Source organism: Molothrus aeneus, chromosome 29, assembly GCF_037042795.1.
Source record: "Molothrus aeneus isolate 106 chromosome 29, BPBGC_Maene_1.0, whole genome shotgun sequence".
In the NCBI taxonomy this organism is placed as follows: domain Eukaryota; kingdom Metazoa; phylum Chordata; class Aves; order Passeriformes; family Icteridae; genus Molothrus; species Molothrus aeneus.
This window is the reverse complement of record NC_089674.1, coordinates 2,850,084-3,138,441: the sequence shown is the minus strand read 5'-3', so window position 1 is coordinate 3,138,441 and position 288,358 is coordinate 2,850,084. Positions and strand designations below refer to the sequence as shown.

At 46.9% G+C, this 288,358-nt stretch overlaps 1 protein-coding gene across 2 annotated transcripts; it reads left to right on the top strand.

Moving 5' to 3' along the window:
- Positions 1 to 123,217: 123,217 nt before the first annotated feature.
- Positions 123,218 to 244,732, top strand: UNC5D (unc-5 netrin receptor D). 2 transcript variants are annotated; one of them, XM_066567468.1, is made up of 16 exons: positions 123,218 to 124,063; positions 169,616 to 169,834; positions 178,515 to 178,658; positions 182,368 to 182,471; positions 202,349 to 202,529; positions 203,720 to 203,887; positions 204,916 to 205,080; positions 215,865 to 216,050; positions 218,745 to 219,122; positions 222,294 to 222,378; positions 224,859 to 225,027; positions 226,323 to 226,550; positions 230,047 to 230,196; positions 232,971 to 233,135; positions 235,849 to 236,027; positions 238,399 to 244,732. In XM_066567468.1, exons 1-16 carry the CDS (start codon positions 123,982 to 123,984, stop codon positions 238,598 to 238,600), a joined length of 2,805 nt encoding a protein of 934 aa, XP_066423565.1. In that variant the 5' UTR covers positions 123,218 to 123,981; the 3' UTR covers positions 238,601 to 244,732. The 2 variants fall into 2 exon arrangements, with proteins under 2 accessions (XP_066423565.1, XP_066423566.1); XM_066567469.1 differs by having other exon boundaries at positions 123,307 to 124,063; positions 215,865 to 215,969.
- The last annotated feature ends 43,626 nt before the right edge of the window (positions 244,733 to 288,358 follow it).

Below are 288,358 nucleotides of genomic sequence, written 5' to 3'. Positions count from 1 at the left end.
AATGAAATTTTGATATATATAATTATATATAAAAATCAATAAATAATATTGATATATTATATATAATATGATATTTCCTTTATTTTAATACTATATATTGCAGAATGATTCAGCATTCAGGGGATGGATCTGGCCTAGAGCTGCTCTGGGAGGGTCCCAAACTCAATCTGCTCCTCTCCTTCCAAACCATCCAGGAGCTGCTCTGTAAATAAATGTATTTATTTACATTTTATATAAATAAAGCAGGAACCAGAGCATTTCAGCATTCCATGAGTTTTCTGCCACAAGGAAGAAACAAACTCAGCTTTGCTGTGCCTGGCCCGGATGTCTTGGTCAAGTTTCCAACATCAGGCCCAAAAATATGAGACCAACAAATGGTCTGAGCTTCACCTGCTGCAAGGGCTTCACTCACCCCCCAAAAATTAGGAATTTCTCCATCCATTGTGCCTTTTTCCCAGCACAGATAACATTTTCCAAATGCAAATTAATAATATTTTGACCAGATTTCATTGAGTGTGGGAGATGAAGGAAGGGAAATTCCTGTGGCTGGTGGAACAGGATCTGCTCCTGTGGAAAAGCCTCTGCAGCTTCTCCTGAACACCTCAGGAGACAGAAATGGGCTGGTGACACACGAGGAGAGGCATGGATTGAATTTAGAGCTGTGTTCAGAGCACCAGGGGATGAATTACCCTAATTGGTGTATTAGTCTCACTTACACAGAGCAATCACCACAGGCTGCCTCTGTTTTCATTAGAAATTTAATTAAGTTTAGCAATGTTGAGCTTCTTTGGCCTTGTTTTTCCACCACCTTCCGCAGGCTTTGCTTTGTTTAATCGATATTTTTAGTGGGATGGGAGGGAAATGTTCTTCCAGTGCACCTTGGGTTTCATTTTCCATTTTTTTTCTCCCCCTCCTGACACAAATCTGTTGGAAGCAGAGGAAGTCAGGGATTCACTTCTGACTCAAATAAAGAAGTTTTCTTTAAAAAAAAAAAAGAAGAAAACTTTCTTTTCTTTATTTGACTTTCGGAAGTGAGAGAGGTTTGGTGATGGTCTCTGCTGGAAAAATGGCAAAGGGTGATGAAAATAATGGGGTTAACAGCTGGTTCCTGCTTGGGAGCTCCCATATCTGGATGTTTGGAATGGAGATGAAAATTGAAGGAGATTTTGGGTGGGGAGAAGAAATGAGAGGGGTTTGGTGACTGGAAAAATGGTAAATAGTGACGAAAATAATTGGTTTAAAATGTGGCTCCTGCTTGGCAGTGCCAACACCTGGAAGTTTGGAATAGAAATGATACCTGAAGGAGATTTTGGGTGGGGAGATGAAGTGAGAGAGGTTTGGTGATGGTCTCTGCTGGAAAAATGGTAAATGGTGACAAAAATAATGGGGTTAACAGCTGGGTCCTGCTTGGAAGTTCCAACACCTGAATGTTTTGAAGGGAAATGAAAATTGAAAGAGATTTTGGGTAGGGAGAAGAAGTGAGAGGGGTTTGGTGATTCTCTGCTGGAAAAATGGCAAAGGGTGATGAAAATAATGAGCTTAAAGCTGGCTCCTGCTTGGGAGCTCCCATATCTGGATGTTTGGAATGGAGATGAAAATTGAAGGAGATTTTGGGTGGGGAGAAGAAGTGAGAGGGGTTTGGTGATTGGAAAAATGGTAAATAGTGACAGAAATAATGGGGTTAACAGCTGGTTCCTGCTTGGAAGTTCCAACACCTGAATGTTTTGAAGGGAAATGAAAATTGAAAGAGATTTTGGGTGGGGAGAAGAAATGAGAGGGGTTTGGTGATTGGAAAAATGGTAAATAGTGATGAAAATAATGGGTTTAAAATGTGGCTCCTGCTTGGCAGTGCCAATATCTGAAGGGGTCAGAGGGTTTTGTGTTGGAAAAATGGGAAAGGGTGATGAAAATAATGAGCTTAAAGCTGGCTCCTGCTTGGGAGCTCCCATATCTGGATGTTTGGAATGGAAATGAAAATTGAAGGAGGTTTTTGGCTGGGGAGAAGAGGTATATGGTACAATGCTGCCCTTCACACCAAACCAGACAAACACAAAGCTGCCCTTCACACCAAACCACATTTTATAACAGCAAAGCAGATTTTATAATATAAAGCCGCCCTTCATACCAAACCAGATTTGATAACACCAAACTTGCCCAAAGCAGATTTGATAACACCAAAGCTGCCCTTCACACCAAACACCAAACCAGATTTGATAACACCAAACTTGCCCATCATATCAAACCAGATTTGATAACACCAAAGCTGCCCTTCACACCAAAACACTTTTTATAACACCAAAATAGATTTGATAACACCAAAATAGATTTGATAACACCAAAATAGATTTGATAACACCAAAGCCGCCCTTCATACGAAAACACATTTTATAACACCAACCCTGCCCTTCACACCAAACCAGATTTTGTAGCACCAAAGCTGCCCTTCAAACCAAACCACACTTTATAACACCAAAGCAGGTTTTATAATATAAAGCCGCCCTTCATACCATACCAGATTTTGTAACACCAAACTTGCCCAAAGCAGATTTGATAACACCAAACCTGCCCTTCACACCAAAACACAATTTATAACACCAAAACACTTTTTATAACACCAAAACACTTTTTATAACACCAAAGCCGCCCTTCATACGAAAACACATTTTATAACACCAACCCTGCCCTTCACACCAAACAAGATTTTGTAGCACCAAACCTGCCCTTCACACCAAACCACACTTTATAACACCAAACCAGGTTTTACAACACAAAGCTGTCCTTCACACCAGATTTTATAATATAAAGCCACCCTTCATACCATACCAGATTTGATAACACCAAACTTGCCCAAAGCAGATTTGATAACACCAAACCTGCCCTTCACACCAAACACCAAACCAGATTTGATAACACCAGATTTGATAACACCAAACACCAAAGCAGATTTGATAACACCAAACCTGCCCTTCACACCAAACACCAAAGCAGATTTGATAACACCAAACCAGATTTGATAACACCAGATTTGATAACACCAAACACCAAAGCAGATTTGATAACACCAAACCTACCCTTCACACCAAAACACATTTTATAATAACAAACCGCTTTTTATAACACCAAAATAGATTTGATAACACCAAAATAGATTTGATAACACCAAAGCCGCCCTTCATACAAAACCACATTTTATAACACCAACCCTGCCCTTCACACCAAACCAGATTTTGTAGCACCAAAGCTGCCCTCCAAACCAAACCACACTTTATAACACCAAACCAGGTTTTACAACACAAAGCTGTCCTTCACACCAGATTTGATAGCACCAAAGCTGCCCTTCACACCAAAACGTGTTTTATAACACCAAACCACATTTTATAACACCAAACCACATTTTATAACACCAAAACACACTTTTTAGCACCAAACCTGCCCTTCACACCAAACCACTTCTATAATTGCCAGAGGTGGATCCAGCCCCCTGCTCCCAGAGGGAAATAAATCCCACAGAGCTCTGCAGCGCTCAGGAATGCCAGGGAATATAAATAAAGGGAATTTCTGCTCCAGACAGACTCCACAGGAGGCACCACTGGTTCTGACCAAGGGGATGGGGATGAATTCCCAGATTCTTTTAGAAATCTGTTGCTTTTTCTGTCGAGAAATAGCAGAGAATGCCAAGAGCTTTGGGGAAAGGGGTTTGGGAGCCCCAGTCCCGCTCTCTGTTGAGGAAATCCCCAGGTAAATTCTGAATTCTCCCTTTGCTTCTGCCCTACCACATCAATCTGAGGGGAAAATTGTTTCCAGTCAATTTAAGGGGTTTTTTTTTGTTTTTTTTTCGTTTTTTTTTTAATGCATCCAGAGAGGTGTAAAATAACTCTGGACTAAACAGAAATCAATTCCTGCCTGTCAAGAGATCACAAATCCACCTGGGCTCTGGGCCTGGCATTTGTGGGGCTCAGGAGCTGCTCGTTAATGATAATTAGGGGGAACCGAGGGGATTTTAAATGAGGTGCTGGGGAGTTTGTCCGATGTTGATTCTCAGACAAAAGGAGGTGCCAGGGAATGTTCTGGAGTGAATTTTGTCATGGTAATTTTTTATTTTAAAAGCCTTTTGTGTGTTAAAGCAGGACAAAATCACTTCAGGTCTCCTTTTGTTTTTTTTCCTCCTCCAAAAAGACCTTTTTAAACCAATGATTTTGTGGTGTTTCTGGGGGGTTTCTGGGTGTTGTGTAGTGTTTGTGGGGCTCAGGAGCTGCTCGTTAATGATAATTAGGGGGAACCGAGGGGATTTTAAATCAGGGCATGTTCTGGAGTGAATGTTCTGAAGGGATTTTAAACCAGGGAATGTTCTGGAGTGAATTTTGTCATGGCAATTTTTTTATTTTAAAAACCTTTCATGTGTTAAAGGGGGACAAAACCCCTTGATTTTTAGTTTTGCTTTTTTGTCCTCCTCCAAAAAGACCTGTCTAAACCCAATGATTTTTGTGGTGTTTGTGGGGCTCAGGACCCCCTCATTAATGATAATTAGGGGGAGCTGCAAAGATTTTCAATCAGGGAGTTTGTCGGATGTTGGTGCTCAGACAAAAGGAGGTGCCAGGGAATGTTCTGGAAGCAGCCAAGCCCCAGCGCAGGGCTCTGCTCTGCCCCAGCCACACAAGTTGTTCCCTCCTTTTATTTATTTTTTATTTATTAATGAACTCCTGGTTTGCTCTCCAAGGAGCTCTGGGGATGAAAGAGCCCCAGCTGCACAATCCCACAACAAACTCGGGTCCCGATCGCTCCCAAAAGATCAGACAAATCTGAGACACCCCTGGAGTGAATTTTGTCATGGTGATTTTTCATTTTAAAAGCCTTTTGTGTGTTAAAGCAGGACAAAACCCCTTCAAGTTTATTCTGCTTTTTTTTTCCCTCCTCCAGAAACACCTTTTTAAACCCACTGAACCTTTCTGCTGAAAGCAGCCTCGGTGTTTTGAACAGAACATCCCCACAAGGCCTGACATCCTCTGGTACCCAGAGAAAACCTCTTTATTCTGCCTCTTAACAGCTCTTAAAGAGCCTTTGAGGCCACCACCTCCAAGATTCACCGTTAATATTTGGCAAATTAATTCCTTCCCTTCATTGCAGCCCTGGTTTATTCCCAGCTCCAAAGAGGAGAAGCTTCTGGAAGCTCTAATGGGCCCTGCCAGGCCCGGCCCTGCTCCTTTCCTTGTGCTTTATTTGAATTTTGAGTTTTTGTTCTTGGAAATCAGGGAGGGGATCTCTGCTGGCAGCTGCTGCTGCTCTGCCCTCTCCTCTTCAGCAGCAGGGAAATCACAATTCATTTTCCTTAAGTTGCCCATTGCAATGCAGGACGGGGCCTCTTTACTTGTGTATTTCTTGAGATCGCTGAAAAAAACCCAAAAAACTCTTCGGCCACAGCTCCAGAGAGAAGCAGGGAGTTTTGTGGTGTTTGTGGGGCTCAGGAGCTGCTCGTTAATGATAATTAGGGGGAACTGAAGGGATTTTAAATCAGGGAATGTTCTGGAGTGAATGTTCTGAAGGGATTTTAAACCAGGGAATGTTCTGGAGTGAATGTTGTTTTTATTTAGCAGGGAATTTTTATTTAGCAGGGATTTTTTAATTAGTAGGGATTTTTTATTTAGCAGGGATTTTTTTTATTTGGAAGAATGAAAAAGATTTCGCTCAGGTTTTAGTTCTACATCTTTACCTCCACCCAGAATCGAGCACTCATTGCTGCCTGCTGGACTCTTGGTGATTATGAATGATTTATAAATCATAATCACTGACCTGCTCTGAGTTTTGGGGAGTTCTCAGCTGTCTCTGGCTGGGCTGTGCCAATTCCTCAGTTTTGTTTTTTTTTTGACATTGTTTATTCTTGTTTTAGTTGGGGAGTTTGGGACAGAAAGCTGAGCTGAACCCGGAGCAGAGCAGGAGGAAAAAAAAACTGGAAAAAAGCTGAAATGAGGATCTGTGTGTGGTGGGACCTCACAGCATCAAAAATTCATCCCGTGCCCTGGCTTGTGATGGAGATGCAGCAGGACAAGATCCTGTTCAAGGCAGGGAGGGGCTCGCTGAGCAGCAGCAGCGCTTCAGCCGTGTTTGCAGTGAGGAATGAGGGCTGCAAAACCAGGGAGAAGGGTAAGAGCCTGAATGAGAGAGGCAGGACTCCAGGCAGCTCTCCAAAATGCAGTTTATTGTACACGAAATAAACTTTATTGTATGGAAAATGCAGTTTATTATATAAAAAATGCAGTTTATTGTATCCAAAATGCAGTTTATTGTATCCAAAATGCAGTTTATTGTACCCAAAATGCAGTTTATTGTACCCAAAATGCAGTTTATTCCATCCAAGAGGTCACAGCAGCCCAGGGTGGTGGGTGACAGAGCTGTGCCCACAGCTGTCAGCTCCAGCTGCAGGCAGGCCTGGAGACCCTTTGGTTTAGGTTACAATGCATTCTATACTTTTCTTTTGGTTACAATGCATTATTTACTTTTCCTTGCTGAGGATCTTAATGCAGTAGAACCAATCTACACCTTAACTATTATCTACAGCCTATCATAACTGCTGTAATTACCATATTCATGGTACTGTTCTCCAGTCACTCACAGTCAGTACATTACAGTTTAAGCCGGAAGTTGTTTTTCAGTTTTCTTGCAGTGGAAAATTCTGAGAGTTTTTTCTACTTGCCACATTTGCTGCCTTGTTTGCCTGTGCTCTCTCCCTGCTTGGTACAAACATCTTCTTGTTTGGGGTGGGTTTATCCTTTGCTCTAAGCCATAATAACCCTTCTAACTCACACACCCTTTGCTCCTTGGTTATCCAGTGAGACTGGCTCAGCAATTCTTTTCTTCTATATCAAAACCTGCTTCCATCTCTATTCCTTCATCAGACTCTACATTTAAAAATCTTTCTGCCAAGCACACAAATCTGTGAGACTTTCCTGTCAAACTCTCATCCTTCCCAACATTGAAGGACTTTTCCTGCAGCCTGGGCTGGGAGATGGGAAAAAAAATAAAAATATATAAATCCCAGTCCTTCTGCTGGAGGAAAAGCAATTTAATGTGCAGCACAAGGGCAGGATAAAGAACTCCAGGTGCAGCCAGAGCTCACCCAGAGCTCCTGCCCTTGAGTTATTGCTGCTGGAACTGCTGCCTGGGACGGCTGGCCTGGAGCAGGGGTACAGAATAAAGCATTTATTAAAATAAGAAAAAAGGATTTATTCAAAGGATCTCCTCAATGGATCCACCTTGGGCAGCACCAGAGCCCAGCCAGGGCTGCACCCAAGATGAACAAAAATGGTCACAAAATGAACCCTAGATGAACCAAAATGGTCATAAAATGGTCCCAAGATGATCCAAAATGGTCCCAAAATGAACCCTAGATGAACCAAAATGGTCATAAAATGGTCCCAAGATGAACCAAAATGGTCCCAAAATGAACCAAAATGGTCTCAAAATTCATGACCACTCACGGGGTCTCTCACTTTTTTAAAAAGTTCTGCTCCATTTGTATATTGGAGTTAATTGTTTAATTACAGCTTTAGGTTATCAAGTCCCATCCTTTTTGTTTTTCTCTCCTCGGCCCACATTGTTTGTGCTCTTGGGGCTGAGATTTGGATCATTTGTCCCTGGTCCCCAGCTGGAGCAGGAATTGTTTTGTCTCCCACTCTGTGCACAGAGCTCCCCATCCCATAATGTGAAGCCCAGACCCACACACTGAGGCAGCACAGAACCTGAAACATAGAAAAGCTCAAACCTGAGGCACCAGAGCAGCTGCAGGTAAGAGCCAGGCCCGATCCCTGACATCCCCCAGGGGGAAATGGGATTTTCCCTCCTGCTGGGCTCCCTTTGGTGCCGCTGGCAGCTCAGCCCAGGGCAGGGCAGGCTGAAATCGCCTCTTTTTGGCAATGGTTTTGAGATTGAGAGGAATTATCAGATTTGTGTTTCCAGACAAGCTGTGGGGCTGCTGGGAGATAAAACCAGCACTGGGAGAGAAAAGAAACAATGGGAAGGATTGCACTGATTGATGAATGGAAAAAGAGATTTGCTCTTACAAATAAACTTTAGGGTTGCTGAGAAATGGAATTAGACACTGAAAGATGAAAGAAACAATGGGGAAGAAAAACCTCTAAATTCAGTAAGAATTAAAAATGAAAAGGGATGGTTGTACATTAGAGGGGAATCTTTGGGATCAGGTGCTCTGGGAAGTCTGAACCTCTCAGGTACCTCAGAAATGGGGGAAAACCCCTAAATTCAGTAAGAATTAAAAATGAAAAGGGAGGGTTATACATTAGAGGGGAATCTTTGGGATCAGGTGTTCTGGGAAGTCTGAACCTCTCAAGCACCTCAGAAATGGGGAAAGAGAGAAGGGAAATGTGGCTGGAAATTGGGGTAAAAAGGGAGGCTGCATCCTGCAAAAATCTGAGAGACCCCAGGGGATGCCCCATGGCCTCTGCCTTGATAAAAAGCCAACACCACCCCAAGGGCAGGGCCTGTGCCCCAGCCCAACCTGCTGGACAGATCTCTGCAGGTCAGAGAAAGAATGGAAGAGATGAGAGAAAATAAACAGCCTTGGAAAGCAGAGCTGAGGACTCTCGACTTCTGTGGTCGCGGGGCTGGGAGAAAAAGAGACTTTCCAACACCTCGGGAGCCATTTCAGCAACACCAAACCTGGGAGGAATTTTGGAGTTTATCAGCCCAAAACCAGCACGAGCAAAGTGGTCAGACACAGTTTCTGAGCCGAGCAGAGCCGGCCTGTCAGATTAGCAGCAGTGGGGCAGGAGCTGGGAAATCAATCCAAGCTCCCCGAGCAGCCAGGCAGCTCTGCAAGAAACACAGATTTGTGTAAATACATTTTCAGGGGGGTCTAAACATTTTTTTTTTTTGCTCTCCTTGCAATGTGTCTGTCTGGCTTCAAGCTGTTCTCCACTCTGAGGAAACATCGATTTTTGTTTCTTTTTTTAAAATTTTTTTTTTATTATTTTGTTGCTGTTGTGGTGGTGGCTGATTTTTTTTTTTTTTTTTTTTTTTTTTAGCTGCAAAGGGCCCAGCTTTGCTGGGCTTGGCCTCGTCCAGAATTCTGTGCCAGGAGCTGTGGGTCTGGGCTGCAAGCAGAGCTTTAATTACCACAGACCCGCAGGTTTGACAGGAATGCATCAGCAATGGTTCACGGGGCCTTGCTGCTGATTGTCTCTGCAGCCTGGAATCCAATCACTGACAAATAAACAGGGGCTTTTAAACCCTTTCTTCCCCCTCAAAACAACATTGATTTTTCAGCTCTGGGTCCGTTCTGGAGCTAGGAATGTGCTGAGTGGGAGAGGGAAGGGGTTGGGGAAGGGGTTTTTTGTGAAAAGAAGAAAAAAATTGGGTCATGGTGAAGGCTGAGAGGACAAGAGGCTGCCAGGGAGGTAAATTTTTATGGAACAGCAACAGCTGGGTGACAAAAGTGCCTGGGGATTTTTTTCCACTCTCCTGAATGCAGTTCCCAGTTATTGGAGTGAATTCCTCCCCAGAGGGGCTCTAATGAAAGGGAGCAGGGGCTGGATTTTGGGAGCAATTTATAGATATATTTATATTATAAATTTATATTTATATTTATTAGTTTATATTTACCAGCGGGATATTATAATTATATTATATATTATTAATAATATTACAATATGAATTATTATATCTTAATTATTATATATTAGTTATTATATAGTATACACAAATTGTTATATATACCTTCTTTTACATTATTGCAGGTTATAATATATAATATCATGATAATTCTTATAATGATGATGCATTAATATACATTAAATCTGCAGTTTCTCTCCTTTTTTGGGCCTCAGGGGAGTGCTGGCTGATGGGCTGAGCGGCTGCTCCTGCTCCATCTCCAGGGCTGGCAGCTCAAGTGGGGCTTTTAAAACCCGAAATTCAGATTGGATTTTAAAAGCCTGAGATTCAAGGGGAGAGGGAGGGGTTTCTCAGCTCGTGGCAGCTGGAATAAGGATGTTTTAGGGGAAAGGAGGCACCCTGGTGCTCATCCCGAGGCGTTTTTCGGAAAAAGGAAGGTTTGAGGGCAGTTCTCAGAGCAATTATTGTAAGGCAGCTGCCGGAGAGTTTCCTTTGAGAGTTGTCCAAAATAACAGGCAGAGCTGAGCAGTGCTGGGGAATTTTGGACAGGAGTTTTGTACAGAAAACAACCACAGAAACTTGTTGGGGAAGGGCTCGTTGGAGAAAAGCTCCAGCTGGTTTTTTCATTCCTTGTCAGCGTTTTGGAAGGTGAATTTCCTTCAGGCTCGGAGCAGCCTGGGCCCCGAGCTCCACGTGCGGGGATTTGAGATCATTCACATCGCTCTCGCTTGCTGTCCTTCCGCTGTTTTTAGCAGAATAAATCACTCCTGCTTGTAGCAAAAAAACCCAAAACCAGGAGTTAATTGTGCCTTTAAAAGCGAACGGGGAGGGAGATTGACAAAAAGCACTGGTCCAAGTTTCCCCTGCCTGTCACGGAGCCCTGTTTCTCCTGGTGGCCTGTCTCGGGCTCAGCTTTCCCATCTGTTAATCCTGCCTATAATTAGCCCGTCTTTCACAACTTTTCAGCGTTTGGCACTCCTGCTCCTGCTCCTGCTGTATTTTCATTCCTGGGGAATAGATGTGAGAACAAAACAAATTGCCAGCCGTCCTAATTCCCGTGCTTTTCCTCTTTCTCTTTTCCCTCTCCCTCTGTCCTGGCCTGGAGCTGGAGGGCCTCAGCCCCCGCGGGTGATGTGACCTTGGGGACATTTCCAGCGGGGTTTGGGCAGGTCCTGCAGGGGGCTGGGGGAGGATTGGTGCCCTCAGCACTGAAATTCTGCTTTAGGGCCACGAGGGGTTTCTCCCGGCTGATCCCATCCCCACCCCACAAGGGATTTGCCTCACAAACCCCCATCCCTGTCCCACAAGGGATTTTGTCCTTGCTGACCCCATCCCTCCACAAGGAATTTCTCTTGGATACCCCCATTCCCACCCCACAAACTCCCATCCCACCCCACAGGGAATTTCTCCTGGATATCCCATCTCACCCCACAGGGAATTTCCCCTGTCTGACTCCATCCCCACAGGGAATTTCTCCTGGATTTGCCATCCCCACGCCATAGGGAATTTCTCCTGGCTGACTCCATCCCCACAGGGAATTTCTCCTGGATATCCCATCCCAGCCCACAGGGAATTTCTCCTGGCTGACCCCATCCCCACCCCAAAAGGAATTTGCCCTGGATAGTCCATCTCCACCCCACAAGGAATTTCTCCCGGATACCCCCATCCCTGTCCAAGGAATTTCTTCTGGATACTCCTATTCCCACCCCACAAACCCCCATCCCACCCCACAGGGAATTTCTCCTGCCTGACCCCATCCCCACAGGGAATTTCTCCTGGATGTGCCATCCCCACCCCATAGGGAATTTCTCTTGGCTGACCCCATCTCCACCCCACAAGGAATTTCTCCTGGATACCCCCATTCCCACCCCACAAACCCCCATCCCCGTCCCACAAGGAATTTCTCCTGGATATCCCATCCCATCCCCACCCCAAAAGGAATTTGCCCTGGATATCCCATCCCCACCCCACAGGGAATTTCTCCTGGATGCCCCCATCCCCACCCCACAACCCCAGCAGCTGCCCCGCTCAGGGGATGTTGGATTTTGCCCTTTCCTGAGCCACAGATGGGACAACTGAGAGGGGTTTTAAAACCTTTCATTCAATTTTCAGCCCCAGTGAAGACTGAGAGAGATTTATAAAAAAAATATTATATCTGTACAAAAATACAGACTTATAAAAAATTATATCTGTACAAAAATACAGATTTCTAATTCACACCAGCACCATCCAAAGCCAACCATTTAGGGCGACTCTATAGGGCAATTTGGCCAGCTCCACAGGGCATGGGTCGGACTCAATGGTCTTTAGGGTCTTTTCCAACCCAATCTTTCTGTGGATTTCCCATTTCCCACCAGAAGATGCTCCTGAAAACCCAGGGAGAAGCAGAGATTGTTATTCCCAGAGTCCCCCCCCGTGTCGCTGTCGCATTTTCTGGAAAAATCCCTTCGCCAGGATTTCTTCTCCTGGGAAGCCGAGAAGTCTCAGAAAAGAATGGAAACAAGAATTATCTGATTGCTTCTCCATGTTTTGCTGCTTTGGAATGTGGTCTGGAGATTGTTTACTGTTAGGAACATTAACCCACAAACACCAGAGGTTTATGTCCAAAAAGGAGACAGAGGAGTAATTTTTGACTTTATTCCAATACAGGCAGAGGCCATGGGGCATCCCCTGGGGTCTCTCAGATTTTTGGAGGACTCAGCCTCCCTTTTTATCCCAATTCCCAGCCACATTTCGCTTCTCTCTCTCCCCATTTCTGAGGTACTTGAGAGGTTCAGACTCCCCAAACACCTGATCCCAAAGATTCCCCTCTAATGTATAACCCCCCCCCCCTTTTAATTTGTAATTCTTACTGAATTTAGGGCTTTTCCCTCATTGTTTCTTTCATCTTTCAATGCCTAATTTCATTTATCATCAACCCTAAACTTTATTTGTAAAAGCAAATCTCTTTTTCCATTCATCAATCAGTGCAATCCTTCCCATTGTTTCTTTTATCCCCCAGTGCTGGTTTTATCTCCCAGCAGCCCCACAGCTTGTTTGCAAACACAAATCTGATAATTCCTGTCATTTACCAACAGGTGCATGTTTGATTGGTTCCATGTGAATTGTTTTTAATTAATGACCAATCACCATCAGCTGTGTGAGGAGTCAGTCATGAGTTTTTATTATTCATTCTTGCTAAGCTTTCTGATGCATCCTTCCTCTTTCTTTGGTGTCGTTTTAGCACAGCATTCTTTAATAAAATACAATAAAATAATAAATCAGCCTTCTGAGCACACGGAGTCACATTCTCCTCTCTCACCTCACAAACCCGACACCCCTGGCCTGCATTGCTGCTTTTTCAGTAAATCAGAGGCTCCTTGGTGCCTGCCCTGGGTGATTCATCCTCGAGCTCCTCCTCTCCCGCCGGGATCCAGGCAGGGCCGGGCAGGCTGGAGCCAGAGCCCATAAAAGCTCTGACCTTGTGTCTGCAGGGAGAGTGAACAGCCCGGGGCTGTGAAACACGGACAGCTGCAATTAAATTGAATTAAATTGAATTAAATTGAATTTAAGTAGAAAAGAAGGTATATTTATTAAATTCTAAATGTATATATTAATATATAATTAATATATTTAGTAATACAGAGTTATTTATGTTATGTAATGTAAGCGGACTATTTATATTATTATATATTATTATAATATTATTATATATTATTATATTATTATATTCTATAACATAATAGGGTTATTTATATTATATAATACTGAGTTATTTATATAATATTTTAAAAATTATTTTTATTATTTCTTTACCACTGGGATATTATAATAATATTATATAATGTTATTAATACTAGAATATTATTATGTATTAATTGCTTAATAGTATATATAGTAGTATATACAAATTATTATATATAGCTTATTTTACATTATTACATGTTATAATATATAGTATTATAATAATTCTTAAAATAATGATACATTAATATACATTAATTAGTGTACATTCTATAATATATATTATATAATATATAATATTTCATATTGCATTATTATAATTATATATAATGCTATAAGAAATATTATATAATTATATAATATAATTCATATAATAATTGGTATAATAATATAGAATATATTTTATAAGTTATGTATTATATATTATTATAAAAATTATTATATCTTATAATACATTATTTTACATTATTTATTATATATTATAACAGATAATAATATAATAATTAGTATATTACAGCAAGATAGTTTCCAAAGGCACGTTTCCAGGGCAATTTTCTCTGCAATTTGATTCTTAACAGGGTACAAGCATAAATGGGGGGGAAAAAAGGCCAGAAAGGGGTTTTTATGCAGATAAAAATAACATTTTTTGAAGCGAGCTGTCTTCTTTCATTGTGGTCCAGGTTTTTTAGGGAGGATTAATGAAATCATCAGCCAGTGCTCCCCTCGTGGTGAACTCATCCTTCAGTGATTCATTCTGCCTTTATTAGACTGGAAAGAAAGTTATTGTCAAATTAATTCATCCCTTCGATGGTATTTGGAATCAATTTATGTCCTCCAGGAGTCAGCCCTGAGAAACTGCAGAGCTCCTCAAGATTTGTGTCTGAAAACATCTCAGAGCAGTCGTGGAAGGGCAAAATTGTTTATTCAGGCCCAAATAAACCCACTCAACTACAGCTGGGTTGAATTTTGAATTTTTCTGCTGTGTCCAAATGGAATAATTGAGGTTTTTAATAATAGGGTTATTTAAATAACCTGGGTTTAATTTTGAATTTTTTTGCTGTGTCCAAATGGAATAATTGAGGTTTTCCCCCCTTCCTGAGTGCTGTGGGCTCGAGCAGACAATTCTGTACTCCCAGCTGAGAGGAGTTATTATGGTGGGTTGCCTAAGTTCTTCCCACCTTTATTTCCACACCAAATTTATTTTTATTTTTATTTTTATTTTTATTTTTATTTTTATTTTTATTTTTATTTTTATTTTTAATTTTTATTTCATTATGGTGCCGTGCCAAAGTTCTTCCCGCTTCTATTTCTGCCCACAAATTATTTTTCATTACTATTTTTATTTTATTATGGTATTTACTTTTATTTTAGTACTTATTATTTTATTATGGCAATCACTCTGCTTTTATGGAAATCACTCTGGTTTTAGCTGGAATCCCTCTGTTTTTATGGAAATCACTCTGCTTTTAGGGAAATCACTTTGGTTTTAGCTGGAATCACTCTGCTTTTAGGGAAATCACTTTGGTTTTAGGGAAATCACTCTGTTTTTAGGGAAATGACTCTGTTTTTAGGGAAATCACTCTGCTTTTAGCTGGAATCCCTCTGTTTTTAGGGAAATCACTCTGTTTTTAGCTGGAATCACTCTGCTTTTAGGGAAATCACTCTGGTTTTAGCTGGAATCCCTCTGTTTTTAGGGAAATCACTCTGCTTTTAGGGAAATCACTTTGGTTTTAGCTGGAATCCCTTTGTTTTTAGGGAAATCACTTTGGTTTTAGCTGGAATCCCTTTGTTTTTAGGGAAATCACTTTGGTTTTAGCTGGAATCCCTCTGTTTTTAGGGGGTTTCTTTAGGGCTTCCTGCCCTAAATCCAAAATCCCCAATTCCTGCTGTGGACAGTTCTGATTCTGAACCTCTGCCTGCTTTTCCCTTGGGAGCTCAGATCCCTTCAGGACATTCAGCCACTTGAAGTCTTTAATCCTGAAATATTTACCTCTCTGGGAGAGGTAAGGCTCATTATTCCTAATAAATTAATATTTTCCTCTAGCTGACTTCCTTTAATATGCTAATTAGCCAAGACAATAGGCTCGGAATTAACGTTTCTATCAACAGTTATTTGAAGCGTTGGGGGGGAAAACAATCAGCTGGTTTGTCTGGCTTGGATGGCAGACTAATGAAAAGAGAAATCCATGTGGACAAACCCACCCTGGGACTGTGAGCAGTGCAAAACCGCTTTATGACAGGCAGGAAAAAACATCCTCGATCGATTCATCCTGCTGGCTTCAGCCCAGCAAGGTGTTCCATCTGCTGAGGGAGGAATCAATAGCTCCAGTGGTAAATACTCTGGGCTGAGAGTGAGCGAAGCATCTCTGAAGAGAGGCTCTTGACAATGGAGAAACGAGGATAAAAATAAAATGAAAAAAATTAAAAGAGAAAAGAAAAGATTATTATTATTATTATTATTATTATTATTATTATTATTATTATTATTATTATTATTATTATTATTATTATACGGTGTTTTGAATTCTGCTTGGTTTGGAATCCCGGATCTCTTGACAAAATCTTTTTCCCTGTCTTGTGTCCTTTAGGGTTTCTGTCCATGCCAAGGGCACTGGGTGCCAATCAGAGCCTGATTTGGGTTCATTATTGGATATTTTAAAGGATTTTTGGCCATCCCCATCTGGGAGAAGTTTTATTCTCCCCAAAGTCCTGAGCTCCTGGGTGTGCGATGGTTTTGTGTGGGGCACTTGGGGTTTTTCCACCACCCTGCAACCTTTTTGCTGTCTGTGATTAATACCCACAAACCCCAATTCCGTTTGTTAATTGCTCCTCCTAATTGGGCTCCTGGCACCCTCTGTGGCAGAGCAGAGCAGTTCCCAGTGTGATCCCATCCCTGAGCTCCTTCCTCCTGTTTTTATCAAACACCCCCAAAATGTGATCCCATATTCCTTTGTTTTTATCAAACACCCCCAAAGTGTGATCCCCATCCCCTGAGCTGTTATTCCTCTGCTTTTATCAAACTCCCCCAAAATGTGATCCCATGTTCCTCTGTTTGTATCAAACACCCCCAAAATGTGATCCCATGTTCCTCTGTTTTTATCAAACACCCCCAAAATGTGATCCCGTGTTCCTCTGTTTGTATCAAACACCCCCAAAATGTGATCCCGTGTTCCTCTGTTTTTATCAAACTCCCCCAAAATGTGATCCCATCTCCTGAGCCCATTATTCCCCTCTTTTTATCAAACGCCCAAATTGTGGTCCCCATCCCCTGAGCTGTTACTCCTCTGTTTTTATCAAATACCCAAAAATGTGTTCCCCATCTCCTGAGCTGTTGTTCCCCTGTTTTTATCAAACACCCTAAAATGCCATCCCTAACCCCTAAAAGAGCTGTTGGTCTCTTTTTTATCAAACTCCCCAAAATGAAATCCCCATCCCCTGAGCTGTTGTTCCCCCGTTTTTATCAAACTGCTGAAATTCCTCTTCCTTTCCTCATTCCTCCCTTCCAAAATGCCCCCAGACCTCGTTTGGGTTGTGCCTTGTGAGGAATTAAAAACGATGCCAGGGATTGAGCTGCTCCTGCTCCAAAATGTTCCTGAACTGAGGGGAAAAACAGGCACAGAACCCATTGGATTTGGGGTTCCTGGGGTTTGGGGTTCCTGGGATTTGGATTTGGGGTTCCTGAGCTCTCTCCTATTGTATTTGCTGGGAATGCCCCAATGAAGGAGGGAATGATGAATCTGACTCCATGTTCTCAGAAGGCTGATTTATTATTTTATGATCTATATTATATTAAAGAATGCTGTACTAAACTATACTAAAGAATACAGAAAGGATACAGACAGAAGGGTAAAAAGATAACAATGAAAACTCCTGACTCTCTCCAGAGTCCTGACACAGCTTGGCCCTGATTGGCCAAAGAGTCAAAACAATTCACATGAAACCAATGAAACAATCACCTGTGGGTAAACAATCTCCAACCACATTCCACATGAGCACAGCACAGGAGAAGCAAATGAGATAAGAATTGCTTTCATTTTTCTCTGAGGCTTCTCAGCTTCCCAGGAGAAGAATCCTGGGTGAAGGGATTTTTTGGAGAATGTGAATGCCACACTCTCTACTCACAAAACCAATTTGGATGGAAACTGAAGTGTTTTGGCAAATCTGAGGCAGGAAAACTAAGATTTGGGTTGGAGATCCTGAATACAAAGCATTGAAGGCAAAGCATCTCCATTGCCCCAGCTGGGGGAGCTTTGGGCAGGCCCTGGTGGGTCCCAGTTTCTCCCTTGTGTCCCCATGCCAGGAACATTCCTGTGCTGATTTCCAGGCTCTGGGTGAGCTCTGAGGGAATTTCCACCCACCACACAAACAGTGCTGTGGCTCAGATTGAGCCAGGCTTAACAAAACCCCGCTCTAGCCACTCCCTGCGGCTCTGCTAATTTTGCTAATTTCTGCAATTAGCAAACCCAGATCGAAGGCAACAAATGAGGATTTATGGATCACCCAGGAAGGGCTGAGATGATTCCATTGAAGGTGTGAGGAGCTTTTGGAGGAGAATCAGTGCCAAGAAATGAGAAGCAGCCAGGAGGGGAGGGGAGATGGTGGAACACAGGGAGGAGTTCCCCTCAAGGCTTAACCAGCCCAGTACAGGAATTTTTTATAGTGATGGGAATTACTGGGAATACTGGTTGAGAGGCTCAGAGCTCATTTCTGATGGAACTTCTGGCTTTTCCATTATTACCTGGTTTCCAGTGGTTTATTTTACCAAAATCTCTTGACCAAGGCCAGGTTTTGGGAGAACATTTCCCTTCAGGCTGTTCCCATGGATCAGGCAGGTAAAGCTCTGCTTTAGAGCTGAGCTTTGGGTTAGACCACGCTTCTGAGGGTCTCATTAACATTTTAATCAGCTGGAAGTTGGTTTTAAGAGCTTCAGGAGGGGACAGATGAGTGTGGCTGGCAGGGTGAGCAATGTTTATTCCAAAATGCCCCATTTAGCTGCTATTCCAGCCTTTAAACACCTCACAGGATGGAAATGAGGACTCTAATAATAACAGCAGTAAAACTGAGAAATTTCTCATCTGTTTTACGGGGCTTTTCTAATTAGTCTGGGATTCTGTGGCTGCTGATGGACAGAGCAGGTCAAACCCAGCATCACCGCAGGCAATAATTCGGTTTTCACTTGCAACCAGGCTGGAATGTGGAAGGGGGAGCAGGCAGGGAAGGTCTGGTGGTGGCAGCAGGGATGGGGAAGAGCTGGGAAGGGCTGGGCTGCCTCATGTGAGCACTTGGAGTCACTAAAATGTCACTAAAATGTCACTAAAAAGGGGCCACTTCGGTTGGGCTTGGGTCTGTGCTTGGTCCTGCCCCCGGGTTTTGCTGCTGATCTCGGTTTTAAGGACCAGCAAGTGCAGCCTGGCCCTGGCTGGGAGCGCAGGGTTTGGTGCAGGAATGGGATTTTCAGCCTGGCCAGCGGGGCTGGGGGGTTCCCTGGGGGTGTTCCCAGGTGAGCTGGGCTCCTGCCAGGTGAAATCTGAATCTCAGGGAATTGTGACCCCTCAGCCTGAAGAGAAATCACAGCAAGGTGTTCTCAGCCCCATGGGGCTTCTCAGGGACGAGAATCCAGGGAATCATTTCCCAAATCCCCTCAGCAGCTTTGGGTGCCCCAGCCTGGGGCTCCCTCACAGCCCCACCTCCAAACAGGAATTTCCTGGCATTTGTGAAAACCCTGCCATTTTCAGGACAGCAACACTGAGGGAATTCCCTCAGCATTCCCCATCCCCCTGCTGGCCCAGGGCTGCCTTCAATCCATAAAAACGGAGGGGAAAATGTGCAAAGCTGCATTTTACACCCCGGCCCCACAGGGAGAGCAAATCACTCACCCATTTATCTATTGAGACTCAGACCTATTAAAAATTGGAGGGAAGTTCTGCAACCTTTAAATCCTGTCACAGCCCTTTGTGTTCCTGCTGTTAAGCTTTTTTTTTTCGCTGTGCTCGTGTCATTCGGGGTTGGGGATATTTACAGCACCTAAATCAATGTTGAGGACATGCAGAATATTGAGGGATCAACTCTACTTATTTCTAATGCACTTTAATATTTGGACTGCCCGAGCAGAGTTGGGGAAATCGCTGTGCTGGAATGATAATGAGGAGTTTAACAGTTTCATGATGGTTGGAGAGAACTTTATGGAAGTTGATAAATCTCATCTTGTAGGTTTCAATTTCTCATTCCCTACAGAGAGATGGGCAGAATGCATTGATACTGCATTTCAAATTGGCCAGATCAGGAGGAACAGCAGCTAAAATCCATTACAACCCAATTACATCCATCAGCTGAAGCTGTGTGCATTCACTCGTGAACATCAGCATTTAATCCATAAAGAGGAACTAATGAGAAATTTGAAAATGGAATCCATGCATCAGTGGCTTTGGAGAGATTTTGCTGGGATTAATGAACTGCCAGAACGTTGTCAACACACTGCAAACCCATTCTCTCCAGGTTTGTTTACTGACCAAAGAAAGATTGCTCTGCTTTGTTCTGCCCATCCCTCAGCCTTGCTTTTCTCCTGGTTTGGGGTTGTTGCTTTTCCCAGAGCAGGAGGGGCCATTTCATCCACTTGGAGGATCAGACACTCGCTCCTTTTCCATCCTTCTCTCGTGGACATCTGGCAGCTTGGCTGCCCCAGCATCCCTGCAGAGATCTCAGGCACTGGGAGCCAAGGCCAGAGGATAAAAGCCCTTTTCAGAGCAGGGCAGGGTGCCACAGGTGCTTTCTGGATGGTCTGGAGCAGGAGGCTGGCTGTGGAATTGCAGTTTGTGTGGTCCCCTCTGATGGATTTGCTGATTCTCTGGAGGTGTTTGTGCAGCCCAGGTGTCTTGGTTTGGAAAGAGAGGTGTTTGTTAAGGAAGGCAGGAGTCTCCCCTGAAATGGAAAAATGTAAAATGTAAAAAATGAAAAATGTAAACCCCCTCCCTCTGAATTGCTATACAGTTTAAATTAGTGGGCTCTCAGGCAAAAAATATGGGAGCAGGAAATAACAGTTCTTTAATACAGAAGAAAATAAAAAGATAAAATAAACAATGCAGTGAAGTAAACCAACAGTGCCAGAGTCAGAACCCAGCCTGACACCCTGTGGGTCAGGGTGTGGGCAGCAGAACCATTGGAATTGTGGCTCAGCCCTCCTGCAGTGCCAGGGCTGGTTCTGCTGGAACAGGGATCCTGGAGAAGGGTGGAGTCTCTTCCTCTGAAGATCCAGGGGAAGGAGAGGCAGCTGCTGCTCCTCTGGGGAATCCCGTGGAGAAGCTGTGCTGGTGTTCCAGAATCTCCAGATTATATCCAGGTAGGAATGCTTGGCTGGTGTTCCAGAATCTCCAGATTATATCCGGGTAGGAATGCTTGGCTGGTGCTCCAGAATCTCCAGATTCTATCCAGGTAGGAATGCTTGGCTGGTGTTCCAGAATCTCCAGATTATATCCAGGTAGGAATGCTTGGCTGGTGTTCCAGAATCTCCAGATTATATCCAGGCAGGAATGCTTGGCTCCTCCCTCTGGGCTCACATCTCCCAGTGGGATGCTGTAGTTCTTATCAGCCATGCAGGGACATTCAATGGCCTCTTATCAGCAGATGTCCCCTCCCCAGAGGGAGGAGTGGGTGTGGAAGAGATAAGGAGAACTGCCCATGAACAGGAGACAGCTGCCATGCAGATGGCAAATTGAATAAACACACCTTGCCTTGCAATCTGGGACAGCAGGGCAGGTGAATAACCCCGATGGGAGCTGGCACTGGGGAATGGCAGAGCCTGGGGGCTGCTGCCAGGGCAGGGCAGGGGCGCTCTGGAGTTTGTGCATCAGGGGCAGCCAGGGCAGCTGAGGGCGCTGGTGCTGGAGTTCTGGATGCTGAGAATTTGGGACTTTCTGTACAGACAGACCCTGACTCCCAGGAGAGCGCTGCATATGACCTGAGGCTGTGAGAAATAGTCTTCTGTAGTCTTTTGTAGTCTTTCATTAACAAGGCACAAAATGGTTAACTGGAATATATTAACTGGAATTTATTAATGGTCATCTGGAATGTAACTATATTGGAATATAACTATATAACTATTTGCAATATAGCTGTATTGGAATATAACTATATAACTATCTGGAATTCTATATTCTATTGGAATATAACTATATAACTATTTGGAATATAACTATTTGGGATATAACTATTTGGGATATAACTATATTGGAATATAACTATTTGGAATATAAGTATATAGCTATTTGGGATATAAATATATTCCAAACCTCTGCTCGCCAGGCAACTGTTGGAGTTCTGGATGCTGAGAATTTCAGACTTTCTGTACACACAGACTCTGACTCCCAGGAGAGACTCCGACTCCTTATTTGACCTGAGGCTGTGGAGAAGGCTTCCAAAATTGACTGATAACACTGGGATTATGAAGGTGTAGTCAGTTAAAAGCGTGTGATATCACAGGGTGGAAAACTTAAGAGTTTGAGGGTTTAGAACACAGTAATGTGTGTGGAGTGAGATGGAGGATTTAGGGTGGAGGCAGCTTGTTCTTCTTTAGGTGTCATTTCTTAATTGGGTAGTTTAACCTTAAAAGACCTTGTAGCAAGAGATAGTTAACCATTGTGTGCCTGGTTAATGGAAGGCTGCAGAACTCACTGCTGTGAGATGGTAACATTGATAGGAAACAATAATGAGTGAGAAATAACCTGAGTGTGAATGGGAACCGTCCTCCCAAGTGCCTTCAATCCTGACCTCGGCAGAGGTAGAAAAAGGCAGCTGAAAACCAGCAGATATCCATCCCTACCCCTTAACGACCCAGCACTCTAATTGTGGGTAAAATGCACATTAATTCCCACCTGCAGCTGCCTTGAGAACACCTTGGTACTTCAGCTCCAAGAAAATCCCTCTGAGCTTTTTTTTTCCCCTGCTTCTATCTGTTAAAAAATAATTCTCCTTTTCATTCCCAGCCTTGTTCTCCCCTGCTGCCCGAGCGGTCTGGTAAGGTTTGATGGCTCAATATTTATTCCTTATTGCTTTTGAAAGATCCCTGCCATATCCAGCAGCTGGATGGAGCTGCTGTGCTCATTCCCTGGCAGGAATGGTCCTTCCCACGTTTCCCAGCAGAGCTGATCTCCAGTAGCTGTGTCTGACAGGCAGCCCCGAGGTCCCAATCGCTCTCCTGGTGTGGGCAGGACAAGGGTGGGGAGGGGCAGGGGCTGGGAGAGGGGAGGGAGGGCAGAGCTCACCCAGAATCAGCACTGAGAGAGGCTGGGAAATGATGGGGTCAGGAAAATTCATCCACAAACCCCAGAGGTTTGTCGCAGACATCTTTCATGAAAAATCCTTTTTTAGGATTTTTCCTTGTGAGAAGCTGCAGTTTCAGCAACCAAAAGTAACCAAAGGTTATCTGCTGCTGTGGAATGCAACAGGTAGACCCGTGATTGGTTTCCTGTGGGTGTTTGGATTTCCTGGCCACTCATGGCAGAGCTGGCTCTTGCTCTGGCTGAGACACAGATCTTTGTTTTTAATTTTTTTCTATTCTTAGCTTAGCTAGCTTCTGAAGAAACCTTTTCCTTTCTATTGCTTTTTAGTATAGTCTTAATGTAACATATATTATAAAATAATAAATCAAGCCTTCTGATCATGGAGTCAACATTCTTGTCTCTTCTTCATCCTGAAAACCCTTGTGACCATGGTCACAGAGGTTTGTGCCCAAAAAGGAGACAGAGGAGTCCTGGGATTTCATTGGAATCAAGGGAGAGGCCATGGGGCATTTCCCATGGGGTGTTTCAGATTTTTAGGGGATTCAGCCTCCTTTTTATCCCAATTTCCCTCTCTCTTTCCCCACTGGCTGAGGAACTGGAGAGGTTCAGACTTCCCAAATCCCCTAATCCAGAGCCCCTTCCATTCTATCCCCCTTCTGTATTTTCCTGTGGAACTTATGGTTCCTCCCCGTGTTGCTCTCATCTCTGAGTATCCAATTGTATTTATCAGCAGACCCACAGTTTGTTTGTAAAGACTGTGAGGAAAATTCACCCACAAACCCCAGAGGTTTGTGCCCAAAAAGGAGACAGAGGAGTCCTGGGATTTCCTTGGAATAAAGGGAGAGGCCATGGGGCATTTCCCATGGGGTCACCCAAGTTTTAGGGGACTCAGCCTCATTTTTATCCCAATTTCCTTCTCTCCACTGGCTGAGGTACTTGAGAGGTTCAGACTTCCCAAATCCTCTAATCCAGACCCCCTTTCCAATCTATCCCCCTTTGTTTTTTCCTTGTGTTCATCAGTGGAATTCCCGTGGAATTTATGGTTCCTCCCAGTGTTCCCTTCATGAATTCCTGTGGAATTTATGGTTCTTCTCATTCTTTCCTTGATAAATTCCATGGTTCTTCCCATTCTTTCTTTGATAAATTCCTATGGAATTTACCGTTCCTCCCAGTGTTCCCTTCATGAATTCCTATGGAATTCATGGTTCTTCCCATTCTTTCTTTGATAAATTCCCACGGAATTCATGGTTCCTCCCAGTGTTCCCTTCATGAATTCCTGTGGAATTTATGGTTCTTCCCATTCTTTCTTTCATTCATTATGGTTAATTTTGTTATGGCTCTTCCCATTCTTTCCTTGATAAATTCCTATGGAATTCATGGTTCCTCCCAGTGTTTCTATCACCTCTCAGCATCCAGTTTTATTTCTCAGCAGTCCCACAGTTTGTGAGGACAAATCTCCCTCATTCCTTTCAACGGGGAGGGGAGAACTGGGGTCAGAACTCCCGGAGCTGCACAGGAGGAGAAGCTCGAGTGGGGACTCACCCAAACTTGGTGAATTTTGGGTCTCAACAGCAGCAAAAATCCCCATTTTTCATCCTCTGTGCCTCGAGCAGCTGCTGCAGCCCCTGACAATCACCTGCCCCCCCTTGATCTGCACGGTGTTTTACCAAGTGCAGCTGACCCCCGGGTCAGAATGAACAGCTGCTTAAATTGCCTTAAATTGGAGAGGAAACCTCTCAAAAGCTGCATTAAAGGCTGATTTAAAATCAGCAAATTGACCCCACTTGCTGGAACTCAAATAAGCAGAACCCCCTGGTGATGCTGGGACAAAGAGGGGATGAAAAACGAGGGGAAATGTTTCCAAGCTGCTTCAGAAATCCATCCCAGAGGATCCTTCCCCTAAATCCCACGGGGTTTTGAGCACAGGGGTTCTTCCTTTTGGGGTTTTGAGCACAGGGGTTCCTCCTCTCGGGGTTTTGAGCACAGGGGTTCTTCCTCATGGGGTTTTGAGCACTGGGGGTTCTTCCTTTTGGGGTTTTGAGAACAGGGTTCTTCCTTTTGGGGTTTTGAGCAGCGAGGTTCATTTTTTACACTCTTCCTGGGGTTTTGAGCACAGGGGTTCTTCCTCATGGGGTTTTGAGCACTGGGGTTCTTCCTTTTGGGATTTTGAGTACTGGGGTTCTTCCTCTTGGGGTTTTGAGCACAAGGATTTTTTCTTTTGGGGTTTTGAGCACTGGGGTTCTTCCTCTCGGGGTTTTGAGCACAAGGATTTTTTCTTTTGGGGTTTTGAGCACTGGGGTTCTTCCTCTCAGAGTTTTGAGCACTGGGGTTCATTTTTCACTCTTCCTGGGGTTTTGAGCACAGGGGGTTCTTCTTTTCGGGGTTTTGAGCAGGGGGATTCCTCCTCTCAGGGTTTTGAGCAGGGGGATTCCTCCTCTCAGGGTTTTGAGCACTGGGGTTCCTCCTCTCAGGGTTTTGAGCACAGGGGTTCTTCTTCCTGGGGTTTTGAGCACTGGGGTTCCTCCTCTCATTCATTCCCTTTAATGCTCAACAAAATGCAAAGCGAGGAAAATCTCAGAGGATCCTTCCCATTCAGCTGGGCTTGCAGACAGCCCCAGGGATGAGCAGAATGTTAAAACTGGGGGTGTTCCTGCATCCAGGAGCACCTGGGTGTCTCCAGCCAGGCTGGGGCAGTTCCGTGGTTGGAGGCTCAGGCAAGAACTTTACAAAGGAAACAAAACCCCGAGAGCCAATCCTTGGGCAGTGATGGCCTCGGGGGGTTCCACTAAACCCACCCTGCTCTGCCTGGGTGCAGATTTCCCTCAGTGCTGTCAAATATTTCTGTTTTACCCCTCAATGCTGGGAATTATTTCCTGTCTTTCATTCACACTCAATGCTGTGAATTATTATTATATTGTATTATATTGTATTATATTGTATGATATGATATTATATTAATTATTATAATTATTATTATTCTACATGGCACATACATATTGTATGATATGATATGATATTATATTAATTATTATAATTATTATTATTCTACATGGCACTGAGGTTTTACCCCTCAGTGCCATTAATTATTTCTGTTTTACCCCTCAATACTGTAAATTATTTCTGTTTTACCCCTCAATACTGTGAATTATTTCCTGTCTTCCATTCACACTCAATGCTGTGAATTATTTCTGTTTTACCTCTCAATGCTATGAATTATTTAGGTTTTACCCCTCAGTGCCATGAATTATTTCTGTTTTACCCCTCAATACTGTAAATTGTTTCTGTTTTACCCCTCAATACTGTGACTTTTTTCTGTTTTACCCCTCAGTGCTGTGCACAATTTGCTGTTCCACCAGGGACAGGCTGATGTGGAATATCTGGGATTTGGGTTTCCCCTGGTGCCCCTTATCTTTAAGAGATCCAATTTTCCTCATCATTTCTCACTGACTTTAACCAACTCTGAAAAACAAAAGAATCTCGAAGCCAAACCCAATCTGCTCCGCCCTCCTTTCAGATTTCTGAGCGTGGTTCTGTCAGAAAACACCTCCATAAATCATATTCTGAGAGCAAGTCTTAACTACCTCCTGTTTTCTTTTCAAATTCCTCTTGTTAATCATCCTGACAGCCCCGACACGCTGAATATTGCTGGGGCTTTGAGAGCCACGTGCTGCAAGCTGTGTGTGAAAGGGAAATACGGGACAGAAATAAATGAAAAAAAAAAAAATAAATAAAATAAATAACTAAATAAATAAAATCATTAAATGAATGGGCATGGTAGTTCCGAATTAAATATTTAGTTATTCTTAAAATATTTAATTATTTTTATATTATTATTGAAATAATTATTAATTAAACAAAACGTGCAGGTTAATTCCTAATTAAAATACTTAGCTATTCTTAAGATATTTAATTATACATTTAATTATTTTTAAAAATTATTATTGAAACAGTTATTGATTAAATAAGACGTGCAGGGTTATGGTGTGCACACCTCACACGCAGATTGCTCCGAGTGTAACAGAGGCCAAGCTCACCCAGCCTAAACATTTTGAAAGGTTGAAAAAAGGGAAGCTGGTTGAAAAGAAAGGGTTGAAAAAAGGGAAGTTGGTGGAAAAAAGGTCGATAAAAGATTGAAAAAAGGCAGAATCTCAGTGCATTCACCATTTTTAGTAAACGCAGCCTTGCCATGGATGTTTTCAGAGCGGGTTGTGAAGGTGGAGTTCCAGCCAAGGTCCAAGCTCAGATCACGCTGAGAGATTCTGATCACAAACCTGAGCTGGCCTGGGCTGCCCAGAGCTGGCTCAGATTTATTCCTCTCAAGGAGTTCCTGGAAATAAAGGAGTTGTGGGGTCATGGCTGGGGAGCTCAGGGATGCTCAAATGAGCAATTTTGGGTTTAATTTGGTGGCACAGCACGTTCAGATTGAGAGGAATGGGGGATTTGTGTTTCCAAACAAGCTGTGGGTCTGCTGGGAGATAAAACCAGCACTGGGAGAGAAAAGAAACCATGGGAAGGATTGCACTGATGGATGAATGGAAAAAGAGATTTGCTTTTACAAATAAACTTTAGGGTTGCTGATAAATTAAATTAGCCATTGAAAGATGAAAGAAACAATGAGGGAAAACCCCTAAATTCCATAAGAATTAAAAATGAAAAGGGAGGGTTAAACATTAGAGGGGAATCTTTGGGATCAGGTGTTCTGGGGAGTCTGAACCTCTCAAGCACCTCAGAAATGGGGAAAGAGAGAAGGGAAATGTGGCTGGAAATTGGGATAAAAAGGGAGAAAACTTGGAGAGACCCCAGGGGATGCCCCACGGCCTCTGCCTGTATTGGAATAAAGTCAAAGGACTCCTGTGTCTCCTTTTTGGACACAAACCTCTGGAGTTTGTGGATTCATTTTCCTGACAAGATTGCTCTGAAGCCTCTCAAAATTGGCAAAACCTTCATCATTCTGGGGCTGTGCAGGGTTTTTCCCTTGTATGAACAGCACCAGCGCCACAAACCCAACCATATTCTCATTTCCCTCTCTTCTTTAGGTATTTCTCAATTCTATGGCCTGAAAAAACCTGAATTTGCAGCCTCAGTCGTGGTGTGGGGGATGTTTTAACATCCTCAGTATAACTTTGGGTTTTTCCTGTATTTATTGCTCCTCCTGAGTCCCCATAGCTGAATTCCCAGGATCTGCACCAAAAGCGCCAAGAGAGGGAGAATTCTCCATCTCTTCAGAGGTTTATTTCAATTTTTAACAGCACCTGGCCTGGGAAAACTCTGATTCATTTCTGCTTCCAAGTGTATAAATCAAGCTTTAATTTCCCCCCTATCAGGGAAATTGGGAGTGACTCCTTTTCCATCAGAGATGTTTACACTGCTGGGAGGTGTGCATAGAAAAAAGCTTTTTTTTTTCAGATTTCCTCTCCTTTCTGAGGTCACCAGCTGGAATTTTACTCCTCCAGTGGCAGAGCAGCAGAAATGCTGTGGAAAGGCTGGAAAAGCTGGGCTGAAAGCTGAGAAAATAGACCAGAATTGAAAAATAAAATCAGTTTAATTCATCCAACTTCCCCATGTGGCTGGGAAATCCAGAAATGCTCTGGGTTTAAAGGTCCTGTTAACACCTGAAAAAAAAAAAAAAACAATTTATAAATCACCTCTGCCAAGGAGAATGGCTTTAGACCCTTCAGTTTGGAAAAGTTCTTTGTGGGAGTGAGGAATGGGATGGAAATGAGCAGCCCCAGGGCTAAGGAGGAGATTTTTGCACTCCAGAACCGCGGGGAACAGGAGATGAAAACTCAATTTTAAGGACACGTTTTAAGTAATGAATGCAGTGGAGTGGAACAGCAACATGAAGTAAGTGGGATGTCCTGCAAATTGATCTGAAAATCGCTGCTGGTTCTGCCTGCCCTGGCAGAATAATTCACAATAATTCCAGGAAAAATGGCTTTTTCCTGGGAACAGCCTGAGAGCAGAGGGAAGGGGATGTGCCCAGCTGGGAGAAGGAAAAAGAGCCCTGGAAATGCAGATTTTTTTGGGGGGGTTTTAACTCTTTTCTTTGTGCTGTGAAATGGTGATGGTGAGGCTGGGCTGGCTCCCGGGCGAGGAGAAAATTCACCTGGCAGGGATTTGTGCTAAATGAGCTTTTAGGCAGCGCCGAGTCCATCCCTGCACTGATGATTAGCAGAGATTTCATGGAGGAGGGGCAGGAATTGTGTGATCGTGGTCAGCGTTGAGTAGAAATCTTTAGGGGGGGAAAAAACCTCTCAAATCGTGGAAACTGTGCCACTTATCCAGTAAAAGAGAAGGGAAAATTGATTTGAAAACTGCAAGCGGCTGTGTTGTTATTGTTGTGAGGAAAAAATTGGTTGTAATTTTACCATGAAGTCAAATTTTACCCCGTGAGTTTTCAATTTGCCTTCACAGAAGGCTGAGAAGAAATGAATGTGTTCCAGAGATAAGGGTTTCTTCTAAGAAAAATCACTTTAATTGGAAAGCAGTGAATGAAAACAGGTCGTGATCACCGCATTCTTGTCTTGTTTTTTATTTTTTCTCCCTTTCTTCCCTCCCTGCTGGAGACTCCTTTGCACTTCCCAGCTCCACTTTCTTTTGTTGCCGCTTCAATTTCTCATTGCTCATTGGTGAAGGAACATTTTCGTCTGGCAGGGCTGGGTGGGGTAAGAAATGAGCCCGATATGAGTGATGAAGGCTCTGATTGCACCCCCTGCAGTTCTGTGCTTAAAAAAAACCCCCCACAAACAACAAAACCAGGCTGAACAAACAAGGAAATGCCCATTTTGGACTTTTCCAGAAGCTTCCAGACAGATTAAATCCATTTTCATTTCTACCTCGCAATTGAACTCTTCACATTCCTTCTGTTCTTGCTGCCTCCCTGAGCTTTGTCTGGAGATATTTTTGTTATTGCTGAGGAAATTCGGGATAGGAAAGGAATTTCTGGTGCCGAAGAGCTTCGGGAATTGTCTGAGAGGAGACGTTTGTGTAGGGTGGGGAGGAGCTGATGGCAGCAGCTCCTCACGGCCACTTTGGGGTTGGGATTTTGGAGTTGGGAGTTTAGGATTGACCATTTGGCATTGGCAGTTTGGGGCTGTGAGTTTGGGTTTGGGAGATTGGGATTGGCCATTTTACATTGGCAGCTTGGGGTTGGCCATTTGGGGTTGGGAGTTTGGGATTGGCCATTTGGCATTGGCAGTTTGGGGTTGTGAGTTTGGGGTTGTGAGTTTGGGATTGGCAGTTTGGGGTGGCCAGTTTGGAGTTGGGAGGTTGGAGTTGGGAGGTTGGGGTGGGGAGATTGGGATTGGCCATTTTACATTGGCAGTTTGGGGTTCTCCATTTGGGGTTGTGAGTTTGGGGTTGGGAATTTGGGGTGGCCAGTTTGGGGCCGGCAGTTTGGGGTTTGCCATTTGGAGTTGGGAGTTTGGGGCTGCAAGTTTGGGATTGGCCATTTGGGGTTGGGAGTTTTGGGCTGTGAGTTTGGGATTAGCCATTTTAAATTGGCAGTTTGGGGTTTGCCCATTTGGGGTTGGCATTTTGGGGCTGCGAGTTTGGGATTGGGCATTTAGGATTGGCCATTTGGCATTGGCAGTTTGGGGCTGTGAGTCTGGGGTTGGCAGTTTGGGGTGGCCAGTTTGGGGCTGGCAGTTAGGGATTGGCCATTTTACATTGCCAGTTTGGGGTTCTTCATTTGGGGTTTGGCTGTTTGGGGTTGGGAATTTGGGGTGGCCAGTTTGGGGTTTGCCATTTGAGGTTGGGAGTTTGGGGCTGCAAGTTTGGGATTGGCCATTTGGGGTTGGGAGTTTGGGGTTGGCATTTTGGGGCTGCGAGTTTGGGATTGGCCATTTAGGATTGGCCATTTGGCATTGGCAGTTTGGGGCTGTGAGTCTGGGGTTGGCATTTTGGGGCTGCGAGTTTGGGATTGGCCATTTGGGGTTGGGAGTTTGGGGTTGGCAGTTTGGGGTGGCCAGTTTGGGGTTGGGAGTTTGGGATTGGCCATTTTACAGTGGCAGTTTAGGGTTCTCCATTTGGGGTTGTGAGTTTGGGGTTGGGATTTTGGGGTGGCCAGTTTGGGGCCGGCAGTTTGGGGTTTGCCATTTGGGGTTGGGAGTTTGGGGTTGACATTTTGGGGCTGCGAGTTTGGGATTGGCCATTTAGGATTGGCCATTTGGCACTGGCAGTTTGGGTCTGCGAGTCTGGGGTTGGCAGCTTGGGGTTGGCAGTTTGGAATTGTCCACTTGGCATTGGCAGTTCGGGGTTTGCCATTTAGGGTTGGCAGTTTTGGGGTTGGGAGTTTGGGATTGGCCATTTGACATTGGCAGTTTAAGATTGGCCATTTGGGGTTTGTCATTTGGGGTTTGCCATTTGGGGTTGTGAGTTTGGGGTTGTGAGTTTGGGATTGGCCATTTGGGGTTGGCATTTGGGGTTGGCCATTTGACATTGGCAGTTTAAGATTGGCCATTTGGGGTTTGCCATTTGGGGTTGTGAGTTTGGGGTTGTGAGTTTGGGGTTGTGAGTTTGGGATTGGCCATTTGGGGTTGGCATTTGGGGTTGGCCATTTGACATTGGCCATTTGGGGTTTGCCATTTGGGGTTGTGAGTTTGGGGTTGTGAGTTTGGGATTGGCCATTTGGGATTGGCCATTTGGGGTTGGCAGTTCTGAGCTGGCAGTTTGGGGCTGGCAGTGACCTCCTCCACGTCCCTGCTGGATTCCTGCTGGCGGTAGCACCCAGATGGAGGAGTTAATAGGTGGGAAAAGTGCATGGAATTCATCAAAGGTGCTAAAGACAGATTTCCTTCTGTTTATGGAAGAAAAAGCAGAAATGGGGCTTTTCAAACACCAACCCACCAGGTGCAAATTGCAACATCTGGTGCGAGAGCTGGGCAAGAGCCAGGAAGGATCAAATGAGGAGCTCTGCTGGAAAAAGTGAATTTCAATCACATTTAAATAAATAAACTCCAGCTTTGCCTGATGTGTGGAACCTACAAGAGGAAAAGAGCCCCTAAAATGGGCTGGGTCGAACCCAGACTGGCCTTTTTTAGGGAACATTATAGGATTTCACGAAGGACACGGGGGCTGTGGGATTTTTCTGAGGCAGGGCCTTATGACCATTCCAGATTCTGATTTCCATGGAGGAATTGATTGTTGCTGCCTCTGCCTGGGCTCGGAGGGGGCAGGACCGAGGCGCTGCAGGATCCCAGCAGCTGTGGGGCTGGACGGGATCACCTGGAGAGCTCAGCATTAAACTCTCCCCATTGAACCTTCCTTGGGTTTGGGATTTTGGGATAAAGCGGATCCACCAAGTCGATAATTCAGTGAAATTCCTCCCTCCCAGCTCCAGCACTGCTGTCCCACCTGGCACCTCCCATTTCCTGGGCAGTGATCGCCCCAAACTCTGCCCAAACCCCACAGCTGTCCCCAAATGAGCTTTGTTCCCTTGGGAAAAACCCCATGGATGTCACCTCACCTGAGGGAACCGCCTGATTTCTTTTTGGTGCTTGGAACTCACCAGGAAATCGTTGATTCCATCAAACCCGTTTTATTTTAATTCCTTTCCCTCAGAAAAGGGGATCGATGCCGACACAACTCTGCTTTCCCTCCCCCGTGGATAAAATGTCCACAAACCTCTTGTTTTGGGTTAATTACTGCAAACTGAGCTGCCCAGACCCTGCATTTCCCCTCTGCAGCCCCTCAGGGTTTATTTGCTGGAACAAACTGGACTCCAATTATTTCCCCTCCTTTCCATGGGTGGAAATCACATTTTCTGGGGTTTTTTTTTTTTGCCCTGTTGTTATTTCCCATCTCTGGAGCTCTCGTTTGCACGTTGTTTCCCATTTCCTGGGCTGGTTTTGTTTGGCTTTTGGGAACCACTTGAGGGTTCTTTTCGGGGCTGTTGAATGTTTGATCTCTGGCAGGTGGAAGTGAGGAGTCAAATCCAATGTGCTCAAAGCAGCATCACTGAGAGGGAAATGAGGGCCCTTGGTAAAAGGAGAAAAACACAGGAATAACAATGAGCTCCTGCCCAGGATCTGCGTTTTCCACCCCAATTCCCCAACTCCTGCCAGCACTAAATGCTCAGAGCAGAGGCGCAAACCTCTGAAGGCGCAGGATGAAGGTTTGTGCTGATTTTTGAGGGATCAAAATTGCTAAAATGAGGTGAAAGCTCAAGCACTCCACTGAAAAACCCTCGTGGGGGCACCTGCAGGATTCCAGGATTTACTGCTCAGCCATTCAGGGCCAATTAATGGGCTTAAAAAGTTGGGAAAATTCCTTTAGTGGCTGGCTGCGCCTCTGATTGGCCAAATGCAAAATTACAAAAATGGAGAAAAAATATAGAAAAAAAACATTAAAAATAAAGAAAAATACAGAAAAAATACAGAAAAATATACAGAAAAAATATACAGAAAAAAATACAGAAAAATATACAGAAAAAATACAGAAAAAATGCAGAAAAATATACAGAAAAAATGCAGAAAAATATACAGAAAAATACAGAAAAATATACAGAAAAAATACAGAAAAAATACAGAAAATTATACAGAAAAATATACAGAAAAATATACAGAAAAAAATACAGAAAAATATACAGAAAAAATGCAGAAAAATATACAGAAAAAATACAGAAAATTATACAGAAAAATATACAGAAAAATACAGAAAAATATACAGAAAAAATACAGAAAAATGCAGAAAAAATATGCAGAAAATGATACAGAAAAAATACAGAAAAATATACAGAAAAATACAGAAAAATACAGAAAAATATACAGAAAAAATACAGAAAATCATACAGAAAAAATACAGAAAAATATACAGAAAAATACAGAAAAATATACAGAAAAAATACAGAAAAATATACAGAAAAATGCAAAAATACAGAAAAAAAAAGAATAAAAGAATAAAATAAAGTCTCCCTGGGCTGCAGGAGGCTCTGGGGGGACTGAGGAGGTTTGGGGTTCAGACCCAGCGGGATTCATCCCCCTGGCTTTGGGAATTTGGGTTTATTGCTCATAACTCACCCTCAGCTCTCCCAAACATTTCTTGTTTGCCCAGTCCTGAGGCGCAGCAGGCAGTGAATGATGATGAACAAAACAATCCCCAGCTCTTTGTGTTTCCTGCATCCCAAACCTGCTCAATTCAGCCCTGCTGGCTCAGTTAAACTCCTCTCCCAGTGCTGATTCATCTGTCCTGACTGGGGGAAGATAAATCCAATTTAAATCCCCATTTCCTGAGAAGAGAGCGGAGTTTAAAGCTCTCCAATAACTTCATTCCCTTCAGCACTGGTGATGAGTCTTCCTTTTGCTGCAGAATAATCTGCTCAGTGCCTGAGGCCCTGCGTTATCTGTCTCACATCTGGAGCACCTCTGGAAATGCAAATTAGCAGCAACTGGAAGCGTTGACTTTCCCTCTTTCTGCTGTGCTCCATTGTCTGAATATTCTTTATTTGCACCAGCCTTTAATCTTGGAGTAAATAATGGAGTTCTGGAGGGGTTCCTGTTGATTCAAGCATTAAACCTCCCCCTGTTATTCAAAAATATTGTCTCGGGTCAGGTTTGCAGCTGCTATAAATTAATGTCCAGTTCCAAGGGCCTGCACAAAGAATTATGGACAATTTCCGGCCTATTTTTAAATCTTACAGAGGGCTGCAACAGCCCATCAATGTATGCAAAATCCATAATGTGCCCAGGGCTTTGTGTTTTTAACTCCAGCTGCCTGAATTTTTCAGTCAGAACTTTGCCAGTGAGTTTCCATTTACAGGCAGAACTCCTGCAGGAAAAAGAAAAATAAAATAAAAAAAAAGAAAAAAAAAAGGGTTTTTAGAAATGAAAACAAAAGAATAATGAACATTGGTGCTCACTTCTTGCATCCTAACAACCCATTAACCAGATTTTCAGGCTAAGCATCATTTTATTGTGCAGATTAAATAAGGTTTTGACAAGATTTTGCCAGCTAAAGGGAGGAAAGGAACTTTTGGGGTGATGCTGGGGGGGTTTAAACAACCTCACCCCGAGCTCTGCAGGGCCATCAGGTTTCAGTTCATTTGCTGCATTATTTGGGAAGATTTTAGAGCCCAGGTCAGCACTGGAATGGGGGTGGAGGCCCCGAGCACTGCAATTGTTGGGTTTGGGAGCAAAATCGTTGGGTTCTGATGGTGCAAAATGATGGGGGTGAGGAGAGGAGAGTCGCAGCTCCTCCTTGAACTGGGAGCACTGGGAGCTCTGGAGGCTTTTCCCTAAAAGTGAGACCCTCATTGCCATCACCGGGTCTGGGGGAAAGGTGAATTCCCTGGGAATTTGGAGGGAATGGAGCAGGGAATTCCCTGGTCTTGCACTCGGAGTTCGGATGGTTTTACTTAAAACTGAAATTCTCATTTCCATCTCCAGTTCAGGGGGGAAGGTAAATTCCCTGGGAATTTTGGAGGGAATTGAGCTGAGGGTTGTCCTACAGGGAGCACTGGGAATTCTGGAGGCTTTTCCCTAAAATTTAAATCCTCATTCTCACTCCCTGATTCTGGGGGGAACAAAAATTCCCTGGGAATTCAGAGGGAATGGAGCTGAGGGTTGTCCTGGTCCCGCACTGGGAGTTCTGGAGGCTTTTCCCTAAATCTGAAACCCCAATTTCCATCCCCAGTTCTGGGTAAATCCCCTGGGAATTTGTAGGGAATGGAGCTGAGGATTGTCCTGGTCCCACACTGGGAGTTCTGGAGGCTTTTCCCTAAAAGTGAAACCCTTGCTCTCACTCCCTAATTTTGGGAGGAAAGGTGAATTTCCTGGGAATTCAGCAGCATGGAAATGAGGATTGTCCTGGTCCTGCACTCGGAGTTCTGGAGGCTTTTCCTTAGAACTAAACCCCTCATTTCCATCATCAGGTCTGGGGGGAAGGTAAATTCCCCTGCGAATTCAGAGGGAATGGAGCTGAGGGTTGTCCTGGTCCCATACTGGGAGTTCTGGAGGCTTTTTCCTAAAATTGAAAACCTCATTCTCACTCCCTGGTTTTGGGGGGAACATGAATCCTCTGGGAATTCAGAGGGAATGGAGCTGAGGGTTGTCCTGGTCCTTCACTGGGAATTCTGGAGGCTTTTCCCTAAATCTGAAACCCTCGTTTCCATCCCCAGTTCTGGGGGGAACATAAATCCCCTGGGAATTCGGAGGGAATGGAGCTGAGGGTTGTCCTGCCAGGAGCAGGGGACACAAAGAACTGAAGCTGCACCTCCCAGGCGTTCTCAGGACCCTCTGGAATTCGCTCTCATTAGAGCAGACCTTGCCAGGATGAGCTCTGTGCTGCTCACTTATGTAACACCGAATGTGCCTGCACAGCCAGAGAGCCCATTAAATATTTAAACCCCGTCCTTTCCTCAAAAGCAGCACAGCAAAGATGATTTTCCGTGGAATTTAACATTAAACTCTGGCAATTTGTACAGCTGTGCATATAAATAGCTTGCACATCATCTCCGGAGGCAAAGGTCACTCTGCCTCATCCATTTCAATGCTGGAGTTCCATAGCAACAACCTCTCCCTGTTATTTATCCACAGGGACTTCAAAGCCAGGAGAAAGCGCTGGTGGTTCTGGAGGGGTGGATGAATGGGGGTTCGTTGTAATATTTTGCTTTTATCACTGGGGTTTTTTTCCCCACCCTTGCTGGAGCTTCTGTGGATAAGCAGAGCCCCTGAGCTGTGGGGACTGGGTGACACGAAGCTTTTCTGTGGGAAGAAATCTGAACAGACAAGTGCCTGATTCCCCTTAATGCAATTTGTTCCAGGGCTGATCTTCAGCCCCTGCTTCATTACCTTAGACAAACTCAGACCTGGCTCCTGAGGAGAAAAAGGTTCTTATTTGCAATTAGAATCCCCCAATTACACAGCACGTCTGGAGCTGCAGCTGATGGGAGCTGACTTTTTAAATGCCAGAGCCGTTATTTCCTCAAATAATCAACGTTTGGGACTGAATGTCACGGCAGGATTGGACAAACAAAACACGGGCAGCTCGGGGTTCTCCCTCCCTGAGCTCTGCCAGAGCTTTAATTTCTGGGCAGATCCCCCAGGCAGGGCTTCATTTGGTGAAAAACAGGGACTGGGGGCTCGGCTCGGGTGGATTGAGGAGATCTGACCCTTTTTTAGGAGCAGGGGTTGATCTAGGGAACCCCAGAGTGGGAGGAACCCTAAAGATCATCCTATCCTATCCTATCCTATCCTATCCTATCCTATCCTATCCTATCCTATCCTATCCTATCCTATCCCATGGATCCCATTGATCCCATCCCACTGATGCAATCCCATCCCATCCCATTGATCCCATCCCATCCCATGGATCCCATCCCATCCCATTGATCCCATCCCACTGATCCCACTGATCCCACTGATCCCATTGGTCCCATTAATCCCATTGATCCCATCCCATCCCACTGATCCCATTGATCCCATTGATCCCATTCCATTGATCCCATTGATCCCATTGATCCCATTGATCCCATCCCATCCCATTGATCCTATTGATCCCATTGATCCCATTGATCCCATTGATCCCATTGTTCCCATTGATCCCATTGATCCCATCCCATTGATCCTATTGATCCCATTGATCCCATTGATCCCATCCCATCCCATCCCATTGATCCCATCCCATCCCATCCCATTGATCCCATTGATCCCATTGATCCCATTGATCCCATCCAATCCCATCCCATCCCCAAGCAGGGAGCAGGAATTCCAGCTCCTCCCTCACTGCTGGGATGGCCTGAACCCCATGAATGCTGAATTTTTAGGGAACGATCCCTGGTTCTTCTCCCTTTGCATCCCCGATCTCTGCGTGCCCGTGCTTCCCACAGAAATCCTGCACTGCGCGTTTCTCCCACATTTTTAACCCCACGCTCATTTTCCATGTTTGCCCCTTTCCGTCCCATGCATTTGCTGTCCTGATTTGTCATTTGGGTGGAAGGATGTTAATTGACTCGCTGGTAATTCCAGGGCCTCCTGCTGAGGGTGGATCAGAGGGAATTGGTTGTTTTTGCTGCCTCTCCAAGGAGTTAATTGAGAAGTTATTCAATTATAGGGAATATCCTTTTATTGCTAATAAGATATTCTGATACAAACAACATCCCCCACTCTGAAATGAAATTATGAGAAACTTGAGGCTGCTTGGCAAAGAGGCTTCAAAAATGAACCTTAGCTGCAAATACTGGAATCAATGCCAGCTTCAGAGCAGTGAGAGGAGATCGATAAAATTCTTATCAGGGTTTCCTCGCTATTTATTTACTCTCACTTGTGATTGTTTGGACATTGGTAAGAACTGGTGCAGATGGATCAGGCTAAAAAGCCCTTCTTAATGCAGATTATCAACCGGGATATCTAAACCACAGCTAATAGTGCTCTCTATTATCTAATTTGCCAAGATTAGATTTCTTTTTATGCACCACTTCACAAGCTCATCTCCACTCTGCTGTTGGCTCCTTGAGTCGGGGAAGAGCATCTCCAGTAAATAAATATCAATTCTCTCATTATTAATTTGCAAAACAACAGCACCTGGGAGCCCAAACAGAGGCAGGGCTCTGGACCTGAGGGGGACGGGCAGCTCGCCCAGAATGAAGGACAAGCCTTCATCTGCTTCCCCTAAATCCGACCTGTGGAACTTTCTGGAATGAAAATAAGGGATTGGCAGTGCTCAGCAGCAGGTTCTGGCTGATTTGGGCTCCTTGGGAGGTGCTCAGTTGGTGAGAGGGAGGAAATGAGAATCAACCCAGAGCTCCCCATGCAGCCCTTCCTCCCTGCCCTGTGAAGCGGGTCCTGTTCCCCCCAGTGTCCCCACAAATGCCTCCAGGAGGCCAAGACTGAGCCCAGAATCTGTGTGGGGTTTTCTCATCCTCCCCCATCACAGAATTAAACCCACCCTGCCCATCCTCATCCTCATCCTCATCCTCATCCTCATCCCATCCCATCCTCATCCTCATCCCATCCCATCCCATCCCATCCCATCCCATCCCATCCCATCCCATCCCATCCCATCCCATCCCATCCCATCCCTCTCCATTCCAAGTTCCAGCACCAATTTGCATCCCCACATTTTTCCCCCCCAAAGGCACCAGACATTCCCAGCCACGACAGGAGGGAAGGGGAGCAGGAACAGATTTGTTTGATCAAAGGGATCCCACATCACAGACTGATTTCCCTCCCTCCTGCCCCATCCCCAGCGCTGCCTGTCCCTGTCTCTGTGTCTGTCCCTGTCTCTCTGTGTCTGTCCTTGTCTCTGTGTCTGTCCTTGTCTCTGTGTCTGTCCGTGTCTCCGTGTCTGTCCCTGTCTCCATGTCTGTCCCTGTCTCCGTGTCTGTCCCTGTCTCTCTGTGTCTGTCCTTGTCTCTGTGTCTGTCCTTGTCTCTGTGTCTGTCCGTGTCTCCGTGTCTGTCCCTGTCTCCGTGTCTGTCCCTGTCTCTGTGTCTGTCCTTGTCTCTGTGTCTGTCCCTGTCTCCGTGTCTGTCCCTGTCTCCGTGTCTGTCCGTGTCTCCGTGTCTGTCCCTGTCTCCGTGTCTGTCCCTGTCTCCGTGTCTGTCCCTGTCTCTCTGTGTCTGTCCCTGTCTCTCCGTGTCTGTCCCTGTCTCTGTGTCTGTCCCTGTCTCCGTGTCTGTCCCTGTCTCTCTGTGTCTGTCCCTGTCTCCGTGTCTGTCCCTGTCTCTGTGTCTGTCTGTGTCTCCGTGTCTGTCCCTGTCTCCATGTCTGTCCCTGTCTCCGTGTCTGTCCGTGTCTCCGTGTCTGTCCCTGTCTCTGTGTCTGTCCCTGTCTCCGTGTCTGTCCCTGTCTCTGTGTCTGTCCCTGTCTCTGTGTCTGTCCCTGTCTCTGTGTCTGTCCCTGTCTCTGTGTCTGTCCCTGTCTCTCCGTGCTTCTCTCCTGAGCCGTTTGATTAGGGCTGGGCTGTTCCTAATCGCCCACAAACAGAGCTCTGGCACGGCCCAGCCCTGCCTGACCTGCCCAAGTTGGTCACTTGTCACAGCTGCCACCCTCCCCTGGCCAGGAGGAGCCTGGGGACAGCAATCCTGAAATCCCGCAATCCTGCAATCCTGAATTCCTGCAATCCTGCAATCCCGCAATCCTGCAATCCTGCAATTCTACAATCCTGCAGCCCTGCAATCCTGCAATCCTGCAATCTTGCAATCCTGCAATCCTGCAGTCCTGCAATCCTGTAACCCTGAAATCCTGCAATCCTGTAATCCTGCAATCCTGAAATCCTGCAGTCCTGCAATCCTGTAACCCTGAAATCCTGCAGTCCTGTAATCCTGCAATCCTGTAATCCTGCAATCCTGAAATCCTGCAATCCTGAAATCCTGAAATCCTTCAATCCTGCAATCCTGCAATCCTGCAGTCCTGAAATCCTGCAGTCCTGCAATCCTGAAATCCTGCAGTCCTGCAATCCTTCAATCCTTCAATCCTGAAATCCTTCAATCCTGCAATCCTGCAATCCTGCAATCCTGCAATCCTGCAGTCCTGAAATCCTGCAATCCTGCAATCCTTCAATCCTGAAATCCTGCAATCCTGAAATCCTTCAATCCTGCAACCCTGCAATCCTGCAGTCCTGCAATTCTACAATCCTGCAATCCTGCAATCCTGCAATCCTGCAATCCTGCAATGCAGCCCCTTGGGATCCAGAAATCCAACAATCCCACAACCCAGCCCTTCTGGATCCAGCATTGCCCCTCTGGATCCAGCAATCCAACTCTTCAGCCCCTCTGGATCCAGCACTGCCCCTCTGGATCTGGCAACCCAGCCCCTCTGGATCCAGCAATCCAACAGTCCCACATTCCACCGTTCCAGTATAAACTACCTGGGCTCACATTTCCCAAGCAGCAAAGGCACAGCGTGCCAAGGATTAAATATCTCCATTAAAAAGGAAAAAAAAAAATGCCCACACCAACAAAAAAAGGAGACAAGTTCTGGTTTTGATCAGAATTTATCAAACTTCACTATCCAGTTCTTCCTGCTCCTGGTGGCTTCTTCAGCTGCTATCACATTTCTGTGCTGCTTCAGGAGTGTTATCAAGCCATCCCTTAAGTGCTTTGTGAGGAGCCAAATCTGCTCTTTGATGAGCTGAAACCTTAAAGAAATGGGAACAGCAGATTTGGGGAACGGCTCCCACCCGTTAATTGTCGTGGCTTCAATCATCAGAGCAACTCTGATCAGTTATTTGGGATTTTGTTTGAAAATGGGAGCAGCTCTGAGCAATCCAAGCCTTGATTTTGGCTCGTAAATCAGGGGTGGTTGGGAGGGAGGGAGCAGAGGGAGCAGGTAATGGGATTGCTCAGGTTTTGCTGACTTCAGTAATAAAAGCTGCCACCCCAAAGGAAGGAGAAGCATTCAGTGTGCAAAGGGAATAAAAATATGAACTCATCCTGGCTAATGGCTCTGAGAAGTAATAGAAAGATATGCATAGATTATTTTGAGTCTTAAAGAAAAGAGGGATGCATCCAATTTGCATTAAATGTTCCTGGTAATCTTAGGGGGAAGAGATTTCCTTGGAAACACAGGGATCATTACAGGAGGCGAGTGGAGGGTTTGTCCTTGAGTCAAGTTTCCTTTGGATCCCATTAAAGCTCGGCTCTGCTGGGCTTGGCTGATGATCCAAACGCCCAGAGCTGCTGTTGGTGTGGAGCTGTGCTGCAGGACAGGGGCATGAAGGGTGTGAGCAGCTCCTGGAGGAGCAGATTCCAGTGGGATGGCACAACAGGAGCCGCCTCCGTCCTTCCTGCACTCTGCCCCCTCAGCGCGGCCCTGCAGAGGGGCAGGAAGGGACAGGGGGGCCCTGGCTGTCCCAGCAGCCCTCTGGGGAAGGTAAAGCTGGGATTTAACCCTGGGGCCTGAGACTGGAACTCAGATTCTGCCCAGTTCCTGAAGCCCCTCTGATTTTCTGGGACAGAGCTATTCCAGGTGTGGAATTAGAGCTGCTGATGTGCAGGGTGTGCATCCCACCCTTCCCAAAGATCCAAACCCAGCCTGTGCAGGGTGTGCATCCCACCCCTCCCAAAGATCCAAACCCAGCCTGTGCAGGGTGTGCATCCCACCCTTCCCAAAGATCCAAACCCAGCCTGTGCAGGGTGTGCATCCCACCCTTCCCAAAGATCCAAACCCAGCCTGTGCAGGGTGTGCATCCCATCCTTCCCAAAGATCCAGACCCAGCCCTGCATTCCCATCCCTCCCAAAGGTCCAGACCAGCCCTGCATTCCCATCCTTCCCCAAAAATCCAGACACATCCTGTGCAGGGTGTGCATCCCATCCTTCCCCAAAAATCCAGACCCAGCCCTGCATTCCCATCCTTCCCAAAGATCCAGACCCAGCCCTGCATTCCCATCCTTCCCCAAAATCCCCTCCCCACCCCTTTTCCACCTCCTGGCTCCCCCCACCCCGCAGCCTCCCTGAGCTGGATGTTCATTTGCTAATTACCCTTGCCTTATTTTTAGAATAATAATAATAATAATAATAATAATAATAATAATAATAATAATAATAATAATAATAATAATAATAACAACAACAACTCCTACAATCATTCACCAGAGAAGTTTTCTCCCTCCTCCTGCTCCTTGCCCAAACACAAACACATTTTTATCGACACGGCCGACATGATTGCACTTGTGCTGTTATGTTTTATTTATTTCCATATAGGTTTGATGCTGTTGCAGTTTCTCATTTCTGCCTGATGCATTATTCATGATTTACACAATATTGGAGCTCGTGTAGGACACCCTCAGTTTATTGGCTCTGCTCTCCTTTTCTGGGTGTATAAAAATAAAACATGGCAAGCTCTTTCTCCCTCCACGTTCTGCTGTTTGCAGGGAAACAATAGCAATAATATCAGGTTAAAATCATTGCTAATTCTACTTTTAACACCTTGGGAGCTGAATAGAATTGAAATTTGGGGTTATTTTCATTACTGGCGTGTATTAACTTCTCATCTATGCTTTAAGGCCAAACTCTGAGATCCAGAAAGTCAAGGAGGTTTAAATTACTCCAAGGTTGTTTGGAAATTATTTTCTCATTTGATTTGTTCGGCCCCAAATGGTCCAGATTAGCCAAGAATTTGGAGCTGCAGACACTTTTCTCTCCAATCTCCAGTTAAACCGAGCCGTCCTTGGGCTCTCACCAGGTAAAATTTTAAATCCCACCCCACGTGAAGGAGCAGGGGATTAGTGATGGGTTGGATTTGTTTTCTCAGGGAGTCCCTGCAGTTCCTCAGCTGGGAGGGCGCTCTGGACCTGGCTGCCACCCCAAATCCCATTCCAGAAGCTCTGACAAGGGCAGGAGCCTGAAACCCCACCCCAAAGTGCCCATTATTTCCTGTATTGTATTTAAATTTCTGTATTGTATTTAATTTCCTGTATTTCCTGTAATTCCTGTAGAATTTGTGACACTGCTGGCAGGGACTGCAGTCAAAGTCCTGCAGATCCCTTTTGCCTTCCCAAATTCAGTGCCCAGTCCAGTGCTGGGCTTGGTTTTGGGGAGAATAAATCCTTGCAGTGCTCGTCTGTCAAATACCAAACCCCTGAGCCCCCAGGACCTGAAGGGCTCTGGGCCAAGGTGAGAGGATTTCCCTCACTCCAGCCAGGGTAAAAATTTATTTATTTATTTATTTATTTATTTATTTATTTATATTTAATTTTATTTAATTTTATTTAATTTTATTTAATTTTATTTAATTTTTAATTTCTTTTGATTTATATTTATTAAAGTTATATCAGCATTACTGACAGGAGCACGTCTCAGCCAGACCTTGGTGTTACTGATTTCATGACTCCCTGCTCTGCTCCCTGCCCTCTCTACCCTGCTCCGTGGGGAATTGTGGTGTTTTCTGGGTCCCCCATCGTGGGGAGGAAATGATGAATCTGACTCCATGTTCTTAGAAGCTGATTTATTATTTTATGGTGTTGTATTAAAGAACGCTATACTAAAACTATACTAAAGGATACAGAAAGGATACAGACAGAAGGCTAAAAGATAATAATGAAAAACTTGTGACTCTCCAGAGTCTGACACAGCTGGACAGTGATTGGTCATTAAGTAAAAACAATTCACATAAATCAATTAAACAATCACCTGTTGGATAAACAATCTCCAACCACATTCCAAAGCAGCAAAACACAGGAGAAGCAAATCAGAGAATTATTGTTTTCCTTTTTCTCTGAGGCTTCTCAGCTTCCCAGGAGAGAACTCCTGGGCGAAGAGGATTTTTCAGAAAGTGTGACAGTGACAGCTAATTTCTGTTTTATTAGAGCTGCTGGCCCTCCAAGCTTTTTACGGCATTAGCACAAACTTCTCCAGATGAGCACGACCCCATAAATCAGGGTAATAAATACGCGGAAATTCGGGGAACTTAAACTCAGATCTATTTGCCCTCTATCTCTTGAGTCAGCTCCTCTCCTTGAACAACTGTGCCAGGCTGTGAAAACAGAGACATAAATGTCAGCCAGAGCCCTAAAAGCTGTGAGGGGCTGGGGATGAGAAGGGAAGGAATTCAGCAGGAGTGGGGGAAGGTTCCTGGTGTTCATCCCGTTCTATCCTGATTTAGGAGGATTTTCCCCATTCTCCCATGGCCAGGGAGAATTCCTGATGCTCATTCACTTCTCTCCTGCTGATTTAGGGGATTTTCCCCATCCTGTCATGGCCAAGCAGGATTCCTGATGTTCATCCACTTCTCTCCTGATTTAAGAGATTTTTTTCCCCATCCTGTCATGGGCCAGGGCAGGTTCCTGATGTTCATCCAGTTTTCTCTTGCTGATTTAGGAGGATTTTCCCCATCCTCTCATGGCCAGAGAGAATTCCTGATGTTCATCCACTTCTCTCCTGATTTAAGAGATTTTTCCCCATCCTCTCATAGCCAAGGAGGGTTCCTGATGCTCATTCACTTCTCTCCTGCTGATTTAGGGGATTTTCCCCATCCTCTCATGTGCCAGAGAGAATTCCTGATGTTCATCCACTTCTCTCCTGATTTAGGAGGATTTTCCCCATTCTCCCATGGCCAGGGCGGGTTCCTGATGTTTATTCAGCTCTCTCCTGCTGATTTAGGAGGATTTTCCCCATCCTCTCACGGCCAAGGAGCTGCTGGCACTGCAGGTGTGGGAGCACCCTCAGCACAGACTGGCAGCACCCCCTGCTCGGATTTAAGGCAGGTGTGGATGCTCTGAACCTGCTCTGGGGTGGGTTTGGAGATGGACAAACAGAGCCCTCAGTGTCTGAACCCAGGACATTGCTCTGGCTGCCCTGGAGGGCTCCAGACCCTGGCAGGGGCTCAGAGACCTTGGCACAGAGTCACAAACACCTGTGCCTTGGATTTCAGCCCATGGAAACAATTCCCAACTTTGTGTGAGGAGTTACAAGGCACAAGGGTTTAGTAGGATGACAGTGAATTTGTCACAGGGTGAAAAAGTAGAATTTTGGGGATTTAGAATGGGGGTTCAGGAGGCAAGATGGAGGAATCTGGGCGTGTCCTGTCCTTCTTCTCCTTCTTCTTCTCCTCCATCCTCTGCTGTGTTGGTGGCACTTTTGGATTGGTTTAGAGCAGAGACAGACTGTCTAACACAGGTGATGGGTATTGGAAAATTATTGTAAATAAAGCACAGGCAGTTCTTAGTATAAAAAGCCAACAGCACCCCAAGGGCAGGGACTGTGCCCCAATCCGACCTGCTGGACAGATCTCAGCAGGTCAGAGAAAGAATGGAAGAGATGAGAGAAAATAAACAGCCTTGGAAAGCAGAGCTGAGGAATCTCAACTTCTTCTTCAGTCGCGGAGCTGGGGAAAAAGAGACTTTTTAATACCTTGGGAGTCATCTCAACCACAGAAACCCGAGACAGCAGGAAGGGCTGGGTCAGATCTGCCCGGATCAGCAGCCACAGCTGCAAATGCAAATTCCCCAATAAAGAGAGCAGGGTGTGATTTCCATGGTGATGGCTGAGGGAACGGAGCTTCCTGAGCTTCCTCGGCCTCCTGCAGTTCTGGTGGCTTTTCCCTAAAACTGAAAACCTCATTCTCACTCCCTGGTTCTGGAGGAGAAAGTAAATTTCTCTGGGAATCTGGAGGGAATGGAGCTGAGGGTTGTCCTGGTCCTGCACTGGGAGTTCTGGAGGCTTTTGCCTAAATCTAAAACCCCAACTTCCATCCCCAGTTCTGGGAGGAGCATAAATCCCCTGGGAATTTGCAAAGAATGGAGCTGAGGATTGTCCTGCTAGGAGCACCGGGAGCTCTGAAGGTTTTTCCCTAAAACTGAAGCCTTTGTTCTCACTCCCTAATTTTGGGGGGAAAGGTGAATTTCCTGGGAATTCAGCAGCTGAGGAAGGCATGGAAATGAGCATTGTCCTACCAGGAGCACTGGGAATTCTGGAGCCTTTTCCCTAAAATTGAAAACCTCATTCTCACTCCCTGGTTCTGGGGGAGAAAGTAAATTTCTCTGGGAATCTGGAGGGAATGGAGCTGAGGGTTGTCCTGGTCCTTCACTGGGAGTTCTGGAGGCTTTTGCCTAAATCTAAAACCCCAACTTCCATCCCCAGTTCTGGGAGGAGCATAAATCCCCTGGGAATTTGGAGGGAATGGATCTGAGGATTGTCCTGCTAGGAGCACTGGGAGCTCTGAAGGTTTTTCCCTAAAACTGAAGCCCTTGTTCTCACTCCCTAATTTTGGGGGGGAAGGTGAATTCCCCTTGGGAATGGGGATGCTGGGGATGGGGGATGCTTCCAGCATCCTCTGGAAGCTCCCTGGGTTGGGAAGAGGCTCTCTGGAATGTTCACGCGGTGGATAATGAATGGTGGGCAGGGCAATGAGCTCCTGCTGCAGCAGCTCCAGTTTAGGCACATCCCAGCAATTATTTGGCCATTAACTTTAGTAAATATAAGAATGTGAAGAGAAAAGAAAGGAGATCTATAATTTCTCCATTATTTAGCTTTGTTTTAAATGAAACCCTTGGAAAGATGTATATCATTTCAATTTTAGTTCCAGAGGCTTTTATGTAAATTAATTGCATTAGAGAATTGGCAGGAACATTTATTCAATTTCCAACAGCCATGATTATGAGCTTTACATTAATATAACAACAATTTAACAGTGGCTGATAGATGGGACACAACCATGTAATTATCAAAAGTGAGCCACTTTCTTGATCTCTAATTAGTTCTATAAGCAAACACAGTTTTGCTGGAACTAATTGCTGGCTTGCAGCTGGAGCGAGGTGAGCGCTGGGCCGGCTTCAGGTGCCGAGCAGGGAGGGTTTTGCTGTTTTCTGCTCTAAATTCAGTTCTTTGTGCTGGGCAGAAGGAGGGGTTGGGGGAACCCTCCCCTGGCTGTGGTGGTCCCCATGCCAGGGACGTGGGGACAGAGCTGTCACTGCCCTGGAGCCATCCCGGGCTGGGCTCTTCCACTAAAGACAAAGCAAACTGAAGCAAGGGGATTGTTTTCCTTCTTGCCTCTGTTTTTGTGGCAGAGATGAAGTCTTAGCTGGGCTGGCTCTGTCCCAGCCCATCTGGAGTGCTCTGCTGCCAGGAGAATTGCTGGCATTGCACAGCCTCCAGCGGCTCCTCCACCTCAGCTCCAGCTCCTCGGGAGTCCCTCACAGAGCTCAGCTTGGTCCTGGGCACTGCTCTCAATCCTGATTCGTTATTTCCTGAGGGAAATAAGGTTGGGAAGGGCTTGTTGCAGTCCCAGGGGGCAGGAGAAAAGCCCCAGCTTTGTGCTCCATGCAAACAGAAAAAGGTGATTGAGGGATGGTCAGGAATTCCTCGTGTGTGGGATCCACTTCCAGGGACATCCAGGGTCCTTTCCACCAGCAGAATTCCTTCCAGTCTCACTTTATCCACCCAAAAATGAGCTGGGGCTGGAAATGGGTGTGCCAGGATGGTGCAGGGGTGTCACGAATCATTATTCCCCAATACTGAGGAATTCATTATTCCCCAATGAGGTGGGGCCAGAAATGGGTGTGTCAGGATGGTGCAGGGGTGTCAGGAATTTACTCCTCATTATTCCCCAATATTCCCCTGATTTATTCCTCATTTCCCCAGTGATGAGGAATTAATTATTTCCCAATAATAAGGAATTTATTATTGGGAAATAATGAGGAATTCATTGCTCCCCAATGAGGTGGGCTGGAAATGGGTGTGCAAGGATGGTGCAGGGGTGTCAGGAATCATTATTCCCCAAGATTGAGGAATTCATTGTTCCCCAGTATTGAGGAATTCATTATTCCCCAATAATGAGGAATTCATTGTTCCCCAATAATGGGGAGTTCATTGTTCCGCAATATTGAGGAATTCATTGTTCCCCAATACTGAGGAATTCATTATTCCCCAATATTGAGGAATTCATTGTTCCCCAATACTGAGGAATTCATTATTCCCCAATACTGAGGAATTCATTATTCCCCAATATTGAGGAATTCATTGTTCCCCAATACTGAGGAATTCATTATTCCCCAATATTGAGGAATTCATTGTTCCCCAATATTGAGGAATTCATTGTTCCCCAATACTGAGGAATTCATTATTCCCCAATATTGAGGAATTCATTGTTCCCCAATACTGAGGAATTCATTACTCCCCAATATTGAGGAATTCATTATTCCCCAATACTGAGGAATTCATTACTCCCCAATACCGAGGAATTCATTACTCCCCAATATACAGGAATTCATTATTCCCCAATATTGAGGAATTCATTGTTCCCCAATACTGAGGAATTCACTGTTCCCCACGAGCTGCAGGCGCTCGGCCCAGTCCCGCTCTCCTCACCCTCCTTGGGAGGCCTCAGCCCCACACAGCTCCAGGGATGACCCCGAGTGCCTTGCTGAACGTCTGTTTACTTTTGTCACCACCTTTTAAATGGTGTTTTGCGGCTTTTATTGCCCACATCCCCTCAGAAACGCTTTCTCTCATTAGAGGAACCGAATTAGCGAGTGCCGGCGCTTTGTTCCAATTGAATCTGCGCAATTGGCCCGGCACTAATTGCTCCAGGGCAACTTCCACGATCCATCAAGATCATACCCAGGCAGCACTAATGCATTTAGTGGGGACTTTATTGAATTTATGAAAGCCTTTGGCCCGATGCAGCTCCTCACAAATGCATTTTGTGCCTGTGACAGGCCCTGGCCGGTGAATTCCTGCCTCGTTACTGGGGCTCTCCAGTGGAGCTCAGGGCTCCTGTCAGGGCCATTATCCCCTGCACAAAGCAGGGCTGGCATTTCCTTGGGTTCTGCAGGGCTCCAGCTGCCCTCTGCCTCTGCCATTCTCATGGAACTGGAGTTTGTTCCATCCCTGGAGGCCAGCTGGGCCTGGTCTGGCAGGAAAAATTTGTGTGATTCCTTGAGGAACTGGAGATTTTTCCATCCCTTCAGGTCAGGGCTGGGGTGGCAGGAAAAATACAGAAAAATTTCTGTAATTCCTTGAGGATCTGGATATTTTTCCATCCCTTGCAGTCAGGGCTGGCGTGGCAGGAAAAATACAGAAAAATTTCTGTAATTCCTTGAGGAACTGGAGATTTTTCCATCCCTTGAGGTGGGGCTGGTGTGGCAGGAAAAGTTTCTGTAATTTCTGGTGGAACCTGAGCTTTTCCCATCCCTTAATGTGAGGTCAGGGCTGGCGTGGCAGGAAAAAATTTCTGTAATTCCTTGAGGAACTGGAGATTTTTCCATCCCTTCAGGTCAGGGCTGGCGTGGCAGGAAAAGTTTCTGTAATTCCTGGAGGAACCTGGCAGGAAAGGTTTTTTCCCACCTTCCCATGCAGGGGAATTGTCTCCCAGCAAACCTGCTGGGGGCTGTTTGCACAGCCCGGGATTTTCCCCTGGGTGTTTGCAGCTGACCAGAGCAGCTCCATTTGTCATTTCTCAGGAATTCCCTCCCGTTCTCTCCCTGGCACCAGCTGCAGCATCTGCTCCTGGTTTGCAGGGGGATTTATTTAATGCAGAAATCGTGCACGGATTGATGGAAAACCAGTTTGGCACGTGGAGCAATTGTTGAGAAGCCGAAGATAAAATCTGAGGAGAAGAGAAGAAAATGTCGCCTTTTTAACGATTTTATTCTCTCCCCTGAATGTTAAAGCAGCAGCTGGACCAGATTCCTGTCCTGGCTGTGCCTCCCTCACCTCTGGATGAATTCTGTTCATGAGCAATGAGAGAATAATAATCTGATTAAGGCTGCGAGGGAGGAGATGTCCTGCCTGGAAAAGTGGAATTATTTGGGGTGGCATGGGGCCAGCGGGGAGGGAGCGTGGCCAGGGGCCAGCCAGGGATGTGATGGATCAGCCCCGTGATGGAGGGTGACAAATCCCAGCTCTGCTCCCTCCCAGGGAAATCCCAGCACTGAAATTCCCCCCTGGCCCTGCCCCTGCTGCCCGGTGAAAGGGGAAAAGCCCCACCTGGTTCTTCCTGCCCCCTGCAAACGGGAAAAGATGGAAAATCAGGGATAATCAGGAATTTCTCATGTGTGGGATCCACTTCCAGGGACATCCAGGGTCCTTCCCACCTGCAGAATTCCTTCCAGCCTCACTTTATCCACCCAAAAATGAGCTGGGGCTGGAAATGGGTGTGCCAGGATGGTGCAGGGGTGGCAGGAATTTATTCCCCAATGATGAGGAATTAATTATTCCCCAAAAATGAGGAATTCATTATTCCCCAATTATGAGGAATTAATTATTCCCCAATTATGAGGAATTCACAGTTCCTCAATGAGGTGGGGCTGGAAATGGGTGTGCCAGGATGGTGCAGGGGTGTCAGGAATTTATTCCTCATCATTACCCACTATTCCCCTTATTTATTCCTCATTATTCTCCAATGATGAGGAATTCATTATTCCCCAATAATGAGGAATTAATTATTCCCCGATTATGAGGAATTCACTGTTCCTCAATGAGGTGGGGCTGGAAATGGGAGTGCCAGGACGGTGCAGGGGTGTCAGGAATTTATTCCTCATTTTCCCCCAATTATGAGGAATTCATTATTCCCCAATAAAGAGGAATTCATTGTTCCCCAATGAGCTGGGGCTGGAAATGGGCCTGTCAGGGGGTCTGGAGTTCATTATTCCCAATTTGTACAGCCAGGGATCTTTTCCCAGCTGGAGCTCTGGGGAAGGAAGGATTCACCCAGGGGCTGCTGGAGCTGCTCAGGAACCCCTGGGCTCTGTCCCTGCTGCACTTTGGGGCTTTCCTGGTGCTCTGGGAGCAGCCAAACCCAAAGGCTGGGAGAGGAAAATGGGGAATAACCAACCCAGAGCTCAGGAAAAGAACAGGAATGAAGATTTGAGGCAAGCTGGTGTTTATCCTGAAACAGGAGTGTCTGATCAATCCCTTAAGGCTTCACCTGGATTCCTTTTGGGGGGATTTTCAGCCCTTTTGGGTGGGAATCACCTAATGGGTTTTTTCAGAAGCATTCAGACACTGTGGAAATGCAGGGTTTTAAATTTTTTTTTCCTGGGGAAGTGGAGATGAAATCCAGGTCCTCCAGTAGATCCAGGCTGTGAGGGAAATCCTTCCTGCCTGCTCCCAGCTGCCCAGAAAATCCCAGCTGGCAGTTCCAGCCTGGTGGGCTTGAGTTCACAAGTGCACTCAAGGAATGGGAATTAATGGGAATGGGAATTAAAGCTCGACCCAGCTCCACTGAACAGAGAAAATCTGGAGTTACTGCACAATTGGACGATAACAGACCATAATAATCTGACATAATTATGAACCTTGCATCATTATTATAAAAATTGTTCTGGCTGAAGCAAACTTTGCTCTGCATTTTAAGGATTTGCCTTTTTATTTTTAAGTGCTTGTCCTTTTCCCCGAGTGAATGCAATTTATAGTTCTCCTTGACCTTTAGATAACAGTGAACGCTGTTATTTTTTGCTCTATTAATCCTCTTATCTTTCTGCCTGTGAACTATTGTTCACCCCACATATTGGCCACTGCTACACATTGTGCCCTGAAATCCAAACATACACACAAAAAAAGGGAGAGAGAGCAGAGCAAACGCAGTCAGGAGTGAGCTCAGTAATTTCCATGATGACAACGTGGGCAGGTTCAGTTTGTGAGCTGAGCCTCTGGATCCCAAGGAGGGGCAGAACCCTCCAGGTTGTGCTTGAAGTCACTGGGAGAGAGAAAAAATAACCAGCAGCACCAGCCTGATTTCATCTTCTCTCTCCTCTCCATGTGTTTACAGATTTTCCCTTTTAATTTGCCTCAGGAAGCCCAGGTGAGGTTGCAGGAGGAATTCTCCTGAGCAGCCTGGGCCTGACTGTCAGCCCTGCCCACGGAGAATTCCCTCAGGGGAACTCTGCCTTCTCTTTGCTTCCCAAGAAACATTTTTATTTATTGCTGGGAGAATTCCCTCTTTGCTTCCCAAGTGTTGTATTTGTGCGGTGCCCAGACAAAGAGAGGAATGATGGATCTGACTCCATGTTCTCAGAAGGCTGATTTATTATTTTATGATAATATATTATATTATAGAATGCTCTACTAAACTATACTAAAGAATACAGAAAGGATACAGACAGAAGGCTCAAAAGATAATAATGAAAAATTCGTGACTCGCTCCAGAGCCCCGACACAGCTTGGCCGTGATTGGCTAAAGAGTCAAAATAATTCACATGAAACCAATGAAACAATCACCTGTTGGTAACCGATGTCCAACCACATTCCAAAGGAGCAAAACACAGGAGAAGCAAATCAGATCATTATTGCTTTCATTTTTCTCTGAGGCTTCTCAGCTTCCCAGGAGAAAAAATCCTGAGCAAGGGGAGTTTTCAGAAAATATGAATATCACACATTATTCCATAATAATCACCAGCACTCCTTCCAGAGCCTGGACACAGCTTGACCCTGATTGGCCAATGAGTCAAAACAATTCACATGAAACCAATGAAACAATCGCTAGTTGGAAAAACAATCTCCAAACACATTCCAAAGCAGCAAAACACAGGAGAAGCAAATCAGATAAGAATTTGTTTTCCTTTTTCTCTGAGACTTCTCAGCTTCCCAGGAGAGAAATCCTGGGTGAAGGGATTTTTTAGAACATATGACAGTGACACCCAAGAAATATTTTTTATTTATTGCTGCATTAGGAGGAACCTCCCTGGGGCCTCTCACCAGTGGTTTTCAAAGCCAGGAAACCTCCAGTGCACTTTAACCAGAGCAGTGAAGAGGGAAACCTCGCTGGCCGAGGTGAAACACAAAAACCTTTGTGGTGAGAAGTAAAACTTCCAGAGTTTCCCGGCTTTTGGCTTTTAGAAGGGTCAAGCTGGAGGCTGCTCAGGTGAAGTGAAAGTGAACCCCCAGCTCTGCTCCCAGCCCTGGCAGGAATCCTTGGCTCATCCCTCACTGCAGAGCAGCCGGGATTAATTAAAGTTGCATAAGGTGGAAAGAGCGCCCAAGGTAAACATCAACCCCCTCAGAACTGCCCCGAGGAGCTCCTGGAGCTCAGCTCTGGGGGCTGGAAACTCTGCATGGATGAGAGAGGAGAAGCCAGGCACAGGAATATTTTGTTTCTGTTCTTTCCAAACAGCCCCGGAATTTTATTTAGAGCAGAATTGACTCAGCAGAGCAGCAAATTCCACTCTGGCAGTGCTGGGGAGAGGAGCAGAGCCTGGAGTCCTCCCTGTGCTCCTGGGAAGGCTGGCCTGGAACAGGGTTAAAGAATAAAGTAGGGATTTATTAAATGGTAATTTAAAAGGCATTTATTAAAAGGTATTTTAAAGGTATTTTAAAAGGTATTTATTAAAAGGATATCCTCGGTGGATACACCTTGGTATTTATTAAAAGGTATTTTAAAAGGTACTTATTAAAAGGTGTTTATTAAAAGGATATCCTCAGTAGATACACCTTGGTATTTATTAAAAGGTATTTTTAAAGGTATTTTAAAAGGTATTTATTAAAAGGCATTTATTAAAAGGATATCCTCGGTGGATACACCTTGGTACTTATTAAAAGGTATTTTAAAAGGTTTTTATTAAAAGATTTTTATTAAAAGGATATCCTCAGTGGATACACCTTGGTATTTATTAAAAGGTATTTATTAAACGGTATTTTAAAAGGTTTTTATTAAAAGATTTTTATTAAAAGGATATCCTCAGTGGATACACCTTGGTATTTATTAAAAGGTATTTATTAAACGGTATTTTAAAAGGTTTTTATTAAAAGATTTTTATTAAAAGGATATCCTCAGTGGATACACCTTGGTATTAATTAAAATGTATTTTTAAAGTTATTTTAAAAGGTACTTATTAAAAGGCATTTATTAAAAGGATATCCTCAGTGGATACACCTTGGAATTTATTAAAAGGTATTTTATTAAAAGGTATTTATTAAAAGGTTTTTCTTAAAAGGTATTTTTAAAGGTGTTTATTAAAAGGTTTTTATTAAAAGATTTTTATTAAAAGGATCTCCTCAGTGGATACACCTTGGTATTTATTAAAAGGTATTTTAAAAGGTATTTATTAAAAGGTATTTATTAAAAGGTGTTTATTAAAAGGATATCATCAGTGGATACACCTTGGAATTTATTAAAAGGTATTTTAAAAGGTATTTTAAAAGGTATTTTAAAAGGTATTTATTAAAAGGTGTTTATTAAAAGGATCTCCTCAGTGGATCCACCTTGGGCAGCACAGACCAACTCTCTGTGCCCTTTCCCTGCACAGACCAACCCTCTGTGAATCCTTTCCCTGCACAGACCAACTCTCTGTGCCCTTTCCCTGCACAGACCAACCCTCTGTGAATCCTTTCCCTGCACAGACCAACCCTCTGTGCCCTTTCCCTGCACAGACCAACCCTCTGAATCCTCTCCCTGCACAGACCAACCCTCTGAATCCTTTCCCTGCACAGACCAACCCTCTGAATCCTTTCCCTGCACAGACCAACTCTCTGTGCCCTTTCCCTGCACAGACCAACTCTCTGAATCCTTTCCCTGCACAGACCAACTCTCTGTGCCCTTTCCCTGCACAGACCAACTCTCTGTGTCCTCTCCCTGCACAGACCAACTCTCTGAATCCTTTCCCTGCACAGACCAACTCTCTGTGTCCTCTCCCTGCACAGACCAACCCTCTGAATCCTTTCCCTGCACAGACCACCCCTCTGTGCCCTTTTTAATCCCCCCCAGCCCCGGGCACCGTTTCACCTTCTGGAGGAGCAGCTCTCCGGAGCCCTCCCCAGTGGTTGCTGCAGAGAGAGGATTTCACATCTCAGCACAATCAAAGGCAGCGGTGCAGGGGCTCCTCCAGGGCAACACAGGGGGGGTTTTGTGCCCACCCTGCAGGGGACACTCAGGTCAGGCTGTCCTGCCTCAAGTTGTGACCCTTTTTTTTTGGTTCTGTGCTGTTCAAGCTGGAATTTTTTTCCCCCCTGTGTGGGGGTAAAGAAGTGTTGGGAGTTTTTGTTTGGGGGTATCTTAAAGGAGAGGACAACAGGTTTTGCTTGCAGCAAAGAGAAACATTCTCTGTTTTGTGTGGTTTTATGGCTTTTTCTTCCTTTTCTCACTCATGCAAAGGCCTTTCCCAGGCAAACTCCTGGCTGTGATCTCCATTCCTGCTCGAGTTTAGAAGGGGAATATTGACAGCTCTAATAGCAGGGGTTCTGCCAGCCCCAGGTGAGGAGGGAGCAGAGCAGATGGAGCAACTTAAAATTCTGTGCAGCACCAAGACCTTGAAATAACGAAAGGGAAAAAAAAAAAAATCAAAATGCAAACTGACTCCTCCAATGCATCTCCAGGCAGGGAAAATAGGATGCAATTAAGTTCTTCCAGTCCCTCTAATGATAAGCTCTAAACGAGCAGCTTAATGAAATGTCACAAGGACAGGGCTGGAACAATCCCCACGTCCTGGCTGCTGAGCAGAGCTGCACCTGATGGAGGAGGAATTACAGGGGGAGATGAAAAGGGACTTTTCTTTGTTTGCTTCCCTGTCCCTGCTGTAAATTCATTGAACCCCCTGGTGCTGGACCACAGAGGGATTTGGCTCTGGAATTTTGAACAGGAACAACCCCAAAAAGCAAAGGTTTGAGTGAGAAGTAGCCAGGCTCCTCAAATGAAATGGGATTTTGCCATTGGTTAATTCCCTTTAACTCTGCCCGTGATGTTTGCCAGTCTTTAGGGTGATGGAGCTGGATTTTGGATTTTTTTGGATCCTGGGTTTTGGAGGCAGAGGGTGCCCACAGAGCTGCTCCTTCCTGCCTGGGCTGGGAGGTTCTGGAATGTTCTTCCTTTAAAAAGAGCTGCTTTATGTTCTGTGGAGCCCCCTGCTGCAGGTCCTTCATTCTGTGGTATTTGGGTGCTTTGCCCTCTCCTCTTTTTCCAAATAAACCAATGATTTCATTTCATCAGGACATTGAGAGTCACCTTCAGGCCAGCGACTCCCTGTCCTCCCCTTCTGGATCAGTGCTGGAAATGAAATAAGGAGGAATTTTGTTCAAACCTCAGCCAGGAGGGGCCAGAGGTGGGTGCTTGGTGCAGTCAGGGCTGAGAAAGCCCTGAAATTCCTGAAATGGGGCGAAATTCCCACATTTGGGAGAGCAGGGATGGGCACAAGATCCCCTCAATCCCTCCTTGGATCCCCTCAATCCCTCCTGGGATCCCTCCAATCCCTGCCTGGATCCCTCAGTCCCTGCCTGGATCCCCTCAATCCCTCCTTGGATCCCTTCAATCCTTCCCTAGATCCCCTCAATCCCTCCCTGGATCCCCTCAATCCCTCCCTGGATCCCCCAATCCCTCTCTGGATCCCCCAGTTCCTGCCTGGATCCCTCAATCCCTCTCTGGATCCCCTCAATCCCTCTCTGGATCCCCCCAATCCCTGCCTGGATCCCCCCAATCCCTCCTTGGATCCCCCAGTCCCTGCCTGGATCCCTGAATCTCTCCCTGGATCTCTCAATCCCTCTCTAGATCCCCCCACTCCTTCCCTGGATCCCTGAATCTCTCTCTGGATCCCTCAATCCGTCCCTGGATCCCCCCACTCCCTCCCTGGATCCCTCAATCCCTCCCTGGATCCCTCAATCCCTCCCTGGATCCCTCAATCCTTCTCTGGATCCCTGAATCCCTCCCTGGATCCCCGAATCTCTCTCTGGATCCCTCAGTCCCTTCCTGGTTCTCTCTGCACTGAGGTTTTGATGAGTTTTTGGGAAAGGGATTTTGAGTGGACCCTTGGTCCATGTGAGTTTTTCTGCTTCCTCCCCTCTCCTCAGGCCCTACCAGTCCCAAATTGTGATAAAAACAGGTAAAAAAAAATTATAAAAATCCAACATGCAGTAAATTGGCCCGGAACACATCAGCATCTTTGTGTTTTAGCCCTTCCTTGGAATAAAATTCTCCCAGCACAGCTCCCCTGGGGCAGGAGAGGAACTCTGAATTCATTTCTTTTGACGACCATGTCAACCTGCTTTGCACAAGAAAAGAAAAAATAAAAACCTATATTTAGAATGCATAATGCAAGCATATCATCTTCTAAACAAGAAAGTAGGACACATCCTCAGCCAGGATGAAAAGAAAATGGGGGAAAAAAGAAAAAAAAAAGAAAAAAAGGAGCCAAGTCTGCATTAGAAAGTGGGAGATGGCTCCCACATAAATGCAGTGTCAAAGTGGCAGCTCTTTCTCTAATAACAGTCATGTAAATACAAACACAAACATCCCTGCTGCACACTTCACATAAATGCAGCTACACGGAACAAAAAGGGTGACAAAACAGGATGGGAGGTGATGAATATTTCCTGCCTGCCTGGAAATATGCACTGAGGGAAACCTGACACGGTTCTTGATGCTGAGCCCAAGCTTTCCCAAATTCCTGGAGCTTGCTGGGCTCCTCTGAAGTGGCAAATGTGAAGAAAAAAAAGCTTTGAAATGCCCAAATTCTTCTCTTCATGGGCCTTTGAGCAGAGCAAACAGGCAGGTTTGTTCAGGCAGGTGCCCAAAGATTCGATTTCCTGGCTTCAGGCTGGGAGGTTTCATCCCCTTGGTTGGAACCTTTTAAACCAGATCCATGAGAAAACCATGGAAAAGCAGCCTGGGAAAAGCTCTGCCTGGCCATAAGGACACAGCAGCTCCTGTCTGTGAGGCGCCGGGCAGGAGCTGCTGGAAATGGATCATTTTCATCCCATGGATCCTGGGACAGGCCTCAATTTCACTCCATAAAACTCTCATAAAACACCACAGATATTTAATAATAAATACACAGATATTTAACATGCTAAAACTTCACAGCACCCTTTAAGGACAACTTCAGCCCTTTGGAATTACCCAAGAAATCACAAATGGTAAGAACTGAATATAAAATGACGATGCTGAGTATCTGTACTGTCAGCAGTGATTGTGGTTCTTAGCTGGCACCTAAATGGAAAATGGAGTTTTGAGTGCTTTGCACTGGCCCCACTTTTCAGCTGTTTTAGCCCCAAGGGACGTTGCAAACCTCAGCAATCCCAAAAGGCCGGGTTAAAACCTGGGTGGGCCATGGGGCCCCAAGTCCTTGTCCTGGGACATCACTGCCCATGATGGGCTTTGATGATATTTTTGTGTGTTCAGGGCTGAAATGACCTGAGTTATTTAACCCTGCAGCAGGCTGGGCAGTGTCAGCCCTGATCTGCAGGGGCTGAGCCAGGCATTGATCTGCTCCCAAAAGGAAATTTGGGATCTGCCTCTCACCCCCTGATTCACCAAACTCCAACAGGGCCAAGAGCTGAGAGCTTTGTTTTTCCAGCCTCCCACGGAGGAAAAATCCTTTCTCCAGGATGATGCAGGGATATTTTACCCCTGTGACAGGGAGCCAGGAGGTTTCAGCACAGCAGCATCACCTTGGTTTGAGCCCCACCCTGGGAACCTGCTGAGGTGAATTTGGGATCTGTGGGATTTTTCCAAACTTGAGTGGATTTTTGTCAAAATGCGAGGGGTTTATCCAAGAACCAGTGTGAGTTCAGTTCTCCTCTGAGGATTCCTCCCTTCTCTGGTGGAGTAAAGGCAGTGCTGGCAGAGCAGGAGCCCGAACCCACAGAAATATCCCATTTCTGCTGGCAGGGTTCCTCCAGCAGCTGCTCCGGGAGGGAGCCCAGCCAGCAAACCCTGCAGCTGCGGGGGCTGCACACGCTGGATTTCAGTTCCTGCGATCCCTCAGGCCAGGTCAGCTGCTGCTGCTGCTGCTGCTGCTGCTGCTGCCAGGGAGAGCAGCTCCAGCTGCCTCTCCACTGCACACAGTTGGCTCCTCATCCCCAGGGCTGGCAGGGCTTGTGCGTCCTGCAGCGGCCAGTGCTGGAGCCAGGGACACTGCAGTGGCCATCCTTCCCTCACTGATGTCCATCCTTCCCTCACAGATGTCCATCCTTCCCTCACAAATGTCCATCCTTCCCTCACAAATGTCCATCCTTCCCTCACAGATGTCCATCCTTCCCTCACAAATGTCCATCCTTCCCTCACAAATGTCCATCCTTCCCTCACTGATGTCCATCCTTCCCTCACAAATGTCCATCCTTCCCTCACTGATGTCCATCCTTCCCTCACAAATGTCCATCCTTCCCTCAGAAACAACCATCACTCCATCCTTTCCCCATCCCTGGCCATCCTTCCCTCACTGATGTCCATCCTTCCCTCAGAAGTGACCATCCCTTCATTCTTCACCCATCCCTGGCCATCCTTCCCCCATCCCTCACCATCCTTCCCTCAGAAATGTCCATCACTCCCTCAGAAGTGACCATCCTTCCCTTAGAAGTGGCCATCTTTCCCTCCTTTCCCCATCACTGGCCATCCTTCCCTTAGAAGTGGCCATCCTTCCCTCAGAAATGTCCGTCCCTTCATTCTTCACCCATCCCTGGCCATCCTTTCCCCATTCCTCACCATTCTTCCCTCACAAATGTCCATCCTTCCCTCAGCAGTGGCCATCTTTCCCTCCTTTCCCTATCCCTGACCATTCTCCCCTCATAAATGTCCATCCTTCCACCCTTTCCCCATCCCTGACCATTCTCCCCTCACAAATGTCCATCCTTCCATCCTTTCCTCATCCCTGACCGTTCTTCCCTCACAAATGTCCATCCTTCCATCCTTTCCCCATCCCTGACCATTCTTCCCTCACAAATGTCCATCCTTCCACCCTTTCCCCATCCCTGGCCATCCTTCCCTTAGAAGTGGCCATCTTTCCCTCAGAAATGTCCGTCCCTTCATTCTTCACCCATCCCTGGCCATCCTTTCCCCATCCCTGACCGTTCTTCCCTCACAAATGTCCATCCTTCCATCCTTTCCCCATCCCTGACCATTCTCCCCTCACAAATGTCCATCCTTCCACCCTTTCCCCATCCCTGACCATTCTCCCCTCACAAATGTCCATCCTTCCACCCTTTCCCCATCCCTGACCATTCTCCCCTCACAAATGTCCATCCTTCCACCCTTTCCCCATCCCTGACCATTCTCCCCTCACAAATGTCCATCCTTCCATCCTTTCCCTATCCCAGACCATCCTACCCTCGCTGATGTCCATCCCTCCGTTCCTCCCCCACACTCAGAGGTGCCTCTGCACCTCTCCCATTCCCCCTCTCCCAGCTGCCCCTTTTCATTCCCAAAAAACCCCTGAGCCCGGGAATCTCTGGGATCCCAGATCAGCCCCAGGGCTCTGCACTGTCACTGTCACATTTTCTGAAAAATCTCTTTCCACAGGATTTTCTCCTGGGAAGCTGAGAAGCCTCAGAGAAAAATGAAAACAATAATTATCTGATTTGCTTCCCCCGTGTTTTGCTGCTTTGGAATGTGTCTGGAGATTGTTTTTCCAACAGGTGACTGTTCCATTGATTTCTGTGAATTGTTTTAACTTAATGACCAATCACTCTCGAGCTGTGTCAGGGCTCTGGAGAGTCACGAGATTCATTTAATATCTTTTTAGTCTTCTGTCTGTATCCTTTCTGTATCCTTTAGTATAGTTTTAGTATAGCATAACATAATATAATATAATATAATATAATATAATATAATATAATATAATATAATATAATATAATATAATATAATATAATATAATATAATATAATATAATATAATATAATATAATATAATATAATAATAAATTAGCCTTCTGAGAACATGGAGTCAGATTCTCAATTCCTCCTTCATCCTGGGGACCTCACAAACACAACCCTGCCCTGCCTCAAAAATGAGTGGCCAGCCCTGAGCTTCCATCACTGCCCAGGGCTGCAATTCAGGGAGCAGCTTGGGCCAGCACAACCTGGATGCTGGTGGAAATTTTGGAGTGAAAAACGCTTGGTGTGGATGTTGCTCCAGGAACACAAGGAGATTTTGGCACATCCTCACCTCAGCTCATCTCCAGCTGGCCCCACCAGCTCCCGGGGCTGCCGGAGCCATTTCCAGAGCAGCACATCCTTTAATTTCCCCACCATTCGTTATGCGTGCTGCACTTTGCCATGAATAAATCAGGACCTCGGATTTTGTTCTGGAGCAGAGCAGAACCATGGATTCCTCGGCGCAGGAAAAACTGAACAAAATTCCCATTTTTGTTCCCATTCCCTGTAGGAGTGACGGGGGTAGGATGGTGGGGATGGATGGAGATGAGAGATCTCTGCAGCCAGGTGGGGAATTTGGGGTTTATTGCAAAGGGCCAAGGGCAGGGCCCTGCTGGGAGCTTCCAGGCACAGCTCAGAGCAGGACTGAGAGAAGAGAGGGGGAGAGAGGATGAGAGGGTGAGAGAGCAAAAGGGGTAAGAGAGTAAACGGGGTAAGAGAATAAATGGGGTAAGAGGCAAGAGCTAAGAGGGGCAAGAGAGCGAGGTTCCCGTTCCAACACAATAAATCTTCTGTGTTGAATATTCTGATTCTCACTAACCAATCCAGTACAAGACACAAATCCTACAGCATTTACATACAGCCTATAAGAATCACTACATCACCATCCTGTGTTACATTTTAAACCCTACAAACTCCTCTTTGGGCCCCTTCTGCCAAGCTGGCAGGGTCTGCTCTGACCCTTGTAGCTGTCTGCAAGCAGAGGGTGTTGTTCCATCAAAAGGGGATCACCTTCAGCCAGCCACACCATTGTTTTCCAGTAGTTCAGTAACTGAGGGATCTCAAAGCTGCTTTCATTTCAATCTCACTTATAGTTCCTATATTCTCAAAATCTTTTGCCAGGCAATCACATTTATGAGGCTTCCCTGTTCCATCTTCCCCAACCATTCCCCCCCAGGCCGGTTGTGCTCGCAGTCAATCGTCCCTCGTAGCTTGTTTATTTAATTGATTGCATCGCTGTGTCAACCTGCCCACGCAGGAGCCTCAAATATTTGCGGAGTGGAGCACACCCGGAGCTGGGCACGGCTGGCTCCTGTCACAGCACAGCTGCAGCTGCTCAGCGGGGACGCCGGCAATCCAAACACACCAAATTAATTAGGGTTATGTCCATAAACTCGGCTTGCTCCTCTCAGGTTTGTGCAGGAATGTTCCCTGCTTGTGCTCAAACATGTTGATTAAACAGTGCTGGGGTTTTGGAGCTCTCCTTTGTGATATCAAAGAGCAGATTATTGCAGAGCCTCGCTGGGTAAATATTTGCTTTTTGTCAGGAGTTGCTGCTTCCTCCCCTCTGGTTTTTCCCTCTGCTGCTTCCTCCCATGCCATTCCCTCTTCCTCCCCTCCCATTTCCCTCTTCCTCCCCTCCCATTTCCCTCTTCCTCCCCTCCACGTGGGCGTCAGGAGGTTGAAATGACTCCTGCAAAAACACAAAGGGGCTGTTTTGTCTACAAAATGTGGTTTTGTGCCTCTCAGGGCAATCGTGCTCCTCCCTGACAGCGCCAAAGTGCCAATTTTTTAATTGCCATGACTTTGACTGCCCGTTGTTTATGGAGGAGGAGGGATAATTCCTGAACATCCAAATTCTGCTGAAAGGAACCTCCTTCCCCAGCTCATTTGTCTTCCTTTGTGCTCTCCCAGTGTAGATGTTTATCCAGTGGGTTCAGTCCAATTAAACAGTTCATCAGCTGAGAAAATCAGCCCTGGAATAATCCTGCTGTCTTCAGTGGGACTAATGTCAGGCTGAGAGTTAATGCAGGAACATTGTCACTGCTTTAAGGTGTCTTTTAAGGGTTTTTTCACCACTGGCCTGTTAATTCCCCTTACCTGAGCACCAAATGATCATTAAATATTTAGGAATAAATCCAACATTAGCCTGAATTATGCAATAAACCACCCCTGATCTATGGGATCCATTTCTCCCTTTGCAAAAGGAGATCACCCGCTGGCCAGATCTACCCTCCAGGCACAGAGAGGGTTAAAACCCCCAAACATTTCCTTTTGAAGTTGCCCAAAGTTTGGTGGAAGCAAGATGACAGCAGCACAACTGCTCTGTCTGCCTGCATTTTCTACAAAGCTTTAAAAATCTCACAAGATATCCACTTCCTTTCTTCTTATTCTCCTTATTTTTTTGGCTTTTTTTTTTCCTTGTTTGTTTGTTTGGGGTTATTTTTTTTTTCTCTTGGTGGTATCTAAAAGCCATCCCAAAGTCTGAACCAATTTCTCAGTTTCAAAAGAAAGGATAATAAACCTGTCACTCGTGGCCTGAGCAGGGAGGTTGCTGCTGCTGCTCTGATATTAAAGCTGATTAGAAGCAGACCTGGTTTGGAGGAGTTCAGGTCTTTCTGAGGCTGTTTGATCCTGGGGGGAGGAATTTCTGTGGTGCCAGGGCTGCTGAGGACAGCCCTGCTGGGGCAGCGCTCACCTGAGCAGCTCCTGCTGGGGCAGTTTCAATCCCATTTTATCTCGTTTGGAAGGCACGGGGGGATGAGGGGGTGAAAGGCGAGGCAGGGCCCTGCGCTGGGGCTGTTTGAGCAGAATTTCTGCATTTCTGCACCAGCTCCGGGAGGATTTGCAGGGAGCAGCCTGAGCCCTTTGTGATTCTCTGCTGAGAAGCTCTGGGGTCGCGCAGTTCCAATTACTCCGGGTAACCCTGAGCTCTTTCTTCCTCCTGAGCACGGAGAGAGTCCCTGGAGCAGTGGAACTCTGCGCTTTGGGATCCTGTGGGGACAAACTCTGCTAAATCCCATCCCCAGCCTGCCTCGGGGGCGTTTGGGCTGCGGGGCTGCTCCTGAAGCTCCCAATTCCATTCTCCTGGTGGGGTTTCCAGGCCAAACAGGGGCTCAGGGCTGGGAAAAGCCTCTCTGGGTTTGTGCCTTTGTGTTTGTGCCCCTGGGTTTGCGCAGTACTTGCAGGGAATGCCCCGACTAAGGGAGAAATGATGAGGAGGACTCCATCTTATCAGAAGCCTAATTAATTACTTTATTACATTATATTATTTTATACTATATTACATTATATTACATTACATCTAAACTGAATCTGCCAAGCGCTCCACTGCTTGTGCAGCTTTCCCAAAACCCTCTGATTTTAGGGATTCCCACAAACTTTGCACAGAATCTCTTGACTGTCAGCCAACAGAACCAACTCACCCCTGGCTCCAATGGGTCAGTGAATCAAAACACTCCCACCAGAATCCAGTGATCAATTCCCTTCAGGTAAACAATCTGCATTCCACTCGTGAGCAAACACAGGAGCAGTAAATGAGATAAGAATTGTTTTTTCCTTTCTCTGAGGTTCGGAGAATGTGGAACCCAGAAATGTTATTGGGAAGTTGTGCCTTGCTTTTCTCTGCGAAGAGAAATGTGGAGACAAAAGTTTGTGCCTCTGGGTTTGTGATTTTGTGTTTGTGGCTCTGGGTTTGTGATTTTGTGTTTGTGGCTCTGGGTTTGTGACCTTGGGTTTGTGATTTTGTGTTTGTGGCTCTGGGTTTGTGACCTTGGGTTTGTGACTTTGCATTTGTGGCTCTGGGTTTGTGGCTCTTGGTTTGTGGCTCTGGGTTTGTGGCTCTGGGTTTGTGATTTTGTGTTTGTGATTTTGTGTTTGTGGCTCTGGGTTTGTGGCTCTGTGTTTGTGATTTTGTGTTTGTGGTTCTGGGTTTGTGATTTTGTGTTTGTGATTTTGTGTTTGTGGGTCTGGATTTGTGATTTTGTGTTTGTGGCTCTGGGTTTGTGGCTCTGGGTTTGGGATTTTGTGTTTGTGATTTTGTGTTTGTGGCTCTGGGTTTGTGCCTCTGGGTTTGTGGCTCTGGATTTGTGATTTTGCATTTGTGGCTCTGGGTTGGTGGTTCTGGGTTTGTGATTTTGGGTTTGTGGCTCTGGGTTTGTGATTTTTTGTTTGTGATTTTGTGTTTGTGATTTTGGGTTTGTGATTTAGTGTTTGTGGCTCTGGGTTTGTGATTTTGGGTTTGTGGTTCTGTGTTTGTGGCTCTGGGTTTGTGCCTCTGGGTTTGTGCCTCTGGGTTTGTGGTTCTGTGTTTGTGGCTCTGGGTTTGTGATTTTGCGTTTGTGCCTCCTCTCACAGGCGATGATGGAGCAGCAGGAGCTGGGTGAGCAGCAGCGAGGGCTCCCAGCCATCACTCTCAGAGGGGTTTGTGGCCAGTTCAAAACCCACTGAGGGCTGCTGAAGCTCAAAGGCTGCCTCTAGAAACCAGCAATTCATCGTGAGGGGGAGCATAAAACACAGGGGGTCATTTGGGGCAACCCCAGGTGTCAGATCCCCAAATTCTGCATCCCCTCTATCCCCATCCCCTGCACAGCAGGGCTGGAGCTGCCCCAAATCTCCTCCAGGAGATTCCACCCTGAGCATTCCTCACACCCTTCCCCTGCAGGGGCCTGGATGAATTCACAGCGCTCAGCCCACCCAGGGTGACACGGTTAAACTGAATTTGTGGAGCCCTTCATTTCCACCTTCCCCAGGAAATGTTTCCCCCCTTTTTGCAGTGGGGAGGGCGGCTGGCTGTGAAAAGGAGTTCAGGACGTGGAATATTTTCAGGAGCAAACATCTCCTAAATTATAATAATTTTATTTAAATCTCCTAAATTATAATAATTTTATAATCACAGGTATCGCTTGTATCACTCGCCTGCCTGTGTGACCCTTATTACAGCAATGCTTTAATTACTGTAATTGGTTTATTGCCTCACCGTTCTCTGAATTAGAGAATTATTTCATCCTTATTTAAAGGACGAGGCAGGTATTGATTCAGGGGCTTTGAAAAATTCCAGAACAGCGATTGTGTGGGTGCCAGAATATTTTTGAAAATCAAGTGCTTTGAGGACAATGAGCACCGTGTGGCTGTGATAGAGAACACCAGCTTCAAACCCATCCATTTCAAAGAGGAATTCATTAACGGGGCTAATTTGCATCCACAAAAACACAGCTCAGCTCGGCATTGTCATCAAAAGGCATTTTCAGTGCTCAGTGTTGTGTTAAATGCACTTCTCAAGGACTTGGGGCTGCAAAGCCCAAGAAGAAGATGCTGCCTGGGCTCCAGCAGGTGTTTTGTTTGCTTTTGTTTAATCCTCAGAGGAAGCGAGGCCTTCGCTGAGTCCTGCTCACCTTTGCTCGGATTAGACCTGAGCCAAGTTCAAGTTTTATCCCTAGAAAAGCCTGGGTTCAGTGAAATCCCAAAACCAGGGGGTTTGGGGCAGCTGGGACCAGCCCTGTCCCTGTCAGAGCCTGGAATTGCTGCTCCTGAAGAAAGCAAATTGCAGCCAGTCCAGATCAGTGTAAAATCAAACACAAAACAGGTGTTTGCTAATTAAAACTGAGATTTTAATGAATGACCTGTGTGGTTTTGGTGAATAAATACCACTCTCAGCATCTGCTCTGTAATTAGGTTCCAACTTCTTCCATTTTTTTTTTCCCTCTCCTCAAGTCCCAGTAAATAACTACAGAATGCCAGGTTTTACTAAAACCTGCTAATCTTTGCTCTTTAATGGGGAAAAAGCAGATGTTTCCTGCCCAGGTAACTCCAAGCAACAGCAATCAACAGACGAGAGGGGAAAAAAAAAAAAAAATCAAATCCTTCATATTTTAACGTGTTTTTCTCTCTGCTTTGCACAACAAGGGAGAGATTTCCTAAAATCCTCCCGGTGCTGCAGGCTGGTGCCACATTTGTGGGACAGCTCTTGTTGCAGCCCTTGGGGGTTTATTTTTACTAATTGGGTGTTTGCTTAGACAGATTTCCTGGTTTTTTGTTTTTTGGGGTTTTGGTTGTTTTTTTTTTCCCCCCCCATTTCTGGAGCTGTTTTTCCATGCAATGTAAATACAGATCCATGGGAATGGGTGGGGAGAGAGGTTCTGGAATTGCCCACACAGGGATCCTGTGGACATCAAACCCCTGGGCCAGGGTTTCCTCCTCAAGAACGCCTGAACAGGGAGAAATGAAAGGGATTAAAGCCTTGGGGTGGAATAAAGTTGGGATTTCCCCCTGTGGTGAATCCTGACACTCAGGTTCCCTCCCTTCCGCTCCTGCCACGGAGCTGGGGCTGCTGAAGGGGGGATTCTGGGACGTGGGGGATTCTGGGACGTGGGGGATTTTGGGACGTGGGGGATTCTGGGACGTGAGGGATTTTGGGATGTGGGGGATTTTGGGATGTGGGAAATTTTGGGACACAGGGAATTTTGGGACATGGGGAATTTTGGGACGCGGGAAACTTTGGGACGTGGGGGATTTTGGGACGTGGGGGATTTTGGGATGCGGGGAATTTCGGGACGCGAGGGATTTTGGGACGTGGGGGATTCTGGGACGTGGGAAATTTTGGGACGTGGGGAATTTTGAGACGTGGGAAACTTTGGGACGTGGGGGATTTTGGGACGTGGGGGATTTTGGGACGTGGGGGATTTTGGGACACGGGGAATTTTGGGACGTGGGGAATTTTGGGACGTGGGGGATTTTGGGACGTGGGGGATTTTGGGATGTGGGGGATTCTGGGACGTGGGGGATTCTGGGATGTGGGAAATTTTGGGATGTGGGAAATTTTGGGATGTGGGGAATTTTGGGATGTGCTTCTGTCTGCAGCCCAGGCCAGGATCCCAAAGCACAGCTCTGTGTGGCAGCGGTCAGGAGGGGATGGATCCGTAGGAATCCCTGCTCTGAGGGGTTTGTTTCTCCAAAATCCATGGAACCATGGGCCTGAAGGCCTTTCCTCTGCATTCTGGGGTTTGTCCTGTTTGGGGCGAATCCTCAGGGAAGGAGGAAACACCTCAAGCACAAAAACCCCCCCTCAGCTGATCTCAGGAGCTCCGTCTGCATTCCCAAACACCAAAACCTCCCTCAGCTGATCTCAGTTCTGTCTGTCGCACAAAAAGTTGTGAAAGGGCATTCCCAAACACAAAAACCTCCCTCAATGGATCTCAGGAACTCTGTTTGCCATGTTTGTCACACAAAAAGTTGTGAAAGGACATTCCCAAGCATAAAACCCTCCCTCAGCTGATCTTAGGAGCTCTGTCCGCGTTCCCAAACACAAAAACCTCCTTCAACTGATCTCAGGAGCTCTGTTTGCCATGTTTGCCACACAAAAAGTTGTGTGCCGTGTTTGCCATACAAAAAAAATAGTGAAAGGGCATTCCCAAACACAAAAACCTCCCTCAGCTGATCTCAGTTCTGTCTGTCACACAAGAAATTGTGAAAGGACATTCCCAAACATAAAACCCTCCCTCAGCTGCTCTCAGGAGCTCTGTCTGCGTTCCCAAACACAAAAACCTCCTTCAATTGATCTCAGGAGTTCTGCCTGCCATGTTTGCCACACAAAAAATTGTGAAATGGCATTCCCAAGAACAAAAAACCTCCCTCAGCTGCTCTCAGGAGCTCTGTCTGCGTTCCCAAACACAAAAACCTCTCTCAGTTGATCTCAGGAGCTCCATCTGCCATGTTTGCCACACAAAAAAACTGTGAAAGGGCATTCCCAAGAACAAAAAACTTCCCTCAGCTGATTTCAGTTCTGTCGCACAAGAAATTGTGAAAGGACATTCCCAAACATAAAACCCTCCCTTAGCTGATCTCAGGAACTCTGTCTGCATTCCCAAATACCAAAACCTCCTTCAATTGATCTCAGGAACTCTCTCTCCATTCCCAAATACCAAAAACTTCCTTCAATTGATCTCAGGAGTTCTGTCTGCATTCCCAAATACCAAACACTTCATTCAATTGATCTCAGGAGCTCTATCTGTGTTCCCAAACAGAAAAACCTCCCTCAGTTGATCTCAGGAGTTCTGCCTGCCATGTTTGCCACACAAAAAGTTGTGAAAGGACATTCCCAAGAACAAAAATCCTCAGCTGATCTCAGGAGCTCTGTCTGCATTCCCAAGCACAAAAACCTCCCTCAGTTGATCTCAGGAGTCCTGTCTGCATTCCCAAATACCAAAACCTCCTTCAATTGATCTCAGGAACTCTCTCTCCATTCCCAAATACCAAAACCTCCCTCAGTTGATCTCAGGAGTTCTGTCTGCTGTGTTTGCCACACAAAAAGTTGTGAAAGGGCATTCCCAAACACAAAAACCCCCCTCAGCTGATCTCAGTTCTGTCTGTCACACGAGAAATTGTGAAAGGGCATTCCCAAGCATAAAACCCTCCCTCAGCTGATCTCAGGAGTTTTTTCTCCTTTCCCAAATACCAAAAACTTCCTTCAATTGATCTCAGGAGCTCTGTCTGCATTCCCAAGCACAGAAACCTCTCTCAGCTGATCTCAGGAGCTCTGTCTCCATTCCCAAATACCAAAACCTCCCTCAGTTGATCTCAGGAGCTCTGTGTGCCACATTTGCCCCGCCAAACGCTGTGGAACGGCCTCAGCCCAGCCCCAGAAGTGATGAATGTGCTGAGGCTCAAGGCTGAGCCCAGCCCAGCCCAGCCCAGGATGGAGGGAGGGCTCCAAACAGGATTCCTGTGCTCGTCTCTCCAGCTGGCGAGCAAACACTTGACATTTAGCAGCGCAGCTCCGTCCTGCCCAGAAACAGGAATTATTGCTCCTCCCCAGGGCAATGACTCAGTAGCCTGGAAGCCGTTTGTGCCCTGTCACTGTGGGAATTTGGGAAAAAACTGGAATTGGGAGGAAGCGATTTGTGCAGTGTCACTGTGGGAATTTGGGAATAAAGAGGAATTGGGGGGGAGCCATTTGTGCAGTGTCACTATGGGAATTTGGGGAAAAAAACCCCAGGAATTAGGGAAACCATATGTGTCATGTCACTGTGGGAATTTGGGAATAAAGAGGAACTGGGGGGGAAGCCATTTGTGCAGTGTCACTGTGGGAATTTGGGGGGAATAAAGAGGAATTAGGGAAGCCATTTGAGCAGTCTCACTGAAACTTTAGGAAAAAAACCCCAGGAATTAGGGAAACCATATGTGTCCTGTCACTGTGGGAATTTGGGGAAAAAAACCCAGGAATTGGGGAAGCCATTTGGGCAGTGTCACTGTAGGAATTTGGGGAGAATAAAAACAGGAATTGGGAAAGCCATTTGTGCAGTGTTACTGAAAATTTGGGAAAAAAAACCCCAAAAACCAGGAATTAGGGAAGCCATTTGGGCAGTCTCGCTGAAAATTTAGGGAAAAACCCCCAGGAATTAGGGAAACCATATGTGTCATGTCACTGTGGGAATTTGGGAATAAAGAGGAACTGGGGGGGAGCCATTTGTGCAGTGTCACTGTGGGAATTTGGGGAAAAAAACTGGAATTGGGAGGAAGTGGTTTGTGCAGTGTCACTGTGGGAATTTGGGAAAAAACCCCAAGAATTAGGGAAGCCATTTGTGCAGTGTCACTGAAAATTTGGGAAAAAACCCCCCAGGAATTAGGGAAGCTATTTGTGCAGTGTCACTGTGGGAATTTGGGGGGAATAAAGAGGAATTAGGGAAGCCATTTGAGCAGTCTCACTGAAACTTTAGGAAAAAAACCCCCAGGAATTAGGGAAACCATATGTGTCGTGTCACTGTGGGAATTTGGGGAAAAGAAACAGGAATTGGGGAAGCCATTTGGGCAGTGTCACTGTAGGAATTTGGGGAGAATAAAAACAGGAATTAGGGAAGCCATTTGTGCAATGTCACTGTGGGAATTTGGGGGGAATAAAGAGGAATTAGGGAAACCATTTGTGCAGTGTCACTGAAAATTTAGGGGGAAAAACCCCCAGGAATTAGGGAAGCCATTCATGTGGTAATCTGGGAAGAAGCAGGGATTGGGGATCCTGTCCAGGGAACCTGGGCCAGGTCCTGGCTGGTTGCAGGTCTGACAGGTGCTGGTGGCTGGCCCTGCCTGGAATCAATTCCTGCTCCTCTCTGCACCTTGGCAAGCTCTCCTCTCCCTCTGCTGATTCTCCTCCCGCACCAGATCTGCCTCAGACCCCGAGAGCTGAGCCAGGGCTGGCACAAACCACGAGCCCCCACTGCTTTATCCCATAATCGCCTTGCTGGGAGTCACTGGTTTCATATTTGGAAAACATAAAGCTTGAGGAGAAGGGGAATAAAAGGCTGAAAATGAGGTTCTGGGGGCTTATTTAGCAATTGACCCTTTTCTCAGCACGCTCAGCCTTACATTCAATTACATTGCTAGGCAACAGCTCCTGTCAGCCCTAAGTGGATCCCGGGATTAATCCACAATCACTCAAGATACACATTTATTCACCTTCCCTCACAAGAGTAATAGGATTTTTCTGGGCCCAGCTTAATTCCCTAGATGAGGCTGACACTGAATTAAAGCTGCTTATCCCGGCTTGTGGTGAGGAGGTGAGAGCCCAGGGGAGAGGAGGGTGAGGGAGACGCTCCCCTCACAGAGCAGTGACAGAACCAGGGATTAGGAGCCCTGGAGGGGGCAAAACCACCATGAAATGGAAAAAAAAAAACAAACAACAGGTTCAGATGCTGCTTTTGGGCATTCCACACATCCCTGCTGTGCTCCTCACAGGAATCCTGCCCCAGGCTGGGGTTCCCACCCTCCCCTGTCTGAAATTGCCAAGTGGCCACAGCTGGACAAACCAGAGCCTCTGGGGTCCCTCCCCTGTCCCTTCTCTGCCAAAACCTCCCTCGTGGGTGCGAGACTCTTAAAAAAGTTCCGTGTTAGGAATGAGAGGCTGATGGGGCTCTTGGGGTTTCGCTCTTCAGGCTGATGTTTATTTTTCTCTTATCAGAAATTCTGCATTGTGACCGCGCTCACAGGGGTCTGAGGCTGAGGGAAGAGACGAGGATCTGACTCCATGTTTCAGAAGGCTTGATTGATTATTTTATGATATATATTACATTAAAACTATACTAAAAGAATAGAAGAAAGGTTTCATCAGAAGGCTGGCTAAGAATAGAATAGAATAGAATAGAATAGAATAGAATAGAATAGAATAGAATAGAATAGAATAGAATAGAATAGAATAGAATAGAATAGAATAGAATGATAACAAAGGTTTGTGGCTCGGCTCTGTCCGAGCCAGCTGGGCTGTGATTGGCCATTAATTAGAAACAACCACATGAGCCCAATCCCAGATGCACCTGTTGCATTCCACAGCAGCAGATAACCATTGGTTACATTTTGTTCCTGAGGCCTCTCAGCTTCTCAGGAGGCAAAATCCCAAAGAAAGGAATTTTCATAAAAGATGTCTGGGACACTGCATGCTGCCTACATCTCAGACTGAGCAAAGAGAAGGCACCAAAAGTCACCAGACACGCAGGTTCAAGGTCTTTTAAAGCTGTTTTGTCCCATTAGCTCTTGGAATGTACTTTATTTCTACCTTTCTACCAATAACTAATTATTTTTCTGTCCATGCAACATCTGCGTTGTGGTTCTTTCTAATTAATCACCCTGTGCCACCAGCACTGCAGGAAATGGAGCAGATGAAGAACAAGAAGGAGATCAGACAACGCCCAAAATCCTCCATCTTTTCTCCTACCCACCTCCATACTAAAAACCCAAAACCCCAAGTTTTTCACCCTGTGCTAAGCTACACCACAATCAATTTCACACACTCGCAGGTTCCAATTCATCCCAAACTCTTGGAAGCTTTCTGCATGGATGAAGGTTAAAAGCAGCATTCTCCTGAGGATCAGGACAGGCAGAGAAACCTCCCCTGTGCCCTGGGTTCCAGCAGCTCTGCATGGGATGGAGCTGGGGTCCCCTTGAGGGTCGGGGGGGACATCCCCAAAGAGACGCTCCCGTTGTTTGTGGTGCACAAACAGGTGACACCTTCAAGTGGGGGAACCTCTATTAATCTATTATTAATTAATATTCCATTTAACCCTTGAGAGGTCATCCCCAAAGAGACGCTTCCGTTGTTTGTGGTGCACCAACAGATGACATCTTCAAGTGGGGGAAGGTCTATTAATTTATTATTAATTAATATTCCATTTAACCCTGGAGAGGTCATCTCCAAAGAGACGCTCCCTGAGCGCCGCCGTTTTTTTGTGCAGCACCAACAGGTGACACCTTTAAGTGGGGGAACCTCTATTAATCTATTATTAATTAATATTCCATTTAACCCTCGAGAGGTCATCTCCAAAGAGACGCTCCCGTTGTTTTGTGGGACACAAACAGATGACACCTTTAAGCGGGGGAAGGTCTATTAATTTATTATTAATTAATATTCCATGTGACCCTCGAGGGTCACGGAGGGACATCTCCAAAGAGACACTCTCTGAGCACTCCCGTTGTTTTGTGATGCACCAACAGATGACACCTTTAAATGGAGGAAGGTCTAATTATCTATCATTAATTAATATTCCATATGACCCTGGAGAGGTCATCTCCAAAGAGACACTCCCCGAGCGCCGCCATTTTTTTGTGCAGCACCAACAGGTGACACCTTTAAGTGGGGGAACCTCTAATTATCTATCATTAATTAATATTCCATATGACCCTTGAGAGGTCATCTCCAAAGAGACGCTCCCCAAGTGCTGACGTTGTTTTGTGGTGCACCAACAGATGACACCTTCAAGTGGGGGAAGGTCTATTAATCTATTATTAATTAATATTCCATATGACCCTCAAGGGTCACCAAGGACATCTCCAGAGATGCTCCTCGAGTGCCGCTGTTGTTTTGTGCAGCACCAACAGATGACACCTTTAAGTGGAGGAAGGTCTGTTAATCTATTACTATTTAATATAATCTATTACTAATTAATATTCCCTATGACCCTTGAGGGTCACTGAAGGACATCCCCAAAGAGATGCCCCCATTGTTTTGTGCAGCACCAACAGATGACACCTTCAAGTGGGGGAAGGTCTATTAATCTATTATTAATTAATATTCCATATGACCCTCAAGGGTCATGGAAGGACATCTCCAAAGAGATGCCACCGTTGTTTTGTGGCACATAAACGTTGACATCTTTAAGTGGGGGGGGATGGTCTATTAATCTATTATTAATTAATATAATCTATTACTAATTAATATTCCCTATGACCCTTGAGGGTCACTGAAGGACATCCCCAAAGAGATGCCCCCATTGTTTTGTGCAGCACCAACAGATGACACCTTTAAGTGGAGGAAGATCTGTTAATCTATTATTAATTAATATAATCTATTACTAATTAATATTCCCTCTGACCCCCGAGGGTCACTGAAGGACATCTCCAAAGGACACTCCCCGAGCACCGCTGTTGTTTTGTGGTGCACCAACAGATGACACCTTCAAGTGGGGGAAGGTTTATTAATCTATTATTAATTAATATTCCATATGCCGCCTCGGAGGCAGAGGGGATCTTTTGAAGCCATCTGGCTGCTCGCTGCTCTGGAGGAGAGCCCATTGGCTGCTGTCTGCTCTGGAAAATGGAGCTGTGACGTGAGCCAGGGCCAGCTGCCCCATTGTCCCCTGGTGCCACCAACCCAGCCCGGTCAGGATGTGGTGGCTGCACAGAAAGGCCCCTTTGGCCAAAAATCCAGGGTTTTAGGGGATTTCTGCCCCTGTTTTTGACACAGCACCTCCCTGACAAAGCATCAGAGATGGCAGCACGGGAGGGCACTGGGGCAGGGATGCAACCTGCCCCAGTGACAACGTGAAGGGAGGTCAGAGATAAGGGTCCCTTATCTCATTAACTTCCATCCCTTGGTCAGCGTGAGGAGGTAGGAAAAAGGAGAGATGACTCCCTATGGGTGATTTTGGGGGTTTTGAGGGTGCTGAAGCAGATTCTGGCGGGCTTTTGGGTGATTGTGGAGCGTTTGGGGGTGATTTTGGAACGTTTTGGGGTGATTTTGGGGTTTTTTGGGCACGTTTGCGTCCTGTGCCCACACAAGGACGCTGCAGGGAGCAGTTTATCCCTGAGCACTGCAGGTGTGACACCCTGGGCAGGGCTGTGCCAGGGACAAACAGAGCCAGGATTTGCTGCTGGAACAGGGAATAAGTCAGGATGCCCCACGTGAGTAAATATCTCAGGATACACAGAGAGGTCCCGGTGTAAATAAGAAATAAACCCTTGGACTAAGGTTATTGATGGTTGTAAACTGAGATTATGGCCAGAACAAACACGGGGTCAACAGCTCAAGTGCCTTTTGGCTCAGATGTGCTCTGTGGTGGGCAGTGCAGCCTTTGTAAGCCTGGGCACAAGCCTAAATATTCTCCTGCTTAAAACCAGCGTTACTGTGTCCCACAGGATAGATACAGGCTGGGTTTTAATGGTTTGTGTAATACGGTTTTCAGGCAAGAACAGATTGAGTAAACTCTCCCCACTCAATACTTCCCCTTTTATGTGGGTTTCACACTTAAAACATTTTATTTGTTCATTTTCCTGTTTCTTTTTTTTTTTTTTTTTTGGTTTTCCCAGTGTGGCTTCGAAGCGTTTTGATTTTAGGAAAGCTCTGACAAAACCTCAGCGCAGCATCCTTAGGAAACCCAAAACTTTCACTTTCTCCCCCTAAATCACTTTGACTCTCTAAATCACTTCCTGCCCCTAAATCACTTTTACCCCTAAATCACTTCCTGCCCCTAAATCACTTTTAGCCCCCTAAATCACCTCTTTAGTCTCTAAATCACTTTTACCCCCTAAATAATTTCCTCCCCCTAAATCACTTTTACCCCTAAATCACTTTTACCCCCTAAATCACTTTCTCCCCCTAAATCACTTTGACTCTCTAAATCACTTCCTGCCCCTAAATCACTTCCTGCCCCTAAATCACTTTTACCCCCTAAATCACTTTAACCCCCTAAATCACTTCATGACCCCAAATCACTTTTTATCCCCTAAATCACTTCCTCCCCCTAAATCACTTTTACCCCTAAATCACTTTTACCCCCTAAATCACTCCCTCCACATAAATCACTTTGACTCCCTAAATCACTTCCTGCCCTTAAATCACTTTTTATCCCCTAAATAATTTCCTCCCCTTAAATCACTTTTACCCTTTAAATCACTTCCTCCCCCTAAATCGCTTTTACCCCTAAATCACTTTTACCCCCTAAATCGCTTTTACCCCTAAATCACTTTTACCCCCTAAATCGCTTTTACCCCTAAATCACTTTTATCCCCCTAAATCACTTTTACCCCCTAAACCACCAGGCCAGGCTGCAGCAGAACCCCCAAACCCAGCACCAGGCAAAGCCCCGCTGCTCCCGGTGGGATTTACATAAACTGAGCACTAAAAACCCCAAATATTTAAAGTGTTCCTAACAAAGCAGAAAAAACCCTCCTCCTTCAAGCTCTATGACAACGCCATGAATATGCAAATTAGAATGCAAAGACAATTTTCTACTGGCTCCCAGTAAATACTGAGGCAGAGCTGTGGAGCATTAAGTGGCAGATTTAGGTGCGGGTTCATTCCTTTTTTATTTATTTTTTTTTTAAATACCACACTTAGAGACCAATTTGGCTGTAATGCACCGAATCTGTCGAGGCTTGCAGCCAGCTGATGGCATTGTTAAATCATACTTATTTTGGCATTTCTTATTGAAAGCAATAGAAGAGCAACCAGTGGTGATAAATTTGTTTGTGGAGAGCAGCGTTGCTTGTCAGAGTTGTACACTGTTGTAACTAGGGCAAAATTACACTATAAATTTGCAGGTTTATTGTCCTTTTTCTTCCATTTTTTTGTTGTTGTTGTTGTTGTCAGTGATCTGCTTTTCATATTCTACGTGCAAGGGTGCTCTGGCAAGAGAGAATTGTAAAATCTGGTGGGATCTCCCAGGTGCCTTTATTGAATTCACCTTCTTCTGCCCCCAAAAAATGGGATCTGCCAAGGGAAGGGGGTAATGAATTCACCTTCTTCTGCCCAAAAAACGGGATCTCACAGGTGCCTTTATTGAATTCACCTTCTTCTGCCCAAAAAATGGGATCTCCCAGGGGAAAAAAATTATTGAATTCACCTTCTTCTGCCCCAAAAATGGGATCTCCCAGGGGAAAAGTTTATAGAATTCACCTTCTTCTGCCCAAAAAATAGGATTTCACAGGTGTCTTTATTGAATTCACCTTCTTCTGCCCCCAAAAAATGGGATCTGCCAAGGGAAAAGGGGAATGAATTCACCTTATTTTGCCCCAAAAAAATGGGTTCTGCCAAGGGAAGGGGGTAATGAATTCACCTCCTTCTGCCCCAAAAAATGGGATCTTCCAGAGAAAAAGGAAGAGTTTATTGAATTCACCTTATTCTGCCCCAGAAAAATGGGATCTGCCAAGGGAAAAGGGTATTGAATTCACCTTCTTCTGCCCCCCAAAAAATGGGATCTTCCTGAGGAAATATTTATTGAATTCACCCCAAAAAACAGGATCTGCCAGGAGCTCAGGTTCTCAGGAGGGTTTCAGGTGTTTGAGAGGCAGGTGGAGAAATGGAATTCTCCAAGTGACCGTGGTCACACCGAGCTGGAGCTCCCCAGGTCACCTGAACCTGCGAAAAGCCAAAATTCAGGAGTGCTTTGAGCTGGAAGCTCGGAGGATTTGTTGCACACGAGGCAATAAACTGCTCCAATTGACTAAATGCCACAGCACAGCAGTTTATTTTAATTATGCTACAAAGGGAGGGATATTATCGTTCTTATGGCACAACATAACAAGGGAAGGAGAAAAGAAAATTCTATCCTGCTCTCCTCCTGAGAAGGTTTAGCAGCAGCATCTTGTTTATCATGGAGGGCTCAGGGCAGCAGGATCCACAAATAAAACATGAGGAGGGACCAGTTTAGAGAGGAGATGAAAAAAAAAAAAAACCAACAACCCAAAACAAACCAACAAAACTAGAAAAAAACCACCCTAAAACGCAGAAATTAAATCAAATTCCATTGCCTCTCTCATATTGAGTGGTGACTGGCTCTGCTTTCATTTGCTGCAAAAGGAAATACTGGAAAACCTGGAAGTTTTTAGGGAAGTTAGGAAGGGTTTGGGTGGGAGATGTGGTGGATGAAGGGAGGGAGCTCCTCCTGCTGCCTCCCAGTCCATCCAAAATCTGGGCTGGGACATTCAGGGGATTTAGAAAGTTTTGTCTGTTACTCACAGAACTCCCCAGCTTTCAGCTGAAGCTGGGAAAGAAAACACAGGAAGAGGAGAAAGTTCTCAATTCCCAGCTAAAGTGGGAATTTCTCCCAGTTTGTCCTTGATCTCCTCTGGCTTTCCCGGAGCCCTCCCTGGTGCTGGCACAGCCCCATCTGTTCCCTGCACCTTTCTGCACAGTTCTGGACAGAATTTGCTGCCAAGAAATGCGCGCTGTTGGAAACCCCTGACCCAAAGGGAAATCCCTGCAGTGCTGGGCCCTGTCCCAGCAGGTTTTCCTGCCCGTGGCTCACACCCCCAGTAAATCCAAGGGATTTCCAGCGCCAGGAACAGCAAATCTGCCCAGACTGGCAGCTCCAGCTGGGGGATTTGCTGTGCCTGCCTCGCTGTTTGTTTATTTTTCCCTTTCTCATCTCTCACCTCATCCTGGGGACTCTCACAAACACCACACACTGCTGCTTTATATAACGTTTCTAATCGGCCTTTTAATGTGTTTTATTCTCCAGAGCAGCCCAAGGCCTTTGCTGACCTTGTCCCTCCCCAGCTCCCCGGGGGCCTGAGGGTGCTCTGGGGTTTCTGGGGAGCAGCAGGGAGAGGTTTCTGTGCTGCTGCAGAGTCTCCCCCGCTAATCCCAGCATCGGGATCCAATTTCAGATAAATCGGCTCCTCCTGAGGGGTGGAACGAGTCCCTGCTCGCTGTGATCCTCGCCCCAGGGGCCTTCAGGGCCGCTCCTGCCTCCGTGGCTCAGCTGTGGGTGAAGGCGAGGCCTTTCCGTGTCAGAGGCAAATGGGAAATGCACAGAGCTTGTCTGGAAGCTGGGATCCAACAAATTGAGAGAGAAAGAGAGAGAAAGAGAGAGAGAGGAGTGGTGTCTGCAGCTGCAGGCTCCAAATCACTTCAGTGGCTTTGGCTTTGTAGCACAACAAAGCCCAGGAGCAGGGGCCATTACCGAGGCTGGGATGATCCTCCTGCATCCCTTTGAACTCGGGATATTCTGGGGCTCTGGAGACGAAAAAGCTCTGTGTTCGGTCTATTCAGGGGACTAAAGAAAGCAAAGCCCCTGAGTTCAGCCCCAGCTTTGAATTCCTGGCAAATATTGCTGCAAACAGCCACGGGCACAGAATTCAGACTGGGGAATTATTCTGAGTTGGTTTCTGAGATGTTTCTGATCGCTCCTCAGAGCCACAGGGAAAACTGGGACCAGAGAACAGGGTCTGTTCTCCTGGGTTTGGTGAATGAACAGCTTGAGAAGGGTTTTGTCCCTCCCTGTTCCTGCAGTGCCTGACCCAGGGTTCCCCTGAGGCCACAGGGAAAAGCTGGATCCCAAAATCCAAGTGAAAAGCTGGATCCCAAAATCCCAGGGAAAAGCTGGGTCCCAAAATCCCGGGGAAAAGCTGGGTCCCAAAATCCTAAGGAAAAACTGGATCCCAAAATCCCGGGGAAAAGCTGGATCCCAAAATCCCAGGGAAAAGCTGGGTCCCAAAATCCTGAGGAAAAACTGGATCCCAAAATCCCAGGGAAAAGCTGGGTCCCAAAATCCCAGGGAAAAGCTGGGTCCCAAAATCCTGAGGAAAAACTGGATCCCAAAATCCCAGGGAAAAGCTGGGTCCCAAAATCCTGAGGAAAAACTGGATCCCAAAATGCGAGTGGAAAACTGGATCCCAAAATCCCAGGGAAAAGCTGGATCCTAAAATCCCAGGGGAAAACTGGATCCCAAAATACCAGTGAAAGCTGGATCCCAAAATCCCAGGGAAAAACTGGATCCCAAAATGCGAGTGGAAAACTGGATCCCAAAATCCCGGGGAAAATCTGGATCCCAAAATGCCAGTGAAAGCTGGGTCCCAAAATCCAAGTGAAAAGCTGGATCCCAAAATCCCAGTGCAAAACTGGATCCCAAAATCCAAGTGAAAAGCTGGATCCCAAAATCCCAGTGCAAAACTGGATCCCAAAATCCCAGGGAAAAGCTGGATCCTAAAATCCCAGGGGAAAACTGGATCCCAAAATACCAGTGATAGCTGGGTCTCAAAATCCCAAGGAAAAGCTGGATCCCAAAATCCCAGGGAAAAGCTGGATCCCAAAATCCAAGTGAAAAGCTGGATCCCAAAATCCCAAGGAAAAGCTGGGTCCCAAAATCCTGAGGAAAAACTGGATCCCAAAATGCGAGTGGAAAACTGGATCCCAAAATCCCGGGGAAAAGCTGGATCCCAAAATCCCAGGGGAAAACTGGATCCCAAAATACCAGTGAAAGCTGGGTCCCAAAATCCCAAGGAAAAGCTGGATCCCAAAATGCCAGTGAAAGCTGGGTCCCAAAATCCAAGTGAAAAGCTGGATCCCAAAATCCCAGGGAAAAGCTGGGTCCCAAAATCCTGAGGAAAAGCTGGATCCCAAAATGCGAGTGGAAAACTGGATCCCAAAATCCCGGGGAAAATCTGGATCCTAAAATCCTGAGGAAAAGCTGGATCCCAAAATCCCAAGGAAAAGCTGGGTCCCAAAATCCCAGGGAAAAGCTGGATCCTAAAATCCCAGGAAAAAGCTGGATCCCAAAATCCCAGTGCACACAGGAGGGACTTGGAGAAGAGAGCAGCATAAACATCAGAGGGCTTTTATTAATTGACCTGAAAGGTGTTGTTAATTAATGCACATCATCACCCTTTGTGTTTGCTCTGTGAGGATGAGGAGGGTGCTCCAAGGGCACGGGTTCCATGAGCAGGGGGGAACAATTCCCTGCCCTCTGCAGCAGATTGAGCACTCCCACAGTCAGGTTTTACTAAACCAGGTTTTACCTAAGCCAGGGTTGCACCACACCAGGTTTTCTCTGCAGTGCTCAGTTGAATCCCCGCTGTGTGAGGAATGAAATCATCAGGAGGAGGAGAAAAGGGTTTGAGCTGGGAGATGGGGTGGGACAGGGGGACAGGGCAGGGAATTCCCCGTGTGGAACAGGCTCAGAGTGGCTCCAGGGGTGACCCTGCTCCTGTGCTGGGGCTGCAGGAGCTCTGGGGGTCTGAGGGACAGCCTGACCTTCAGCTCTCTGCCTTTTGCCCTGCAAAATGAGGATCTGAGTTAATGGGTCACCCCAAAATTCCCCAATTCAAGTTCCCAATCCAAATTCCCCCTTGGGGAGGTTCCTCTCCCCAAAATCTTCTCCTTCCCTTGGTGCTGAAAGCAAGGAACAAAACCCCATAAACTGATATTTAGGATTCTCTGACATTCTTCCCCCAGCACTGAACCAAAGTCAATTGTCTTTGCCAACTTTAAACTGAGTCAACATTTTCAAAAGATAAAACATTTCTATTTAAATCTTTACCTGGATTTACCATCCTGAAGTTTGGGGAGATACAAATATAGGTTTTGTCACTGAGTGAGCAGTGTTAGAATCAAAGGTAATAAACCCATTGATCTCCAGTAAGACAATATTAATATTACCATACAGCTTTTATAATTAATTTGCTGCCAGATGAAAGGGAAACACGAGGTCCTTTTAATGCTGGTGATTAAAGGGAAAAGTAAACCTTTGAAAGGAGGATTTGCATGTACAACATGTTGCACTAATTCCAGCAGATCAGGGGGAATTGTTACTGTGCAGTTGGAGTCACATTGCAGAGTTTGGGATGAAAGAGCTGCTGGCTTGGGGGAGAGAAATCTGGGCAGAGTTTGGGGATATTGGGGGAGAAAGTTCCGGGCAGAGTTTGGGGATATTGGGGGAAAAAATTCCGGGCAGAGTTTGGGGATATTGGGGGAGAAAGTTCCGGGCAGAGTTTGGGGATAATGGGGAAGGTTTGTAAATCCCTGCTCTGGCTGTATTTGGTTTTCTGTTCACTGCAGGGCAGGGGTTTGGCCAAAGGGGTTTCCACATGTACAGAAATGTCCATAAAAACCTAAAAACCTGGTAAGAGGAATGGTGGATTTGTGTTTGCAAACAAGCTGTGGGTCTGCTGGGAGATAAAACCAACACTGGGAGAGAAAAGAAACACTGGGAAGGGTTCCACTGATTGATGAATGGAAAAAGAGATTTGCTCTTACAAATAAACTTTAGGGTTGCTGATAAATGAAATTACACATTGAAAGGTGAAGGAAACAATGAGGGAAAACCCCCTAAATTCAGTAAGAATTAAAAATGAAAAGGGAGGGTTATACATTAGAGGGAAATCCTTGGGATCAGGTATTCTGGGAAGTCTGAACCTCTCAGGTACCTCAGAAATGGGGAAAGAGAGAAGGGAAATGTGGCTGGAAATTGGGATAAAAAGGGAGGCTGCATCCTCCAAAAATCTGAGAGACCCCAGGGGATGCCCCATGGCCTCTGCCTGTATTGGAATAAAGCCAAAAATGACTCCTCTGTCTCCTTTTTGGACATGAACCTCTGGTGTTTGTGGATTCATTTTCCTGACAAAATCAAAGATTTTCCCGATTTGTTTTCTTGCCGTGGTTTCCCCAGAATGGGGCGCGCAGCGATGACAAAAATGACGCGGCAAAGGCTCCTTATGTGAGAGATGAAAAGCTAAACCTGCTTCTGTTCTGATTTCCTCCTCTCCTGTTCCAACACAAGGAGCAAACGGGGCTGATTCTCACCCTGCCCAAAGGCAGGCTTGGCTTTTTTGGCATGAAAGAGCAGAAATGTGACATTTCCTGACAGAGCCCTTGAGTGGGAATTTCAGCGGAGAGCCAGGTACACATTGAGCACTTCCCTCTCTGAAATCACCTCCTCCATTGACTGGGCCACAGAAAAGTTCATTTACAGGGATCAATATCACTTTGCCTCCTGCCCACACCAGAAGCACCTCCTGCAGTCAATAGCAATTAAAGAGAGAGGAAATCTCCATGGAGGGAGAGGCAGAGACCTCCAGCTGCTCCCTGAGCCTGCACCAGGACAGCTGCTGGTGGGAAATGTGGCATGTGGGGGCCTGCCCTGCAGAGGGAATCTCACTTCCAGAGATATTATTATTATTATTATTATTATTATTATTATTATTATTATTATTATTATTATTATTATTATTATTATTATTATTATTATATTTTAATATTATTCCTATTATTAATGTTATTTTCTAATATTATTTTTGTTATTATCTTTTAATTTTATTTACTTTATTAAATGTTTAAAATTCATTTTATCATTTATATTTATTTATTTATTTATTTATTTATTTATTTATTGTTTTTCATTATTATTCTAGCTGCTGGTTCTGCTAGAACGGGGGTTACCAAGCAGTGGGGAAAGGCGGGGAAAATGGGGTTTGGAAATCCGGATTTGGGGGGGTTGGAAATCCAAATGGAGGGGTTTGGAAATCCAGAGTGGGAGTACTGGAAATCCAGATTTGGGGGGGTTTGGAAATCCAGATTTGGGGGGGGTTGGAAATCCAGATTTGGGGTTTGGAAATCCAAATTCAGGGGTTTGGAAATCCAGAGTGGGAGTACTGGAAATCCAGACTGAGGTTTGGAAAACCAGATTGGGGGGGTTTGGAAATCCAAATGGAGGGATTTAGAAATCCAAATGGAGGGGTTTGGAAATCCAGATTGGGGTAGTGGAAATCCAGACTGAGGTTTGGAAATCCAGATTTGGGGGGATTTGGAAATCCAGATTTGAGGGTTTGGAAATCCAGATTTGGGGGGATTTGGAAATCCAGATTTGAGGGTTTGGAAATCCAGATTTGGGGGGGTTGGAAATCCAGATTTGGGGGGGTTGGAAATCCAGATTGGGGGTTTGGAAATCCAGAGTGGGAGTACTGGAAATCAGCCCCGTCCCCAGGCCCTGCCAGGTGTCCCCGTGTCCCTGCAGGGAGTGCTTGGCTCCCACCCTGCCAGGCTCCATCTAAGGCTCAGAATGGAGCAGAGCTCTGCTGGGACAGGGCTGTCCCCAGAGCCAGGGCTGTCCCCTGCTAGGACAGGGCTGTCCCCAGAGCCAGGGCTGTCCCCAGCAGCCCAGAGGTGTCCCCAGAGCCAGGGCTGTCCCCTGCCCTAAGCAGAGCTGTCCCCAGGAGCAGGGCACACAGGCACAGGGGTTGAGCAGGTACAGACACAGCGCTGCTGTCAGGAGGGATCAGGGAGGCTCTGCTGAGCTCACACTCAGTGCTGGCTCCAGCTCAGGATAAACTCAGCCCCAGCACCAGGAATTCACCAGTTCAGAGCTGTTAAACTCAGCCCCAACACCAGGAATTCACCAGCCCAGAGCTGATAAACTCAGCACTGACATCAGGAATTCACCAGTTCTGATAAACTCAGCACTGACACCAGGAATTCACCAGTTCTGATAAACTCAGCCCCAACACCAGCAATTCACCAGTTCAGAACTGATAGACTCAGCCCCAGCACCAGAATATTATAAAATAATAAATTAGCCTTCTAAGAACATGGGGTCAGATTAATAATTTCCTTCTTGCCACAGGGGACCCCAAAAATACCACAGCTCTGGAGTGATCCTTCCCCTTTGCTCTTCTATGGATGGAAATCCTCACCTACCACCAACCATGGATTTTGCTGATGATTTACCAAAAAAAGCCGAGGTTGGAAAGGACGATTCCCTCCTGACCCCAAGGTTCAGGATTCAAGAATCCATCGAGCTCCAGCTGAAGGGCAGGACAAAGTGAGGCACTTGAATGTCACTGAGGAGAGGGACAGGAAATGAGGAGTTCAGAGCTTCGGGAGTTTCAGTTTTAGGATCTGTGTCTATATTGGATGTGTGATGTAACACACACAAATATATATATTTATATATTGCAGAATCTTCTATTTGATGCCTCAGCACTCAGGGCTTTGCTCATCCAGCTTTGCTCATTTGGCACAGAGCATTTTGTGCCAGAAAAATGCGGTTTGTGTTTACATTCCCCTTGGAGTGCAGATGTGAGGCTGCAAAAGGAACAAACCCAAAGGGGCCAGAGCAGTTCCCCCTGCCCACTTCCCAATGCCCTCCCCTCCCACTCCCTCTCTCCAAAAAGATTTGATTTCTGTCTCTTCCATTTTGTTGTTGTGAGAACAAAAGAATTAAAAATGACTCCAGGAATCAGCCCATTATCAGGGTGGCAGTAATTCAATTAAAGTTGCTAACACCAGGCCAGGCACCCCAAGCACCTGCAGTGCTCCTCACAGGAGTTTTGGGTCATTCCTGCTGCAGCAAGGAACATTTTATTTTTTTCCCTTTTCCACATGAATGCCTGAAACCCCCTTGGGGAATGTTCGACCCTGTCAAAACAAAGGCAGGGAGATTTTTAAGAAACAGTCGTGTGAACAAGTAGGACAAAATCCGTGAAGAGTGAGCAGGAGGGAGGGAAATTCAGTTTGAGTTCTAAAATGGAGCCAGAAGAGCCCTGGATTCAGGAATGTGTGGACATGGATGCCCATCCCCATTTCCCTGTGTGCCAGAATTCCCACTCTGCTTCTGGCCCTTCCCACTGCTCTCACTTGTCTGGGATTTCCTGGATGTGCTCATTCCCCCCTCCAAAAGAACAGGAATGGATAAACACCCCCCAAAGCAACCCAATCCAACCCAATGCAACCCAATCCAACCCAAACCAAACAAATCCAAACCTCCCAAACCAACCCAATCCAACCCAATCCAACCCAACCCAATCCAACCCAACCCAACCCAAACCAACCCAAACCAACCCAACCCAACCCAAACCAACCCAATCTAACCCAATCTAACCCAATCCAACCCAAACCAACCCAATCCAACCCAAACCAACCCAATCCAACCCAAACCAAACCAACCCAAACCAACCCAACCCCCCCAAACCAACTCAAACCCCCCAACCCAACCCAAACCAACCCAAACCAACCCAATCCAACCCAATCCAACCCAAACCAACCCAATCCAACCCAATGCAACCCAATCCAACCCAAACCAACCCAAACCCCCCAACCCAACCCAAACCAACCCAAACCAAACCAACCCAATCCAACCCAAACCAAACCAACCCAAACAAACCTAAACCCCCCAAACCAACTCAAACCAACCCAACCCAACCCCCCCAAACCAACCCAATCCAACCCAAATCAACCCAACCCAACCCAAACCCCCCAAATCAACCCAAACCAACCCAACCCAAACCAACCCAACCCAACCCAAACCAAACAAACCCAACGCCCCCAAACCAACCCAAACCAACTCAAACCAACCCAACTCAAACCCCCCAAATCAACCCAAACCAACCCAAACCAACCCAACCAAACCAACCAACCCAATCCAACCCAACCCAACCCAAAGCAACCCAAAGCAACCCAAACCAACCCAACCCAACCCAACCCAAACAAACCTAACCCCCCCAAACCAACCCAAAGCAGCAGCACAGCATCACCCAGGGCACTGTAAATTGCTTTTATTTGCCTTAAACGAGAGCTAAAATCAGAGCGATTTCACCCAAACTCCTGGCAGAGCCTGGGGATGTTTCCCTGCCGCCACCAAAGCTCCACGAGGCAGCAGGAAAAGCTCCTCCATGAATTTTTCAGCTGCTATCACTGAAATGAAAAGCCCTGTGCAGTCACAGGGGGGAGGCAGGGCAGCCTGTGATATTTCTCTTTTTTTCCTGCGTGAAGCAGCAGTGCCAGGGAGCTCTGCAGGCAGAATTCCAGCTGTGGCTGGCACAGGTGTTAAATGGGAATTTTGCTGCCCAACAGCCTGCACAGGATGCTCTCCCCGCCTCAGGATTGGGAATTAAACCCATCCTGAGAGCCTCTAAACACTTGGAGAGATTTATGTGCCGTTTTTAGTCAGGCATGGGCCAAGGACTCGCTCCTCAGCAGTTTCTTTCACCAACTCCTTCTCAGAAAGGGGGAAAATTTGTCTCTTTTTTGGACACTCTGCCCATTACAGAACGCAGAAATCTGGTAGTTAAATTCCTCCTGCCTTGTACTGCTTTGCCTCTATAACTTTTAAACCCCTGAAAGAACATAAAGTTAAAATTTTAATGGCGTTTCAGCAGAACCCCTTTGAATTTTGTATTAGATCTCAATTTAGCCTCCAGTAAAGCCTTTAGAAAAAAAAAAATCCGATGCTTAAAAATGTAATAATCATACAGGAACCTTCCAAAGGCAGCATCAAATAGAATAAAATATATTTTATTAATGATACAATCCATAAAATTACCAGCCCTGCCACTCCGTGCCTGCAGGAGAGGCTTCCTGGGCTGGGTTTTATGGCACATCCAGGAGCTGCTGGGTTGGTTCTGGTTTCACCCTGACTGCTGGGGGTGCTCCATGGGCTGGGGAAATGAGGGGAATTGGCCATTTTGGGGGTTTTGGTCAGGAAATTCCAGCTCTAAGAGTAATAAAAAAAATTAAAGTATTTTAGGAGTGTTTGATTGGGGTTTTCCTTCTGCAGGGAAGGGTGTGGAGCCATCAAAAATGTCACTGTAAACCTCTGGATTCCAAATAAAACTGGGAATTCTCTCTTTGCTCAGGGAAATGACTGAGAGGATCCTGAATTCCCAATAAAACTGGGAATTGACTCCTTGCTCAGAGCAATGGCTGAGCAGAGCCCGAAATTCCCAATAAAACTGGGAACTCACTCTTTGCTTGAAGAAATGACTGAGCAGGATCCTGAATTCCCAGTAAATCCCTGGAAATTCACTCTTTGCTTGAGGAAATGATTGAGCAGGAGCCTGAATTCCCAATAAAACTGGGAATTGACTCCTTGCTTGGGGAAATGACTGAGCAGAGCCCTGAATTCCCAATAAAACCTTGGGAATTCGCTCCTTGCTTGGGGAAATGACTGAGCAGAGCCTTGAATTCCCAATATAAAAATTCCTCAATGGATCCACCTTGGGCAGCACAAGAGCCCAGCCAGGGCTGCACCCAAGATGAACCAAAATGGTCGCAAAATGAACCCAAGATGAACCAAAATGGTCACAAAATGAACCCAAGATGAACCAAAATGGCCCCAAAATGCACAACCAGTCACGGGGTCTCTCTCACTTTTATCAGTTCTGCTCCATTTGCATATTGGAGTTAATTGTCCAATTCCAGCTTTAGGTGATGAAGTCCCATCCTGCTTGTTTTTCTCTCTTCAATTCACTGTTTTTTTGTACTTTTTGGGTCTGAAATTTGGGTCATTTGTCCTTGGTCCCCAGCTAAAGAAGGAATTGTTTTGTGTCTGTGGAGGGAGCTCACCAACACTAAAGCAGCAGAAAATGTGGAAATATAAAAGCTAAACCTGAGGCATCAGAAGGGCTGCGAGCTTCACTGGTTATTGGTCATTCCTGCCCTGCAGACCCCAGCAGCAAAGGCAGGGAATTGTCATTTTTCATTGGGAATTCCTGTCACAACTGGGACAGGATCTGCCAACCTCACTCAGGGCTCCAGAGGCAGCTCCAGCCTGGGAGTTCTGAGGGTCGAATACAGCAAAAACAAAGCCTGAGCTCTGAAATCCCAAACTATCCCAAACAGACAGAGCTCAGCATCCCAAAATGCTTTTGGGACATTCCAGCCTGGGGATCCCACAGGCTGGAATAGCCCAAGTTTTCCCCACAGGTCTGGGAGAGCCAGAGCTGTGATGGGGAGGGATTTTCTGAGCTGTTCTCACCCTGCAAACCTTCCCAGTGCGAACAAACAGACAAACAGCAAATAATTAGGGAAGGGAGAGGCAGATTTGCAAATATTTGCGCTCTGAATGTCAAACCTGAAAGAATGAGGGAGGCTTTTCTCTCCCCCACGGACACTTCCCAGGCAGCAATTACACACAAGCGCAGTTTACAAGATCCCTTTCATTGTCTGTTTGCTCAGGCGTCACTTTCTGCGTTTGTAAACAGCGCTGCAAACCCGAATTTAAGGAGCTGTAAAGTTGGGGAATAATTTATCACTGAAAATCTGCCAGAAAAACCAATTAGGAGGATTTGTTCTTCATTTAAAGCACGGCTGCAGCCCGCTCAGCAGGGAATGTGCATCCCTGATTTCCAGCTCTCCCAGGGGCCTCCACAGGGCTGGGAAATGTCTGCTGGACCAAAATCTGGGATTCATCCAACAATTCCTTTTGGTCTGCTGGACCAAAATCTGGGATTCATCCAACAATTCCCTCTGGATTCGCCCTTGCTCCAATCCCTGCCCTAAGCAGGACCAGGTGGGGCTGGGCGCTGAGGGCAGGGCTGCACCTCCAGACACAAAAATTTGGGGCACTTTTGTCTCTCTGGCAGCTCCTGATGAACGGATTTGTTGCTCAAAGCTTTGAGTGGCTCTGCTGAGAGCTGCAGGGAGGAACAGCACAGATTCTGCTTTTCACAGAAGAGCAATGGGAGACCAGGATCCAGGCAGGGGGAATTTAAATCCCCTGGGATGAACGGGGCAGCTCCTTCTGCTGCCCCAGCAGGGAGAGCTCCAGACACAGAGGGGAGGCTGGAGAGACCCAGGGCTTTCATCATTAATAATAATGATTATTTAATCATTAGCATTATTATAAGCTGATTATCAACAGCTTATCTTCAACAGGAAGAGCTGTTGAAAGCCTGGCAGCAAATAGGAAGATGAATAATTGCTGTTATTCTATTTATATAATTACTATCATTTATTATTATTACTATTATTTATAGAATTACTATTATTATATTACTATTATATGAACGATTGCTATAATAATAATAACAATAACAATAGTAATAATAATATAGTAATATTGTGGGTATAATAATATTATTATAAGAATAGTAATTATAATAATAATAGTAGTAATAATAGTAATTATAATAATAATAGTAGTAATAATAGTAATTATAATAATAGTAATATTACTATTATTATAATAATATTGTGGGTATAATAATAGTAATATGATAGTAATAGTAATAGAATAATAATAATAGTAATATGATAATAATAGTAATAATAGTACAATAACAGTAATAGTAATAGAATAATAAAAAATATATTATTATTAATAGAACAATAATTATAATAGTAATATGATATAATAATAGTAATAGTAATAGAATAATAATAGTAATATGATAATACTAGTAATAATAGTACAACAATAGTAATAGTAATAGAAAAATGAAAAATATATTGTTATTATTAGAACAATAATTATAATAATAATAGTAATATGATATAATAATAGTAATAGTAATAGAAAAATAATAATAGTAATATGATAATAGTAATAGTAATACAAGAAGAATTATAGTAATGAAATTAATAATAATCATCATCATCATCATCATCATCATCATCATCATCATCATCATCCAGGAATTTGGGGTGCTGGCAGGAAAAACCTCCCAGGCTCCCCAGGCAGGCCAAGGCACAGCTCCAAGCCCGGAATTCCAGCAATTCCGAGCAGATGGTTCTGGGCAGAGCTGGGCAGAGCACAGGGCACTGTTGGAATGGAAATGCTGATTATTATTCCAGCAAACAGATGGGGAGGGCTGGGCCAGAGCAGGGCCACTTGTCAAACACTTTGGGACTGCAGGGATGTGCAGCCGTTCCTGGTGGAGGAGCGCAGGGAGCTGCAGGGAAACGTTCCTCCCGTGCAGGTTATTAAACCACAGAGGTGCTGGGGATTATGGTGAAATAATCTGTCACATTCACATTCTCTGAAAAATCCCTTCAGCCAGGAGTTTGCTCCTGAGAAGCTGAGAAGCCTCAGGGAAAAATGAAAACAATAATGATCTGATTTGCTTCTCCTGTGTTGTGCTCTCGTGGAATGTGTTTGGAGGTTGCTTACCCATGGTGATTGTTTCATTGGATTCTGCTGTGACCCTTTTTTTATTTTGTTATATATTATTTGTCATTCTGTTTTGACTCTTTGGCCAATCAGGGCCAAGCTGTGTCAGGACTCTGGAGAGAGTCAGGAGTTTTCATTATTATCTTTTTAGCCTTCTGTCTGTATCCTTTCTGTATTCTTTAGTATAGTTTAGTATAGTATTCTTTAATATGATATAGTATCATAAAATAATGAATTAGCCTTCTGAGAACATGGAGTCAGATTCATCATTCCCTCCTTCACTGGGGCATTCCCAGCAAATACAATAGGAGAGAGCTCAGGAACCCCAAATCCAAATCCCAGGAACCCCAAATCCCAGGAACCCCAAATCCAATGGGTTCTGTGCCTGTTTTTCCCCTCAGTTCAGGAACATTTTGGAGCAGGAGCAGCTCAATCCCTTTCTGTATTCTTTAGTGTAGTTTAGTATAGTATTCTTGAATATAATATAGATCATAAAATAATAAATTGGCCTTCTGAGAACATGGAGTCAGACCCATCCTTCCTGCCACGAGGGTCCCTGCAAACACAATAATAATTCTGATTGCTCTGGAAGGAAGGGGGATTTGTAAGGAATTTCAGGTTCCTTTGCAGCGTGCTGCTTGGGGTCAGCGTCCCCGGGGGCTCTGTCCCCACCCCAAAGTGCCACCAGCCCTCCCAAGGAGCGTGACAAGAGCCCCCCCCTCCCCAGGACACTGCTCCAGTTCCCACATTCATTCACTGCTCGTGGCAGGGAAGATTTAACACACAGGAAATGTCAAATTGTGCCTCTGCAAACACGGCAGAGCAGCCCCAGCGTGGCACTGACTGCACTGACTATTTATTAGCTGAGCACAGTGTCACTTTAATTGAGTTATTGCTGCTCTTCCCCTAAAGGAGAGCAAAAGTGAGCCAGGCTGGGATGGATTGGAGCCATTCCATGCGGGGGAATAATTCCAGTCCAAGTGCAGGTGTGGAATTTAAAGTGGGGAATTGAGATCTCCCATAAATTTCCCTCCACACTCAAAGGCTGTCCGGGTAATTAAGAGCCTGAATTTACTGTTTGCTGTCCAAGGGCACAGAAATTTTACACCCTGGAGCTGTGGAACACCTTGGGGCTGGAATTAAGTTGAAACCTGCACGTAATGTAAAGATAGTTCAGACTGACAGATCTTAGATATCAACTTATGTTCCAAGCCCCTTTTATTCTGATTTGAGTATTTACCACCATCCCTTTGAAAAGCTGCTAAATTCAGCTGCTTGTAGCAGATCTGGAGAGTTTTGCACTTCCAAGGCCTTTCTCATCCCACATCGATTATCAGAGAACATTTCCCATTATCATTCTGCCAAGTTTCCACCCAGCTGAATCATAAATCCCCCCCATCAATCCCTGGAATGATTAAATCACCAGTCTGGACCCCCAGGCCTGGAGCAGAACTCAGGGAGAGCAACTGAGGGCTTTAATTAGGCCTGATTGGGCCTGGAGCCCCATCACAAAGCAGGCACGGGCTTTGTTCCTCCTCCCAGTTTCCTCCCCTTAAAACCACTGGTGAGCTGAGGGGGATTCTGGGCAAAGTAACAAAAAATCCATTTTTTGGGGACTCCTGTGCCTGATTTTGGGGGATGGAGGGGCTGCTCAGGACACTCCGGGGGTGGAGTTTGTGAGGGTCCCCAGGACGAGGTGAGAGATGAGAATCTGACTCCTTGTTCTCAGAAGGCTGATTTATCATTTTATGATATTATATTAAAAAATGCTATACTAAAACTGTAGTAAAGAAAGAGAAAGGATACATCAGAAGGCTCAACAAGAACGAATAATAAAAACTCATGACTGGCTCAGAGAGCCCAACACTGATGGTGATTGGTCATTAATTAAAAACAATTCACATGGAACCAATCAAGCATTCACCTGTTGGTAAACAATGTTCCAAGCCACATTCCAAAGCAGCAAACACAGGAGCAGCAATCAGATAATTCTTGTTTTAATTCCTCTCTGAGGCTCCTCAGCTTCCCAGGAGAGGAATCCTGGGCAAAGAGGATTTTTCAGAGAATATCATGGCGACACTTTAGGGGTGGCTCTGGGCAGCAAATCCCCCAAATCTCCTCCGTTATTTCATTATTTCACACCTTTCACCCCCTGAGCACCTTGGCAATAATTTCAGCCCGAGGAGGAGCCCGGCTTTGCAAAGCCAGGCCCAGCTTTGTCCCAGTGAAGGACAGAGCTTTCCTGCCATTCCCCTCCTTCCCCAGACACCAGCCGAGGTCTCCTGGGCTGCTCAGCTAATCCTTCCTCTGTCTTGGAGAAGAGATATGTTTTTGTCACTTCCTCCTGCTGATAAGACTTGTATCAAAGCTGGGGGGGGGGAGTGAATTGCAATTTTTCAATTTAAAAACCTGCTGGTATCAGCCGGAGCCTTGGTTAAACAAATCCCCGGGGAGAGCAGAGATAAGAGGAACATTTTTGTGTATTAAACAGGAGATGTTTCCCCTGCTATAGGCAGCAAATAAATATCTGAGAATTCCTTCTCTGCTCATTGATAATGACCGACTAAATAGTGCAATTAATGAGATAGCAGCCAATTAGCTGCGCTCTGACAAAGACATCTCCAGCACGGTCTGGGAGCGTTTCCCTGCTCTGTGGCACTCGGCTGGCAGGGCCTGGCAGGTCCTGGAAGGACGGACAGACACAGGAGCAGTGCCAGCAGCACGGGGGAAACGCAATCCCTGCTGCTGCCTGGGTTATCCGGGCGTTTCCTAATTAACCAGTGGTGAGGGTGCTTTAATTAAAGGACCAATCAGGTGCAGCTGTGTCATAGCTGTCTATAAAAGAACAATGGGTTTCTTAATAGAGATTATTAATTATTGATCAGCCTTCTGTAATCCATGGAGTGTTATTACCAATATACTATTGGTAATAATATTATACCAATGTGATTATACTATAATATACTAGATCAATATTATTACCAATATAATATTGGTATAGTAGATTGTAGTACAATCATATTGGCATAATATTATTTTATATATAACTATATACAAAACTATATATAAATATATAAACAAATTCAAATATGTATAAACCAATTCCAATATTATTACCAATACAATATTGGTATAGTATATTATAGTACAATCATATTGGTATGATATTATTTTATATATAACTAGATACAAAACTATATATAAATATATAAACAAATACAAATATGTATAAACCAATTCCAGTATTATTACCAATATAATATTGGTATATTATTATTTTATATATAACTAGATACAAAACTATATATAAAAATATATATAAAAATATGTAAAGAAATATAAATATGTATAAACCAACTCCAATATTATTACCAATATAATATTGGTATAGTATATTATAGTACAATCATATTGGTATAATATTATTTTATATATAACTATATACAAAACTATATATAAATATATATATATATATAAATATATAAAGAAATATAAATATGTACAAACCAATTCCAATATTATTACCAATATAATATTGGTATAGTATATTATAGTAGGATAACATTGATATAATATTATTTCATACAAAACTGTATATAAATATATAAATATAGGCATGTATAAACCAATACCAATATTATTACCAATAAAATATTGATCGAGTATATTATAGTATAATAATATTGGTATAATATTATTTTACATAAAACTATATATAAAGAAATATAAATATAAATATAAGATTACCAATATAATATTGGTATATACCAATTTTTATCTGGCCAGGGGCCTGTTTATGACAGAGCAGTACAGCCCAGGAGGCTCCTGAAGGCCCAGCCAGGCAGGATGGGCACATTCCCACAATATTCCCACAATATTCCCACAATATTCCCCCATCATTCCCACATCTTTCCCCGGGTTTGCTCGTGGACAATTTCATTGTAACCCTCTGGTGACGGGGTTAAAATGAAATTTTAATCCCTGCACACCCCCCGGGGTTTGTCTGGGTCAGCATCAGAACCTGGGGCCTGTCCCTGATCAATAATCAAAGCAGCCATGGGGAATAGGGAGCTCTGAGGATTTGCCTTCTCCCGGTCCAGAAATTCAAGAAAAACACGGGTTTTTCTCACCCCATTGCTTTTTTCATCGAGATCCTGCCCATTTTCACTGCTCTTAGCCCTCTGCTCCATCCCCTCTGCAGCTGAGTGCAATTCTGGGAATGTTCACAGCCCAGAGCTGCCCCTGCTGCCCTCCTGTCCCATAAACCCCGAGGAGTTTGTTGTTATTTTTATGGAGTTATTCTGCTGGGCCTGGATTTATTCATTTCAATGACTGCTGGCTTCGTGAAGGGCTGGATTATTTCGTGGAGGCTTCCACTTTATGTTCTTTACAAATGAAATCTTTCACAGTTACACGGTGTTATTTTTATTTATATTTTATTCTCTCTTCCTGGCTATTTAGAATAAACTGCCTTGCCACAGCCCCAGGAGAAAAATCCTTCAAAGCTAATGACCTTGTTAAAGGTTCACTCATCACGGTAAAATGTCAAACAAGGTACTTTAAGGTAGCAGGACTGGATGGCAAATGTAGCTTTACATTATTATTTAGGGGAAAAAAAGCTGCAGCAAACCCACACCTAGAGGTAGGGCTGTCGATTCCATGCATTTAAATGTCATTCTTGGCCATTTCTTGGCATTTTATGTCAGCTTGAATATAACAGGGACTCCACCAACATAAGTTAACAGAGCTGCTTCTGCCACTGAACATTGCTTTGCCCTGGAAAAAGGCACAAATGAGGATTTTGCAGGGAAAAAGGTCCGCAGGATTAAGGGTTTAATTTATTTTTAGGTAAGCACTGCTGTCCCAGGGGAGGCAGCTCAGGCAGCTGCTGCAATCCTGCACAAACCCAGATCCCAAAACCTTCACAAGGTGCCTGGCAGGAGCTCTCTGGTGCTCAGACTCTCCCTGCAGCCCTGGGCTGGAAAATGGGCTGGAAAATGGGAAAATGGGCCCCAAATCCTGCCCCACCTCCAGGGGTTTTATGCCAATCCTTGTAAGAGCTGGATTTTAATCCTAAGGACGCCTCGGTGCCTCAGCCAAAGGTGGAACACCCAGGAAGGGCTTGGAGGACACGCAGAGGGTGAGGCTTGAGAGCACCTTGGCTTGGAGGGAAGGACAAAAATCCCTCTTTGGCCTGGCAAAACTCCAGATGTGGGGCTGCCACCACGGGGCCAGCAGGGATTTCTGTGCTGGTGGCACTCAGGAATTCCCAGATTTCACATTTCCATGGTGATGGCCCCCAGAAATGCCCAGATTTCTCATTTCTGTGCTGATGGCACTCAGAAATGCCCAGATTTCACATTTCTGTGTTGATGGCACCCAGAAATGCCCAGATTTCTCATTTCTGTGCTTATGGCACCCGAAATCTCCAGACTTGTCATTTCTGTGCTGATGGCCCTCAGAAATTCCCAGATTTCACATTTCTGTGCTGATGGCCCTCAGAAATTTCCAGATTTCTCATTTCTGTGCTGATGGCACTCAGAAATTCCCAGATTTCACACCAATTTTCAGGTTCACTCCATGAGCGCTGAGCCTGACTCCCAACCTCATGCCCAGATTTTATTCCAGGTTCTTGGGGCTGCCAGAGCTGTTCTCCTGGAGGAGATGGAGATCCCAAACCCTTCCCCACCTGAACCCAGCCCAGAACTGGGCAGTAATTAAATTCCTGGGCATTGCACACCAGTGTAATGAGTTAATAAAAAACTAATTGCTCCTCCATTGTTTCTGCAGGTTTGGGTAATTACGTGGCACTTCCATTCCTCTGAACTCACTCCCAGCAAGGGCTCTCCTCACCATCTGCTGATATTTAATTAATATATGCTAAATGTCCTGCTATATTATTAAATCTCATTTAGAAGTGTCCTCAGCTCAGTGCAGGGCTGCCCATATTGCAGCAGGATGAGCAGGGACCTCGCCTCGTGTTTCAATAATTCAGATTAAAAAAGGCTCATTAATGAAAGAGAGGTGTTATCTTCCCCCCTAAAAACGAGCAAAAAGGGGAGGACAATTATTCCAGAAATGTAATGAAATACCTGGAGATTTCCCAGAGGTAAAATTTATCTCGAAATCCTTAAGCAGCACCAGCTCTGACAGTCCTGGCTGAGGAGAGGCAATGCCAGGAGCTGCAGATTCCCTTTGGGGTGTTGGAATTCAGCACATCCCTGTCTGTCCTGGATTGCTCAAACCCCTGCCAGGGGGCTCAGAGACCCTGGCACAGAGCCCAAGACCCCTGTGCCTTTGATTATGACCCATGGAAAAAATCACCAACCTTATATGAGGATCTGCAAGCCACGAAAGTCTAAATAGAATAATAATTAGTTTGTCACGGGGTGAAAAAGAGATTTTTTGGGGGTTTTTAGAATGGGGGTTCAGGGGGCAAGATGGAGGAATCTGGGCATGTCCTGTCCTTCTCCTTCTTCTTCTTCTTCTTCTTCTTGGCCTCCATCTTGTGCTGTGATGGTGGCACTTTTGGATTGGTTTAGAGTAGAAGCTCACTGTCTAACACAGGTGATGGGTATTGGGAAGGAATTGTAAATATTGTTCACGTAATTTTTAGTATAAAAAGATAACTGAGGGTGTCAGTGTGCCTCTGTCTGTCCTGCTGGATGGACCTCAGCAGGCCAGAGAAAGAATTTTATGGATAAGAAACAATAAACAACCTTGGGAATGAGAACTGAAGAGCCCTGACTCCTTCTTTGACTGCCGGGCTGGGAAAAGAGACTTGAACACATCTCGGGGTCCCTGTGAGCAGCAGAGACCCCGAGATTGGAGCTGGCAGTAAACCCATAGGGAGAATATAGGGAAAACAATAGGAATAAACACAACAGGGAGAGGTCTCCTATTCCCAAATCCCTGAGATTTGCCCTGGGCCAGGCTGTGGGGGACTCAGCCAGGACGAGCTGTGTTCCTGAGCATCACTCCCCTGCCAGATCTGTGGTTTCCCCTCTGTTGCATTTGTGGGGTGCCCTGATGGAGGAGGAGATGATGAATCTGACTCCATGTTCTCAGGAGGCTGATTTGTTATTTTATGATCTATATTATATTAAAGAACGCTGTACCAAACTATGCTAAAGAATGCAGAAAGGATACAGGCAGAAGGGTAAAAGATAATAATGAAAAACTTGTGACTCTCTCCAGAGCCCTGACACAGCTGACGGTGATTGGTCATTAAGTCAAAACAATTCACATGAAACCAATGGAACAATCACCTGTGGGTAAACAATGTCCAAACCACATTCCAAAGCAGCAAAACACAGGAGAAGCAAATCAGAGAATTATTGTTTTCATTTTTCTCCGAGGCTTCTCAGCTTCCCAGGAGAGCAATCCTGGGCGAAGGGATTTTTCCAGAGAATGTGAATGCCACAGCCCTGTGCAGAAATGCCACCCGGGAGATTTCACAGCTGTCACTGCACAGCTCAGAGTGCCAGCCCAAACATCCCTGCATGTGGAAAATGGGGAAAACACAGGGGAGAAACAGGACAGAACCAGAAAGAAATCTCATTTCTTAGGAAAAACCACAAGGAGCAAGGATTCCAGAAGATCCAGGGTGAGGGGAAGAGCAGCGAGGGAGCCTCCAGTCCTGGCCAAGGGCAATGGGGAGCTGAAGTCAATTAATGTCATTATTTCACTCTTTCCTCACTATTCCAGGTGATAATAAGATAATATTTAATAATAAGCTATTAAAACCTGGGAGAGCAATGACTGCAAGTGCATTAGCTCCCAATATTAGCTGGTTTATATTAACATTCCACAATTTCTGCCATTTTTAAATCCCTGGCTCCATCCTGGTTTAAAGAACTGCAGGTTTGTCTCATCTTCTTTTGCCTGAGCTGTTGTGGATTTCCTTTCTGAGCCCTGGGCAGTGCCCAGGTGCCCACAGGGGTCCCAGATTGTGCAGAAATGAAAAAAATTATTTGCTTTATGAGGATTTTGGGCAGTACTTGGGTGCCCACAGCCCCCGGGGCTTGCAGGGTGTCCAGAAGTGAAAACATCATTTGGTTTATGAGCCCTGGGCAGTGCCTGGGTGCCCTCAGGAGTCCCAGACTGTGCAGAAATGGAGATCATTTCCTTTATGAGGATTTTGGGCAGTGCCCAGGTGTCTACAGCTCCCAGGGTGTGCAGAAATGAAAAGATAATTTCCATTATGAGGATTTTGGGCAGTGCCTGGGTGCCCACAGGGGTCCCAGGGTGTGCAGAAATGAAAAGATAATTTCTATTATGATCCCTGGGCGGTGCCTGGGTGCCCACAGGGTTTGCAGGGTGTGCAGAAATGAAAAGACAATTTCCATTATGGGGGTTTTGGGCAGTTCCTGGGTGCCCACAGGGGTCCCAGACTGTGCAGAAATGAAGATAATTTCCATTATGAGGATTTTGGGCAGTTCCTGGGTGCCCACAGGGTTTGCAGGGTGTGCAGAAATGAAGATAATTTCCATTATGAGGATTTTGGGCAGTGCCTGGGTGCCCACAGGGGTCCCAGACTGTGCAGAAATGAAAAGATAATTTCCTTTATGGGGGTTTTGGGCAGTGCCCAGGTGCCCACAGGGGTCCCAGACTGTGCAGAAATGAAGATAATTTCCATTATGAGGATTTTGGGCAGTGCCTGGGTGCCCACAGGGGTCCCAGACTGTGCAGAAATGAAACGATAATTTCCTTTATGGGGGTTTTGGGCAGTACCTGAGTGCCCACAGGGGTCCCAGGGTGTGCAGAAATGAAAACACAATTTCCATTATGGGGGTTTTGGGCAGCACCCGGGTGCCCACAGCCCCCACAGGTCCCATCTGGGAGCAGGACAAACACCCCAAAACTGCTCTGGGGGCTGCAGGAGGCACCAGAGGAACCCCAGAGAGGGCTCTGCTGCCTTTGTCTGCTGTGCCAGAGCCCGAGGGGAGGGAGAAGAGGAACAAACCCACAATTATTTCTGACGAGCTCTCCCAGATCCGCCCGTGGGGATTCCGTGCAGATCGAACTCTGCCTGTGTCACTTGTTTGGGTTTTGGTGAGGAGCTTCATCCCTCACAAAGATCTGCCCCAAAGCTGCAGGGGCTGATCTGCTGCTGCCACCAGAGGCATTAATTTCATCATCTGTCTGTTTTGTTCATCTATCTGATGAATAAAAACAGGAAACACAAACCCGGCTCCTTGTGCAACATGAAGAAGGAGAGTTTTTTTTTTCCTAAGCTGCCACAGGAATGTTGAATAAAAGCCACCAAAAGCCCCCAAAAGAGCAGGATCCTGTCCAGGACACGGCACAGAGCTCCTCACCCATTTCCATAAGAATCATTGGCTTTGAGGGAACACTTAAAAACAATAACTTGATTTAATTAGCTAACGTGGAGGCAGAGCTGAGGATTAGCGGCTGATTAAAACGCTTGCAGGAAACAGTTGTGATGAAGCGAAAATTAATCCTCCAAGAAAGCCAAGCTGCAGCAGATCAATCCCGCTTTGGAGCCCAGTGCTCAGCAGGCTCCTCGTGCTCTGAGAAGGCTCCTCAAGAGCCCAGACTGATCCAGAAATCCAGAGGGACCCGCCCTGCGCTCCCACCAAAGCCGGAGCAGAAGCCACCCCCAGCCCTTTATCCCAAAGATAAAATGTGGTGTTGGCAAAATGCGGCCCTCAAAGAGCTCCTGCAGCTGCAGTTGTGGGAATCTCCAGGAGATATCCCATGAATTGATCTGATTTTCTGTCCCTGCAGCCTGTTCCTCCCTGGCAGCTTCACAGCATGATTGGGAATCGAACATTTCCCCCTGCCCTTTGCCGGGTGCTGCAGGAGGGGAGCATTGCCCTGCACCTCCCTGCTCGGTTCAGAATTATTTCAGCAGGATTTCAGCATTGTTTCAGCAGGATTTCAGCCTAAATTCAGAATTATTTCAGTCTAAATTCAGCATTATTTCAGAATTATTTCAGCCTGAGTTCAGCAGGATTTCAGCCTGGTTTCAGCAGGATTTCAGCCTAAATTCAGCATTATTTCAGTATTATTTCAGCCTGGTTTCAGCAGGATTTCAGCATTATTTCAGCCTGATTTCAGCAGGATTTCAGCCTAAATTCAGCATTATTTCAGAAATATTTTGGCCTTATTTCAGCATCATTTCAGCAGGATTTCAGAATTATTTCAGCCTGAGTTCAGAATTATTTCAGAATTATTTCAGCCTTATTTCAGCATTATTTTAGCGGGATTTCAGACTAAATTCAGCATTATTTCAGCAGGATTTCAGCCTGAGTTCAGCAGGATTTCAGCCTGATGGATCCTCCGGGCGAGGAAATCTTACCTGGGACACCTGAGCCCCCAAAATCCTCCCTGGCACAACTGAACAGCCCCAAATCTCCCTTGGGACACCTGAACAGCCCCAAATCCCCCCTGGGACACCTGAGCACCCCAAAATCAGCCCTGGGACACCTGAATGGATCCTCTGGGTGAGGAGATCCCCCCTGGCTCACCTGAGGGTTTGTCCTTTGCTGCTGTGCCCTGTTCAACTCCCCGTGCTGTGATTCCCTCTGTTTATGGCCCTTCCTGCTCGCCGGGGATCAATTCTGCCCTCACAACAAAAAGGCAGCAATGGTTTAATAAAACAAAACAAAACAAAACAAAAAAAAAAAAAAGGGGGAAAAGGAAGACAGGAGAGATTGATTTTGCCAATGAAGACAGGGAGAAACAGCAGGCGAGCAAACAAGACAGAATAATATCAATAAAAGAGCCCAGGGTGGCTGTTGCAGCCACAGGCACACTCACAGCACTACCAGAGCTGCGTTTCCTGAATTTCCTGTGCTCAACAACTCATCTCCTTCAAAGGTGGCCACCAAAAACGCTCCTGAGCTTCCCCCAGCTGCCAGGGGGGAAGGAAGGGCCTGCGAGGCCCCAGGTGGAAAATTGAATTTATTCTGGGGTCTCTTTGGGCTTCCCAGAGTGGCTCTGCCTCAGAGCTGGCCACTCTGAACCCCAGCTCTTCTCTTTTTGCCCTCAATATTGACACTTTGGAGGTTCTGCAGAACCATTCCTTCTCTTTTTGCCCACAATGTTGACACTTTGAGGTTCTGCAGAACCATTCCTTCTCTTTTTGCCCTCAATATTGACACTTTGAGGTTCTGCAGAACCATTTCTTCTCTTTTTGCCCTCAATATTGACACTTTGAGGTTCTGCAGAACCATTCCTTCTCTTTTTGCCCTCAATATTGACGCTTTGGAGGTTCTGCAGAACCATTTCTTCTCTTTTTGCCCACAGTATTGACACTTTAGAGGTTCTGCAGAACCATTTCTTCTCTTTTTGCCCACAGTGTCAACAGTTTCTGTTGTTCATCACTGAAAAGGCACAGACATTCCAGACGAGCTGCAGTGACCCACAGCCAGGTTTGGCTCGCAGCTTTCTGTCCAAAGCCAGCAGTTTGTCCAGCTTAGAAAAGGTTTTGGGGTTTGTTTTTTGTTTTTTTGTTGTTTTTTTTTTAGTTTCATGACAAAATTTGCAGCCTTTTATTCCCCAAAAGTGGAGGGGATTGTGAGGGGCAGCAGTTTGTGACCAGAGGCACCCCCAGTCCCTGCCCATCCTACTGAGGGGATGAAAATCTGTTACAAAAATAAAAATAAATAAAAATAAATAAAAATCCTGCACTGCCAAAGCTGCACCAGCAGCAGGGGACCCCCAGGGAATATCCCAGAGCCCTGAGCTGGTCCCACTGGAGCTGAGCCCAGGCTGATTTGGGGTCGATTCCCTCAGGGATGCTCCCAAACCAGGCTGGGGATGGGCAGCAGCTGCCCAGGGCACATTTGGGGTTAATTCCAGGCCAGGAATGGGGATTAATTCCCAAGGGAGATTTGGGATTAATTCCAACCCAGGATAGGATGGGGGAGCAGCTTCCCAGATGAAATTTGGGATTAATTCCCTCTGGACATTCCCAAACCAGGCCAGGAATGGGGAGCAGCTTCCCAGGGGAGATTTGGGATTAATTCCCTTGGACATTCCCAAATGGAACAACCCTGGGTGCAATTTGGGATTAATTCCAAGCCAGGCCAGGAGCGGGGAGCTGTTTCCCAGGTGAGATTTGGGATTAATTCCCTTGGACATTCCCAAATTGAACAGCCCTGGGTGAGATTTGGGATTCATTCCAACCCAGGATAGGATGGGGGAGCAGCTTCCCAGATGAAATTTGGGATTAATTCCCTCTGGACATTCCCAAGTTGAACAACCCAGGATAGGATGGGGGAGAAGTTTCCCAGATGAAATTTGGGATTAATTCCCTTGGACATTCCCAAGTTGAACGACCCTGGGTGAGATTTGGGATTCATTCCAAGCCAGGATAGGATGGGGGAGCAGCTTCCCAGATGAGATTTGGGATTAATTCCCTCTGGACATTCCCAAACCAGGCCAGGGAAGGGGAGCAGCTTCCCAGGTGAAATTTGGGATTCATTCCAAGCCAGGCCAGGAATGGGGAGCAGCTTCCCAGGTGAGATTTGAGATCAGTTTGGGATAAATTTGGGGTCAGTTTGGGATAAATTTGGGGTCAGTTTGGGATAAATTTGGGGTCAGTTTGGGTGCAGCCCCCAGGGACCCTCCCCATCTCCCCCCACATCCCCAGTGACAGAGCCCCAACCCTGAAGGACTCAGAGCCTTTTGAGAAATCCAATTTGTGTAAAGTGAGGTAGGAAAGCATTAAAAAAACCCCTTTTTTTTCCTATTCAGGGCATGAAGGGCCCCTCAGCCCAGGAGCTGCATTGAATTTCCAGCAGCTCCTGGAGGACGTGGGGGTTACTCCTGGCTCCAGGGGTGAGGGGTGCTCCCAGCTATTGATCTCAGCACAGGCAGCGGGGATCAGAGCTGCTGAAATTTGATTTTTTAGCTGCTGGCAATGTGCTGAATCATGGCTTATTGCTACACCCAGAAACGGGGGGACGCAGGTGGGGGCAGCTAAATCGAATCACACTCGGTGCCTGCAGGAGAAATGTCTTTAAAAGACATTGAAGGGTCATCAAAAACCCCTCTGTGGAGAGAGGGGCCCTGGAATGAAATTAAAAAACAGTGGGAGTAGTAGAAAGGGATGAAATCATGGAAATGAAAGCCTAATTTTTAATTAAAGTCTCTAAGAACACTCACGGAGGTATAAATGCATATGCAAATGATATTATCTCGAGGAGCCGTAATTACCTGGTGGAGTGGCAGTTGTTTACGCTGAATTTGGGTTATTTTAAGTCTCATTCTGGAAAAGCTCAGCTCTCCCCGCCGCACTGAAGAGTTGGAGGTGTTGGGCACTCTGCAAATTGAGAAAGAGAAGAATTGTGGCAAAATTTGGCACCAAAAGCCCAGGAGTGCGGGGCTGGCAGAGGGAAAACCCCACAGCAGCACGAGGGGGAGCAAAGCTTTGCTTTCTCTTTAAAAAGTTAAAAATTTACACAGTTTTCAAAATGAAAAAGCACAAATCCGATTCCTCATTATTTACTCATTGCTTTTGTTTTCTTCCCAGAGCTGGCTTCGGCTGCATAAATACTTCATGAGAACCTTATTTATATAGTCTCAAATAAAGTGAGGCTTCAAACCCAAAAATATTAACTCTGAGCTCCTCTGGAGCAGTAATTGCTTGCCTGTAAGTATAAAAGTTAGTTTTAAAACTATATAAATACATCATAAACCACAATTCGAGTTCAAATGAAAAATCCAGATTTTAAAAGTGGGAGACAGGCACGGGAAGAGAAGCAGCAGAGAATAAAATAAAATAAAATAAAAAAAAGAACAAAAAGGACAAAAGTAACTTTGCCTTGGAGCTGGGGGCTGAAACGGGATCGGCTGGGATGGGGCAGTGGGGGGTTCATCAGGGCTAATGAACTGTGTTAATTGGCTGCTGTAATTAACAGAATGGCCCACTTCATATTTTGACAATTCTTGGTGTTGGCTTCCGATTTCCTGCTCAACACAAAGAGTGGGGAGACCACGGAAGGGTGGGAGCACCATGGTGGGTCAGCAGGAATCCTTTCCCCTCAGAAACTGGGGAAAAGGGAAATTTTAATTTTTAACCCTCGAAAGGCTGGAGAACAGCCAGGTTGGAAGAGTTTCCCTGCCATGCCCAGGTGACACCTGATGAAAATTCAGAACCATCAGGGGGAGGAGCTCCAGGAAGCCGCTGGGGTTGGGGGGAATTCCCAGCAGGAAATTCCCATTTCCAGCCCTGCAACCCTGGGATCCTCATCCCTTGGCTGAATTCCACAGGGCTGAACGCTGGAATTCTCCTCAGACAACTCGTGAGATCACCCAAGCTCTGGAACCAACTGCAGGCCCTTAATTCAATTATCCCTGCCGCAGCTGCTTCCCTTTAAACATGAACTCTCTCAGAACAGGCTGTAAATTATTGAATTCCTATTTTAATTTGTTTTCTTACATTTGTAGCTCTCTCCTCCACCCTCCCAACACCTCTTTATATATATAAAAAAAAAAAGGAGACACAACAACAACAACAAGCCCCAAGCAGGTATCAGGCTGTTAATAATTGATGAAGCATTTGTAAACCCTTAGCAGTGAACAGGAGAGTGACACATGAATAAAACATGGGCAGAGGCTCTGGCTGACAGCATAAAACACCCGGGCTGGGCTTTTAAAGCAGCTTTTGTGCAACAGGAGAACAAAGCTGGGCTTTGGTTTGTGTGTGAGAGGGGAGGGGAAGGTGCTGGGGGGCAGAACTCACCTGGGCAGGTGTCTCAGACCTCCAGCAACAGCCCTGGGATGCTCCTGAACCTCTATTTTAACATAAAAATAAAAATAAACATAAAAAATTAAAATATCTTTATTATTGTCGTTGTTTTGTGGATGCTATTCTTACTATTACTTAGTACTATTATGATTATTACTATTTATTAATAATATTACAACTTCTATTACTATTACCAAGTTATTGCTATTGCTATTAATATTATGCTATTGCTATTTTTGTGATTTATTATTGCTATTTATTATTGCTATTATTACTATTATTCCTCCTCCAAGAGTATTTCTTTGTTATTTTCACTGTTATTTCACCCAATTCTTCGCCCACCACAGTGAGTGTGAAAGACAAAACAGATTCACAGTTGTGAAATGCAGAATGCAAAGGCTTCTTAATAAGGAGTTAATTTTATTAATTCCTTAATAAATATGGAACTGATATCCCAGATTTCACTGATCCCTCCCTGCCTGCCCTTCCATTTGCAGGTGCTGGATTTCCAACCCCTCAATCTGGATTTCCAACCACCCAAATCTGGATTTCCAAACCCTCAGTCTGGATTTCCAAATCCTGAATCTGGATTTCCAAACCCCTCAATTTGGATTTCCAAACCCCTCAATCTGGATTTCCAACCACCCAAATCTGGATTTCCAAACCCTCAAACCTGGATTTCCAAACCCCTCAATTTGGATTTCCAAACCCCTCAATTTGGATTTCCAAACCCCTCAATATGGATTTTCAACCACCCCAATCTGGATTTCCAAACCCCCAATCTGGATTTCCAAACCCTTTTCAATCTGGACTTCCAAACCCCAAAATCTGGATTTCCAAATCCTCAAATCTGGATTTCCAAACCCTTCAATTTGGATTTCCAAATCCTCAGTGTGGATTTCCAGACCCTTGGTCTGGATTTCCAAAATCTCAATCTGGATTTTCAACCACCCAAATCTGGATTTCCAAACCCCTCAATTTGGATTCCCAAACCCCTCAGTCTTGATTTCCAAACCCTCAATTTGGATTCCCAAGCCCCTTAATCTGGATTTCCAAACCCTTCAATCTGGATTTTCAACCACCCAAATCTGGATTTCCAGACCCTCAGTCTGGACTTCCAAACCCCAAAATCTAGATTTCCAAATCCTCAAATCTGGCTTTCCAAACCCTCAATTTGGATTTCCAGCACTCCCAATGTGGATTTCCAAACCCCCAGGCTCTGGTTTGTCTCCAGCACCACCTCCCCCCTGCCCTGAGGTGCCTGAGCAGGCACGGATGGAATTCCTGGAAATGGGATTCCAGCTAAAACCCAACTGCTGCTCTTGGCCTGGGTGAGATTTCCCTCCAGGGAGGGTTTTGTTCAATCAGTGGCTGGAATTTTTACTTTTTGTCACTACAGGACACGAAATAACACGACACAGACGTGCAGCGTTCTTAAAAGAGAACTTTTAAATTTCTGACTCCCAATATTTATAGATTTCCAAAAGTGACAGTGGATTGAGGGTGACAGTGCCACCGCTCCAGTGACACTGGACAAACCAACAGTCTGTGGTTAGGAAGGATGAAAGTTTGGCAGGAAAGTCTCACAGATTTGTGTGCTTGGCAGAAAGATTTTTAAATGTGGAGTCTGATGAAGGAATAGAGATGGAAGCAAGTTTTGATATAGAAGAAAAGAATTGCTGAGCCAGTCTCACTGGATAACCAAGGAGGCAAAGGGTGTGTGAGTTAGAAGGGTGGTTTTATGGCTTAGAGCAAAGGATAAACCCACCCCAAACAAGAAGATTTTACCAAGCAGGAAGAGATCACAGGCAAACAAGGCAGCAAATGTGGCAAATAGAAAAAAGGTCTCAGAATTTTCCACTGCAAGAAAACTGAAAAACAACTTCCAGCTTAAACTGTAATGTACTGACTGTGAGTGACTGGAGAACAGTGACATGGATATGGGAATTACAGCAGTTATGATAGGCTGTAGATAAAAGTTATGGTATAGATTGGTTCTACTGTATTGATGCTCAGCAAAGAATTTATTTACACAATTTATTTCTGCTCCCTGTGTGCTGTCCCACAGCCACCCTGCTCCTGTGACAGTGCTCTGCTCTCACACCGTGAGCTTCCTGAGGGGTCTTTAAATGCCTCTGTTTAAAGGAATTCAAGGGCTTTTGTTAAAGGCTTTATATTTATATTTATGGCTATATTTATAGCTATATTAATATTTTTATAATATTTATATTATTTATATTTATAGTATTATTTTATATATTAGTATTTAATTATTATCTTTGAATATATTTATTATATATTAGTTATACATATATATTATATTATATTATATTATATTATATTATATTATATTATATTGTATTATATTATATTATATTATATTATATTATATTATATTATATTATATTATATTATATTATATTATATTATATTATATTATATTATATTATATTATATTATATTATATTATATTATATTATATTGTATTATATTATATTGTATTGTATTATATTATATTATATTATGTTGCTATTGCTATATTATATTGTTCTATTACATTATATTATATCATAATATATAATATTCTTTTATATTAATTATAGTATATTATTATGTCATGTATCATACTATATCATATTATTTTTATATTAATTATATTATATTATATTATATTATATTTATTATTTATATTTATTTATATTTCCTTATCTGCCAGAGGAACCCTTGTAAAATCTTCCAAGCTGAAGGTGACTTGTTTTGTTTTGGAGCACGAGCAGAATTTTCCCCTTTCCATAGCAACTGGAGTTTGACAGCAGAAATGTCGGGTGCCTGGGGAGATGTTCAGCTTTGGCTGAAGGTTTTTGACAAAAAAAAAAAAACAAACCATGGTCAAAATGTAGAAGTTTCTTTATTTGTATTAAATAAAATTAGATATTACTTAGGGACAGCCTGAGAGAAAATGAGGAAATATTCTTTGTTCTCTTTTCTGGGCAATACAAATTTTAGGGCTGAGGGCAAAAGAAACCAAAGGAAATTGTTGGGAACAACAAAGGAAGCGTGAAGCCAGGGACATTCACACCTTTTTGTGGTGCAGCTGCCACCGGCCAAGGAAATCCTCCCAATCCCGGTGAACTCTGCTGCTCTGTCTTGCAGTATCACACATATTTTGAGATGATTTGGAAACCAAGTGGCTGGAAAACCAAAGGGTTGGGAGTTCGTCTGAAGGGGGTTTTGAATTCCGTCTCCTACGTGATCACTTAGGAGACAATGCTGATAATGGCAGGAGTTGGATGCCAAAATGAACCAGCTGGGCTGGGGAATTTGGGATTTGGGGGAAATGTTGTAGGGAAATGCCCCTGTGGGAGGAGAGCAAACCCACAGCACCTCAGCAAACCCACAGCACCCCAATTCCTTCAATTCAAAACAAACCCACAGCACCTCAGCAAACCCACAGCACCCCAATTCCTTCAAAAGAAACCCACAGCACCTCAGCAAACCCACAGCACCCCAATTCCTTCAAAAGAAACCCACAGCACCCCAACAAACCCACAGCACCCCAATTCCTTCAAAAGAAACCCACAGCACCCCAACAAACCCACAGCACCCCAATTCCTTCAAAATAAAACCACATCACCCCAATTCCTGAGTGTAAAACAAACCCACAGCACCCCAATTCCTTCAATTCAAAACAAACCCACAGCACCTCAATTCCTTCAATTCCAAGGGAACCCACAGAACCCCAATTCGTGAGTCTAAAACAAACCCACAGCACTCCAATTCCTCTGTTTAAAACAAACCCACAGCACCTCAATTCCTTCCATTTAAAACAAACCCCCAGCTCACACACAACAAACTCCAGTTTCTGGGTGTAAAACAAACCCACAGCACCCCAATTCCTCATTTTAAATCAAACCCACAGCACCCCAATTCCTCAGTTTAAATCAAACCCACAGCACCTCAATTCCTGGGTGTAAAACAAACCCACAGCACCTCAATTCCTTCAAAATAAAACCACATCACCCCAATTCATCATTTTAAAACAAACCCACAGTACCCCAATTCTTTCAAAACAAACCCAGAGCACCTCAATTCCTTCCATTTAAAACAAACCCACGGCACCCCAATTCCTGAATGTAAATCAAACCCACAGCACCCCAATTCCTGGGTGTAAAACAAACCCACAGCACCCCAATTCCTTCAATTTAAAACAAACCCACAGCACCTCAATTCTTGAGTTTAAATCAAACCTACGGCACCCCAATTCCTGGGTGTAAAACAAACCCACAGCACCTCAATTCCTTCAAAATAAAACCACAGCACCCCAATTCATCATTTTAAAACAAACCCACAGTACCCCAATTCTTTCAAAACAAACCCACAGCACCTCAATTCCTTCAATTTAAAACAAACCCACGGCACCCCAATTCTTGAGTGTAAAACAAACCCACAGCACCCCAATTCCTGAGTGTAAAACAAACCCACAGCATCTCAATTCCTTCAATTTAAAACAAACCCACAGCACCTCAATTCTTGAGTTTAAATCAAACCTACGGCACCCCAATTCCTGGGTGTAAAACAAACCCACAGCACCTCAATTCCTCATTTTAAAACAAACCCACAGCACCCCAATTCCTGAATGTAAATCAAACCCACAGCACCCCAATTCCTGGGTGTAAAACAAACCCACGTCACCCCAATTCCTTCAAGGCAAACCCACAGCACCCCAATTCCTCAGTTTAAAACAAACCCACAGCACCCCAATTCCTGAATGTAAATCAAACCCACAGCACCCCAATTCCTCAGTTTAAATCAAAGCCACAGCACCCCAATTCCTGAGTGTAAATCAAACCCACAGCACCCCAATTCCAGCACCCCAATTCCTTCGAAGCAAACCCACAGCACCCCGGTTTTACCCTGAGTGTAAAACTGACCCGCAGCACCCCAAGTTCCTCAGAATCCTGGTTCTGGGACACAATGCCCACTGGCATCCCCTCCCTGTCCCTGCTCTCCATCAATAGATGGAGCTGGCACCACACAAATCCTGGGAAGTCGCTCCTGGGAGGCCTCGGGGGCTCCTGCAGCCGCCAGGATGAGAGGGAACACATCAGACAGAGCTGGCAGCCCTTTAAAAACGGAGCTGGGATTGTCAGCCCACCAAAATACATATGGATGAGCAAGATAAGGCGTTTCTTTAAGGACCAATTCATTAAGTTCTGATGAATTTCCATCTTATACCTGCTACAGTGCTTGAGTTTATTGGGAGTAATGTTTTTATCAGCTGCCAATCCCTTTGGTGGCTTTTCTTTCATGAATTTTTTGTTTTGGTTTTGAGATAAAACAATGCATTTTAGAGAAGCTACTGATGACTCTGACATTTGCCCAGAAACTCTTCTTTCTTACAGCTGCAGATTGAAAATTTATTCTTCCTTGTACGATTCCACTTTTTATTATGAATTTCACCACTATCACTGGTCTGAAACGTTTTAAGTTCATTTGGAAGGGCTGAATTCCCAGAAATGTTGGGTTGTCTCTTCATGCCGGGGTGAGCAGGGGTGGGAGGGTGTTTTATTCTGCTGGTGGCTGTGAGGTCCCAGGAGCTGAGGTGGATTTTGGGGAAGGACAGGAACAGCAGCTCCTTCTGGGCCTGGTTATTGAGAAATAAAGGGTTGATTTGGTGAAAAAACACCAAAATGGGAGAAGCCTCGGGCTGTGACAGCTCTGCCTCACCTGGAGCTGCTGCACAAAGCCCAGGAGCCACCTGGGGCTGTTTGGGATCCAGGGTGGGATCAAGGCAAGGAAACCTGGCTGTGGTAATTCACTCACCTGGCTTCTGTTCCAGGGGAGATCGGGAAACCGGAACTGGGAGAGGATGAAACAGAGCTGGGGGTGGGAAAGGGAGGAAGAGCTGGGTTTGGGAAGCAGAGCTGGGTTTAGGAAAGAGAAACAGAGCTGGGTTTGGGAAAGGGAAGCAGAGCTGAGACTGGGAAAGGGAGGAAGAGCTGGGTTTGGGAAGCAGAGCTGGGTTTGGGAATGGGAAGCAGAGCTGGGTTTGTTTGGGAAGAAGAAGCAGAACTGGGTTTGGGATCCAGAGCTGGGTTTGGGAAGGGGAGGAAGAGCTGGGTTTGGGAAAGGGAGGCAGAGCTGGGGCTGGGAAAGGGAGGAAGAGCTGGGTTTAGGAAAGAGAAACAGAGCTGGGTTTGGGAATGGGAAGCAGAGCTGGGTTTGTTTGGGAAGAAGAAGCAGAACTGGGTTTGGGAGGCAGAGCTGGGTTTGGGAAAGGGAAGCAGAGCTGGGGCTGGGTTTGGGATCCAGAGCTGGGTTTGGGAAAGGGAGGCAGAGCTGGGGCTGGGTTTGGGAAAGCAAACACCATCACTCCACGTTTTTAATGAACCACCCAGGCAGGCCCTCAGGAGCCATCATCCCCAGGGGTTAATTGATATTAAAGCTGGTGTTTCTCTTCTAATAAATTGCAGCAGAGGAGCGAAACTTTCCTCGGTGAGGCAGCAGCGGCAGCTCCTCCTTTTCCCTGTGTGAGCCCAGGAGAGGAAGGATCCCAGTGTGGTTTTCATCATCCTCTGCCCCCACAGTTGCTAACGGGGTTTGTTTAATCACATCCCCTTTGTTCTGGCAGGTAATCATGGGCTGGCCCAGATAGCATCACAAATCCTCTGATCGCAGGATCTTTACCAGGGCCTCGGCAGCACGGGCCATTCCCAGGAGGTGGCTTTAATTAAAATGACAATATGGGACAGCCAGGTGAGCTTCCCTGGCCTGGCATCTCAGCAGCATCAGCCTGGAGAGGCACAGGGTAATAAATGGCTTTTATCTGCTGTGGGGAGAAGGCAGGGAAGTGTTTTGCTGATGCTTTGATCAGCTGTTGCTGGATGGAACTTCACTTGGAAGTCGTAGGGGAAGGGAAGGCGTGTGGAGCCCATGGAGCCCAAAACACCCAAATCCCTGAGCTGAAATGAAATGGGAGGCGGGAACTGAGCTTGGGAGGATTTGCACCGCTCCCTTTGGTCCTTAGGGATGGGCGTGTTGGGATTTGGGATGTTGAACGCAGGATTTTGGAGCACGAAATCTGGGCTGGGTTGGTTCAGGGCTGGATCTGTTCTCGGAAACTGCAGAAAATGGGGCTGCAGGAGCATCCCCAGGCCTGGAGATTGTGTACCCACAGTGATTTGTTAATTGGACGTAGGTGGGAGTTGTTTGGAGTGATCAACCAGACTCAAACTCAGGTTTTACTTAAGTATTCTTAAGAAAATATATATATTATTATTCTATTTATATATATTATATAAATTATATATTTTATTATACATATAATATATTATAAATTATAGAAATTGTATATATTATATAAATTATATATATTATTATATTATATTTCTATTTTCTTAAGTGTTCTTAAGAAAATATATATAAGGAAAATATATAAAATAATATATATAATATATAAAATAATATATATAATAAATTATATATAATATATTGTATATTATATAATATATTGTGTATAATAGATATAATAGATTACATATATTATATAAAATGTTATATATTACATATTATATATTATATATAAATGTATATTATTTTTTTTTCTTCAGAAAATATATCTATTCTGAAGAAAATATATTCTTAAGTATAGTATCTCTTTAGTATGTAATTTAGTATAGTATTAGTGTAATATAGTATAGCTTAATAAAGCAACTGTTCATCCTTCTGAATCATGGAGTCAGAGCACATTGTTTTTAATTCATTCATTTATTCATTCATTCATTTATTCATTCACTCATTCATTTATTCATTCATTCATTTTATCAATTTTCATTTTTATTTATTTATTCGCCGGATTGGGGTCACCTTGCAGCAATCCTCGTTCATCCCGGGGCTCTGTGGGATGCCCTGAATTTCCTCCCCAGGGCTCCCTCTGGGATGGGGCAGCCCAGGGAGCTCCACGTGAGGCTCAGAGCTCATTTCCCACTTTCTGAGGTTTCTTTCCTCTCCCTTGGGGCCCCTGCCAGCCTTTGAAGGGCGAGGGGAGCGCTTCAAAGCAGGAGCTGCCCCCCAGCCAGTGCCCAGGGTTTCCCAGCACTGAGCATCTTCTAAATCGGAATTTCATCCTGCAGCCTCCGCAACGCAGCCGCGGCGAGTTCTGTGAATATCCCAAAAACCAGGAGATGACAATGGATGAAACAGCTCCAGGAATCAGCTGACTCAAGGGAAAATAATTACTTTTACTCAGCAAAGCTGAAGTTAATATTTTTTGGAGCACTGAGTTGCCCGATAGAAACCTCCTCAGAGAAGTTTTTCCTGATTAATCTCGGCATTTTTCTTGCTTTGTTTTGTATCTTTTGCGTGCATTTTGTATCTTTTTAAAAGTGCTTTGTGTCCTGTCATGGTTGGCTTTGAAATGAGAGGAAATCTCTGCTTGGCTGAGAATTTTTGCGGTTTATTCCCTTGCTGGGACTCACATTCTAAAAGCCTGATGTGAGGCTGTGCCTCGGTGACATAATTAACACCCAGTGATGGGATTGACTTTAATTTCTTTTTTCCTATCAAGGTCGAGTCTTTGGCAGTGCAGATATCCCTAAGACCACACTGGAAGAATTGGGTTTGTGTGTCACCCCGCAAAACTCCTGGATTTATTAAAATAAATTTGTATTTCCCATGCTAGGTGTTTACCAGCATGGGAAATACAAATTTCCTACTTAAAAAAAAAAAAAAAAAAAAAAAATCTGTATTTTGATCTGAAAGCAGCAGTGTCCTGAACTGGAGCCCTGCACATTTCCTGGGACTGGGGGAATTTTATTGCAAATCTCAGCTTGGCTCCAGACCCAAGAGCAATTTCCTGGCAGTCACATTCTCACCTTAAAATATAGCGCTGGTTTAGAAATGTGAGTCTTTTTGTCTTAGTTCATTACAGCCACCCTTTAAATAATCAGTAATTACCAGCCTTTAACCTTTAGATCTAACCCGAGACAGCAGTTATTTAATATTATTTTACCTTAAGTGTTGAGGAAAGGAAGAAATCTGTATTTCAAAGCAATTTAGTCTTGGGGTTTTATCATATGATCTGGGCTTTTAACAGCTTCATAATTATTCCTACCTGGGCTGTCTCCCTCTGCCTCCCTTGCCACAAATCTTCTTTATAGCAGGATTGAGGAATTGTCTCCTTCAGCTTCCTGGGCACAGGGCAGGAAGGGAATTGAGGCAGGAAGGGGGGCCCTGGCTTGAAGCTGAAGGGAAAACTCCTTCGAAAACCCCGCAGTTCCCAAAAGTGCGCGCTTCAGTCCCTGCTCTGGGGTTTGTTGTGTTCCATCTTCCACAGATTTATTGCCATGGGCAGTTAAAATAGATATTTACTGTATATTGTATAAATATATAATGTATATTATATATAATAGATACATAATATACACATAATATACACTATAATATATATAATATAATATATTGTATATATTTATACAATATATAATATATTGTGTATTGTATAAATTTAGAAATTTATTGTCACGAGCGGTTAAAATAAATATTTAGTGTATAAATATATAATATATTGTATATATCATATAAATGATATTGTATACATTTATATATATAATATTATATAATATATATAATATATTATATATAATATATTATATATATTATATCATGCATTGTATATTATGTATATAATATAATATATAATACATAGTATATAATATATATTATATTATATATTTATATATTTATACATTCTATTATATAATATATGGTGTATATTTATACAATATACAATAGATTTGATATTGTACAAATTTAGAAATTTATTGTCACAAGCAGTTAAAATAGATCAATGATGGCCTTGGATGATTCACCTGGGAATTTCGAGGAATGTTTGGCCATTATTTGCAATAAGTTTTTCTGCTAAAACACCACCACAGTTTTGTATTTGCAGTAAGTTTTTCTGCTAAAACACCAGCACAGTTGTGTATCTGCAGTAAGTTTTTCTGGTAAAACACAAATTGTATTTACAATAAGTTTTTCTGCTGAAACACCACCACAGTTTTTGTATTTGCAGTAAATTTTTCTGGTAAAACACCAGCACCTGCGGCCAGGTCTGGACAAGCAAAGCCAAACCCCGCCCGCTGCTTTGCTGGCTCCTTTTCCTGAGCTCGGGGAGTTTTCCCTCGAGCCAGAGGAAATCCCGGTTGCTCTTTCACCCTCTTGCAGCGAGCCCTGAGCTCAGCACTCTCGGGAGGGAAATGTTTAAATTGGGCGGCCGAGCACGTTCCGGGGCCGGCTGCTTCCCTCTGCTGCACGCAGCCAGAAGTGCTCGGGAGCTGTCGGACAATTCCCTTTTTCCTGACCCAGAAATGGGGCGGCTGAGAGGCGTTTTCAAAACTTTCATTCCGGTTTCAGTCTCGTGAGAAGGGTGGGACGATACAGGTGTTATAATTCACGCCAGCACAATCAGCAGCCAAGTATTTCCTATTTACAATACAGTTCTATTTTCTGAAAAATCTCTTTGTGGCGGTCCCAGGACGAGGGAAGATATGAGAATCTTGACTCCATGTTTCAGAAGGCTGATTTATTATTTTATGAGATAGATGAAAAGAAAATGCCATATTAAAACTATACTAAAGAGTAGAAGAAAGGATTTTCATCAGAAGGCTTGTGAGGAAAGAAATGGAATGATAAAATCTTGTGACTGACCGGAGAGTCCGAGCCAGCTGGGCTGTGATTGGTCATTAATTAGAAACAACCACATAAGCCCAATCCCAGATGCACCTGTTGCATTCCACAGCAGCAGATAACCATTGGTTACATTTTGTTCCTGAGGCCCCTCAGCTTCTCAGGAGGAAAAATCCTAAGGAAAGGATTTTCCATAAAATCTGCCTGTGACCAACTTTCATTCCATTTTCAATCTTGTGAGAAGGGTGAGACAATGCAGATGGTGTAATTCATGCCATCATAATCAGAAGCCAACTATTTCCTAATTACATTATTGTCACAGTTATATTTTCTGAAAAATCTCCTTTTGGTGGTCTCAGGATGAGGTAGTTCTCAGGGCTCTCAGGACGAGGGAAGAGACGAGAATCTTGACTCCATGTTTCAGAAGGCTGATTTATTATTTTATGATTTATATTAAAAGAAAGTGACATATCAAAACTATACTAAAGAATAGAAGAAAGGATTTCATCAGAAGGCTGGCAAGGAATAGAAAGGAATGATAATAAAATCTTGGGACTGCTCAGAGCCTCGACACAGGTGGCTGTCATTGGTCATCAAGTAAAAACAATTTCACCAACTGGGTAAACAATTCTCCAGATCACATTCCAAAGCAGCAAAACATGGAGAGGCTGAAGTTTCCCAGCTTCTCAGGAGAAAAGATCCTAACTTAAGGATTTTTCATAAATTTGTCTGTGACATCTCTTTGCCCAGGATTTTCCAGAGGGAGGCGGAGCCGTGGGATCGGTCCAGGACAATCCAGGCAGGGGGAGTGTCCCTGGTCAAACCCAACAGATTTGCAGTTTAATTTCATTAAATGGCTGCTTCTCCTTCCCAGGCTCCTGGGCGATGTCCAGAGGAAACTCAGATTTTGTCATTGGCTTCCTGCACAATCCCAGGGTGAAAAAGCCCCCGAGGTCCCCAAGCTCTGCCCCGTGCCCAGCCCAGATCTGTCAGTGCCACCCCCAGGGTTCCTCATCTCCCTGATTATCCCCAGCACCAGAATGTGGATAACGCCAGTGGGGGTGGGACCAAAGCACGGATCCGCACAGGCAAGTCCAAGTAGGGCCTGGAATTGCACAATAATTAAATAATAATGAATGCTGAAATCAGAATTCTTCCTCGCCCAGTTGGAGGAAATGCTGCAGGTGAAATTTCAAGTGTGGCTGATTTCCCCAAATTACAAATCCAAGAGCAAATCAGGTATGAAGATGATGACATTTTCTAAATGCCTGGGCCTTGTGGTTCCTAAAGCCAAGGAATGAAATTCAGCTGTGACATTCTCCCCCCTGCCAGGTAAATGCACATTCCCCATCCTGAGCTCAGCCAGCCACTCCAGCATTTTGCTTTTTATCAGATCCACTTTGCCCTGCTGCTCTCTGTGGCTCTTTGGAACGAGCAAACATAGGGAAATGCAAATACTTGCATTGTATTTCATCTCGGATTAATGAATTAAAAAAAAAAAATAATGTAGATTTGCAGCTCATCAGAGCTGCTGGCTTGTGACAGATCAAATGGGGACTTCACTTGAAAGCAAGTGGCTGGGAATTGTTTAGAGAAACATCACGAGGGTTTTTAAAGAGTTTTTTTTCCTCATCTCTGAGGAGGATGAAGTTTGTCCTTTGAAATAAAAGAGCTTTTATATATATATATATTTGAGGAGAGGAATCCATGTAAATATGGTAAGAGAGAGGGAAAAAAAGGAGGAACAGAAGAAAGAGAGAAAGAGATGGAGAAGAGAGAAGAGAAGAGAAGAGAAGAGAAGAGAAGAGAAGAGAAGAGAAGAGAAGAGAAGAGAAGAGAAGAGAAGAGAAGAGAAGAGAAGAGAAGAGAAGAGAAGAGAAGAGAAGAGAAGAGAAGAGAGCCCTCTCTGCTCTCCCCTGGAATGCTGGTTTGGTGGGGAAGAGGTTTTACAGCAACTTCTTCTGTGAGCCAGAGGGAAGTTGCACAAGAGGAGGAGAAGATGATGAAAGTTGACTTTGGTGCCGTGAATTTTAAAAATTCTGTGTTACGAGGTTGGAAATCCTGCAGTGTGAGCTGTGGGAACGGCACCTGGGAAGGGCAGAATGTCCCAGGAGGAGGCTGAGAGTGCACAGAACCCCCTGGGCTGGGGGGATCCCGGGCTGAGGAGGGAATTCCAGGGGCAGGGATGGGGAAAGGTTGCACAGAATATCCAAATATCCAAATATCCAATCTGTGTTTTTATTGCAGCCGGGCAGAGCAGGATCCTGGACGGGACAGGGATGAGGGAATCTGTTCAGGACTAATCTCCAATATCTGATTTTATTCCCAGCCTGGCAGGGCAGGATCCTGGACAGGGCAGGGATGGAGGAATGTGTTCAGAACAGGGATGAGGGAATGTGTTCAGGACTAAATCACCAATACCTGGTTTTATTCCCAACCTGCCAGGATCTCGGGATCCTGGACGGGGCAGGGATGAGGGAACGTGTTCAGAACAGGGATGAAGGAACATGTTCAGAACAGGGATGAGGGAATGTGTTCAGGACTAATCTCAAATACCTGGTTTTATTTCCATCCTGGCAGGGCGGGGCAGGGATGAGGGAAGGCTCAGAACTATCTGCTGTTATTCCCAGGGATGAGGGAATGTCCAGAACTGTGCTGTTATTCCCAGGGATGAGGGAATGTGCTCTGTAAACGCCAGGGGATCCTAAACTCCTCCACCTCTGTGAGTTTGGGACAGCAGGGGCAGCTGGAGAGTGTCCCAAACGCCAGGGTAGAGGTGGAAAAAGCTGAATTTCAGCGCTTTGGGCCATTCCCGGTGTCCTGAACACTTTTATCTCCACAGATCCTGGCTCCTGATGGCCGGGCTGGCTCGGAGCCCTCAGCACTCGCGGAATTCCCGTGATTTGTCCGTGCCGGGGCTGCTCTGCTCTCTCTGAATTATTCACCTGGCGCTCAGGTGTGAGCACCCGCAGCTGCTCCCCGTGGCGAGCATCAATGGCTCAGGTGTGTTTATTCTCCTTTATCCCTGCCCACGCAGCGCTCTGTGGCATGGCGGGGATGTTCTCATTTGCCGGAGCAGCAGGAGGAGGCAGCTGCCGTTCATCTGCGTCCCCAGCCCCTCTCTGACACGCAGGTGATGGAAATCCTGATTTATGGCACGGCACAGGTGGGGAGCTCCGAGGGCATCCAGCAAACAGCCACACACGGGGCTCACCTGGCGGCAGAGCTCTGAGCTGAGACCTCTGCAAGCTCAGCTGGAACGTCCTGCTGAGCCTCCTGGATTATCTTTTTTATTTTATTTTATTTTATTTTATTTTATTTTATTTTATTTTATTTTATTTTATAATTTTAATTTTAATTTGATTTTATACTTTATTTTAATTTATTTTTTATTTTTAATTTTAATTGTATTTTATACTTTATTTTATTTAATTTTTATTTTTATTTTAATATGTATTTATTTTATACTTTATTTTATTTTAATTTTTATTTTAATTTTTATTTATTTGATTTTATACTTTATCTTATTTTAATTTAATTTTATTTTAATTTTTTATTTTATTTTAATTACTTATTTTATTTTATTATTTTATTATTTCTATTTTATTTTATATTTTATGTTATTTCATTTTATTTTATTTTAATTATTTATTTATTTTATTTATTTTATTTTTTCTTATTATTTTATTTTATTTTATTTTATTTTATTTTATTTTATTTTATTTTATATTATATTTTATTTTATTTTTTATTTTATTTTTTATTTTATTTTAATTTATTATTTCAGCCTGCAGCTCTCTGGGTTATTGAAAACGATCTCCACAAAGTTTTCCCCTGCAGCTGGGAAGTTCAGGGAGTCAGTGAGGATTGCAGGAGTCTCCTCAGTGCCCAGCGGGGAGACAAGAACAAACCTGACAGGGGGAACAGGAGTCCAGGAGTTCCTGTGGGGTGCAGATTTTGGATTCTGGATCCTCCCAGGGGCGTTCTCCAGCTGGGATGTGGCTGCTGGGTCAAGGTTCTTCAGGAAAGGCCAAACCACAGCAACTTTCTCCTTGTTTGGTTTTTATTTTTTATTTTTAATTTGGTGGGGTTTTGATGCAGCTGCCTCCAGCTTCCAGGAAACGCAGGCTCCAGGTGTGGGACGCGGACCAGGCCTCGGTTCCTGGAATCCCTCAAGTGCCCTGCTGCGCACAGAGCTTCGCTTCTGGATTTATTCTGCATTCCTGTTTATCCCGCAGCAGCGCCTGAAGGACGGATCGCTCCAGCTTGAGCTGCAGCCCAGAAGGAGCCGCCTCACCCCAAGATTTTATTTTTGTGGAATATTCTACTTATTTCCATTTCCAAGTGCGCTGATTGAAGCCGCAGCTGCTGCCCTTATTTCTACTTTTGCTCTCTCCTTCCCCATCAGAGCTGCGTTGGGAGCTGAGCACTCGGTATTTTTATCTGAAGCACCAAACACAGACTCGGTGGCGTAGGCAAAAATCCATAATTAGTGGGGCTCGAGGCAGAAGTGGCTGCACTGACGTGGGCAGGCTCGGGAGGATGCTCTGCCACGTGAAAACTTTCCCGTGGAGCTGTCCAGCTCTGCCCCTCTGTGGGGTTTTGGTTTGGTTTTGGGGGTTTTTTTTATTATTATTATTATTGTTATTTTTTTTTATATTTTCCTTGGCAGCATCAAACACAGAGAAATGACCTAAAAGGCTGTTGAAGAAAATGTATTTTTCATATATTTGCTCCATGCCTTTGTGAGCTGGAGCCTGGCAAACACACGTTGGCGAGGGAATAAGGAATCTTCTGATGTGATGTGCTCAGATATTGATTTTTTTCCCCTTCCCTCTCCCTTGAAATTCTGTTTACAAATTCCTTTTGCTTTAATTATTTGTTTCCTCCTGAAGGCAGCACAAATGCAGGTGCTGAGCCCTGCTCTTCAGGAGATGGCACCAACCCTGCTGCATCCTCACAGCCCCTTCCAGGCAGGGATTGCAAAACATTTTGTGCTGACCGAGCCCCCCAAAAGCTGAGAAACGAGCGGGGTTTGGGGCTGGGGAGGCTGGGATGGGGCGAGCTCAGTGCAGCTGAGGGCACGGGTGGGGATGGGCCTTGAGCATCCCTGGGATCCATGGAAATGGAGTTCATTTTAAAAAGGGGACGGAAATGGGGTTCATTTCCAAAAGGGGACGGAAATGGAGTTTATTTCCAAAAGAAAGGGGCTCTGCTCAACACCTGATGGGAATGGAGTTGATTTCCAAAACGGGGATGGAAATGGAATTTATTTCCAAAAGGTGGATGGGGCCTGAGCTATGCCTTGGGTCCCCATGGAAATGAAAGTTTATTTCCAAAAGGAGGCTGGAAATGGAGTTGATTTCCAAAAGGGGGATGAACCCTGAGCTCTGCTCTGGACCCCAGTAGAAACAAAGTTGATTTCCAAAACGGGATGGAAATTGAGTTTATTTCCAAAAGGCAAGTGGAAACAGAGTTGGTTTCCAAAAGGGGGATGAGCCCTGAGCTCTGCTCTGGACCTCAATGGAAACTAAGTTTGTTTCCAAAAGGGGAATGGAAATGGAGTTGATTTCCAAAAGGGAAGTGGAAATTCAGCTGATTTCCAAAAGGGAAGTGGAAATGGAGTTTATTTCCAAAAGAAAGGGGCTCTGCTCAACACCTGATGGGAATGGAGTTGATTTCCAAAACGGGGATGGAAATTCAGTTGATTTCCAAAAGGGGGATGAGCCCTGAGCTACGCCTTGGGCCCCAATGGAAACGAAGTTGATTTCCAAAAGGGGGTGGAAATGGAGTTGGTTTCCAAAAGAAAGGGGATGAGCCCTGAGCTCTGCTCAATACCTGATGGAAATGGAGTTGATTTCCAAAAGGAGGAAGAGGAAATGGAGTTGGTTTCCACAAGAGGGGTGAGCCCTGAGCTCTGCTCTGTGCTGGACCCTGATGGAAATGGAGTTATTTTTCAAAAGGGTGATGGAAATGGAGTTGATTTCCAAACTAAAAGGGGAATGGATTCCAAACTGCAACACCTTGGCCAGGAATTCCGCCGTGCTCCCCTTCCCCAGCCAGAATTCCCTGCAGGCAAACAGGGCCTGGCTGTTCCTGCCCTGAGCTGAGGGAATCTCCACTCCTGAGCCACAAATCCCATTTTGTGCCTTCCCCTGCCCCGTTCCTGCAGGGTTTGTGTCCCACACAGCTCTGACACACCAGATTCCCCCTGGCTTTGCCCCTTTCCTCTCCCCCTCTGCCCACTGGAAAGAAAACACCATCAATTGCCCAAATCCTGTGTCCTGGCTGGATCCAAGGGCAGAGCCCCGCAGAGCTGCTGTTCTTCATGGCCACAATTCCCAATCCAGGCGCTGCCTCTGCTTCCCAACCTCTCCCTGGCTGGATTTATCCAGAGCAGCCGTGGTGGCTCCACTCGGGCACAGCCGGGAGTTCCCGGCCTTGGACCCTTGAGGAGCGTCCCGATCAGGTGTGTGATAAAAATATAAAAATATTGAAGTGCAATTAGCTGGGGGAGGGGAAATGCTGCTGCTGCTGCTGCTGCTGCTGCTGCGGGCAAGAAACAGAATTTTGGATCACAGCCCCCCTGCAATATTGATAACAACAGCCCAGAACGGACGGGTGGGCTCGGGGGGTTTTCATCCTGATCCTGGGCACAGGGATGGGATTTGAGGGGTTTGGGTGCAAATGTGGGAGGTTAAAGGGTGGAGCAACCTGGAGAGGGGCAGGGAGGGCGCAGGGCCACGCTTGGTGTCACAGCCGGGTGTCACAGCCGGGTGGCACAGCCGGGTGGCACAGCCTGGCCTCGGGGCTGCGGGGGAACCTCGGGGCTGCTTCCAGCGGCTCTCCCGGGCTGGGGCTGGTGGGTCCCGCACCCCCGGGTGTAGGGACAGTGTGGGCGTGTCCGCATCCCGCACACCTGGGCGTGTCCCAGCTCACACCTGGGCGTGTCCCCATCCCGCACACCTGGGCGTGTCCCAGCTCACACCTGGGCGTGTCCCCATCCCGCACACCTGGGCGTGTCCCAGCTCACACCTGGGCGTGTCCGCATCCCGCACACCTGGGCGTGTCCCAGCACACCTGGGCGTGTCCGCATCCCGCACACCTGGGCGTGTCCCAGCACACCTGGGCGTGTCCCCATCCCGCACACCTGGGCGTGTCCCAGCTGTCCCGTGTGCCCCTCCCCCGCCGCACTTTGGGGGAAGGGCCGGGGGGGGGGTGTGTGTGATGTCGCGTGTCCCCATCCCCCCCATCCCCCCCCCGCACCTGCGCGCGCGCCGCCGTCAGGCCCCGCCCCGCGCGCCCCTAATTGGCTGCGGGGGGAGGGGCGGCTCATTAGTGATGCGGGCGCGCGCCGCGGCCCCGGAGTCGGCGGCGGCCGGAGCGGGGAGCGGAGCCCGCATCCCCGGGAGCCGAGCAGCGAGGGGAGAGGGGCGGGCAAAACCCCCCAACACCGCCCGAAAGCCCGGCTGATTCTCCGGCTGGAGCTCTGATCCGCATCCCGGGGCTCAGCATCCTGCAGCTCCATCCCCGGCTCCGCATCCCGGGGCTCCAGATCCCGGTGCTCTGCATCCCGGGGCTTCATATCCCGGTGCTCCGCATCCCGCAGCTCCATCTCTGGTTCCGCATCCCGGGGCTCCATCCCCGGCTCCGCATCCCGGGGCTCCAGATCCCGCAGCTCCATCCCCGACTCTGCATCCCGGGGCTTCATATCCCGGTGCTCCGCATCCCGCAGCTCTATCTCTGGTTCCGCATCCCGGGGATCCGTATCCCGGTTCTCCATCCTTGGCTCCGCATCCCGGGGCTCCAGATCCCGGTGCTCTGCATCCCGGGGCTTCATATCCCGGTGCTCCGCATCCCGCAGCTCCATCTCTGGTTCCGCATCCCGGGGCTCCATCCCCGGCTCCGCATCCCGGGGCTCCAGATCCCGCAGCTCCATCCCCGACTCTGCATCCCGGGGCTTCATATCCCGGTGCTCCGCATCCCGCAGCTCTATCTCTGGTTCCGCATCCCGGGGATCCGTATCCCGGTTCTCCATCCTTGGCTCCGCATCCCGGTGCTCCGCATCCCCGGCTCCGTTCCCGGCTGCATCCCCGGCTCCGTTCCCGGCTCCATCCCCGGCTCCGTCCCCGGCGCTGCGGGCTCAGCATGGGCGGAGGAGCCCCGCGCCTGCACCGGTGGCTGCTGCTGCTGCTGCTGGGGCTGTGCGGCTGCACGGCCGCGCTGCGAGGTAAGCGGGGCTCGTCCTGCCCTCCCCAGGGCGGCTCTGGGGTGCGGGGGTCCCACCGGTTGCTGCGGGGCGGGGGGAGCGCCCGAGGATGGCGGAGCGGGAGATGCGCGATGCAGGGGATGGTGGGGACGCGCCGGGAAAAACATCGGCTGTCCCAGCGCCGGGAAAAACATCCGCTATCCCAGCGCCGGGAGAAACACCCGCATCCTCCCTGTGCGAGGAACATCCTCATCCCATCTCCCGGAGAAACACCCGCACTGCCCTGGGCTCCGCGGGCGACGGCGCCGGGGGTCCCGGCCGTGGTCCCGGCGTGACCCTGGCCGTGGTTCTGGGGTGGTCCCGGGATGATCCCGGCCGTGGTCCCGGGGTGGTCTCGGGGCGATCCCGGCCGTGGTTCCGGGATGGTCCCGGGGTGGTCCCGGCCGTGGTCCCGGGGTGGTCTCGGGGCGATCCTGGCCGAGGTCTCGGGGTGATCGCGGCCGTTCCGCTCCCTGGGGCTCAGCGCATCCCCGCAGCTGCGGCTCCGCGCTCGGAGCGCTCCGCGCTGTGCGGGGCAGCAGCCGCGGGCATCCCGCGGGGCCGGGGCTGCCTCGGGGCCCGGACACCGCTCGGGTGTCCCGGGACGGGCTCAGGGACCCGCTCGGGCTGTCCCGGGACGGGCTCGGGGGGCTCGGTCTCTCCCCCGGGTGCCTCCGGCCGATGCGCACACGCGGGTGGATCCGTTTCCCGTGTACCAGGCAGGCACTGGAGACGCTCCGAGTCCTTTTTTTTTTGGTGATTTTATTGAACTTTTCGCTGGTGAATCACCGGAGGGCAGTCAACTCTTCAGGGCACCCAGCAGACGATGCCAGCAGCCCGCACCGCACCCTCGGGGTCCCGCACCCTCGGCGGGGCTGCCGGGGCTTCTCCGAGCGCTGGAGGTGCGGGGATGTGCGGGCGGGGCTCTGTCCTGCCTTTGGAGGAAGGGACCTGCTGCGGTGAGCATCTCTGTGATGTTCAGCACCGGCGCTGCTGCCTGCACAGCGCAGCGATCCTCGCAGCTTTGCAGCTCCTGGCAGCCGAGCTCTCCCTTTGCGCCTCCGTGGTGTCCGCGCTTCCGTTTTCCTTTGGATTTCCTTTCATTTCCTTTGGAAATTTATGGGCTCTGCTCTCTGTAGGGGAGCCCATCCTCAGGTGGAGCCACGGGCTGGAGCCTCCCTGGAGCCTCCTTGGCCCCCTCACCTCTCCCGGCATTGGCTCCAGCAAAGGCAAAGCCAGGAGGATTTTGTGTAACAGCCAAAATGTGCCCTTCTGGGGGGTGTTTTGGGTGAGGAAAAGAACCTCAACCAACCCCCAGAACCCCACCAGTTAGAGGGCAGTGAAATAAATACCCAGAGCAGAATGGAAAATAAGAATTCCTGGGTTTTGTTTTACTCCCTGGCCCCCTCACCTGCCCGGACCTCTCCCTGCATTGGCTCCAGCAGAGGCAAAGCCAGGAGGATTTTGTGTAACAGCCAAAATGTGCTTTTTTGGGGGTGTTTTGGGTGAGGAAAAATACAGCCCCAGTAGGGGAGCCCATCCTCAGGTGGAGCCACGGGCTTGTGTCTCCCTGGAGCCTCCCTGGCCCCCTCACCTCTCCCTGAACTGGCTCCAGCAAAGGCAAAGCCAGGAGGATTTAACAGCCAAAATGTGCTTTTTTGGGGGTGTTTTGGGTGAGGAAAAGAACCTCAACCAACCCCCAGAACCCCACCAGTTTAGAGGGCAGTGAAATAAATGACGAGAGTAGAACGGAAAACAAGAATTCCTGGGTTTTGTTTTACTCCCTGGCCCCCTCACCTCTCCCTGAATTGGCTCCAGCAGAGGCAAAGCCAGGAGGATTTTGTGTAACAGCCAAAATGTGCCCTTCTGGGGGAGGGAAAAAACCCCAAATCAACCCCCAGAACCCCACCAGTTAGAGGGCAGTGAAATAAATACCCAGAGCAGAATGGAAAATAAGAATTCCTGGGTTTTGTTATCCTCCCTGGCCCCCTCACCTGCCCGGACCTCTCCCTGAATTGGCTCCAGCAAAGGCGAAGCCAGGAGGATTTAACAGCCAAAATGTGCTTTTTTGGGGGGTGTTTTGGGTGAGGAAAAGAGCCTCAACCAACCCCCAGAACCCCACCAGTTTAGAGGGCAGTGAAATAAATGACGAGAGTAGAACGGAAAACAAGAATTCCTGGGTTTTGTTTTACTCCCTGGCCCCCTCACCTCTCCCTGAATTGGCTCCAGCAGAGGCAAAGCCAGGAGGATTTTGTGTAACAGCCAAAATGTGCCCTTCTGGGGGAGGGAAAAAACCCCAAATCAACCCCCAGAACCCCACCAGTTAGAGGGCAGTGAAATAAATACCCAGAGCAGAATGGAAAATAAGAATTCCTGGGTTTTGTTATCCTGCCTGGCCCCCTCACCTGCCCGGACCTCTCCCTGAACTGGCTCCAGCAAAGGCGAAGCCAGGAGGATTTTGTGTAACAGCCAAAATGTGCTTTTTTGGGGGTGTTTTGGGTGAGGAAAAATACAGCCCCAGTAGGGGAGCCCATCCTCAGGTGGAGCCACGGGCTTGTGTCTCCCTGGAGCCTCCCTGGCCCCCTCACCTCTCCCTGAACTGGCTCCAGCAAAGGCGAAGCCAGGAGGATTTTGTGTAACAGCCAAAATGTGCTTTTTTGGGGGGTGTTTTGGGTGAGGAAAAGAACCTCAACCAACCCACAAAACCCCACCAGTTTAGAGGGCAGTGAAATAAATGACGAGAGTGGAATGGAAAACAAGAATTCCTGGTTTTTATTGTGCTTTGCTCGGTGCCCCCTGCGCCTCCCACCTGGGAACCTCGGGCAGCTCCAGCTCAGGAGCTGGAATTTCACACCACGGGGCTGGAGGATGCTCCTGGCGCTGCCAAGCAACAAATTCCAGCTCTTTAATTAAAGCTCAGGTTGGAGATTTGGAGTTCTGGGCTGCGGCAGGGCTTTGGGCATGGTTTTGAGGCAGAACAGTGATTTTTGGGCACTTTGGTGGCTGGAGCAGTTAAAGCTCAGCTCCAAGCCCGGAGCTGGGAGGTTTTGGTTTATGAAGTTGTCTCAAAGCTGCCTCAGAGACAGATTGTGCTCAGATCTCTGTTCTGAGCGGGGATTAAAGACAAATGGAGCGGTTGTAGAAACCCCTGGCACGGCGTTTGAAATCTGTTGGAATGAATATCCATGGATACCTCTGGGCTTGTGTTTTTACAGGAAAAAATTGCCCTGACAGGGCTGGTAACTGGAGGAGAGAGTCACTAATATTTATTACCTCACTGATGCCTCCAAACTCATTCTGAGCCGCACGTTTCTGAATGGAGACGTCTGAGTTCTGTGAATTCCCTGCTGCATCTCCGAGCTGTGCCTCGCATCACAGAGATCCGGCTGGGTTTGGTGCTAAACGAGCATCGTTTGGGGATTTTCCTGCTCGGTTTGGTGCTAAACGAGCATCGTTTGGGGATCTTCGTGCTGATGAAACGAAGGCACCCAAGGATTGGGGCGGCTCTGTGGGCAGGGAGCTGCTGGAGCAGAGATCTCCGAGCGTTCCCATGGATTTGGGGAGGTTTTAATTGTTTTTTTTTTTTTTTTGGCTGTGAGAAGCTCTGATCTCTGCGTGCTTACAGCAGAGCTGTCCAGCAGGACAAAGAAATAAAAAAATTCCCTAGAGAAACCAAGCTGGGTTTGGGTAAAACCAGCAACTTGTGCTGGTGCGGGGATGAGCCTGGCAGTGAGGGCAGGGCGGGGGTGCCCGGATTGGCCCTTTTGTCCTGAGTTTAACGATGGGAATTGGATGCACCCCCAATTGTTCGTCCTAAAGGGGCTGGGGTTTGGGGCAGTGCCACTCCAGGGGCGGCTGTTCCTTGGCTGTGCCCATTCGTGCTGGTTTGGGGCAGTTTTGGGCAATTTGGGGGATGTTCAGCAGCTCCTGGTGGGACATTTCTGCTGTGCCAGCCCCAGCTGAGGGCGCAGGTCCTGTATCAATAATAACACAGGCTGATATCAGTAATTATACAGGCTGATATCAATAATAACACAGGTTAATATCAGTAATAACACAGGTTAATATCAGTAATAACATAGGTTAATATCAATAATAACACAGGCTGATATCAGTAGTTATACAAGCTGATATCAATAATAACACAGGTCAATATCAGTAATAACATAGGTTAATATCAGTAATAACACAGGCTGATATCAGTAGTTATACAAGCTGATATCAGTAATAACACAGGTTAATATCAGTAATAACACAGGTTAATATCAGTAATAACATAGGTTAATATCAATAATAACACAGGCTAATATCAGTAATAATACAGGCTAATATCAATAATAACACAGACTAATATCAGTAATAATACAGGTTGATATCAGTAATAGTACAGGCTAATATCAGTAATAACACAGGTTAATATCAATAATAACACAGATTAATATCAATAATAAAACAGGCTGATATCAATAATAACACAGGTTAATATCAATAATAACACAGGTTAATATCAGTAATAACACAGCTAATATCAATAATAACACAGGCTAATATCAATAATAACACAGGTTAATATCAATAATAAAACATGCTGATATCAATAATAAAACATGCTAATATCAACAATAACACAGGTTAATATCAGTAATAACACAGCTAATATCAATAATAACACAGGCTAATATCAATAATAACACAGATTAATATCAATAACAAAACATGCTGATATCAATACTACCACAGGCTGGTATCAATACTACCACAGGCTAATCAATACCGCCCCTGGGGTGACTGATCTGCTCTCCAGGTGTTACCAATAGCCCAGCTGGGTATTGATCACCCAGCCCTGGGCTTGGCACGGGATGAACACAAACCCAGGCAGGACCTGGAGCTGTTGGAGCCTCTCCTGGCTCTGCTCCATGCAGGAATTTCTGTATTTTCTGTATTTTCTGTATTTTGGTCTTGTTAGGATGAAATGTTCATTAAAATAACAACCACAAGCTCTGCTCCCAGCTGTCCTCCCACTCCCCTGCAGTGCCTCGTGTGGGCTTTCCCCATCAATATTTATATTATTGAATTTCATTTTCTTTTAAAAATTTTATTTCAACCTCCCAGGGAACAAACTCCCTCCCCATTCCCCATCTCCCAGGGTGTGCTGCAGGTCTGGAGCTTTTTGGGGCACTCAGGCTTTGGAACAAGGATTATTTCCTCCAAATTTGGAGGAATTTGGGGGCTCTGTATTTATATTATTGAATTTTATTTTTATAATTTTATTTTAACCTCTCAGGGAATGAGCTCCCTCCCCATTCCCCATCTCCCAGGGTGTGCTGCAGGTCTGGAGCTTTTTGGGGCACTCAGGCTTTGGAACAAGGATTATTTCCTCCAAACCACATGAATTTGGGGGCTCTGTATTTATATTATCGATTTTCATTTTTTAAAATTTTATTTCAACCTTTATTTTATATTTATATTTATATTATTTAAGTTTATATTATTGAATTTCATTTAAAAAAAAAAAATTATTTCAACCTTGCAAGGAATGAGCTCCCTCCCCATTCCCCATCTCCCAGGGTGTGCTGCAGGTCTGGAGCTTTTTGGGGCACTCAGGTTTTGGAACAAGGATTATTTCCTCCAGATTTGGAGGAATTTGGGGTGTGGAGAGCAAAGCTGGGTGTCAGGAGTGGAATCATTGTGTCAGGGGTTCTGCTCAATCCTGGATTTTCTCTGTGTTTGTGCTGTGACAGAATTTGGGAGGGAATTCAGAGAGAAAAAGTGGCAAGGCCTGGCTTTGGGCAGGAATATCTGCTCTGGCTTCGAGCGCTGACCCTTTGTCAGGGCGCGTTTTCCACTCACAAATAATGTGATTTATGCCAAGATGGAAAATCACAGCGCCAAAGAGCCCCGGGGGCCCCTGGCCGTGCATTTTCTGTATTTTTAGCCCTGCTTCTGGTGGAAGGTGGGGAGGAGGGAAGGAGCAGGATGTTGACACCAGAGGCTGCTGTTTCGGAGGCTCTGGGATGCTGCTGGAGCAGATGGTCCCATTCCTGTGCCTCGAACCAGAAATGCTTCATTTGCTATTTATTTATACTTTTAATGCTCTGCTTGTGCCACGTGGGGCTCAGGGCAGGGGGTGGGGAGGCTTTGGGTCCCCTCAGTTTCCACCAAAAAATCACATTTTGTGTCCCCTCACCAAAAATCCCTTTTTGTGTCCCCTCAGTTCCCCCCAATAAATCCCTTTTTGTGTCCCCTCAGCTCCCCCCAAGAAATGACATTTTTATCCCCTCAACTCCCCCCAAAAATCCCTTTTTCTGTCCCCTCAGTTTCCACCAAAAATCACTTTTTGTGTCCCCTCAGTTCCCCCCAAAAATCCCTTTTTCTGTCCCCTCAGTTTCCACCAAAAAATCCCTTTTTGTGTCCCCTCAGTTTCCACCAAAAAATCAAATTTTGTGTCCCCTCAACTCCCCCCCAAAAATCCCTTTTTGTGTCCCCTCAACTCCCCCCAAAAATCCCTTTTTCTGTCCCCTCAGTTTCCACCAAAAATCCCTTTTTGTGTCCCCTCAGTTTCCACCAAAAAATCCCTTTTTGTGTCCCATGAGTTTCCACCAAAAATCCCTTTTTGTTCCCCTCAGTTTCCACCAAAAAATCCCTTTTTCTGTCCCCTCAGTTTCCACCAAAAATCCCTTTTTGTGTCCCCTCAGCTCCCCCCAATAAATGACATTTTTTATCCCCTCAACTCCCCCCAAAAATCCCTTTTTCTGTCCCCTCAGTTTCCACCAAAAATCCCTTTTTCTGTCCCCTCAGTTTCCACCAAAAATCCCTTTTTGTGTCCCCTCTGTTTCCACCAAAAAATCTCTTTTTTTGCCCCCTCAGTTGCCCCCAGTAAATCCCTTTTTGGAGCAGGCAGAGGTGCCTGAACACCTGGAATTTACCTGCACAAAGGTGATGAAGGTCTCCTTTCCTGGCCTTTTGAACCACTCAAAAATGTTCTTAATTAAGAGATTTTAATTATTAAGTCCAGCGACTTGCCCAGTATTGTTCAGTGCTTTTTGTGTCCCATCACCCCCCTAATAAATCCCTTTTTTTGTCCCCTCAGGTCCCCCCAGTAAATCCCTTTTTGGAGCAGGCAGAGGTGCCTGAGCACCTGGAATTTACCTGCACAAAGCTGATGAAGGCTTCCTTCACCTTCCCCTGCCCACCCACCCTTTCCTGGCCTTTTAAACCACTCAAAAATGTTCTTAATTAGGAGATTTTTATTAAGTCCAGCGACTTGCCCAACATTGTTCAGTGCCAAATACTTCTAGGAATTTCCATGCAGGGAATTACCCTTAATTACACTTTGACATCATCACCCCTGATTAATTAATTAATTAATTTTTTTTTTTTTTTTTTTTTTGCTGTGGGTAATTTTGCACAACTGGTCACAGAGTCCGTCACTTTTATAAGTTCTGCTCCATTTGCATATTGGAGTTAATTATCTAATTACAGCTTTAGGTTATCAAGTCCCATCCTGCTTGTTTGTTTTTTTTTCTCTTCAATTCAGTAATTTACACTTTTTTTGGGCCTGGAGTTGGTCCCAAGCTGGAAAAGGAATTATTTTCTCCCCATCCTTGGAAGAGAACTTGCAAACACAAAGCTCAGAGTTACTAAAGCATCAAAGAATATAAAAAAATAGAAAAGCTGGAATTTAAGGCATCACTTCTGCAGGGAAATGTTCTCTGAGCTGGGGAAACCTTGAAAATGAAAAAACTAAAACTAAAACTAAAGAATAGAAGAAAGCATTTCATCAAAAAGGGAAGGGAAGGGAAGGGAAGGGAAGGAGGAAAAAGGAAAGGAAGGAAGGAAGGAAGGAAGGAAGGAAGGAAGGAAGGAAGGAAGGAAGGAAGGAAGGAAGGAAGGAAGGAAGGAAGGAAGGAAGGAAGGAAAAGAGGAAAATAAAGGAAAATAAAAACCCCAGTGATTCCAAGCAGTTACCGTGGAATTTAACAGAGGAGAAAAAGCCTTTGCAGAATAATCGCGTCTTAAGGAAATCTCCCAGCAATAATCCTCCCAAATCCTGCTCCCCAGACGTCTGCAGCACTCAGGGAACCCCACAGGAGCACGAGGTCCCCAGCAAGCCTTGCCTTTCCTTTTTCCTCCTTTCCTTTCCTTTCCTTTCCTTTCCTTTCCTTTCCTTTCCTTTCCTTTCCTTTCCTTTCCTTTCCTTTCCTTTCCTTTCCTTTCCTTTCCTTTCCTTTCCTTTCCTTTCCTTTCCTTTCCTTTCCTTTCCTTTCCTTTCCTTTCCTTTCCTTTCCTTTCCTTTCCTTTCCTTTCCTTTCCTTTCCTTTCCTTCCCTTCCCTTCCCTTCCCTTCCCTTCCCTTCCCTTCCCTTCCCTTCCCTTCCCTTCCCTTCCCTTCCCTTCCCTTCCCTTCCCTTCCCTTCCCTTCCCTTCCCTTCCCTTCCCTTCCCTTCCCTTCCCTCCCCTTCCCTCCCCTTCCCTCCCCTTCCCTCCCCTTCCCTTCCCTCCCCTTCCCTTTCCCTTTCCCTTTCCTCCTTTTTTAATTCCTTTTCCCCCCCATTCGTGGCTTTCCCCTCCTCTTTTCAAGTGGCATTTTCAGATAATCCCTGAAAAAAAATTAATCCCTTTAAAAAAAATTAAAATTAAAACTAAAATTAAAATTATTCAGTGAAAAAAAAACCAACCAAACCCCACTTGACAAGGTGGCTTTGGCTCAGGGATGCAGAAGGAACATTTGGGCTGAAACGCAGCAGGTTTGGGTCTGGTTTTAAAAACTTTTCTCAGGCAAGAGGCTCCCCTGGGTGAGTGTGAACCAGGTAAATCTGGAACGGAGCTGAATCTGCTGTTCCAGGGAGCTGGGAGTGCCAAAGGTTGTGATTAAATGAGTGCTCACTTAAAATGTTTTATGGGTGCTGGTGGCCACGCTGCGTTTCTGCAAGCTCTCGAGGTTTTTTTTTGCTCTTTATTTAACCTGGAAGGTGTCCTGAGCAACCCAGGCAGCTCCTGGGGAATCTCTGGCTGTAAAACCTGCAGGAAATGGCAATTTTGGTGATTTAGGGTGATATTTTCATGGGGTGTTTGGAGTTACCACCAGGAACTGTGCCAGGGCTGGGTTTGGTGTCAATAAAAGGCACAGAAATTTGGTATTTGTGTCAATAAAAGGCACAGAAATCTGGGTTTTGGGTCAATAAAAGGCACAGAAAGCTGGGGTTTGGGTCAATAAAAGGCACAGAAATTTGTTTTTTGGGTCAATAAAAGGCACAGAAAACTGATTTTTGTATGATTTAGGATGGTGATTTATGGTGATACTTTCATAGGGTGTTTGGAGTTACCACCAGGAACTGTGCCAGGGCTGGGTTTGGTGTCAATAAAAGGCACAGAAAGCTGGGTTTTGGGTCAATAACAGACACAGAAAGTTGGTTTTATGTCAATAAAAGGCACAGAAAACTGGTTTGGTGTCAGTAAAAGGCACAGAAATTTGGTATTTCTGTCAATAAAAGGCACAGAAATCTGGGTTTTGGGTCAATAAAAGGCACAGAAAGCTGATTTTTGTGTGATTTATGATGGTGATTTATGGTGACATTTTCCTGGGGTGTTTGTCAGGGGCAGGCTGAGTGTTGGAGTCACCACCAGGAACTGTGCCAGGGCTGGGTTTGGTGTCAATAAAAGGCACAAAAATCTGGGTTTTTGTGTTAATAAAAGGCACAGAAATCTGGTTTTTCTGTCAATAAAAGGCACAGAAATCTGGGTTTTGTGTCAATAAAAGGCACAGAAATCTGGTTTATTGTGCCAATAAAAGGCACAGAAATCTGGTTTTTCTGTCAATAAAAGGCACAGAAATCTGGTTTTCTGTCAATAAAAGGCACAGAAATTTGGTTTTTGGGTCAATAAAAGGCACAGAAATCTGGTTTTTCTGTCAATAAAAGGCACAGAAACCTGGGTTTGGTGTCAATAAAAGGCACAGAAATTTGGTTTTTGGGTCAATAAAAGGCACAGAAAGCCTCTGCACACAGCAGACCCCAGCCCTGGGCCAGCTGATTTTCAGGTTAAAGCTGCTGGGCCAGAGCAGAGCAATTATTGATGGCCAGAGGGAGCGAAACCTTTCCAAGCTCAGCCCTGGAAAAGCCAATTCCTGCAGCTGCTCTGGCCCTGAACTCTTGGTTTTGTTGTTGTTTTATTTTGGTTTTTTGGTAATTTTTTGGCCCTGAACTCTTGGTTTCGTTGTTATTTTTTGGAGGGTTTTTTGGGGGGTTCTTTTTGGGGTTTTTTTTTGTTATTTTTTGGCCCTGAACTCTTGGTTTTGTTGGTTTTTTTGGGGTTTTTTTTGGGTTTTTTTTTTTGGTTTTTTTTTGTTTGATTGATTTTTTGTTTGTTTATTTTTTGGCCCTGAACTCTTGGTTTTGTTGGGTTTTTTTGGGGTTTTTGGTTTTTTTTTTTTTGGGTTTTTTTGTTTGTTTATTTTTTGGCCCTGAACTCTTGGTTTTGTTGGGTTTTTTTGGGTTTTTTTTTTGTTTTTTTTTTTTGTTAGTTTGTTTTTTTGTTTGTTTATTTTTTGGCCCTGAACTCTTGGTTTTGTTGTTATTTTTTCTCTCTCCATCTCCCCATTCAAAGCAGTGATGCTGCGGGAGGATGACCACAGCTCTGAATGCAGAACAAACGATTGTCCTTAAAAAAAGATAAAAGGGAAAATCGAGTGCTTGTCCGGGCCCCTTTTATCTGTACCAGGAGCCAATTACTTAATTCAAGATGAGGTTGGGTCTGGGCAGTGTCAGAGCAGTGAAAAGCTGAAAATTCACCTCTGGATCCATTTTCTTCTCATTACTCTGAGAGGACGTTTGGCACCTACAAATTAAAACCAATTAAAACACTCGTTGACCTTATTTATCCATAACAATTCAAATCGCTGCCTCTTGTAATTTAACTAATAATTCCATTTTAAATAATTGAAATAATCCTTGGGCTTAATTTAAAGCTGAGCGATGTCTGTGGGAACAAATGGCATTAAAAAAAAGTGGTTTTATCAATAACATGTCAAAAGGCAATCAATATTTAGCTCTGTTAATGGATGGGGATATTAAAAAAAAATAACAACCTGCTTGAAGCGCCGAAATTTCCTCCTGGATCTGAGTTCTGGCAGGGAGGCTCTGCCTGGAAACAAAGTCCTTGATTTTACACCTTCAAAGCACAAAAGCATCTTTAATATTAGAGGATCGAATGAGAGAGAAATCCCAGTCAGTGGGGAAGGATTTGCTGATGAAAACCTCCCTTGAGGGGGGTTTGTGTCTGACCCAGCGTGGGATTCACCGGAGCTTCCCCGGGGCATCCTGAGGAGCAGCGGGGCTGGGAGGGCCAGGGGGACCCCAAACCCCAGAGTTCCTGAACCCCAAAACTGCATCTCCCTGTTCCCAAACCCCAATGATCCCAAACCCCAAAGTTCCCAAACCCCAAACTGCATCTCCCTGTTCCCAAACCCCAATGATCCCAAACCCCAATGATCCCAAACCCCAAACTGCATCTCCTTGTTCTCAAACTCCAATGATCCCAAACCCCAAAGTTCCCAAACCCCAATGATCCCAAACCCCAAACTGCATCTCCCTGTTCCCAAACCCCAATGATCCCAAACCCCAAAGTTCCCAAACCCCAATGATCCCAAACCCCAAACTGCATCTCCCTGTTCCCAAACCCCAAAGTTCCTGAACCCCAAAACTGCATCTCCCTGTTCCCAAACCCTAATGATCCCAAACCCCAATGATCCCAAACCCCAAACTGCATCTCCCTGTTCCCAAACCCCAATGATCCCAAACCCCAAAGTTCCCAAACCCCAATGATCCCAAACCCCAATGATCCCAAACCCCAAACTGCATCTCCCTGTTCCCAAACCCCAATGATCCCAAACCCCAATGATCCCAAACCCCAAACTGCATCTCCCTGTTCCCAAACCCCAATGATCCCAAACCCCAAAGTTCCCAAACCCCAATGATCCCAAACCCCAATGATCCCAAACCCCAAACTGCATCTCCCTGTTCCCAAACCCCAATGATTCCAAACCCCAATGATCCCAAACCCCAAACTGCATCTCCCTGTTCCCAAACCCCAATGATCCCAAACCCCAATGATCCCAAACCCCAAAGTTCCCAAACCCCAAACTGCATCTCCCTGTTCCCAAACCCCAGAATTGCATCTGCCTGTCCCTAAACCCCAAAGTTCCCAAACCCCAAACTGCATCTCCCTGTTCCCAAACCCCAAAGTTCCCAACCCCCAAAACTGCATTTTCCCTGTTCCCAAACCCCAATGATCCCAAACCCCAAAGTTCCCAAACCCCAAAGTTCCCAAACCCCAAACTGCATCTCCTTGTTCTCAAACTCCAATGATCCCAAACCCCAAAGTTCCCAAACCCCAAAACTGCATTTCCCTGTTCCCAAACCCCAAACTGCCTTTTCCCAAACCCCAAAACTTCATTTCCCTGTCCCCCAAACCCAAATGTTCCCAAACCTTAGACTGCATTTTCCCTGTTCCCAAACCTTTGACTGCATTTTCCCTGTTCCCAAACTCCATTTCCCTGTTCCCAAACCCCAAAACTTCATTTCTCTGTTCCCAAACCCCAAAACTGCGTGTGAAAAACACCAATCACTTGTTTTGAAAATTTTAAAAGTTTAATAGTAATAAAATGGTTATAAAAATAGTAATGTAACTAGAGTAATAATAATTTGGACAATTTGCATTAGGACAATATGAGACAATAAAAACAAAGAGTTATGGACAGTCCAGGTACCTCTTTCTGGGCAAAATAAGCCCAAAAAAGGGCCCACATTAACAGAGGATTAACCCTTAAAAGCAGCAGCCTGTTGCACATTCATACACCTCATCCATGATGCATAAATTCCATTCAAACACAGGATTTTGTCTGGGCAGTGTCAGCTGCTTCCTCTGAATCCTGACAGCACCTTCGAGGCGGGAAGAAGTTCGTTTCTTCTGATAATGGAGCAATAAATTCTCTTTCTCTGAAAGATTCAGGTGTCCTGTGGCCGCTATCTTGGTCCTTTCTTTAAAAACGTATCCTACATAGCACAGTTTCTATTTTAACATTATGTTATAACCTACAACTATATTTAACACACTACTTAAGAGAATTAATACAGCATCACTTTCCAACACAACACATACAATATTCATTTGAATATTTGCGAAAAGCCAATCATAAAACAGGCATTTTTCACACTGCATCTCCCTGTTCCCAAACCCCAATGTCCCCAAACCCCAAGCTGCATCTGCCTGTTCCCAAACCCCGCTCTCTGCCTGCCCAGGTGTTTGCCCTCTCTCTCTGTGCTCTGCTGTGGCTGCAGAGCTTTTCCCTCCCCCACTGGAAGGGAACTCTCAGGTCGGCAGCCAGGAGAAACAGCCTGGGAAAGCAACGCAAAGAGCGGAGCAGGTCAGGTCAGCTGAGGTGGTTTGATTCATTTGGATTCCCCAATGGGTCCTGCAGGAATTGATCTCACCGGGGTCAGGAGTTTCCAGCGAGCAGCAATTTCCAGCTGGTTGGAAGCCTTGCTGTGTGTCCTGGCGTGGGCCCTTGGTGCTGCAGAGCGGAGCAGGGTCTGCCTGAGGCGCCTCCTCGCTCCTGAGTGCCCGCTCCTGCCTTGGTCCCTCTGCCAATCGCCCAGGCCAGGGCCACAGAGCAAATTGAGAGGGACAATTCCGTGTACACAGGGATTTGGGAAACCTGCTCCAGTGCCTGCAGAGCCTGGGAACCCAGTGCTCCAAATAAAGCTTTCCTTTCCTTTCCTTTCCTTTCTTTCCTTTCCTTTCCTTCCTTCCTTTCTTTCCTTTCCTTTCCTTTCCTTTCTTTCTTCTTTCCTTTCCTTCCTTTCCTTTCCTTTCCTTTCCTTTCCTTTCCTTTCTTTCCTTTTCCTTTCCTTTCCTTTCCTTCTTCCTTTCCTTTCCTTTCCTTTCCTTCCCTTCCCTTCCCTTCCCTTCCCTTCCCTTCCCTTCCCTTCCCTTCCCTTCCCTTCCCTTCCCTTCCCTTCCCTTCCTTCCCTTCCTTCCCTTTCCTTTCCTTTCCTTTCCTGTCCTGTCCTGGCCTTTGCCTTTGCCTTTTTCTTCTTCTCTTTCTTTCCTTTTTCTCTTCTCTCTCTTCTCTTCTCTTCTCTTCTCTTCTCTTCTCTTCTCTCTTCTCTTCTCTTCTCTTCTTTCTTCTCTTCTCTCTCTCTTCTCTTCTCTTCTCTTCTCTTCTCTTCTCTTCTCTTCTCTTCTCTTCTCTTCTCTTCTCTTCTCTTCTCTTCTCTTCTCTTCTCTTCTCTTCTCTTCTCTTCTCTTCTCTTCTCTTCTCTTCTCTTCTCTTCTCTCTCTCTTCTCTTCTCTTCTCTCTCTCTCCTCTCCTCTCCTCTCCTCTCCTCTCCTCTCCTCTCCTCTCCTCTCCTCTCCTCTCCTCTCCTCTCCTCTCCTCTCCTCTCCTCTCCTCTCCTCTCCTCTCCTCTCCTCTCCTCTCCTCTCCTCTCCTCTCCTCTCCTCTCCTCTCCTCTCCTCTCCTCTCCTCTCCTCTCCTCTCCTCTCCTCTCCTCTCCTCTCCCCTTTTCCCATCCACAGAACTGAGCTCTCTCTGCCTCTCTCTCCCGTGTCACCTGCACGGGATTTTTCCTGCTGCAGCCCTGGAATATCAATGATTTTCACGAGGACTTGGGAGCTCTTCCCCCAACACCTCGGGGACAGCACCGGCTTCTTTGTAAACTCTTTAATGGCAACAATTTCCCAAATCAAAGCAATCTGTGCTTCCCCATTTCCAATTTCATTTCCAAGCACTAAAGCCTCGTAAAAGGGTTTGCAGCACGGACTCTGGGCTGCTGTGAAGTTCCCCAGCAGTGGTGGCATTATCTTCAGTGGAATATTTTATCTTTAAAATTATAAGGATTTGTTCTGCTCTCTTTTATGCAGAAATAGAATGCTAACAGATGCAAAGTTTATTTTTAAACTTGGCTAGGGGCTGGAAAAGCACATTTAGTGGAGGTGTCATTTGGTGCTCTGAATATATTTCGGGCTTTAATAGTAAAAATGCTTCAAAAAATTACAGAGCTGATAATTTCTGTGCTGGAGGTGACACCGAGGGTGGACACCCAGAGCTCCCCCTCACGTTTCCTTCCATCCCTTCCTGCCTGGGTGTTGCTGGAAAAGCAGGTTATTTATTACTATTATTATTATTATTATTATTATTATTATTATTATTATTATTATTATTATTATTATTATTATTATTATTATTATTAAACAGGAGAGGTGGAGCAAGGGCTCTGCTCATCCCTGCCGGGCTCTGTGTGACCCAGGTGTCACATTGGTGCTGGGAGGGCACATTCGTGTCCCCCTCAGGAGGAGAGGGTTAATTTTCATTTAATTTTCATTTAATTTTCATTTAATTTTCATTCAATCTTTTTTAAAAATCTTTATTTAATTTTTCTTTATTTTTTATTTAATTTAATTTTTATTTATTTTTTATTCAATTTTTATTCAATGTTTATTTTATTTAATTTTCATTCAATCTTTTTTTAAAATCTTTATTTAATTTTTCTTTAATTTTTAATTATTTTTAAATTAATTTTTATTTTAGTTTAATTTTATTTTAATTTTAGTTTGGTTGTAAATTGTGTGTTTGGGCTCTGGGAAAGTTCTGACAATTGGGGTAAATCCTCATCCTGGATTTTGGGGTAAATCCTCGCCCCAGGTTTTGGGATAAATCCTCATTCCAGGTTTTGTGTTTGAGGTTTTTGTTTGGTTTGCCGGGTTTTTTTTTTGTGGTTTTTTTTGTTCCTCTGTTTGTTTTCCTTTTGTTTGGGTTTGAGGGTGGCTGCACACTGATTGACTTTTTTTCCTCCTGTAACGTTGTTGGCTCCTTAAGGCTGGGAAATGTCCCATTTTGAGGGTGAATAATGCCTGGAACCGGGACATTTTTGGTACCCACAAGGCTGGGAAATGTCCCAATTTGAGGGCGAATAATGCCTGGAACCGGGACATTTTTGGTACCCATAAGGCTGGGAAATGTCACAATTTGAGGGTGAATAGTGGCTGGAACCGGGACGTTTTTGGTACCCATAAGGCTGGGAAATGTCACAATTTGAGGGTGAATAGTGGCTGGAACCGGGACATTTTTGGTACTCATAAGGCTGGGAAATGTCACAATTTGAGGGCGAATAATGGCTGGAAGCAGGCCAGGGGTGGGGAGGCGACAGACAGGGACAATTTCCCAATTCCAGCCGATTTCAGCGGCCTCTGCTGGGCCTGGGATCACCCAGCCTGGCTGGGCTGTGAGGAGATAAACCCTGGAGGGAGATTAAGGAGGGAGATGTGCTCTGCTGCCCTTATCACCCGCTGGTTTCCAGCCTTCATCGCTCAGGATCGAAGCTCATCCTCCAGGGGGAAAATGGCGGGATCAGTTTGGCCTGAGCCCATCTTTGTGTCTCCTGAGTGGGATTTTAACCACAAAACGAGCAAAACGGCCAGATTGCCAAACCCCTGGGGTTTCTTTTGAAAGTTGTTTAGGTTTTAGTTCTTAAAGCCAGGCCTGGTGTGTGGTTCTGGGGGTCAGAGCTGAGGGCGATGCTGGAATTCCTTGGGAGCCTGGCTGTGCCCAAATCCTGCCTTTGTCTGCCTGGGTGCAGGGGCTGCTCAGCCCAGCCAGGGCTGGGGGAGATTCCCCATCTGTGCCTCTCCAGGGCGGTCAGGTGTGTGCTGTTCCCACCCATCCCACGGGAATCTTTATTTATTGCATCTCAGTTAATTGGGAAAACACCCCGTGGTCCTCATGAGCTGCTGGAGCTGCACAAATCACAGAGAATCCAGCACGGGTTCATTGGGGGATGTCATGGAAACTTCAGGGACTCCAAATGAGCTTTAATTGTTGTGGATTCATGAAATTATTTGTTATAAATAACAGTGAGCCAGTAAAACAAGGGGTTCGTCACCTATCCAACAGGAATTTTTATTTATTGCATCTCAGTTCCTTTAAAAACACTCCGTGGTCCTCATGAGCTGATGAAACTCCACAAATCCAGCATGGGTTCATTGGGGGATGTCACAGAAACTTCAGGTACTACAAATGAGCTTTAATTGTTGTGGATTCGTAAAATTAACTGTGACAAATAACAGTGAGGCGGAAAAACAAGGGGTTCCCTACCCATCCCACGGGAATTTTTATTTATTTCATCTCAGTTCCTTTAAAAACACTCCATGGTCCTCATGAGCTGTTGGAGCTCCATGAATCCAGCACGGGTTCATTGGGGGATGTCATGGAAACTGCAGGGACTCCAAATGAGCTTTAATTGCTGTGGATTCATAAAATTAACTGTTATAAATGTGAGCCAGCAAAACAAGGGGTTCCTCACCCACCTATTCAACATGAATTTTTATTTATTGCATCTCAGTTCCTTTAAAAACACTCTGTGGTCCTCATGAGCTGCTGGAGCTGCACAAATCCAGCACAGGTTCATTGGGGGATGTCACAGAAACTTCAGGGACTCCAAATGGACTTTATATAATAATAATAATTTCATGAATCCACAACAACTTAATTGTTATGGATTCATGAAATTATTTGTTATAAACAACAGTGAACCAGCAAAACAAGGGGTTCCTCACCCACCTATTCAACATGAATTTTTATTTATTACATCTCAATTCCTTTAAAAACACTCCATGATCCTGGTGAGCTGTTTGAGCTCCACAAATCCAGCACGGGTTCATTGGGGGACGTCACAGAAACTTCACACACTCCAAATGAACTTGAATAGTTGTGGATTCATGGAAATGATTTGTTATAAATGACGGTGAGGCAGCAAAGCAAGGGGAGCTGCAGGAAGGGGTGCAGGAGAGGCAGATTTCCCTGATCACACCTTGGGATCGTCCCCAGGGCTCTGCCCCAGCCCTGCCAGGGAGTGCAGAGCGTGCGAGGCGCTGATTAAAGCTCGGTGTTAATTGTGGATCCCGAGCAGGAGACAGGAGCCCTCAGCTGTCAGCTCCCAGCCCCTGGCATATGGTTCCATTAAGATAAAGGAACAAAAGGTAATTTACAGGAACAGATGGGCTTGAACTCTTTCTGGAGCTGCTGAATACTTTTTTAATTTTTAATTTACGGTGACTCCTGCACACGGCACCGGAGCAGCTCCTCTGTCGTGTTCTTTTAGAATCCACCAGCAGGGAAAATCTCTGTGAGGGACTCCCTGGGAGCTCCGGGCCTGCTGGGGGACGCAGCAGGGAGGGCCTGGCCAAGGCTGGAATTCTGCAAATCCTGCAATTCTGCAAATCCTGCTGGAAAAGCCCCAACCCCACCTCTGACAGCAGGGATGGGGCAGGAATCAGCTTGGGGTTTGGCACCGAATCCCAGAGCAGGTTTGGGCACCAAATCCCAGAGACTCTGCTCTGGCTGCTCCCCGTTGCAGAGCTGGAGATTCCGGCGTGGAATCCCCCAAATCTCCAGCAGCTGATGCCGTGTCCCAGAGCCAGGCCCTGGGTGTGGGAATCCATAAAATCAGATTTTATAAATCCATAAAATCAGAGGGTTTTGGGAAAGTTCTGCTCAGAGACTGCAGAACTGTGATTAGAGCTAAGCAGAAGCCATGAGATTGATCAGCAGAAAAATTATGTAAGAAGTAGAAAAGTAAGAACAAATAGAACAATGGTCTGTGTATTAACACTTGTCTAGAATAGAATATTATTCTATTTTTATATAGAATAACTCCCTAAGCTACAGAAAAGTTTATCTAGAGAGATATTAGGGAGTTCTAAGCTTAATAATGGAGCTCTGAGCATTGTGTTTGAAGGCTCACAAGCAGGGATTGTATTTGAAATAAGCAGGCATTGTTTAACCAAAGGTACCTGTGCTTACAGTGGTTGGATAGAACTACTGTCAATGTGCTTTTGCTTTGTGGGATTGGTCAAAACACTTATAAAGTGAGTTGTAACATTAAGTTCTCGGTCTGCTGCCTGGGATGTGAGCTGGTGGCATCTTCCCATTGTCATAACCATGGAATGAGGCTGATGCTGGAAAATCAAACAGCTCAAGGCACGTTCCTGGGGTGTCAGAGCCCAGGACATTGCTCTGGCTGCCCTGGGGGGCTCCAGACCCTGGCAGGGGCTCAGAGACCTTGGCACAGAGTCACAAACACCTGTGCCTTGGATTTCAGCCCGTGGAAACAATTCCCAACTTTGTGTGAGGAGTTACAAGCCACAAGGGTTTGAGTGGAATGACAGTGAATTTGTCACAGGGTGAAAAAGTAGAATTTTGGGGATTTAGAATGGGGGTTCAAGAGGCAAGATGGAGGAATCTGGGTGTGTCCTGTCCTCCTCCTCCTCCTCCTCCTCCTCCTCCTCCTCCTCCTCCTTCTTCTTCTTCTTCTTCTTCTTCTTCTTCTCCTCCATCTTCTGCTGTGTTGTTGGCACTTTTGGATTGGTTTAGAGCAGAGACAGACTGTCTAACACAGGTGATGGGTATTGGGAAGTTATTGTAAATAAAGCACAGGCATTTCTTAGATTAAAAAGCCAACACCACCCCAAGGGCAGGGACTGTGCCACAACCCGACCTGCTGGACAGATCTCAGCAGGTCAGAGAAAGACAATGATATTCTGTGGTGCAAATCTGATATTCTCTGGTGTAAATCTGATATTCTCTGGTGTAAATCCAGCTCTGCAGCTGGGCTGGGAGTGCTTTGGGGTGCAGTTCAGGCGCTCGGGCTGCTGTGCCAGTCTGAGGGGAAAAGGGACAGTTTCCAGTGGGACAGGTGTGATTTCCAAAAAATAAATAACAATAATTAAAAATCAATAACTCTGCCTGGAAGAGGAGAGGCTGGAAGTGCCGGCTGGCAGGGGAAGGCAGCACGGAGCCACCTCAGCAGAGCCACAGGAACAGCCCCCAGTTCCATGGGTAGCCAGGGAAAAATGAGGATTGTCCTGTTTTGTTCTGTCCTGTCCTGTTCTGTTCTGTTCTTTGTTCTGTTCTGTTCTGTTCTGTTCTTTCCTGTCCCGTCCTGTTCTGTTCTGTTCTTTGTTCGGTTCTGTTTTGTTCTGTTTTGTCCTGTCCTGTTCTGTCCTGTCCTGTCCTGTCCTGTTCTGTTCTGTCCTGTTCTCTTCTGTTTTGTTCTGTTTTGTTCTGTCCTGTTCTGTCCTGTTCTGTTCTTTCCTGTCCTGTCCTGTTCTGTTCTGTTCTTTGTTCTGTCCTGTCCTGTCCTGTCCTGTCCTGTCCTGTTCTGTCCTGTTCTCTTCTGTTTTGTTCTGTTTTGCTCTGTCCTGTTCTCTTCTGTCCTGTCCTGTCCCCAGCCCTTCCCCATCCCTGGGGAGATGTGGGACCCCTTTCCCCACCAGAGGATGAGGGGTGAATCCTCCCAGTGCAGAGCTGGAGCAGTGGATCAATGTTTTCATTGAGCAGGTACCAAACTGCCCTTGCAGCGTCCCCATCCCCTCAGCCAGCTGGGAGCAGCTTTGGATGCTTCCAAACACCAGCAGAATTCAGGAATTGGCTTTTTTTTTTGGGATAGGAACTGCAGCTGCCTTTGGAAAACAAACAAAAAAAAAAAAACCACAAACCCGAAAAATCAAAACACAAAACAAAAAACTCAAAAAACAACACCAAAAAAAACCCCGGAACAAAACAAAAAACCCTCAAAAAACAACAATGAAAACCCCAAAACAAAACAAAAAAACCCCAAAAAAGCAAAAACAAAACCCAAAACCAAACAAAAACCAAAAACCACCCCCACCAACAGACAAACAAAAATTTAAAAAAACAAAAACAAACAAACAAAAAAAAACCCAAAAAAACCCCAAAAAAACCCAAAAAAACCCACACAAAAACACAAAAAAAACCCCACCTCAACCCAGGAATTGTGTGGATGGTTTGGGAAATAATGGAAAGTTTCCCAGCTGCTGTTGAGTTCATTGTGTGTTAGTTGGGCCCAGGAGAACAAGCCACCACCTCCTGCAGTTGATTATGCAAATGTGGATAAATATGTGAATACCTATTCCAACTTTTTATCCTCTGCACTCTAATGTCTCCCCTGACACAATACTCTCAAATTATCTTCAGTGAGTAATGACTTGCATTTAGCATTTTACACCAAACTGTCATATAGATCATTTTCTGTAATACTTTACATAAATTAGGAATCCTCCCCCGTGGAACGTGTGCGGCTGCCGGAGAGGTTTTTACAAGATTAAAAGTGCAAACAACACAATTCCGGTGTCATTTGGAAATCCGTGAAGTGGGGAACGTGGAGGTGACAGCGAATTACGGAGCCATCAGGCAGAGCCCTGCAGGCTTCCCCAAAATGGGAATTTTGCCTTTGGTGGGGCGGGCTGGTGGCTCGGGGTGGTTATCCCGGTAATTGTTATCCGGGTAATTGTTATCCTGCTAATTGTTATCACTGCAAGACAACAATTCTCGGGTTTCTGTGGTTGAGATGACTCCCGAGGTATTAAAAAGTCTCTTTTTCCCAGCCCCACGACTGAAGAAGAAGTTGAGATTGGTCGGTTCTGCTTTCCAAGGCTGTTTATTTTCTCTCATCTCTTCCATTCTTTCTCTGACCTGCTGAGATCTGTCCAACAGGTCGGGCTGGGGCACAGCCCCTGCCCTTGGGGTGGTGTTGGCTTTTTATACTAAGAACTACCTGTGCTTTATTTACAATAACTTCCCAATACCCATCACCTGTGTTAGACAGTCTGTCTCTGCTCTAAACCAATCCAAAAATGCCACCAACACAGCAGAAGATGGAGGAGAAGAAGGAGAAGGAGAAGGAAAAGGAGAAGGAGAAGGAGAAGGAGAAGGAGAAGGAGAAGGAGAAGGAGAAGGAGAAGGAGAAGGAGAAGGAGAAGGAGAAGGAGAAGGAGAAGGAGAAGGAGGAGAAAGAGAAGAAGAAGAAGAAGAAGAAGAAGAAGAAGAAGAAGAAGAAGAAGAAGAAGAAGAAGAAGAAGAAGAAGAAGAAGAAGAAGAAGAAGAAGGAGAACAAGGACGGGACACACCCAGATTCCTCCATCTTGCCTCTTGAACCCCCATCCTAAATCCCCAAAATTCTACTTTTTCACCCTGTGACAAGTTAACTCTTATTCTACTCAGACTCTTGTGGCTTGTAACTCCTCACACAAAGTTGGGAATTGTTTCCATGGGCTGAAATCCAAGGCACAGGTGTTTGTGACTCTGTGCCAAGGGCTCTGAGCCCCTGCCAGGGTCTGGAGTCCTCCAGAAATGTCCTGGGTTCCCACAAACAATCAGGAACCTTTCATTTTCCAACCACCTGTTACAATTTTAGGTGTCCCTGGCCACTCCTGTGCTGTCCAACCCCAGATGCTCCTGGGGCATTTTTGTCCCTCACTCCCGGCTCTCCCTGGGAGCTCCTGCGCCCACCTGAGCCAGGTGTGGGGCTCCAGGGCTGGACGGGGCGAGCCTGAGGGAGGGAGGGAGGGAGGCTCCAGAGCAACGGGGAGCTGCTGTACTGGGCACACTGGGGCTGCTGTACTGGGCACACTGGGGCTGCTGTACTGGGCACACTGGGGCTGCTGTACTGGGCACACTGGGAACTGCTGTACTGGGCAGGCTGGAGCTGCTGTACTGGGCACACTGGAAGTGCTGGGAGCTGTTGGGAGCTGCTGTACTGTGCAGACTGGGGCTGCTGTACTGGGCAGACTGGGAACTGCTGTACTGGGCACACTGGGGCTGCTGTACTGGGCACACTGGAGTTGCTGTACTGGGCACACTGGGGCTGCTGTACTGGGCACACTGGGGCTGCTGTACTGGGCACACTGGGGGTGCTGTACTGGGCACACTGGGGGTGCTGTACTGGGCACACTGGGAACTGCTGTACTGGGCACACTGGGGGTGCTGGAACTGCTGTACTGGGCACACTGGAGTTGCTGTACTGGGCACACTATGGGTGCTGTACTGGGCACACTGGAGTTGCTGTACTGGGCAGACTGGAAGTGCTGGGAGCTGCTGTACTGGGCACACTGGGGGTGCTGTACTGGGCACACTGGGAGTTGCTGTACTGGGCACACTGGAGGTGCTGTACTGGGCACACTGGGAGTTGCTGTACTGGGCACACTGGGGGTGCTGTACTGGGCAGACTGGGGCTGCTGTACTGGGCACACTGGGGGTGCTGTACTGGGCAGACTGGGGGTGCTGGAGCTGCTGTACTGGGCACACTGGGAGTTGCTGTACTGGGCACACTGGAGGTGCTGTACTGGGCACACTGGGAGTTGCTGTACTGGGCACACTGGGGCTGCTGTACTGGGCACACTGGAGTTGCTGTACTGGGCAGACTGGAAGTGCTGGGAGCTGCTGTACTGGGCACACTGGGGGTGCTGTACTGGGCACACTGGAGCTGCTGTACTGGGCACACTGGAGGTGCTGTACTGGGCACACTGGGGGTGCTGTACTGGGCACACTGGAGCTGCTGTACTGGGCAGACTGGTGCTGCTGTACTGGGCACACTGGGGGTGCTGTACTGGGCACACTGGGGGTGCTGTACTGGGCACACTGGGGGTGCTGGAACTGCTGTACTGGGCACACTGGGGGTGCTGGAGCTGCTGTACTGGGCACACTGGGGCTGCTGTACTGGGCACACTGGGGCTGCTGTACTGGGCACACTGGGGGTGCTGCACTGGGCACACTGGGGGTGCTGACAGGAGCGTTTTTGGGAACGGGACCCCATCCAGCCGGTATTTTCCCCCAAAGCTGCTAAATGTGGCTGAATCATCTGTTCCTTTGAGAGGCAGTGGGATTTTTGTTTCCTGTAATTATCATTTTAGCAACTTTCCGTGCCAGCCTAAACTTTGCTGCTCATTTTCCCTGCTGGGATTCGCCTTGTGCCGAGCCCTGGACCCGCAGGATTTGGGGTTTGGGGTTTGGGATTTGGTTTGGGGTTTGAGGTTTGGGGTTTGGGGTTTGGGGTTTGGGGGTTGGATTTGGGGTTTGGGGTTTGGGGTTTGTGTTTGGGGCCATGCCAGCCCCAGAGCCAGATTGTTCCAGGGTTGTTTTGTTCCAGGTGCCTCAGGGCTGGCCAGGAGGCAGCAAAAACCACCTTGATGTGCCTGAGTTTGGCACTAATGAATATTAAAGGAGCAATTGGTGCTGTCGGTGCTGTCCCGGCAGCAGGGGGGGTTTATGGCCGCCAGCTCCGGTGACATTTCACAGGGACAATGCCGGGGCCATAAAAGGGGAGGTTTAGGAAACAAACAGGGCCAGGCCATCCAAATCCTCCCCAGGGCCGCCGTGTTTTGCTTTCCCTGTTTATGTGGCTGCAGAGGAAGAGATAAAATGTTTATATTGCTTTTAACAAGAGATAAAAAGTGCAGGCGGTGTGACTGCTGTCCGGGGAACAGGGAATGAGAGGGGAAAGGGAAAAACAGGGAAAAGGGAATGAGAGGGAAAATGGAAAAAACAGGGAAAGGGGAATGAGAGGGAAAACGGAGAAACAGGGAAAGGGGAATGAGAGGGAAAATGGAAAAACAGGGAAAAGGGAATGAGAGGGAAAAGGGAAAAACAGGGAAAAGGGAATGAGAGGGAAAATGGAGAAACAGGGAAAGGGGAATGGCTGGTGTCCAGGGGACAGGGAAATGGAATGAAAGGGAAAAGGGAATGAGAGGGAAAAGGGAGTGAGAGGGGAAAGGGAATGAGAGGGGAGAGGGAATGAGAGGGAAATGGAAAAACAGGGGAAAGGGAATGAGAGGGAAAAGGGAATGTTTGCTGTCCAGGGACAGGGGAAAGGGAAAAGCAGGGAAAAGGGATGGCAAGGAAAAGGGAGTGACTGCTGTCCAGGGGACAGGGAATGAGAGGGGAAAGGGAAAAACAGGGAAAAGAGAATGACTGGGAAAAGGGAAAGACTGGGAAAAGGGTTAGGGTTAGGGTTAGGGTTAGGGTTAGGGTTAGGGATTTAATCTTTTAATCATCTTTGGGCTCTGACAAGCCCAAGAGGCTGCTCCTCACCTCTGCTAAAGTCTGCAAACTCCAGGCTTTGGGATTCACTTCCCAGCACTGGGAATACTGGGGGTACCTGACCATGAATTCTTGCTTGGTTGGGCTTTTTGGGGTTTTCTTGGGGTTTTTTTTCAAAGCTGGATCCGAGTTCTCCTGAAATGCACCTCTGGCCAGGGAGTGCTTGGCAAACCCAACCTCTGAGCCTCCTTTTTTCCTCTTCTGCTTCATTTTATGCCCAGATTTTACAGCACCACGAGGAAAACTTATAAAATATTCACCCCCCCCCCACAGCGTGCATTAGTTTAAACAGCAGATCAAGGGGGAGGTGGCCAGAATGGAAAATCCTCTCAGCCCTGCACGAGCCCCTGCAGCAGAGCCCCCTCTCCTGCTTAATTCAGACACGGGCACATTTCGTGGGGATTTCTTTTTTTTTTCTCCCCCTCGATATTATTCTTAATTAGCCCTCAAAAAACGAGACAGAATGTGCCTTTTGGGGCTGGGCTCAGCCTAATTAACAGCGTATTCCACCAGATTTCAGGCTATTATTGCACTGCTGCTTCTCCCTGTAGGACACGCAGCCCCTGTTTGTGTAGTTAACACTGGCTAAAACCATAAAAAAAGGAACTCCAGAGTTTTCCAACCCCTTTTAGTGCTGCCAGAGGGGCAGCAGGGGGGTTTGAGCTGTGTCTGAGGGCACTGCAGGGAGCTGTGCCTCCCCAGCACGTAGAGCCTTTAACCCCAGTGGAGTCAATTTATTTATTTTATTGTTTATTTTTATTATACATTGATTATTTATTTTTATTAATTATTTTATTTTATATTTATTTTATTTATTTCTATTATTAATTAATTGAGTTTATTTATTTATTTTATATTTATTTCATATTTATTTCATATTTATTTTATTGTTTATTTTAATTGTTTATTCTAATTAAATAAATTAGAATATTATAATATTATTTATTAATATCATTTTATGTCACCCTGGTTTTTTAAGATTTTCTAAGCTTCCATTAAATGTTGACATTTTTGTAGTGAACTTTCTCACACACTTTCTGTAAATAACTCATTGTTTTGCATTCCTTTATGGAGGAGGAGAGAGTTGATGGACTGTTGGTTTAACCAGTGGCATTGGAGAGGTGGCACTGTCACCCTCCAATCCACTGCCACTTTTGGAAATCTATAAATGTTGGAGTCAGAAAATAAACGGCCCTTTTTTCTCTTTCACCTTGAGAACGGTGTGAGCGTGTGTTCTTTTGTGTCCTATAGCGACAATTTTATATTTATTTTATGTATCGTTAATTAATGGAGTTAATTTATTTACCAAATTAAAAGCACAGCAAGCACAGCCTGGGGGGTGTTTCTGTGTCAGAGCCCAGGACATTGCTCTGGCTGCCCTGGGGGGCTCCAGACCCTGGCAGGGGCTCAGAGCCCTTGGCACAGAGTCACAAACACCTGTGCCTTTGATTTCAGCCCATGGAAACAATTCCCAACTTTGTGTGAGGAGTTACAAGCCACAAGAGTTTGAGTGGAATGACAGTGAATTTGTCACAGGGTGAAAAAGTAGAATTTTGGGGATTTAGAATGGGGGTTCAAGAGGCAAGATGGAGGAATCTGGGCATGTCCTGTCCTTGTTCTTGTTCTTGTTCTTGTTCTTGTTCTTGTTCTTGTTCTTGTTCTTGTTCTTCTTCTTCTTCTTCTTCTTCTTCTTCTTCTTCTCTTCCTCCTCCTTCTCCTCCTTCTCCTCCTTCTCCTCCTTCTCCTTCTCCTTCTCCTTCTCCTTCTCCTTCTCCTTCTCCTTCTCCTTCTCCTTCTTCTTCTCCTCCATCTTCTACTGTGTTGGTGACACTTTTGGATTGGTTTAGAGCAGAGACAGACTGTCTAACACAGGTGATGGGTATTGGGAAATTATTGTAAATAAAGCACAGGCAGTTCTTAGTATAAAAAGCCAACACCACCCCAAGGGCAGGGACTGTGCCCCAGCCCGACCTGCTGGACAGATCTCAGCAGGTCAGAGAAAGAATGGAAGAGATGAGAGAAAATAAACAGCCTTGGAAAGCAGAGCTGAGGAATCTCAACTTCTTTGGTCGCAGGATGGGAACAAAGACTCTTTAATACCTCAGGAGCCATTTCAGTAACACAAAACCTGAGATTTCTGCAGTTTTTATCCACTCCTGCTCCTCTCCACCAGAGTCCCGCGTGCTGGAGGAGGGTGGGTGGGCTGAGGGCTGGGTTTTGGCAAAGCTGGGCTCATCTCTGCTGCTTCCTTCTCCTCTCAGGGACAGAGCAGCTCCTGCCGGGGCTGGGGGTGCCCAGGGGGACCCCGAGGCCTGGCAGGGCTGGCTCAGGGTGGGCACTGGGCTCAGGTTTAACACCCAGCCCGGTGCTAGAGCTGGTTCTGGGTGTCCATAAATCCCAAGATCCGTGTATTTGGTTCCTGGCTTAAATAAGACACAAAACTTCCCAGCAGAGGGGGGCTGGCTGTGATTTCTGTCATTTAGGGATTGTGCTCAGATACCCAACATCCCCTAAATGCTGCCTGAGTGTCACCCTGACTTTTAAAGATTTTTCTGAGCCTTCTGATGTTGACATTCTTGTAGCGAACTCTCTCACACACTTTCTGCAAATAACTCATTGGTTTGCATTCTTTTATAAAAGAAGTGAAATTTGATGGGCTCTTGGTTTGTCCAGTGTCATTGGAGAGGTGGCACTGTCACCCTCCAATCCACTGCCACTCTTGGAAATCTATAAGTGTTGGAGTCAGAAAATAAACTTCAGTTTTCTTCACCTTGAGAGCAGTGCTGTGAGCTTGTGTTCTTTCGTGTCCTATGGTGACAGCTGAGGGCACCCAGAGTGTGGCACCCCTGGGATTTGGGCTGGGCAGGCTCTGATAAATCGGTTTATTTGTGTTTGGTGAGATCTTGATGGTGAGTGGTGTTACCTGTGCCCACGGGTTGTGTTCCTCACAAGAGGTGATGGAGTTTTGTGATGAAAAACGGCTTTAAAATGTCACAGCACTGCCCTGATGAGGCCTGGTAATGCTAATGACACCCAGGGCTTGTTTTCTAAGCGTGTGTATTTAAGGGAACACCGCTCATCCTAGCACGTGGGCCAGAGCAAAGACAATCTCATTTTTCCACTGAATGCGTCTCATCTGTACCTGTTGATTTCTCAAGATCCAGAATGAAAGATGCCTGGATGGAGTTTAAATGTTTTTATATCTTCTTAAAACTCCATAAACCACATGTTAAGCACACGTGAGACCTGTCACTGCCCTGTTCCTTGATGCTTTCAGATCCTTTTAGCGAGCCTTTTCTTATGGAAATGCAGATTATTATCTCCACGTTGTTTATCTCCTCCTCGTTTCCAAATCAACCCTTGCTGCGATTTTGGCTATTTCCTGCAGCTCGTGATTTCATAAATTCCTGTTCAGGCCCTGCTGTTCCCCGCAAGAGGAGATCAGAGCTGTCAGACTTGACAAATAAATCTCCAAGTCCTGGAACAAAAGGGCCCCGAGTCCCCGCGCAGGCTGCGAGCGCGGGGTTAATAACGCTGCCAGGGGATGACTCAGGCAGCAGAGCAGGAACAAGTGATTTTATCATGCTGCAGATATGAAAAGGATATTGTGCACAGGGCACTGGAGCAGGGCTCCTGAATAATTCCCAGTTCTTCCCAGAGCCTTTGCTGGCGGATGAGCAGAGAGCGGGGGCAGAGCTGGGGCTCTGTGCTGCTGCGCCTTGGCGGGGCTGGCACATCCCAGGGGGGCTTCTCTCCCCTCCGAAAGGTGGAATTTGCTCAAAGGAACAGGTTGGGGTGGAGGGGAGCAGGATTCCATCCAGGGGCAGTTCTGGGATGGGCTAAATGAGGGAGGGAGGGATGGATGGATGGATGGATGGATGGATGGATGGATGGATGGATGGATGGATGGATGGATGGGTGGATGGATGGATGAGGGATGGATGGATGAGGGATGGATGATGGATAGATAATGGATGGATGATGGATGGATGGATGAGGGATGGATGGATGGATGGATGGATGGATGGATGGGTGGATGGATGGATGGGTGGATGGATGGATGGATGGATGGATGGATGGATGGATGGATGGATGGATGGATGGATGGATGGATGGATGGATGGGTGGATGGATGGATGGATGGATGGATGAGGGATGGATGGATGAGGGATGGATGATGGATGGATGATGGATGGATGGATGGATGGATGGATGGGAGCAGCTCTTTGGGATGAGTTCTTGGTGCTCCTGGGACACTCAGGGAGTGTCTGGGGATGATTCCTGCTCAGCTGTCCTGGGCACGGCCCCAGTGACATTCCCAAAGCTCTTTAGGATCACTTGGCGTTCAGAAATGAGATGAAACCCTCTGCACTTTGTTCAGGAGTGAGATGAAACCCTCTGCACTTTGTTCTGCCTCAGAGCAAAGCCCGGGGTGCCTCTGTCTCTGCCAGGCTGCCTGAGCTGGCGAGGAAGGGCTTTGTACATTATTAATCACAAATTGTCACCGCTGTCGCTCCTCTCTGTTCCCCACTCCCAACATGAAGCGTGGCACCGCGAGCTGCTCTGCCAGAGCTGCTCCCAGGGGTGACAAAACGCTGAGGATGCAGCCCCCGGAACAGATTTGCTGCCTTTGTTGGAGGTTTGTCTCCCCCGACTCGCTGCTTGTTCTGGGGATTGCAGTGTCTGTGCCCTGCTGGGTCTCACTCTGGCATCCAGCAGGAATTTGAAGTTTTCCAGCAGGGAAACCTTGCAGGGATGCTGCTCCATCACAGCTGGGGTGTGACGGTGCTCGCAGGGGTTCTTGGGTTGGGGAAGAGACGAGGATCTGACTCCATGTTTCAGAAGGCTTGATTTATTATTTTATGATATATATTATATTAAAACTATACTAAAAGAATAGAAGAAAGGATTTCATCAGAAGGCTGGCTAAGGATAGAATAGGAAAGAATGATAACAAAGGTTTGTGGCCTGGACAGAGAGTCCGAGCCAGCTGGGCTGTGATTGGCCATTAATTAGAAACAACCACATGAGCCCAATCCCAGATGCACCTGTTGCATTCCACAGCAGCAGATAACCATTGCTTACATTTTGTTCCTGAGGCCTCTCAGCTTCTCAGTAGAATAAATCCCAAGGAAAGGATTTTCCATAAAAGATGCCTGCGACACTGGGGAGGCTCAGGGCAATTCCAGCCCTCCCTCCTTCCCTCCCTCGTGTGTCTGAGCCCAGCCCTGCCCACAGCTCCAAACCCTGGGGGGCTCAGACACCCCCAGCACTCCCAGAGTGGGAAAGGAGCTCAGCACCAGCTGAAGCCAGGCAGGTGCTTCAGCCTCGGTGACTTTTGAGCCACAGCCTGAGAGGGGCCGGGGGCTGCTGGCACTGCCTGGGGGTTATTTTTTGGGGTATTTTTGGGGGTTTTTTTAAGGTATTTTTTGCTATTTTTTTTGTTGGTTTTGTGGGGTTATTTAGGTTTATTTTTATTTGTTCAGGTTTTTTGGTTTTTGGTTTTTCGGGGGTTGTTTTGGGGGGGTTGCTTTGGGTTGGTTTTTTTTGGTTTGGTTTGGTTTGGGGTTTTTTGGGGTTTTTTTTTGTTGTTTTTTTTTTTTCTTTTTTTTTCTTTTTTTTTTTTGTTTTTTGTTTTGGTTTTGGGTTTTTTTTGTTTTGTTTTGTTTTGTTTTGGGGGATTTTTTGGTTACTTTCAGCTGCTCACAGCACCAGGAAGGGAAGGTTCCAGCCAGAGTTTGGATGTGCTGGAGGAGCTGAGCCAGCCTCATGGGGTTTTTTTTGTTATTTTTGGGGCTTTGAGCGGATTTTTTTTGTTATATTTTGTTATTTTGGGAGAGAGAGGGGTTTGTTTTTTTGTAACAAGACTTTATTATTATTCTTTTCCTTTCCTTGCAAGCCTTCTGGTGAAATCCTTTCTTCTATTCTCTTAGTGTAGTTTTAATATATCATTTTCTTTTCATATATCATAAAATAATAAATCAGCCTTCTGAAACATGGAGCCAAGATTCTCATCTCCTCCCTCGTCCTGGGACCCCTGTGAGCACCACCACAGTTGGTAATTGATTATTTCCATGGGCTAAAATAAAAGGCACAGGTGCTTTTGACTATGTGCCAGGCTCTCGAGTCCTCCAGGGCAGCCAGAGGAATGTCCTGGGTTCCAAAAAAGCTCCATCAGTTTTGAATTGCTGGGGGAGAACACCTGGGAGTGTTTTGGGGTGTTGTTGCTGCTTTTTGTTCTGAGAGCGGCTGCTGAGCCGGGAGGGAACAGAGGCGGCCGCTCACCCTCTCCCCCTGCCCTGCTAGGGACAGAAAAATGCAGATTTTCATCAGGTTTCCAGCTCTGGGTGCTATAAAACCCTCCAGCATTCAACCCCATGGTCTGTATTGTGCATTTCTGAGCCATTCTGCTTTCAGTCTGTGTTTTGCTGCCTCTCCAGCCATCAGCCTCCACTTCCAAATGGGAATATTCCCACTCCTAATGGCACCAAAAACCCCTGCAAATGGGTGCTTGTTCAACATAAAAATTACCAGCAATTTGAAGATAAGCCATGGAGGATGTAATGACTTGTATTACAAGGTTCAGGAAAATTGAAGTGTGAATTGGGATCTGAAGGGGCGGCTTTGTTCTCTGCCAGGAGTTCAGTCCTGAGCAGGACCTGAGGAAAATCGCTGCCCTCCCTTCCCTTTTTCTCAGAGCCTTTTATCTGCTGGAAAAGCTGTTTGGGTCGTGGCGTTCCCTTTTTCCCACGCAGAGAAGAAATTGGGGTTGTTAACTGAGTGATAGCAGGGGAAATTCTGATTTCATGGAGGCCAAAAAAATAAAAAAAAAAAAAAATAAAGGAAAAACAAAAATATTCCTTTAGAAATCAACCCAAAATCTCACACTCAGAGTTTCCTCCTGTCTTAGGGGATAAATGAGGCATTCTCAGGATGCTGGGCTGGCCTTTCCTGAAATGCTGAAGCAGAAGGGGCTGGTGTTCCCTGATCCCACAGGCAAATGCTGGAGATCCCAGAGCTGGTGTCACCTGCGGGGCCCTTTCATGGAGATCTGGAACATTCTGTAAACGAATTTCGCAAAATTCCTAAAAATTCCGAAAGAATTTTGTAAAATTCCCCTAAAAAAAAAAACAAAAACGGTGGTAAAAGCCTCGTGGGGATTCTGTAAAAGATCAGAAAGTGCAAAATTGAGCGAAACTGCTGGAAGCCAGGCTGGAAACGCGGAAGGGAAGCTGGGACAGCAGGGAGGGCTTGGCTTTGAGGGGAGGTGGGGAGGGATGGGTGAGCTGGAGCTGTCCAAGGTGTGCCTGAGGATCTCAGGGCAGGGAATGCGGCCGGGAAATGAGGATCCTTTGGGATCCTTTGGGATCCTTTGGGATCCTTTGGTGCTGGCAGCGCCGGCCGGTCCCTCTGCAGAGCCACCAGCTGGAAATGCGCCGGGTCTTTACCATGACAAAAGCGTTTCAACCAGCCTAAAATGCCCTTCAGCGTGAGAAGCAGCATGGAGCAGGATATGGAAAAGATTTCTCACAAAGTAGCTTGTGATTCAGATGGAAAATGTCAGGTTTTGAAAATTATTAATCTTTGTGCTGCACAAAACCGTCAGCTGTAGGGGCGGCGGGTGTGGGAGGTTCCTGCGGGAGAGCGTTTCCAAAAGGGGCTTTTTTGGGGGCTGTTTTTCTCTTTGCCTTTGTTTTTTTCGGGGGGTTTCTTTTGTTCCTTTCCCCCCACGGGGGTGCTGAGTAAACAGGCAGCTGAGGCTGGTGATGGGGACGGCAGCAGAAGTGACAGGGAGGGGAGGGGAGGTGGTGACAGCAGAGTCAGGGGAGCGTCACCAGCACGGGCTGTGATTCACTGCACGGGGAAATGGGGTGGGGGAATGGGAAAACAGCTCCTGGGGGGTGGTTTGGGGTGGGAGAAGATCACAGAAATGGGAAAACAGCTCCTGGGGGGTGGTTTGGGGTGGGAGAAGATCACAGAAATGGGACTGGGATGGGAGATAATGAGAGGGAGCTGGAAAATGGTAAAACAGCTCCTGGGGGATGGTTTGGGGTGGGAGAAGATTACAGAAATGGGAAAACAGCTCCTGGGGGATGGTTTGGGGTGGGGGATAATGGGAACGAGTTGGGAAGTCACAGAAATGGGAAAACAGCTCCTGGGGGATGGCTTGGGGTGGGAGAAATGGGATTGGGGTGGGGGATAATGGGAGTGAGTTGGGAAATGGGAAAACAGCTCCTGGGGGATGGTTTGGGGTGGGTTTACCACAGAAATGGGAAAACAGCTCCTGGGGGATGGTTTGAGGTGGGAGAAATGGGACTGGGGTGGGGGATAATGGGAAAGGGTTGGGGAATGGGGAAACAGCTCCTGGAGGATGGTTTGGGGTGGGAGAAAATCACAGAGATGGGACTGGGATGGGGGATAATGAGAGTGAGCTGGGAAATGGCAAAACAACTCCTGGGGGATGGTTTGGGGTGGGAGAAATGGGATTGGAGTGGGGGATAATGAGAACGAGTTGGGAAATCACAGAAATGGGAAAACAGCTCCAGGGGGATGGTTTGGGGTGGGAGAAATGGGACTGGGGTGGGGGCTAATGGGAAAGCGTTGGGGAAACAGGAAAACAGCTCCAGGGGGATGGTTTAGGGTAGGAGAAATGGGACTGGGGTGGAGGGGTGAGGGGAAAGGGTTGGGGAATGGGGAAACAGCTCCTGGGGGATGGTTTGGGGTGGGAGAAAATCACAGAAATGGGACTGGGATGGGGGAAAATGGGAGTGAGTTGGGAAATGGGGAAACAGCTCCTGGAGGATGGCTTGGGGTGGGTTTACCACAGAAATGGGTCTGGGGAGGTCTCAGGTGGCTCCGTCCTGCTCACCCTGGAACAAAAGGGGGAAAGTTCCAGAAAATCCCTTGGGGGAAGCCCTGGCTGTGAGGCTGTCCTGGGGCAGGCAGTGAGGTTTTCTCTCATTGCTTTATCCAAAGCTACCTGAGTGCAAAGGGACGGGTGAAACAAAAGCTGCACAATATTCTGAAATCTGGTCGTGTCCTAGTGCAGGAAAGAGCTGATGGGAGCTGCAAACACCCATAAATCCAAGGCCTCACAGGCCTGTAAACATATTATTTAACAGTATGCTTTGCTATTTAATTTTAATTGAGGCTGTATTTCAGGAAATATTTGTGGCTGAACACCCTGAAAAAGCAGAAAAGGAGCAGCCAGAACAGGCCGGGTGTGGAGCCCAAAACTGCTCCAGTGCCCAGCTCCCCCTCCGTGTTTGCTGTGTTCAGCTGCTGCAAACACAACATTGAAATATTCCTTAAATGTCACTTGTTGCTCTGATGGAATTTACAGAGAGATCTGAAACATCTGTGGCTCAGTCTCTCTGCACGTGTAGAAAACATCAATTAATTGGATTTTCCCTGTTGTCAGGGACACTGGACACTTCAAAAACTGGGCAGAAATCCCAAATTTGTTTTGTTAGGGAAAAAACACCGTAAAATTTTACATCCCACACTTTATTGTTTAACTGCAGCTAAAGTTTGTTTCCCCAATCACAACGAAATAAAATTCCAGATGACGAAGATCCATCATTAAATTCAATTTGTGCAAAGTGCAACGAGGGCTGGAGATTCCTGCCAACAGAGCCAGCGCAGGATTTTACAGGAACTGGGAAATCTGAGTTCCAAATCTTCTCCTCCAAACTCCTGTTGAAATTCCAGCACTGCATGTTGGAATGATGTCTATTAATACTTAATGGGCCCCATTTTCTCAGCAATTCAGAGTCACCTGGAGGAGCCGCAGCATTGCTCAGTCCAGTTTTAATGAGCTCGTTGGGGATTTTGGGCTCAGTTGTTGAGAGTTGCTCTGTGATGTCTCACTCAGCCACTGAGTGTCCCTAAATTGTAATTCCCTCATTTATTTATTGCTGTGCTCTCAGCACTGGAATGAAGTTTTTGGAGCTTGGTTTCCCTCTCAGCCTGGCTGAAATGAAGCTGAATTTCTCTCTGAGCTCCTGTTGTGTGTTGGTTTTTTTTTTGTTGTTTTTTTTTCCAAATGAGAATTTCCATGTCGTTGTCTCAGTAATTAAAATTAACTGAACCCAGATCTCGTCAGAGACACAGCTCTGGGAGCAAGGCAGGAATTAGCAGGTGAAACATGAAATTTGGAGAAGAGGAGTTAATTTGAGTGGGGTGAATTTGGGTGGAATGAATTTGGGTGTTGTTAATTTGGGTGGAGTTAATTTGGATGGAGTTAATTTGGGTAGAGTGAATTTGGGTGGAGTTAATTTGGGTGGAGTTAATTTGGGTGGAGTTAATTTGGGCGGAGTTAATTTGGGCGGAGTTAATTTGGGTGGAGTTAATTTGGGTGGAGTTAATTTGAGTGGTGTTAATTTGGGCAGTGTTAATTTGGGTGGAGTTAATTTGGGCGCTGTTAATTTGGATGGAGTGAATTTGGGTGGAGTTAATTTGGGCGGAGATAATTTGATTGGAGTTAATTTGGGCGGAGTTAATTTGGGCAGAGTTAATTTGGGCGGTGTTAATTTGGGCGGAGTTAATTTGGGCAGAGATAATTTGATTGGAGTTAATTTGGGCACTCTTAATTTGGGCAGCGTTAATTTGGGCAGAGATAATTTGAGCAGTGTTAATTTGGGCGGTGTTTATTTGGGCAGTGTTAATTTTGATGGAGTTAATTTGGGCAGAGTTAATTTGATTTAATTTGGGCGGTTCCCCCCTTGCCGTGCTCCCCCGTTTCTCCTGTCATTTTGGAGCAGCACGGGGAGGGGTTTGTGGTGCGAGTTCAGCAGGCTCAGGGTGAGCTCTGCGCTCTCTGCTGGGCCATAAATGGCATTTTTGGTGGCTCTGGACAGGAATTCTCTGCTCAGGGCTCCTGGCTGGAATTTCTGAGGGCAGCAGGTCGGGTCAGGCACTGAGAAAAGTCTGATTCTCCTCACACACCCCGTGTTGGGACACTTTTAGTTCCCAAATCCATCTCTTTGGGGTGCTGGGGGATCCTTCTTCCCTTTAAAGATTTATATTGCTGAAAGGAAAAAAAAAAATCTAGATGTTAAATAAATGTATGAAAGATTCTTCAAGTGTGTAACCCACTTAATATTTAATAAATGTAATACATCATTTTTATAAATAAGTGCAGCTGGGATATAAATAAATTGAGGATGCAGAAGGGATTGCAATAGGATACACATTCATCTCTGTGGCACAGGAAGGGCCAGCGATGTTTTATCAACAAATTAATCCTCACTGGGGAAAATAAATGCCCTCCCCTCCTGCAGCCAGGGATGGGGTGGTTGGTGGAAACTCCCTTCATAAATTCCACAAAATTGGAAGTTCACAAAATGGGTCTGACACTCTCAGTGTGGCTCTGACAGAGCCAGAGGAGAACAAGGGCTGGAATTGGTGGGTAAAGGTGGGATGTGACAAACTCCCTTCTCCTTTCTGGGAACAAAGGTGAGAGTGAGGGGGGCCAGGGCAACAGGGATTGAGGGCTGGAGCTGGGGAGAGGAGACAGGAAAGGAGGAGATGAGGATTGGGGAAAGGCAGGAAAGGAGGAGATGAGGATTGGGGAAAGGAGGAGGTGAGGATTGGGGCAATGGCAGAGGAGGAGGAGATGAGGATTGGGGAAATGGCAGAGGAGGAGAAAGGTGAGGACTGGGGAAAGGCAGAGAAGGAGGAGATGAGGATTGGAGAAAGGAGGAGATGAGTGTCCCCCCAGCTGTGCTCCGTGTCCCCCCAGCTGTGCTCCGTGTCCCCCCAGCTGTGCTCTGTGTCCCCAGCTGTGCTCTGTGTCCCCAGCTGTGCTCCGTGTCCCCAGCTGTGCTCAGTGTCCCCAGATGTGCTCAGTGTCCCCAGCTGTGCTCCATGTTCCCAGATGTGCTCCATGTCCCCAGCTGTGCTCCGTGTCCCCAGCTGTGCTCCATGTTCCCAGCTGTGCTCCATGTTCCCAGCTGTGCTCCGTGTCCCCAGCTGTGCTCGTGTCCCCAGCTGTGCTGTGCTCCATGTCCCCAGCTGTGCTCAGTGCCCCCAGATGTGCTCCGTGTCCCCAGATGTGCTCCATATTCCCAGCTGTGCTATGTCCCCAGCTGTGCTCAGTGCCCCCAGCTGTGCTCAGTGTCCCCAGAACCCCGGGATGATCCCAGCAGCAGAGGTGGCAGCCTCGAGTGTCTCACTCTGGCACTCCGCAGCAGAAATGAGATTTTTAACTCCCAGATAAGAGGGGTTTGTGCCTGAAGACGCCCAGCTCGCTGCTGGGGGATTCACTTTTCCTTTTTAAACTCCAGATTTATTTCCACAACTCACCGCGCGTTCGTTTTTTGGAGTTCTCACTGCGGAAAATTGCCGGGAGGGATGGATTTTGTCTTCCTCAGCTGGCAGAACAATTTTCCACCTGTCGCCCAAATATTTGATGGGAAGGATTAGGGCAGAGCCACTGGGAGTTTATCCTTTATATCCCTGGGAAGCAGGAGGGTCTGGAGGAGTTAATGTGGGAGATCAGGGGTGAGATGGAGCTGCAGCACTTGCGGATCGCAGAGGGGGCTGGGAACTTGGGAGTGACAGGAACACAGGGATGAGCTGGGCTGGGAATTTGGGAACATGGAAATGGGCTGGGAATTTGGGAGTTTTGGGAACACAGGGATGAGCTGGGATGGGAATTTGGGAACATGGAAATGGGCTGGGAACTTGGGAGTGACAGGAACACAGGGATGAGCTGGGATGGGGATTTGGGAACACAGGCATGAGCTGGGATGGGAATTTGGGAACACAGGGATGAGCTGGGCTGGGAATTCAGGAACACAGGGATGAGCTGGGCTGGGAACTTGGGAGTGGTGGGAACACAGGAATGTGCTGGGCTGGGAATTCTGAAGTGATGGAAACACAAGAATGAGCTGGGCTGAGAAGAGATGGGAACACAGGGATGAGCTGGGCTGGGGATTTGGGAACATGGAAATGGGCTGGGAATTTGGGAGTTTTGGGAACACAGGGATGAGTTGGGCTGGGAATTTGGGAGTGACAGGAACACAGGGATGAGTTGGGCTGGGAATTCAGGAACACAAGGATGAGCTGGGCTGGGAATTTGGGAGTTTTGGGAACACAGGGATGAGCTGGGCTGGGAATTTGGGAGTGGTGGGAACACAAGGATGAGCTGGGCTGGGAATCTGGGAACCCAGGGATGAGCTGGGCTGGGAATTCAGGAACACAGGAATGAGCTGGGCTGGGAATTTGGGAACATAGGAATGAGCTGGGCTGGGAATTCTGAAGTGACGGGAACACAGGAATGACCTGGGCTGCGAATTTGGCAGTTTTGGAGACACAACAATGAGCTGGGCTGGGGATTCAGGAACCCAGGAATGAGCTGGGCTGGGAATTTTAGAGTGACAGGAACACAGGAATGAGCTGGGCTGGGAATTCAGGAACACAGGGATGAGGTGGACTGGAAATTTGGGAACCCAGGGATGAGCTGGGCTGGGAATTTGGGAGTGACAGGAACACAGGGATGAGTTGGGCTGGGAATTCAGGAACACAGGGATGAGCTGGGCTGGGAATTTGGGAGTTTTGGGAACCCAGGGAGGATCTGGGCTGGGAATTTTGGAACCCAGGGATGAGCTGGGCTGGGAATTTGGGAATTCAGGAACACAGGAATGAGCTGGGCTGGGAATTTTACAGATTCCTGGGTCCCCACCAGAGCTCCCTGAGGAGCAGCTGCCCCTGGAAGTGCTGTGTTTGCTGAGGCTTTCATTGATCTGTGGAGGGTTCATGGATTTATTGAGAATTCATTGATTTATTGAGAGTTCACTGATTGGTTAAGGATTCATAAATTTATTGAGGGCTCATTGGTTTATTGAGGGTTCACGGATTTACTGTGAGTTCATTGATTAATTGAGTGTTCATTGATTAATTGAGAGGTTCACTGATTAATTGAGAGGTTCACTGATTAATTTAGAGGTTCATTGATTAATTGAGTGTTCATTGATTAATTTAGAGGTTCACTGATTAATTGAGGGATTCACTGATCAGCTGGGGGTTCACTCATTTATTGAGGGTGCACCAGTTTACTGAGGGTAAATGGTGCACCCTCAATAAATATGAGGTGCATCCTCATAGGCAAAATGTCAATATCCAGTAAAAAATCCACTGTATTGTTGAGCAAAGGCATTCAAAGTTCATCTATGAAACTAAATCTGGCTTTCGGCTGTACAGCAGCCAGGAAAAAAATCAGGAATTCTGCGAGAAGCATTGAAAAACTCAGGAATAGATGGAGATGAGCGAGCTGGTGTGGTGGAAGGGTCCCTGCAGGGGTGGAACGGGATGAGCTGGGAGGTCCCTTTGGAGGGGATTTGTTCCTGGCTCTCCCATTTAGGCTTTGCTGAATCCTAAATGTCCCAGGGCCTCAGCAAATCAGGGCGAACAACAGAGCCAGTCAAAGATTTCACAAGCCTTGGTGAACAACAAAATCTGCCATTTCCACCCGTTCCTGAGCGCTTTCTAAAAAACCCACTGTGCGTGGGGGCCGGGGTCATCTGATTAAGCAAATGTAGGCAAATCTCACTGAGCTGCTTTCCCGTCGGAATAATGACTCCAATTTCATCATGGAAACTGTTCCAGGCAGGAGGAAATGCTCTATTCTGGAACAGGATTTTCATTTTTTCCGTCCCCTGCCTTCCCTGGCAAAGCCGACGCTTTTGGATTTGTTCGGTGCTGGAGGAAATCTGGGCTGCAAGGGGTTAAAGTCCAGCAGGGATCACGGGGTTGGACACATGGAAAGGGAGGAGTGGGAATATTTGGGATATTGGTGGTCTCCAGTTGGGTTTCTGCTCGTGGATGGATCTGTCCAAAGGAGGGGTTGGGATGGATCCAGCTGGGAAAAGGCTTTTTCCTTCTGGATTGGGGCAGAAAACACCCAAAAAAGCATCCAAAAAGCATCCAAAAAGCATCCAAAAAGCATCAAAAAAAATCAAAAAAACATCCAAAAAAGCATCCAAAAAACATCCAAAAAGCATCCAAAAAACATCCAAAAAACATCAAAAAAACATCCAAAAAACATCAAAAAAACATCCAAAAAGCATCAAAGAAACATCCAAAAAATATCAAAAAACATCAAAGAAACACCCAAAAACCATCCAAAAAATCAAAAAAGCATTCAAAACCATCAAAAAAAATCCAAAAAAACATCCAAAAAGCATCCAAAACACAGCCAAAAAGCATCCAAAAACCATCCAAAAACCATCCGAAAAACATCCAGAAAATATCCAAAAAACGTCCAAAAAACACCCAAAAACCACCCAAAGCAGCAGAATAACCCAGTGCTGCTGGCAGGATTTATAAATTAAGGAAAAGGGAGGCAAAGGGGGAGGAATTCCTGAGCAGGACAAGGAGGCTGGAGGGAACTGGGAATGTTTTTTATGTGGGAATGGCTCCTGTGTCCCCGCAGGAGGAATTGCTTCAGGGCAGTCCCATAAATCAGGGAAATCCCAAACCCCAGACTGAGGGAAAATCCCAAATCCCAAATCCCAGACTGAGGGAAATCCCAAATCCTGGGCAGAAAGGGAAATCCCAAATCCCAAATCCTGGGCAGAGAGGAAAATCTCAAACCCCGGACAGAGAGGAAAAATCCCAAATCCTGGGCAGAGAGAGGGAAATCCCAAATCCTGGGTACAGAGAGAGAAATCCCAAATCCTGGGCAGAGAGAGGGAAATCCCAAATCCTGGGCAGAGAGAGAGGGAAATCCCAAACCCCAAATCCCGGGCAGAGAGGGAAAATCCCAAATCCTGGGCAGAGAGAAAATCTGCCCAGAGGGAAGATTTGGGATTTTCCCAGGCAGAGGGAAAATCCCAAATCCCAAACCCCAGGCAGAGAAGGAAAAGAGCTCCCTCTGATCCCAGCTGCTGGATCAGAGAGGGAAATTCAACCCCGTTTGGGACTTTTAGAACTTTGTTTTCCTGGTACCACAACGAGAAGTTGAGTTTGGACACTTGGGAAAAGTCTCTGCACAATTTATTGCCAGATTTATTTGCTTTTATCATGAGTTACTTGGCTTGTTGGGGACACTTTAACTTTTGGGTTGGTTTTTTTTTTAATACAAAAAGAATAATGCTGCTCACTTTTAATAATTCTTAATTTGAAAAAAAACCAAAAAGATATTTCAGAACTCACAGTTTTCACTGGTTTAAGGTCTCATTTTAACATCTAAATTATCCTAATCAGTTTTGAAATACTGACTCATCCCTGTCTGCTGCTGTCCACATCTCCTAATGTGTTCTGACAGCAGCAGTGTGTTTATTTCAGAGAAGAATTTAATGTTTGGTCCTAACTTTTTATTTTTTTTCCTTTCCCCTCCTCTCTTTTTCATTTCTATTATTGTCATAAAAAGATTTAAAGTCCCTTTTGGCCTCATGTGCAGAGCATAAAACACAAAACCCTTCCTGAAAGGTAATTTTCAGGAATGAAACCCACAAGAATTGTTTGTCAGGATTCGCTCTTCTGTCATTTGCTGCTGCTAAAAAACTGATTTTTTTTTTTTTTGGGATAGCTCTGAAGGGCCTGAATCCCAAAAATTTATATGGAAAATCTCAGGGATTTGCAATCAGCTTGGGGGGGAATGGGAATTCTGAGTTCGAGTTAGGGCACCATAAGGTGATCACAAGAGGAAGAGGTAAAATCCTGAGAATTAATGGCATTTTGGGAGAGGCTCCTGCAGGTCAATGGGGAAATGTTATAGGAATAAATAATTAATAATAAATTATAATTAACGTTACAGGAATAAATAATTTCCTCCACCTGAGCAGGGATGTCCTGCAAGCAGGAATTCAGGGAATTCCACAGGTAAACCACAGAAATATCTGTGTGAGTGTGAGGGGAATGGAGAATTGTTATAGGAATAAATAATTAATAACAAATAATAATTAATGTTACAGGAATAAATAATATCCTCCACCTGAGCAGGGATGTCCTGCAAGCAGGAATTCAGGGAATTCCAGGTGTAAACCACAGAAATATCTGTGTGAGTGTGAGGGGATGGGGAATGAGGAAATGTTATAGGAATAAATGATTAATAATAAATAATAATTAATAAATAAATAATGTTACAGGAATAAATAATTTCCTCCACCTGAGCAGGGATGTCCTGCAAGCAGGAATTCAGAGAATTCCACATGTAAACCACAGAAATATCTGTGTGTGCTTTTGTGTGTGCTGCTTGGATTTCCAAAGGAAAAGATTCACCTGGGTTTACCTGGCCGGATTTCCAAAGGAAAATATCAAAGGGAAAAGATTCACCTGGGTTTACCTGGCCGGATTTCCAAAGGAAAATGCTGAAGTGAAAAGATTCACCTGGGTTTATCTGGTTGGATTCACAAAGGAAAATGCTGAAGGGAAAAGATTCACCTGGGTTTACCTGGCCATGTGTTGCTTTGCTCTTCTAAGTTCTTCTAAGCCTTTTGATGTTTACATTCTTGTAAAGAACTTTCTCACGCATTTTTATGTAAATAATTATTCTTTTGCATTATTTTCTGGAGGAGGAGAAATTCAATGCACTGTTGGTTTGTCCAGTGCCATTGGAGGGGTGGCACTTTCATCCTCCACTGTCACTTTCGAAAGTTTATAAATGTTGGAGTCAGAAATTAAACTTCCCTTCTTTTTACCTTGGAAATTCCAGTGTTGTTGCTATAGGACACGAAAGAACACCAGCTCACACCGCTGCTCTCAAGGTGAAGAAAAATGCAAGTTTATTTTCTGACTCCAACATTTATAGATTTCCAAGAGTGGCAGTGGATTGGAGGGTGACAGTGCCACCTCTCCAATGACACTGGACAAACCAACAGCCCATCAAATTTCTCTTCTTTTATAAAAGAATGCAAAACAATGAGTTATTTACAGAAAGTGTGTGAGAAAGTTCACTGCAAGAATGTCAACATCAGAAAGCTTAGAAAATTTTAAAAAACCAGGGGCTGGCATAATGTCTGCTTCATTTTATTTTGTGTCCTATGCGAGAGGTTTTCATGGGGACGGAGCCACTGCCAGCCCCAAAATCTCCCTGACACCCCAAAAAACCCAGACCCCACATTCCAGCCACAACCTGCCAGGAGAAATCCGCCCTGGGTTTTGTGGGGCTGGGATTTCCTCCTCCGTGCCTTGCCCTAAATAGCAAATTCAGTGGAATAATTCAGGGTCACCAGGAGTTCTCCAGCTGGGGGATCCTCACGGGCTCGGCTGCAGCTCCCCCTCCACTCCAGGGCTGCTGGAGCCGTGGTGGCAACACGGGAGTTCCCATGCTCCAAAATCTGACAACATTTTTGTTCTTTCCTACAAAACTCGGACTGAATGAAGCCTGCAGGGACCTAGATTGACAAGATGGAAATTGGCATCAGCTTTAGGGAGTGAAACACTGGAAGCTGCGATGGTGTTTTGTTGTGAGTGCACCCAGGGAAGGGGCTGAAAGCGCCGCAGTCGTTTGAGGGTGGCTGGGGGAGTGTTTGCACACCCAGAGCTGCGTGCTGAGGGACAGCTCCCAGGATTTAATAGAAATAAAAGAATGTCCCCCAGGATTTAATAGAAATAAAAGAACGTTCTCATTCTTCTGTCACCTCCTCAACATGGGAATGTGGTGTTTGTGAGGGTCCCCAGGGCGAGGTGAGAGATGAGAATCTGACTCCATGTTCTCAGAAGGCTGATATATTATATTATATTAATTATATTAATTATATTATATTATATTATATTATATTATATTATATTATATTATATTATATTATATTATATTATATTATATTATATTATATTATATTATATTATATTATACTACATTACATTATATTATATATAATTATTTATTTGATATAAAATTATAAAATTAATTATTATTATATAAAAATATATTATATTATATTATACTACATTACATTATATTATACTACATTACATTATATTATACTACATTACATTATATTATACTACATACATATATACTACATATATATATACATTACATTATATTATACTACATTCCATTCCATTATATTATATTGCATTACATTACTTTACATTATATTATATTGTAGAATGCTATACTGAAACTGTACTAAAGAAAGAGAAAGGATACATCAGAAAGCTTAACAAGGATAAATAATAAAAACTCGTGACTGAGACTCCTCAGAGTCCAACACAGCTGATGGTGATTGGCCATTAATTAAAAACAATTCACATGGAACCAATCAAACATTCACCTGCTGCTAAACAATGTCCAAGCCCCATTCCAAAGCAGCCAAACACAGGAGAAGCAAATCAGATAATTCTCGTTTTCATTCCTCTCTGAGGCTTCTCAGCTTCCCAGGACAGAAATTCCTGAGCAAAGAGGATTTTCCAGAAAATATCCTGGTGACTCTTCAGGGGTTCAGTTTTCCTTCACAGCACCACAGCTTCCCTCTCGTCTGCCTTAATTTCCTTGCTCTGGGTTCCATTCCAGCTCCTCGTGCCGTTCCCTCCTGGCTCTCTCCATCCCCACACGTGTCCTGTTCTCCCCTGGCTGTGCTCTCCGCTCTCCCTGCAGGAACCAATCCTTTCTCACCCACATTTTGTCGCTTCCCCCTGAATTTCCGCCAAAAACCGACAAAGTGCTGAAATGAATTCAGCACTGCCGGAGATCAATGGGAATTTCCTGGGTTTGACAGCAGCAACGAGGGTTGGACAGGGTGGGAGCTGTTCCAAAGGCAAAGCCTCTGCTCCAGGGCCTCTGGAATTTGGGAATTGAGGGACCTGGGAGCTGGGGATTGAGCCCCTGATGGCAGCTGAGGATGTGGAGAAGCGCTGAAAACTTCTCATTCACATTCATTCATCCTGCAGCTTCTGAACCCTCAGGTCCCCGCCTGTTTTCTGGTGGTTTTGGTGCTGGTTTGTGGCATTTGGCAGCCCTTGCACTTCAATTATTTGATTTTTTTCTTCCGTGTGTGTGTGTGTGTGTCCTTTCAAAGACCAACCAGGCAGCTCTGCAAGCGCTCCTGGAGTAAAACTGATCCTAAATAAACCTGGAGTAAAAACCCATCCTCAATAAAATCCAGAGTAAAACTCATCCTAAAGAAAGCCCAGAATAAAACCCATCCTAAAGAAAACCCAGAGTAAAACGGATCCTGAGGAAAACCGATCCTGAGGAAAACCAATCCTAAATAAAACCCAGAAGAAAACCGATCCTAAATAAAACCCGTAATGAAACCAATCCTAAATAAAACCTGGAGTAAAACAAATCCTGAGGAAAACCAATCCTAAATAAAACCCAGAGGAAAACTGATCCTAAATAAAATCCAGAGGAAAGCTGATCCTAAATAAAATCTGGAGTAAAACCAATCCTAAATAAAATCCGGAGTAAAACCGATCCTAAATAAAATCCAGAGTAAAACCGATCCTAAAGAAAACCCAGAAGAAAACTGATCCTAAATAAAACCCATCCTGAGGAAAACCAATCCTGAGTGAAACCTGGAGTAAAACCGATCCTAAATAAACCCCAAAGTTGCTTTTTCCTTCCCGCAATAAAACGAGATGCTAGAGAGAACCATGAAAAATGGGATTTTTCCTCTGGTTGCCTTTCAGGACATGAGAACAGCGAGGCCCTGCCCGAGTCCCTGCCCTCGGCCCCGGGGACGCTGCCCCATTTCCTGGAGGAGCCCGACGATTCCTACATCATCAAGAGCAACCCCATCGTGCTGCGCTGCAGGGCCGTGCCCGCCATGCAGATCTTCTTCAAGTGCAACGGGGAGTGGGTGCACCAGAACGAGCACGTGTCCCACGAGAGCCTGGACGAGGCCACAGGTGAGCAGGGGCTGCTCTCAGGTGAGCAGGGGCTGCTCTCAGGTGAGCAGGAGGTGCTCCTGGGACAGAGTAGCTGACCCCAGGTGAGCAGGAGGTGCTCCCAGGTGAGCAGGAACCGCCACTGGGTGAGCAGAAGGTGCCCCAGGTGAGAAGGAGCTGCCCCCAGGTGAGCAGGAGCTGCCCTGAAGTGAGCAGGAGTTGCCCCAGGTGAGCAGGAGCCACTCCCAGGTGAGCAGGGGCTGCTTCCAGGTGAGCAGGAGCTGCCCTGAAGTGAGCAGGAGCTGCTCCTGGGACAGAGTAGCTGATCCCAGGTGAGCAGAAGCTGTCCCCAGGTGAGCAGGAGGTGCCCCCAGGTGAGCAGAAGCCACTCCTGGGTGAGCAGGAGCTGCCCACAGGTGAGCAGGAGGTGCTCCCAAGTGAGGAGAAGCCACTCCTAGGACAGAAGAGCTGACCCCAGGTGAACGGGAGCCACTCCTGGGTGAGCAAGAAGCGCCCCCAGGTGAGCAGGAGCTGCTCCCAGGTGAGCATGAGCTGCCCCAGGTGAACAGGAGCCGCTCCTGGGCCAGAGGAGCTGACCCCAGGTGAGCAGAGGTACCCCAGGTGAGCAGGGTTGGACCCCGGAATTTCCCTCCAGCCCCAGTTTTTATGGAATTCCTTCTGGATTGGACCCTGGGGTTCCCCCCAGTCCCAGATTTATGAGATTTTTGTTGGGTTGGAGCCTGGGGCTTCCCCCCAGCCCCAGCTTTTATGGAATTCCTGCTGCGTTGGACCCCGGGCTTCCCTCCAGTCCCAGTTTTTATGGGATTCCTGCTGGGTTGGACCCTGGAATTCCCCCCCCAGCCCCAGTTTTTGTGGGATTCCTGCTGCGTTTGCCCCCAGCCCCAGTTCTTATGAGATTTTTGTTGGATTGGACCCTGGGGTTTCCCCACCACCCCAGCTTTTATGGAATTCCTGCTGAGCTGGATCCTGACATTCCCCCAGTCCCAGTTTTTATGGGATTCCTGCTGGGTTGGACACTGGAGTTTCCCTCCAGCCCCAGTTTTTATGGGATTTTTATTGGGTTGGACCCTGGGGTTTGCCCCCAGCCCCAGTTTTTGGGGGATTCCTGCTGGGTTTGCCCCCAGTCCCAGTTTTTATGGGATTTTTATTGGGTTGGACCCTGGGGTTTGCCCCCAGCCCCAGTTTTTGATGAGTCCTTCTGGGTTTGGCCCCAGCCCCAGTTTTTATGGGATTTTTATTGGGTTGGACGCTGGGGTTTGCCCCCAGCCCCAGCCAGGGCAGGAATTGGGGTGGGAATAACCTGAGCAGGAAGAAATCCACAGTGCCAAGTGGGTGTTGAAGGGAAGAGAAGGAGAAGGGAGAGATTTGGGAGTGATCAGGAGATTTTATCAGCTCCTCTCGTTCAGCTGAGAACTATTGCAGAGCAATTTGATGCTGTGGCTCCACAATTCTGGCTGTTATTGCTTTCTCCCCTCTCCCCTCTCCCAGCATTGCTAGGCAACCCCCAGCCTTGGCAGCAGCGCTCTGTGTACAACACCTTCTCCAGCAACACAAGAAATTCCTTTTTTAGAGGCAAAAATGCCATTTAAAAAGAAGTTACACCTCTTAAAGTAGTGCTTGGCATTCTTTTGAAGTGACACATTCTGAAGAAGTTTCGTATTAGAAGGTTTTTTTTTTTTTTTTGCAAATGCTAATCTGAATGAATTTTAATTTTCGCAGTTACCTTTTCAAAAATAATTTAATAGGCATAACCTTTACTTCTAAAGGCACTGCTGAATCAATATGGGAGAAATGTCGTCCCTAAAAGCTTTCCTTCCATATGGTTACAGAAAATCTCTCTGTGAGTGCTGCAATTATGTTTTCTAAGCTTTGGGTTAATAACAGAACAAACCAAGATTGGTAACACGAGGTGGGGTTTAAATGACATCAGTAACGTTGGGGTTTGAGACACGGAGCAGCAGGGCAGGGTTTGGGCTGGGAGAAAATTCATCTGGCCAGCTCCCCTGTGAAAAACGCCAATCACTTGGGTTTTTAAATTTTAAAAGTTTAATTGTAATAAAATGGTTATAAAAATAGCAATATAGTTAGAGTAAAAAATATTGGACAATTTTGATTAGGACAATATGAGACAATAGAAACAAAGAGTTACAGACATCCGGGTCTTCCACTTTTGCCCTCTTTTTCTGGGCAAAATAAACCCAAAAAGGACCCACGTTAACAGAGGATTAACCCTTAAAAGCAACAGCCTGTTGCATATTCATACACCCCATACATGATGCATAAATTCCATTCAAACACAGGATTTTGTCTGGGCAGTGTCAGCTTCTTCCTCTGAATCCTAACATGAGCAAGGTGGGAAGAAGTTCGTTTTTCCTGATAAGGGAGCAATAAATTCTCTTTTTCTGAAAGATTTAGGTGGCTGCTATCTCAGTGCGAGTCCTTTCTTTAAAAAAAGTATCTTACATAGCATAGTTTCTATTTTAACATTATGTTATAACCTAAAACTATATTTAACACATTACTTAAGAGAATTAATACAGCATCACTTTCTAACACAACACATATAATATTCATTTGAATATTTGCGAAAAGCCAATCATAAAATACACATTTTTCACACCCCCTCGCCACAGAAATGCTGCAGGGCTGGAGATGCCCCAAAGCTCTGGACCCAAAACCCACTGCAGGGCAGTGCCCAGGTGCTCCCAGAATGGTCCTCAGGGCACAGAAATGCAGAGAGAGGCAGCACTGAGGGGAATTCTGACACCAGGATCCCATCAGGGATTCCTCTGGAATTCCTTTGGAACTCTCACTCAGCCTCCGGGGAGCAGCAGCTGTTGGGGTTTGTGGCATTCACTTGTCTGGAACCCAAAACCCACTGCAGGGCAGTGCCCAGGTGGATCCTCAGAGCGCAAAAATGCAGAGAGAGGCAGCACTGAGGGGAATTCTGACAGCAGGATCCCATCCATAGCCAGGAATTCCTTTGGAACTCTCCCTCAGCCTTCAGAGCAGCAGCTGTTGGGGTTTTTGGCATTGGAACACAAAACCCACTGCAGGGCAGTGCCCTGGTGTTCCCAGAAGGGTCCTCAGGGCACAGAAATGCAGAGAGAGGCAGCACTGAGGGGAATTCTGTCACCAGGATCCCATCCATAGCCAGGAATTCCTTTGGAACTCTCGCTCAGCCTCCGGGGACCAGCAGCTGTTGGGGTTTTTGACATTCATGGGCAGTTTCTGGAGTCCAGTCTGGGGCACAGCTGAGTCTGTCCCCAGGCACAGCCTGGGTCTGCTCCAGCTGGGAAAACTGCTCTGGGATTGGTGCCAAAAGCGGGGATTTTGGTTAAAGGGGGTTCTGGGCCCTCGCTGCACCGACAGGGTCTGAGCCTCTGCATCTTTCCACTGCTTGTGAGGCATCAAAATCCCCAGAGGTTGGGGAGGAGTGGTGAGAAACAGCACCCAGAGCCCCAGGCTGGAGGAGTTTTGGTGCTGGATGGAGGGAAAGTGTCCGAGCTCCTGGCACAGGGGCTGCGGTGGCACTCGGGGTGTCCCAAGGCTGGGACTCCCCACAGGTGGCTTTGTCACCATGATGGGCACAGAGCCCAGATTTCCATGATTTTGGTTTTACAGGAGAGGAGTAAAGGCCTCAGAGCGGCCCAGGAGTGTCTGTGAGCCCGAGCAGCAGGACAGGGAGGGTTCTGCAGGATTCTAAAGATGCCTGGAAGGTTTTACATGAGAGCAATAAAGGCCTCAGACCGAGCCAGGAGTGTCTGTGAGCAGGACAGGGAGGGTTCTGCAGGACTCTGGGGACATCTGGAAGGTTTTACAGGAAATTAATAAAGGCCTCAGGGCAGCCCAGGAGTGTCTGTGAGCAGGAGCAGCAGGACAGGGAGAGTTCTGCAGGACTCTGGGGATGTCTGGAACATTTTATATGAGGAAAATAAAGGCCTCAGACCAAGCCAGGAGTGTCTGTGAGCAGGACAGGGAGGGTTCTTCAGGACTCTGGGGAAGTCTGGAAGGTTTTACATGAGGAAAATAAAGGCCTCAGACCAAGCCAGGAGTGTCTGTGAGCAGGAGCAGCAGGACAGGGAGAGTTCTGCAGGATTCTAAAGATGTCTGGAAGGTTTTACAGGAGAAGAATAAAGGCCTCAGAGTGGCCCAGGAGTGTCTGTGAGCAGGACAGGGAGGGTTCTGCAGGACTCTGGGGACATCTGGAAGGTTTTATAGGAAATTAATAAAGGCCTCAGGGCAGCCCAGGAGTGTCTGTGAGCAGGAGCAGCAGGACAGGGAGAGTTCTGCAGGACTCTGGGGATGCCTGGAACATTTTACATGAGGAAAATAAAGGCCTCAGTGTGGCCCAGGAGTGTCTGTGAGCAGGAGCAGCAGGACAGGGAGGGTTCTGCAGGACTCTGGGGATGTCTGGAAGGCTTTACCCGGAGTGTCCCCGTGGTGGTTTTGCTGCTCTGCCTCTGCTTTTCCTGTTTATTCCCCAGCATGGCAGAGCAGGGACTTTGTTCTCTCCGTGCTCTGCCTCGCCAAGGGAGACCAATCTCGTGGATGCTGCTGTGATGAAAGTGTGGTAATTAAGGGCTGATTAATTTCCCTCTGCTGCATTTCCTGCATGCTCCAGAACCTGCCTGGCTATTTCAGGTTGGGGTTGAGCAGAGGCTCAGCCCCGCTCTCGCAGAGTTTCCTTGTCTGATAGCTGGAAGGATTACAGCAATAACTGCTGTCAGTGTTTTTCTCATTTAAACAAATAAAGCTGACAAATGCCGAAGTTCTCTGCAGCTCCGTTGTGTTTAGTACACGGAGAGCAATTATTCATCGGCTGCCAGCACCGGGTCTGTGCAGCTCCAGCATCCAGCAGAGCCCATTAGCATTTCAGTGCCACAGCCAGCACTTGATATTCTGCACGGCTCTACTGTAAAACAAAAGATGATGGTTCTAATTTGCACAATAATTTAAAGGGTCGGGCTCGCAGTGCTTATTGGAGTTATTGGAGGCGCAGGTAAAATGTCGCGGTGCTTTACGAGGTGCCTGCTTTGATTTGCAGGGATTTTTCACCCGCTGTCACTCCCCATGAAGGATTTTCCCGGTGGTTCCCGAGGTGCAGAGGGGAGGTGGATGTGTTTGTTGGTTGAGAGGAATAGCGGATTTGTCTTTCCAAACAAGGTGTGGGGCTGCTGATAGATAAAACCAGCACTGGGAGATAAAAGAAACAACGGGAAGGATTCCACGGATTGATGAATGGAAAAAGAGATTTGCTTTCACAAATAAACTTTAGGTTTGCTAGTAAACAAAATTAGACATCGAAATATGAAAGAAACAATGGGGAAAACCCCTAAATTCTGTAAGAATTTAAAATTAAAAGGAATGTTATACATTAGAGGGGAATCTTTGGCAGCAGGTGTTTGGGGAGTCTGAACCTCTCGAGTACCTCAGAAATGGGGGAAGCCCCCTAAATTCCATAAGAATTAAAAATGAAAAGGGAGGGTTATACATTAGAGGAGAATCTTTGGTATCAGGAGTTCTGGGAAGTCTGAACCTCTCAAGTACCTCAGAAATGGGGAAAGAGAGAAGGGAAATGTGGCTGGAGATTGGGATAAAAAGGGAGGCTGCATCCTCCAAAACTCTGAGAGACCCCAGGGGATGCCCCATGGCTCTGCCTTGATTGGAATAAAGTCAAAGGACTCCTCTGTCTCCTTTTTGGACACAAACCTCTGGTGTTTGTGGATTCATTTTCCTAACACTGGTGAAATACGGGGGTGATAAATGGAGAATATTCCTCTCCTCCCAATAGGTTTGCTCTGTGTCATTATTCCTAAAACAAATGGAAATAGCTGCACTTTCTCCATAAACAAAGCACAACTTCCCCCAAAGACCCTGTGCTCTCCAGAGGTCCCGTCCAGCCCCAACAATTCCGAGATTCTGCAGTTTTGGATGCATTTATTTTGTCAATGGGTGAATTGGGAGACCTTTAAGCGGACCTGAATTCCTACCTGGCCCATTCTCAAAACGCTGAACCACCAGCTTCCCCAAACCGTGTGTGCTCTTTGTTTGCCACATTAAATACAGGCTGATTTATAGATTAATTAAACGCCGTGTCAATGAAAGGAAGAGCTGGGCTGGAGAATATTCCACCTTAATAAATCTGGAGCTGTAAATGCCTGAATTCACTGACGCCTGCTCAGAAATTTGCAGCACCCCGGAGCCAAGAAATGGCTTCAGCTTCTCCAAAATTCATCATCAAGTGATGACTTTTTCTTGTTCGGTATCAAAATCCTGTCGTCGTGAGCAGGGGCAGCTCCCACACCTCTGCCTCTCTTTGCTGCTTCCCAAAATCCCCAGGAGGGAAGGGAGCAGGGGCTGGGGGTGTGAGCGGGGTCAGCACAGCTCTGCACAATCCAGGGAGGGTTTTCCCCCAGGAAGCTGCTCCTGGTGGGAATGGGATCCCAAACCCTCAGCCAGGGCATCCCTGCTCTGTCCCAGCTCTCCAGCCCCCTCTGAGGGAGCTCCCTGGAGCTTCTCTTACCTTAAACCTGGACAGATCACTCTGCAAAACGTTTTCATGCCAGAATCCAAGGATTTTTGGCTGGCAGAGCAAGGATGGTTTCGTTCAGGGGGTGCATTTTCCTGGCAGGAGCTCTGGCAGAGCCTTTGTTCCTCAGGGTTTGTTGTCTCCATGTCAGGAAATAAAGGGAGGCTTTGTAAACAGTTTTGTTAAAAATGGCATCAACACGGGGGGAAAACAAAAAGCAGCCAGGAAACCTGTGCTTGTTTGTTGCATGGGAATAAATATTTGAGGCACTGAAGGGATTCTGGAGACAACTTGGGGAGCTGTCGAGGGTTTGTCCCTGTCTTTGGGTTTCATTGTAAGCCAGGCTTAATGAAAAGAAGTAAAAATCCCCTATTGCTGTTGCTGGAAAAGTATCAAATATTCTGTATTTTTGTACAGGATTTAAAGCTTGTCTGAGCTTCCCCTCTTGGAGCATCCCCAGTGAGCCCTTTCCCTCCTCTTGCCAGAGGAGCACTGTGACTTCCCAGCACCTTTGAGGAGGGGCTGCCCAGCTGTTAATGATGCCTGAGATTAAGTGGAAGCCAATTTTTATGGAGTTCAGGTTTAGAATCCTTGCTGCTTTATAAACTCCGCAGGCATGAAATACGGTGAGATTGGGTTTGCCTCCATTTCCAGTGGAGGGGAAATAACAGCCTGGGGACTGTGCTGGAGGAGAGAGGAGGAAGAACAAGGCCTGAATGTTTTCTATTTTCGTTTCATGTTTTTCTGACTCTTTCAAATGGTTCCCAGTGCCAGGTTTGGGTTGGATTTCCCCTCCCAAGGCTGCCATGCCGAGGTGGCTGCAGGTCTGGGGAACATCCCAGGGGTGCCACAGGAAAAGGTGGGGGAGGATCCTGGAGTCTGGGATTTACCTTTGGGCTCTGGGCTGAGGGGCCACAGGTTTGCAAGGGCGTGGAGATGTCCTTTAAAGACATTTTTAGTGTACTGGGATTGAATCCAGACAAACATTCTGGGTGAAGGAGGCACCAGGGACGAGGATTTTGAGGGAAGAGTTGCAAAGATCATGGTGGGGGCGTGTTGTGGTGTTGTGAGGGTCCCCAGGACGAGGTGAGAGATGAGAATTGACCCTAAGTTCTCAAAAGGCCGATATATTATATTATATTATATTATATTATATTATATTATATTATAGCATAGCATAGCATAGCATAGCATAGCATATAATATTATATGAAAATGATATGCTAAAATGATACTAAAGAAAAAGAAAGGAGACATCAGACAAGAATAAATAATAAAACAATAATAGACAGGAATAAATAATAAAAACTCGTGACTGGCCAGAGTCCTGCCACAGCTGGACTGGGATTGGTCATTAAATTAAAACAATTCACATGCTGGGTAAACAATTCTCCAAATCACATTCCAGAAGAACAAAATATGGAGAAGCTGAAGCTTCTCATCTTGCCAGAAGAAGAAATCCTGGTGAAGGGATTTTGCATCAAATACCACGGTGACAGGGGCAATTCCTGGAACCCAGTGCACTATGACCCGCTCATCTTACAGAATTTAATTAGTGGCACTACATCATTGTGCAAGTAATTAAGGCTTTGCCTTGATTGAAAAGTGTGGTATTTGCTGTGTCCCCAGGATGAAGGAGGAATTGATGAATCTGACTCTGTGTTCTTAGAAGGCTAATTTATTATTATATTATATCATAATATTATATTATATTATATTATATTTATTATATTTATTATATTTATTATATTTATTATATTTATTATATTTATTATATTAAAGAATACTATACTAAAACTATACTAAAGAATAGGGAAAGGATACAGACAGAATGATAATGATACAAAGAATGATAATGAAAACTTGTGACTCCTTCCAGAGTCCAACACAGCCTGACTGTGATTGGTCATTAAGTAAAAACAATTCACATGTTGGATAAACAATCTCCAACCACATTTCAGAGCAGCAAAACACAGGAGAAGCAAATCAGAGAATTATTGTTTTCATTTTTTCTCTGAGGCTTCTCAGCTTCCCAGGAGAAGAAACCCTGGGCAAGGAGGATTTTTCAGAAAATGCGACGGTGGCATTGTTGATTGAAGGACAGCTTTGTGTCGCTGCTGATTTGATTCTCTGCCTCTCCCCGCTCAGGGCTGAAGGTGAGGGAGGTCTCCATCAACGTGACAAGGCAGCAGGTGGAGGATTTCCATGGCCCTGAGGATTACTGGTGCCAGTGCGTGGCCTGGAGCCACCTGGGCACCTCCAAGAGCAGGAAGGCGTCGGTGCGCATCGCCTGTGAGTACAGCCTGCCCTTCTGGGGCTGGGGACGCTGCTTTTGGGGTGAAATACAGTAAATAAACCTCCTGGGGCTTTGGGGGGTGGCAATGCTGCTTTTGGGGTGAAATACAGTAAATAAACCCTGCCCTTCTGGGACTGGGAATGCTGCTTTTGGGGTGAAACACAGAAAATAAACCTTCTGGGGCTTTTGGGGTGAAATACAGTAAATAAACCCTGCCCTTCTGGGGCTGGGGACGCTGCTTTTGGGGTGAAACACAGAAAATAAACCTTCTGGGGCTTTGGGGGGTGGGAATGCTGCTTTTGGGGTGAAATACAGAAAATAAACCTCCTGGGGCTTTTGGGGTGAAATACAGTAAATAAACCCTGCCCTTCTGGGACTGGGAACGCTGCTTTTGGGGTGAAACACAGAAAATAAACCTTCTGGGGCTTTGGGGGGTGGGAATGCTGCTTTTGGGGTGAAACACAGAAAATAAACCTTCTGGGGCTTTGGGGGGTGGGAATGCTGCTTTTGGGGTGAAATACAGTAAATAAACCTTCTGGGGCTTTGGGGGGTGGGAATGCTGCTTTTGGGGTGAAATACAGTAAATAAACCTTCTGGGGCTTTGGGAGGTGGCAATGCTGCTTTTGGGGTGAAATACAGAAAATAAACCCTGCCCTTCTGGGGCTGGGAATGCTGCTTTTGGGGTGAAACACAGAAAATAAACCCCGCTCTTCTGGGGCTTTGAAAGGTGGAAACACTGCCTTTGGGATTAAACACAAGTGGATGTGGCCAAACCCCTCTGTCCCTGCAGGAATCACAGGTGTCAGCAGAGGGAAAAACACCTTCCCTTCCTTCTTGGGCTAAAGGCATCCCAAAGAGAGCCAGGCTGCCATGGGAACCCTGCAGGGCCCTGAGCTGGCCTTGGCAGGGAACAAACCATGGAGCTGCTGTCCATGGGGCTTTGGGGAGGATGGGGGGGGATCTTCCTCTCCTCATGTCCTTGATGTGCTGTGGGGTCATCACGCACCACTCACAGACCCTGCTGGAGCTGCAAAAAGGGAAACGCTCCAAATGCCCCGCAGCCAGAAGGACAGCAGGGACAGGACCCCAAATACAAAACTGTTACTGGGAGCTGCAAAAAGGGAAATGCTCCAAATGCCCCACAGCCAGAAGGACAGCACAGACACGACACCAAATACAAAACTGTCACTGGGAGCTGCAAAAAGGGAAATGCTCCAAATGCCCTACAGTCAGAAGGACAGCAGGGACTGGACCCCAAACATAAAATTGTCACTGGGAGCTGCAAAAAGGGAAATGCTCCAAATGCCCCACAGCCAGAAGGACAGCAGGGACAGGACCCCAAACACAAAACTGTCACTGGGAGCTGCAAAAAGGGAAATGCTCCAAATGCCCTACAGTCAGAGGGACAGCAGGGACATGACCCCGGACACAGCTGTGACCAGGAGCTGCTCCAAGCCTCATCCCATTCCTGGAATCAGACCTGGGGTGTTTTCCTGCAGAACCCGAGCCTGACACTGCCCCTGCCAGAGGAGAACTCAGGGATTGCTTCCCCCAGTGTGTGCTGAGCCCTTTTCCTTGGAGCTCCCTTGTCAGATCTTGCCTTTCCTCTCCTGGGAAAGGGGGTGCAGCCTGCTGAAAGCGGGGAGGAACATTCCCTGGGAGAGGGGGGCAGCAGCAAAGGGAGAACCTGAAGCGAGACTTTCCAGGGAGTTCTCCAGCAGCTCCTGACAATATAAAAAGGTGTCTTTTACCAGGGTAAACATTTAACAGGATAAAACAAACATTTGTCAGAAGTAAAAGGACAGTGTAAGAAAACCTTCATTTCATTAACGGCGGATTTTTTTTTTTTTTTTGTTGGCTGATTCAGTCTGAATGTCTAAATACGTGTAAATTCAATTTTTTTATTTCACTGCATTAACTGTCATAACACTGAGCCAATAATTCCCCTGCATTGCCCAGCTGAAAGGACCTTTATCTGAATTGAATTTTTATTGACTTTTCTCCGCGCTGTGATTTCCCAGCCCCACAAAATGGCAATTTGAGCCAGGCTCAGCGTGAGCAGGAGCAGGAGGCGCCGTGTGCTGGGGCTTTTCAACCCCTCACTGTGGGAGCAATTCTTCCCAAGACCCCATTAACCCCAGAGTGCTCTGGAGAGGCTCTTCACCTCGGCCTGGAGGCTTTGTGTGGGAGCTGAGCTCCTCTCTGCCCCTTCCTGGGCTGTTTTCCTGCTCAGAGCAGAGTGGTTTGATGGGGAAAGCAGCAATTCCGGGGGGCAGAGCTGAAGGGGCTCCTCAGGCACAGCAGGAACGCGCTGGGGTGGGATTTATGGCTTGGGGGACACCCCGGGAGGATCAGGGGTGAGACCCTGCAGGTCCAATCTCTGGCAGAACCCAGAACATTCTCCCAGCCCCTCTGAGGAACCGGCAGCTTTATTTCATCCCCTTTTTTTTTTGATTTTGCGCTGAAATCCCGATGTTTCTGAATTGTGAGTCAAATCCACAGTGTTGCAGCACTTTATATTTCTCCGAAGAAGCAGGTGAGTATTTCGTTGTGCTAGTGGGGAAGGCAGAGCAAAGGATCCTGCCCCATTTTTCACCCTAATAAAGGCATTTGTAGGCACAAGAGCAGCCCAGCTGTTAATGATTGCCTTCTTAAAGGGAGCACTGGAAAAGAAATTGGTTGTCTGAAGGGGGGAAAAAAAATCAACGTTAACAAAGAATCATGGAAAGGAGCGTGCAGGCACTGTGAGCATCTTTGTGCAGGCAGCAGCTTGCTCAGATAATTCTGAATGCATTTTGGAAAATGCAGTGCCAGGGCTGTATTTCATCAGCTGTGAGCAAGGCAGGGAATGAAGTCAGTAAATCCCCACCGTGGAGCCTGAGGCACTGGGAACGCAACGAGAGCTCCTGAAGGAACATCCTCCAGCAGTGTGCAAAACGCCAATCACTTGGTTTTTAAAAAATTTTAAAAGTTTAATAGTAATAAAATGGTTATAAAAATAGCAATATAATCAAGAGTCATAATAATTTGGACAATTTGGATTAGGACAATATGAGACAATAAAAACAAAGAGTTACAGACAGTCCAGGTACCTCTTTCTGGGCAAAATAAGCCCAAAAAGGACCCACATTAACAGAGGATTAACCCTTAAAAGCAACAGCCTGTTGCACATTCATACACCTCATCCATGATGCATAAATTCCATTCAAACACAGGATTCTGTCTGGGCAGTGTCAGCTTCTTCAGTCCTGCTGGATTCTTGAATCCAAGGATTGCCTGTCCTGATGAAGTCTTGAATCCAAGGATTGTCAATCCTGGTGAATTCTTGCATCCAAGGTTTGCCAATTGTGATTAATTCCCCCATCCAAGGATTGCCAATTGTGATTAATTCTTGTATCCAAGGAAAGCCAGTCCTGGTGAATCTTGAATCCAAGGATTGCCAATCCTGGTGAACTCCTGCATCCAAGGATTGCCAATCCTGGTGAATTCCTCCATCCAAGGATTGCCAATCCTGGTGAATTCCTCCATCCAAGGAATGCCAATCCTGGTGAATTCCTCCATCCAAGGATTGCCAATCCTGGTGAATTCCTCCATCCAAGGATTGCCAATCCTGATGAATTCCTCCCTCCAAGAAATGCCAATCCTGATGAATTCCTCCATCCAAGGATTGCCAATCCTGATGAATTCTTTCCCCCAACCCTGCAGATCTACGGAAGAACTTCGAGCAAGACCCCCAGGGCAAGGAGGTTCCCATCGAGGGGATGATTGTCCTGCACTGCCGGCCCCCCGAGGGTGTCCCCGCCGCCGAGGTGAGCTTGGGGTGGGCACAGGGGCTCAGGGAAAACCTTTGGGATGGGGGAAGCACAGGGCTCAGCTCCTGTCCAGTGCTGGTGCTGCTGCTCTTCTCCCCCAGAACGCTTCGAGTGTCCCGTTTTGATTCATTAGCTTTACAAAAACGTGGCTTTTTATCCAAATTCTGGACTGTTTTGCGGGGAAATTCTGGTTTTCAGACGATTTTCAAGCCCCGTGCTTTCAAACTGAAAGCAGATTGTTGCACATTTTCCCAGGAATTACTTTCCTCCTCAAAAAAAAAAAAAACAAGGCAAAGTAAAAGGCAAACCTAAAAATATTGTGATAAATGGTTGCTGGGGAGAGAAAATCTGCTGCAAGTAATAATTTGGTGGGGTTTGGCTTCGCTTTAAACAGGCTTTTTGTGATGAGAGTTGGATCTTAACAGGAAAACCATGGGGGTGCCTTAAAATGGCAATAACCAGGCTGCTCTTGGAGGGAGAGGTTTGGGGTGGGTCCTGTTTAAAAATCTGCTGCAGGGGCTTTAAAAGCCAAGGAAATGTTGAATTTTTAATTGCACCCTGCAGTTCTCTGCAGCACCTTCTGGGGAATGAGAGCTGCTGGATCACCCAGGAGTTGGTTTTGCCCCTTTTCCCCAGCGTGGCTGGGGTTGGTAATGAAGGAAGGAAAGGAAAATGAACCCCAGAGAAATGTGTGCTTTTAGTTAATGAGAAGGGATTGCAGCAGATGTCCCTGGAAATAAAGAGGAGAAATGCAGAGGCACCAGCAGTGAGGCAGAAGTGCTCCAGGAGAGGAAAATGAGGCAGAGATGGGCTCAGTGAGTGGCTGGGTTTGTGTGCAGGTTTCGCTGTGCCAGTGCAATCTCTGCTCCCACCTTCTCCTCAGCTCTCTGGTATTTTCACTCGTTACCAGGAAAATGGATGGTGCATTGCAGGGAATTGCTGAATGTGTGCTCTGGAAAATGGATCTGCTTTGGAGACAAAATAAACCTCCACAGGTGTGGCTCCCCAAACACCCTCGGTCTGATTGAATTTTACTGAGAATTTTAGATTTCTTTGAACTGGCAGCTTTACATTCCCCACTTAAACAGGGAGCCTGTCTTTTGTGGAAGGTAGGAATTATGTCCAATGAAAACCTGACATTTTAATTGCTTGCTCCAGATAAAAGTGGTAGAGTTCCCAATGAACCCTGATTTACTGCTGTTGACAGTAAAATTGTTATTGCTGCTAATAAAGCTGGTAAATCTCACCAGGTCAGATTTGCTTTGGCCAATAAAATGTCCCATAAAGGCTCAGGCTAATTCTGGGCTCATCGAGGTAAAGAGTCTGCTGGAAATAATTCAGTGTCTTTAGAAAGTGGGTTAAACCCGTTAGAGCAGGCCTGGCTCTGGGCTGGGGGGATAAACTCAGCTTTATTTCTGAGTTAAAGCACAGATTAACACAGGCCGGGCAATGCCTGAGCCACAAAGGTTTCCTCAAAAATCCCCAGATTTATTTCATTTGTTCCGCGGGTGCTGAGCGGTGCCGAGGGTTTCAAACCCCCGTGCTGGCAGAGAATCCCTGGTTCTGATCCAGGAATTGATTTCATTAGAGCTTGGATGCAGCCCTGGATGGAAACATAAGGCTGGAAAGAACTGGGACAAAGGAGCTCGTCTGGTGTTTCATGAGAGGCAGAGTGGGGCATTGTCGGTGCTTGTGAAACCCAAGAGAACTGGAAATGAGGGGGAAGGAGGCTCCAGCCCACCCCTGCTCCTGCCAGAGCCCCTCTCTGGGGCAGGGTTTGGTTTTACCAGGTCCAGAGCTTCAGGAATGCTGCCAGAGTTTGGTTATTCTAATTGCAGAGCTTCAAAAATGCTGTCAATTTGATTATTCCAAGTGCAGAACTTAGGAACGTTGTCAAAGTTTGGTTATTCCAGGTCCAGACCTTCAGGAATGGTGTCAGTTTGGTTATTCCAAGTGCAGAACTTAGGAACGTTGTCAAAGTTTGGTTATTCCAGGTCCAGAGCTTTAGGAATGGTGTCAGTTTGGTTATTCCAAGTGCGGAACTTAGGAACATTGTCAAAGTTTGGTTATTCCAGGTACAGACCTTCAGGAAAGGTGTCAGTTTGGTTATTCCAAGTGCACAACTTGAGAAATGCTGTCAGAGTTTGCTTATTCCAATTGCAGAGCTTCAGGAATGCTGCTGGAGTTTGGTTATTCCAGGTGCACAACTTCAGGAACACTCTCAGACTTTGGTTATTGCAGGTCCAGAGCTTCAGGAATGCTTTGGAGTTTGATTATTCCATTTGCAGAACTTCATGAATGCCGCTAGAATTTGGTTATTCCAAGGGTAGAGCTTCAGGAATGCTGTTGGAGTTTGATTTTTCCAATTGCAGAACTTCAGGAATGCTGTTAGAATTTGATTATTCCAATTGCAGAACGTCAGGAATGCAGTCAGAGTTTGGTTATTCTAATTGCAGAATTTCAAGAACGCTGCAGAGTTTGTTTATTGCAGGTCCAGAACTTCAGAAATGCTGTTGGAGTTTGATTATTCCAATTGCAGAACTTCAGGAATGCTGTTAGAATTTGATTATTCCAATTGCAGAACGTCAGGAATGCTGTTAGAATTTGGTTATTCCAGGTCCAGAGCTTCAGGAATGCTGTCAGAGTTTGGATATTCCAAGTGGAGAGTTCTCTATAAGCAGGGAATGAGACCTTTTCCACAGCTCTGCTTTGGGAGGGTGCTGGGCTTTGGGGCACCCTGGGTGCACCAGCACAGCAGGAAGAGAGGAAGAAAACCCAAATCCCAGCGCTGGGCAGGTTGGAAAAGGCTTTTAAATCCTCTTCTCATGCATTTACATAGCAAGCAGAGAGAGCTGGTGAGCAGCTGTGCTTGCAGCCATCGGCACCCAACCCAAATAAATTCAGTTTTTATGAGTTAAGCATCGAAATGAAAAAGAAAATTCAGCATTTAAATAGAGCAGCTGAAAATCCCCCGCTGAGGCAAATGTTGATTCAGCTCTGGAGAGTCTCTGCTGGCACGGGCTCAGTGGGACCAGAGCCTTTTATTCACCATTGATGGGAGCTGGCCTGGGCAGGAGACAGCTCTGGGCCCTCAGCAGCCTCTGCAGGGAGAGACTGGGGAATTGGGAGAGGGAATTGGGAGAGGGAATTGGGAGCGGGGATTGTGAGCGGGAATTGTGAGCAGGAATTGGGAGCAGGAATTGTGAGCGGGAATTGTGTGAAGGAATTGTGAGCAGGATTGTGAGCAGGAATTGTGTGCAGGAATTGTGAGCGGGAATTGTGAGTGGGAATTATGTGCAGGAATTGTGAGCAGGAATTGGGAGCAGGAATTGGGAGAGGGAATTGTGTGAAGGAATTGTGAGCGGGAATTGTGAGCAGGAATTGTGAGCAGGAATTGTGAGTGGGAATTGTGTGCAGGAATTGTGAGCAGGAATTGTGTGAAGGAATTGTGAGCGGGAATTGTGAGCAGGAATTGTGAGCAGGAATTGTGAGTGGGAATTGTGTCCTTTGGCTCAAGGTGTGCTCCTGAGGGACCCTCAGGGAGGTGTTGTTGTTGTTGTTGTTGTTGTTATTGTTATTATTATTATTAATCATCATCATCATCATCATCATCATCTCAGGGAGATATTTCGGAATTGTGTGCAGAAATTGTGTCCCAGTCCCCCAGCAGCCCCTCTGCATGGAGATACTGAGGAATTGTGTGCAGGAATTGTATCCTTGGCTCAGGATATGCTCCTGAGGGACCCTCAGGGAGATATTTAGAATAATAATAATAATAATAATAATAATAATAATAATAATAATAATAATAATAATAATAATAATAATAATAATAGGGAGATATTTAGGGATTGTGTGCAGGAATTCTGTCCCAGTCCCTCAGCAGCCCCCAGGGGGAGAGAATGAGGAACTGTGTGCAGGAATTTTGTCCCTGGCTTTGGATGGGACCCTCAGGGAGATATTTAGGATGATGATGATGATGATGATGATGATGATGATAATATAATAATTATATCTCAGGGAAAGAGATATATACCTTCTAAAAACAAACTCACACCCATCATTTCCTCCTTTTTCCTAAAGACCCAGCACGTCCCACACTGCCAGAGGGGTTTGCTCTCCTGGGCTGAGCTGGAGTCAGTGACAGGAGCATTTCCCCGGAGTGAGGAGCAGGGGCAGCTCTGCTCTGTCACCCCGAGCAGCTCAGGAGGAATCAGGGTGACTGGCAGGTCCTGCAGCAGTGGCAAACACAATGAATTCCACCCTCCTGGCTGGTAATTCCTTCCAGCTCCTGCTTCCCCCCAGCCCTGGGGCTGCTGTCAGAGCAGGGCTGAGCTGCAACCTGGAAAATCCTTGGTCAACACCCATTTAATGAAGTTTGGGATAATCTCTGAGCTGTGTGTTCGGCCTTATTGTGCCTCAGAGTGTAAAATATTAATTCTGTCGGGTACAGCAGCACAAAAGGAAGTGTTTAGGTAGCTGGTAATCCTTCAGGCAGGTGTGGTGAGGTGCTGGGGAGTGGCACTGCTGCCTCCTCCATCGCTGAAAAATGGGACTCAGATTTCTCAGCTGTCAGGGCTTGTTCCTGTTTCATTCAGTGGGCTTGAAAATCAGGTTTTTAAATGTTCCCTCGAGTGGACAGGGAGCTGCCATTCCCTGCACTGGAGTGAAGGTCCAGGAGTGGATGTCACCTCCTTGAGGCCTGGGTGTGATGGGGAAAGGGGACACCTGAAATGTGCAGGGGTGATGGGGAAAGGGGAAATTGGAAATCTGAAATCTGCAGCTGTGAATATGGAAAGGGAACACCTGAAATGTGCAGGGGTGATGGGGAAAGGGGAAATCTCAAATCTGCAGGGGTGACGGGGAAAGGGGAAATTGGAAATCTGAAATGTGCAGGTGTGATGGGGAAAGGGGAAATCTCAGATCTGCAGGGGTGAATATGGAAAGGGAACACCTGAAATGTGCAGGGGTGATGGGGAAAGGGGAAATTGGAAACCTGAAATGTGCAGGTGTGATAAGGAAAGGGGAAATCTAAAATGTGCAGGTGTGATGGGGAAAGGGGAAATCTGAAACCTCAGGTGTGATGGGGAAAGGGGACACCTGAAACATCAGGCTTGATGGGGAAAGGGGAAATCTGAAATCTGCAGGGGTGAGACTGAGGGTGCTGTGAAATGGGGCTAAAGCTGCCCCAGGGGGGTTCATAAATTCTGTCACCTGTCCCTCAGGAATGCCCCTGCCCTGGTTTTACACTGCCAAATAACCCTGATAATAGAGAGAAATGATTACAAACCTCAGGATTTCAAATGAATAAACCCAAACCCAGCCTTTAGCTTGCTGGACTCTGCCTATCTTCATTGAATGATGCTGAGGGCCTTTGGACCTGCAGGGAGGAGCTGGGGGAGCCAATTCCCACCTGGAAACCTTGGGAATGGAGAGGGGAGGAGCAGGAGGGGCAGCCAATTCCCACCTGGAAACCTTGGGATGGAGAGGGGACCAGGAGCTGGGGGAGCCAATTCCCACCTGGAAAACTTGGTATGGAGAGGGGAGCAGCAGCTGGGGGAGCGGGGGGAGCCCATTCCCACCTGGAAAATTTGGGATGGAGAGAGGAGCAGGAACTGGGGGAGCCAATTCCCACCTGGAAAATTTGGGATGGAGAGGGGAGCAGGAGCTGGGGGAGCCAATTTCCACCTGGAAAATTTGGGATGGAGAGGGAGCAGCAGGAGCCAATTCCCACCTGGAAACCTTGGGATAGAGACGGAGCAGCAGCAGAGGGAGCTGGGGGAGCCCATTCCCACCTGGAAAATTTGGGATGGAGAAGGAGCAGCAGCAGAGGGAGCTGGGGGAGCCCATTCCCACCTGGAAAACCCGGGATGCAGCAGCAGCCAAGCCCATAGTGAGGCACGAGGTGCAAACCTGAGCGTTAAAATTCACCCTGAATCCCTTTCTTGTGAATGAGCGCTCAGACCAAAGCTGAAATTCGAGCATTAGCAGGAACTCACAGCTCTCCCCACGCCTCCTGTCTGCTCTGCTTGTGGTGGAGCTCTCGGGAGTTTCGGGTTCTTTTTGTTTGCCTTGTTTTTGTTTTGGGTTTGGGTTTCTTTCGCAATAAAAGGGCAGCTGTTGTGCTAAACGATTGCTGATAGTTTACTGTTACTGCACTATTACTGTTGAGTGCTCTGCAGAGGTTTGTGAAATACTCTAAAATATCTTTATCACATAATATATGCATATATTTAAGATTTAAATGTGTTGAATCCACCGCTGCTTTTTCAAATGTTTAACACAGATTCTGACATTTTAATGGAGTGCTGTAGATGTTCCCAGGAATATCTGCCTGAGTTCCACGGGTTTATTTACAGCCAGGGCTTTTAATGGAAATGTAAAATCATTTCTCTTCTGGGCAGCACGCATTCCACTGCCAGCACATCAGCACAACACGAAACCCACATAAAATTCAAAAGCTGTGAGGACTCCACAAGCAGTGAGGGCCTGTTTTACAGAGGTTTGTGTATTTATGGGGCTGGCACACTGTGAAAAACGCCAATCGCTTGTTTTTGAAATTTTAAAAGTTTAATAGTAATAAAATGGTTATAAAAATGATATATTTAGAGTATATAAAATAAAAGTAATATAACTAGAGTAATAATAATTTGGACAATTTGAATTAGGACAATATGAGGCAATAGAAACAAGGAGTAAGGGATAGTTCAGGTACCTTTTTCTGGGCAAAATAAGCCCAAAAAAGGACCCACGTTAACAGAGGATTAACCCTTAAAAGCAACAGCCTGTTGCATATTCATACACCCCATCCATGATGCATAAATTCCATTCAAACACAGGATTCTGTCTGGGCAGTGTCAGCTGCTTCCTCTGAATCCTAAGCCTGAGCGAGGCAGGAAGTTCATTTCTTCTGATAATGGAGCAATGAATTCTTTATCTCTGAAAGATTCAGGTGTCCTGTGGCTGCTATGTTGCTGCAAGTCCTTTCTTTAAAAAAGTATCTTACATGGCATAGTAAGATACTCTTCTATTTTAACTATTCTATTTTTCTATTATTATTATTATTATTATACTGTTTTTCTATTCTATTCTATTCTATTCTATTCTATTCTATTCTATTCTATTCTACTCCTGTAAGATACTAACAGGAACAGTAAGATATTAACATTTTGTTATAACCTAAAACTACGTTTAACACACTACTTAAGAGAATTAATACAGCATCACTTTCTAACGCAACACATAAAACATTCATTTGAACATTTGTGAAAAACCAATCATAAAAATACACATTTTTCACTAAAACAGGCAGGCTAATGGGGCTGCAGTAAAACAGCCCAGCAAAGCAGGCTGAGAGTTCCAGCCTTAGTGAATCCACAGAGCAGGGTGGGATTGCTCAGTGCAAACAGCTGCATTTGGCCAGGTGCTTATGGGCCTGCAGTAGCAATATTTGCTATTTGCTTTGCTTTTAAGGGATATTGGTTACAAGCACAAGAAATGTGATTCATTTCTCACCGGAGATATTTCACTCTCAGGACCCAGCCTGGCTACCTACAGTGTCTCATTTGTGATTGATCTGATATTTAGATTGAGCTTTTAAGAGCAAATTTGTAATTTTGTAGCTGCTTTTAAGAGCAAATTAATAACTTTTATAGTTTTCCATTCAGCAAAGATTGAGAGCCGTCATGGCCTGTACAGGACATTCTGGTCTGGACTGATTTTATAGCCAAGGTGCTTAATGATGTGTCAGCCTCTTTATCCCATAAAACTTGGCCTCACTTAGAACTGTTTTGTTTGAGGTGTTTGTTGTGGACAGCACAAAACCAGTTCCATTTCCAAATTCCATTTATTTTGTGCGCTGTTACACCTTCAGCCCCACTTTGCCCTTCCTCACCTGCTGCTCCAGGTGTTCCTGTTGTGGGATTTGTGTGGATTTTGTTTTCTGAGACCCCCATCAAAGGGAGGAATGATGAATCTGACTCCATGCTCTTAGAAGGCTGATTTATTATTTTATGATCTATATTATATTAAAGGATGATATAATAAACTATACTAAAAAACTGAGAAAGGATACAGACAGAAGGCTAATAAGATAATAATGAAAACTCGTGACTCTTTCCAGAGTCCCAACACAGCTGGACAGTGATTGGTCTTTAAGTAAAAACAATTCACACTAAACCAATGAAACAATCACCTGTTGATAAACAATCTCCAACCACATTCCAAAGCAGCAAAACACAAGAGAAGCAAATCAGAGAATTATTGTTTTCCTTTTTCTCTGAGGCTTCTCAGCTTCCCAGGAGAAGAATCCTTGGCAAGGAGGATTTTTCCAGAAAATGTGAGGGTATCAGGATTTCTCCTGGGGAATTTGGGGTGGTTTGAGCTCCAGGAGTGGTCAGGACTCCCCAGGGTTGAGAGCTGTCATGGCTTGTACAGAACATGCTGGTCCGGACTGATTTTATAATGATAAAATCCCCTCTTTATTCTATAAAACGTGGCCTCAGTTAGACTTGGTTTGTTTGAGGTGTTTCTTGTGGACAGCACAAAACCAGCGCTGCTCCTCCAGCCTGGAGCTGCTCCAGCCCTTCCCCTCCCACGCCTGGCTTTGCTCCAGTGCCACCCCAAGGCCCTGCTGGGCCCTTCCCTGTCCTGGGTGTGTTCAATCTGTGCCACCCCAAGGCCCTGCTGGGCCCTTCCCTGTCCTGGGTGTGTTCAATCTGTGCCACCCCAAGGCCCTGCTGGGCACTCTGGGCCCTTCTCCATCCTGGGTGTGTTCAATCTGTGCCACCCCAAGGCCCCGCTGGGCCCTTCCCTGTCCTGGGTGTGTTCAATCTGTGCCACCCCAAGGCCCTGCTGGGCCCTTCCCTGTCCTCCTGGATGTGTTCAATCTGTGCCACCCCAAGGCCCTGCTGGGCCCTTCCCTGTCCTCCTGGGTGTGTTCAATCTGTGCCACCCCAAGGCCCTGCTGGGCACTCTGGGCCCTTCTCCATCCTGGGTGTGTTCAATCTGTGCCACCCCAAGGCCCCGCTGGGCACTCTGGGCCCTTCTCCATCCTGGGTGTGTTCAATCTGTGCCACCCCAAGGCCCCGCTGGGCCCTTCCCTGTCCTGGGTGTGTTCAATCTGTGCCACCCCAAGGTCCTGCTGGGCCCTTCCCTGTCCTCCTGGGTGTGTTCAATCTGTGCCACCCCAAGGCCCTGCTGGGCACTCTGGGCCCTTCTCCATCCTGGATGTGTTCAATTTGTGCCACCCCAAGGCCCCGCTGGGCCCTTCCCTGTCCTCCTGTATGTGTTCAATCTGTGCCACCCCCATTTGTCCCCTCTGTCCCTGCCCCAGTTTCCCCAGTCAGTGGCACGCCCAGCCCTCAGCAGCATCTCCCGGTGCCCCTCCTGTTGATTTTGTGCATTTTGCAGCCCTTGGGGGCTCCTCAGTCCCTGCACAACTCCCCTTTATTGGGCACAGCCCTTGTGCTGCCTCTCAGGCAGGCAGGGGAGCTGTGCACGGGGTTTTCTTCTGGCAGAAAAAAAAAAAAAAAAAAAAAAAAAGTTTGTTTTCCTTCTGAGATTTGTGAATAAATCAATACCGCCAGGAGGTAGCGAGGTCATGAAATAGAAATGCTGGAGCAAAGCACTTCTGAATTAGATTGCTAAACTGAAAAGAAAAAAGAAGGGAGATAACTTTGTAGTTCCCCTGAATAGATAATTCCTTTTTATACAGACATGTGCTCTGGGGCCTCTCTGGGTTTGATGTGCTGCTTTGCAGCCCTGTCTGTTTTCTCTGGCCCTGTTGGCAGAAATGGTTTTAATTTTGAATGCTTGAACATGAAAGGAGAAGTTGTGAGACTTTATTGTGGCGTTTGTAATCATGGGGATGATCGTGTGAGCGAGTCCTGCAGGGATTTGGGAAGTTCGCAGCGATGGAGGCTCCACCAGTGGTGACACTGAAATGCTTTCACGGTTAGGGGAATGTTCTGCCTCTGGGCACAGAGATCAACACCTCTTTTAATTGTAAACAGCATTAAAAGAGAAAGCAGAAGTGGGAAATCTGGTGCCTGTTGCATTTAGCACTCAGTGACACGGCAGGTGTCACACGTTTGTTGGCTAACAATTGCATTTCTGTAGGATTTGAGGTTAAACACTGTTCCCAACGTGCACAAAAATGTGATTCTTTAACGAATCTAAAGGTGTTCAGTGATCTCTCAGGTCCCTCCCAACCCTGGTTGTTCTGTGACTCCTGTAAGATCTTCTCGGGACCTCTGCTGCTCACAGTGACCCCGAGATGTGTTAAATTCTCTTTTCCCAGCCTGGCAGTTGAAGAAGGAGTCAGAACTCTTCAGTTTTTCTTTTCAAGGTTGTTTATTGTATCTTATCTATAAAATTCTTTCTCCTGCCCTGCTGAGGTTGCGTTCAGCAGGACAATCAGAGACACTCTGCCTGCCCCAGGGCAGTGTTATCTTTTTATACTAAAAACTACGTGTACAATATTTACCATAACTTCCCAATACACTGTCTATCACCTGTGTTAGACAGTGAGCTTCTACTCTAAACCAATCCCAAAGTGCCAACATCCCAGCAGAAGATGGAGGCCAAGAAGAAGAAGGAGAAAGGCTGGACACGCTCAGATTCCTCCATCTTGTCCCCTGAACCCCCATACCAAAAACCCCAAAATCTACTTTTTCACCCCATGATAAATTCACTATCATTCTACTTAAACTGTCGTGGCTTGTAATCCTTCATATAAAGGTTGGTAATTGTTTTTCCAAGGGCTAAATCAAAGGCACAGGGGTCTTGGGTTCTATGCTGTCGGGATCTCTGTTGGTCAGAGTGAACCCAAGAAAGGTTCCAAAGTCTCTTTTCCCAGCCTGGCAGTTGAAGAAGGAGTCAGAACTCTTCATTTCTCCGTCTCAAGGTTGTTTATTGTATCTTATCTATAAAAACTTTTCTCCTGCCCTGCCGAGGTCCATCCAGCAGGACAGTTCCAGGCACTCTGCCTGCCCCAGGGCAGGGTTATGTCTTTATACTAAAAACTACCTGTACAATGTTTACAATTCCTTCCCAATACCCATCACCTGTGTTAGACAGGGAGCTTCTACTCTAAACCAATCCCAAAGTGCCACCATCACAGCAGAAGATGGAGGCCAAGAAGAAGAAGGAGAAAGGCTGGACACACCCAGATTCCTCCATCTTGTCCCCTGAACCCCCATTCTAAAACCCCCAAAATCTATTTTTCACCCTGTGATAAATTCACTATCATTCTACTTAAACTGTCGTGGCTTGTAATCCTTCATATAAAGGTTTGTAATTTTTTTTTTCCAAGGGCTAAATCAAAGGCACAGGGGTCTTGTGTTCTGTGCCAAGGTCTCTGAGCCCCCTGGGCAGGGTCTCGAGTCCTCCAGGGCAGCCAGAGCAATGTCCTGAGTTCCCACAAGATCTCACAGTTACCTTCTTGGATTTATCCCATCTGAAGGCTGCTAACAAAAAGGAACATTGTCAGGTAGTGCTGATCCCCCAGAACTCAGGGGAACGGTGAAATTACAGCCTCTAAAGGCTTTGGTTTCAATTACTGAAAGCTTCCTGTGATGTTTTCCTTATCTCCAAGCATTTCCTAAATAAATGTGATCCTGCCTATCAGGACAGGCAGAACCTGCAAACATCATCACCGACAGCCTTATCTAAAGAGAGCTTTTCAGTGTCAGCAGCACTTTAATTACTGCCCAAATATCACTGAGAACCAGTTTCAAAGGAGATCCCTGGGTTTCTCTGTCTCCTTCAATTCGGAGCCATTTAGCAAAACAAAGGTTGAGGCTCAGCTGCACTGCTGAGCTCTGTGGGTGACAGCAAAAGATTTGAAAGTCATAGAAAATTCGGGGAGTTAGAAAGGAAGTTAGGCTTGGAAAACCCTGGGAAATGTTGGGCCTTGTGTTTGCTGGATCAGGGGAAACTGCACCTGTGTAGTCAGAATATGAGGAATTATATGATTGTTAGATGTGAAGATTATTTAGTAATTAGATGTGTTAGGAAAATGAATCCACAAACTCCAGAGGTTCATGTCCAAAAAGGAGACAGAGGAGTCCTTTGGCTTTATTCCAATCAAGGCAGAGGCCATGGGGCATCCCCTGGGGTCTCTCAGATTTTTGGAGGATGCAGCCTCCCTTTTTATCCCAATTTCCAGCCACATTTCCCTTCTCTCTTTCCCCATTTCTGAGGTACCTGAGAGGTTCAGACTTCCCTGAACACCTGATCCCAAAGATTCCCCTCTAATGTGTAACCCTCCCTTTTCATTTTTAATTCTTACTGAATTTAGGGGGTTTCCCACATTGTTTCTTTCATCTTTCAATATCTAATTTCATTTCTCAGCAAACCTAAAGTTTATTTGTAAAAGCAAATCTCTTTTTCCATTCACCAATCAGTGGAATCCTTCCCAGTGTTTCTTTTCTCTCCCAGTGCTGGTTTTATCTCCCAGCAGCCCCACAGCTTGTTTGGAAACACAAATCCCCCATTCCTCTCAGATGTAATCATTGTTTAGACATAAGAATCATGAGAAACTGTGTTAGAGGTTTGAGGGGGATCACAAGAAATCCATGCTCAGATGAAATCAATGTATACAATAGAACAATGTAAGTTTAATAATTGATATGTAAGTTATATAACGATAGAATATAAAACATGTTCATCCCAAACCCATGTTGGAGTCAGATTTGGGTCTGTGCCCCCCTGACACCCAGAGCTCTTCAATAAAAGCACCTGCATAGAATCATTCTGTGATTCTGTGTCCTGAACACTGCCACAGGGACAGGGATTTGCACCGCACAGGATCCTTTATCTCCGCTCACCATCCCATAACTGAAGCCAGGCCCTGTGTGTGCTCTGTCCCACTGGGAATCTCCCACCCCTAATGACCTTTGGGCTCATTAGTGCTGATTTGTTCATCATTTGTGCATGGAGATAAAAAACAGCGCTCCAGTTAATGGTAGATGTGTCAAAAATAGGAATAAAGATAAACTTATCTGGGATCTGATGATGCCTTCACCAAGCAGACAAGGTACCATTAGCAGTGGCATTTTTAGCAATGGCTCCTTATCCCAGGGATCCAAAATAGCCTGGCTGAGTCAGCTCCTTGCCCACCTCTACCACTATAAATTGATGCACACGTCCAGGCTGTCACCTCTCCCTCTACACCCATCCCAAACCTGATTTTAATTGAGTTTTGACTCACCCCCTCCCATGCTGGCCTGCGTTCCCTCCTATGGGTCTTTGGTTGGGATTTCGGAGGATGAGCCCTGACTCATTTCGTGTTTCAGCATGAGAGGAATGGGGGATTTGTGTTTCCAAACAAGCTGTGGGTCTGCTGGGAGATAAAACCAGCACTGGGAGAGAAAAGAAACACTGGGAAGGATTCCACTGATTGATGAATGGAAAAAGAGATTTGCTTTTACAAATAAACTTTAGGGTTGATGATAAATGAAATTAGATATTGAAAGATGAAAGAAACAATGTGGGAAACCCCCCTAAATTCCATAAGAATTAAAAATGAAAAGGGAGGGTTACACATTAGAGGGGAATCTTTGGGATCAGGTGTTCAGGGAAGTCTGAACCTCTCAAGTACCTCAGAAAGGAAAGAGAAGGGAAAATGAGAAAGGAAAGAGAGAAGGGAAATGTGGCTGGGAAATTGGGATAAAAAGGGAGGCTGCATCCTCCAAAAATCTGAGAGACCCCAGGGGATGCCCCATGGCCTCTGCCTGTATTGGAATAAATCCAGAAAGGACTCCTCTGTCTCCTTTTTGGACACAAACCTCTGGTGTTTGTGGATTCATTTTCCTAACAAACACCTGCTAACATTTTAAGCTTTTCATGTAAGGCTCGAAGGCTTCGGACTTGAGGAGTAGCAAAAGCCTCAGTGCAAGTCTGGAGCACTGCTCAGGGTCAGCTCCCCACCTTACAGAACCAGACCTTCAAATTAAAAGCAGATTTGCCATTTTTGTGAGAAATTGAGAACAAGATTAAACAAAAAAAAACAAACAAAAAAAAACAAAAAAAACAAAAAAAAACCAAAAAAAAAAACAACAAAAAAAAACCAAACCGACAGAGACAGGCATAATTGAAACAAGAGGCAAATTTTCAGAGCTCTGAGGAGGAGCTCAGATGAGGATTTCTCCCCTTGCTGGGGGAGATGTGGGCAGCAAACGCTCCTTGTGTAGGATTGACGGGGGGGCAGGATGGTGGGGATGGATGGAGAGCAGAGATCTCTGCAGCCAGGTGGGGAACTTGGGGTTTATTGCAAAGGGCCAAGGGCAGGGCCCTGCTGGGAGCTGCCAGGCACAGCTCAGAGCAGGCCTGAGAGAAGAGAGGGGGAGAGAGGATGAGAGGGTGAGAGAGTAAAAGGGGTAAGAGAGCGAGGTTCCCGTTCCAATACCATAAATCTTCTTCTGTGTTGAATATTCTGATTCTCACTAACCAATCCAGTACAAGATACAAATCCTATAGCATTTCCATACAGCCTATAGAATCATTACATTCCCATCCTGTGTTACATTTTAAACCCTACAAACTCCTCTTTGGGCCCCTTCTGCCAAGCTGGCAGGGTCTGCTCTGACCCTTGGAGCTGTCTGCAAGCAGAGGGTGTTGTTCCATCAAAAGGGGATCACCTTCAGCCGGCCACACCATTGTTTTCCAGTTGTTCAGTAACTGAGGGATCTCAAAGCTGCTTTCATTTCAATCTCGCTTACAGTTTCCATATTCTCAAATCTTTTGCCAGGCAATCACATTTATGAGGCTTTCCTGTTCCATCTTCCCCAACATCCCTGCCTGCCCTGCAGTGGGAGAAACCCCCCAAAAATGGGCACGGGCAGCCCTGGAGGTCTCAGCTGATCCCTGTGGCCACCACCAAGTGCATCCCCTCGGAGCAGAGCCTCCTCCAGCTGATTTATGGGTTAGTCAGCGTGTCAGATCCCTGTAATGAGATTATATATTCAACCTAATGAAGGAAAAATATGCTTACCAGCCTGGTGTGACAGAGCTGCGATTAAATGATTCAAGAGCAGAGTTCCCTCAGTGGATTAATTTAAACAGAATGCAGCAGGTACAGCTGACCTGCTCAGGCTGTTCTGAGGGGTTCTGGCGCAGGATTAATGGCTTGTGATGGAGTTGATAAAATCACAATAATAAAGGCAGGGAGGAGTGTGTGCAGCCCCTGAGTTTGTGTTAAACCTCTCAGGGACTCATGCCGGTGGAGGCTTCCCCTCCTGGTTTGAGCCTCAGGGTGGAAATGAAGATGAAAGTGTGACAAGGGGGGACCTGCCCTGCCCATCCCCATCCTAATTCCAGCTGAAACAGGGAGGAATATTCCTCCAGCCTGAATTTTCAGGAGCAGGAGCTCCATGTTAGAGGAAATTGAGGAGGTTTTTGCTGCTTTTCTACCTGAGAGAGAGAGGAAAACATCCCCATGGACTGGAACAGGAGCCCTTTGTGCTGTCCTGAGTCACCTTCCCCATCTCGAACCCTGAGCTTTTCCCTGGGGTCAGGAGGCCTTTGGTTGTCCCCTGAGGAGGAGCTGGCACTGTCACTGCCTTCTCTGGGGTGTGGATGTGTCTGGGACTGGCCATGGGGAAGGCAGAGGCTGTGTTTAAAGGGCAGCCTGTGTTTAAAGGGAGGAAAATCCCAAAGCAGGGACAGGAGGCCCTTTGTCACAGAATCCCAGAATCCCAGAATCCCAGAATCACAGAATCCCAGAATCCCAGGATGATGAGGTTGGCAGAGACCTCTGAGATCATCCAGTCCAACCTGTGCCCTCACACCTCACCCAGACTATAGCACCCAGTGCCATGTCCAGGCTTTTTTAAACACATCCAGAGATGGTGATTCCACCACCTCCCTGGGAAGAGCATTCCAGTGCTCTATTATTCTTTTGGTGAAAAATTTCTTCCTAATATCCAACCTATTGGTCTCTTCCACTGGGCAGCACTGACAGAACCAGAGGACACAGGCTCAAGCTACCTCAGGGAAGGTACAGGTTGGATATTAGGAAGAAATTGTTCACCAAAAGAATAATAAAGCACTGGAATGCTCTTCCCAGGGAGGTGGTGGAATCACCATCTCTGGATGTGTTTAAAAAAAGCCTGGACATGGCACTGGGTGCTATAGTCTGGGTGAGGTGTGAGGGCACAGGTTGGACTGGATGATCTCAGAGGTCTCTGCCAACCTCATCATCCTGGGATTCTGGGATTCTGGGATTCTGGGATTCTGTGATTCTGGGATTCTGTGGTTCTGTGAACCTTCCCTGCCATAGCTGGAGGCTGTGCCCTCTGGTTCTGTCAGAGACTGACCCCCACCTGTCTCCAATCTCCCTTCAGGCAGCTGTAGAGAGCAATAAGGGCACCTCTGAGCCTCCTCTTCTCCAGGATAAAGTGTCTGCTGACCTCCCGAATTATCACCATGCCCACAAGGGCTGGGAGCTGCCTCTTGTGTCCAATCTGGCTGGAATCTCAAACAAGGTCACCAAAAAGAGCCAAAAAATCAGTCCCAGGTCTTGGGATGTTTGACTGCCCATCAGAGCGACTCGTAGTTGGGACAAGCTTTGTTTTTCAGGGAGAAGAGTTCCCTAACTCCCATAATCTGCCCAGGCTCTGGGGTGTTGAGCTGATTTTACTCTGATAATGCCATAAGCTGGTCTGTGGTAATTGCTTTCTGTAACTGGGACAAATTTATGATGATGCTAATTGGGCTGCTGCCACCCAGGGAGGGGCCCGGTTAACCCCTGGTGCCCCTGAGCTGCGGGTCCTGATGTGCTCAGCCCTCCTGGGAAACTGGGGACGGGGGGTTAATTCTGAGCAGACTGAATTTCAGGGGAAAAAAAAAAAAAAAAAAAACAAACCCAGATCTTTTTCTACAACCTTACAGCATTTTATAGCAGGTTCAAGGTCTGGTTCCAGATCATCAGAATAATTCTTAAAGGGAAAAGTATTTTAATTCTGGTACAAGCAATTCTGTGACCTCCATGGTGAGGAAAGTGAAATTCTGAGGAGTTTTGAGTTGCTCTTCAGACACTGCAGTCCAGACCCCATCATTCATCCCAGTGTGGAGATGTTTTAGGTTCTTGGCTGTTTTTATTTTCCCTGGTTGCTTTGTGAGTGTTTGTGCGGGGGCTGAAGTTTCCCAAAGGTTACATCCCCTGCCAGTGACAAACATCTTTTGTCATCACGACTCCTTTAAATGTATTTTTATCCCATAAATCCATCCCTTGGTTCTCCATCTTTGAAAGCCTCCATCTGCTGAGGCAGAGCAGGGGATGGCCTTGGATAAACCTGATTTTCTCAGGGAAGGGGGGGCTGGGATGAGGGGAGCACTGGCAGTGCAATCCTCCCTGACAAATCAGGGTTTGATCTCACGTCCCAACACTTTGGTGTTTATGTTCTGTCTGCTTAATGTTCTCCCTTTGCTGGCATCATCATTCTTTGAAATGCACGGTTTAATGTAAATGTTTTAATGTTTTCTGCTCATCAAACCCCACATTCCCAGGCTCAGCGCACGCAGGACCAGCGTGTGCTCCCTCCAAGGGCGAGGCTGACAGAAATGGGGCCCTTGAACCCCTCTCACCACCCAGAAATCCCCTGGCCTGAGGAGAGTCAACATTTACAAACACACTTGTGAAATAATGAACTCGGGGAATGCTGGCTGTGTTTGTCATTTCTCTGCCCATTTCACTGCACATAAAGTGTGTTCAGCATCGAACTCCTGTCACTTGATTTATGCTCGTGTGGCTGCTCCATAATTTAAATTGAATTCCTAATTTCTTCGCTGAAACCCCCTCGGATAATTACTGTTAAGGTTAACTGCAGAAGGGGAACTGAATAGTCAGTGGGTTAGTTGGTTGTTCTGTGTCTTTAGACCACAGGGAAAGGGAGCAAAATCCAGGGGATGTTGTCCAGGGAAAGGTTTGGCATGGGTGGAACTCACTCCCAGGGAGAGATTTGTATTGGCTGGAAAAGGTTTGGCATGGCTGGAACTCCCAGAGATTTTATCCTGGGAAGAGTTTGGCATGGCTGGAACACATTCCCAGGGATTTTGTCCAGGGAGAGGTTTGGCATGGCTGGGAAAGGTTTGGCATGGCTGGAACTCACTCCCAGGGATATTGTCCAGGGAAGGCTTTGGCATGGCTGGAACTCCTAGGGATTTTGTCCAGGGACAGGTTTGGCATGGGTGGAACTCCCTCCCAGGGATATTGTCCAGGGAAAGGTTTGGCATGGCTGGAACTCCCAGGGATTTTGTCCAGGGAAAGGTTTGGCATGGCTGGAAAAGGTTTGGCATGGCTGGAACTCACTCCCAGGGATATTGTCCAGGGACAGGTTTGGCATGGCTGGAACTCACTCCCAGGGATATTGTCCAGGGACAGGTTTGGCATGGCTGGATTTAGCGCAGCTGCTTGGTCCCTGCTCCCAGGCTGTGCCCAGGCTCCTGCAGGCACAGGGGAAGCGTTCCCTGGCTGGGAGGGAGGGCTGGATACCAGAGGACAGAGAGATGGCAGAGGGATCACAGAGCTGGATCCTCCCCCATTTTCAGTGTGAAACGTGTGGTGCTGAACCTCGCCCTCAGGTAACTCACATTGGCACAGATGTGTTAAATCACGATTTAACTCCACAGCCGCCGTGTGGGATGAGGTGCCCCAGACCTGGAGCCTTTTCCAGGTGAGCTTGCAGCCCTTGGCTGGGATGTGCAGGGCTGGATCCGTCCCAGCAAAGCCAGGAGTGCTGCTGTGGAGGGGAATCTGCTGCCTGGCACCAAACGTAATTGGCTTTGATGGTCAGCGTTTGCAGATTTGTTTAGGAACTGGAAAATGTACAAATTGCAGCCCATCTGCGCAGAGCTGAGTGCTAATGAATGCCTGCAGCTACCACAGCCATAAGCTCATTACCACAAAGTTCCAAGTCCTTCCACAAGTTGCTAAACAAGGTTATTCATCTGAATGGAGTGGAGAAAGGAGTTTGACTGCAGGGCACAGCCAGAGCTCCTCCAGATCTAGAAAAGCTGTTAAAACAGCCCCCTGCTCTTTGGTCTTTTAATAGAATCCGTTGATTTTATTTCTATTTTTAATTTTGCTCTCCTGTGACAGCAGCTTGCCATGCCTTAACCATTTTCTGTTAATGTTTCGAGAGGAAAGGCGCCTCGCGGGCGATTCCTGGGCGTGCTCAGAGACGTTGGGAGGTGAACTGGAGAAGATGGATTGGAGCACATCCTACACAGCATTTCAGGGGGTTTATGGACCGTGGCAGCAAACACTAATGGCCTCTGTTCTCAGGGTGTTTGTGTCAGCTGGGAATCAGTGATGATGACTCGGCTCTTCCTCTGTGTGCCGTGTCAGGCAATTTCATCTTCCTGTTTCTTCACAAAAAAAAAGTGAATTGATAATGCTTATTATCTGCTTGATAGAACTGGTAGTTGTCCAAGTGTTTGAACATCCAGTGCATGGTGCAGCAGGAGCAATATGTAAAAATATCATTGGGAGAGTTACCTATTCTCTCTTGGCTGAGATTTTATTCCATGTTCCTTGAGGAAAAAAATCAACTTTTCCTCTGTTTGCCATGTCAGGCAATTTCATCTTCCTGTTTCTTCACAAAAAAAAAAAAAATTGGGATTGATAATGCTTGTTATCTGCTTTATAGAACTGGTAGTTGTCCAAGTGTTTGAAGATCCAGTGCATGGTGCAGCAGGAGCAATATGTAAAAATATCATTGGGAGAGTTTCCTGTTCTCTCTTGGCTGAGATTTTATTCCATGTTCCTTGAGGAAAAAGTTACCAGCCAAAGGAAGCATTTCCCCACCCAATTAACGAGCTCATGAGGTGCCTTTGCCCTGCTCCATGTTTTCCTGTGCTCCCCCTGCCAGGTGGAGTGGCTGAAGAACGAGGAGCCCATCGACTCCAACCTGGACGAGAACATCGACACCAGGGCCGACCACAACCTCATCATCCGCCAGGCGCGCCTGTCCGACTCGGGCAACTACACCTGCATGGCTGCCAACATCGTGGCCAAGAGGAGGAGCCTGTCAGCCACCGTGGTGGTCTATGGTCAGTGACAGGGCTGGGGGGCAGAGGTGGCTGTGCCCACTTTGATTTGCGCTGTTATTGCTGCGCTGATTCAAGCCCGGCACACGCGGGATCGCCCAGCTGTGGGGTTACGTGTTAGTTAAATGGCATTTGCTCTGTCTCACCCCTCAAAAATGTTTATTCCAAGCTTGTGGTACTCCCCTGAAGTATCATGGATCTGTAATCCCATTGGCCCAAGGCTTATTCTGTGCCCACTTTGAATCTCCCCGTTAAAATGTGCCGGGGAGACCACAGACGATCTCTTGGCACTTATTTGTCTTCATCTTTTCTTTCTGACAAAAAATGGGTGAATTTGCATTTTAGTTAAATGGTACGCTCTAGCTCACCCCTCTAAAATGTTTATTCCAAGCCTGTGTTCCTCCCCTGAATATCATGGATCTCACTGGCCCAAGGCTTATTCTGCACCCACTTTGAATCTCCCTGTTAAGCTGTGAGGGGGAGACCACAAACACTTTCTTGGCTCTTATTTATTTTCATCTTTTCTTTCTAACAGAAATGGGTGGATTGTGGTGTTACATGTTAGTTAAATGGCATGCTCTGTCTCACCCCTCTAAAATGTTTTTTCCAAGCCCATGATCCTCCCCTGAAAATCATGGATCTGTAATCCCCTTGGCCCAAGGCTTATTCGGCACCCGCTTTGAATCTCCCTGTTAGGCTGTGCGAGGGACGCCAGACTCCCTCTTGGAGCTTTTCTCCTTAGGCTCTCCCTCTTCCCCCCTTCTCCCTCAGAAACCACGCTGCTCCTAGGGGACCCCCAATAATTAGCACCCTCATCTAATTAGCATCTTCAGAAGTTGTGTGGAGTCTCCTTGCCTGCCTGCTGCTGCCACTGGGGACTCCCTGGGGACCCCCCAAAGGAACTGCTACACCCAGCCAAGCCCTTCCCGCTGGGATGGGTTTGGGTTTGGTTCTGGGGGGGCTCTGGCACAGCACCACAGCCCCCCCACGCTGGTGTTTTAATTAGAACCCTCAAAAATCGTGTGGACTCTTTTCCTGCCTGCTGCTACCAGCCAACATCCTCAGGGACTCCCCAAACGAGCTGCTGCACCCCACCAAGCCCTTCCCGTGGGGATGGGTTTGGGTTTGGTCCTGGGGGGCTCTGGCACAGCCCCCCAGCCCCTCAGCCCCCCTGCCACGCTGGTGTTTTGCAGTGAACGGGGGCTGGTCCTCGTGGACGGAGTGGTCCAGCTGCAACGCGCGCTGCGGCCGGGGCTGGCAGAAACGCTCGCGCACCTGCACCAACCCCGCGCCCCTCAACGGGGGAGCCTTCTGCGAGGGCATGTCCGTGCAGAAAATCACCTGCACCTCCCTCTGCCCCGGTGAGTCCCAGCCAGGGAGGGCTCTGGGGGCCTCAGCTTTCGGTGGGAAGCAGCAGCAGGGAGTTGGGAAGGGAGCGGGAAATGCGGCCCAGCCTGGTGTGGATTTGGGTTTGGGTGTGGGTGTGGGTGCAGTGCCAGGCACCTGTGGGCAGGCTGGATCTTACCCCGTGTTAGGAAAATGAATCCACAAACACCAGAGGTTCATGTCCAAAAAGGAGACACAGGAGTCCTTTGACTTTATTCCAATCAAGGCAGAGGCCATGGGCCATTCCACTGGGATCTCTCAGATTTTTGGAGGATGCAGCCTCCCTTTTTATCCCAATTTCCAGCCACATTTCCCTTCTCTCTTTCCCCATTGGCTGAGATACTTGAGAGGTTCAGACTTCCCAAAACACTTGATCCTGAAGATTCCCCTCTAATACATAACCCTCCCTTTTAATTTTTAATTCTTACAGAATTTAGGGGGTTTTCCCCATTTCTGAGGTATTTGAGAGGTTCAGACTTCCCAGAACACCTGATCCCAAAGATTCCCCTCTAATGTATAACCCTCCCTTTTCTTTTTTAATTCTTACTGAATTTAGGGGTTTTTCTTCCCCATTAATGTCTAATTTCATTAATCAGCAAACCTAAAGTTGATTTGTAAAGGCAAATCTCTTTTTCCATTCATCAATCAGTGGAACCCTTCCCATTGTTTCTTTTCTCTCCCAGTGCTGGTTTTATCTCCCAGCAGGCCCACAGCTTGTTTGGAAACACAAATCTGCTGTTCCTGCTCCTGGCACCCCCAAAACCCTGCCAGAACAGCTCGGGGAGAAATCAGGGATATGGGTGGGGGTCTGGGGTTAGTGCAGAGATGGGGAGCTGATGTTAAGAACACCAGAAAGAGAAACACACAGCTGAGAGCTTCGTGAAACGCACTATTTACCTGGCGAAAGTTTGCTTGGGAGCGCGTTACACGTGGAATTATGGAGGGGGAGAGATGAAAGAAGCGCTGCTGCAGGAGCTGCTGACTGCGCTTTTTCCCCGGGCAGTGGACGGCAGCTGGGAGGTGTGGAGCGAGTGGTCGGTGTGCAGCCCCGAGTGCGAGCACCTGCGCGTGCGGGAGTGCGCCGCGCCCGCGCCCCGCAACGGCGGCAAGCACTGCGAGGGCCTGAGCCAGGAGTCCGAGAACTGCACCGAGGGGCTCTGCATCCAAGGTGAGCTGCCACGGGGCTGGGCAGGGCCTGAGGGGGGGGCTGAAGGCCGGGGAACCTCTTTGGGTGGGGCTCCTGTGTCTGAGACACTCGCATGGAAAGGGACGTGTAGTGGAATATTTAGCAATATTGTGGATATTGTGGGAATCCATAAAATCAGAGGGTTTTGGGAAAGCTGCAAAAGGCCTCAGAGGCAGCAGAACTGTGATTAGAGCTGAGCAGCAGCCATGAGATTGGGCAGCAGAAAAATTATTTAAACTGTAGAAAAGCGAGGACAAATAGAACAATGGTTTGTGTATTAACACTTGTCTAGAATAACTCCCTAATCTACAGAACAGTTTATCTAGAGAGATATTAGGGAGTTCTAAGCTGAATAATGGAGCTCTGTGCATTGTGTTTGAAGGCTCACAAGCAGGGATTGTATTTGAAATAAGCAGGCATTGTTTAACCAAAGGTACCTGTGCTTACAGTGGTTGGATAGAACTACTGTCAATGTGCTTTTGCTTTGTGGGATTGGTCAAAAAACTTATAAAGTGAGTTGTAACATTAAATTCTGGGTCTGCTGCCTGGGATGTGAGCTGGTGGCATCTTCCCATTGTCATAACCATGGAATGAGGTTGATGCTGGAAAATCAAACAGCTCAAGGCACGTTCCCAGCAATCCTGTCCTGTTTGTGATTTGTACACAGCCCCTGGCTGGCAGCAGATGGGACCTGCCTGAGCTTGTCTGGCCCTTGCTGCTGAACCAAACAGTGGCAATTCTGGTGTTTCACCCCACAGACACTTTGGGCTGCCTGGGTGTGTGGTGTTTCACCCCACAGACACTTTTGCCTGCCTGGGTGTGTGGTGTTTCACCCCACAGACACTTTGGGCTGCCTGGGTGTGTGGTGTTTCACCCCACAGACACTTTGGGCTGCCTGGGTGTGTGGTGTTTCACCCCACAGACACTTTGGGCTGCCTGGGTGTGTGGTGTTTCACCCCACAGACACTCTTTCCTGCCTGGGTGCTGCAGCTGGGCCCTGCAGACAAGTCCAGGCCTGCAGGAGCTCTGGTGCTGCTGGGATGGAGCTTCCCCCCATAACAGGGGCTGCTCCTCAGGTTTCCCTCTGTGGAGAAGCTTTCAGGCCATGGTGAAGGAAAGGAGTCAGTTCTGATGGAGGGTTTGGATCCAGAGCTTTATTCTGGCCCTCAGGCCTCTGAATGCAGCACCAGCTCCCACAGAACTCCCTGAGCCCGTGGCTGCTGCTCCTTTGAACCCCGGGGAGAGGGGCAGGGAAGGGGCAGGGAGCCACCAAGCAGGGACAGGAGGGGAGGAACAAAGGGACAAAGGACACCTGGATGGCCCAGGGCCCCCCAGGGGTAGAGGGCATCCTTTGGATCTGCCCAATCACTCGAGGCCCTTCTGGAATGCCAGGACTGACAGACAGTGCTGGGAGGGGAAGGAGAGGTGACTGACACAGCTGGCAGGGAATTACCAGGGGAGGCACCCGAGGTTCTGAAGCAAACCCTGAAATCACAGCACAACAGACGTGGTTTTCTGGTTTTCCGTGCAGAGTTTGAAATCTTCCAGGTCTCTGGATTTGTGTTGCTCGTTCTCTGCCTGTGAATGATCAGGTGATGCTAAAATCCCAAATCCAGGGGGTTTGCAGGGTGCAACTCCCACCCCCATAACCAAACGTGCTCCTCAGCCTTTCCCTGCAAGCAAACGGGCAAAGCCCCTGGGATTGCTGCGGGTGCAGGCGCCGGCCAAGGTCAGAGTTTGTTCCTTTTGCTGCATTCAGCAGGAGCTAAACCCAGGCAGAGCTGCAGCTCCCTGGGAAAGGCTTTGCCCTTCACCAGTGTGAAAAACGCCAATCGCTTGTTTTATTGAAATTTTAAAAGTTTAATAGTAATAAAATGGTTATAAAAATAGTAATACAGTTAGAGTAATAATAATTTGGACAATTTGAATTAGGACAATATGAGACAACAAATACAAAGAGTTAAGGACGTCTGGGTACCTTTTTCTGGGCAAAATAAGCCTGGAAAAGGACCCACATTAACAGAGGATTAACCCTTAAAAGCAACAGCCTGTTGCATATTCATACACCCCATCCATGATGCATAAATTCCATTCAAACACAGGATTCTGTCTGGGCAGTGTCAGCTGCTTCCTCTGAATCCTAACAGCACCTTCGAGGCAGGAAGAAGTTCAGGAAGAAGTTCGTTTCTTCTGATGAGAGGGCAATAAATTCTTTTTCTCTGAAAGATTCAGGTGTCCTGTGGCTGCTATCTCAGTGCGAGTCCTTTCTTTAAAAAAAGTATCTTACATAGCATCGTTTCTATTTTAACAATTTTTATAACCTAAAACTATATTTAACACACTGCTTAAGAGAATTAACACAGCATTACTTTCTAACACAACACATATAATATTCATTTGAATATTTACGAAAAGCCAATCATAAACCACATGTATTTTTCACAGCCAGTGCACGGGAAGCATCTGGCACTGGGAAGCTGCTGCTGTCCCTCCCCAGCATGGGGAGCTGGGCAGGAATTTGTGAGTTTATCCCTGCCCTGAGCCCTCTCCTGTCCCTGTGCTGTCACCTTGTCAGGTGGAACAGCAGCCCCGGGAGCCATCAGGAGCGCCAGGGCTGGGAGCTGTAAACAAGGATGTGTCTGTTTTGTGTAATGCTGTGTTTAACCAGCCCTCTGTCCTTGTTTCTATGGTTCTGCATTGCCTTTTCTCTTATAAACAAAATGAACTCGCTCTTTTTTTTTGCCCTGGGTTTTAATACTTTCCCAGTGGCAGAGAGCATCCTGTGTATTTATTCAGGCTTCAGAGATAGCTTCAATCAGATTTTGCTGGGGTTTGGAAGGAGGGAACACTCAGCACTCTGGCTGTGGATCCCAGCACTTAAAATTCCCAGGGCTACAGAACAGCTCCAAGGTGTCCAAGGACAGAAATGTAATTTAATTTTTTTTTTTTTCCTTCCCTGTGTTTTAAGAAAGAATAACCAGAGAGGGTTTGGGAGCAGTGCCATTCACTCAGCTCTCAGGGACTGTGCTGATCCTGGGATGTTTCCTGGGGTGTCTCTCTGTGACCGTGCTCACAGGGGTTTTGGATGAGGGAGGAGACGAGGATCTGACTCCATATTTCAGAAGGCTGATTTATTATTTTATGATTCATATGATATGAAAACTATACTAAAGGAATAGAAGAAAGGATTTCATCAGAAGGCTGGCTAAGAATAGAAAAAGAATGGAATGATAACAAAGGTTTGTGGCTCGGACAGAGAGTCTGATCCAGCTCACTGTGATTGGTCATTAATTAGAAACAACCACATGAGCCCAATCCCAGATGCACCTGTTGCATTCCACAGCAGCAGATAACCATTGTTTGCATTTTGTTCCTGAGGCCTCTCAGCTTCTCAGGAGGAGAAATCCTAAGGAAAGGATTTTCCATAAAAGATGTGACAATGCAGAGATGCTCTGGCCCCAGACACTCCCAGCACCTCACTGGTGTCCAGCGCGTTTGTTCTCCCAGTGTTTATTCCCTGCCAGGATTCCCAGTTGGATGCTTTGCCAGCCTGGATTTCTCTCTTTCCTGCAGAGGTGAAAGCTTTCTCTTTGCTTAATAAAAGAGAGGAGTTTTGGTTTTTTGAGAGCTTTTTGTTTCACTTTTATCTGTTTGCTTTAAAGCTATTTCTCCCGACTTCAAAACCTATTGATTTCTTCTCCCAGTGCCCAAAACCAAAACAAACAAGTAGGGCCACAGGGACTGACCTGCAAACATGTTTTTACTAATGCACCCCCAATAATCACAGCACAATCACAAATCATTTTGTTTTCCATTTTCCCAGCAGCGCTGCTGCTGTTGCCAGGAGGCTCCTGGATGCAGGAATCTCCATTTCCATGGGAAATGCTTTTCCCTTTGCAGTTTGGTGCAGGCAGCCCCTGCCAGCAGCAGGGAAGGGTTTGCTCCACTGCAAACCCTCCAGTCTCACCCTCCTCTCTGGGTCTTTTTGTGCCTCATTCTCCTGCAAAAGCAAAGCCAACCTCGGGCAGGGAAATAAAAACCTCATCCAAAAAAAAATGGCAAAGCCAAAATCCAGCGATCTTCTGGGTTAAGTATTTCTAAACCGAGCATCCTCACAAATATTAAAATGAAGAGAAGGAGCCTCATAATCCGCCCGAGTCTCCCAATTTTAGGGATTACTTTGGCAGGTTTTAGGTTATAAATGGTGGCTCAAGTGTTTGGCATGAGCGAGGCAGAGCAGGCTCAGTTTTGAGAGCTGCAGTCCCATAGAAAAATGGGGAAAATAGAAAAACCCCCTTTTATCCCATATTTCCATCTGCTGGGGGCACATGGATGTGTGTGTTCATGCACACACAGAGAAATGCCATTTTTGGGGGTGTTTGGTACAAAAATGTGAATAAACCAGGCATTTTTATAGCTTGTAACCAATTTAAGTGCCCATCACCAGCCTTTCCATGCATCAAACACACAAAGGAATCATTAATTCCGACCTGAGTTTCTTTGCCAATGATCCACTGCAAGGTATTGAACTTCCTTCTTGCTGAGGTGTAAATAAACAACAGCATCCAATAGAGCCAACAAATAACCTGAATTAACCAAGTGAGAAATTGCTGCAAAGGAACTTCCTGATAGGGATTTAAAGGGGGGGGGGGGGGGGAAAGAAAGAAAAAAAGAGAAGATGAAGAGAAAAACATGGACAGCATAAAATATTCATATTGTCAGCAAACGAGGAGAAAACGTTTCATTTATATAGAAGCAATATAGGAGATAGATATGCTCCATGTAAATTTATTAAGTGCAGCTTCCTCTCTTTCTCTCCCTCTCAGATAAAAAAACTCATGAATTAAAATCCCAAAGTTCTTTTTTTTTTTTCTCTCTTGTAAATATGATTTCCCTCATCTCCTTTGCTGTTTGGGTTGTTTGTTTAGGAGCTAAGGAGGAGCCAAGGTTTTATGAGAGGCTTTAGCATCTGCAGGTTCAGTGAGCCAGGGGATCGTCCTCAGCAATTCCTGTCTGACAGGGAGCCCTGGCTCAGGGCATGCTCAGCTCAGGATCGACCTCTGGAATTGGGAAAAAAAGGAATTTCTGCCGGAATTTGGGGTTCCTGGTGCAGTTCTGGTCCTGCTCAGCTCCCTCCTGTCTCACCTGGAGGGTGTTTCTGTGCCTGGCATCATCTCAGGGCTGCTCTGCCCTGCACCTGCAGCTCTGCCAACCCCAACAGGGCAGGAGAGCAGGGGGACAGGGGCCAGGAGGAGAGGGGACAGCCTTGAGCGGTGCCAGGGTGGGACATCAGCAGGAATTTACCCCTGGAAAGGGCTGTAGGGCATTGCCAGGGTGGGACATCAGCAGGAATTTACCCCTGGAAAGGGCCTCAGGCTGTGCCAGGGTGGGACATCAGCAGGAATTTCCTCATAGAAAGGGCTGTGCCAGGGTGGGACATCAGCAGGAATTTCCTCATGGAAAGGGCTGTAGGGCATTGCCAGGGTGGGACATCAGCAGGAATTTACCCCTGGAAAGGGCCCCAGGCTGTGCCAGGGTTGGACATCAGCAGGAATTTCCTCATAGAAAGGGCCTCAGGCTGTGCCAGGGTGGGACATCAGGAAGAATTTCCCTCTGGAAAGGGCCTTGAGCTGTGCCAGGGTGGGACATCAGCAGAAATTTGCTCATGGAAAAGGCTGTAGGGCATTGCCAGGGACATCAGCAGGAATTTCCTCATGGAAAAGGGCATTGCCAGGGTGGGACATCAGCAGGAATTTCCTCATAGAAAGGGCTGTGCCAGGGTGGGACATCAGGAAGAATTTCCCTCTGGAAAAGGCTGTAGGGCATTGCCAGGATGGGACATCAGGAAGAATTTACCCCTGGAAAGGGCCTTGAGCTGTGCAGGGTGGGACACCAGCAGGAATTGAACCCTCCTCCTTGTCTGTCCTGCTGAATGAACCTCGGCAGGGCAGGAGAAAGAATTTTATAGATAAGGAACAATAAACAATCTTGAGAGCGAGAACAGAAGAGCTCTGACTCCTTCTTTGCCTGCCGGGCTGGGAAAAGAGACTTGAACACGTCCCGGGGTCCCTGTGAGCAGCAGAGGTCCCAGGAGGGCAGGGACACAGAGCTCACAGAGCAGGAGCTGCTCCAGGATGCAAAATCAGAGCCAGGGATGAAGCTCCTTGAGGCACAGCCTGTTCCACTGAAGGATCTCTTCCCCAAGCCCCTGACTCGTGATCCTTGGGCTCCAAGAGTGAGGAAAGGGCTTGGGGCTGTGGGAGGGATGGGAAGAACCTGGGAAGAACCTCTGGGGTCTGCTGCCCATCTCCCAGCCCTGCCCTCCATGCTGGAGCAGGGGAGGTGGGCCCTGCACGGCTCTGCTTGGAAATGAGATAATTTAATCAATTACCTCTCCTAATGCACTAAACCAAATGTTTCACTTTCTGCTCCTGCACATCTTAAATTATCTTCAGGTGCTTTATGAAACTTAATCATAGTTAATAGAAACTTCATTACCATCAAATGTGCTTTCAATAAATGTTGTGTAACAGTGGCAGGAGGTGGAGTGAAAAATGGGCTGCAATTACCACAAACATGGATCCTGGAGCAGAAAGGGATAAAATTTGTGGTGCCTGCCAGGGTCCCTCCCACCCCCAGGCCTGGAGGATGCAGCTCATTAAGGAATAATTGGTGGACTATAAATGTTTGCTTTTCTGGTTTGTTTGGTTGCTTTCCACTTTGTTCCCTTCTGGGAAAAAAGGAAAAACAGAACCTCACCCTGCTTCCCCCAGATTTCCCACAACTTCCTCCTTCCCTTAATTTCTAATTTTCCATGGAAGGAATTCTCCAAAACAAAAGATCAGAAGGTAAAGAGGTAAAAATTACTTTTAAAAAACCCCAAAACAACAACAACAACAAACCAGTGGTTGTTTCTAAAGAAACACCAAAATCCCAAAAGAAAGGCTCCTTTCTCATGGAGTTGTGTTCCATGGGAATAATTCCAGGAATACTGAGCCACTCTGGGTTTGCCCTTTTAGCATAAAGCTGCTTAAAACCCCACTAAACCCTGAGGAAGATCCTCTGAGCCCTGTTCCCCTGAGCTTTGACAGGCTTTTCCTGGCACTGGGGCAGCTCTGGGAACGCAGCAACCACCAACTCATTCCAGGGAAGGGCCCTCAGGAGGCTTCAATCATCAAATTTATAGACCAGGCTCCAATTCAAGCCCTGGAGATATTTCAGAGTCAATGAAAAGAGAATTCTTCTCCTCAGAAAGATTTTGCTTGAGTCCAACCGCTCCCATTTTTTTTTGGATTTCGTGCCCTCCCTCTCATTTTTAACCCATGCACAACCGTGTAAAAGCGGAAAAGGGGAATTGCCTGACATGGGAATGGATGGGGAGGGAGATGCTGAACTCCCTGAGGGGATTTGGAGGCAGAAATGGCAATTCCAGAGCACCTGAGGAGCAGGAGATCAGCTCTGGGATCCTCCCCCTGGGGCTGGAAGCTTTTCCTGCCAGGATATTTCTGCCTCTCTCAGACTCGATCATTTATGATCCCAGCAGGGCAGGAGGGATAGGATAATCCCCATTTTCAGCACTTTCCTTTTTGAAAGCAGTGATCCAAAGGGAAGATTTGGAGATGCTTTGTGGTGCAAAACCCTGGAGCTCTCCCTGGGTAGGGAAACACCCCAATTGTTCCTGGAGATCCATCCCCTCCCTCCTCCTGCCTCACTCATTGCTCTAATTACCCACAGAAATTAACTCAACAATAGCAACTCGTAATTAATTCCCTGTAACAACAAAGAAACTTGGGAATAGGAAATTGGAAGAAATAGAAATGTAATTATTGCCTGCACTTTCCTTTCTGCACCTGGTGCTGGGGAACAAAACAGGGCTGGGAGAGAGGGGCTTTGGATTGGTTTTTGTGTGGTTTTGGTCCCATCTGAGACATTTCCAGTTTGCCTTTGTGGCCCCTTTTTCTTTGCTTTTTCTGTCTGGCCTGTCCCCTTCTCACATTGCCAGCCAGTTTCTCACTCTCTGCAATCCCTAACTGAGCTTAAAATTCTCTTTACAGCATTTTTAAGGAGGGATCTCATGGGGAAAAAAAAAAAAAAAGGGAAATAAAGGTTTCAGGGAAAAAAACCCCAAACATTTCTCTTTTAGTGATTGAGTTGGTGGAACCATGTGGCAATGGAATTGTTCTAGGAAGCTGAATTTTGTAACCTTACAAGTTTGTTCAGTGTGGTTTCCTGGCCTGCCACAGAAGGTGGATTCCTCCCCAAAGCTGATGTTTCCATGCAAATATTGTGATTTTTCTTTTTTCTTCCCAGCAACGTGTAAACGTGTTAAAAGCAGAACCATTTTTCATTTGCAGATTACTTGAAAATACAGCAGGAATTTTGCAGGAGTATTTTCTTGCAAAGTCGGGAAATACTCTTGCAGGAAGTGTTTTCTTTCAGTATTTCTTCTGGTTAAGTGGTTCTGGTAAAACTGATACCCAAACATCTCTTTTGGGTTGAGTGGGTGCTGGAATCTCATGGTTGGGCTGGTTGGGATCAGTTGGAGGGTGGAGATGAGAGGGACGTTTTCTGTCAAGGGTGTTTGAACCAAATCTTTGATTTTACTTTTGATTGGATCCCTAACTGAGCTTAAAATTCTCTTTACAGCATTTTTAAGGAGGGATCTCATGGGGGAAAAAAAAAAAAGGGAAAAAAAGGTTTCAGGGAAAAAAACCCCAAACATTTCTCTTTTAGTGATTGAGTTGGTGGAACCATGTGGCAATGGAATTGTTCTAGGAAGCTGAATTTTGTAACCTTACAAGTTTGTTCAGTGTGGTTTCCTGGCCTGCCACAGAAGGTGGAATCCTCCCCAAAGCTGATGTTTCCATGCAAATATTGTGATTTTTCTTTTTCCTTCCCAGCAAGTTAAAAGCAGAACCATATTTCATTTGCAGATTACTCGAAAATACAGCAGGAATTTTGCAGTATTTTCTTGGTTAAGTGATTCTGGTAAAACTGATATCCAAGTGTCTCTTTTGGGTTGGGTTTTGAGTGGGTGCTGGAATCTCATGGTTGGGCTGACTGGGACCAGTTGGAGAGTGGGGATGGGGGGGATGTTTTCTGCCGAGGATGTTTGAACCAAACCTTTGATTTTACTTTGGATTGGAGTGCCCAGCTGAAATTCAGTCCCTGAAATTCAGGGTTTAGGGACTGGTGCTGCCATTTCCAGGGTGCCCAGCCCCTTCCCAGGACATCCAGCTGGGGCTGGTGGCACTTTTCAGACACTTCTATTTTGTCAGGAAGTGTTGAGCCAAGGAAATGCTGCCCAGAGGTGCTCGTTCCTTTCATCTCAACACTCTGAAGTTCCACGTTCGTTTTCAAAACTCAGCTAAAATGAAATTATCTGACTTTCAGCAGAAAAGCACAACAGAAGCCTCCTCCCAAGCAGTAATTAAGTAATTTCTGTAATTGGCTGTTTATTAAACGCTGATTTTTAACTTTGCACCCTATTTCTATGCAGTGCAGTTCATTCACTGACACTCTGGAGCACTCTGGATTTCCCAGTTAGCTTTCGTTGCTCTTGTTGGCCATGAACAAATCCAGTTTCTGTTCCTGGGGCTCTGCTGTGGAGGAGAAGCCCCCAGCAGGACCCAGACCCTGCCCAGGGTGGGCTCTGAGCTCCCTGCCCTCACCCTGGAGCTGGGAATTCAGGGAACCTCCCAAGGACCCTCCTAGGGGATGTGCCAAGAGATTTAATTCCATGGTGCACAAATCCCAGCAGATGGAGGAGAATGGGATGGGATATTTCAGTTATGGATTACTGCAGGATTCATTTGGGGTCATTCTGTCACAGCAGTCAATTCCTTCTCCCCAAACCCAAACAGGCTCTCCAGGCTGGGGTGAGCCATCCCCAAACCCAAACAGGCTCTCCAGGTTGGGGTGCTCCATCCCCAAACCCAAACAGGCTCTCCAGGTTGGGGTGCTCCATCGGGGATTCCGCTCACCCTCTCAGCCCTTGTTATCCAGTGCTGCCCCTGCTTCTGTGCCCAGCTCCACCTTGGTTCCTCATGTCCCCCCTGTCCCCCCATGTCCCCCCTATCCCCCCATGTCCCCGTGTCCCTGACACAGCTCTTGTCCCTCCATGTCCCCCTGCATCCCCCATGTCTCCACATCCCCCATGTCCCCCATGTATCCCATGTCCCCATGTCTCCTGTCCCTGATACAGCTCTTGTCCCTCCATGTTCCCCCACATCCCCCATGTCCCCAAATCCCCCTGTGTCCCCCCATGTCCCCTGTCTCTGACACAGCTCTTGTACCCACATCCCCATGTCCCCATGTCCCTGTGTCCGACACAGTTCTTGTCCCTCTGTATCCCCAATATCGCTCACATCTCCCATGTCCCCACATGTCCCCACATGTCCCCATGTCCTGTGTCCCTGTCCCTGACACAGCTCTTGTTACCCACATCCCCCATGTCCCCAAATCCCCCTGTGTCCCCCCGTGTCCCCCCATGTCCCCTGTCCCTGACACAGCTCTTGTCCCACTACATCCCCCACATCCCCCATGTCCCCATGTCCCTGTGTCCGACACAGCTCTTGTCCCTCCATGTCCCCTGATATCCCTCACATCTCCCATGTCCCCACATGTCCCCACATGTCCCCATGTCCTGTGTCCCTGTCCCTGACACAGCTCTTGTCCCCCATATCCCCCACATCCCCCATGTCCCCTGTCCCTGACACAGCTCTTGTCCCCCACATCCCCCTGTTGCTGACCCTGTCTCTCCGCAGACGTGGAGCGCGGCGCGGACGTGGCGCTGTACTCGGGGCTGGCGGCGGCGGTGCTGGCGGTGGCCGTGCTGGCGCTGGGGGTGACCCTGTACCGGCGCAGTCAGAGTGAGTACGGCGTGGATGTCATTGATTCCTCTGCACTCACGGGAGGCTTCCAGACTTTTAATTTTAAAACAGTCAGACAAGGTTAGTGCGGCGATTTCCTTTCTTCTCTGCAGGGCTCCCGCTGCTCGGGCTCGCCTGCGTTTGGGGAGGGGGTTTGATGGAGTCAAGGCATCCACCAGGGCTCTGCATCGTGTGGCAGGTGCCAAACACATCCCCCCTCTCTCCTGAGAGCGAGATAAAGCAGTTTGACTGCAGTGATACCCAGTGGAAAATGGCCCTGTTAACTTCTGATCCACCCTGGTGGTGTGGAAGGAGGATGGGATAACCGGGGTGCAGGAGCTGGGATGAGTACAGGGATCTGGAATTGTCCCACAAACACAGGATCCTCCTTGGCCACACTCCAGATGCTCTAGAAATGCTGTCCAGCATCCAAAATCCCCAGCTCCTCCACTGATTTAGGAAAAGCTCAAATTAAAGCAAAGCAACCAAATCAGAGCAGCTCCCGCTGCTCAGGCTTGCCTGTGTTTGGGGAGGGGGTTTGGGGGACAGGGACAGGGATCTGGAATTGGCTCTGCTCTGTCCCACAAACACAGGATCCTCCTTGGCCATGCTCCACATGCTTTAGGAGTGCTGTCCAGCATCCAAAATCTCCATATCCCTTCCAAAATCCCCAGCTCCTCCACTGATTTAGGAAAAGCTCAAATTAAAGCCAAGCAACCAAATCAGAGCAAGCCCGGGCAGCACAGCTGGAGCTCCTCCTGTTCTCAGTTACAGAGTTTTCCTTCACTCCAATAAAAGGAATTATTCTTTTCCTGATAATCCGAGACCCCCAGCTGGAAGTGTTTTGTAACCTGCTGTAACACAGGCACTGAGGGAAATCAATTTGTGTAAAACTGGACCCCTGAAGATCTAGAAAACACCACCAGTGCCATAAAATATGGACAAAACCTTTGCTAAAAGCAGCGCTCAGGTTTCCAGGAATGTTATTCCCTCAGAACAGGAAGGTGGGGAGGGAGAGGAGCGGGGATGGAAGCAGGATGTTTATTGATTCTGTGCTGCCATTCTACCTCAGACCTGCCTGATTGTGGGTGGGTGGGAGCGTGGGCAGGCTGTGAAAGTGTCCCCATGTCTCTGTTCTCTCTTCAGAAAAGGGAAATATGTTGCAGAGTTTGTTTGGGGGGGTTTTGTGGGGTTGTTTTTACAGTTTCTTTATTTCCTGGAGACGTTCCTCACCAAGCATGACTTGCAAGAAATTGGCAAAAGGGCTTGGCAGACAAGGACGTTTGAAGGAAGTTCATTCATCCATTTCTAAATCCAAACCTTTAATTAGGGCTGTGTAAATCTCAATGACTGTCTCAAACAAGAACATTTTCCTTTGTGGTTCAGTCTGAGTCTTGTTTTGAGTCTGGGGAATTGTTTGCTTGGCTTAATGCTTAAAACCTTTCATTCTGGAGGCTCTGAAAATACCCAACTAAACAACCAAAGAAAAAGACCCCACCATAAAACCAAGCAGCCAGAGGACTCAGGCCCTAAATGCATGCACTTTTCATTTTTCAGAGCATTTTCTGAGGTAAAACACCTCAAAATGAATAACTGTGGTGTCTTTCCCTGTATCACTCTTGTCCCCCCTCCCTTTCAGCCCAGTTTCCCTCAGGCACGAAGCTGTGGGTTTGTGTGGAAGGTCTGCAGGAAGATGTTGTCACCCAGTGGGGATTAATGTAAGGAAAGAAAACAACAAGAGAGGCAACGGGGCAAACACAACGACTGAATCCAAACCAAAGGAGGCTCCTGCTTGGGTTATTCCTGCGCTCTGGAGCTGCCTGAGGCCTGGCAAACACCAAGTGTCGGATCTGGGCACCAGTTCTGCTCTCTGAAGTGGCCTTGTGTTTTGGGAGGAACTGGGCCAAGATCTGACACTTCATGTTTGCAAAATCCAACAGGGATTTGGAGATCTGAGAGCTCGGGGAGGGTTGCTGAGGTGTCCCCTTGTCAAGAAAATTAATCCACAACCAGAGGTTTGTGTCCAAAAAGGAGACACACAGGAGTCCTTCGACTTTATTCCAATCAAGGCAGAGGCCATGGGGCATCCCCTGGGGTCTCTCAGATTTTTAGAGGATGCAGCCTCCCTTTTTATCCCAATTTCCAGCCACATTTCCCTTCTCTCTTTCCCCATTTCTGAGGTACTTGAGAGGTTCAGATTTCCCAGAACACCTGATCCCAGAGATTCCCCTCTAATGTGTAACCCTCCCTTTTAATTTTTAATTCTTAATGAATTTAAGGGTTTTTCCTCATTTCTGAGTTACTTGAGAGGTTCCGACTTCCCAGCACACCTGATCCCAAAGATTTCCCTCTAATGCATAACTCTCCTTTTAATTGTTAATTCTTATGGAATTCAGGGTTTTTTCCCATTTCTGAGGTACTTGAGAGGTTCAGACTTCCCAGAACACCTGATCCCAAAGATTTCCCTCTAATGTAAAACCATCTAATGTAAAATTAAAATTAATTTCCCTCTAATGTAAAATTAAAATTAATTTTTAATTCATACAGAATTTAGGTTTTTTTCCCCATTGTTTCCTTCATCTTTCAATGTCTAATTTGATTTACCAGCAAACCTAAAGTTTATTTGTAAAAGAAAATCTCTTTTTCCATTCATCAATCAGTGGAACCCTTCCCATTGTTTCTTTTCTCTCCCAGCGCTGGTTTTATCCACCAGCTGGTTTGGAAAGACAAACCCCCCATTCCCCTCACCCTCCCTCCCTGCTGCTGTCCCCACAGGTAACTCCCTGCTCCTCAACTCGTCCCTGCAGCCCGAGCTGACGGTCAGCAGGACCTACAGCGGCCCCATCTGCCTGCAGGACCCCCTGGACAAGGAGCTGATGACCGAGTCCTCCCTGTTCAACCCCCTGGCCGACATCAAGGTCAAGGTGCAGAGCTCCTTCATGGTGTCCCTGGGTGTCACCGAGCGGGCCGAGTTCCACGGCAAGGCCCACCCCGGCACCTTCCCCCACGGCAGCCCCAGGCCCTTTGGGACCCTCCAGGCCAGGAACAAGGCCATGTTCATCCAGAACCTGGCCTCCATCTCCAGCAGCAGTGAGCTGAGGAGCACGGCCCTGTTTGGGCACCTGGGGGGCCGCTTGGTGGTCCCCAACACGGGTGAGTGGTTATTGGAATATTACCGATATTGTGGACATGGGACACGTGGATGGGAGCTTGTCTGAACCTTGGTGCTGAACCAAACAGCAGCACTGGGGTGTTTCACCCCACAGACACTTTTGCCTGCCTGGGTGTGTGGTGTTTCACCCCACAGACACTTTTGCCTGCCTGGGTGTGTGGTGTTTCACCCCACAGACACTTTGGGCTGCCTGGGTGTGTGGTGTTTCACCCCACAGACACTTTGGGCTGCCTGGGTGTGTGGTGTTTCACCCCACAGACACTTTGGGCTGCCTGGGTGTGTGGTGTTTCACCCCTCAGACATTTTTGGCTGCCTGGGTGTGTGGTGTTTCACCCCACAGACACTTTGGGCTGCCTGGGTGTGTGGTGTTTCACCCCACAGACACTTTGGGCTGCCTGGGTGCTGCAGCTGGGCCCTGCAGACAAGTCCAGGCCTGCAGGAGCTCTGGTGCTGCTGGGATGGAGCTTCCCCCCATAACAGGGGCTGCTCCTCAGGTTTCCCTCTGTGGAGAAGCTTTCAGGCCATGGTGAAGGAAAGGAGTCGGTTCTGAGGGAGGGTTTGGATCCAGAGCTTTATTCTGGCCCTCAGGCCTCTGAATGCAGCACCAGCTCCCACAGAACTCCCTGAGCCCGTGGCTGCTGCTCCTTTGAACCCCGGGGAGAGGGGCAGGGAAGGGGCAGGGAGCCACCAAGCAGGGACAGGAGGGGAGGGACAAAGGGACAAAGGACACCTGGATGGCCCAGGGCCCCCCAGGGGTAGAGGGCATCCTTTGCATCTGCCCAATCACTCGAGGCCTTCTAGAATGCCAGGACAGACAGACAGTGCTGGGAGGGGAAGGAGAGGTGACTGACACACCTGGCAGGGAATTATCAGGGGAGGCACCCGAGGTTCTGAAGCAAACACTGACATCACAGTGCAACAGGTGGCTCCTTGCTCGTCAAAGCACGTAGAGGAATTTGAGCTTAGGCTGCCTGATTTTGTGTTTTATAACTAAATTTTAAAAAAATTAAAATTTAAAATTGTTCTCCAGGAAAGAAGAAGTAGGGGCCCCGTTAATGCAAATTTTGGAAGTAGGGCACGTTGCCCACACAGGACACGAGTGATCAGAGGGAAGCCTGGGCTGAGGACTGAAGAGGCATTATGCCTATTTGAACTGTTTTAAATTACTGCCTCTCTTGATGTCTTCAGCATGAAAGTCACATTAATCAAAGCTGAGCCTTGCTTGGATGCTGCTCCAGAGCAGAGGCTCCCCGGGAAGGGTCGGTGCTGGATCTTACATAAGGGGCTCCTCACGCTCCAGCAGCAGCTCCAGCCCCACACCCCTGCCCCATGGGGAGACACAGGGACAGCAGCCAGGCCTGGGGACAGCCCCACTGCCCCACTGCCCCTCCTGCCTGCCCCTTTTCCCCTTTCTTGGAGCAAAAAGCTCCCAGATGCCCAAAGCAGGGCCCCTGGCCCTGGCTGGGGGCTGGGATGCTCCCTCTTCTTTGTGGCTCCCTCTGCTTTGTGTGCTTTTTGACTTTTGTGACCTTTGTGGGACACGTTTCAGACCTGCAGGCTGGTTTGTTTGTTGTGGAATGAGCTGAGCAGCAGATCAGAGCTTTGCAGGTTCGCAGCCCTGCAGCTGCACCCCAGGGTCGTGCTTGCATCACCCCAAATCCCAGCCCTTAGCCTGGGTATTTTCTCTCCCCAAAAGGCAGCACAAAAAGGCCAGATACTGCCAGCTAGGTGTTATCATCCTTCAACTCCAATGATATTTATCCACTTTAAATTCAGCTCTGTTTTCGTTTGAGCAGTGGCTCCAGGATTATCTGCTGCTCTCTGGTTGAACTGGATGATTTAGAGCTTTATCCTTCATGTCCCACAAAACGGGTGCTTTAAAGGTTACCATAAAAAACGTGGCTTGTGTTTAGAGAGGATTGATAACAGTGACAGCCCAGGCATGCACAACGTGGGGAATGTTTTCATTTCTCCACAGACTGGTTTTGTGCTGAGGAAGGAACATTGCAGAGGCACAAAGTTAAGGCATGAATTAAGAATTCCCTCATACTGTATATTTAGCTACTTTATGTAATGATAGTCCCATCAATTAGATTATTAAAATATGTATTTGGTCCACTTGAAATTTATGTAATTCTTGCTGCCTTTATGTAAGATCAGCTGTGCCAAGCAGTTGTAAATTCCAGTGTGATCAAGTCGGTGCCTCCACCAGGGCTCTGCATCGTGTGGCAGATGCCAAACACGTCCCCCCTCTCTCCTGAGAGTGAGATAAAGCAGTTTGACTGCAGTGGTACCCAGTGGAAAACGGCCCTGTTAACTTCTGATCCACTCTGGTGGTGTGGAAGGAGGATGGGATCACCGGGGTGCAGGAGCTGGGATGAGTGGGGACAGGCACCTGGAATTGGCTCTGCTCTGTCCCACAAACACAGGATCCTCCTTGGCCATGCTCCAGATGCTCTAGAAATGCTGTCCAGCATCCAAAATCCCCATGTCCTTTCCAAAATCCCCAGCTCCAACACTGATTTAGGAAAGGCTCAAATTAAAGCAAAGCAACCAAATCAGAGCAGCTCCCGCTGCTCGGGCTCGCCTGCATTTGGGGAGGGGGTTTGATGGAGTCAGGGCATCACCAGGGCTCTGCATTGTGTGGCAGGTGCCAAACACATCCCCTCACTCTCCTGAGATGCCAAACACGTCCCCCCTCATTCCTGAGATGCCAAACACATCCCCCCTCACTCTCCTGAGTGAGATAAAGCAGTTTAACTGCAGTGGTCCCCAGTGGAAAACTGCCCTGTTAACTTCTGATCCACTCTGGCGGTGTGGAAGGAGGATGGGATCACCGGGGTGCAGGAGCTGGGATGTGTGGGGACAAAAGGATGATCCCCCTCTCCATGGGGAGATTCCTTGGGGTCCCACAATGATCAAGTCTTATTTCAGAAAGGAAAGAGCCTCCAAGAGGCTTTTTTTTTGGGAAATAAGATGTCTTTTCCTTTGACGGGGAAGCAACAGCTTTGTTTCCTTGGATAGTTTACATTCCTTTCATCTGGTGAGGTTGCCACGAGAAGCAGGAACGCAGAGGAACATTCCGGTGGTGCTCCCCATCCCTGGCAACCCTGCCCTTCCCAAGGGTCACTCCTGCCCTTGCTCTTTTCCAGGGGTCAGTCTGTTGATTCCACACGGGGCTATTCCAGAGGAGAGCTCCTGGGAAATCTACCTGGCCATCACTCAGAAGGAGTCCAGGTGAGAGATTTGGGACCATGGCTCTGCAGGAGCCACTCCTGGGGTCCCCACCCTGCTGTGCCCCTGAGAGGGACACACAAATGCCCTTGGAGTGCTGCTCCTGTGCAACCCTTGGAATTCCTGTGCCTGCTGCTCCTCTCCCTGCTCAGGAGGAGCTCAGCACCTCGGGCTCTGGGGGTGCTTTGATTTTATTTTTTTTTTAAGCCTGAAAATCCTACAGACACTTGGAAGCACCGAGGCTTCAGCAGAATTGATTATTGTGGCACTTGAGAGAGGGAAAAAAGGAACTGGCCTTCTTTTGTTACCTTGTTGTGGCTTTTTTTCCTCCCCTGCAGTCTCCCTCTCACCAACACTTGTACACACAGACTGAGGGGAGGCTTGGAACATTCCAGCCTGTCTTTAGCAGGAGTGGTGATGGAAAGGGCATTTTCTGGGCACCCACAGCTACAGCTGCATGTCAGGGCACTGGAATGGGGTACCCAATTCACCTTGGGCTTTTCCCCTTTTTATATCCTGGTTTTAATCCTCTATCTTCTATTTTTTATCTTGGTCGAGGTCCTTTCCCTAATTTTTACCTTGGTTGAGGTTCCTCCTCTCATGTTTTATCTTGGAAACACCATTTGATTTCGTTTGAAGAGGGAGCTGCACGCCCAGTGATTTAGAACCCAAATGGATTAAAATACAACCAAACAGCAACAAAACCAGCAGGGCAAGAGGTTTCAATTGCTGGTTCAGTGTCCAAGGGATTCTCCTCCACTCTGGCATTGCTCCTGCCTGGGGATTTATTCCAAGAGAGACGGAAAACACGTTGGTGTGGGGGTGGCTCCAGTTTGCTGGAGTGAGAGAGAAGAAAAGCAGATTACACATCTCTGGAAGGCAGCAGGCAGAGGATGCAGCCATTAACTGAGCCCAGGTGAATCCCTGGAGCTCAGGTGGGATCTCCCCTGCCTGTCCCAGAGCCACGGCTGCACCTGGCCCAGCCCTAGTTCCAATCACAGCCCTGTCCCTGAGTCTGTAAAAGTCACTGAGCTCCCTCCTCCTGCAGAATACAAATGGGTTTTCAAAGCAGGGAGATCACACTCAATCTGGAAGAATTTATGAGCCTGTGTTTTTTCAGCTATAATTTGTTTTATCTTCGCTCCTGTGAAAATATTGTTGATGGCAGCGTTTGAAGGCAGAGCACGGTGGGGACGGGACCAGCTGGTGCTCGGAGCTGGGCTGGCTGGCACAGAGCAATTCCAGTGCTGGATTTGGGTTAAACAAATTGAAATGTGCTTTAAATACCAGAGCCCTAAACTGACCGGCCGCTGATTGGAGTTAGATGGGGTCTAATGGGTTTGTTTCATCTCCAGCTGCTGCTTCCACGTGAAATGAGCAGAAATGAGCAGCAGTGTGGGAACCCAGGACATTCCTCTGGTTGCCCTGGAGGATTTGAGACCCTGACAGGGGGCTCAGAGACCTTAGCACAGAGTCACAAACACCTGTGCCTTTGATTTTAACCCATGGAAAAAACAATTACCAACTTTGTGTGAGGAGTTACAAGCCACAAGGGTTTGAGTAGGATGACAGTGAATTTGTCACAGGGTGAAAAAGTAGAATTTTGGAGATGTAGAATGGGAGTTCAAGAGGCAAGATGGAGGGATCTGGATGTGTCCATTTTTCTCCTTCTTCTTCTTGTCCTACACCTTCTGCGGTGATGGTGGCACTTCTGGATTGGTTTAGAGACAGACTGTCTAACATAGGTGATAGGTGTCACAGACACATTTTATGGAAAATCCTTTCCTTAAGACTTTTTTCTCCTGAGAAGCCGAGAGGCCTCAGGAACAAAATGTAACCAATGGTTATCTGCTGCTGTGGAATGCAACAGGTGCATCTGGGATTGCTCTCACGCAGTTATTTCTAATTAATGGCCAATCACAGTCAGCTGGCTCAGACTCTCTGTCCAAGCCACAAGCCTTTATTTTTACTCCTTTTCTATCCTTAGCCAGCCTTCTGATGAAATCCTTTCTTCTATTCTTTTAGTATAATTTTAATATAATATATATCATAAAATAATAAATCAAGCCTTCTGGACTACGGAGTCAGATCCTTGTCTTGTCCCTCATCCTAAGACCCCTGCAAACGCCATCACATGATAGGTATTGGAAAATTATTGTAAATAAAGCACAGGCAGTTCTTAGTATAAAAAGCCAACACCACCCCAAGGGCAGGGACTGTGCCACAACCCGACCTGCTGGACAGACCTCAGCAGGTCAGAGAAAGAATGGAATAGATAAGAAATAATAACCAATCCTGAGAATGAGAGCCAAGGAATTCTCTCTTCTTCTTCAGCTGTTGGGCTGGGAAAAAAGATTTTCTAACACATCTTGGGGTCATCCTGACCACAGAGACCCCGATACAGATGAGGGAGGTGCTTGGATTTGAACTCTTTTCAGTGAATTCTCACTCCTGACAGCCACTCTTGTCTTTGCTGCCCCAAGCCTGGAGCCAGAGGGCCCTGAGGTGCTGCTGGGCCCTGAGGTGAGCTGCGGGCCCCCCGATCTGGCCGTGAGCACCCCCTGCGCCCTGAGCATCCCGCACTGCGCCCACGCCGACCCCCAGCACTGGAGCATCCACCTCAAAAGGAGGACCCAGCAGGGCAAGTGGGAGGTAAGCCCAGCCCCAGGCTGTGCCCAGTTATTGTCATATCGGGGTCATTTCTCTTGAATCACGTCGGGGCCACCCTTGTTGTCACTATAGTGCAAGAGTTCTACTGCCATTACATTGCAAGGGTTCTGTGTCGCTAGAGTTTTGTACCTCCTTGATGTTTCTTGTAGGCAGCTCCTCTAGGCACTGATTCCTCCTTGTCCTCACAGGCTCCAGTTCCCCTCAACCAACCAATCCACTCCTTTATAACACTCTTCTCATTGGCTACAGCTGCAGCCTGTTAACATCAGGCCTGCTCCTAATCTTTAGTAATTGGCTCAGCTGCAACTCTTTAGGGGATAAGATTACTTTCTATACTTCCTTTATTTACTTATATTTGATCCCCCTACCCCCAGTGTGGAAATGGAGTTAAGTCTTGGTTGTGCAGAGGTTCTGGTGGGGATAGACACAGAGAAGAAGCAATCGCAGTGAAAAAGATTTTGTGTTTTGTGAAGACGCAGCAAAATTGGGTTTGGGTGTTTCACATGAAGATGTGCAGAAGTTTATGGCTACAAAGCCCAGCCATGGATGCCATGGCTGCAGCCTGTCCTTCTGTCCTGTCCCTCTCTGAGTCCCTGCCTGGGGTTTGGTGTGCTTTAAGCCATTCCCAGTCCCATTTTCCTAATTCAGATTTACTGGGTTTTGCTGTGCTTTAAGCCATTCCCAGTCCCATTTTCCTGATTCAGATTTACTCAGAGCTTGGGCAGCTCCAGCAGTGCTGGCCTCAGACAGCCTGGGTCACTGAGGAGAGGGACAGATGGACAGAGGGTCACAGGACACACAGACAGAGGGACACAGGGCAGGGCTGAGGAGCAGAGGCAGTTTTTTGAGGAAAGGAAACGTGGCTGTAATGGATGTTCTGGAAGGAAGTCAAAGCCCAGCCATTGTTCAAGGTTTGCTTATTGACTTTAACATTCAAGGTAATTTTTTAACTTGACACTGGGGGGAAAAATTAGCCAGAAAGTCAAGAGCACTTGAAAAAAGCTGCTAAAATTGCTTAGGCATCATCATTATTATTGTATGTACACAGCGAGCTCTGTGCTGGGCATGGCCATAAATCCTCCTGCTGACTCAGGGCTAAATTGGGAATATTTACTCAGGGAAGCAGTCCCCCTTCTCCCCTTCCCCCAGAGTGGCTCCCAGCAACCCTCTGCATTCCAGCTGAATAAAAATAAAGAATTAATGCCATGACTCCTATTGTCGAGGCCTATTGATTCTACTTCACTTTATTCTCTTTAAACCTGAATTTCATTTTGCAGGAAGTGATGTCTGTGGAAGAGGAAACTACTTCTTGCTACTGCCTGTTGGATCCTTATGCCTGTCACATTCTCTTAAACAGCTTTGGAACTTATGCCCTAATTGGGGAACCCATCTCAGACTGCGCCGTTCGACAGCTGAAAGTCGCCGTTTTTGGCTGCCTGTCTTGCAATTCTCTGGATTACAATCTGAGGGTTTATTGTGTGGATAACACCCCTTGTGCATTCCAGGTAAATGCCTTCACTTTGCTCCTCTGGGCTTGCTTGGTTTTCCCATTAAACCCTTTTACTCCTTTTATCCCCGACCTTAACCCAATGGGAATATTGGATTTTTTTAAGCACTTGCTGCATTTGAATAAATCCCTTAAATTCCCTGCAGTTGTGGATTTACACTGAGAGCTCTAGGGCGGCCAAACTCTCTTGTTTGCTCTCTCATTTTTTGCCACATTCTCAGCTAGCCAAACAACTCACCCAGCCCTGGTTTACAAAAATTCAATTATCCTGCATTTCCCCTTAGGAAAAAAAAAAAAAAAAAAAAAAAAAGCCAAATCCCCACATGGCACTTGGGATCAGAATTATTTTCCTGCACCATGTTCCAGGACACAACAGTGACATTCTCTGGCTTTTTGGTAAACACAGGAGCTCAAAATAGGGGGAATTTCAGAGGGTTTTGGATAAAATACAGGGAGCTACAGAGGTTTTTGGATAAAATATGGGGAATTTCAGAGGTTTTTGGATAAAATGCTGTTCTTTGGGGAACTGAAATGCAAACAGTTGTGAGATGGAATTTGCCATAAAATATGGCAAATTACAGAGGTTTTTGGATAAAATATTGCAAATTACAGAGGGTTTTTTTTGATAAAATGCTGTTCTTTGGGGAACTGAAATGCAAACAGTTGTGAGATGGAATTTTTTTCCTTCCTCTTGCTGTGGCACAGGAATGGGAACAGGGCTGTGAGTGGAGCTGCTGCCTCTGTGCTGCTAATAAAAGCCAAGGCACCAAAAGGATTGTTAGAGGCTCACAATGGCTGCCTAATTATCCTCTTTATAACACTTAGACAATTAGTGGGTACCGGTGTCTTCCTGATGAGTCTGGAGGAAATGATCAGAAGAATAATTACCAGTTCTCTGCCTTGCCAGGAGTGAGCAGGGTGTGTGTGGATAGTGAGACAGTCCTGAATTCATGGAGTGATGCAGCCCTAAAAGCAAGGCAATACCAGGAATACGGGAATTACAGAATTATCAGGAATATCAGAATTGCAGAGGTTTTTACATAAACTATGGGGAATTACAGAGGTATTTGGATAAAATATGGCAAATTTCAGAGGGTTTTGGATAAAATATGGGGAATTTAATTTTTGGGTGAAATATGGCAAATTACAGAGATTTTTGGATAAAATATGGGGAATTTCATTTTTGGATTGAATAATGGGGAAATTCAGAGGTTTTTGGAAGAAATACGGGAGTTTCAGGGGTTTTTGGATAAAATATGGCAAATTACAGAGGTTTTTGGATAAAATATCAGAGTAGGGGTTGCCAAGTGGTGTTTGGCAGTTAATCCTGCACAGTGCAGGTTTATGTATGAGACAAAGTTCCCTTGATTTTGACTTTTTCCCTGGCTGAAAACTCTCCTTGCTCCTCCAGCAGCTGCCTTGGGGCTTTGGGAAGTTCTGAGTGTGCTGGGAAACACCTGGCTCTCAAAACTGGAGAGACCCAGATCCTTTGTGTTTTGCCCCAAATGCTGCTGCTGTGGGAGGAGCCCCACATCTGTCACTGAAGGCAGAGCAGCACTCACACAACATTCACAACCATCCAACATTCTCCAGGAATTTTGAGAACGGTTAAGAAATAATTTGCCCCCTCTGTGGCTGGAAACCAAAAAGCTGAAATCTCCCAATATTCTTTCTTTGGATGAACCCAACCACTTGACTTGGTTTGGAAAGCCAGGTGCCTGCTAAGGAAGGCAGGAGCCTCCCCTGAAATGGAGAATGTAACCCCCTCCCTCCAAACTGCTGTAAATTTTAAATTAGGGGACTCTCAGGCAAAAAATATGGAAGCAGGAAATAACAGTTCTTTAATAGGGAAGAAAATAAAATAAACAATGCAGTGACCAAACCAACACTGCCAGAGTCAGAACCCAGCCTGACACCCTGTGGGTCAGGGTGTGGGCAGCAGAACCATTGGAATTGTGGCTCAGCCCTCCTGCAGTGCCAGGGCTGGTTCTGCTGGAGCAGGGATCCTGGAGAAGGGTGGAGTCTCTTCCTCTGAAGATCCAGGGGAAGGAGAGGCAGCTGCTGCTCCTCTGGGGAATCCAGTGGAGAGCCGAGAATCTCCAGATTATATCCAGGCAGGAATGCTTGGCTGGTGTCCCAGAATCTCCAGATTATATCCAGGTAGGAATGCTTGGCTGGTGTTCCAGAATCTCCAGATTATATCCGGGTAGGAATGCTTGGCTGGTGTTCCAGAATCTCCAGGTTATATCCAGGCAGGAATGCTTGGCTGGTGGTCCAGAATCTCCAGATTATATCCGGGTAGGAATGCTTGGCTGGTGTCCCAGAATCTCCAGATTATATCCAGGTAGGAATGCTTGGCTGGTGGTCCAGAATCTCCAGATTATATCCAGGTAGGAATGCTTGGCTCCTCCCTCTGGGCTCACATCTTCCAGTGGGATGCTGCAGTTCTTATCAGCCATGCAGGGACATTCAATGGCCTCTTATCAGCAGATGTCTCCCCAGAGGGAGGAATGGGTGTGGAAGAGATAAGGAAAACTGCCCATGAACAGGAGACAGCTGCCATGCAGATGGCAAATAGAACAAATGCACCTTGCCTTGCAATCTGGGACACCACCAGGGGTTAAACCAACCTAAATGCCTGGAAAAAAAATTGGTTTATAATAGAAATCCATTAGTGCAGTTTCAGAGAGCTGGAGCATTGAATTTGCAGAAGGTCACAGTGATTCCAGGAGCTCCTCTAACGGCGACTTTGGTCCTGATAAGCATTAAACCCCTTCCATGGACACACATTTGATATAATTTATGTGGATTGAGAAAGGTAATTTGGAAGCACTGCTTGCCTGCTGATTTTTAAAGACTTCTGCAACCTTTTCTCCCTCACTGGTGTTTTTACTGCAGCAGCACAGGAATAAACATTGCTTAAGTACCGGCAGGGGTGATTTTTTTTTTGCCATTATGTTTTAAATTCACCGAATTACATAAAAATTTCTCTTGGAACAGAGCTCCGGAGGGCTGTAGTGCAAACCCCTGCCCAGAGTCTGCCCTTCACACTGCTCAGGGTCTTGTGCAGTGATTCTGGAAGTGCCTTAGAGGTGGGAAATGGAAGTGAATGATTTCACCTGAAGCGTTTGAGGGCTCTGAAAAGCCAAAGCTGCTCTGGAGTCCAGCTGAGCTGGGCTGCACTGGGGGTGTTGGAGAGTGGAGACAGCCAAAACTTCAGTGTCCAACCAGCATTATCTGCCCAGAAATGGGGCTGGCAGTGCCCAAACCCAGCCTTCTGGGAAATACCAATATCAAATATTTATAAATATAAATATTTATATTAGAAATACCATCACCTGCCGATGAGAGAGACTCCACTGTGCATTCAACATTGTGGGGGAACTTGGGACCCCCACAGAGAGGAATTCTGGATCCCTGGATCCAGAATCCCCAAATCACTGGATCTGGGGTTTGTTCCTGATACTGGAAATATTTCTCCTCCTCCCTTGCAGGAAGTGGTTTCGGATGAAAGGCTCCAGGGGGGACAATTGCTGGAGGAACCCAAACTTCTGCATTTTAAAGGCAACACCTGCAGCCTCCAGATCTCAGTGCTGGACGTGCCTCCCTTCCTGTGGAGAATCAAACCCTTCACTGCCTGTCAGGTACTTGGCATTTCACTGCTTCCCCCTGCACTGGGGGAGAACCCAAATGACACTCAAATGAACCAAGGTTCCTTTTATTTAAAAAGCTTTAAACCCCCCGAGCATTTAACAAAAACATGTTGCCTTTTGGTTCTGACAAACACAGATTTCGTTTACACCAGAACGCTGTAAATTTGTCATTTTACAGAAATGCTTGTGCCTTCCCCCATTTCAGTTGCCTCCAACAGAAGGCAAATATTCCTGCTCAAACTTAACCACTCCTCAAGATGTTTCTAATATCTGTCATTGCAGTTTTGATATAACTATGGAAATATGGCTAAAAATGACATTTAAATGTAACCATGAGTTCAAATCACAGCACGCAGAGAGCAAGCATTAGAACTGAAGAGCAGCAAATTGGTTTTTCTCTTCTCCATTAATTAGAGAGGCTGTTGAAAACCGAAAAGGAAAAATCAAAACAAAAGAAGAATTTCCAAGGATTTTGATGACTGGAAATCTTAAGGAATGTGCTGGCACATGGAGTGGGCTGGTTTTAAAACACAGCACTCAATTAGAATGTACAATTCTCCCTTCTCCCAGAAGCAGAGACACAGTTTTTGCATCCTCCAGAATTTTGGCAAAAACCCTGTTTTAAATGTGTTGCCACGTTCCCCAAAACATAAAACATAAGAGGGTAATGGGCTCTGAAAGTTATAAACACAGACCCAGAGCCAGAGCAATCCCCAATTATCCCTCATGGGGATAATTCAGGCTACAGCTTAAGAAATTAAATAAATTAATCCTTTTCAGCTTCTTAGGAAGAAGAGCTTTTTGGTGTTTTAATTGTTCTTCTCACTCACCTGTATTTTAAAAGCCAAACCAAGTAAGGTTAGGATGTCCCAGTCCTGTCAGAGTGTGCCCAAAATAAAATCAAATCAGAGGAGTTTCCTCTTAATGCAACAAATTCACTTCTGCCCTCAGCAGATTATGGAGCTCCACACTTTGATTATTTTATTGTCTCCTAATCCCTTCTCCAAACACAAAGAATAAATGTCTGGAATTCAACCTCCAAGTGCCACTTAGAGCCTGATCAGAGCAGGGGCTCAGGGCTGGGGAGAAGCCTGTGCCCAACCTCTGCTGCCAGAATGGGCTGACCCAGGGCTGCCCTGACCCAGAGGAAAATTTACATTTTATAACTGGTGCAACTGGGATGGCTCGGGCAGCTCAGAAGCACAATCACTGTTCCTCAGAGGAGCTGCAGAACCTCCCCTGGCTCGGTGCTTCCCTCGCAGTGAAAAGTCTGGTGACAGCTCTGGTTTGCTTCCAGCCCCTTTATAGAGAAAAGGATCTATTTTTGCACGTGGAGTTTCTTCCAGTGTTCCCTGGGTTCCTCTCCTACGTCCCACCCTGTGAGAGCAGCTGCTTGTGCTGCCTGGCAGGAACAACTGAACACAGCCTGTTCCAGGAATGTCTCTGGTCCAGCAGCAGAGCCTCCCCGGGCAGCGTGGGGAGGAGGATTTATGGAAATGATGTCTCAGGGAGGCCGAGCAGATGAATAAATCACACTGAGGAGCTGCTGGGAGGCAGCTGGTGGCAGGTGGCACCAGGATTCCTGCAGATCCTGCTCGGAGCCTGTGTTTGTCCTGGCCTGGCACGAGCAGCTGCCCAGGGCTTGGCTCCCTTCCCGCCGGGGATCCCTGAGAGATGTGGGTGGTGCAGGCAGAGCAGGGATGGGCATGGCAGGAGCTGGGCAGGCACCTCTGGCTGCTCAGATCTGCATCTCCTGGAGGATCCAGCTCTGCCTGGGGCCACGAGATGATTTACAGCCCCTCTGTCTGCGAGGAGCTTAATTATAAACGCAGAGTGGAGCTGAAAGCATCTCTGGAATACTCCAAGCACTCATTGTTGCAGCACTCCTTGCTGCTCTCTCTGCTTTGTTTCATGCAACTCCTTTCAGCTGAGCGATTCTTCCACTCGGAGTGAAAGCAGAGATCATCACCCTGAAAAAAATCTAATTACAGCTGCTCCACTTCTAACATTTTGCTAACGTTTCCTTTATCATTGGGAGCATCTTACTACTGCTGCTGCTCCCAGCTCAGGATCCAGCCTGGGGCTGGGGACAGGAGGGAAGGGCCAGGGCAGATCCTGGTGGGGAATTCCTTTGGGATGGAGAAGGGAAGGGCGGCAGGGCCAGGGCAGTTCTTGGTGAGGAGTTCCTTTGGGATGGAGAAGAGAAGGCTGGCAGGGCCAGGGCAGTTCTTTGTAGGAAGTTTCTTTGGGGTAGAGAAGGGAATGGTGGCAGGATCAGGGCAGTTCTTGGTGGAAAATTCCTTTGGGGTGGAGAAGGAAAGGCTGGCAGGGCCAGGGCAGTTCCTGGTGGGAAGTTCCTTTAGGATGGAGAAGGGAAGGGCAGCAGGGCCAGGGCAGTTCTTGGTGGGAAATTCCTTTGGGGTGGAGAAGGGAAGGCTGGCAGTTCTCAGTGGGAAGTTTCTTTCCTTGCATTCTGGTTACAAGGTGATTCCAAGGAGACACAGAGAGGAATCCTGATCCTGGCAAGAGGGAGGAAGTGAAATGCATCTTTTTGAAGTCTCTTTAGGCATCTTTTTTAAGAAACTCCTGTTACTTGTTCCTCTGAGCTCTCGGTCATTGCCACACCTCAGTTCCATCAACTCAATCCTCATTTTCTGGCTTTGCTCGGAGCTGGAGGTGCCATTACCGAGCCCACCCCAGCAGAGCAGCACTGGGTGCGTCCCCCAGGCCGTGTCCCCTGTCCCTGACGTGTCCCTGTCCCACAGGAGGTGCCGTTCTCCTGCGTGTGGCGCGGCAGCCCCCGGCCCCTGCTCGGCGCCTTCTCCCTGGAGCGCTTCAGCCCCACCACCACCCAGCTGTGCTGCACCGTCTGTGTCAGGCAGCTGCAGGGCCACGAGCAGCTGCTGCACGTCCAGACCTCCGTCCTCGAGGTACAGACACCTGCACCCCCTGGTCTGCAGGGCAGGGTGGTCATGGGACAGAATCCTGGGGTGGGCTGGGGTGGGTTGGACTGAGTTGGATTGGGTTGGGTTGGTTGGCTTGGCTTGGCTTGAGTTGGGTTGGCTTGGCTTGGCTTGGAAGGGCCTTAAAGCCCATCCAGTGCCACCCCTGCCATGGGCAAGGCCACCTTCCACCATCCCAGCCCTTGGACCCATCCAGGGAGGGGGCACCACCTCTCTGTGTTCCCTCCCCAGCTTTGTCCTTTCCTCCTGTAGTTTTTGCTCAAAGCTGGAAGCAGCCTTTAAAGCCTTGCAGATCTCATTTCCAGCAGAAATCAAGGCACAGAGACTCTGCAGCACCACCAATAATTTATCAATAATTTAATAATTTGTTGTTTGGGTTGGTGGCTGCAGTTCCCCCAGCAAGAAGCCCTTGCAGAGCACTGAGGGTTGGGGACAGAGGTACAAATTCTGCCTTGTGGGGACTGAGCCCTGCTCATGGCTAAAAGAAATCAGACCTACAGCTGAGCAAGCTGCTGATCTGTCCCACAGCCGTGAGAACTTCAGCAGCTGCATTTTTTAGATTATTGAGCATCTTTGTTGATTAATCCAGATAAATACTTCTGGATTAGAGCTCTGCACCCATAAATGCTCTGAGCAGGGAGTGCAGCAGCTGGGCAAGAGCACACAAACACCATCCTGTGTAGAAACTCCTCAGAACTGGCCAAGTGTTTTCTGCTCCTTTTATTGTTATTTTATAAAACCCCTCTGTCACTCTCTGTGTCTCCAGCCCGTGCTGCTGCTGCCTTGCTCTCCCTCTCTGCTGTGTTTTTAAGGGCCCTGTCTGTACACAAGTCCCCAGAGCATGTTCCCGTTCTGCTTCAAGCAGATTTACTGCTGTGGAAGGCTTTCTCATGCCTATCTCCAGCAGTGATTGAAGAGGGAGGATAATTTGACTGCGAAATAAATCTGTGAGTGACAACTCCCCCCCGGAGCCGCTCCGTGCACGACAATCCCCGCAGCGCCCGGGTCGCTGTGCTTATCTCACACGTGCAGAGCAGGAGCTTCTCCTGCTCTGCATCTCGAGCAGAGCCCGGGGCAGAGCTGCAACACCGGGTGCTGAGCCTGGCTGGCCCTGGGGACCTGTCACAAATGGTGGATGGAGGCTGTACCGTCGTTGCTGCTGGTTAATATTGATGCTGTGTCGCTCTCGGATGAGTAATGCACTGAAATTTGACTCTGTTATGCAAGGCTGGTGTGATTCCACAGGAAAAGAGGGGCCAGATCCTTTCTGGATTTCAGAGAGGCTAGGAGAGCTGACGTGTTTAAGGAGTTCAGGTGTTTGAGAAAACCCAAAGAAAGAAAGAAACAAACACAAATTTGTGTGCCCATGTTTCAGGCTTAAGCAATTAAAGATTTAGAAACCCAGCACTGCTCTGCAACACAAAAAATAACCAAAAAAGAAAACTCATGAAAGTAAAACCCACCATTTTAAAGGTTTTTATGCACAAGTCCTTGTGATGGTGAAGGAACACCTTCTGGGTGTTCTTTCACAACTCACAAAATCACCTCTTGTAGCAGGCCCAGAGCCTGCAACACTTTCCTGGTGTTCAGAAGCTTAAGATAGGAAATGCCAATTCATGGTGACTGGAACCTTAGAAGCTCCTCTCTGCTGCCTTTGGACCCCTTGCTTATCTCTCTGTAAGACTATAGGTCCCTTTCTTTTAGCCCTTGCTATTGGGCACTTTCCAAAACCCCTGTACCCTATATAAAGAGCTCTCACTGGGAACCTTCACAGAAGGTTCAATAAAGACGCTCCTGTGGAACCCCACACAGCTCCTCTCCTCCCTCTCCCTGTGCCTGCCTGCCTGGGCACCTAGCAAGCTGAGAGCTGAAACCACAAGGAGCTGATAATCACTAAAGAGCTGATGTCACTTAAGCTTGCCAAGGCTGCCTGTGGCCAAGAACTGCTTGGGAACTCGGACAAGCTGTGCTGGGCAGGTCAGAGCTATCTGTGACGCTGGCTGGGGGCTGTGCACAAATCACAAACAGGACAGGACTGCTGTGGAACGTGCCTTGAGCTGTTTGATTTTTTCAGCATCAGTCTCATTCCATGGTTATGACAATGGGAAGATGCCACCAGCTCACATCCCAGGCAGCAGACCGAGAACTTAATGTCACAATTCACTTTATAAGTGTTTTGACCAATCCCACAAAGCAAAAGCACATTGACAGTAGTTCTATCCAACCACTATAAGCACAGATACTTTTGGTTAAAACAATGCTTGCTTATTTAGAATACAATACTTACTTGTAAACTTTAAAACACAATGCACAGAGCTCTATTATTAAGCTTCAAACTTCCTAATATCTCACTAGATAAACTTTTCTGTAGATTAGGGAGTTATTCTAGACAAGCGTTAATACACAGACCATTGTTCTATTTGCCCTTGCTTTTCTACAGTTTAAATAATTTTTCTGCGGACCAATCTCATGGCTGCTGCTTAGGTCTAATCACAGTTCTGCTGTTTCTGAGGCCTTTTGCAGCTTTCCCAAAACCCTCTGATTTTGTGGATTCCCACAATCCGGACCCCGCTGCATCCTGCTGGGGACACCGCGAACCCCAGCACAGCCGCATTAACCTCTGAGCCATTTTCTGTTGTCAGCTCAAGCGACCTGAGGTTTGACTCTCCTTTCCCTGCAGGCTGAGAGAGAAAACATCCCCTTCTTTGGCCACGAGGACAGCGCCTTCCCCGCCCAGCTGGGCCCCAAGGCCTTCAAGATCCCGCGCTCCATCCGGCAGCGCATCTGCGCCACCTTCGACGCGCCCGGCGCCAAGGGCAAGGACTGGCAGCTGCTGGCCCAGAAGAACAGCATCAACAGGTGATGGCAGTGCTCCGCTGTAGGGGGATACAGGATGGGTAAATGAGGATGGTATAGAATGTAACCTTATCCCCTAAAGAGTTGCAGATGAACCAATTATTAAGGATTAGGAGCAGGCCTGATGGGAACAGGCCGCAGCTGTAGCCAATGAGAAGAGTGTTATAAAGGAGTGGATTGGTTGGTTGAGGGGAACTGGAGTCAGTTGGCTGCTGTGAGGACAAGGCAGAGTCCGTGCCCAGAGGAGCTGCCTACACAAAACATCAAGGAGGTACAAAACTCTGGCAATATGGAAGCCTTGCAATGTAATGGCAATAGAACTCTTGTAAGAGAGTGACAGCACCCTGGCACGGGGTCTGTGACGGTGCTCACAGGGGTCCCAGGACGAGGGAAGAGACGAGGATCTGACTCCATGTTTCAGAAGGCTTGATTTATTATTTTATGATGTATATTATATTAAAACCAGACTAAAAGGATAAAAGAAAGGATTTCATCACAAGGCTAGCTAGGAATAGAAAAAGAAAGAATGATAACAAAGGTTTGTGTCTTGGACTCTCTGTCCGAGCCAGCTGGGCTGTGATTGGCCATTAATTAGAAACAACCCACATGGACCAATCAAAGGTGCTCCTGTTGCATTCCACAGCAGCAGATAATCATTGTTTTTCTTTTCCTCTGAGGCTTCTCAGGAGGAAAAATCCTAACGAAAGGATTTTTCATAGAATATCATGGCTACAGGGGTTGGCGCCTGGAACGGGGATTTCAGGCTGTTCAGGGGTTCTTGGTTGGCTGGTTTGCTGCTGGTGTCAGGGGTGTGGGTGGGAATGAGGGGCTGAGTTTCTGGTTTCGCTTCTGGTTTCAGCTCCTTGTCCTTCTGCCTGCCCTCAGGGGTCCAAGGCTGCTGATGGATTTTGTCCATCATTGAACAGTTGTTCAAAGCCCTTAGGAGCCTGCACGTTCCCCCAGACAAATCCCCTTGACTCCCTCTCTCTCTTTCCTATTCCAAAATGAATCCTGCAGATATTTTTTTTTGTAAGGGAAAGACATCTTTACAAGAGACAGTCATGCTCTACTGTTAGGAGTAATAATATTATGATTATTAAAACTGAAAGATGCTGTAAAAACCAATTTACTTCTTACTTTGCTTTTTCTGCTTGGCTAAATTAAATTGGCGGAGGCAGCTTCCTCACAAAAATATTTTCTGATTGTCACAAACTCTATAAATGCGTTCCCAGGAGAGCAGAGGAATACTTAAATCAAGCAAAGTAACTTTCCATTGGCTTCCTGCTTTGTGTGGGAGCCTCAATAAACCACATCTGAGCCAAAGGAAAAAGAGTTTTGGATAAACACTTTGTTTTACCAAATTCTGTGCAAATCACCCCTGCAGGGTCCTAAAAATAGCACATTAACAAAATAGAAAATCACGGATCAAAGGTGTTGTGTCTTTGCATTTACAACCCAAGCATCAACTGCTGAGGGGTTTTGTTTTCCAAACACGTGGATCATGCTGGGCATAGGGCACAACTGCAGCCCGGGCTGCTCCTCATCCCTTTTTCCCTCCCCTCACTGCAGCAATCTCTCCTTCTTCCTCATCCCTCTGTTCCCTGCAGGAATCTCTCCTTTCTTTTCTCCTTTCCCTGCAGGAATCTTTTCTTCTTCCTCGTCCCCTTTTCCCTCCTTTCCCTGCAAGAATCTCTCCTTCCTCACCCCTTTTCCCCCTTTTCCCTGCAGGAATCTCTCCTTATTCCTCATCCCTTTTTTCTCTCCTTTCCCTGCAGGAATCTCTCCTCCTTCCTCACCCCTATCTCCCTCCTTTCCCTGCAGCAATCTCTCCTTCTTCCTCACCCCTTTTCCCATTTTTCCCTGCAGGAATCTCTCCTTATTCCTCACCCCTTTTCTCTCCTTTCCCTGCAGGAATCTCTCCTTTTTTCTCTCCTTTCCCTGCAGGAATCTCTCCTTCTTCCTCACCCCTTTTTCCCTGCATTTCCCTGCAGGAATCTCTCCTTTCCCTTGTGGGAATCTCTCCTTCTTCCTCACCCCTTTCTTCCCTCTGTTCCCTGCAGGAATCTCTCCTTATTCCTCGCCCCTTTTTCCCTGCAGGAATCTGTCCTTTTTTCTCTCCTTTCCCTGCAGGAATCTCTTCTTTTTCCTCACCCATTTTCCCTTTTCCCCTGCAGGAATCTCTCCTTTCCCTGCAGGAATCTCTCCTTATTCCTCACCCATTTTCCTCTCCTTTCCCTGCAGGAATCTCTCCTTATTCCTCACCCATTTTCCCTTTTTCCCTGCAGGAATCTCTCCTTATTCCTCACCCATTTTCCCTTTTTCCCTGCAGGAATCTCTCCTTATTCCTCACCCATTTTCTCTCCTTTCCCTGCAGGAACCTCTCCTTCTTTGCCGCCCAGAGCAGCCCCTCCGCCGTCATCCTGGACCTGTGGGAGGCGCGGCACCAGCACGACGGGGACCTGGACTCGCTGGCCTGTGCCCTGGAGGAGATTGGCAGGACACACTCCAAGCCCTCCGAGGTGCCAGAGCCCGAGCTGGACGAGCCCGAGTTCCCCTGCACCAGGAAGGGGCTTTAGTCCCTCTGTCCTGCCAGGACACACGGCCAGCAGGGGTTGTGGGGACGGAACTCGCCCCACATCAACGGCAGAGAGAGGAGCAGCAGCTAAAAACCCTCTGGTGATGAGGAAAACGAGCTCCTCCCTGTCCTCCTCCACTTAAAATCCATCTTTTGGTGCCCCAAACGAGCCTGCACTTGTGTCAGTGCCGGGGCAGGAGGGAGAGAGACACAGAGCCATAGGAGGAAAATGTTATTCTGTGTTTAGGAACAGTCATGTTCGTGTACTGCCTAGTGAAAAATCAACAAATAACGTTGGATATTTTGAGCCACTGGAGGTTGGTCCTGGTTAAAAGGTTTCTCTAGTGAAAAATCAACAAATAACTTTGGATATTTCGAGCCACTGGAGGTTGGTCCTGGTTAAAAGGTTTCTCGCTTCGAGAGTGGTTTAAAATCTCATCACGTTGTCACTTTATGTCTGCTACAGGAAAACTGAAAATTTGGCCTTATCCTGTTCAGATGTTTGAGGAATTAGAAGATCTCATAATTATTTCACATTGTGTGTATTCCCAAATAATTTGTTTTAAAAATTCAGCCCCTCAATGAATGTACATTTGCTACAGAGCTTTGCTGCCTGCTCTGTTACCAAAATTCCAGAACAAACCCCTTCTCTCTGAGACTGGGGGGTGTGCACACGCCAGAGGAATTTTCTAATTTTCTACGTCTGCAAACTTTCTCAGTCAAAAAGCTGTCTTTGGGGGTGGATTTAAATAACCAAATAACACACGGGAAATTTCCAGCCCTATTTTAGCAAGTTGAGACATTTATTTTTGTTACTTCACTCTCTGTGGCTGAGCTGAAGGTGAAGGCAATCAGCACAGCTTCATTTTGGTTTGGTTTCAGATTGAAACCACAAACCCCACATGGCCCTGCCAACACTGGCCTGGATTTTATTGCACAATTTGGGAATTTCACAGGGTCCAGAGCTGGCTGTGTTACCTCGGTTTAGTTACAAATTGCATTTACCCCAAAAATCAGGATCTAAGCAGAGAATTCACCTCGTTTTTTTTACCCATTCAATGTAAAAATGATTTATGACTTCCACCAAACCAAAAAGAGCTGTCACTGTGAGCGAGGGCCTGGTGGAGCTGGGACTGAGCCAAATGTCACCATTATTTTTGACCTTTCTTTTCACTCCCATCCTTCACCATAGCCGAGGTGCTCCTCAGCCCGTGGGGCTGCCAGGGCACAGGCAGGAGAAACAGGAACAGAAACGAGGCTTTGGGAGCTTTGTGGAAATGCAGGAAACCCAAACCAAGGATCTGGGGGCTGTTTTAGCCTCGTGTTTGGCTGAGAGCAGGGCAGGTCTAGTCTGGAGCTGTTCCTTCATCCAGGACTGCAGTGTGAAAATCTGAACATCAACAACAACAACGAGATCAGCAACAGCAGCTCTGTCCTTGCTCCTGAAATCACAAATGTCACCGCCTGCCCAGCTCAGGAATAGGCTGAGACTTGGGAATCCTGAAACTCGGAAATGCTGAGAGCAGTGCAAACCTTTCCTGCAGCCCAGCATCTCCTGCAGCCTGGCAGGAGGCTCCTGGCACAGGTTTCGGGGCAGACAGAAATACCGGCTGCAAGCTGTCACTGCTTTCAGCAGCACATGCTCCTCCAGTTCCATCCCCACTGACTGCCAGTCCTCCTCCACAAACCTGTTCTCGGTTGGACAAAATGTCAGGCATTAGAAAAAAAGCAAAACAAGGGATGATGGCACCCGGGGAAGGAGCAGAGTCTGCGAGCTGCCGTTGTCGGGGAAACCAGCCCCGCTCAGCCTGCAGCAGGGATTTGTTCTCAGCGCCCCAGAGCTGCTCTGCTCCTGAGCAGGCTGGGCTTGTGAGCCCCAGGTGCTGCAGGGGATTCCTGGGTCAGACACTGCAGGGGAATCTTTGGGATCAGGTGTTCTGGGAAGTCTGAACTTCTCAAGTACCTCAGAAATGGGGAAAGTGTAAAGAGCGTGAATGAGAGATGTGGGACTCCAGGCACCTCTTCAAAATGCAGTTTATTGTATCCAAAATGCAGTTTATTGTATCCAAAATGCAGTTTATTCCATCCAAGAGGTTCCAGCAGCCCAGGGTCGTGGGTGACAGAGCTGTGCCCACAGCTGTCAGCTCCAGCTGCACATAAGCCTGAAGACCCTTTAATTTTGGCTACAAATGCATTCTATACTTTTCTTTTGGTTACAATGCATTCTATACTTTTCTTTGCTGAGCATCTTAATACTAATCTGTAGTAGAACCAATCTATACCTTAACTATTATCTACAGCCTATCATAACTGCTATAATTACCATATTCATGTTACTGTTCTCCAGTCACTCACAGTCAGTACATTACAGTTTAAGCTGGAAGTTGTTTTTCAGTTTTCTTGCAGTGGAAAATTCTGAGACTTTTTTTCTACCTGCCACGTTTGCTGCCTTGTTTGCCTGTGCTCTCTTTCCTCTTGGTAAAAACCTCTTCTTGTTTGGGGTGGGTTTATCCTTTGCTCTAAGCCATAAAAATCCCTTCTAACTAACACACCCTTTGCCTCCTTGGTTATCCAGTGAGACTGGCTCAGCAATTCTTTCCTTCTATATCAAAACCTGCTTCCATCTCTATTCCTTCATCAGACTCTACATTCAAAAATCCTTCTGCCAAGCACACAAATCTGTGAGACTTCCTTGTCAAACTCTCATCCTTCCCAACAGGAAGGAGAGAAGGGAAATGTGGCCGGGAAATTGGGATAAAAAGCGAGGCTTTGGGAAATTGGGATACAAAGGAGCTGCATCCTCCTGCTCTGCTCCAGGGGAGCTGCCCCAGGGGAGCCCCAGGATCTGTGGGGGTTCAGCCCCTGCTGCCTTTCCTCAGGGAGCGCCGGGCTCTGCCCAGCCCTGGAGCTCTGCAGACCCTCCCCGCGCAGGGCCCCGCTCGGAGGGAGCCAGCCCTGCCCCAGAATCCCAGTTCCACCCACAATCCCATGTCCTGAAAGGGAATAAATGTCCAAACTGGACAATTCCAGAGGGAAACCGTTCCCCCGTGCAGGGCTCAGTTGGATGTTGTTGCCCTTTGGGTTTTGTTTCCTGGTTTTTCTTCCCTTTGACTGAAGCAGTTTTTGTTGCTGATCTCACTCTTTGAGAACCTGAATCCACAACTCTCAAGCTTTTCTTCCTATTCCTGACTGCTTTGATGCTCTTGTGTTCTTCAAATGAACCAGAAATGCCCCAAATATTTATTCTCTTTCTCTCTTTCTCTTAAAAAGTCTTTTTTGGAAATCTGTGCACGTATTCATATGATTTGACCCAAAACACAGATGTGGAGGAGCACCTGGAAAAGGATTAGAGGCCAGAAATTTAAAATTCATTCCTTTCTTCTGTTGTATAAATTATGATAATTGAAAAACAATTTTCCCTGAACTAGAAAGTAAAGGAAGGAGAGATGTGAATTTTCCCCCCTGTAGATTCCACATGGCTGCCCTGGCTCTATTCAGGGGAAAGAGCCATTCTGATTTTACATCACCAAAGAACCTGCTTTAATAGATTTCATTTTCCTGAGCACTTTGCCCAGGTATTTCTGTGCCATGACTCATTGCAGACTAATGGCTGCATTTTAAAAATGACTCCCAGCTCCGCCAGCACCATAAAGCTCATTTCCATCTCGTACCGCCCTGCACTCCCACAGAAATTTTATTGGGATTTTTGTAATAGATGAAGAGATATCAAACAACTCTCTTCAAATCCAGCAAACTGCTTTTGTCCTTGTTTTTATCTCTGGCCACAGCTGCTCTCCCCCTCTCTGGCCTGGGCACTGCTGCCTTTCAGAGAATCTTATTCAGCATAAATCACCAGAAAGGGATCTTGCAGGGTCCAGGATATTCACATCACACTGCAAGTCCGTTCTTTTCCACCTGCAAGGCAGTGCTGAGAGAGTTTTCAAGCATTCAATAACTGATCAATTCCAATTTTTCACAAAAGGGAGACACAGCCCAGGTCCACGGTGAGTTAAACAAGGGAGGCACTGGGGCTGGGCTTCTGGTCACCACCTGAATCTTCTTTTTCCAGTCTGTTTCTGCCTCTGAAACACAGATTGCAGCAGAGAGCTGTTCTTGGCTGGTAATTAACGGAGTGGAAAACAGGAAACGAGATTTGAAGTCCTTGGCAACCACGGCTGATCTCCAGGGTTGCTTCTCTGGCCTTTCCTTGGCTGACGCCCCCAGGGAGCTCCCTCTCACCTGTGGCACAGCAGGAAAGGATGAACATCCCTCACCCGTGGTTTTCCAGGGGCTGCTCGTCCCTGGGATGAGCTCTGCTGAAATTCCTCCCTGGACACTGCTCCTGATCCAGCAGGGGCTGGGGTGTGCACAGCCCTCCCTGCCCAGCCCCAGGATTTTGGGGTGGAATTGGTGAAATTCCTCCCTGGACGCTGCTCCTGCTCCATCAGGGGCTCACAGCCCTCCCTGCCCAGCCCCAGGATTTTTGGGTGGAATTGGTGAAGTTTGGGGTTCCCATGCACCCAGCCTGGCACAGCAGGAGGGGAAAGTTTGGGGTTTGGGAGGAAAACCCCAAACTCCCAGCCCCTGGCTCTGGCAGAGGGGAACATCCAGCCCCTGCCATCCCCACGCTGGAATTGGGAATATGGACCCATGGGTGGGATATCTCCTCAAGGAATCCCTTCAGGTGTCCCATGGTTGGGATATCTCCTCAAGGAATCCCTTCAGGTGTCCATGGTTGGGATATCTCCTCAAGGAATCCCTTCAGGTGTCCCTTGTTCGGGCACTGGAGGGGGAGCGAGGAAACCCCAAACCCCAGCCCCCAGTTTTTAGGTGAAGCTGTCGATTTTTCCATCCTTTCCCTCCTCATCCTCCACCCCAGCCCCCGTGCTGAGCCCCAGGGCTCCTAAGTCCCTCTCCCAGCTGGGCAGGGCACACCCAAGCCCTGGGCTCACAGACACAGCTTTGGGAACACAAACTCCATCCCCTCACCTGGCGCTCCTCCAGCTCCCCATCCCGCTGTGACCCCGATATCCCAGCTGATAAACACTTATAAAAATATTAAATCTGCTCCTTCTCTTGGTTTGGATAAGATGAAATGTGCTGGTCAGTCTGGTGAGGCTCTGGGCAGTGTCAGACAGGAGATAACAAAATTCCCATTGCATCCTCAACTTCCGGAACTTTAAGCCAGCTCTTAGGTGAAAACGGGAGGAGGAACTTCGACCCAGCCTGAAAATATAAAATACAAAATATAAATAATTCCTAAAAAGAGAAAAAAAACCCAAAAAACAGAAGGAGCACATTTAACATTTTTGTAGCTGTTTATCAGCTGGGCATTTTGCCCCAACAAAATGCCCAGCTGATAAAAGGCTACAAAAATGTTAAATGTGCTCCTTCTGTTGGTTTGGATAAGATAAAACGTGGTGCTGGTCAGTCTGGTGAGGCTCTGGGCAGTGTCAGACAAGAGATAACAAAATTCCCATTGCATCCTCAACTTCCAGAACTTTAAGCCAGCTCTTAGGTGAAAACGGGAGGAGGAACTTTGACCCAGCCCGACACAAAATATAAATAATTCCTAAAAAAGAGAATAAAAACAAAACCCACAAGTATTCCTCTAGAGAGAGACTTGTTTTCTCTTCTGCTCCTTTATTTTTGCAGTGAAGAGGTTGTGAAAAGGCTCTTGGCTGCTCTGCCTGAGCATCCCTCCCTGCCCCGGCGTGTTTGGGGTGAAGGAGGGCAGAGCTCTGAGCCCTTCTTAGGATGAAGCTGAAGCAGAGGGGAAGGGAGACAGAGCGTGGAATCAAAAGCATGGCCTTGGCTTCATACCACACTTTCTGTGCCTTGTTCTATCAATGTAAATTCTGAATGTTGTACAGTGAAAATATTGAGAGAGACTCCTTGGAAAAGGCTGCACTGGCTTCTTTTTTTCAGCACATGTACATATATAAATATATATACATATATATATATTTGGTAATGCCAACCAGCTGTGTTCTATTGTCCTGGAGAAGTCAAAGTGGACACTTTGGGTGTTTTCTGTAGAGTTTCAGAGCTGTGTGGCCCCGGCCTTTGGAGAGAGGTGTACAGATGGCAATGGTGGATATCAGCTATTTATGAATAAAGAGTCTTTTACTGACACCTGACCCTGCTGTCCTCTCACTGCTGGGGTCAAACCTGGCCAGGCACTGGGAAGGGGGGCTCACACGGACCTTTGGGGGTGGCTTTTTGGGTTTAATTGTTCAATTAATTCTTTGAACAATTAATTCTTTGAACATCCCAGAACATCCCAGGGACATCCCAGGACATTCCAGGGCTGGCTGTGCCCACACTCAAGGACATCCCCAGGCAGAGCCAGGCTGTGCCCAGGCTTGGGGACATCCCAGGACATTCCAGGGACATTCCTTGGCACAGACATCCCCAGCCACGGCCGGGCTGTTCCCGCACTTGGGGACATCCCAGGACATTCCAGGGACATCGCAGGGGCACAGACATCCCCAACCAGGGTTGGGCTGTGCCCACATTCCAGGGACATCGCAGGGGCACAGACATCCCCAACCAGGGCTGGGCTGTGCCCAGGCTTGGGGACATCCCAGGACATTCCAGGGACATCGCAGGGGCACAGACATCCCCAACCAGAGCCGGGCTGTGCCCAGGCTTGGGGACATCCCAGGATATTCCAGGACATCCCAGGACATTCCAGGCACATTCCTTGGCACGGACCTGCCCAGCCAGGCCCAGGCTGTGCCCACACTCAAGGACATCCCAGGACATCCCAGGACATTCCAGGGACACAGACATCCCCAACCAGAGCCGGGCTGTGCCCAGGCTCAGGGACATCCCGGGATATTCCAGGACATCCCAGGACATTCCAGGCACATTCCTTGGCACGGACCTGCCCAGCCAGGCCCAGGCTGTGCCCCGCGCCCCCCCTGAGCCCCGGGCTGTGCTGGGTGCCAGCTCTGCCCCCTCTCAGCTCATTAAATCTCCCCACAAGGTGATTTTATTGCCGGCTGCCAGAGCCGGGATTTACTGCCCCATTCTCCACCTGCCCTCTCGCTGCCGCCCGTTCCTTTGTATTTGTTAATGGCCTTTTCTCTTGTTATATAATCCTGTCAGCAGTGTAAAAATGTCTCTCAGGACTGCTCAGGGGTGTAAATCTCCCGGGCCCGGCGCTGACAGCGCTGAGTGGTGGTGGCAGGAGCCCTGGCCTGTCCTCCAGTAATTGTCACCACATGATAGGAAAGTGTAAGATTTAATAAGGTCATAAAGCAGAATGGCATCAGCCCGGCTGATGGGGGTTTTTTTCATTAGCATTCAGAAGATCCGGGTTCCATGGGACAATAAATCACAGCAGCTGAGCAGAAATGACCCATTTGATTATTCAAGACTTTCCAGGAACGTGGGGAGAGCGGGAGGGCCGGGATAAAATTCCCACAGCAAAAAGAATTCCTCCGTTCTGCTCTGCTCACCGAGCTGAGTTCAGCTCCAGGACCACGCTCTGGAGTGGGGGGAGGAGAGGCTTTGCAGCTAATTTAGCTTTGAGTGGAGTAAAATCAAATATTCCCATCAAACCTGGTGCACGCTGGTGGCAAAGAGCTCCGTGCTGATTGCAGAGCCCTAAATCAACACCAGTAAAGTAAAATCTGGGGAAAAAATATAAATTAAAAGAAGAACAATAGAGAAGAAGAAGAACAATAGAGAAGAAGAAGAAGAAGAAGAAGAAGAAGAAGAAGAAGAAGAAGAAGAAGAAGAAAAAGAAGAAGAAAAAGAAGAAAAAGAAAAAGAAGAACAAGAGAAGAAAAATTTCCCCACCCAAGTGTGACCGTGCTCACAGGGGTCTGAGGATGAGGGAAGAGACGAGGATCTGACTCCATGTTTCAGAAGGCTGATTTATTATTTTATGATATATATTACATTAAAACTATACTAAAAGAATAGAAGAAAGGATTTCATCAGAAGGCTGGCTAAGAATAGAATAGCAAAGAATGATAACAAAGGTTTGTGGCTCAGACTCTCTGTCCGAGCCAGCTGGGCTGTGATTGGCCATTAATTAGAAACAACCACATGAGCCCAATCCCAGATGCACCTGTTGCATTCCACAGCAGCAGATAACCATTGGTTACATTTTGTTCCTGAGGCCTCTCAGCTTCTCAGGAGGAAAAATCCAAAGGAAAGGATTTTCCATGAAAGATGTGTGTGACACCCAAGCATTTTCTCCTTGGAGCAGCCACAGCTCCCCTTTGTTTGATCCCATTGTGTCCTCAAGCTCTGGGCAGGTGCTGAAGCCTCACCTGGAACACAACCTGACCTTAAAGCCCTTCCCAAACCCAGATCCACGAATTCCCCCCCGAGACCCAGCACTGCCGGCACTCCTGAGAGCTGCTGGGACATCTTGGGCTAAAAAATTCAGATTTTTAAAGATGCTAATTAGCAGCTGAGCTCTTCTGAGAAATGCCAGCCCGCTTGTGGGTGACAAACCTGGCAGAGCAGGACCCTGCCTCTCCCCAGCCCCACTTGGTGGATGTGCAGACAAATTCTCCCCCTCATTACCCGGAATGTTCGGGTTCCTGCTCAGACTCTTGCCCACGGCTAACAATTATTTACTGCTCATTATCACGGGCTCCTGTCAGCTTCAGGGAGCTGGGACTGAGCAGGAAACGAGGAGCAGAGATCCGGGCTGGTGGAAACACCAAAAGCATTAAAATGCAAGGAGAGAAAAAGTACCTTAAGCTCCGACTCGATTTACAAACTCGCCGAGGAGTGACAAGCGTTCCTGAAAGGATTTGTCACCATCAGAGCCATTTAAGTGGCTGTGACAGCTCTGAAACCTCTGCACTCCACATTCCTGGGGAGAAAACTTCACCATTTGGCTTCGAAGGGAGAGGAATGGGGGATTTGTGTTTCCAAACAAGCTGTGGGGCTGCTGGGAGATAAAACCAGCACTGGGAGATGAAAGAAACAATGGGAAGGATTCCACTGATGGATGAATGGAAAAAGAGATTTGCTTTTACAAATAAACTTTAGGGTTGCTGATAAGTGAAATTAGACACTGAAAGATGGAAGAAACAATGGGGGAAAACCCCTAAATTCTGTAAGAATTAAAAATGAAAAGGGAGGGTTACACATTAGAGGGGAATCTTTGGGATCAGGTGTTTTGGGGAAGTCTGAACCTCTCAGGTACCTCAGAAATGGGGAAAGAGAGAAGGGAAATGTGGCTGGAGATTGGGATAAAAAGGGAGGATGAGTCCTCTAAAAATCTGAGAGACCCCAGGGGATGCCCCATGGCCTCTGCCTGTATTGGAATAAAGTCAAAAATGACTCCTCTGTCTCCTTTTTGGACATGAACCTCTGGTGTTTGTGGGTTAATTTTCCTGACAGCAGAAAGTCAATTAAAATCCTGACTGTGGGAAAGGTGCTGTGATTCCCTTCCCCACCCCTGCCCTTCACTGTTATTTCTGTTTCCTTCTCCCTGCTGTGGAGGGCACTGGGAGCTCTCTGCAAACACGGGGCTCATTAAAGCCCTGCTCCAGAGTTTACAGAGATTACAGCAAAAGGTTTACGCCCAAAAAATGCTGCTCTTTATAAAGTGCATTTCCCCCTGACTCTCCTTGAAGGATGATTTACACCCCAGCTCATTTTCCTAAACAGCTGTCAGCTCCTTTAGGAAATATCCCGGACAAACAGAGCCCGTTTTTAAAATCCCAGTAGCTGGGATTATTTCATTATTTATTATTTTATTGTATTTATTACAGATAAAAAGAGGAAATGAGGCAGCAGAGGTTGTTACTGGGGACCCTGCTGGAGCAGGAGCTTCACCTCGGGCTGGCTGGAATTGAAATCTTGGGGCTGAATTAATAACGAGCCCAGCTGGGAAATGCTGCCTGTGCCCTGCAGGGCTGGAAACGGCTTCTGACATTAATAAAAAAGGGAGGGGGTGCTGCCTGGGCAGAGCAGGGAACACATGGAATAAAAAAAAACCCTTCCCTGAGCTCCTGACAGGCCAAGGGATGCTCCTGCTGGCCCTGACACCTTGCAGGAGGAATCTCACAGCTCCCTCCGCCCTTCCCAACACTTCCAGGGATTTTTGGTTATCTCTGACCAGGGAAATCACCTCATCGTCTCCGTTACTATCCCTAACAGCACTGGGATTGTTCTGTGAGGGGTCACAGAGCAGTTTAAAAACCAGGGGAAAGTAGAAATGAAGGGTTTTTCCTCCCTCCCCAGCACTGTGATTGTGGGGAGCCTTCACTGGGCTGGGCTTGGGGAAAGGAGCACCCAAAAACCTCCATCCCTGCCTCAGGAACACCAAAAACATCCATCCCCACCTTGGGAACACCAAAACCACACATCCCCACCTCGGGAGTGCCAAAAACCTCCATCCCCACCTCAGGAACAGCAAAAACATCCACCCCTGCCTCAAGACTGGCAAAACCATCCATCCCTGCCTTGGGAACAGCACAAAACATCCATCCCTGCCTGAGAAGCACCAAAAACATCTATTCCCACATCAGGAGAGCCAAACCCATCCATCCCTGCCTTGGGAACAGAAAAAAACATCCATTCCCACCTCGGGAACACCAAAAACCTCCATCCCTGCCTTGGGAACAGCAAAACCATCCATTCTTGCCTGGGAAGCACCAAAAACATCCATCCCTGCCTGGGGAGCACCAAAACCACACATCCCCACCTCAGCAGCGCCAAAAACCTCCATCCCCACCTCAGGAACAGCAAAACCATCCATCCCTGCCTTGGGAACAGCAAAACCATCCATTCCTGCCTGGGAAGCACCAAAAACACCCATTCCCACCTCGGGAACACCAGAAACCTCCATCCCCACCTCAGGAACAGCAAAAACATCCGCCCCTGCCTCAAGACTGGCAAAACCATCCATCCCTGCCTTGGGAACAGCAAAACCATCCATCCCTGCCTGGGAAGGACGCGGGGCACTGAGGAGGAGCTGGGGGACTGCAGGAGGAGCCAGGGCAGGGCAGGAGCAGCTGCTCGGAGTCACCCCTGGAGGAGGCTCCTCGTCATTTTCTGTCCCCTCATCGGGGGGGAAAATACCCACTGCACAGGATCCAGCTGAGCATTTTGCAGAGCAGAGAATTCAGCTGAGTGCGCCCGGATAAACGGGCGCAGCTCGGGTCACTGAGCGCCAAAGTCAGGCTGCTCACACCGCAATGAGCGCCATTAACACGGCCCTTACTGGTGATTGGGGTTGGGAGGGAATCACAGCAATTTAATGCCACAAAGGAAAGTCTCCAAGCCACAAAAAAAGGGCACAATCCTGGAAAATCTCGGTGGGATGGTGTCGCAGGCATCTTTTATGGAAAATCCTTTCCTTGGGATTTTTCCTCCTGAGAAGCTGAGAGGCCTCAGGAACAAAATGTAACCAATGGTTATCTGCTGCTGTGGAATGCAACAGGAGCATCTGGGATTGGGCTCATGTGGTTGTTTCTAATTGATGGCCAATCACAGCCCAGCTGGCTCAGATTCTCTGTCCGAGCCACAAACCTTTGTTATCATTCTTTGCTATTCTATTCTTAGCCAGCCTTCTGATGAGATCCTTTCTTCTATTCTTTTAGTATAGTTTTAATGTAATATATATCATAAAATAATAAATCAAGCCTTCTGAAACAGGGAGTCAGATCCTCGTCTCTGCCCTCATCCAAGAGCCCCTGTGAGCACCAGCACAGGGTGGTGCCTCTCTGCTTCCTCATACACAGAAAATAATTCTGAGGTGCTGCCTGGCCTGGAGGGGGTGGAGAAGCAGCAGAGCTTCAGCAAACAGGGTATGAGGCAGCTAACCAGGGATCTCTGCTGGCAGAGCTTAATCTGGACAGAACCACAGGGGTTTGTAAGTGGAAAGCTCATTTTGGATGGGGGAATAACCAGGGGATGATTTTCAAGGGGGAATATCCCAGCCAGGCTGAGCAGGACTCGGGTCACAGGGAAGGCTGGAGGGGAGCAAGGATTCAGGGGTGCTCCCTGCCCCAAAATCCAGGCACAAACGTTGCCCTGCAGAGGCTCAGCTGGGTCCCCTCCATCCTTGTCCCTTCCCTGCCCTTGAGCTTGTCCTTGCAGGTGGAAGCGAGGAGCCTGAGAGAGGCTGAGCTTTGCTTTGCAGCGCTCGCTGCTGCTCCCAGCCAGAGCCCGGCCCGAGGCGATGCTGCTCCGCACGCAGCAAATGCCAAGAAAATTAAAACTTTCTTCCTTTCTTCCTTAATTTTTTCTTTTTTTTTTTTTTTTTTTTTCCCTCCCCATTGAAATTCAGCATCCACTCCAGCAGAGCTCGGTGCTGCTGGGTGACCTTTGGGTGACATTTGCTTTGCTGGGAGCAGCAGGAGGGACGAGCCCAGCCCCGGGCAGGGAGGAGGGAAGGGCTGGGCTGAGCTGGGCTGGGGTGCAGGGAGGAAACTGAAATCACAGCACACAGGGCACAAATCCAGGTTTCACTGATCCTTTTTTACCACACGAGCACACTTCCCCCCCTGGCAGAGCTGCAGAGGCCCTGGGGTCAGGGCAGCTCCCTGGTGGCAGCAAAGAAAAGTGACAATGGGCCAAAAAAGAGTGACCTTAGAGCTCTGGATATTTAATATATAGAAATATTTATTAATATATTTATTAATATATGTATTAATATATTTATTAGAATATATATATTATAATATAATTTATTAATTATATTATAATTTATGTTAATTATATTTATTATTCTGCTTCTAAACTCCCTGGCGGCAGCAAAGAAAAGTGACAATGGGCCAAAAAAGAGTGACCTTAGAGCTCTGTATATTTTATATATATAAATATTTATTAATATATTTATTAATATATAATATAAAATACATATTATAAAATATATATTATAATATAATTTATTAATTATATTATAATTTATGTTAATTATATTTATTATTCTGCTTCTAAACTCCCTGGCGGCAGCAAAGAAAAGTGACAATGGGCCAAAAAAGTGTTACCTTAGAGCTCTGTATATTTAATATATATAAATATTTATTAATATATTTATTAATAAATATATTATAACAATATATATTATAATATAATTTATTAATTATATTATAATTATATTAATTATATTTATTATTCTGCTTCCAAACTCTCAATGCCAATAAGTGATTCCTCCTGCTTAAAACAGGAAGGAGGTAAAAAGCACAAGTGATGGAGCAAAGCCCAGCAGAGCCATCCAGGGAACAACAGAGAGAAGAATAATCCACTTTCCAAACTTTTATAAGTCATAAATGGGTTGGTGTTTGGATAAGTTCTGCAGGATGTTTGATTTAAAAAAATACATAATTAGAAAATGAAACCTTTCTAGCAGTTAGCTCTCACAGTTTGGGGGTTTAAAACACTTCTGTAAATAGAATTATCTGCTTCAGAGACATTAAACCCACCAGTGGAATCTCTTGTGTTACCACATCGTGAACATCTGACCCCCAACACGGGGAAATAATGAAAAATTAACGGCTCCAGATGTGCCAGCCCTGCCGGTGGCAGATGTTCATTTAACACACCATTTAGAAATCCCCAGTGCACGAGGATAAAACGATGGAATAATGGGGAGGAAGGGAGTGAAATCTGCGCCTTCCCGGGGGTGGAAACGCAGGCAAGGGCAGGAGATCAGCCCAGGCACGGGTCCCTTTTGCGGCACAGCTTTAATTCAGGGGCTTCTCTCAGGACTCTGCTGGGGCTGTCCCCAGCCCTTCACCCTCCCTTCCCGAAGGTGCCAGCGCAAAGAACAAGTGGCAGAGGTTGAATGCACAGAACTCGGTCCAGACTCACCCCCAGCAGGTATTCACAGGCATTTGCCAGCCTGAATCCCTTCCTCTGCCACAAACAACCATCCATCTTTCCTTCTCCTTTTGCATCTGGGGTTCTTGTCCTCTTGGGGATTATTTTTGCCTCTTTTCTGCCTGTCCCACCTGGCACTGAGCCCCTGATGGAGCTGAGCTGTCCCTCCTCAGCTTTGTCTGGGGCTTTCACCGCATCACAACCTCACAAATGCCCCCAAATTTCACAGGGATCAGCATCCTGAGGCTCCACATGGAGTTCCTGCAGCCCAGCAAGGCAGCCCTGAGCAGAAGAGCCTTGGAAAAGCTGCTGTGGTCTTGGGTTTTGGTTGTTAATTGCTGCCCCCAGATGTGCAGGGTCTCTGCTCCGGCCCACACAACTGAAGAACGAGTCTGGACTCTTCACTTTTCGCTCTTGAGGTTGTTTATTAATTCTCATCTATAAAATTTTCTTTCTGCCCAGCCGAGGTCTGCTCAGCAGGGCAGCCACAGGCACTGTGACCGCCCCTGGGGTGGTGTTGTCCTTTTATACTACAAACTACATAGAACATATTGACACTTAATTCCCAACACCTATCACCCATGTTAGACAGTGCACTTCTACTCTAAACCAACCCCAAAGTGCCACCATCACTGCAGAAAATGGAGAACAAGAAGAAGAAAGGCTGGACATGCCCAGATTCCTCCATCTTGTCCCCATAACCCCCATACCAAAAATCCTAAAATCTACATTTTCACCCTGTGATCATTTTGTTATTACACCATCCAAACCTGTGTGACTTTCAGGTCCTCATACAAAGCTGGCAACTCGCTCCAGGGCTCACAATCAAATCCCCAGGTGCTCTGGGCTGCGTGCCAGGGTCTCTGAGCCCCCCGGCGGGGTCCTGGCAGCTCTGGACACCCAGAGGGATGCACTGAGTTCCAACACTGTGGAGGGCTCAGGCCATTCCCAACCTCTGCCCCCACACCTGCAGCCCCTCCTGGAGCTCTGAGGCTGCCCAGGACCATCTGCAGGTTTGATCCTGGACGATTTGTCACAGCAGCAGGAGCTCGTGTGTGCTTTGATAAGGACTCTGATGAGCCAGCTGAGGAGCTGATGCTTTTGAAGATCAGCTCAGCGCTCAAAGCTCGGCCTTTCAGCGCTAATCCTGGTTTTGTGCCTTTGATTTGCACGCGGGTGGCAGAGGCACAGCTGTACTGACCCGGCAGGTTCCAATAAGGTTATAATAATATAAACATAATAATATAGCATAATATACAATAATATAGCATAATATACAATAATATAATATACAATAATATAACATACAATAATATACAATAATATAATATAATATACTATAATATACTATAATATACTATAATATAATATACTATAATATAATATACTATAATATAATATACTATACTATAATATAATATAATATAATATAATATAATATAATATAATATAATATAATATAATATAATATAATATAATATAATATAACATAACATAATATAACATAATATAATATAACATAACATAACATTCTCCAGGAATCTCTGCCCTCCCCTCGGAGGTTGGGAGGTGCTGCAGGTCCATCCTGGGGACAGGGCACATCCAACTCCTGCTGATCTTTAACAATGGGTTATTTACATAAAGTGGGTGAGAAATATTGTTACAAGAACATCAACATCAGAAGGCTTAGAAAATCTTTAAAAAATCACCGCCATCTTAAAAAATCGTAAAAAATCTTAAAAAATCAGGGTGGCACCCAACGAGCAGCCAAGGCAGGGCAGAGCCCAGGCACTGCTGCCTGCCCAGGTCACACATTTCACCTGTGGCACGGCTGGGCTGGGGGTGCCTTGGAGGTGTGGGGGGTCAGCTCCTGACAGAGACACCCAGTGCTCCCATTTCCTTGGGATCTGCTCCCTTTTCCGTGGGATCTTCTCCCATTTCCATGGGACCTGCAGGGCACCCCTGGGGACAGGAGAGCTTGGGGACAGTGGCCTGGGCTGCCCTGGGGAGCCTCATCCCCTCACTCAGCATTCAGCAGGTGAACACGGACTGCAGGGACTTTATTTACCCATTTATGGGCAATAACTCAGTTATTTATCAATCCCCAGAGGGAAAAAAAAAAAAAACAGGGAGAAAAAAAACAACAAAACAACCCAATTCTTCAGCTGAGATTAGAGGAGAACCAGGGAAGGGGCAAACCCTCGGAGCACAAACAGATTGCACTATTTATATATGAAAATGTTTTCTGCATCTATAAACTTCCCATGCCCAGGCACTTTAATTAATTGCAGGGGTTGCCATGGTAACCTCCCTAACTCAATTACAGCTCTGCAGAGAGGTGAGTGTGCCCGTGACAGAGCAGGTGCCTCGTGCTGGGCCTGCGGTGGGAGCGGAGCCCACGGAAAAGGGAACAGATCCCACGGAAAGGGGAACAGATCCCATGAAAGGGGAACAGATCCCATGGAAAGGGGAACAGATCCCATGGAAAGGGGAGCAGGTTCTGCAGAAACGGGAGTGGATCGTGCGGAAACCGGAGAGGATCCCAAGGAAAGGGGAACAAATCCTAAGGAAATGGGAGCAGATCCTGCAGAAATAGGAGTGGATCCCACGGAAAGGGGAGCAGATCCTGCAGAAAGGAGAGAGGATCCTGTGGAAAGAGGAGCAGATCCCAAGGAAAGGGGAACGGATCCTGTGGAAATGGGAGTGGATCCTGCAGAAACAGGAGAGAGGATCCTGTGGAAAGGGGAGAGGGTCCTGCAGAAACAGGAGCAGGTCCCATGGAAAAGAGAGAGGATCCCACGGAAAGGGCAGCAGATCCTGCAGATATGGGAGAGGATCCCACAGAAATGGGAGTGGATCCTGCAGAAACGGGAGCAGGTTCTGCAGAAATGGGAGCAGATTCCACAGAAAGGGGAGTGGATCCTGTGAAAAGGGGAATGGATCCTGCAGAAATGGGAGCAGATCCTGTGGAAATGGGAGCAGATCCCACAGAAAGGGGAGCAGGTCCCATGGAAATGGGAGCAGGTCCCATGGAAAGGGGAGCACTGCGGGTCTCTGTCAGGAGCTGACCCCCAACACCTCCAATTATCCCGATTCCCCCCAAGGGCTGGCACAGCACGGGAGCACAGATCGGTGCCAAGCTGGCTGAACACGGCTGATTTCCCTGGAGATGGGTGGAGAGGAGATTGTGGGGAGGGAAGTGCAGCTCTGGCAGGCTGAGGGGGACACAGGGGGACCCCAAGGTCCAGCTCCACTGCCTGACCCTCCCTGTGACAGATCCTCCTCTGACACTGCCAAGCTCAGCCTCTGGTTTGTGCCTCAGCTGTACAAGCAGGGCAGCCCCTCTGAGGGACAGAGATTTGTAAAGAATTCTTAAAATTGGATAGAAAGTGGTTTTGGTTTGAAAAGACAGATGTCTGCTAGGGAAGTAGGAGCCTCCTCTGAAATGGAAAATGTAAACTTCCTCCCTATGATTTATTGTAATTTTGAAATTCAAAGGCTCTCAGGCAAAGGCATGAGAATAGGACTAACAGTTCTTTACTAGAAAAACTAAAAATACAGATGCAATAAAGAAAAAAAACCCTCACTGGCAGAGTCAGAATCCAACCTGTCCCCTGTGTGTCAGGGGGGTGGCACAGCCCCATCCCATGGGGGCTCAGCCCTCCTGCAGTGCCAGCTGTGGCTCTGCTGGAGCAGGGATCCTGCACAAGGGGGGAGTTTCCCTCTGCAGCTCCAGGGCTGCTGGAGATGGGCCTGGGCTCCCTCTGGCCATGCAGGGCAGCAGAAGCTGCTCCTCTGGGAATGCACTGGGCAAAGGCTGCTGGGGTGTCCCAAACCTCAGACTGGATCCAGGTAGGAATGTTTGAAACCTCAGATTGTATCCAGGTAGGAATCATTGAAATCTTAGATTGTATCCCTGTAGGAATGTTTGAAACCTCAGATTGTACCTGGGTAGGAATGTTTGAAACCTCAGATTGTACCCACGTAGGAATCCTTGAAACCTCAGACTGTATCCACGTAGGAATGTTTGAAATCTTAGATTGTACCTGGGTAGGAATGTTTGAAACCTCAGATTGTATCCAGGTAGGAATCCTTGAAATGTTAGATTGTACCTGGGTAGGAATGTTTGAAACCTCAGATTGTATCCAGGTAGGAATGTTTGGCTCCTCCCCCTGGGCGGAGCATCTCCCCATGGGATGATGGAATTGGATCAGCCATGCAGGGACACTCAGTGGCCATGGACAGAAAATAATTAATAATTAATGGCCCATTAACAGAAGAGATCTCCCTGGAGGGAGGATTGGCTGTGGGGGAGATAAAGAAAACTGCCCAATGAACAGCAGAGAACTGCCCCAGCTCTGACAGATGGGAATTGAATACAGGCCCAGTTAAAGCTGAGACAAAAGCTCACACAGCCTTGTCCATCTGTGTGCAAACTCTGAGGTGAGGTGTGCTGGCTTTGGAAGGCCACGGGACTGAGATGACATTGCTGAGAGAGCGATTGAGCTAGAAACAAGATTCAAAACATGGCCTTACACAAAGACTGGATAATTTAGAGAATTAGAACTGTGAAAGATTCATTGTAGCAAGACCACATGGAGAAAAAATATAAAAAAAAACAACCAACACCCCTCCTGACTCCTGACCAGCTCAGGCACCAGAATTACCCTCAGCTGCCCCAGCTCCCAACAGGGAAGGTCTGTCTGAAGCTCCTGTCAGATCAGTGATCGATACCACAGGAGTTGCTATTCACTCCGAGCCTCACAAAGACCGAGCTCCTTCCCTGCACCACATCAGACAAACCATCTGCATCACAATCAGCGTTTCCCTCCAGACAGCTCAAAAGCAGCGGCTGTGACCCTTCTTTGTGTCACTGAGCGATCAACAGCACGGCAAAGGCAAGGAAAAAAGAGGGGAGAAATGACATTTCCTCCCAGCGTTATCACCTGCGATCTGTGTGGTGATAACCTTTCCATCCACTGTGAAAAGTCACCTGCCATGGACAGGCTCGTTCTCCCCACACCTGCTCTGCTCTTATCTCCGTTCCTCTGGCACCTTTTCCAGGGCTGTGTGACAAAAGGGACTCTGCCACTCCAGCTCCTGCGCCCATCATCCCCTGTCCTGAGCGTGGCTGTGGCAAGATGTGGCTCTGCCCCTCTCCAGCTCCTGTCACTCGAGTTAAGTGTCCTTTTCTCCCGTTTGATATTAAATGCCTTGTTAGGTACTTCTGAAGGTGTCTCTGGTGAGACACTGTGGTATTTCTTCCCCTCTCTGCCCCCATCCTCCAAGGTCACGGACAGCGACTTCAGCTTGTTTCTTAAAGGTTAAATGCAACTTCTAGAAGAGGAGCTTGAACTTTGGAGAGCGAAGGCAGAGAAAAAGCAGCCCCCTCAGAGAATACAAATTGTTCTGTGAGCAGCAGCTGGACAGAAAACAGCAGCTCCGTCCTGAGCAACAGCTTCATCTGTCTGTGCAGAGCCCAGCTCCTCTCCCTGCAGAGCAGGAACTTGCCAGAGGCTTTTCCTTTCAGCAGAGCCCCCACCAGCTGTGCCCGTGCTCCCTGAAGGATGCAGAGTTAACTCTTCAGAGCTGGCATCTCCAGCCTGGCAGGGAATGATGCTCGCTCAAAGTCTGGACAAATTCTGCTCCGCTCTTCACCAGGAACCTTCAATCAAAAATTCCTGCCCGGTTTTCTGCACCCCTGCACCCCTCTTGTCCTCCCAGGGCTGGGATTAGCCCAGTTCAAAGGATCTCACTCTTTAGGAAAGGTTTTTTACTGCGTTTTTCATTCTCTGCTCGTTTTCCTGTGCCCACCCAACTTGCTGGGTTTACAACAGAGAACTGCAGAAATTCCCATGGTTTACTGCATATTCAAGCTCAAGAAATTCCCAGGGTTTATTACAAATTCAAGCTCAAGAAATTCCCGGGGTTTATTGCAAATTCAAGCTCAAGAAATTCCCGGGGTTTTTTTGCAAATTCAAGCTCAAGAAATTCTTGGGGTTTTTTTGCAAATTCAAGCTCAAGAAATTCCCAGGGTTTTTTTGCAAATTCAAGCTCAAGAAATTCCCGGGGTTTACTGCAGCTCAGGCTCAGGGATGTGCCTTCCCCAGGCTCCCCCGCTGATGCTCTCCCACCCTGAGGGAATCAGCACAGCCCCAGTTTGAGGGCCCCCACTGGTGCAAAGGCCCCCTCAAACGAGAGCCTGCAACGACAGAAACCCCAAACTCCTCCAGTTAAATCATGAGCAGGTTTTCTAGGGAGAAACTGGCCAAGAAGCTCCAGGTATCCTGAGTGGGCTGTACTGCACTGAGGCTGGGTTCAGAACACATCCAGAATTTTCTTCAGTCTATCAGGCTCAATCTTTAAAAGTATGATTTTTTTTTGCTTGTTCCTCAGCCCTGTACTGACAAAGTGGTGGTAAGTGGATGTGATTTTTGCCTTGGCAGGGTTTGTGGAGGCCGAGGCTGGCAGGAATGAATCCCTGGCAGAGCAGCAGCCTCTGGGGGCCGGGATTATCAAGGTTGGTTTAGCAGCAAGCTCTGCTCAAGCACATCAGACATGACTGGACATCTCCAAGGGCCAGGCAGCAGTGCTGAGGAATTCCAGAAACATCCTCCTGCAAAGCACAGCCTGCTCTCTTCATCCCAGTTTAACCAGTTACAGGCACAGCAAAGCTGGGGGGGGGGGTGCCCGCCGTGGTGTGCAGTTGTTTCTGCAAGTTCAGGGTTTACAATTTCTTCATTAAATTATATGAGGTTCCTCCTTATCTCCACTGAATCACCAGTGAAAAGGTGCAGGATGTTTCCATGTATGTTTTATATATATTTTTGTGTGTAAATATAAGTGTCAAAGAGACACTGGGTTAAAACAAGTGCAAAAGTGGCAAATCAGACATTTCCCTCTCCAGTTCTCATTATTCAAGAGCGAGGCAGAGCAGTGGACCAGAAACAAAACTCACAAAGCCCAGGACATGTTCTGAGCCATTTGAGCAGCAGCAATCAGACAGCAAAATTCTAAACAGATAAAAAAGCAACATCAAGCTCACACACTGAGAAAGTTCCAACTTTGCACGGATTTAAGAAAGGAAAAGAAAAATTGACCTTGCTTCAAGGCATAAATCGACCTCTAATGGATTAGGATTTCTCCTGCAAGCAGCTCTTAATTAAGCAGTGCACAAAATCACTTTGCAACATCGCTGTGAGTGGGAGCCACCGCTGGGGAGTTGTTAAATTAAAGCTCTGCTGACTGGATTGGGCCACCCCAGGCCACCAGGGATCGGCTCCACTCTGCCACAGCTCCCGAGCTCACACTCCTGGTGGCTCTGGAGAAAGCAGGGGACAAACCCCTGGTGACTGCCCCACACATCCATCCCTGGAGCTGGGCTCACCTGGGATTGGACAGACCTGGAATGAGGGTGCAGGGCCCTCTCAGGGCTGGGCGGGGAGGGTGGGTTTGGCTGCAGAGCCACCCAACAGCAGGGACCCAACAGGACACGCCCAGGACAGGACACGCCCAGGACAGGACACGCCCAGCACCAGGGATCCAATAGGACCCACCCAACAGGGGACACACCCAGCAGGGGACACGCCCAGCAGGGGACACGCCCAGAACAGGACATGCCCAGAATAGGACACGCCCAGCACCAGGGATCCAATAGGACATGCCCAACAGGGGACACACCCAGCAGGGGACACGCCCAGAACAGGACATGCCCAGAATAGGACACGCCCAGCACCAGGGATCCAATAGGACATGCCCAGGACAGGACACACTCAGCAGGGGACACACCCAGGACAGGAATCCAAAAAGACACACCCAAAAGAGAAGATGCCCAGCAGGGGACACGCCCAACAGCAGGGATCCAACAGGGGACACACCCAGCAAAGGACACGCCCAGTGTGGGACACACTGGCACCAGGGATCCAACAGGACACGCCCAACAGAGGACACACCCAACAGGGCACATGCCTGGTATGGGACACATCTGAAACAGGACATGCCCAGAATAGGACACACCCAGCACCAGGGATCCAACAAGATACACCCAACAGGAGACACGCCCAACAGGGGACATGCCTGGCACAGGACACACCCAGTGTGGGACATGCCTGGCACAGGACACACCTGGCACCAGGGATCCAACAGGATACGCCCAGCAGGGGACACACCTGGCATGGGACACGCCTGGCACGGGGATCCATCAGGACACACCTGGCATGGGACACACCTGGCACAGGGCATGTCCAACAGCCCCCAGCTCTGGACCCACTCTCCATCTCCTGCTGGGCTCACCTCACAGAGGGATCAGAGCAGGAACCAGCCCTGAGCTCTCACCCTGCTCCTCCTCCCCCCCTCCCCAGAGCCCCGGTTAACTCCTTGCTCCCCCCAGCCCAGCACAGGGGGTGCTGCAGAGCCCACCTGCTCCTCATCACAGCCTGAGCAGCCCAGGCAGGGCCCAGACGGCCCACACCAGGGGTCTGCCACTGCCACCAGCACAGGTCACGGCCACTCTGGTCAGAGGCGTTCCCTGCACACAATTATTGGGACAATTACTCCCTGAAGCACGGGCAGCTTTCATCTTCCAGCAGGAAATTCGGAGAAGGAAGTACAAAGCCACTGAGAATCCAGCTAATGCCACAGGAAAAGGTCACAGAGGCAGCTGAGATCACAAGCAGTGTCAGGATTATCTCTCTTCCATCTCTATTTCAGCTCTGTTTTTTTTTATAAAGAGCCAAGTCTGTGGAAACTCAAAGCTCAGTGCTGAAAGGTAGATGCTGATCTACATCAACAACACCGCCCTTGGAGCACCAGCCTTTGAATCTGAACCTCGCTGTGAACCTCACACTTGATCCCACACTTTGATTTAGTACAGAATGATATGCACAGCATCATCTGTGGGTTTAAAGAGGTTCTGTAAAGGGATTTTCAGCAAAGGCAGTGAACAGCTCTGCAGAAATTGTCTCCCCTCGGGTGGAGCAAAAGCAGCTGTGGGCAGGATGCTGTGACCAGGGCCAAAAACCCCAGAGCTGACCCTGTGAGGGCTCACCCTGTTGCACACCAGCTTCTGAATGAATTTTACCCAAATTCCACCTGTTCTGATGAATTATCTGCTCTCCACCTGAAAGCCACTGAGAACCTGTTTGGGAAAAAAAGCTCCAATAAAAACCCCACCAACAATAACCACTCCAAACCACTGAACAGCTGGGAAAAGCTTAATCAATGATTTCTGTTTGCCCTCCCCTCCTCTTGTCAGCAGCTCTTCAGAGGAAATAAACATTCCATGAACTCCTTTTGTAAAATTGAGTACAAGCAATGCTTTCTGGTTTTTTTATTTTTTAAATAACAACCCCCCAAACAAATCATTAAAAAAGACAGGCCCACAGTGGGATGCAATTTATTCTTCAGGCTCACACTTTACCCCACTTAATTACTCCACAGGAACGAATTCCCAGCTAATGGCAGCTGACAGCTGATGACCTTTACATCACAATTTTTTCCAAACTTCTGAGAGGCCCCCAGATTTCCTACAGGTAATGCCAGGCTGGTATTTAGGTGATGCCATCTAATTGTTTCCATGAGATCATCCCAGTGAAATCCTGATGCATTATTTACACCCCTGGATGTACAAATCATTGTGGAAGTGCAGTAATAAAATAACAGTAAAATAACTGTGGAAGTGCAGTAATAACATAATGTAACCATGATGTTCCTCATCCCGGGCAGGGGGAAGAAAGCATTTCCAGCACGTTCTTGATGTTAAAAGCATATTTTCAGTTTTTACCGGAGTCAGTCTTTGGTAAAGCCCGTGAATCACCTGTCACACTGGTGTCAGGGTACCCCAGGGAGCCCCGAGCTGGGACGTCATTCCAGGCTGCCCAGGGTACACAAAGAATCATCATTAAAAACAAAACAACTGCAGAAAGCAGAGAGGGGGAGGAAGGAAGGACAAACCTGGTGAGAGCAGCCCCAGATGCTGGAGTTATCCCTCGCCTGCCTCCCACCAAAGCCAGGTGATTCCAGGAGCAGATGCAGGGCTCTGGAAAGCCAATGAATCAATGCACAGTTAAATTACACAGCCCGTGAAACTCAACGGCAGCACAAGATGTAACACCAGGACATAAAAATCCTGCAAACTATAAATAAAGCAGAGCCACGTTCAGGGACTGCCTTGTTATTTATCTGAGCAGGGCTTGGGCACATTGCTCACGGCCGAGCACATCACTACCCAAAAAAATGAGAGCCCACAGTGCAGCTGCCCACATCCCTCATTTTCCCTTAAAATGCCAAATATCCTCACATTTACAGCAGTTTCCTTTACACACCTCGGAGCTCCTGGATGCAGCACCATCTCTTGTTCCCCTTCCTCAGGGTAACAACCAATTTCCTCAGGATCACTGCTGCAGGGACTGGAGAGCCCTCACAAGTGCTGCACCCACTTCAGGTGTGACACCTCCAACACCTCAGAGCTCGTGTTTGAAATCCTGCTTTTTCTTTGCTCCTAGTTCTTTCTCAAGACAAAGTGCTGTGGTTTAACCTTTGTTTTTAGTTAAAGAGAAAATCCATCTTCAGTTTAAAATATTTAGAAAATCCAAGCTTTACTTAAAGCTTGGTTTTTAGTTGAAGAGGAAATCCATCAGATATGGAAGGGACTCTTGGTGCCAGGATCTACACTGTCCAAAAATCCCATTTCTCCTGTGCCTCTTCCTGGCTGTCATTTCCTTCCTGGGCACACATACCAGAGGTTCTGAGCCTTTCTAAGCCTCAGGTTTGAGCTTTTCTATTTTTCAGGTCTGTGCTGCTTTAGTGTGTGGGTCTGGGCTGCTTATGAGGGCATGGTGAGCTCTGTTCACAGTGGGAGACAAAACAATCCCTGCTCCAGCTGGGGACCAAGGACAAATGATCCAAATCTCAGCCCCAAGAGCACAGACAACATGGGCTGAAGAGAGAAAAACAAGAAGGATGGGACTTCATCACCTAAAGCTGGAATTGGACAATTAACTCCAATATGCAAATGGAGCAGAACTGATCAAAGTGAGAGACCCTGTCACCCGTTGTCCATTTTGTGACTCTTTCTTCACCTCCTTCCCAGACACCTTCCCACTGACCCCAGCAGCCGCTGGAGGCCCTGCTCCAGCAGCTCCTTCTCCACCTCCATCTTCCCACCCTGAGCTTCCCAGTTCCAGTTTTTAGTGTTTCCCAGCCACTTATAGGATTTTTTTCCCCAGAAGTTGCTAGGAAACACTAGCGATTGGGTGCTTAAGAAAAACCAAAGAAGTGGCCCAGCTCAGGGGAGGAGGGCAAACTGGGTACTATGAAAAACAAAAGTGTTCAGGCTCAGGGGAGGAGGGCATCTGGTTGTACTTCTCTTATCTGGGAGTGTCACTGTCATATTTTCTGAAAATCCCCTTGCCCAGGTTTCTCCTCCTGGGAAGCTGAGAAGCCTCAGAGAAAAAGGAAAACAATATTATCCCGTTTGCTTCTCCCTGTTTTGCTGCTTTGGAATGTGGTTTGGAGATTGTTTTTTATCCAACATGTGAATTGTTTTTACTTAATGACCAATCACCATCAAGCTGTGTCAGACTCTGAGGAGTCAGTCACGAGTTTTTAGTTAGTATCTTGTCAAGCCTTCTGGAAGGATCCTTCCTCTATCCTTTAGTACAGTTTAGTATTCTTTAGTATAGCATTCTTTAATATAACATAATATCATTAAATAATAAATTAGCTTTCTAAGAACATGGAGTCAGATTCTCAATTCCTCCTTCCTCCTGGGGACCTTGAAAATACCACATTGGAGTTTCTCTTGGATACCCAAGAATTGGGAGAATTGGGGGGAGCCTCTGCTTGTGAGAGCACCCCTGAACTGGGACCTCATTATCACCCACCTCACTAGAAAGGGACCTTTCACCACCTCTCGGGTGCTGGGATCCTGATTTGATCTCTCCCTGCCCTCCTCAGAGCTGGGCTGCCACTCCTATCTTTGCCTGAGAGCCCCTTAATTTCAAATTATAATAATAACTCAGAGGGAAGGGGTTTACATTTCCGTACCAAGGGAGGTCCTGCCTTCCTTAGCAGATCCCTGTCTTTCAAACCTAGACACAAAGCAAGAGAAAGAGAAGTGCAGGGAAATTAATGTGTATTTATAGCAGGCATTGATTGCACTATTTATTCCTGCTCTTTCTGGCAACTCAAATCAGCCCCGTGTCCTTAAGGGGCTCAATTTCCTCCTCACTGATCACTCGGAGCCTCCTCCTGAACTCTCTGAGCAGCTCTGTGCTGGCACTGATTGGGGTGGGACAACTTCTCTGCACACACCTCGGTCCCTGTCGGGCTCCTGAAGAGGCCATGAGCTTCCTGCAGGAGCTTTGGGAGGATTTTGGGGTGTTCTGCTCAGAGCCTCTCCCCACGTCTTGAGGATTGCAATGCAGGATGTTTTCCATTCCCATCTGTAGGGCAGATTATCTTCTGTCCAGTGGGCACTTTGCCTTATCTCTCTCTCTGAGTGACCACAATCACTCCTCCCTCGGGAGGGGACACTGCTGATAACAGCCATGGAATGTCCCTGCATGGCTGATAAGAACTGCAGCATCCCATTGGCAGATGGGAGCCCAGAGGGAGGAGCCAAGCATTCCTACCTGGATATAATCCAGAGGTTTTGAGACACCAGCACGGCTTCTCCACGGGATTGCCCAGAGGAGCAGCAGCTGCCTCTCCTTCCCCTGGATCTTCAGAGGAAGAGACTCCACCCTTCTCCAGGATCCCTGCTCCAGCAGAACCAGCCCTGGCACTGCAGGAGGGCTGAGCCACAATTCCAATGGTTCTGCTGCCCACAGCCTGACCCACAGGGTGTCAGGCTGGGTTCTGACTCTGGCACTGTTGGTTTAGTTCACTGCATTGTTTATTTTATCCTTTTATTTTTCTTCCCCATTAAAGAACTGTTATTTCCTGCTCCCATATTTTTGCCTGAGAGCCCCTTAATTTAAAATTTATAGCAATTCGGAGGGGTGGGGAGGGTTTACATTCTCCATTTCAGGGGAGGCTCCTGCCTGCCTTAGCAGACTCCTGGCTTTCCAAACCAAGACACCAGCCCACAGAGAATGGCTGGCAGGAGGTTCAGGGTTCCTGGGGAACTCCCAGCTCAGATTAAAGCCCCATCAGCCCCTGTCCCTGTCCCACAGACACCTTTTCCAGGTCCAGAAGCTGGAGAGGGCTGATGGTTCTGCCCCAGCCCCCCCAGCCCTGCAGTGACACAGAGCTGGCAGTGGCTGCACAGCCCCATCCCCACTGGAGAAATCCCAGTTTCCTCCAGCTCCCAACGCCTGAACCAGCAAATATTTAATCCAGTTCAAAGCTGAAGGGCCGAAGCTCAGTGCCAGGGGCTGCTCCTCTGCCCCTCTCACCCCCTGAATCCCACAGAGCTCTGGGAGCCCGTGCTCATTATCCTTTCATGAACTGCGGGGTCCAAGGCGTGTTTGTGTTGCAGCTGCTGATGTTCAGGTAACACTTACCCCGAAGCTGTCATAAAACTTTCAGAGCTGCTATTATTTTTAACCTGCTGCCAGAGGCAAATCTTCCAGGAGGAAGATTTCCTCCTGGCAAACAGAGCTGGTGTCCTCAGCAGGACCAGGAAAGTGAAAACCAGTTCCACCTCCCAGTGCCACCAGGGCACAGCCTTGGCTCCAGGAAAGTGCAAACCATTTCTCCCTCCCAGTGCTACCCGGGCACAGCTTTGGCTCCAGGAAAGAGCAAACCAATTCCACCTCCCAGTGCCACCAGGGCAGAACTTTGGCTCCAGGAAAGTGAAAACCATTTCTCCCTCCCAGTGCCACCAGGGCACAGCTTTGGCTCCATGCTGACCAGCTCAGGAAAGTGCAAACCAGTTCTCCCTCCCTGTGCTGTGTCCTCCAGCACAGACCTGCCAATATCAGCTTTTAGGTAGGAAAATGCCAGCAGGATTGCCCAGCTCCTCATGTGGGCAGAGGGATGTTTTTATCCATCCTGGGTTAATGCCTCCTGCTCTTGTTGTGAGCCACAGCAGGGCACAGCTTTGGCTCCAGGAAAGTGCAAACCATTTCTTCCTCCCATTGCCACAAGGGCAGAGTTTTGACTCCAGGAAAGTGCAAAAAATTTCTCCCTCCCAGTGCCACCAGGGCACAGCTTTGGCCCTGTGGTGACCAGCTCAGGAAAGTGCAAACCAGTTCTTCCTCCCAGTGCCACCAGGGCAGAGCTTTGGCTTCATGGTGACCAGCACAGGAAAATGAAAACCAATTCCCCCTCCCAGTGCCACCAGAACAGAGCTTTCGCTCCATGCTGACCAGCACAGACCTGCCAATATCAGCTTTTAGGGAGGAAAATGCCAGCAGGATTGCCCAGCTCCTCGTGTGGGCAGAGGGATGTTTCTATCCATCCTGGGTTAATGCCTCCTGCTCTTGTTGTGAGCCACACTCAGATCCTCCAAATTCATCATTTAATTCCGATTGCCCTGAAGAGATAGCAGGCTCTTTTGAAAACTCAATTTGAAAGATCATTAAAACCTACAAAAGACTTTATCTGTTGGGGGAAAAAAAAACCCGTTGTGTATACAGAGGAGGGGGGAGAGATCTCACCCATGGAAATGACAGCGATTTCTACCTGAACCTCTTCAGCCGGAGTTGCTAAGTAACCGTGACACACCACTGTGCATTGTCTGCAGCCTCTGGCCTGAGCCCGACAGGCTGATTCATTCTCTGAGTGCCCAACCTGCACCGCGAGGGTTTGAAATACTTCAGCATTTACCTGGACAGGAAGGGAGGGAGGAGCAGCAAAACAAAACAAAACAAAGAAGAAAAACCTACAGCCAAAACCACAAGCCCATCTATAATTTATGAATTAAGTTTTATTGCCAGGCTGCTGTATTTAGACAGAAACCAAACTCCACTGCCACAGAAGAAGATGATGTATGAAGTGGTTTGTCCCTCTGATATCTGTGCCTCCCATACCAGTAAATCCAGCTCTCCACCTCCAAAGGATGTAAATTTAATTACAGATCCTGTGTGGCAGCGTTTGGAAAGAGACAGTGAAAGAAAAGCCTCCAGTGCCCCTGCAGTGCCCTCAGAATCCCCATTCCCACGGGAGGAGTTTGGGGAAGCCAGCAGAGATCCAGCCCTGGGTCAGTGCTCACCTGAAGCAAAACCCCCTGGAGATCTGTTTGCACTTCAGGGGTTCCCCACAGCCAGGACAGCTGAGCAGGACACCAATTAACACAGGGGGCATTAATCACTGGCTGATTATCCACCATCACAGCCGGGGAGAGCCAGGCAGACCAAACTTCACAGCCCCAAACTTCTGCTTGCTAAAGCAGCCAGGGCCAGGAGCTGGTCTGAGAGCTCCCTCCTCACATTTCCCAAAGAAACCCTCGTGATTCCCAAAGAAACCCTCATGTTTCCCAAAGAAACCCTCATGTTTTCGAAAGAAATCCTTGTGTTTCCAAAAGAAATCCTCATGGTTTCCAAAGAAACCTTCATGTTTTCCAAAGAAATCCTTGTGATTCCCAAACAAACCTTTATGTTTTCCAAAGAAACCCTCGTGTTTCCAAAAGAAATCCTCGAGATTCCCAAAGAAACCCTCGTGTTTCCCAAAGAAATCCTTGCAATTCCCAAAGAAATCCTCGTGTTTCCAAAAGAAATCCTCATGCTTTCCAAAGAAACCCTCGTGTTTTCCAAAAGAAACCCTCATGGTTTGCAAAGAAACCCTCATGTTTTCCAATAAATTCTTGTGTTTTCCAAAGAAACCCTCGTGTTTTCCAAAAGAAACCCTCATGGTTTGCAAAGAAACCCTCGTGTTTTCCAAATAAATTCTTGTGTTTTCCAAAGAAACCCTCGTGTTTTCCAAAAGAAATCCTCATGGTTTCGGAAGAAACCTTCACGTTTCCCAAAGAAATCCTTGCGATTCCCAAAGAAACCCTCGTGTTTTCCAAATAAATCCTCGTGATTCCCAAAGGAACCCCCTTGATTCCCAAAGAACCCCTCCCACCTCGGGTTAGAAAAGCAGAATCCCCTTTGTGTTCCCATTGTAATGCAATTGTGTTTGCCAAGTGCAATTTGGCTTGATTGACTAATTAGGCACTGCAATCGATCTGTCTGGTCACATTGAATATTTCCTCTTGTAACCCTGAGCAACTTTTGGGGGGACCAGAGGCTGTCACTTGAGGCACCTCCACATGGCCAGGGGGACGCTCCCACCTGTGCGGTCACCTCTGCTATTCAGGGCCTGTGCTCTGCTTCTTCATCTCCATGAGATTTCCAGGAGACGTCCAGGATCACCCTGTGAAAAAGGCACATTTTATTATTGGCTTTTCATCTTAAAATGAATATTATATGTGTTATGTTAGAAAGTTATGCTGTATTAATTTCCTTAAGTAGTGTGTTAAAGATAGTTTTAGGTTATAACATAATGTTAAAATAGAAACGATGCTATGTAAGATACTTTTTTTTAAGAGAGGACTCTGAGATAGCAGCCACAGGACACCTGAATCTTTCAGAGAAAGAGAATTTATTGCCCTCTTATCAGAAGAAATGAACTTTTTCCTACCTCACTCAGGCTTAGGATTCTGAGGAAGAAGCTGACACTGCCCAGACAGAATCCTGTGTTTGAATGGAATTTATGCATCATGGATGAGGTGTATGAATATGCAACAGGCTGTTGTTTTTAAGGGTTAATCCTCTGTTAACGTGGGTCCTTTTTCAGGCTTATTTTGCCCAGAGATATGTACCTGGACTGTCCATAACTCTTTGTTTTTACTGTCTCATATTGTCCTAATCATTATTACTCTAATTATATTGCTATTTTTAAAACCATTTTATTATTATTAAACTTTTAAAATTTTTTAAAAAGTGATTGGCGTTTTCCTCAAGCCAAGGAAAACATCCTCCCTGCTCACCCCGAGTGCACTGAGAGCTTCCCAAGCTCTTCATCTCTTCCCAAGCACTTCATCTCATGCCTCACACTTGTTTTGCCCCCGTGTTTTATCCCTGCAAACACGGAGAACGCGGCATTAAATCCTCGGCGCAGATGCTGCAAATCACCTGGGCTCGGGCGTGTTCCGTGCATCTCCTCGGGGTAATGAAGGAGCTCAGGAAAGGAATAATTCATTTACAGCAGCTGCAGGTGACAGCCACAAGGTGCCTTTAACTCAGCAGAGCCGGGGGTGCACGCAGGCACCGAGCGCGCCGCAGTCCTTGCCTGCCCTGATGTTAGATTAATTAATCAGGAGATAATTAAACATCCCGGACATACTCGTGTTCGATAAGTGGGACATGCCTGGTTTTCCTCCACGTGAATTCCTCCTGATGAAGCACTTTCTGCTGCACCACCGAAATAAAACCAGGTCTCTTGGTGATTCAGTGCAGATCCAGCAATTAATTCCTCTTCTCTGAGACTTTGTTTCAGAAGTTCAGTTTCATGAAGGGAAAAAAAAAAAAAAAAATCCAAACCCTTAATTTAAATCTCTTTGTGATAACTGATAATGATTTTATTTCGCTCCCACTGGGGCAGGATGGGAAGTGGATTTTAGGCCAAACCCAGAGTGGTTTATCCAAACACCTTCAGAGCTCAAGTGAAGGTTGCAGATTAAGAGGAGATGGCTGCTCCATCTCCTGCTCTTTATCCCCTTCACCTCCAGATAAATCAGTTTTTGAAGGGCTCCTGGTCATTGCAGAGCTTCTCTCCCATGTGGAAAACACTTCTGGCTGCCTTCACCTGCCTAACACCTCCTAGGGATATTTTGCTGCTGCTCTATCAGATTTTATTACCCGTGTCTTCTTTCTAATTGACCTGGCTCCAAATTCAGGGCTGCAATTGCTCCTCTTGAGCCATTCCCTGTTTCTGAACGCCAGGATCTGCCTTTCCCCCCTGTCCCACAAAGTCTGACACATCTGCAGTCCTTTCACCCAACCACCCATTTCCAGCCTGAGCATTTGGAAAGGAAACTTATTCTCACTTTCAACAGCAAAAAAAGGCAGAGAAAAATAAAAGGTATTGCTGTAATACAAAGGAATGTGTGCAGCTGGATCAACATTTCTATAAAAAAAAAAGCAAAAAAGCTAAAGCAACTGTAAAAAGCCTTGCCTTGTGCTGAATTTATGTAAATAACAAAGGCAAGAAAATGAATATTCATGTACCACTTGCTGCTTAATGGGCTCCTGCCTTCTGTTCCGGGAATTCTGCCCTGAGCTGGGAACCTGGAGCTCGGAGAGGGGCACGGGGGAACAGGGACTGGGATGGACTGGAATGGACTGGGATAGACTGGGATGGACTGGGATGGATAGAGACTGGGATGGACTGGGATGGACTGGGACTGGGATGGAATGGAATGGAATGGAATGGAATGGAATGGAATGGAATGGAATGGACTGGGACTGGGATGAACAGGGACTGGGATGGACTGGGATGGACTGGGATGGACTGGGACTGGGATGGAATGGAATGGAATGGAATGGAATGGAATGGACTGGGACTGGGATGAACAGGGACTGGGATGGACTGGGATGGACTGGGATGGACTGGGACTGGGATGGACTGGGACTGGGATGAACAGGGACTGGGATGGACTGGGATGGACAGGGATGGATAGAGCCCAGGATGGACAGGGAATGGGATGAACAGGGACTGGGATGGACTGGGACTGGGAGGGACTGGGATGGACTGGGACTGGAATGGAGTGGGACTGGGATGGACAGAGCCCAGGATGGACGGGATTGGGATGGACAGAGCCACAAAAGGAACGTGAATTTAGGCTGACTAATCACAAAAATGTTCCAATCATCAGGACAAGTGCTGCAGTAGCTAACACACAAGCAGGCTCAATTAACCCTAATTAGTTCAGAGTCGTGCTACCAAAGCCTTCATTAGCAGTGTCTGAATGGAGCGAGGAAGGGAAATAAGGTTTGGTTGTGAGCTGTACTCAAGGATCTCCGGCGGATGAAGAAGAGGAGGAGGAGGAGGAGGAATGAACCTTTCTCTTGTGGAGCAGGGGGGCTGCTGGCCCTGGAAATATTGATCTGACACCAAGGCTCTGCCTGCTGCCACCTAGAAACGTGTTTGGAGGGGTTTATTGTTATAACTTGCCAGAGGAACACACATTCAAACAGCAACTCAAATCAGGTCCTCCAACATCTCCCAAGAGTTTTCGTTAGTTTTGCTCTTTTTTACACATTTATTTCCTGACAGAACAGGAAAATATTGCAGTTTAAATGTTTCCCAGTGCAGGAAGGAAACCTTTTTCACCTGCTGGGCTGATCCCTGCCCAGCAGTGTTGCTGTGCTTGTGTTCAATGAAGAAATCAACCCATCCCTCCTCTCTGAAACGCTTTAATTCTGCTTTGAAGGCTGCAAGGACAGAGGTTTTCTGTATGGAGCATCAACCCTGCTGGGAGCCCACAGAAGAAGAGGAGGGAGCCCCAGATGTGCCAGCGGGGCTGCTGGAGGAGGCTGCTGCCCTGCCCAGGAGCTGCAAAACCCTTCCAGCCCCAGGGACCCCCTCTCTGCCTTTAGCTGGGCCTCCAGTGCTGCTCTCCTGCATCCCAAGGGCAGGATCCCCATCCCATTCCCATCCCCGAGGGCAGGATCCCCATCCCATTCCCATCCCCGAGGGCAGGATCCCCATCCCATTCCCATCCCCAAGGGCAGGATCCCCATCCCATTCCCATCCCCGAGGGCAGGATCCCCATCCCCATCCCCTCTCTGAGGGCAGGATTCCCATCCCAATTCTATCCCATCCCATCCCATCCCATCCCATCCCATGGATCCGATCCCATCCCATCCCATCCCATGGATCCCATCTCATCCCATCCCATCCCATTATCCCATCCCATCCCCTTATCCCATCCCATCCCATCCCATGGATCCCATCTCATCCCATCCCATCCCATTATCCCATCTCATCCCATCCCATCCCATCCCATCCTATCCCATCCCCTCCCCGGGGGCAGGATCCTCATCCCATCCCATCCCATTATCCCATCCCATCCCATGGATCCCATCTCATCCCATCCCATCCCATCCCATTATCCCATCCCATCCCCTTATCCCATCCCATCCCATCCCATCCCATCCCATGGATCCCATCCCATCCCACCCCATCCCATCCCATCCCACCCCATCCCATGGATCCCATCCCCTTATCCCATCTCATCCCACCCCATCCCATTCCCCGGGGGCAGGATCCCATCCGGAGCTTCCCGCAGCCCATTCCCAGCAGGAAATGCCCCGGAGGGATCCACTGCCATCAGCAGCCCCTGGATGCCATCAGCAGCCCCTCGATGCCATCAGCAGCCCCTGGCTGAGCCCTGATCCAGCTCATCCCCGTGCCCTCTCCTTAATCCTATTCCAGGCTTTTGCAGATCCCCTGAAAAGCAGCAAATGCGGGATTTTCATGAGATAAATTTTGCTTCCAGCAGCTTTGGGTTTCAGCTTCCCTTTTGCTGCCCCTTCCCTGGGTTTGGGTGCTGAGGCACAGCTGGGCAGGGCTCCCTGCAGCATTTCTGGTGCCCAGGGCTTCTCTGCAGCCCTCAGTGCACAGAATTCAGCCTGGAAATGCTTTGGGAACATCAGCTCCGTATCTGAGACCCTGTAACAGCTCCCCATCCCTCCTCTGGGTTTTTACAAGCAGGAGCCTCCTGATTTTCCCACTAATTTTTAACCACTAATTTTTAGCAAATTTTTAACCATCCCATAATTTTTAACCAAATGCTTTAGGAACTTCAGCTCCATATCTGAGAGCCTCTAACAGCCCCCAGCTCCCCATCCCTCCTTTGGGTTTTTACAAGCAGGAGCCTCCTGATTTTCCCACTAATTTTTAGCTAATTTTCATTTTTAACCTGATTTTCCCACTAATTTTTAACTTCCTGATTTTCCCACTAATTTTTAACCACTCATTTTTAACCAATTTTTAACCATCCCATAATTTTTAACCAAATGCTTTAGGAACTTCAGCTCCATATCTGAGAGCCTCTAACAGCCCCCAGCTCCCCATCCCTCCTTTGGGTTTTTACAAGCAGGAGCCTCCTGATTTTCCCACTAATTTTTAGCTAATTTTCATTTTTAACCTGATTTTCCCACTAATTTTTAACTTCCTGATTTTCCCACTAATTTTTAACCACTCATTTTTAACCAATTTTTAACCATCCCATAATTTTTAACCAAATGCTTTAGGAACTTCAGCTCCATATCTGAGAGCCTCTAACAGCCCCCAGCTCCCCATCCCTCCTTTGGGTTTTTACAAGCAGGAGCCTCCTGATTTTCCCACTAATTTTTAACTTCCTGATTTTCCCACTAATTTTTAACTAATTTAAATTTTTAACCTGATTTTCCCACTAATTTTTATCTTCCTGATTTTCCCACTGATTTTTAACCAAGGGCACCACCAGAGCACAGACCTGGGGTTTTCCTGTTGGTCCCCATTCCCCTGGGCTTGTTGCAGGCTGGAATTAAGGGGCTGGGGCTCTAAATGTGGAATTTGTGTGACTGGGGCTGAGCTCGGGCTCAAATGCAGAGTGTGAGGAGAGCTCAGGGCTCCCCCAGCCGACGCCAGGGATCCCCCAGCTCTGTGCGCACAGCTCAGGGCTCTGCTCTCCTCCCCTCTCCTGTGCCTGAGCTTTAAACATAATATATTTATATGTATAATATAAATATATGTATAATATATATCAGCAAACGACCCACTTAACGTTTGGTGGGACTTCACTTATAAATTTTTTAAGCCAGACACAAATTTTACACCTGTTTTCATTTCACAGGAGCCCATAAAAAAAAAAAAACAAACAAACAAACTGCTTTCTGTGATGTTAATGCAACTTCAGACATGACTGAGATGTGCTGTGCTGCCTGCTCTGCACGTTTACATTGGATATTCTCTGGAAAGGTGGATTAAAATACCTCAGGGAAAAAAAAAATCTACTGTAAAAAAAAAAATCCAAACAACATTCCATCATTAACTGCAATGGTACATTCTACCATGAACTGCAATCAAAAGTAAATTAAAAGTTAGTGCTGCCCGTTCTGAGGTAAGAAGTGCCAATAATTCTGTATATTTATTGATATAACAGAAACAGCTGAGAATAGAAGTTTGGTTAATCCCCGGATTCTGTCTTTTATTATTTGGGATAACCAGAATGGTTTCTGCAGGTCATGATTCCATTCTGCACAAAGACTGCATTGCAAGTACCAGAACCACCAAAGGCAGCTGCTCAGGCTGGTGCAGATCTCTCCACAAAGGGTAAAACTTGTACAAAAGGCATTTCAAAATCATCCTGGAGCTCCAAGATAAATCTGTGTGCTCTTAAGTTCAAATCCTCCTGGTGCTGGTATTAAAGGAGAATTAGGTTTGCATTAATTGGGGCTTGAAAGATGCTCTGATAATGTTATTACAGGGAAAATGCAATTACGTGTGAGAATGTTTGAGCAGAGGAATATTTCCCGTTTGAGTTTGGTTTGTAACACTTACAAACACGCAGTACATCGTTGGGAATAAATTAAACTAAATCCAGAATCATTCACTGCGCTGAGCCCTCCAGTTCAGGCACTGCAGCTCCTTGTGGGGATCATTAAAGGCCTGCAGGAATTTCCATCCTCTGGGCTCTTCCTTTGCTTCTCCTTCTGAGCTGACCAAAAGCTGAGGGGCTGAAAGGGTCACTGCAGGTGCCAGCCCAGGGCAAAGGCAGCTCAGAGCCCCAGCACAGCCCCCGGGCCACCTTTGGAACACACAAACTTCATTAGTTCTGGGGGTTAATTGGGGCAGGACACCCAAACTTGGTTAGTTCTGGGGGTTAATTGAGGCAGGACACCCAAACTTCATTAGTTCTGGGTTTAATTGGGGCAGGACACCCAAACTTGGTTAGTTCTGGGGGTTAATTGGGGCAGGACACCCAAACTTTGTTAGTTCTGGGCTTTAACTGGGGCAGAACACCCAAACTTGGTTAGTTCTGGGTTTATTTGGGGCAGGACACCCAAACTTGGTTAGTTCTGGGCTTTAATTGGGGCAGGACACCCAAACTTGGTTAGTTCTGGGCTTTAATTGGGGCAGGACAACAGCCCACAGAGGAAACCGACTCCTTGCAGCCAGAGAATCTCCTGGCCATGGGGAAGGAGCTCAGGCTACAGACAGAACCCACCTGGCAGCAATTCCAGCCTGGAGCAATCCCAGCTGCTGGGCTGGAGTTTAATTACAGAGCCTGGGCTCAGCTCAGTGTTTCTCTCTTTCCACCTTGCAGGAGTTGAGTCAGGGCTCCACAGGCTGCAGCAGCCTAACGAGCTCCTCCACGGGGATCCATAATTAATGAACGCGCGAGGTGGTGTCAGCTCCAATGATCTCTGACTTCCTCATCTCTATTTCTGTTCTGAGGCCTTCCCCGCTTGCTCGGTGGCTGCTGCCATGCCAGTGCAAGCCCCAGTTTGCAGATGGGATGTGACAGGGGGAAATGGAGCCTGCAGCGATTCTCTGTGTGTGTGTGCAGCTCCTCAGAGAGCCGAGAGACCCCAAAACCTGTCCTGAGCCCAAACCTGGGCGAGCCTAAACACCTCAACCCTGCAAAACAAAGCTCCATTTACGAGCACAGAGAGTTGTCCTCCGATTAAAGCCCATTCTGAGAGCTTTTCCTGAGTAGATCTTCATTGCTTTTCCTTTCTTTTGGGATTTGGAGGGATTAGAGTACTCTGGGTACGAAATAAAAATGTGCAGCTCAGTTGGTCAGGGGTTTTCTTTTCCCCTGCCATCAGATTTTTTTTATTTTTTTCTTTTATCCTCAAAGATAATCAAAATGCCCCCTCCTTTGCACAAATCAAGAAAACCAGAGACTTTTAGGGCTGCTCTGGAAGCAACAGGAGGCTTTCCCACACTCCTGCCAGAAAATCAGAAAAACAACAAAATCCTCAGCACGGACAGAGAAACCCTGCTGGTGTGAGCAGCAAACAGCCAACACCTGAGCACACCCAGCTTCCAGAAGAGACAATTCCACACCAGGAGCCCTGGCAGAGCAAGCAAAGCCCAGCTGCTGCTCCTGGTGGGGCCCTGGACCAGCAGCACAGAGAGCTGAGCCTGCCAGGACGCTGCAGGCCCTGGGAAGGGGATGCTCATTAAAGGATCCAGGAGCCTCCAAGCAGATTTGCTTCCTCCAGGATGAATCCAGCAGCACTGCATTGATTCTAGGAGGGTTTGAAGTGAAAATTGAGCAGCTCCTGGCCTGGGCAGAGCAGCAGAACCTTGATTTAAAGGAGTAAATCCTGCCCAGTCTCTTCAGGAATGCTCAGAAGCTGCAGGCAGGATTCTGCTGAACGTGAGCTGGCTGCAGAAAACAGAGGGGGAATCAGGGAGGAACCTTCCTGCCTGTGGGGAGGGTTACCAAAGGCAATTATTGTCATTATTGTCATTATTGCCCCGAGGAACGAGGGCAGCATGGGAGGTTCACGGTGCTGCTGCCCCTGAGCAGGCTCCTGGGGCTCTGGGGCTTCCACGTTTGTCTCAGATTCCCAATAATCTCAACTCAGATAATTCATTAGAGAGGGTTTTCCTCTGATTCCTGATTTACCTGGTCACAGACACTCAGCTCTGCCTTCCAGGCCCTGGAATCCTCTGGAGGATAAATCGTGGACATAACCACTGTTGAAGATTGCAATGCAGGATGTTTTCCATTCCCATCTGTAGGGCAGATTATCTTCTGTCCAGTGGGCAGTTTGCCTTATCTCTCTCTCTGAGTGACCACAATCACTCCTCCCTGGGGAGGGAACACTGCTGATAACAGCCATGGAATGTCCCTGCATGGCTGATAAGAACTACAGCATCCCATTGGCAGATGTGAGCCCAGAGGGAGGAGCCAAGCATTCCTACCCAGATATAATCCAGAGGTTTGGGACACCAGCACGGCTTCTCCACGGGATTCCCCAGAGGAGCAGCAGCTGCCTCTCCTTCCCCTGGATCTTCAGAGGCAGAATCCATCCTTCTCTGCAGGATCCCTGCTCCAGCAGAACCAGCCCTGGCACTGCAGGAGGGCTGAGCCACAATTCCAATGGTTCTGCTGCCCACACCCTGACCCACAGGGTGTCAGGCTGGGTTCTGACTCTGGCAGTGTTGGTTTAGTTTACTGCATTGTTTATTTTAGCGTTTTATTTTTTTTCCTTCCCTATTAAAGAACTGTTATTTCCTGCTCCCATATTTTTTTCCTGAGAGCCCCTTAATTTAAAATTTATAGCAACTCAGAGGGGTGGGGAGGGTTTACATTCTCCATCTCAGGGGAGGCTCCTGCCTGCCTTAGCAGACTCCTGGCTTTCCAAACCAAGACAACCAGAGACAGCTGTGAGCCTTCAGCCTGCCCAGGGGTTTGTGCCAGGATGCCCAGTTCTGAGGAAAAGCCACCTGGGCACCCTGTGGAAGGTGGAATCTTTCTGCCCCACTTTTGTTCCAGCCCTTCAGGCACAGAACTGAGGACAGGAATTCACCTGCAGGTCCTCAAGCCTCAGGAGATCTCAGAAGTGCTGGGCTGCACCCACGAGGTTCAGCACCTCCCTGAGCAGGACTTCACCCTGTGGTGAAGGAACCCCAACCCCAGAGGGAACTGAGGGCCACAGTTCCAGCAATCCCAGGGCTCAAAATTGAGGATTTGCGTTTGTGCCCACCCCAGGGCTCTGCAGGAGCACTCACACGTTGGGATTCTGCCCACACAGAGCCCCGACTGGAGCAGGTACTCACAAAAATCACATCTCACTAAACAACTTCATTCTACCTCCTCATCAGCTCATTAAAGCTCGTGATTATTAATTATTTATGCCATTATTACCCATTATTATTTCAGGGGGTACTCAGGCTTTAACAACAGATCAAGGAGGATTTGATGCTCACAGCATTGGGATTTTTTTAGTTTGTCTTCAGCAAAATAATTGGGGGAAAAAAACAAAACCTCTGACACCAAATCAACAAAGAAGGGGGAGTTTCAGAAGTATGTGGAAATTCTTCTTGAAGCTTAAAAAACACAAGAACCCCCATTCTTTTGCTTTTCATGTCATTAATTCTGAAAAGGAATTAATAGACTGACAAAATAAAATGTGAAAAATTGGTTCTGTCTGAGGCAGTGCCAACCCCTGCTCTGCTGGTGTCAGGTCAGGGAGCAGCACTTCTGCCCAGCCCCAAGGAAAACAGAGATAAATTCTTGCTGTGCAGTCTCCAGGAGCCCCTGGTGCCTCTTTTAGCAGGAGCAGACTGAGATTTGCACACCCAGGAGCACCAAAACTCATCCCAGCCCTGCGGGGTGACAGCAGTGAAGGAGAAATGACACAAGGCAGGATTTCCACCTGCAAATGCACAGAATTCCAACTTGCTCTGCTCTGCCAGGGCTACTCCAAGGCTGTTGTTCCAGGAGCACAAAGATCCTCAGGCTGCTTCTCCCTGTCTCCTCAAGAATGGGTTTCCCATGTAAGGAATCCATCCTTGCAGCTCACGGGCACTTTGCTGCTCCCCTGCAGGCACCTTCACTGCCAGTTTGCAGCAGGAGAGCCCGGCTGCAGATCCCCTTGGGCTGCACATCCCCATGAGCTGCAGATCCCCATGGGCTGCACATGCCCACCAGCCAGGGCAGCTGCAGATCCCATGAACTGCAGATCCCCTTGGGCTGCACATCCTCACCAGCTGCAGATCCCATAAACTGCACATCCCCATGAGCTGCAGATCCCCTTGGGCTGCACATCCTCACCAGCTGCAGATCCCATAAACTGCACATCCCCATGAGCTGCAGATCCCCATGGGCTGCAGATCCCCATGGGCTGCACATACCCACCAGCCAGGGCAGCTGTAGATCCCCACCAGCTGCAGGTCCCCACCAGCTTCACATCCCCATGAGGTGCAGATCCCCACCAGCTGCACATCCCCATGGGCTGCAGATCTTCATGGGCTGCACATCCCCACCAGCTGCAGGTCCTCACCAGCTGCAGATCCCATAAACTGCAGATCCCCTTGAGCTGCAGATCCCCATCAGCTGCAGATCCCCACCAGTGCACATCTCCATGGGCTGCAGATCCCCACCAGCTGCAGATCCCCATGGGCTACAGATCCCCACCAGCTGCAGATCCCCTCCAGCTGCAGGTCCCCTCCAGCTGCAGGTCCCCATGAGCTGCTGACCCCTCCAGCCAGGGCAGCCGGACTGTTGATTCCTGCCTCGGGTCAGGGGTTAACTAAATGGGAATTCTGAGCCAACGACACGACTGGGCAGCAAGGAAACCTGAATTCATGAACGCTTCCAGGCCTGCTCAGCCATTTCAAGTGAAGGGTGAGTGGAAGGGCCCTGCCTGGTGCTGGCACTGAGCTGATGTGGTTCTGGAGGGGGCCCTGGGCTCTCGGTCCAGCTGGGGGTGGCTTTGTGTTGATGCTGCCATCAGCAATGCCTGATGAACACTCCCCTTAGCATTTCTGCCTCTGTTTTTCCTCTTTTTCCCTTTCTCCAGGTAATTCTGAGGGCCCTTGGCTGTGCAGAGCCTGAACCCCTCTCATTGCACCCCTGCTGATTGATCCCACTAAGAGATCCCAGAGCTCCTGAGCTGCAGCTCCAAACACTCAGCACAGCCAGAGGAGCTGCTCTTGCCTGGTTATTTCAGAAGGAATTCTGCTCAGATGTTTTCCTTCCCCGTACAAACACCTGTGGCAATGATTCTGGTAATTTATTTGGGTTTTTTTAGCTCCTGTGCTCTTCCCTCTCCTCAGTCTAATCTGTTTTCTTGTTGAATTTTCACAGAAACCATTCAAGAACTTGCTCACACAATCAAGCAGGAAATTCCAATTATTTTTGACACAGCAAGGAAGCAGCAAACTGAGAAATACCTGGAGGTGGGAGGGGGCTGGAATGTGTAAAGCAGCTGCCACAGAGGTGCTTTATGAGTTGCACAACCTCACCTCACATCGTGCACTCTGCACATCCCCTGGCAAACGCCCCCTTTGTCCCAAAATCTTGGTTTTGTTCAGCCTGTCCTTGTTTTTTCCTCTCCATCCCCCAACAAGACAGAGGAGAGACCTAACGTGGGGTTTTTTTGCAGCACAATTATAAGTTCTGTGTGTTTTTCCCATGCCATGAGTGCTGTGGGAGATCTGAGCTTTGAGCAGCAGTAAGTTAACATGACTTTTCCTCTCTGTAGTTGGCTTTTTATTGGGTCATTTTTTTTAAAAAAAGTCAACTTTGCAGTTAATTAACCTTAAAAAAAAAAAGACAACCTCCTAACAAATTATTTCAGATAACCCCTTGCTCTATTTTCTGCAGTCAAGATTGGAGCTAAAATAAGGAGTTAGGAATGAAAACACCAACTGTTAATGCGAGGTGAGGAGATGCCCAGACTGCTCTGGTGACAGCAGCGGCCTCGGGCTGTCTGCGAGGGCAGCAGCTCCTCATATGTTTGTGGGGTTTGCTTTCTGTGCAGGATGCTGCAAACACAGGGGAGGTTTCCAGCAGCTCCTGGCTCCGAGGGAAGCAGCAGACCCTGGGCAGGGATGTCACAGACATCTTTTTGTAAAAAATCTTTTCTTTAAGATTTTTCCTCCTGAGAAGCTGAGAGGCCTCAGGAACAAAATGTAAACAGTAATCTGCTGCTGTGGAATGCAACAGGTGGATCTTTGATTAGTGTCATGTAATTGTTTGTAATTAATAGCTAATCACAGCACAGCTAGCTCGAACAGAGAGTCTGGGACAGCTGCCTTTATTATCATTCTTTCTTTTCTATTCTTAGCTTAGCTAGCCCTCTGAAGAAACTTTTTCTTCTATTCTTTTAGTATAGTTTTAATGTAATATATATCATAAGATAATAAATCAAGCCTTCTAAAATACAGAGTCGGATCTCCGTCTCTTCCTTCAACATGAGCCCTCTGTGAACACGGTCACACAGGGATTCATCAGGAGTCTGCTGCTGATGGGTCAGAGTGGGGCTCCGGGGAGCACAAACACAGCAGAGCAGAAATGGAGCACCCCGAGCCAGGCAAAGCAACCAAAATATCACAGTGAGCCTTGATCCTGCTCCCCATGAGCCCCAACAGAACACAAAGGATTCTCATCCCTGAGGCGCTCCTGAGCTGGCTCTGTGCTCAAATCCTGTTGATTTTCATCCCCAGTTGCAGTAACAAATTAACAGGAGGATACAGCTGTGACCGTGTTCACAGCGGTCTGAGGATGAGGGAAGAGACGAGGATCTGACTCCATGTTTCAGAAGGCTGATTTATTATTTTATTATATATGTTACATTAAAACTATACTAAAAGAATAGAAGAAAGGGTTTCATCAGAAGGCTGGCTAAGAACAGAAAAAGAAAGAATGAATAACAAAGGTTTGTGGCTCAGACTCTCTGTCTGAGCCAGCTGGGCTGTGATTGGCCATTAATTAAAAACAACCACATGAGACCAATCCCAGATGCACCTGTTGCATTCCACAGCAGCAGATAACCATTGGTTACATGTTGTTCCTGAGGCCTCTCAGCTTCTCAGGAGGAAAAATCCTAAGGAAAGGATTTTCCATGAGAGATGTCTGTGGCATACAGCACTGCAGGAAGGAGAACGAGTGGGAACTGCTGGGGTGCCAGAGGTGGGATTTGAGCTGCAGGACCCAGGGATGGGCAGGCAGCAGGGCCTGGCCAGTTCAGGGCACTCAGACCCCTCTGACAAAGCCGTGCAGAACAATTTGATCCCATTTCCACAGAGATTTCTGCATTCTCTCCCCAAAGCCCTCAGGGCTGGCACAGACCTGGCTGCTGCAGGGGCAAAGTGTGGAACTCCAGGGTGGAATTCTGCTCAGGGCCAGATTTCTGTGTCCGTCTGTCCAGAGCAGAGGGAAAGCCAGGAGGGTCTGAGGTTCCTGTGTCCATCTCTCTGGAGCAGAGGGGCAGCCATGGAGGTTTGAGGTTTCTGTGTCTGTCTGTCCAGAGCTGAGGGGCAGCCAGGGGGTCCCAGCTCAGGGTTTGAGGTTTCTGTGTCCGTCTGTCCAGAGGAGCAGCCAGGGGATCTGAGGTCCGTCTGTCCAGAGGAGGGTCCCAGCTCCCCCAGGGCAGCTCAGAGCAGCAGTGCTCACAGGCACTGGCAAACCCAGGAGGGGGTTTCATTTCCCAGAATATTTATTTATTCGCCTGTCTATCATCAAATGCCCGTCACCCTGGCAACCAGGCACTGATTTACAGCTCTGGGAGCTCAGGATGGCACCAGGATGCTGCCAGGGACAGGAACACTCTGGGAAATGGCTGCCCACAGGAGGAACTCCAGGAGGGGAGGCTCAGGAAGGCAGAGAATCACCCAGGAGTGTCTGAGGATCCGCCACCTCTCCCCACCCACTGTGGGTGGCTGTTGTTGATATTGCTGAGCACTGGAAACCGTCTGCAGTTAATTAGGAATGAGCTCCTTGGGCTCCAGCAGCTGTGAGGAGTGGGGAGCATTGACATGAGGATGGGGAACGTGGCAGTGAGGGGTGGAACATGGACATGAGGATGGGGAACATGGCAGTGAGGGGTGGAACATGGACATGAGGGTGGGGAACATTCACAAGAGGATGGAGGACATGGCAATGAGGGTGGGGAACATTGCATTGAGGATGGAGAACTTTGACATGAGAATGGAGAACTTTGCAGTGAGGATGGAGAACATGGCAGTGAGGGGTGGAACATGGCAGCCAGGATGGGGAACATTGCAGTGACCATTGCAGTGAGGATGAGGAACATTCGCATGAGGATGGAGGACATGGCAGTGAGGGTGGAACATTGCAGTCAGGACGGAGAATATTGCAGTGACCATTGCAGTGAGGATGGGGAACATTGGCATGAGGATGGAGGACATGGCAGTGAGGGTGGAGAACATTCACAAGGGGATGGAGGACATGGCAGTGAGGATGAGGAACATTCGCATGAGGATGGGGGAAATGGCAGTGAGGGTGGAACATTGCAGTCAGGACGGAGAATATTGCAGTGACCATTGCAGTGAGGATAGGGAACATTGCAGTCAGGATGGAGAACATTGACATGAGGATGGGGAACATTGCAGTGAGGGTGGAACATTGCAGTCAGGATGAGAACATTGCAGTGACCATTGCAGTGAGGATGGGGAACATTGCAGTGACCATTGCTGTGAGGACGGGGAACATTGCAGAGATCCCTGCTGAAGGCGGAGGAGGAGGAAAATTCAGCCCAGCTTGGCTGAATCCTGGAGGGCTCCAGCTGGAGATCAGGGCAGGACTGATCTGCTCTGCAGAACCTGGCCTGGACAATCCCCTTGTTCCTTTGGCACCAAACTTTAACCTCCCTAGATCCAGCCTAGGAGAGAGCCGAAGGAAACCTGCAGCTCTCCTGACCCAGAGTCGGGGTGGTTTGGAGGCACCAAAAATCCCCAGCCCACATTTTACACAGAGAAACCCAGGTTCCCTTTCCAAAGGCACTTCCATTTTTCCAAAATGAGAATAATTAGTGCTGGTGAGAACAAATGGCACCTAAGCCCTGAGACCTGGAAGCTTTGTTCTGGGAACATGGACACAGAGAGGGGATTTTTGCAACGCAGCCCTCACACGCTGACTCTGCTCAGACTTTCCTCCAGAACAAGCAGGAATCCCTTCATCCACCCTCCCAAAAAACACACACCGGTGTTTTCAGACCATTATTTCAGATTTGGGGAACATGGGGCATCAACAGCTCCTTTCTGGGTTGGTTTTTTTTTAATATTTTTACAGAATATTATTAACAAAACCCCCCAGTCAACTCCTCAGACTACAGCATTAAAAAACGAAGATAAAATCTGGGACATTCATTCAGGATCATCTCTGATATGTAGAACTATAAATGGAACTATAAATACAGAGTATTGGCGAGCTTGAAGGGACACCTGCTGACAGAGGGTGACATTACAGCACCGATTGCTGCTCAGAGAGGCTCCCAGGACACCACAATGTCACTGTGATATTTCCTGAAAAATCCCTTCGCCAGGATTTCTTCTCCTGGGAAGCTGGGCAGCTTCAGCTTCTCCATGTTTTGCTCCTTTGGAATGTGAGAGAGGGAGAATGGGAGAATTGGGAGAATTGTTTACCCAGCACGTGAATTGTTTTAACTTAATGAGCAATCCCAGTCCAGCTGTGTCAGACTCTGGGCAGTCATGAGTTTTTATTATGATTGTTGTTCTCGCCTTCTGAATCTCCTTTCTCTTTCTTTAGCATAGTTTTAGTATATAATTAATATAATATAATATAATATAATATAATATAATATAATATAATATAATATAATATAATATAATATAATATAATATAATATAATATAATATAATATAATATAATATAATATAATATAATATAACAATAAATCAGCCTTCTAAGAACTTTGAGTCAAATTCTCATCTCTCACCTCTTCCTGGGAACCCCCAATACCACAACAATTGGTGAGCACAGCACACCTGTGACAGTGCCAGGAGCAGCAGCACCTGGGGCATTGGGGATTCCTCCTGGCAGGAAACAGCAGGAGCTGCCAGCAGGAAAAGGCATCTGCAGAGATCAGAGTCAGCCCTGGGGGGATTTGGCGGGGAAAGAAGGAAAGAATGGGGTCTCCAAGAGCTCCAGGGGATTTGGAGAGCTCCCCTGTCACTGTCACATTTTCTGAAAAATCTCTTTGCCCAGGATTTTCTCCTGGGAAGCTGAGAAACCTCAGAGAAAAAGGAAAACAAATTCTTATCTCATTTGCTTCTCCTGTGTTGTGCTCACATGTGGGATGTGGTTGGAGATTGTTTACCCACAGGTGATTGTTTCATTGGTTCCATGTGAATTGTTTTCACTCTTTGGCCAATCAGGGCCAAGCTTTGTTGAGGCTCTGGAGGGTGTCACGAGTTTTCATTATTATCTTTTAGCCTTCTGTCTGTATCCTTTCTGTATTCTTTAGTCTAGTTTAGTATTCTTTAATGTAATATAGTATGATAAAATAATAAATCAGCTTTCTGAGAACATGGAGTCAGATCCATCATTCCTTCCTTCCTGCCACGGGGCACCCTGTAAATACAAGACTCCCCAGAGTGAATTACTGAGAGTGGATCCCGCATTGCGAGTGGAAGGACAGGTCCTTTGTCATGGAGATCCCCCCTACTCCTTTTCCTCCTAAACACAAAGCTTCTCAAGCCCTTTTGCTTCAAGCTGGTCCTTGTAATTAAAAGAACTGATAAAAACCCTTCCTTAACGGGATCTGTACATATTAGAGATCATTAAAATGTAATTCCCACAGAACAAGACATTTTAATCTATCCATACTTGGAAAAAGAGGGAGGAAAATGAGACACATCCTCCCTGCCCTCCCCTCCCACCCCTGCATGTATCCGTAGGCCATGTGTGTTAATTACAACTTACTTGCCTAAATGAGAAAATTATACATTAGCAAGCAGTTAACCAGTTATTAACTCAATTGCACTTCAGAGACCTGGGAGAAGCTGCATTCCCAGGCAAGGGGTCCACTATATGTTATTATTTTCCATGTTCTTCAGTCTACAGAGAAGTTGCTGAAAGGATTTAAACCACATTAAAAAAGCTCTTAGGGATGGGAAGTTACACAGAGCAATACCCCAAAAGCATTTTACAGGGAGTGAGAGGGGCCTGAATGATCCTCTGCATTCACACGCCCCTAAAGTCATTTTGGCAACCAGAGGAACCCAAGTTCCTCAGTAAATAAACCCCAGAGCCATCCAGGCTGCTGCCATTCCCTGACCAGTTAAGGGATATTTGGCAAAAGCAGAAGAAGCACCTCAGCAATTCGGCAGAGGTGCTGTGAAGAAATGAACTTTTAAGAGAGGTGCTGCAGGTGTTCGTTCACACCTGGCTGGTGAGAGGGGGAATAAAACTCTGATTTCCTTCTGCCTCACACTCCCATCGCAGGGAGGCACCAAAATTTGGTGCTGAAATTCTCACACAAGGGGTTGGCTCTGGAAACAACTTTTCCTGAACCAGCCCTGCTGCTGCCAGGCTCTGCTGCTCGGGGTTCCCAGTTTGGAACTCCTGGATTCTGGAACTTTGGGCACTCCTGGATTCTGGACTGAGCCCTTCCCAGTTTGGAACTCCTGGATTCTGGAACTTTGGGCAGTCCGATTCTGGAACTTTGGGCACTCCTGGATTCTGGACTGAACCTTTCCCAGTTTGGAACTCCTGGATTCTGGACTGAGCCCTTCCCAGTTTGAGAATTTCTGGATTCTGGACTGAGCCTTTCCCAGTTTGGAACTCCTGGATTCTGGAACTTTTGGAACTCCTGGATTCTGGACTGAGCCCTTCCCAGTTTGAGAATTTCTGGATTCTGGACTGAGCCCTTCCCAGTTTGGGAACTCCTGGATTCTGGAAATTTTTGAACTCCTGGATTCTGGAACTTTTGGAACTCCTGGATTCTGGACTGAGCGTTTCCTACTTTGGGCATTTCTGGATTCTGGACTGAGCCCTTCCCAGTTTGAGCATTTCTGGATTCTGCACTGAACCTTTCCCAGTTTGGGAACTCCTGGATTCATCCTCCTCCTGCTGCACTGAACCAGATAAAACTCACTGGGAATTGGAAAGATTTGCCTCCCACTGTGTGTATTGAATCTAAGATGATGGAAATAAATAAATAAAGAAGCCCTCGAGTTTCCCTCTGAACTGCAGTGTAAATACTTCTTAAGAGTCAACCAAGTGGTTTGAAGAGCTTGTTTCACTTGTTCCATGCAAATATCAAGATTAACAGAGAGATTAATTATGTCCCATTTTTCTCCTTACAAAGGATACAGGCAGATTTAGAATAACAAAAATAAACCCTCTGGATTAATATTCATAACACAATGCTGAGCGCTACAAAAGCAACTCATTTTTTATGTAGAAAGGGGGAGAAAACAAACCATCAAGAGTGCTCCAGAAGCATAAATCCATATTAACTAAGGAAATCTCACAGGATGATCTTCCCCAGCCTGCTGGAGGAGGGCTGGGGGCTCAGGAGGGTGTGCAACATGTCATGGTCTGAGGGAAAAAAAAACCCAGTTCAAAGATTGAGGCTCGAAATTTCATCTGGGTCACGTCAAAACCCTGCTCCTGTTTGGGTTTCCTGCTCCTCCTCGCGACAGCTGAAGCCTTGGGTTCAGGTTTTGCTCTGAGGTTGTGGCAGGGCAGGGAATCCCAGTGGGCAAGCAGAAGTGTCAGCATCCCTGCCAGGGACAAACAGAGGCCCAATTTTCAAACACTGACTGGAAAGAATTTATGCTGCTCGAGGAGCAAACTCCCAGTGAGCAGCCAATTCCAGGAGATTTTTAACTTCTCACCTGGCCCAAACTGCACTCAGCAGGTCTCAGCGTGAAATGCACGACAAAACCACATTTCCATGCTGGTGGCTGCTCTGCCAGGTTCTGTGACAAGCCTGGAATGATTTCATTCAGCATTTCCAGCTCCCCATCCATTTCTGAATTTTATCAAGGAGATTTTGAAAAGACGTTTATTTAGACAAGCTTTTTGTTTCACCCTTCACTGGTAATCAGAAAAATCAAGGAGAAGTCAACCCTTTAGTGACATCTTGACTTCTTTTATGGAGCACTCCAAGGTAACAGCCCATTTCATACATTGGGTGCAACAGAGACAGCACTTAATACATGTAATTATGCAGTTTGCAAATGTGACAGCTCTGATGTTGCTGCAATACAAGTCTATGCCATTAAATTAGAATTATAATGACAGTAATTACACTAATTAGCCTTTTTTTTCCCCCCCCAGTTTGTTACCAGCAAAGTTTTGCATATTTCCGTGAGTAAAAGCTACTTCTGCCTTCTCCTGAAATCCACCAGAACCAATTCAGGGGAAGTTCATTTATCCCAGCCCTGTGGAGCAGGAGCAGCATCCCCAGATGAAGGCAGGTGCCAAAGTGTGGTGTTTGTGAGGTTTGAGGGATGAGAATCTGACTCCAAGTTCTCAGAAGGCTGATATATTATATTATATTATATTATATTATATTATATT

Coding starts and splice junctions, on each gene's coding strand:
- UNC5D (XM_066567468.1), top strand. CDS start 123,982: ATGGGCGGAGGAGCCCCGCGCCTGCACCGGTGGCTGCTGCTGCTGCTG. Junction 124,064..169,615: donor CTGCACGGCCGCGCTGCGAG/GTAAGCGGGGCT, acceptor GTTGCCTTTCAG/GACATGAGAACAGCGAGGCC. Junction 219,123..222,293: donor CTTGGTGGTCCCCAACACGG/GTGAGTGGTTAT, acceptor GCTCTTTTCCAG/GGGTCAGTCTGTTGATTCCA.